Here is a 249,810-nt window from a genome sequence, read left to right on the forward strand (position 1 = left end):
TAGTTCCATCCTGTATTCCCTGTTCACCTATGACTATGTGACCTAACACGACTCCTACACCATCCTTCGTTTGCTGACGACACAACAGTGGTATGGGTCCCTAGATCCTCAAAAGGTTCTACAGCTGCACCATCGAGAGCATCCTGACCGGTTGCATCACCACCTGGTATGGCAACTGCTTGGCATCTGACCGCAAGGCGCTACAGAAGGTAGTGCGAATGGTCCAGTACATCACTGGGCCAAGCTTTCTGCCATCCAGCACATTTACAATAGGCGGTGTCAGAGGAAAGCCCATAAAAATGTCAGAGACTCCAGTCTCCCAAGTTATAGACTGTTTTCTCTGCTACAGCACGGCAAGCGGTACCGAATCGCCAAGTCTGGGACCAAAAGGCTCCTCAACAGCTTCTACCCCCAAGCCATAAGACTGCTGAACAATTCATAAAATCGCCACCGGACAATTTACATTAACCCCCCCTTTTTGTACACTGCTGCTACTCACTGTTTATTATCTATGCATAGTCCCCTGAGCGGCCCCAGTGTTAAGGATCAGCGGGCAGACGTGTTGTTGCCACCTGGGGGAGGCCCGTCAGGAATTCCACGATCCAGTTGCAGAGGGGGGTGTTTAGTCCCAGAGTCCTTAGCTTAGTGATCAGATTTGTGGGTGACCAGAGTTAGCTTAATGTCCTACGTCCACAAGAGTTACTGGAAAACCCACTGCCAGCGAGGAATGTAAATCGCAGTACTCTGGCCAGCTTTCTTTGTGAAGGGCATTGCCACAGACAACGTGGAGAAAAGTTTCACATTAATAAATAGAACATTCAGGTAATGAATTTAAGGGGGTTAGTATTTGGTATTTTATTAGGATCTCCATTAGCTGTTGCAAAAGCAGCAGCTACTCTTCCTGGGGTCCACACATGGTGTTGAACTTCACCCCCATCTTCGTGTACAAATTAACTTAACTAACATGTACCCCCGCACACTGACTCGGTACTGGTGACCCTGTATGTAGCCTCGTTATTGTTATTCTTATTGTGTTTCTTTTTATTATTACTTTTTATTTTAGTCTACTTGGTAAATGTTTTCTTAACTCTTCTTGAACTGCACTGTTGGTTAAGGGCTTGTAAGTAAGCATTTTATGGTAAAGTCTACACTTGTTGTATTCGGCGCATGTGACAAATAAAGTTTGATTTTATTTTGACTACATTCCTAAAAAAAAAAGTGTACTTTTTACAGTAAAACATTTTGCTTGACACCCAAAAGTACTAGTTACATTTTGAATGCTTACAGGACAGGAAAATGGCCTAATTCACACACTTATCAAGAGCACATCCCTGGTCATCCCTACTACCTCTGATGTGGCAGACTCACTAAACACATGAGTCGTTTGTAAATTATGTCTGAGTGTTGGAGCATGCCCCTGGCTATCTGTAAATAAATGTAAAAAAATAATCAAATTATGCTTTCTGATTTGCTTTATATAAGGAATTTGAAATTATTTATACTTTACTTTTGATACTTAAGTATATTTAAAAACCAAATACTTTTAGACTTTTATTCAAGTAGTATTTTGGGGTGGTGCACAATTGGCCCGGCGCCGTCCAAGTTAGGAGAGGGTTTGGCTGGGGCAGGCCGTCAATTGTAAATAATAATTTTTCTTAACTGACTTGCCTAGTTTAAAAAAAGAAATGGGTGACTTTCACTTTTACTTTAGTTATTTTCTATGAAGGTATCTTTACTTTTACTCAAGTATGACAATTGGGTACTTTTTCCACCACTGGCCTCGTTATTGTTTTTATTGTGTTACTATTCCCTTTTTTATTTAGCAAATATTTGTCTTACTTTTTAACTCTAGATTGTTGGAAATGGGCTCGTAAGTAAGCATTTCACTGTAAAGTCTACACCTGTTGTATCCGGCGCATATGACCAATAAAATGTGATTTGTATGTAGGCAGACAATTGTCTACTTGTATTCCAAATTTTAGCAATATCGGGTTACATGAGATTGGCCCACCCCCACTGGCCAGGACACCCCTAGGAAAGCACCCCCAGTCGAGCAAGACGTGACCGCTAAAGATTTGTTAAAGAACAATGACAGTTGTTGTTACAACTGATGCTGCACCAAGACATTTTGCACTCTGACATGATTCAACATTTTTTCCTTTTTAGAGAGTATTAAAAACAATGTTCTCCCTTCTACAATGAGTCAGGGGTTAATAACACTGATACCTAAACCCAAAAAATAAGTGCTGCTCATCGATAACTGGCGTCCCATTTGTCTTCTTAATAATGACTATAAGATATAGCTCGATTGTTTATTGTTTGTAATCTATGTATGATTGTGTTCCATCATGTGCTTTATGTATTGATTTGAAATTAATAAATAATAATAATAAATAAATAAATAAATAAATAAAACATGATTCAACAGAGATTATTTTGACACGTGAAAGAGTGCCTCCTGTTGGTACAAATAAAATTAGAATCTAAGGAAATTACATTTTCCAAATAATGTTTAGGTATCTTATTAATGCAAATTCATTGTGAATAGCGTGTATGCATAACACTCCACCATCGAATGTATGAATAAAATCAAATAATATGTAATAATAAAATTCAATTTACACTTTGACTACTCAGACGTTGGTTGAAGGAAGGCGTTGCTGAAGCAAATTAGTGAGGAAAGGGAAAATGGCGGACCTCGAAGACGTTACACTGGACGGGAGGCCGCTACAATCTCTACGGGTGGCGGATTTGAAAGCTGCTTTGGAGGAGCGGGGGCTTCCTAAAAGCGGACAGAAAAATGCTCTCATTAAGAGGCTCAAAGGGGTGAGTTTTGTTAAGAATTTGAGGTCGTTTGTAACCTGCAGTCGCTAAACCTCGGTGTTGCTAGAGACTGGCCGATGCTTGCCTTGCAGGCCGGAGTGCTTGCCTAGTTTAAAAAAATAAAATAAAAATAATTACTGTGTGCTGTTTACTTTCGGATAATGTTTTGTCGTCGTTGGACGCTTTGCTATGTTCTACCATTTGAAATGGCTTGTTTGTTGAATAAGTTGTTAACCAAAGTTTAAATGGACGTTTGTTGTTTATGCGAGACACGGCTGGTAGCTAACGTTAGCTGCTAGCTACTGGTAGTTTTGTCGTCTGCGGCTGCACGGTCCGCGCTTTGTTGGTGTGCACGAGTTGGGGGGAGGTTATACAACGTGGACGCGCCTGTAAAGTAGCTTGCTATCTACTGTACTTGAAGCTAGCAAGCTTTGGGAGGCGTAGTAAACAAAATAATAAATGAAGGAATTCATGGATTAATAAAAGTAATCTAAACGTTTTGGGGGCCCGGATCTTCGGGGAATTATTCCTTTGTATAATTAGAAGATGTAATGTTAGCAATCCAAGTGAATTGCAAGCAGCTTGAGATGCAAACAGCTAACGTTAGCTAGCAACCATTGTCGCTTTCAAGTGTAGTTTAATCAATCTAGCTAACTAGCTACCTCTCAGTTGAAAATACAATTATTTGTATTTAGTCGATATCGGACAGTATTTTTTTATTTTTTTTATTTCACCTTTATTTAACCAGGTAGGCAAGTTGAGAACAAGTTCTCATTTACAATTGAGACCTGGCCAAGATAAAGCACATACAACAACACAGAGTTACACATGGAGTAAAACAAACATACAGTCAATAATACAGTATAAACAAGTCTATATACGATGTGAGATAAGGAAGGTAAAGGCAAAAAAAGGGCCATGGTGGCAAAGTAAATACAATATAGCAAGTAAAACACTGGAATGGTAGATTTGCAGAGGAAGAATGTGCAAAGTAGAAATTCAAATAATGGGGTGCAAAGGAGCAAAATAAATACATAAAATAAAATAAATACAATAGGGAAAGAGGTAACGAGAGGTATATGCTTCTGCTACTACGAATATTTGATATTGAATTTGTTTTGTTAAAGCCCTCTTAGTGTGAATGTTTTCTAATGAGCCCATCATGTATCTAGCTTAAGATGATTATCAGATGCAACATACAACAATTAATAATTTATTGTGTGAAAGTCTGTTTACTGTTTTGTGTGTTGTGTGTGTGATCATGTATTATGTTTGTGACAGGCTCTCATGCTGGAGAACCTCCAGAGAACCTCACACCATCACATAGGACTGCAGCCAAACTCCCAGGTGAGTTACTGTATGAAGAAGTTGCATGAACCATAACAATTCAATCAGCTCCTTGTGTAGATATTTGTCAGTTTCTCTAATTACTTCTTCAATATGATGGAGATGGGCAAGGATTTTAAGTCTTATGGTCTGTCTGATTATTTCAGATTGGTGAAGAGATGAGCCAGAATAGCTTCATTAAGCAGTATCTGGCAAAACAGCAGGAGCTCTTGAGGCAGCGTCTTGAGAAAGAGGCCCGGGAAGCAGTCGAAGATGATGGTAAGTTGGCAGTTTACTTCCTTACGTTTACGTATTGGCTTGGGGTTTAAGCCTGGGTAGTTGACATGTCAGTTCTATGCCTGTACTGAGCGCGGTTCCTTTATAAATCAAATCAGGTCAGCTACTCATCTCCTGCTCAGGGTACTTTGTCTCATTACATTTCACTACTATGTTTTTCCAGATACAGACCAAGAGGACCACACACAGGGCAATAACAGCTCTGCCTGTGCTGTCCCAGACCAGGTTAGTTGCAGACTAATCGCTGTGTTCTTTCTGTTTTTAAGAATCTCCAGGGGCGTAATCATTTTCCCTTTTGCATTCCATTTTGTAACTAAAACAAGAGTGTCTAATTGGCAAATTCAGCTAGGTTCCTCCCTGTTTTCATTCTTTTTGCAAACAGAATCTGTGTAATGAATACACACCCCTGTTGTGCAACTTGCATGTTTGAGAGAAGCTTGCACGTCTGAGAATCTTTCATGATTAACACAATCTTGCATGCAGTTTAATGTATGCCTGAACAACTGCATGTATGGGAGGAACTGTGGTATAGTCCTGCAACAAACTCAATCTCATCTCCCTTTCTGTCCTCATCAGGATGACGTACCCGTGTTGGTTGACCAGCACAAGCCACTTGGCCCCTCCGAGGGAGAGGGACTAGCAGGCCCCGCAAGCGAGGGAGAGGGACACAGGGCCAAAGACGGCCATGTGTCTGGTCCACCTGCCTCTACCTCTCCTACCTCTGCCCCTACTGCCGTTGCTTCTCTGTCTGTGTGTGTAGCTGATGGTGAGCAGCGACCGGAGAGAGTCCCAACCTCTAGCCAAGTCCCAGCAGATAGCGATGATGACAGCGACGGAGGTGACGAGGATGGCGAGGATGAGGACTGGGATAGCGGTGCCAGGAGGAGGGATCTAGGAGAGCCACCAAGAGGCCAGCTAGCAAGAGAGAGGTCTGAAGGATCCCGCCAACCCCCACAGCACATCCCCCCCCTGTTGTCTCCGCAGCTTCGACAGCCTACCCCTCCCCCCTCCCCTCCCCCAGAGTTATCATTCCCACTGCCTGATACCCCTAAACAAAGCCCCCCTAGTCCAGGTGAGCTCCCGGCTAGGCAGCGTACTTCCAGTACCTCCAGCTCTGGCTCCTCTAGCAGTGGCAGTCGTAGTAGTAGTCCAGAACCACAAAGCAACGCAGAGCGCAAGCCTGGCCCACTGACCCTGCTGGCACGCAAGATGGCATCAGAAGGCGCCTTCTCTGGAGTTGGGTGGCATGGACGTGGGGAGGCAGAAAGGCAGGACAACAATGCTGCAACTGCAACAATATTTCCTGGTAGAGGTCCTCAAGAGGGCACAGTGTCTGCCATCACCCACACAGCCAATGCTGCAGCCAGTTTGCCCTTCACCAGTCTGGTTCCAGTTACCAACCAGGGTGTCATTGGAGGCCATCTATCCCACAGTCAAGTTCCTGTGAGTGTGCTTAGGCCCACTATAATGGATGAGAGAGATTCTGCATGGCAACAAGAAAACAAGGAAAGGGAGCTGCAGGCAGAGAGCGAAAGAGAAAAGGCCCTTGAGCAAGAGAGACTTAGAGCCGTGGAGCTGGAAAGACAGAGAATATTTGAGCAACAGCGTGCCATGGAGCAAGAGAGGGAAAGAGCTTTGGAGCGAGAGAGGGAGGAGAGGGAGAAAGCCTTGGAGGTAGAAAGGAAGGAGAGGGAAAGAGCTTTAGAGCGAGAGAGGGCACAAGCTCTTGAACAAGAGCGGGAGGAAAGAGAGAAAGCTTTGGCAGAAGAGAGAGAGAAGTCTGTGGCAAGAGAGAGGGCCCTTGAGCTTGAGAAAGCTGTGGAGTTAGAAAGGCAGAGAGCCATGGAACGAGAGCAAGCTTTGCAGCAAGAGAGAGAGGAGAGGGAAAGAGCTAAAGCTTTTGAGCGGGAGGAGAGGGAAAGGGCTCTTGAGCGGGAGCAAGTTCTTGAACAAGAAAAGGTGGAGACAGCGAGAGCGTTGGAGCAAGAAAGGGTGGAGATGGAGAAAGCCTTGGAGAGAGAGAGACAGGAAAGAGAGAGAGCCTTGGAGCGAGAACAGTTGGAGAGGGAGAGAGCCTTGGAGCGAGAACAGTTGGAGAGGGAGAAAGCATTGGAGACGGAGCGTCTAGAGAGGGAAAAGGCTTTGGAGCAAGAGCGAGTTGAGAAGGAGAAAGCTTTGGAGCTAGTTAGGCAGAAAGCTTTGAAGCGGGAACAGGAGGAGAGGCAGAAAGCGCTGGAGCTAGAGAGGCAGAAAGCGCTGGAGCTAGAGAGGCAGGAAGCGCTGGAGCTAGAGAGGCAGGAAGCGCTGGAGCTAGAGAGGCAGAAAGCGCTGGAGCTAGAGAGGCAGGAAGCGCTTGAGCTAGAGAGGCAGAAAGCGCTGGAGCTAGAGAGGCAGAAAGCGCTGGAGCTAGAGAGGCAGAAAGCGCTGGAGCTAGAGAGGCAGAAAGCGCTGGAGCTAGAGAGGCAGAAAGCGCTGGAGCTGGAGAGGCAGAAAGCGCTGGAGCTGGAGAGGCAGAAAGCGCTGGAGCTGGAGAGGCAGAAAGCGCTGGAGCTGGAGAGGCAGAAAGCGCTGGAGCTGGAGAGGCAGAAAGCGCTGGAGCTGGAGAGGCAGAAAGCGCTGGAGCTGGAGAGGCAGAAAGCGCTGGAGCTGGAGAGGCAGAAAGCGCTGGAGCTGGAGAGGCAGAAAGCGCTGGAGCTGGAGAGGCAGAAAGCGCTGGAGCTGGAGAGGCAGAAAGCGCTGGAGCTGGAGAGGCAGAAAGCGCTGGAGCTGGAGAGGCAGAAAGCGCTGGAGCTGGAGAGGCAGAAAGCGCTGGAGCTGGAGAGGCAGAAAGCGCTGGAGCTGGAGAGGCAGAAAGCGCTGGAGCTGGAGAGGCAGAAAGCGCTGGAGCTGGAGAGGCAGAAAGCGCTGGAGCTGGAGAGGCAGAAAGCGCTGGAGCTGGAGAGGCAGAAAGCGCTGGAGCTGGAGAGGCAGAAAGCGCTGGAGCTGGAGAGGCAGACAGCGCTGGAGCTGGAGAGGCAGACAGCGCTGGAGCTGGAGAGGCAGACAGCGCTGGAGCTGGAGAGGCAGACAGCGCTGGAGCAGGAGAGGCAGACAGCGCTGGAGCTGGAGAGGCAGACAGCGCTGGAGCTAGAGAGGCAGACAGCGCTGGAGCTAGAGAGGCAGACAGCGCTGGAGCTAGAGAGGCAGACAGCGCTGGTGCGGGAACAGGAGAGGGAGAAAGCGCTGGAGCTAGAGAGGCAGAAAGCATTAGAGCGGGAACTGGAGGAGAGGGAGAAAGATAGGGAGGAGAAGGCAAGGGCTTTGCACCAAGAAAGAATTGAAAGGGAGAAAGAAAGAGCCATGGAGAGGGGAAAAGCTTTGGAACGTGAGAGAGAGGAGAAGGAGAGGGCTTTAGAACAGAAGGCCCTGCAGAGAGAAAAAGAAGAGAGGGAGAGTGTTTTGGAACAAGATAAGGAAAGGGCTATGGTGGCTGAGAGGGAGAGTCATCTTCCTCCATGGAAACGTGGTCGTGAGATTGGTCTTACCCCCCTGCCCACTCCTCCCCTCTCCACAGGAGCAGGTAGAATGGCGGCAACAGAGGAGGGTGGGGAGCCCCACGTGCCATCCCTACCCCAAACAGCATCGAGAGACAACCAGCCAGTTGAATCTGGTAGGCCCCTGTCACCAACTATAGCAACGCCTCTGTCACCCCAGTCCTCCTTCAAGAAGTTCCGTTTCTTGAGAGACCCCCCAGTTCTGTCCCCATCTTGTTCTGCATCCCTGGTCATCAAGAGGCCCCGTACATTCTGTGACAGCCCCCATACTCAGGCCTCCGCTCTCCAGTCCCCAAGAAAACCTGGGGAACAAGAGCAGGAAAGTACTCTGCAGGGGTCCAAGCTTTCTTCTGGACAGGCAGCATCACAGATGCCTGCAAGACAGGGGTTCCTTGTTTCTGGACCAACTGCAGCAGACACGACAGGGCCAGAGACCCCAGTGATTGCCACACTAGGCAAGAGTCCTGAAGAAGAAAAGGCTAAGGAGCTCGTGTCAGAGGAGCATGTCCTAGCAGATAAGGAGACAAACAAACAGGAAGTGGGAGAGATAGCCAGAGGTGCTAAACGGGTGGATGCAGGAAACGTCCCCTCGGGTCCAGCAGAATCTGTGGTACCACCCTCACCCCCACCGGAAGAGGGCAATGTAGACCGGGGAAGGGAGAGAGGTCAAAAGAAACAAGAGAAGCAGGGAAGACGAGCTTCCTCATCTAGTGACTCCTCAGATTCTGACTCTGGGTCATCCTCCTCAAGCTCGTCTGGTTCATCTTCGTCCTCCCAGGGCAAAACTCGCACCACTCCCAGTGGTAGAAAGGTGAGTGGTCTATAGGTGTTCTTTCACTCAGTCAGTGGAATAACAATGATCAAACCCAAACAGCAAATGGGAAAGTAATGTTCATTAACCATGTAGTACTTGGATTTTCTTTTTAGGTTTCTCTTTTGGTTGTTTTTGGTTTTTATTCTGTCAGGGCCTAGGTTTGACAGGACCACCCAAGCAGTGACAATCACTGGAGATCTGAAGACGTTATTTCATTCATGTTTCAAGGGAACCTTGTCCAAATGTTCAAGAAGTTTACCAGAATGGTTTCTGATTTATGAATTACATGTTTTTCTGAAGTTGTGAAAGATGGAGGAAAAGTGATATTTCAGTGTGAATATACAGTACCGGTCAAAAGTTTGGGCACACCTACTCAAGAGTTTTCCCTTATTTTTCCTATTTTCTTTGTTGTGAAATAATATTGAAGACATCGAAACTATGAAATAACACATATGAAATCATGTAGTAACCCCCAAAAAGTTTTGCACATTTTTTGGGGACAAATTTCCACCGGTCTAAAGTCCATTGCTTGTGTTATTTGGCCCATGTAAGTCTCTTCTTCTTATTGGTGTTCTTTAGTAGTGGTTGCTTTGCAGCAATTCGACCATGAAGGCCCAATTCACACAGTCTCCTCTGAACAGTTGATGTGTCTTTTTACTTGAAGCATTTATTTTGGCTGCAATTTCTGAGGTGCAGTTAATTGTTGATTTCTGAGGCTGTTAACTCTAATGAACTTATCCTCTGCAGCAGAGGTAACTCTGGGTCTTCCTTTCCTGTGGCGGTCCTTATGAGAGCCAGTTTCATCATAGCGCCCGATGGTTTTTGCGACTGCACTTGAAGAAACTTTCAAAGATCTTGAAATGTTCCACATTGACTGATCTTATTTAAAAATATATATATATATATATATATATATATTTCACCTTTATTTAACCAGGTAAGCTAGTTGAGAACAAGTTCTCATTTACAACTGCGACCTGACCAAGCATATGCATAGCAGTGTGAACAGACAGCAACATAGAGTTACACATGGAGTAAACATAACAAGTAATGATGGACTGTTGTTTCTCTTTGCATATTTTAACTGTCTTTTACCAAATAGGGTTATCTTCTGTATACCCCCCTACCTGGTCACAGCACAACTGATTGGCTCAAACACATTAAAGAAGAAAGAAATTCCACAAATTAACTTTTAACAAGGCACACTTGTTAATTGAAATGCATTCCAGGTGACTGACTACCTCATGAAGCTGGTTGAGAGAATGCAAAGGTTGTGCAAAGCTGTCAAGGCATTTCAGTATGCAAAGACTACACTGTTTCTCTTAAGATTAGTAACACTACACAGCAAATATATTTAAGGAACAAAAACAAATACATTTATTGGCATCAAATTAATAAAAAAATTGAAAGGTTGTAGTTATTAGGATAATATAAAGGATAGCAGGTGGCTACTTTGAAAAATCTCAAATATTTGAGTTTAACACTTTTTTGTTTACTACATGATGTTTTCAGTATTATTATGTAGAAAATAGTTCAAATCAAGAAAAACCCTTGAATGAGTAAGTGGGTCTAAACTTTTGACTGGTACTGTATGTTGTCATAAAGTACATGGTATAGCTTGGTATAGATTCTTCTTGCTGGAATCTCTTTAGATCTACTTCTATATCACACAATGGTGGTGATAAAAATTACGTGATTATTAAGTCTGTTTTCATGTACTGTCATTTTTACTTAATAGCCTAGTAGACAAGCAGAGACAACTTAAGGAGACAATGATGCCAAAACACAAACTCACAATGTTTATTGTAACCATATTAGAGGTCGACCAATTTATTATTTTTCAACGCCGATACCGATTATTGGAGGACAAAAAAAAGCAGATACCGATTAATCGTCCGGTTTTAAAACATATTTAAAATATAAAATATTTAAAAAATTATTTGTAATAATGACAATTACAACAATACTGAATGAACACTTATTTTAACTTTAATATAATACATCAATAAAATCAATTTAGCCTCAAATAAATAATGAATCATGTTCAATTTGGTTTAAATAATGCAAAAACAAAGTGTTGGAGAAGTAAAAGTGCAATATGTAAAAAAGCTAACGTTTAAGTTCCTTGCTCAGAACATGAGAACATATGAAAGTTGGTGGTTCCTTTTAACATGAGACTTCAATATTCCAAGGTAAGAGGTTTTAGGTTGTAGTTAATATCGTATTTATAGGACTATTTCTCTCTATACCATTTGTATTTCATTTACCTTTGACTAGTGGATGTTCTTATAGGCACTATAGTATTGCCAGTGTAACAGTATAGCTTCCGTCCCCCTCCTCGCCCCTACCTGGGCTCAAACCAGGAACACATCGACAACAGCCACACTCGAAGCAGCGTTATCCATCGCTCCACTCCAAGTCTCGGAGCGAGTGACGTTTGAAACGCTATTAGCGCGCACCCCGCCATTAGGCTGATAGGCTTGAAGTCATAAACAGCGCTGTGCTTGCGAAGAGCTGCTGGCAAAATGCACTAAAGTGCTGTTCGAATGAATGCTTACGAGCCTACTGCTGCCTACCATCGCTCAGTCAGACTGCTCTATCAAATCATAGACTTAATTATAACATAACACACAGAAATACGAGCCTTTGGTCATTAATATGGTCGAATCCGGAAACTATCATTTCGAAAACAAAACGTTTATTATTTCAGTGAAATACGGAACTGTTCGGTATTTTATCTAACGGGTGGCATCCCTAAGTCTAAAATATTGCTGTTACATTGCACAACCTTCAATGTTATGTCATAATTGCGTAAAATTCTGGCAAAAATTCTGCCCAAGCTGTTGTGTATATACCCTGACTCTGCGTGCAATGAACGCAAGAGAAGTGACACAATTTCACCTGGTTAATATTGCCTGCTAACCTGGATTTATTTTAGCTAAATATGCAGGTTTAAAAATATATACTTCTGTGTATTGATTTTAAGAAAGGCATTGGCGTTTATGGTTAGGTACAGTCGTCCAACGATTGTGCTTTTGTTCGCAAATGTGCTTTTGTTAAATCATCCCCCAGCGTTGCATCGATTATATGCAACGCAGGACACGCTAGATAAAGTCGTAATATCATCAACCATGTGTAGTTATAACTAGTGATTATGATTGTTTTTTTAATAAGATAAGTTTAATGCTAGCTAGCAACTTACCTTGGCTTCTACTGCATTCGCGTAACAGGCAGTCTCCTTGTGGAGTACAACGAGAGGCAGGTGGTTATAGGGTTGGACGAGTTAACTGTAAGGTTGCAAGATTGGTTCCCCGAGCTGACAAGGTGAAAATCTGTCGTTCTGCCCCTGAACAAGGCAGTTAACCCACCGTTCCTAGGCAGTCATTGAAAATAAGAATGTGTTCTTAACTGACTTGCCTAGTTAAATAAAGGTGTAAAAAAAAATCTGCAAAATCGGCGCTCAAATACCAATTTCCGATTGTTATGAAAACTTGAAACCGGCCCTAAATAATCGGCCATTCCGATTAATCGGTTGACCTCTAAACCATATGTTGGTTAAATAAGGGATGTATGCTTAGAACTGTGACTTGACCTGCTCAAATGTATGATATTCTCTATCCTTTAGCCTGAGAAACCTCAGACAAAAACCATATCCCAGGATAAAGAGACAGTTAGTCAACTTGAGGAGTCAAAGGAGTCCCCAAAAGCACCCCAGCGCAAAAATCGAGTACCTGGGGTGAAGGACATGACCATCGATGGAGCCAGACACGGCAAGGTCAGCTGAGATTTAAACTGTAGTCTCTTTATTCTTTACAAATCTCTACATCTCTTTATTCTTTCCCCTTGTTTTTACAAAATTGTTCTTCCCCTCTCTAACACTACCCCCCTTTGATGACCATCAGAAATCGTTTGTTGGAATACCTGCTGGACAAGACAATGAGCAGAAGGACAGCGAGGGAGAGGAGGAAATAACAGACACTACAAGGTCTGTTTACAAAATTGCTGCAAAAGACACACACATATACTGAACAAAAATATAAACGCAACAATTTCAACGATTTTACTGAGTTACAGTTCTTATAGTCAATTGAAGTAAATTTATTAGTCCCTAATCTATGGATTTCACACAACTGGGCAGAGTTGCAGCCATTGGTGAGGTGCAGCCAACCCACCCACTGGTGAGCCAGGCCCAGCCAATCAGAATGAGTTTTTCCCTACAAAAGGGCTTTATTACTGACTGAAATAATCCTCAGTTTCATCAGCTGTCCGGGTGGTTGGTATCAGACGATCCCGCAGGTGAAGAAGTCTGATGTGGAGGTCCTGGGCTGGCATGGTTACACGTGGTCTGCGGTTGTGAGGCCGGTTGGACGTACTGCCAATTTCTCTTATGGTAGAGAAATTAACATTACATTCTCTGACAACAGCTCTGGTGGACATTCCTGCAGTCAGCATGCCAGTTGCACGCTCCCTCAAAACTTGAGACATCTGTGGCATTGTGTTGTGTGACAAAGCTACACATTTTAGTGACCTTTTATTGTCCACAGCACCAGGTGCACCTGTGTAAGGATCATGCTGTTTAATCAGCTTCTTGATATGTCAGGTACACAGCTACACCTGTCAGGTGGATGGATTATCAGCATACCACCCTGAATAGCACTGCTGGCTTGCTTCTGATGCTAAGCAGGGTTGGTCCTGTTCAGTTCCTGGATGGGAGACCAGATGCTGTTGGAAGTGGTGTTGGAGGGCCAGTAGGAGGCACTCTTTCCTCTGGTCTAAAAAAAGATATCCCAATGTCCCAGGGCAGTGATTGGGGACACTGTGTAGGGTGCTGTCTTTCGGATGGGACGTTAAACGAGTGTCCTGACTCTCTGAGGTCACTAAAGATCCCATGGCACTTATCGTAAGAGTAGGGGTGTTAACCCCGGTATCCTGGCTAAATACCCAATCTGGCCCTCAAACCATCATGGTCACCTAATAATCCCCAGTTTACAATTGGCTCATTATTCCCCCTCCTCTCCCCTGTAACTATTCCCCAGGTCGTTGCTGCAAATGAGAACGTGTTCTCAGTCAACTTACCTGGTAAAATAACGGATAAATAAAAAATAGAAATCTTGGCAAAGGATAAATGCTCACTAACAGGGAGGTTAACAAATGTGTGTACAACATTTTAGAGATAACATTTTATTTTGTTTTTGGAAAATGTCTGAGAACTTTTATTTCAGCTCATGAAACATGGGACTAACACTTTCCATGTTGCGTTTATATGTACAGTGGGGCAAAAAAGTATTTAGTCAGCCACCAATTGTGCAATTTCACCACTTAAAAAGATGCGGCCTGTAATTTTCATCATAGGTACACTTCAACTATGACAGACAAAATCAGAATTTTTTTTCCAGAAAATCACATTGTGGGATGTTTAATGAATTTATTTGCAAATTATGGTGGAAAATAAGTATTTGGTCACCTACAAACAAGCAAGATTTCTGGCTCTCACAGACCTGTAACTTCTTCTTTAAGAGGCTCCTCTGTCCTCCACTCGACCTGTATTAATGGCACCTGTTTGAACTTGTTATCAGTATAAAAGACACCTGTCCATAACCGCAAACAGTCACACTCCAAACTCCACTATGGCCAAGACCAAAGAGCTGTCAAAGGACACCAGAAACAAAATTGTAGACCTGCACCAGGCTGGGAAGACTGAATCTGCAATAGGTAAGCAGCTTGGTTTGAAGAAATCAACTGTGGGAGCAATTATTAGGAAATGGAAGACATACAAGACCACTGATAATCTCCCTCGATCTGGGGCTCCACGCAAGATCTCACCCCATGGGGTCAAAAATGATCACAAGAACGGTGAGAAAAAATCCCAGAACCACACGGGGGGACCTAGTGAATGACCTGCAGAGAGCTGGGACCAAAGTAGCAAAGCCTACCATCAGTAACACACTACGCCACCAGGGACTCAAATCCTGCAGTGCCAGACGTGTCCCCCTGCTTAAGCCAGTACGGGGCCAGGCCCATTTGAAGTTTGCTAGAGAGCATTTGCATGATCCAGAGGAAGATTGGGAGAATGTCATATGGTCAGATGAAACCAAAATAGAACTTTTTGGTAAAAACTCAACTCGTTGTGTTTGGAGGACAAAGAATGCTGAGTTGCATCCAAAGAACACCATACCTACTGTGAAGCGTGGGGGTGGAAACATGCTTTGGGGCTGTTTTTCTGCAAAGGGACCAGGACGACTGATCCGTGTAAAGGAAAGAATGAATGGGGCCATGTATCGTGAGATTTTGAGTGAAAACCTCCTTCCATCAGCAAGGGCATTGAAGATGAAACGTGGCTGGGTCTTTCAGCATGACAATGATCCCAAACACACCGCCCGGGCAACGAAGGAGTGGCTTCGTAAGAAGCATTTCAGGTCCTGGAGTGGCCTAGCCAGTCTCCAGATCTCAACCCCATAGAAAATCTTTGGAGGGAGTTGAAAGTCTGTGTTGCCCAGCAACAACCCCAAAACATCACTGCTCTAGAGGAGATCTGCATGGAGGAATGGGCCAAAATACCAGCAACAGTGTGTGAAAACCTTGTGAAAACATTTGACCTCTGCCAACAAAGGGTATATAACAAAGTATTTGATATTGACCAAATACTTATTTTCCACCATAATTTGCAAATAACTTCATAAAAAATCCTACAATGTGATTTTCTGGATTTTTTTTTCTCATTTTGTCTGTCATAGTTGAAGTGTACCTATGATGAAAATTACAGGCCTCTCTCATCTTTTTAAGTGGGATAACTTGCACAATTGGTGGCTGACTAAATACTTTTTTGCCCCACTGGATATAAACATTCGTAAAAATCCAAATACCTTCACAGATCTTCATTGTAAAGGGTTTAAACACTGTTTCCCATGCTTGTTCAATGAACCATAAACAATTAATGAACATGCACCTGTGGAACGGTCGTTAAGACACTAACGGCTTACAGACGGTAGGCAATTAAGGTCACAGTTATGAAAACTTAGGACACTAAAGAGGCTTTTCTATTGACTCTGAAATACACCAAAAGAAAGATGCCCAGGGTCCCTGCTCATCTGCGTGAACGTGCCTTAGGCATGCTGCAAGGAGGCATGAGGACTGCAGATGTGGCCAGGGCAATAAATTGCAATGTCTGTACTGTGAGACGCCAAAAACAGCGCTATGGGAGACAGGACGGACAGCTGATAGCTCTCGCAGTGGCAGACCACGTGTAACAACACCTGCACAGGATCGGTACAGCCGAATATCACACCTGCTGGACAGGTACAGGATGGCAACAACAACTGCACCAGGAACGCACAGTCTTTCCATCAGTGCTCAGACTGTCTGCAATAGGCTGAGAGAGGCTGGACTGAGGGCTTGTAGGCCTGTTGTAAGGCAGGTCCTCATCAGACATCCCCGGCAACAATGTCGCCAATGGACACAAACCCACCGTCGCTGGACCAGACAGGACTGGCAAAAAGTGATCTTCACTGACGAGTCATAGTTTGTCTCACCAGGGCTGATGGTCGGAGTTGCATTTATCGTCGAAGGAATGAGCATTACACCGAGGCCTGGATCGATTTGGAGGTGGAGGGTCCGTCATGGTCTGGGGTGGTGTGTCACAGCATCATCGGACTGAGCTTGTTGTCATTGCAGGCAATCTCAACGCTGTGCATTACAGGGAAGACATCCTCCTCCCTCATGTGGCACCCTTCTTCCAGGCTCATCCTGACATGACCCTCCAGCATGACAATGCCACCAAGCACAAAACGATCAGTATGGCTGATTTCCTGCAAGACAGGAATGTCAGTGTTCTGCCATGACCGGCGAAGAGCCTGGATCTCAATCCCTTTGAGCACGTCTGGGACCTGTTGGACCGGAGGGCTAGGGTCACCCCCCCCCCCCCCTCCCCGCCAGAAATGTCTGGGAACTTGCAGGTGCCTTGGTGGAGGAGTGCGGTAACATCTCACAGCAAGAAGTTCTCAAGTATGAGGAGATGCGATGCAGTACTTAGTATCTGGTGTGGCCACCAGCTGTATTGACTGTTACTTTTGATTTAGATTATTCCATTTGTTAGTCACATGTCTGTGGAACGTGTCCAGTTTGTCTGTTGTTGAATCTTATGTTCATACAAATATTTACACATGTTAAGTTTGCTGAAAATCAACTCAGTTGACAGTGAGAGGACAGTTATTTTTTTGTTGAGTTTATATTATATATATACACACACACACACACACACACATACACACATACATACATACATACATACAGTGCCTTGCGAAAGTATTCGGCCCCCTTGAACTTTGCGACCTTTTGCCACATTTCAGGCTTCAAACATAAAGATATAAAACTGTATTTTTTTGTGAAGAATCAACAACAAGTGGGACACAATCATGAAGTGAAACGACATTTATTGGATATTTCAAACTTTTTTAACAAATCAAAAACTGAAAAATTGGGCGTGCAAAATTATTCAGCCCCTTTACTTTCAGTGCAGCAAACTCTCTCCAGAAGTTTAGTGAGGATCTCTGAATGATCCAATGTTGACCTAAATGACTAATGATGATAAATACAATCCACCTGTGTGTAATCAAGTCTCCGTATAAATGCACCTGCACTGTGATAGTCTCAGAGGTCCGTTAAAAGCGCAGAGAGCATCATGAAGAACAAGGAACACACCAGGCAGGTCCGAGATACTGTTGTGAAGAAGTTTAAAGCCGGATTTGGATACAAAAAGATTTCCCAAGCTTTAAACATCCCAAGGAGCACTGTGCAAGCGATAATATTGAAATGGAAGGAGTATCAGACCACTGCAAATCTACCAAGACCTGGCCGTCCCCCTAAACTTTCAGCTCATACAAGGAGAAGACTGATCAGAGATGCAGCCAAGAGGCCCATGATCACTCTGGATGAACTGCAGAGATCTACAGCTGAGGTGGGAGACTCTGTCCATAGGACAACAATCAGTCGTATATTGCACAAATCTGGCCTTTATGGAAGAGTGGCAAGAAGAAAGCCATTTCTTAAAGATATCCATAAAAAGTGTCGTTTAAAGTTTGCCACAAGCCACCTGGGAGACACACCAAACATGTGGAAGAAGGTGCTCTGGTCAGATGAAACCAAAATTGAACTTTTTGGCAACAATGCAGAACGTTTTGTTTGGCGTAAAAGCAACACAGCTGAACACACCATCCCCACTGTCAAACATGGTGGTGGCAGCATCATGGTTTGGGCCTGCTTTTCTTCAGCAGGGACAGGGAAGATGGTTCAAATTGATGGGAAGATGGATGGAGCCAAATACAGGACCATTCTGGAAGAAAACCTGATGGAGTCTGCAAAAGACCTGAGACTGGGACGGAGATTTGTCTTCCAACAAGACAATGATCCAAAACATAAAGCAAAATCTACAATGGAATGGTTCAAAAATAAACATATCCAGGTGTTAGAATGGCCAAGTCAAAGTCCAGACCTGAATCCAATCGAGAATCTGTGGAAAGAACTGAAAACTGCTGTTCACAAATGCTCTCCATCCAACCTCACTGAGCTCGAGCTGTTTTTGCAAGGAGGAATGGGAAAAAATTTCAGTCTCTCGATGTGCAAAACTGATAGAGACATACCCCAAGCGACTTACAGCTGTAATCGCAGCAAAAGGTGGCGCTACAAAGTATTAACTTAAGGGGGCTGAATAATTTTGCACGCCCAATTTTTCAGTTTTTGATTTGTTTAAAAAAGTTTGAAATATCCAATAAATGTCGTTCCACTTCATGATTGTGTCCCACTTGTTGTTGATTCTTCACAAAAAAAATACAGTTTTATATCTTTATGTTTGAAGCCTGAAATGTGGTAAAAGGTCGCAAAGTTCAAGGGGGCCGAATACTTTCACAAGGCACTATACACACACACACACACACACACACACACACACACACACAGTACCTTCGGACAATATTCAGACAGACTTTTTTTCACATTTTGTTATGATACAGCCTTATTCTAACATTGATTAAATTGGGGGGGTTTCTCCGCTTGTCAATCTACACCCACTACCCCATAATGACAAAGCAAAAAGGTTTTCACTTTTGCTAACATCACATTTACATAAGTATTCAGACCCTTTACTCAATAATTTGTTTAAGTACTTTTGGCAGTGATTATATCCTTGTCTTCTTGGGTATGACGCTACAAGCTTGGTACACCTGTATTTGGGGAGTTTTTCCCATTCTTCTCTGCAGATCCTCTCAAGCTCTGACAGGTTGGATGGGGAGTGTTGCTGCACAGCTATTTATAGGTCTCTCCAGAGATGTTCAAGTCTGGGCTCTGGCTGGGCCACTCAAGGACAATCACAGGGATGCAAACTAGTCACCTTTCTGACAAATTCTGTGTTTTGAATCCAAAATAGGTCGCCTACGTGATTCGTGTAAATCTGATGAAGGAAGTTTGGGGGGTGGCTTTGGATCACTGCTGACTGTAAGCGAACGAGTGATGCGCGTTTATCCAAGGCTCAGCCAATCATTCACATAACAACAGAAGGCAGCATGCAACTGAAGAGACAACCAATTTGCTAGTTACAGCATCAGCACGCACTCTGGAAAGACAGGGGAGAGTGGAAAGGCAGTTTGCCAGTTATAGCAGCGTGTCCCCTGAACGATAACAAAGAGGTAGGTGAGAAGCCTTACCACCGAGACGGGGGTGATATGGTGATGAAGCGTACTTCATGAGCTGTAACCGAAAAACAACTGGTATTTGGAAAGCTTGACGTGAGGGAGAAAGTGTGGTGGAACAAGTATTGTTGGCATTGTTAAGTATCTTGCTAGTTGGATCGAGTTCTCCGTTAGCTAGCCAGAGAAATGTTGAGGAACATTAGCCAACTTAACTGATAAAATTATTGAATTTATGGTGTGAAAATGAGCTGGCAAATAAAGTCAGACCGCTAACATTACAATATCAAATGAGCTAACGTTAGTAACCTAACCAATTCGCTATAGTATTAACTGCTATACGACTCCATGCCGTTCCTCAAGTTATGACCCTGGCAATCTGTGAAATGTTATTAGAAGATCCTTTTGCAATTATGTTAGCACAGCTGAAAACTGTTGTTGATTTAAAGAAGCAATTAAAATGGCCTTTAGACTAGTTGAGTATCAGCATTTGTGGGTTCGATTACAGGCTCAAAATGTCCAGAAACTATGACTTTCTTCTGAAACTCGTCAGTCTATTCTTATGTAAGTCGGAATACCAACTTCTGAGAAGTGCTTAGGAAATGTTTAATTTCCTAAATCGGAATTGGGCCCTTCTAGTATATTATAGTGGTGCATGGGTCAGCTGTTTGTTCACCCGCCAGCAGTTGCTAGTAATAAATCCGCAACCACATGATTATTTGTGATAAAGAGAAATTCTGAGGCCTGCACCCAACCTTAACACAGAAAATGCGCTGTACGCTACAGTCAGAGACGGCGTATACATTTATTTTTTTACACGGGGTGCAGGATTTGTTTTGCCTGATTTGAGATGTTTCTGGTAGAGGTGCTAACTCAGCATTACCATTCTCTCAAGATGCTGTTCCCGATTTAAAAAAAAGAATTGCCTACATTTGGTGTATTATTTTACTGAAAGAAACGGGTTCTGCATAAGTTTTTTTTATTTTTTTTTACCTTTATTTAGTTAAGAACAAATTCTTATTTTCAATGATGGCCTAGGAACAGTGGGTTAACTGCCTGTTCAGGGGCAGAACGACAGTACCTCAACTCGGGGATTTGAACTTGCAACCTTCCGGTTACTAGTCCAACACTCTAACCACTAGGCTACCCTGCCGCCCCAAGTTAATATTAATGCTATGTGACCAGTTATAGACCTACAGTCAGTGTCCAGATTTCAGTTTCCATTTAACCCGTATGAACATTAGGCTACAGTTTTCTTTATGTGCCATAGGCCTATTTGAAGTCCCTGTCTTTTTTTAACTGTTGAATTTGTATAGTGTCTCACAATCATCACACAAAACAAAGCCGACACTGCTATAAGACTCTGTTTACCACTTCACCAAATCTTTCCCAAAAGTTGCTTTTCTGGCCCTCCCTTTATCTTTATTTTCAACTCTCCATTTCGCAGCTTTACTGTTATTGAATTAAACTCCTGACGTTGTGGATCAACGTAAAAGTTTTCTGCTCTTTCCCAAAAGCATTTGACGATTGGCGTGTAGGCTATTTGGCTTGTGTAGAGTCATAGGCCCAAAAGCTTAGGCTTACACACTAATGCCAACCCTAAGTTATGGATTTCTTTAAGGTATTGAATTCTCTTTATTCAACCTGCCCGCCACCCACCCGCACTTCATCCACACAGTATTGTATTACCCTAAACCTGCCCGCCCCATGGGGGACTGCGGGTTATGAGTCAACCTGCACATCACTAGTGTATTAAAATAGTAAAAAGTTTGGAATTGGGTCCCATATTCCTTGGATTCAATGACTACCGTAATTTCCAGACTATAAGCCGCTACTTTTTTCCCACGCTTTGAACCTCGCGGTTTATACAATGACGCGGCTAATTTATGGATTTTTCCCGCTTTCACAAGATTCATGCCGCCAAAAAACTGAGCACCGTCACATAATGTGACGTAAATCGAGCGCGCTCAAACTTCCCATCATTCTGATTACGGTAGTAATTTTGTCACCCTCATCATGGCAAAGACACGGAGAAATGCATATGATGCAGCTTTCAAGTTGAAGGCGATCGATCTGGCTGTTGGAAAAGGAAATAGAGCTTCTGCACGGGAGCTTGGCCTTAATGAGTCGATGATAAGACGTTGGAAAGCAGTGTGAGGAACTGACTCAGTGCAAAAAGACAACAAAAGCTTTCGGAGGGAAGAAAAGCAGATGGCCCAAAGTATTTGCAGCCACTCGACATCAGTGTAAATCGTGCATTTAAGGTGGCGCTCTGTGCTCAGTGGGAGGCTTGGATGACAAGTGGGGAGAAATCCTTCACTAAAACGGGCCGCATGCGAAGAGCAACTTATGGTCAAGTCTGCCAGTGGGTCCTGACAGCGTGGAGCATTGTCAAAAAATCCACTATCATCGACGGGTTTCGAAAGGCTGGACTGCTGCGTGTTGAAGGGGCAGCATGAGCTCAGCGGGGTATTTGCCTCCGGATAAAAGTGACGAAACCGACAATGAAAACGATCCAACATCGGATGAAGCAATTCTGAGGCTATTCAACTCCGACACCGAAGGAGATGACTTCAGTGGTTTCAGTGCACAGGAGGAGGAAGATGGTGACCAATGACTTTCTTGGTAGGCAACTGTTTAATTTTTGTTACAAGCCGTGTTTCGTTTTAAGGCTGTGTAAAGTTAATTTGTTTCAATGTACCGGTAGGCACCTGCGGCTTATAGACATGTGCAGCTTATTTATGTACAAATACATATTTTTTAATAATTCAGTGGGTGCGGTTTATATTCAGGTGCGCTTAATAGTCCAGCAATTACGGTAGGTCAAGTTTGTTTTGATTGTGTTTCAGATTATATTGTTCCCAATAGGAACTGAATATTGTCATTTTAGTCACTTTTATTGTACGTAACAATATAACATGTTTCTGAATAATTCTGTATTTAACGTGTATGCCACCATGATTATAGATAATCATGAATGAATCGTGAATAATGATGAGTAGGAAGGTGTACAGAGGCACAAATTATAACCCCCCAAAATGCTATACTCCCCTGTTATTGGTAATGATGAGAGATTATCATGTTTTGTTGTAGTCTGTAACCTTCCCAATCATCATCATTCATTGGTTTTCTTAATCATGGAATTATCAGGATGAATTTAGAAGTATTCAGAAACGTCTCATCTACTCAAATCATTCACCATTCAGTTCCTATTGGAAACACATAACCAAAACAAACTGCAAATGCATCCAATGAGTTTGTGGTGTCACAAGCTTGAGGTAGTCATTGTGTGCTAGGAATATGGAACCAAATACTACATCTTTGACTATTTTAATACACTATAAATTAATTTCTTAATATTTCTTCAATTGGGGGGACTATATCTTTTTTTTGCAGTTAAACGGACGTAGGAAAATATCCTAAAATAAAACTTGACATTCTGTACTGTCGCCTCATGTAAAACATTTGATCTCAAATCCAAAATGCTGGAGTATGGAGCCAAATTATTATTTTACTGTCCAAATTCATGTGGAGGGGAGTGCATTTGTGAATCCCAAACCAGCCCCTAGCCCCTACCAACTCGCTCAGAGGCCCTCAGTTGTCACATGTTGCTGATGAAACTGAGGGTGACTTTAAGAGTGGCAAGGGGATCAAATAACCACATCAACTTCGGGACACACTTGTGACTTGAATGATGTAAATCATGTTACACATAATAAAACACATCATAATAAAACGAGCACGAAATTCCATTGAGAATTTCCCCTTTCATTTTTACAAGGTAGAACCTTCAGTAACACTTAAACATTTAATTTGGGAGTTATTTCATGTTACATGTGTCAAGCATTGACATCAGAAACATACAAATACAGGTGGCTAATTAAGCACGCCTCCATTCTTTTCGATGACATTGCGCAAACTCAAAAATTTGACTGTGCGTTATGCAAGGGTTTGAAATTGTGACCACTTGCATTTGCGACCCTTTGACCTGACAGTGTGACACCTATTTTTAATTAGTCGCTATGGTGCCAGTGGAAAAAATGTAGCTGGTCACGTTCGTTTTGGTTAACAATTGGCTTTTTTACGATTTATTCAAACAATGGGTATGCAAACCAAGTATTCAAAAAGTTTGTTTCGAAGTCCTGGTTTAATCTTTGTAATTCAGTAATCATGGACTGTTTGAATTAGCATTTCTAAAGGCTTTTCCAAAAAACCTTCCCAAATAAATGTTGACTGCAAAGTAGGCCAACCTGGCAGAATGAAATCATACTGATTTGTATCAATTGCGGGGCGTTTGTTTTGCGAACTCAGCTATCACATGTAGCCTACATTGTACAGTACAAAAACACTGCTAGCCAATCACAACGCTGTTAGCCAACACACTTGATAGGCGCAATTGAATTATAGGGCAACTACACCCTCCAATAATTTTGGGGGATTGTTCCCAGACGTCCAAAGTAGTCTCCTGGTATGGTTTCAGCATTGTTGTGGACTTAGAATATTTTAATATTTGTAGATTTTCTATAAAAATCGGGGACAGGGAAAAACGAAACCAAGAAAACAGTATTTATTAAAATATAAAACTATGTATAGCCTTACAACTGTAGATTGACTGTTCAGATGTGCCAACAATAACACCCTTTTGAGAATAATAGTTTTATTGTTGTTTATTGTTGCTTAAGACGCAAATGATAAAACGGCAAGAAAATAACAATAAACCGTTAAACCTTGCACTGGGTTGTCCTCAAGAATGCCAGGTTAATACTATTCCTGTCAGGCGTTTCATGCGACTACCTGGAAGCCAATTTGCCTGGAAGCCTCATCCAGAGGAGATGAGGGTCCTTTTTTTTCCCCCTGTGTCTCATTTTTCATTCAATTCAATATGGCTGTGCTGCGTGTATGTTTTGGTTGTAACTGATAACAATGCACTGCTTTGGCCAGCAGCAGAATGTATCGCAAAACTTGTATCATTTAATCTCACCGAGATATTTGTCTACCGGGTTCGGTAAAAATGCTGTCCGAGGAGATTAAAAGCCGGTGAGCGTGAGGTAGGAAGAGAAAAGACTGGTCGTCGTGGCGCTGGGATTTTTTACATCAACAGACCGTTTGCGGTGTTGCATTGTAGCGACGTTTCACGTCCATGTCTTTTTTAACACGCATTGCAATTTTGTAGCGATAAATGTTGCGCTCTTACATTTTAATGACGCAGCAGAGTTGTCGGTGTGAAGTATTGATGTGTGTATAATGTGGACGGGGAGGGGTATGGGGGGCATTCGGTCACCGCTCTCATTGTTCTGTGCCGCTCCTTGACAGAATGAATCAACCAAGTGAAAGGGGATTGCACTTGAGTAGTATATTCCCGAAATGCCCTGCTTTTCTTTTCCATTCATACAACAAAAAAGTGACCGCAGAATCTGCATGAATTGTAAATAGATAATGCACGAATGGCAATCACAAGCATACTGGTGTTGACTATTTTGAAAGCCTACCTCATTTCATATCAAATTCATTTTTTTAACATGATAATAATCATGATTACATTCTAATAGAATACGTTTTGGGATTTGATTTAGCACAGAACATAGGTCTATTTTATCTTTGAGTTTTGTTGTCATGGAAATTAATGCTCAAAAAGCAAATGTGCAAATAAGAGATTCGTGCCTTACTTTGTCATGTATAAATTGCTGCTAATGTTGCACCTCTATTCTCTTTGCTACACCAATCTGTATGGATCACCCTGTTAGGCATGCCCTTATGTATGAGCAGGACACTATCATATTGCTTGTATATCCTATTCCCATAGGGCCTGATTCAGACTTAGGAAATCTGTTCCTTTTTTACATGTTTTAATAAATGCCCACACCTTTAGAAATACACTTTTTCGAGCTGCAAGACAATGGCCTGAGCTTACCCATGATGTTGCACAAAGGTTTTAAGTCAATAAATCATAGTTTTAGTCAAAGTATATTTGGGCTTGAAGTGACACCCAAACTGTCTACTTTGTGTGAATGTGGTGTCTTTTCCGATGATATGACATGAAAAAATGTCAGCCTACATTTAGTTTCAGAGCTGGGTTTTATTTTAATGTTACCACCCACCAGCATGGCATTCTTTAGCAGAAACCGTTGCAAATGTATTTTTGTGACTGCGATGAGCCAAACAGCCTTGTATCCACTTGGCTGCCTGAGCCATGGAGCAAATTAAGTGTTACACCAATCAAAGCAGTGGAGCTTTAGTGGTCAAAACCATTCATTCATCTTGGGATGCCGGGGAGAGCATTTTTTTGTTAATGCTGTCATATTACGCAATTATAATATTTATAAAATGGTCAGATATACACTACATGGCTAAATGTATGTGGACACCCCATCAAATTAGTAGATTCGGTTATTTCAGCCACACACGTTGCTGATAGGTGTATAAGATTGAGCACGCAGCCATGCAATCTCCATAGACAAACATTGGCTATAGAATGGCCCATACTGAAGAACTCAGTGACTGAATATTTTTCCAAGGGCACTGTATAGGGGATGTTGTTCCCACTGTGACTATTAAAACCTACCCAAAACAAAAAACGTGGATAGATGGTAGCATTTGCACAAAACGGAAAGCACGAACCACCGCATTTAACCACAGCAAAGAGACCGGGAATATGGTTGAATACAAACAGTGCATTTATGCCCCCCGTAAGTGAATCAAACAGGCAAAACGTCACTACAGAGACAAAGTTGAGTTGCAATTCAACGGCTTAGACACGAGACTTGTGTGGCAGGGACTTCAGACAATCACAAATTACAAAGCATAACCAGCTACGTCGCTGATGTTTTGCTCCCAGACAAGCTTAACACCTTCACCCACTTTAAGGATAACACAGTGCCACTGTTGTGGGCAGCTCCCGGGGACTGTGGGCTGTCGTTCTCCTTGGCTGACGTGAGTAAGACATTTAAGCAAGATGACCCTCGCAAGGCTTCCGGCCCAGACGGCCTCCCTAGCCGCGTCCTCAGAGTATGCGCATACCACTGGGCTGGAGTGTTTACGGACCTATTCAATCTCTCCCTATCCCAGCCTGCTGTCCCCACTTACTTCAAGATGTCCACCATTGTTCCTGTACCCAAGAAAGCAAAGGTAACCAAACTAAATTACTTGCTCCGTAGCACTCTTCTGTCATCATGAAGTGCTTTGAGAGGCTAATTTAAGGATCATGTCACCTCCAACTTACCTAACACCCTAGACCCACTTAAATTTGCATATAGATCCACAGACGATGCAATCACCATCGCACTGCACACTGCCCTATCCCATCTGGATGAGGAATGCCTGTGGAAGAATGCTGTTCATTGCCAATAGCTCAGCCTTCAACACCATCGTACCCTCCAAGCTCATCTTTAAGCTTGGGGCCCTGGGTCTTAACCCTGTGCTGCTGGATCCAGGACCTCCTGATGGGCTGCTGATCCTCGACACACACACCTCCAACTCAATCATGACGTTTGCAGACGACATAATAGTAAGCCTGATTACCAACAATGACGAGACAGCCTACAGGGAGGAGGAGGTGAGGGCCCTGGCGGAGTGGTGCCAAGAAAATAAACTCTTCCTCGACGTCAACAAAATGAAGGAGATGATTGTGGACGTCAGGAGACGGCTAAGGGAGCACGTCCACATCGATGGGGCCGCAGTGGAGAACGTGAAAAGCTTCAAGTTCCTTGGCGTACACAACACTGACAATCTGAAATTGTCCACCCACACAGACAGTGTGGTGAGGAGGCTGAAGAAATTCAGCTTGGCCCATAAGACCCTCACAAACCTTTGCAGATGCACCATTGAGAGCATCCTGTCGGACTGTATTACAGCCTGCAACTGCACCGCCCGCAACCGCAGGGCTCCCCAGAGGGTGGCGAGGTCTGCCCAACGCATTACCGGGTACACACTGCTTGCCATCCAGGACACTTACAACACCCGATGTCACAGGAAGACCCAAAAGATCATCAAGTACATCAACCACCCGTGCCATGGCCTGTTCACTTGGCTACCATTCAGAAGGCGAGGTCAGTACAGGTGCATCAATGCTGGGACCGAGAAACTGAAAAACAGCTTCTTTCTCATGGCCATCAGACTGTTAAATAGCCATCACTAGCCAGCCTCCACCCAGTACCCTGCCCTGAATGTAGTCACTATCACTAGCTGGCTACCACCCGGCGCCCCTGCGACTTAGAGGCTGCTGCCCTATGTACATAGACATGGAATCACTGGTCACTTTATTCATGTTTTCATTCTGTTTTACTCATTTCATGTATATGCTGTGTTCTAGTCAATGCCATCCTATTCAACTATTACTGTGTACACAGTAGCAGTCTTCAAAAGAGTTTTCTTTTCTACATTGTAGAATAATAGTGAAGAAAAATAACATGTATATGGAATCATCAAAAAAGTGTTAGGCAAAGTATATTTGAGATTCTTCAATGTAGCCACCATTTGCCTTGACAGCTTTGCACACTTGGCATTCTCAACCAGCTTCATGAGTAATGCTTTTCCAACAGTCTTGAAGGAGTTCCCACACATGCTGAGCACTTGTTGGCTGCTTTTCCTTCACTCTGCAGTCCAACTCATCCCAAACCATCTCAATTGGGTTGAGGTTGTGTGATTGTGGAGGCCAGGTCATCTGATGCAGCACTCCATCACTCTTCTTCATGGTCAAATAGCCCTTACATAGCCTGGAGGTGTGTTGGGTCATTGTCCTGTTGAAACACAAATTATAGTCCCACTAAGTACAAACCAGATGGGATGGCGTATCGCTGCAAAATGCTGTGGTAGCCATGCTGGTTAAATGTGCCTTGAATTCTAAATAAATCACTGACAGTGTCACCAGCAAAGCACCAACACACCACCACCATGCTTCATGGTGGGAACCACACATGTGGAGATATCCATTCACCTACTCTGCTTCTCACAAAGGCACAGCGGTTGGAACCAAAAATCTCAAATTTGGACTCAGACCAAAGTACAGATTTTCACCAGTCTGATGTCCATTGCTCATATTTCTTGGCCCAAGCAAGTCTCTTCTTCTTATTGGTGTCCTTTAGTAGGGGGTTCTTTGCAGCAATTTGACCATGAAGGCCTGATTCACAGTCTCCTCTGTATAGTTGTTGAGATGTCTTGCTTGAACTCTGAAGCATTTATTCGGGCTGCAATCTGAGGTGCTGTTAACTCTAATGATCTTATCCTCTGCAGCAGAGGTAACTCTGGGTCTTCCTTTCCTGTGGTGGGCCTCATGAGAGCTAGTTTCATCATAGCGCTTGATGGTTTTTGCGACTGCACTTTAAGAAACTTTGAAAGTTCCTAATTTCCCGTATTGACTGACCTACATGTCTCAATGTAATGATGGACTGTCGTTTCTCTTTGCTTAATTGAGCTGTTCTTGCCATAACATGGACTTGGTCTTTTACCAAATAGGGCTATCTCCTGTATACCACCCCTACCTTGTGACAACACAACTGATTTGCTCGAAAGCATTAACTTCTCTAGGGTAGGGGCCAGCATTTGGAATTTTGAATGAAAAGCGTGCCCAAATTAAACTGCCTTCTACCCAGGCCCAGAAGATAGGATATGCATATAATTGGTAGATTTGGATAGAAAACACTCAAGTTTCCAAAACTGTTAAAATAGTGTCTGTGAGTATAACAGAACTGATTTGGCAAGCGAAAACCTGAGAGAAATCCATTCAGGAAGCAGGATTTTTTTTTTGTAGTTTTCTATTCAATGTCATTAGAGTATCCATTGACTTAGGACTCAAATTGCAGTTCCTATGCCTTCCACTAGCTGTCAACAGTCTTTAGAAATTGTTTCAGGCTTGTATTCTGAAAAATGAGGGAGTAAGAGCAGTCTGAATGAGTATTGATTATATTGACAACGTTATAGTCCGGTTGAAATATTATCGATTATTTAGGCTAAAAACAAGCTGAGGTTTGATTATGAACATCGTTTGATATGTTTCTACTAACTTCACGGATACTATTTGGCATTTTTGCCTGTGACTACATTTGAGCCTGTGGATTACTGAAGAAAACGTGCAAACAAAACAGAGGTTTTTGGATATAAAGAGACTTTATCGAACAAAAGGAACATTTATTGAATAAATTAATGTCTTCTGAGTGCAACCATATGAAAATCATCAAAGGTAAGTGATTAATTGTATCTCTATTTCTGACTTGTGTAACTCTTCTACTTGGCTAGTTACTGTTTGTAATGATTTGTCTGCTGGGCTATGTTCTCAAATAATTGTAAGATATGCTTTCGCCGTAAAGCATTTTTGAAATCTGACACCGTGGTTGGATTCACAGGAAATTAATCTTTAAACCTATGTAAAATAGTTGTATCTTTTCTGAATTATTTTAATGAGTATTTCTGTATTTGAATTTGGAGCTCTGCAATCTCACTGGATGTTGTCAGGTGGGACACTAGTGTCTCACATACCCTAGAGAGGTTAAGAAGGAAAGAAATTCCACAAATGAAATTTTAACAAGGCACACCTGTTAATTGAAATGCATTCCAGGTGACTATCATGACGCTGGTTGAGAGAATGTCAAGAGTGTGCAAAGCTGTCAAGTCAAAGGGTGGCTGTTTGAAGAATCTCAAATATAAAATATATGATGATTTTGGTTACTACATGATTCTGTATGCGATATTTCATAGTATTGATGTCTTCACTATTGTTCTATAATGTAGAAAATAGTACAAATAAAGAAACCCTTGAATGAGTAGGTGTGACCAAACTTTTGACTGGTACTGTAAGTCGAGGTCAGGATACTGCTTATCTGTAGACACCTCCATTTCTTTGATCTCCACCCCAAACTTGTATCTTGTTGGTACCGGCTTTTCCTCACGCTTAAGTTCAAGGTCAACATGCTAGAGAGAAGTGCATAAACGGGGAATAAAGTTAAATTTACGGCCTCGTGTAACTCGAGTCTGAAATCCCTCCATGTTGCATATTTTTGGACCCCATTGTTCTGAAAACCTTTTTGCAACTAACCGGAACCACACTTTACCCCCTCTTTATCCTCCTGTCTCTTCATCCTTCTATCTCTCCATCACTCCTCTTCTTCATTTCTTTCATTCTCTCTATAGGGAGGTGAAGGAGGCTGCCATGGCTGAGCCTGAGCGGGCTCCTGAGAGCAGTGAGGAGGTAAGGCCACGGAGGAACACTGGGACATCCTCACTGTACCATGGCTCTCTAAAGAGGGGTGTGCTCCGGGCTTGGACTGTCACTGGCCAACCTGTGAGGCGACCTCCCTCCAGTTGTCAGCCATCAAACCTAAACACTTTAGTTAGGAATTAGAAATGGGGTGTTTTTGGTCCTAGTTTTTAGGTTGTGATATTGGGCACCTCCGTGCTCCATCTTCTCCCGTTAATGATGTCTCTCGTTTCAATTTTGCTTTATACCCCATATCATTGTAGACAATGAAGTGCTTTTAGGTCCTGAAAATGCTTACTGATAAGAAATAAGAAGCACATTTCAAACATTTCTAAATGAAAAGTAACAATCTGTTATTTGTAATATTTACTTACTGGTTTGGTTAACCTGACCCTTTTTTAAGAGGTTTGATGAGCTAGTAAAAAACTAAACCATTTTAGCTGTGTTTTTGACCCTTTGCTGATGCTGTCTCAGACAGAAGCAGCAGGGGAGATGCTTACTGTGGCTGATGTTTAAAACCCCATTGATTGCTTTGTTATAAAGGTGCTCATGCCTCTTCCATTGCCCCTAATGGTACCTGCATACTACTTCTGCCACTACTACTGCTGCACCTGTTCCAATGTCCCCAAGAGCCCTGGGTATCCCACACATAGGCCCCTGATTCTGCACTGCAGTGGGACAACTGTGGCAACAAAGGCCATGTTGCCACGGAGATGGCACTTGATTGGACTAATGGGCTGAGGGTTTAGGATGACTGATCTCGTCTCTAACACCAGCGACTGGCTCATACACCACCTGTATGGCCACATACAACCTCACTTCACAACGGGTCTGAGGGGAGGTGAGGCCGACACTCAGCAAGACTGTTTCAAATCCTTCGATGACATGCCTGTGGATGGCTTCCAACGGAGTTGCTGCAGTACATTTTTCTTCTCACCACCTACAGATGAATGTGCTGCTCAATGGACTTGCGTGGACCGTTTTAACTGGTCAATTCTTTTTTCTGGACGAAACGGTTTCTCTGAGAAAGGACATTTTGGGTGTTCTCCACCTATTCAGAATGAGATCCAAATGAACCTGATGAGTCGTGAGGACAGCTTGGGTCTTCTCTTCGTGGCTGTTTTTCAAAGTCATGATCTCGGACATTTTGATACCTTTCTCAATGGTCTTCAGCATTTCTTTGGACTCACTACCAAACATCTGATTGTTGGCTGGAAAAGGTATTTGCCAATTGGGTCCCTTTTTTTCTGCTACTACCTAGCACCCAACAGACTGTCTGCTGAACTATGCCCCTGCTAGTTTTTGGAGTTACTCTTGTTCAACATTGACTATCCCATCTCCATTAAACCTCAGCCAGGCAGTATCCCAACAGAAAAGCATGACAAAGATCTGAAAGACTGATGCTTAAGCGCTAAGGACTTGACCCCAATACGTTTCCAAAAGCCACTCAAGTCCCACCCCCACTGATCTACAGAGCCCATCCTGCCAACCAGCTGTCAGATTTCCACCCAAACTTCACAACCACCTTTGATTGGACCCTTGTTGCCTAGATACAGTACATGCAGTCGAGATTGGGCCATATCCAACCCAGTAAGGATCAGGTGTCAGTGGTACCAGGGAATAAGTAGTACTTTTCTCAATGTTATTTTCTACAAAGAAATACACAATATTTAGAAAATGTATAGTTTCAGTCGACTCCCTCCTTTTAGCCTAAAATGGGGGAATTGACTCTGACATAGATGTCAAATGATTTAGTTTACATATTTATGGCTACTGATGTTTTTGAATGAATATTGTTGTAAACCACCCAATATTATAGTCTTGCTTTATGGCCCAGTAATCCTGGCAGCCACGTAGTTGTTATGAAAGTGAAATGAAATGTGAGCTATTTAATTCTAAGGAATTTAAACTGCAGTATTGTCATCGGGCTACTATCTGTCCTTCTGTATGTGTGATAGAGACTGTGGCTCCATCCCTGAACATCTTTCTACACCAAACATAAACTGACATTTGGGCCCCAGTCATTAATATTACTGCATATCTTAAAGCCATGCACACTGTTTTGAGACCAAGCAAAGATGTTACCCGCTGTCTGCTCACTGCAGTGTGCTATTGAGAGCCATATATTGAGATTCAATATTACTGGTGCTATTCATTGTTTGACTAATATGTTGCGATGGAAAGTGACCTAGACTGGAGTAGCAGTCTCTCTCATCTAGTTTTTCTTCCCTTGTTCACCCACACTTTCTCTCTTATCCTGTCTTCCCTCTAATCTGTTTATGCACCTCTCCATCTCTGCCTCTCACCTTTCCCCTGTACTTCTGGGTGTGTTTTATTTATTTTTGTTTCAGAGTCTGACGCCAAAGGCATTCACAGCCCGTAGGATCTCCCTGAGCAGTGAGTATACTTTGTTTTCTTCGGCTCAGTAGGTAGACGTCGTTTTTAGTTGAGTTGGCCTGTGCGTGTGGGTGAGAGAATTATAGATGAGGTGCTTACGTTCGCGTTTGGCCAGTTGTGCAATCATCCTTTGTCTTCCAGGCAGCAAGGCCTCTCCAGGTGTCGTCAGTGCAGAGGGCGAGGCAGAGTCTGCGGCCGGCCCCGGGAGGAAGAGGAGGTGGGGTTCCAGCACTGCGGTCACAGCCAAGAAACCATCCATCAGCATCACCACAGACTCTCTGAAGGTACAGTATCATCGTCACTACACTGCAAAATATACTGTTGTACATATTACAAACCATCTATCCAAACACAGCATGATAATGAATTCTATCCAAACACAGCATGATAATGAATACTAACCTAACTTTTTACTATCTGTTGAGTCTTGAAGCTTCTCTCCTTCTCCCATCTGTAATATATTGATTGCGCTGCCCAGTCTCTGATCCCAGACATCAGGCTGAGTCCAGGACAGGAGGCGGTGGTGGATCTGCACCCAGAGGAAGCTCACCTCTCTGGGGGAGAGGAGGACAGGGAGCAGGGCGAGCAAGACTTCAAGATCAGACGCACGGTCACACAGGTCAGGGTTCTACTTCGCCTGTTTTGTGGACTGTACATTTATCTTGATTGAAGAAGTAATAATGTATTACTGGAAATTGGTTTTGCGGCAGTCATTTATGCGTTAAAGTAAGATTTACTATAACGGCTAACACTCGTAATTGACCCAAACGTATTACATTGTGAATGTTAAAACATCTGTGTGCCCCCTCCTCTACCCCACCCACTTCCAATGTACTGTATCTAGGTGGTCCTGTCCGAGACCCAGGAGAATGGACCGAAGGAGTCCAAGAGGAGTGAGAACATGGAGGACAGAGAGGATGGAGTGGAGGTTAAAAGCGACAGAGAGGAGAAGATGGACGACTCATTCCAGAGAGACTCCATGGAGACACAATCCCCCTCTCCCCCCATCCATGACATGGAGATGAACACAGGTGATAGATGGATCCAAATTTAAAGATCAACTTAATTATCTTGTCAGATTTCTCAAAACCTCTGATAACCCTGGGCTAGATTCTAGCCTTTTGATATGTTGTGAGTTATCAGGTTGATGCATCTCTCTGGTCTCATCTGTTCAGTGACCCCAAGTGACACCCTGATCCGTCGCTCCATCAGCCAGCAGAAGTCTGGCGTGTCCATCACCATAGACGACCCTGTCCGCACGGCCAAGCAGCCCTCTCCTCCACGAGGCAAAGTGTCCAACATCGTCCACCTGTCCAACCTGGTTCGTCCGTTCACACTGGGTCAGCTGAAGGAGCTGCTCAGCAGGACTGGCACCGTGCTGGAGGACGGCTTCTGGATCGACAAGATCAAATCTCACTGCTACGTCACCGTACGTCTCTGTCTGCTGGCCGTTGTCCTGAATACAGATCTGTGTCTCAACTGACATCCTATTCCCTGTATAGTGCACTACTTTTAACCAGCCATAGGAGACTTTGGTCAAAGCTGGTGCACTTGACTGTAGGGTGTCATTTTAGATGCAGCTCAGAACTCCTCCTACAGTTTCCTATTTTCTGTGTCTTATCTAAGGCAAGCCTCAATGTTCCTAATGGATGTCCGTTCTTGCTCTCCCTCTTCTTTCAGTACTCCAGTGCAGAGGAGGCAGTGGCCACTCGTGCAGCACTACATGGGGTGAAATGGCCTCAGAGCAACCCCAAGTTCCTCTGTGTGGACTTCAGTCAGCAAGAGGAGGTGAGACTAACTTGTCCCTTGTAGTTCTGCCCTATGTGATGATGCATATCATTCCCCAGTTCTCTAATATTTGAGTGCTTATGATGTTCCTTATGGCAACCTTCCCCCTCGTGTGTGTTTGTAGCTTGACTTCCACAGAGGCTTGCCACCCCCTGGGGGGGCTGGAGAGGAGGAGAGGGGGGCTTCATCGGTGCCTGGCCGAGGTCGGGGGGCGGCCCTGCCCCCTCTCCTGCCCGAGCGTGACCAGTGGGCAGAGCGAGAGCGTGAGATGGAGCGCAGGGAGAGGACCCGGGCGGAGAGGGAGTGGGACAGGGACAAGGTCCGGGACTTTGGTCCCGGAAAACCTGGAGAGGATGCGGGCCCCAGACGATCGCGCTCCAGAGAGAGGAAGCGCAAGGAGAGGAAGACGGACAAGAAAGGTGAAGAGTGGTGATGGTGCTTTAGAGCTGTGCCCTGTCGGGTCAACTGTACGTTTACACTTTTTTGTGTTGTGTCTCCAGAGAAAGCTGCAGAGGAAGCCCCTGCCAAACTGCTGGATGACCTGTTCAATAAAACCAAAGCAGCCCCTTGTATATACTGGCTCCCCCTCACAGAAGAGCAGGTCAGATATATATACACAAAACTCAACTATCTGAGGTCCACATGTCCTTCCTTACGTTTTGTTGAAAGTGTTGATTTTAAATGGTTCACAATCCACTCTTAACATCCTCCCTTGTTCTGTCTCTTTGTGGCCAGTTTACACAGAGGGAAGTAGCTCGACAAGAGAGGAGGAAGGAGCGGGAGAAGAGGAGGAAGGAGCAGCAAGAGGAGGAGGAGAAGAAAAGGGAGGAAGAGCGCAAAGAAAGGATAAAAGCATCTGGCGAAAGAGGCGAGGGGGACAGGGACAGAGAGCGAGACAGGGAAAGGGGCAAAGACAGGGACCGAGACAGAGAGGGTGACAAACACAGAGAAAGCAGCCACCGCAGACCAGGGGGCAACAGTGCAGGGGTGGGCAGACGCTCTCGCAGCCGCAGTGATCCTCCACCTCGTGACAGACGACGCTAGAGGGAATTGGTGTGGCTGAAACTGTCTTAAAATAACCCCCCATTCCCCATCACTACATGTACTTTGTTAGAACTAAGTCCCTACAGAGGACCAACACACACACACACACACACACACACACACACACTGGGACCATGGTTTGAGCAGTGTTTCCCCCAGACTGCAGTCTGTCTTGCTTCAGTCTGAAAGTTTAGATTTTATATGTGTTAATTTTGCCTAAGTATATTCTTATTAGTTTTTTTTAATGTTCTTGGCAGATTGGCAACCAACTCTTTTCCCCTTATTTCCCCCTCGTGCATATCTGAAGAGTAAGTGCTCTATGTAGAGTTCTATGCATACACACACAGCGGTTTTTCTCCTTCCCCTGGGTTGTGTATTCCACAACTGGTTTCTGTGGGGTGCTTTGTCATGGCTGCGTGCTGTCCCAGTCAGTCTGCCGTCCTCCACCTTGATTCCTGTGGAGGACTGACGGTGTTGCGCAAAGTTCTCTTTGTTTAGTTTGAAAGATGAGAGACTATATTCTCTGCAAGAGATTAGAATCTTCTATACGCTTCTTTCTGTTCATCCTTTGCCCCCCCCCCCCCCCCCGGTCAACGCAGGCTGGAAAAGGGGTGCGTATTAATACACACAAGCGGATTTAATATTGTTTTTAATCATTATTAAAGAATACTTTATTGTTTTTTGGTTTACCCCTGTAAGTGGTGAATGTACAAATAAATAAAAAATAAGTTTGAAAAACCTTTTGCACTTGTTTTCTGCAAGAGTACTTATATCAGTATAACTTTCTTTTAGGTTATCATTGTAAAATGGAATCCTTTTTTTTGTTGCTGTTACAACCATTACATGTTCCAAGTAACATAGTCATTATTACTATGCAGCAGAAAGAAAATATTCAGTAATATTGGAGATCCACAAGGTGTCACTGATGCACAATAGGGCTTTATCATTTTACAAATTGAATCAAATTGGTCAGCAGATGTTAATGTGAGTGTAGCGAAATGCTTGTGCTTCTAGTTCCAACAGTGCAGTTGGAAGTCGGAAGTTTACATACACTTAGGTTGGAGTCATAAAAACTTGTTTTTCAACCGCTCCACAAATTTCTTGTTAACAAACTAGTTTGACAAGTCGGTTAGGACATCTACTTGGTGCATGACACAAGTAATTTTTCCAACAATTGTTAACAGACAAATTATTTCATTTATAATATACTATCACAATTCCAATGGGTCAGAAGTTCACATACACTAAGTTGACTGTGCCTTTAAATAGCTGGGAAAATCTAAAGAAATCAGCCAAGACCTGCATAAGTTTGGTTCATCCTTGGGAGCAATTTCCAAACACCTGAAGGTACCACGTTCATCTGTACAAACAATAGTACGCAAGTTTAAACACCATGGGACCACACAGCTGTCATACTGCTCAGGAAGGAGATGCGTTCTGTCTCCTAGACTTCGGTGTGAAAAGTGCAAATCAATCCCAGAACAACAGCAAAGGAACTTGAGAAGATGCTGGAGGAAATAGGTACAAAAGTATCTATATCCACAGTAAAACGAGTCCTATTTCGACAACCTGAAAGGCTGCTCAGCAAGGAAGAAGCCACTGCTCCAAAACCACCATAAAAAAGCCAGACTACGGTTTGCAACTGCACATGGGGACAAAGATCGTACTCTTTGGAGAAATGTCCTCTGGTCTGATGATACAAAAATAGAACTGTTTGGCCATAATGACCATCTTTATGTTTGGAGGAAAAAGGGGGAAGCTTGCAAGCCAAAGAACACCATCCCAACCGTGAAGCACGGGGATGGCAGCATCATGGTGTGGGGGTGCTTTGCTGCAGGAGGGACTGATGCACTTCACAAAATAGATGGCATCATGAGAAAGGAAAATTATGTGGATATATTGAAGCAACATCAGTCAGGAAGTTAAAGCTTGGTGGCAAATGGGTCTTCCAAATGGACAATGACCCCAAACATACTTCCAAAGTTGTGGCAAAATGGCTTAAGGAAAACAAAGTTGAGGTATTGGAGTGACCTTCACAAAGCCCTGACCTCAATTCCATAGAAAATCTGTGGGCAGAACTGAGGTCTACAAACCTGACTCAGTTACACCAGCTCTTGTCAGGAGGAATGGGTCAAAATTCACCCAACTTATTGTGGAAGGCTACCCGAAACGTTTGACCCAAGTTAAGCAATTTAAATGCTACCAAATATTAATTGAGTATGTACATTTCTGACCCACTGGGAATGTGATGAAAGAAATACAAGCTGAACTAAATAATTCTCTCTACTATTATTCTGACATTTCACATTCTTAAAATAAAGTGGGGATCCTAACTGACCTAAGACGGAACTTTTACTAGGATTAAATGTTAGGAATTGTGAAAAACTGAGTTTAAATGTATTTGGTTAAGGTGTACAGTCATGGCAAAAAGTTTTGAGAATGACACATTCATTTCCACAAAGTTTGCTGCTTCAGTGTCTTTAGATATTTTTGTCAGATGTTACTATGTAATTATTAAGTATAATTACAAGCATTTCATAAGTGTCAAAGGCTTTTATTGACAATTACATGAAGTTGATGCAAAGAGTCAATATTTGCAGTGTTGACCCTTCTTTTTCAAGACCTCTTGAAATATGTACATGTAAATAAATGGATGAGCGATGGCCGAGCGGCATAGACAAGATGCAATAGATGTATAAAATACATTATATACATATGAGATGAGTAATGTAAGATATGTTAGCATTATTAAAGTGAGTAGTGTTCCATTTTTTAAAGAAGCCAGTGATTTCAAGTCTGTATGTAGGCAGCAGCCTCTCTGTTAGTGATGGCTGTTTAACAGTCTGATGACCTTGAGAGAAGCTGTTTTTCAGTCTCTCGGTCCCAACTTTGATGCACCTGTACTGACCTCGACTTCTGGATGGTAGTGGGGTGAACAGGCAGTGGCTCAGGTGGTTGTTGTCCTTGATGATCTTTTTGGCCTTCCTGTGACATCGGGTGCTGTAGGTGTCCTGGAGGGCATGTAGTCTGGGCAGTGTGATGGCGATCGCATCGTCTGTGGACCTGTTGGGGCGGTATGCAAACTGAAGTAGGCCTAGGGTGGCAAGTAAGGTGGAGGTGATTTGTTCCTTGACTATTCTCTCAAATCACTTAATGACAGAAGGGAGTGCTACGGCAGTTAGTCATTTAGTTCAGTTATCTTTGCCTTCTTTGGTACAAGAACAATGGTGGCCATCTTGAAGCATGTGGGGACAGCAGACTGGGATTGGGAGCGATTGAATAGGTTTGTATAGGACACTGGAGTGAAGTAGATGAAGATAGGCTGATGAAGGTGAGTAATGAATAGGGAATAGTAATGGAAAGGTTTTCTGGCGTAAATGTGACTTTTATGTTATTACTGAATGCAAAAAGCTCTAGATGAGAAATGTCATTGTGAGTCAATTGAGAGGCTGCTATGGAAACGTATGTCAATCTCTCCCTCAGTGAATGTTTAAAAAAAATAACCTCTTACTCACACCCAATTCTCTCTTATCTCCCTCTCTCTATCCCACCCTTCCTCTTTTTCTTTAGTGCATAGTGAAGTGCCAATCCTTGGGCCTTCTTTCAGGCCTTGACGTTCTTCCTACTGAGCTCAGCAGAGCTCCTCTATAATTACAGCTCTCTGGTCGCTGAGCGGAAAATTTTTGTGCCCTGATGCAACTCTGTGCCGGGGCGGCTCAAGTGAACTGGGCCGACCCTCCTGTCTCCGGCACCCCGGCCTAGCCGGCACACTCTATGGAGAAACCCACTTTAGGAATTAGAGAATTGTGTATGACACATCTTTAAAATGAGTAGTTAATTGAAGGAACAGTGTTTACCTCGATTAACAACCCTGCCTTGTGTTTGTTTATGTGTGAAGACTGAAGGGTTTTTGTAATTACCAATATTAGCAGATGAGTGTATTTGGAAGTAGCAGTAGACAAAGAGTTGACATTGTGTGTGTCTGTGTAATGCATTGTGGGTGTTGACAATTTGTAGTTGTTTTGACTAGAACGAATACAGATTTTGTACGATTTGACTTCGTAATAGGTTAGGAGAATTAACATAGCCGGTTAGGATAATTAGGTTAAGGTTAGCTAAAATGCAAAATAAAAATAAATGTATGACTTTAATTTGACAAAAGCTGTATCCCTTCTATCCATGACATGTGCCTGGAGCCTGTTGTATGAGACAGTACTTACAGTGAGCCCGGGAGAGTTTGGCAAAGTAAACCTCTTTGTGGAGAGAGGGAGTGAAGAGGACAAGGAAATAGTTCCGCTGGCCAAGTAGGCTAAGTGCTACAGGATAGAGCGCCGGCCGGCCTCGAGGACGAAATGGATACTTGGCTATTTTCGCCCTGTGGGTTGCCAGTAGGCTGACTCGGTTTAGTTCCCTGAGCACAGCAACTTTCTGGTGTGGGAAGAAGGAGCTCAAATGCATGGCTCTCTGGTTGTAGCTAGGTCTAGCAGAACCTCTGCCCACCTCTGTCTGGGGTATACTCCGGTTAGTACAGGCTCCTCCAGTCCTCTCTAGAGACTGAGCTGAGCCAGGTCAGTCCATGCTGATGACTGGGCAGTAAAAACACAGTTTAGGCCCTGTAAGCAGCCTACCCGGCTCAATGAAACCACATGGCCCTTTGTGTTCAGACCAGCTCTCACAGGAACATAAAACTGACAGGAGCCCCTGGCTCCTCTGATGTGGCTGCTCAGAACTTTCTCTCAACCGCTCTCTTTCGCTTTCTTCGTGTCCTTTTACTGACGAAATTGACCTGCCGGACAATACAGAGATAAGGAGCAGACAACTTGAAAGACAGTGATATCTGGGTAATCGGTTGTCTTTGCCATATACACACAAGAGATCTAATGCACAAAAACTGCATTTTCACTGTGTGTATGCACTCACTGTATACCTATTACCCTCTCTACCTCCTGTTCTTTGTCTCTCCCCCACAACTTAGTGATGAGAACCAGATGTAGGCCATTGCATTAAAGTGGAGGTGGAGGAGACAGAATAACTGACTGAGCACAAGGTTGTAAGGCAGTTTATTAACTAACGAGAGCGAGAGAGAGAGGTGGAAGGGTGGTAGAAACAGCATGAGGGGAAAAGGGGTCTCTCTGCCCTCTCATATGGTCTAGACTAACATTGTGTGTATATTTAGCTGTCAGGTTCAAAGTGCCAGTCGTCCAGACCAGGCCCAGATTGAAGCAGGGGGGTTTCCTAACGGATGTGACTTGGTCAGAACGAAGGTGGCTGGGGTTTGAGGGAGGTGGGAAGGAAAGAGAGTCTGATTCAGCAGCTCCTGATGGGAAGTCTCTTCCTGCTCCGTTTGGGGGGAAAAGCACGATGAGGTTTATAAGAGTAGAACCTGTAGAATAACCTGTATTATTTTCACACGATACTTTTGGCTATAAAAGAGCTCAACACCACACACTAGTCAAAGTGCAGACAGACTTACATAGCATAGCACATTAATGCAGCAGTTTCGCCCATACCACGATGGCTGTGTGCGGATTCAGCACTGGTGGGAGAGAGACATACTGCACCACAGAGGAAAACAGAGAAACTATTAGAAATAAAACAGTTGGGAAGGAGATGTGAAGATCTTGAGTTGGAGGGGAAAAAAGGAAGATTAGCACATTGCAAGAATGCGCACACACACACACACACACATAAAATGTAGGACTCTTAGCCAGCGAAAGAGTACATTTTTTTCCAGTTATCTTTCCAGTGAAACTAATAGAATACTTAATAGAAGACTTGCAAGGGAAATGAAGCGAGACAAAAGGAGTGAATATTATAGACATCTCATCTGTCTTTCCCCTCCTCTTTCCACCCTTTTTCTTTTCCATTGAGTCCAGCTACACACCACCATACAACACTGTATGCGCACAGAGAAAGTGCCATACAAACAAGTGTAGGTGTCTCTGTTTCTGTGTGTGCAAGCGTATTTGTGTCAGTGTGTCTGTGTGTGTGTGTGTGTGTGAATGAATTTGTGTGGTGTTGGAGTGTAGATAAAGTTTTTTTTTGGTGTATCAGAGCTTGTGCAGGATGTGACTTGGCTATTTGAAATTGAAGCCATATGTAGCCTATATACTTACTCACTACCAAGGGATTTTACCATGTGCAAGTACTGGAATACATTGAATAAGTCAAATAGTTGGGGGTACTGGAGGAGAGGTTTGGGATACACTGTACAAGTACACTGCACCTACCAAGCAAAAAGGCAGTAACTGCTCATTTGGTCAAAATTTTTTGCAACATTAAATACATTCTTATTCATCTGGACAAGTATCCTGCCCCTGTTGTATTGTGTTTTGAAGACAATGGGGGGTCATGTTAGCAGTAACTGCATTAAGTTACTGTGATACCAAGGTAAATAAAAGCATTTTTTTTCTCAGTTCCACGCTATGAGCAGTTACTGCCTTTTTGCTTTGGTAGGGCAGTACATTCAATTCTATTAGTTATATCTCAGGACAGTTTACAGTAATGCAGGGGTACTCGAGTACTATTTGAGAAGGTTTGGTCACACACATATCCTAGGTGGCAAAGGTCAGAATGGACATTGTCATTTATTAGCGTAGTAACAAAGCCCCACATCACAACCCAAACTGCCCACTGGGCACACACTGGTTGAATCAATTCAATTACATTGAACCAACGTGGAATAGACGTTGAATTGACATCTGTGCCCAGTGGGTGTTCAAACTGTTCACCCCCCCCCCCCCCCCCCCCCCCCCCGTTGGTTGGCGGAGAGACAATGTTGCAGTTTTAAAAGCTAATCTCCTGCAATTCTACACATTTTGCCATTGTCTACGTGCGTTCATATCGTACCATGGATCGAAGCCAGACTGACGGTCCATATTGACACGGGTCTGGATCCGGACCGCGGTCCACCTGTAGAGTATTGCTGCGGGTAATGGGTTCATGAGGGCCTTGAGTTTTCCTGACCAATTGGCTTGACCAAAACAACTTCAGTTCCTAGCTATAGTCTACAACTTGAGCCTGAGTTTTTCCTGGTCAAGTCTTGTGGTCAGCAAAAAAACTCTGTGTCCTATTCATGTTTAGTCCGGCCAGACTGTGATGTCACACTGTGAGCAGACAGAGTGTGACTTCCTCATCATCCAAGGTCCATTAATTAGCAGGTCAGTTGCATGGCAACTAAAAACAGCCACAGGAAGTCTCTCCTGGAGAGATCGAGATCGAAGGACTGGGAAAATAGAGAGGAAGCAAAATAAAGGGACTGCAAGAAATGTAGGCTCCATTAGAGGAGGAAGAGCATGTTTTCATCTGTTTAGGTGAAGAGAGAGATGAGAGATGGATGATGAACGAGGGGCTGGGAGAGGAGGATGGCATTGAGTGAAGTGGTCTTTGCGAAGACTTGTGAATAAAGTGAGTCGTTTAGCAGAAAGGAAAGAAACTGTCTCCAGTTACACAGAGAAAGAGAGAGAGAGAGAGAGAGAGAGAGAGGAAGAGGAAGAAGAGAGAGAGAGAGAGGGAGTTGTGGGGAGGAATATGCTGAGGTTGTTTTTCATTCTGCAGAATTAGCTGGGAGAAGAGAATGTGCACGCATACACACACAAACACACGTGCACAAATGCCTGCACACACATGTCTGACAAGTTAACAAGGCATGAAGGACAAAACACATACTGTGTTTTAAGTGTTTTATATCCTCCATGTCTTGCTAACTTGTCAGACTTGTGTGTGTGTGTGTGTGTGTGTGTGTGTGTGTGTGTGTGTGTGTGTGTGTTTGTGTGTGAATGTGCACATTCTCTTCTCTCAGCTAATTCTGCAGTTAGTATAGCAAGACACAGGCATAAACTGAACACACACAATGGAAATACCCCCTCCAATCCCCCATCCTGTTGTCCTGCTGAGTGTCTGGCAGTTCAGATGCAGTCGGAATTCCAGATGTCGTAACTTAACCCTCCCTCCCCCCTCCCAACCGGAGTGAGCCTCGTGACTCTCTCCCCAGTCCAAACTCAACTCCACAACATACTGTAGCAGATGGAAAGGCTGGTCAGCCTAAATCGTTTTAACACAATAGGAAAATACAGTACATCATCAATGTAATTGCGCCATTCTTTAATCATAAGAATATCTTATGTTAACTAGTCATCTCCTCTGTCTTTCTGCCCTCTCCCATGCACCTCAGCTGTTTGTCAAAGGCCCATTAGCTGACAGGAAACGCCTTAGCCTGTTGATTTGAACCTGCTTCATTGGCTCATATAACACACATATAGCGCACGCACGCACGCACGCACGCACGCATGCACGCACGCACGCACACACACACACACACACACACACACACACACACACACACACACACACACACACACACACACACACACACACACACACACACACACACACACACACACACACACACACACACACACAATAGCCAACATGTTTTTCTGCTGTGAATGCCAAAGGGTTTACACAATCCTCTTCATTCCTGGTTTCACTTAATCCTTGGACACAGCCTTTATTTTCCAACCCAGTTTCAGGCCTGCCAGTTTCCAAGCACCAATGGAACTTTTGGGGAGCAAGAACCCTGGAGGTAAAGGAAGAGTGAGTATGGGACCAGTTGCGGTCTGATAATAAGGTGGATAAGGAAGTGCTACGTGGACAGTTTGTTAAGAGGTAATTGGTGAATGCAATACCAAGGTGATATTGAGCTTCAGTTAGGATTTTACTTGCTTTTGTTTTTACAATGTCGTTTGTTAAAGTGCCTCTGAGTGTGTGACTGTGCGTGCACGTGACTGACCACTTAGCTCTGAAAACCAAAATAAATAACAGATATAGCTCGAACTTTTCAAAACATTTTATTTGAAAGAAAAGTGTAAAAGTGAAAAAGACAGGCACAATCTCACTCAAATAGTTCCGATAGTTATCATTATTATCATAAAAATTAATATAATTATTATTGTTTTTACTACTAGTAAACCCTCTCATCCCTGAAAAATAAAAAAAAACAGCACCATGAATTGAGAACTGTAAACAAGTGCATTGACAAAAAGGAGTCATTTCCATATCTTCAATTTATTGCATTGAGACGGAAAAACAATCAAGTTTCAAAAATAATATCCCCATCCCATTCACTTTCCCCCAAAATGAATATAAAATTAAGGCCACTTTCAAAATGTAGTTCCCTGTCCAGCAGGACATTTAATGACAATGTACACAAACACATTCTATACATGGAGAACAACAATAACAATAGTAATAGACATAATAATGATGACAACATCCTGGATAATAATAATCATAATAATAATAATCACTAAAACACTGCATGACATAAAGGAATATTAATGACACAGACAAACTGCTCAGCTTTCAAATGAGTGTTATATATGCTTCAAAGGGACACTAGGTGTATAATTTGGCATTTTTTTATGTTCAATACTGGCTCTCTGAAATATCCAGATATGAAATTGTGGTAAGGATGGACTGGGGGCGCGCATTGACTGCAGCACTTTTCGTGTTTCATTGAGTGTTTAGTGAATAGACTTATCTGATATATACCCCCTCTCTTTAGACAGTTCATAGTTCATGTGATAGAACTGAGATATAGGAGACAACGCTTAATGGGTAAAAGGCTTTGACAGAATCTAGCGTCATGTACTATCATGGAGCAGAACATCCACACGACATGAAATGATGCCGATTGCATTCTTTGACACAGTCGACACTAAATATGGGCAGATGGAGGCACTGGACATAGTCATGTTCAAAGCTGAAATTCGCAAGGACACAAACACTGACGACACCCACTAAAAAAAAGGACATTTAAAAAGGCTAAACAAACAGCGAAGAGCTGGAGTCAACAACCACAGAAAGAACGAGAGAGAAAGGAGGGAAGAGAAGAGGGGACAGAAATGGCAGAAAAGAGTGGGAGTGGAAGAGAAAAAGGAATCTCCTCCATGTTTAAGTTGGTAGTGGTAGGAATATTTTAGCCATAGCTAACAAGTATATCTTGGCTCTGGCTAACCCTCATTCAAGGTCCACAGACTTCTCTTTTTATCTCCACTAGTATTACTCTCTATTTGCTCTCTTCTCTCCCCTACAGCCCCTCTCAACTCATCAACCTCCTCTCTCTCCCCCCTTTCTCTCCTCTCCCTCTCCTCCCCTCTACACCTTGTCCAGTAGGGAGCGTTGGCAGTACAGGAGACGGCGTGGGGTGCCATACCTGCGGAAGAACAGCAGTGCCCCCAGAGTGAGGATCACACACACCAACAGCATGAGGGGAACCACCACTGCCGCCGCACCCGCCCCTCCGCCAGATCCTCCTTCCTCCTCCACCTCGATGATGATTACTTCTGTCTCATCTCTATCCTCCTCTCTGTCTTCCCGGTCATGTCCTCCACCCCCCCTTCCTCCGTCGGTCTTGGGGTCCTCCTCTGGACAACCCATCCAGTCTTTAAGAGCAGACTTGGGGAATCCAGGCTCAACACGAAGCTTCTGGTTGTTGAACTTCCAATACTTATTGGCTTTGTAGAAGTAGGTGTGTCCTGAGAGCCAAAAACAGTAGGGAGATAAAGATGTAAAATAAGAAATACAAAGTTGGGATAACTTTATCCATTGAGAAAACACACACACAAAAAAAAACATTTGTTTTCTTTAGATTAGGACATAAAAAAAGACTCACGCTGCACGCTTGCATGCACCCATGCACAGACACAAAAACACACGGGACGGTTACCTTGGTCTCTGCTCATGAAGCCAGCTTTAATATTGTCTGGGACGCCCTGCCACACATTGATTGGTTTGGGGTATTCAGGGTCCACAGAGCGTGAGTCCTCATTGTAACGATAGTACCTAACATGGGGAGAGACAGACATGTTTCAGTTTAACATGAGTGCATCTGCATATCTCCAAACCTCTGGTCTGTGCTGACACACACCTACAAGTCTATTGTTCATCCAAAGATGTGGCTGCTCAGCTGGTGTGGTCTGAGTTATGAGATGTAAGCTTGGTGGGCCAGTGAAAGACAAAGCCTCCCGGAGACAGAATTATGTTCTGGTTCTTTTTAGCGAAGCCTCTTAATGAACTAAGTTCAGCAGGATAACCAATGTGCAATGAATAGTATAATTGTAGCATTTCTGTGATTCTCATCGCTGGTTTTGACATCTTTAACTCAAATGTCAGCGACCTCTTACGAGCAAAAGTGGCAGTACTTATTTGGGGAATTAGCAAGCATCTCAATGAGCTGATTTCTCCTACAGGGTTGTTCGGTTTGGCCCTAGAGGATATGCAGGCCCGGTTCGAGGCCAAAAAGAAGCAGGAAGAGGCGTTGCACGTTTTTCTCCCTTGGAGGTTCATTCGGGATGCCGGAGGGGGAACCTTCCGGAAGGCTGGCAGGCGGAGCTCCTTCAGCTAAGCAGGCTGTGCCGGGGGCCGAGCCCAGCACCAGGTCAGACCGTTCTGGTTCCCAGGCACAATGCCAGTCTGTCTGCCTGACACAAGCGTCACCCCACTTCCAGAGGCGAGGTAAGAGATGGTCCTGCTGGAAGGTGACAGCCCCCATGCAACTAGCTTGGGGATGGCACGAGATCGTCCTCACTTACCAGCCTCCCCAAAAACCTGTGGTCACAACAGTACCACTAAGTGGCACTGCCAATTTGGGTACGTCACGGATGGACGAAGCCTCAAACCCAGAGTGGACCGGGCTTCAGGCAAATGTTTGCACCTAAACACATTTTTTCAACCCCATTGTTTTTGGGTATTCCACATGTGAGTTCAATAAAACAGGTCCCTCCACATTCAGACACAAGGTTGTCAAGAGTGGTGGAGATATATATATATTTCTCCAAGTCCATGAGGCCTCAGATGACGCTTTATGGGAGACTCGCTGCCTCCTCTGACTAATGGCGCTCAAGCGCAGTGTCGCCCTGGGTAATGCGAACAATGATGTCGGGGTACAGGCTATAACTCATTGTACATGATTGTAGATTCTTCAACCAAATTTGCGAGAGTGCGACTACCCATAGTATGTTATATCTCGTTTCCCTCCTTCAGGGAACAATAGTTAATGTCATAATGTTACGTTTTCAACATTCTTTGGTTTAGTGTTTCTACATTTCCACTCCACTCAGTCATGTCATGTTGATGTATTCAAACACACAGAGACATTCAGATGTAAAGAGACTTACTTGTTTCCCCTGAAGAAGTATGTCTTGCCGGTGGGGGTGTAGAAGAGGGCGGCATCTATTTTGTCTTTGGGTAGACCACTGCCCATCTCCTTTAGCGACTTGGGATAACCATCCTCCAGAATAGATTCCTTGAAAACCCAGTGCCTGTCTCCTACACAGAGAGAGATAGAATCTGAATGAGTGGTTTTCCTCAGTAAGAATTACAATGTCTTCTATATGTCTATATATCTTCTTCATGGATACTCTTACTGACAGATGTGGCTGCTTCACGTGATCTATTGTTGTCTCTACCTTCTTGCCTTTGTGCTGTTGTCTGTGCCCAAAAAATGTTTGTACCATGCTTTGTGCTTCTACCATGCTGTGCTGCTGCCATGTTGTGTTGCTACCATGCTCTTGTCATGTAGTGTTGCTATCATGCTGTGTTGTCATGTCTCGCTGCCATGGTATTTTGATGCCTTTAGGTCTCTCTTTATGCAGTGTTGTGGTGTCTCTCCTCTCATGATGTGGGTTTTGTACAATATATATAGATGTTTTAAATCCCAGCCCCCGTCCCCACAGGAGGCCTTTTGCCTTTTGGTAGGCTGTCATTGTAAATAAGAATTTGTTCTTAACTGACATGCCTAGTTAAATAAATGTTCAAATAAAGGTCTATAGAATAGTATTATGCAGGGGTGGTAATAGAGTAAAGAGTAAGGACAGATTTACCCTTGAAAAATACAAAGTTCCCATCATCCCTTTCATAAGCAGCATTGATGTTTGATGGCAGGCCTCTCCAGAAATGGCCTATTGGCATTGGGTATCCGTCCAGAACTGCGTTGTTACGGACTCTCCAGAACCACTTATCCTAGAGGAGAGAGAGACATGGATAATACCTGTACAAACTAAATATATATATATATATATACAGTACCAGTCAAAAGTTTGGAAAGGGTTTTTCTTCATTTGTACTATTTTCTACATTGTAGAATAATAGTGAGACATCAAAACTATTAAATAACACATATGGAATCATGTAGTAACCAAATAAAGTGTTAAACAAATCAAAATATATTTTATATTCTTCAAAGATGCCACCATTTGCCTTGATGACAGCTTTGCACACTCTTGGCATTCTCTCAACTAGCTTAAACTGGAATGCTTTTCCAACAGTCTTGAAGGAGTTCCCACATATGCTGAGCACTTGTTGACTGCTTTTCTTTCACTCTGGGTTCCCACGCACCCCAAACCATCTCAATTGGGTTGAGGTCGGGTGATTGTGGAGGCCAGGTCATCTGATGCAGCACTCCATCTCTCTCCTTCTTGGTCAAATAGCCCTTACACAGCCTGGATGTGTGTTGGGTCATTGACCTGTCGAAAAACAAATGATAGTCCCACTAAACGCGAACTAGATGGGATGGCGTATCGCTGCAGAATGCTGTGGTAGCCATGCTGGTTAAGTGTGCCTTGATTTCTAAATAAATCACAGACAGAGTCATCAGCAAAGCACCAACACACCACCACCTCCATGCTTCATGGTGGGAACCACACATGTGGAGATCATCCATTCACCTACTCTGCATCTCACAAAGATACAGTGGTTGGAACCAAAAATCTCAAATTTGAACTCTTCAGACCAAAGGAAAGATTTCCACTGGTCTAATGTCCATTGCTCGTGTTTCTTGGCCCAAACAAGTCTCGTCTTCTTATTGGTGTCCTTTAGTAGTGGTTTCTTTGCAGCAAATCAACCATGAAGGCCTGATTCATGCAGTCCCCTCTGAACAGTTGATGTTGAGATGTGTCTATTACTTGAACTCTGTGAAGCATTTATTTGGGCTCCAATTTCTGAGGTTGGTAACTCTAATGAACTTATCCCCTGCGGCAGAGGTAACTCTGGGTCTTAATTTCTTGTGGCGGTCCTCATGAGAGCCAGTTTCATCATAGCTCTTAATGGTTTTTGCGACTGCACTTGAAGAAACTTTGAAAGTTCTTGAAATGTTCTGCATTGACTGACCTTCATGTCTTAAAGTAATGATGGACAGTCGTTTCTCTTTGCTTATTTGAGCTGTTCTTGTCATAATATGGACTTGGTCTTTTAACAAATTGGACTATCTTCTGTATACCACCCCTACCGTGTCACAACACAACTGATTGGGTCAAACGCATTCAGAAGGAAAGAAATTCCACAAATTAAATTTTAACAAGTCACATCAGTTAATTGAAATGCATTCCAGGTGACTACCTCATGACGCTGGTTGAGAGAATGTCAAGAGTGTGCAAAGCTACCAAGGCAAAGGGTGGCTATTTGAAGAATCTCAAATATAAAATATATGAAGATTTGTTAAACACTTTTTTGGTTACTACATGATGTTATTTCATAGTTTTGATGTCTTCACTATTATTATACAATGTATAAAATAGAAAAAATCAAGAAAAACCCTGGAATGAGTAGGTGTGTCCAAACTTTTGACTGGTACTGTATATTTAGGCAATAAGGCCAGAGGGGGTGTGGTATATGAACAATATACCACAGCTAAGGGTTGCCTAGACACAGCCCTTAGCCATGGTATATTGGCCATGTACCATAAACCTCTGAGGTGCCTTATTGTAATTATAAACTGCTTACCAATGTAATTAGAACAGTAAAAATGAATGTTTTGTCATACCCGTGGTATACAGTCTGATATACCCCAGCTGTCAGCCAATCATCATTCAGGGCTCGAACCACCCAGTTTATAAATATACATACAACGACAAAGCTCATTTCAGCTATACATATCTGTAATGAAGTACCTTGAAGACAAATATTTCTCCTCGGAGGATGGCGATGGTGTCAAAGTGTCCCTCACAGATGTCGGGGCCAAAGCGAGGGTTGTATGGGGTGTGAGTGGGTTTGGGTGGGTGGTGAGGGGAGCGTGGGCTAGGTGGGGGAGGGCGGGGGCCACCACCTGATCTACCCCCTGCACGGTAGAGGGAGAGAGTAATACATGTAATCCTCTACTACTATCAATACCTAGGCCCTTCATTTTTTTTCGTGATCTGACTCAAATGAACTTTGCGCCCTAGTTATAGCCTAGATACAGTATAACAACTAACAGTAATTATAATGAATTTTCTCTTAGCCTGTGCTCACCATAGATTTGCTGTATTCCCCTGAGGTCATCTTCAGGCAGCTGGAAGTTCTCTGTCTCCATCCACTGGTAGAATGGAGCCATGATGGCAGAGGGGTCGTTGGAGTGCTCCAGACCCAGGGCATGACCCAACTCATGTACCGACACCAGGAACACGTCATTACCTAAGACCAACAGAACTATGTCATCACCATCACATTAAATTGTCCCATTAAATTCAAGCTTGTTATAACAATGGTATGTGTGCATGTATAGCAAAAGTACTATTCAAATTGAACTGGCTGGGAACTTCTAAAGCATTGACAAGATATCCCTGTGGTAAATAGCAGGCCTCTATCTCACCATCAAAACCAAAAGAAGAAAAAACTGTATATTATGCATTTTCCCCACACAAACACGCCCTGGGGATAAGTTCAAAACACACACGTCGGGGCCTGCTGATGATGTGTTTTTGTGGCCTGCCGCTCACAACCGCCCAGGGAGCATGGCAACTCCCAACAGATTGAATCTGACATCCCGCCAGTGAATTTCCCATCAAAACATTCCTCTCCCTCTTCCAAACACTCGAGGTCACTCACCTGACAGATCACTGTTGCCGACCGTCCAAGGCTCTGCAGAGTCAAAGTGTGTGTCTCCCCCTATGCCGTTACCGGGGAAGTAGGCATGTGCCAAGAAACCCCCCTCGCCGTCAAAGGGACTGGAGTCGCCATGGAAACCCTCACCGAAGAAGAGCATGATGTCGGCAAAGTCCTCCACCTTGTCCCGTATGTGACTGTAGGGGATCTCCCGGAAGCGTAGAGGGGTCACACTCTCCCACACCTTGAAGGCTTTCCTGATAGCGTCATGGGTCTCATACTCCCCCACCTTAGGGGTGTAGTTCTGTATACTAAGAGGGAGAGAGGGAGCCCCGTTAGAGAGAGAAGAGCACAGTTTGTGACAGAAAAATATAGAAATGAAGTGAGTAAAGAGAAGAGACGGGGAAAACAGTGATTCATTTTACCACATAATAAATCACTGGGAAATTTCAGAAAATCTGGCTAAGATTAGTATGACTTTACATGACTTCACCATATGCGTTGTGGCTCTTCTTTTCATTGTTACACTACAGTTGGACGGATAAGTGACCAGAAGGTGAGATCAGTTGGACGGATAACTGACCAGAAGGCGAGATCAGTTGGACGGATAACTTACCAGAAGGTGAGATCAGTTGGACGGATAACTGACCAGAAGGTGAGATCAGTTGGAGGGATAACTTACCAGAAGGTGAGATCAGTTGGAGGGATAACTTACCAGAAGGTGAGATCAGTCTTATCCCATTTCAGGCCCTGGATAGCGTAGCGCTTCTTTCTCAGGTTACTCTTCAGCTCAGTCCCGAACTTGTCTGGAACTCCACAGCGTGGCCGCTTCATTGCCCTGGCAAACACAAGTCAGGGACTAGTCACACAAACCGGAATTTGTTTACAATAACCCTGAATCAGTGATTTCACACAAGTAAGGCCATTTGTTTTTAACGGCCAAGTTATAAGCTCCTGGTCCTACAAACAGGATAGTATGGTCCTGAACTTGCAACAGTTGTTTAGCGTGAGAGGCACTCACTCTACAGTTTTGGGGTCAATGGAGCCGGTGATGGTCAGGCCGTAGAACCTCTGCATGGCTGCGATGGCCGTGGTGATGGAGTGAGGGGAACGGGCAGCGTGTGTCCGCAGGTCACCTGGGGGCAGGTAGCCATACTGCTGCAGCCACACCTAAAACATGGAACAGGAAGAGGCTGTAATGTTAAAACGTCCTGAATGGTTGAAGAATGAATACACCACAGATAAGTCAGAAATAATGTATCCAGGGCCTCCCAGGTGGTGGGCGCTGTACTGCAGCGCCAGCTGTGCCATCAGAGTCCCCGGGTTCGCGCCCAGGCTCTGTCGTAACCAGCCGCGACCGGGAGGTCCGTGGGGCGACGCACAATTGGCCTAGCGTCGTCCGGGTTAGGGAGGGCTTGGTCGGTAGAGATGTCCTTGTCTCATCGCGCACCAGCGACTCCTGTGGCGGGCCGGGCGCAGTGTGCGCTAACCAAGGTTGCCAGGTGCACGGTGTTTCCTCCGACACATTGGTGCGGCTGGCTTCCGGGTTGGATGCGCACTGTGTTAAGCTACTACAACAATTGGATACCACGAAATTGGGGAGAAAAAGTAAATTCAAAAAAAATAAATTCAAAAGAAAAAAAGAAGAAAAAAAAAAGAAATAGTGAAATAAATAATAGTCTGGCTTTTTTCTGGCGGTTTTGGAGCAGTGGCTTCTTCCTTTCTGAGCAGCCTTTCAGGTTATGCCGATATAGGACTCGTTTTACTGTGGATATAGATACTTTTGAACCTGTTTCCTCCAGCATCTTCACAAGGTCTTTTGCTGTTGTTCTGGGATTGATTTGCACTTCTCGCACCAAAGTACGTTCATCTCTAGGAGACAGAACACGTCTCCTTCCTGAGCGATATGATGGCTGCGTGGTCCCACAGTGTTTATTCTTGCGTATTATTGTTTGTACAGATGAACGTGGTACCTTCAGGCATTTGGAAATTGCTCCCAAGGTTGAAGCAGACTTGTGGAGGTCTACCATTTTTGTTCTGAGTACTTGGCTGATTTCCTTTGATTTTCCCATAATGTCAAGCAAAGAGGCACTGAGTTTGAAGTTAGGCCTTGAAATACATCCACAGGTACAGTGCCTTGCGAAAGTATTCGGCCCCCTTGAACTTTGCGACCTTTTGCCACATTTCAGGCTTCAAACATAAAGATATAAAACTGTATTTTTTTGTGAAGAATCAACAACAAGTGAGACACAATCATGAAGTGGAATGACATTTATTGGATATTTCAAACTTTTTTAACAAATCAAAAACTGAAAAATTGGGCGTGCAAAATTATTCAGCCCCTTTACTTTCAGTGCAGCAAACTCTCTCCAGAAGTTCAGTGAGGATCTCTGAATGATCCAATGTTGACCTAAATGACTAATGATGATAAATACAATCCACCTGTGTGTAATCAAGTCTCCGTATAAATGCACCTGCACTGTGATAGTCTCAGAGGTCCGTTAAAAGCGCAGAGAGCATCATGAAGAACAAGGAACACACCAGGCAGGTCCGAGATACTGTTGTGAAGAAGTTTAAAGCCGGATTTGGATACACAAATATTTCCCAAGCTTTAAACATCCCAAGGAGCACTGTGCAAGCGATAATATTGAAATGGAAGGAGTATCAGACCACTGCAAATCTACCAAGACCTGGCCGTCCTTCTAAACTTTCAGCTCATACAAGGAGAAGACTGATCAGAGATGCAGCCAAGAGGCCCATGATCACTCTGGATGAACTGCAGAGATCTACAGCTGAGGTGGGAGACTCTGTCCATAGGACAACAATCAGTTGTATATTGCACAAATCTGGCCTTTATGGAAGAGTGGCAAGAAGAAAGACATTTCTTAAAGATATCCATAAAAGTGTTGTTTAAAGTTTGCCACAAGCCACCTGGGAGACACACCAAACATGTGGAAGAAGGTGCTCTGGTTAGATGAAACCAAAATTGAACTTTTTGGCAACAATGCAAAACGTTATGTTTGGTGTAAAAGCAACACAGTTCATCACCTTGAACACACCATCCCCACTGTCAAACATGGTGGTGGCAGCATCATGGTTTGGGCCTGCTTTTCTTCAGCAGGGACAGGGAAGATGGTTAAAATTGATGGGAAGATGGATGGAGCCAAATACAGGACCATTCTGGAAGAAAACCTGATGGAGTCTGCAAAAGACCTGAGACTGGGACGGAGATTTGTCTTCCAACAAGACAATGATCCAAAACATAAAGCAAAATCTACAATGGAATGGTTCAAAAATAGACATATCCAGGTGTTAGAATGGCCAAGTCAAAGTCCAGACCTGAATCCAATCGAGAATCTGTGGAAAGAACTGAAAACTGCTGTTCACAAATGCTCTCCATCCAACATCACTGAGCTCGAGCTGTTTTGCAAGGAGGAATGGGGAAAAAATTCAGTCTCTCGATGTGCAAAACTGATAGAGACATACCCCAAGCGACTTACAGCTGTAATCGCAGCAAAAGGTGGCGCTACAAAGTATTAACTTAAGGGGGCTGAATAATTTTGCACGCCCAATTTTTCAGTTTTTGATTTGTTAAAAAAGTTTGAAATATCCAATAAATGTCGTTCCACTTCATGATTGTGTCCCACTTGTTGTTGATTCTTCACAAAAAAAATACAGTTTTATATCTTTATGTTTGAAGCCTGAAATGTGGCAAAAGGTCGCAAAGTTCAAGGGGGCCGAATACTTTCGCAAGGCACAGTACACCTCCAATAGACTCCAATGTCAGTCCTTGACAATCTTTTTGGCCTTCCTGTGACATCGGGTGGTGTAGGTGTCCTGGAGGGCAGGTAGTTTGCCCCCGGTGATGCATTGTGCAGACCTCACTACCCTCTGGAGAGCCTTACGGTTGTGGGCGGATCAAGCGGTGATACAGCCCAACAGGATGCTCCCGATTGTGCATCTGTAAAAGTTTGTGAGTGTTTTTAATGACAAGCCAAATTTCTTCAGCCTCTTGAGGTTGAAGCGCTGCTGCACCTTCTTCACCACGCTGTCTGTGTGGGTGGACCATTTCAGTTTGTCCGTGATGTGTACGCCGAGGAACTTCAAACTTTCCACCTTCTCCACTACTGTCCCGTCGATGTGGATAGGGAGGTGCTCCCTCTGCTGTTTACCGAAGTCCACGATCATCTCCTTTGTTTTGTTGTGTCATGCACAAAGTAGATGTCCTAACCGACTTGCCAAAACTTCAGTTTGTTAACAAGAAATTTGTGGAGTGGTTGTTAAACGAGTTTTAATGACTCCAACCTAAGTGTATGTAAACTTCCGACTTCAACTGAATCTTCCAATTTATGTTTTCATATGTTTTGGCTTGCGTGAGAAGCACAAGGTCCACAGACAGGCGATGGCCATTCCAATGAGTAACTATAAAAGTATTCAAACATAAACAGTACTCTTCAGTGGCTGTGTCCAGATGGATGAAACCAAGGCCAATTTGACTGAAGCTGACACACTGAAACCAAACCAGGACAAAATGGCACCATACAAAGACAGCTCAGATTTCACTCAAGCCCTTGTAGGGAAAAGCCCAAATCTTGGTAGACAAAACTTGTGACAGTGAAACTAAAAACATACTGTAGGTAAAATTTGAACCTGCATCACTATAGATCTAGACTGGCCTCTTTTTTCCAGGCTTCTCTTTGTGAAGTGTCTGGGGCTACACTAGAGAAGGGGTCGGATGATTACAGTATATATTTGACCTTGCATTTCCCTGGAAGCTCATCAAACTCTGGTGCCTCCCTCTCTTTATCTGTGGCAGATCCAGTGGCTGGGTTCCAAACCTCTCTCATACATTTTCAGCTCTGCCCTTTCTAACCCCCCCCCCTCCCCCCCCCAAAAAACAGGAGTTGGAAATAAGGTAGGTAAACCTGAGACCCACCTATCTGATATTCTCTACTGAACACACCCTGACTTGAACCTTGTCAATAAGCTAGGAAGAAGTGAGCACACACCCAGGAAGTGTTTTTCACAACTTTAAAATATGGATTGTTTGGCTGCATGTTTGACCTGCAACTATTCAGCTCTTTTGTTGCCTTAACAGTGTCAGTGTATTGTGAAACAGCACAGTCAGTCAGTTATTTTACTGAGAACTTCTCTGGGATCCCATACAAACCAAAGTCAAAACCCCTCCCCCCATTCCCGTCTCTCTGTCGTCTTCTCTCCACACTCCTCCTCCCACTCTTTTATCTTACGGAAAACCCAGAGGCCTGAGGGTAAATAATTGTGAACAACCACACCCAGTGCACAGTCAGTACATCGTTAGTGTACAGTTACTGCCTGGTAGGTTATTGTACATGTTCCAGGAACATAATGAATATATGAACAAAAAACAACACTTTTAATTAACTCGTAATTATGTCATTTCAGCATTTTCTTTGTATCAAAATGTACTCCAGTTATATGTCAGCAGTTTCATTATACTGTGTGTGTGGGTGGGGGAAACTCAGTGTATTGTGTGAGTTTTGTAAATGACAGTGACAGTTTTGTAAATCCGTATGAAGGAGTGAGGGGGAGAGAGGTCGATGAGCATCATGAAAGAGAGGGCCGTGGCGAAGTGTGTAATTAATGGGTTATGATGGTTTAAATATAATGGAGGTGGGAGGACATGTCTGGAGGAAGAGTTTGTTTCAGGACAACTTTCAATTCTATGCATGGTATAAGGCCACAGCAGCTCTTTCTCAGGCCACTATACCTTTTGTTCGTCTTTCATCTGGGTCTTCCATAGTGTATGTCGTTAGGCTGCATTTAAAATGGATGTACGTGCAAAAGAGCCATTCAGTAACACTGAACACTTCTTTCAACCATAAGCCTAGTGAGTCCCACTCCTCCCATATATGGTCCCATTGGTGGGTCCATAAAAAAAAACATATTTCAAGTGTTTTTCACTACTTCTGACTGTAGCAGTTTTGATCACCGAAGCCTAAAGAGTGGTCCCTTTATTTACTTTAGTTGAGTGAGTCAGACCTAGTATGTAGACTTTTACACAAACAAAGTAACAAACTAATAGGCCTACACATTTTAGAGGTAAGGATGTTCCCTGGCCTTAAAAATGAGAGTTCGAAGGATGTGTGTGCGTGCATGTGCGTGCACTCGCGCCCCTGCATAGAAATAGAGAAAGATGACTGAATTACATTTCAAAGGAGAAGAAAAAACTAAGTCAGTTGCTCCGTTTGCTCTGTGCCAATGGAAATAAAACTCTGGTCGACAGTGAAGGCGCTTTACAGGAAATATGTCTCAGTGCTCCAGATTACTGATCAATGTAGTGTGCTCCAGATTACTGATCAATTTAGTGTGCTCCAGATTACTGATCAATTTAGTGTGCCCCAGAATACTGATCAATTTAGTGTGCTCCAGATTACTGATCAATTTAGTGTGCCCCAGATTACTGATCAATTTAGTGTGCCCCAACACACAAACATAACAGCTGATCATGAGAAAGAAGGTTCATAGCGCATAGCTAAATACACAATATACAATGATCTGGCCCATACAAGACACTTGGTTTAGGAGTGACTGAACACACTATTACAAATCAGAACACACACACACACACACACACACACACACACACACACACACACACATCATCAGAGTCATTAATCATAAATGTGTGTGTCTGGGTGGTGTTGCAACATTATGTGGATGTTATTGATAAGCTTCCCTGACCTCTGACTATTCTCTACCTAAGTGTGTATGGAATTGCCATTGGCTGTCTAAGAAAACAGTCCTCTAGCCAGCCAACGTCAACAAGATTGAGCAACAGATGAAGTCAAATCTGAAAAACATCCCAATGACGCCAAAGTCCTTTCAGCATTAGCCAATCTGTTTGCATCTCTGTACTTCGTCAAAACAGAGAATGCTCTGCTCAAAAGCAAAAACAAGAAAATGGAGGAGATGGTCAAAGTTTAATCTCCTTCATTATCGTATCATTATCAACAATTGGGTCCAGAAGTTTTTTTTATGAATGGATGACCTATCAAAGGTTATAACTAAGATCCTGAGTATTTCCTGTTCAGGTCATATGGTCAGGAAACTGTCCTGGTCCCTGGGATGTAGGCTGGTGGCCATGTTTGTACCCAGCAGTCCTGCTTGCGGAAGTGTACTATGCATTTGTGACCTATGATTAACATCCTGTCCCACTGGGTATAGCCTAATTGCACCATTCATAAACCTAAACTGTTGTGTTCCCAAATTGCATTATCACAATTACTTATTTTCTCTTCCTTCTTGTGGGTATGACCTCCTTCCCTCTAATTATCTCTCTCCTTCCTGTTGCCTTCCGTCATTTCCCACTCATTCACATTTCCATCAGACTGGTTCCCTCTTTATACTGGCTGACCCTCCGCCTTCCTCCACCTTCCTGTGTCATTCGCTTTGTGTATTGTCAGGCTGTAGGCGTATTGCCACAGTGAGACCAATACAAGGTGTTGTCAAGCAAAGAGGAAATCCTCTGCCCACTTTCTCGCTTTCCCTGAGGCCACAAAATATGACACACCTACCTTCCATGCTCTGTCTGGCACTATGGTCTTTTACCAGCTAATTGGCTATTACACAGACCTGCAGATCTGGATTTACTGTTATTTTAGGGTATTATCTCTCTCTCTAAATACTAGTGAGCGTACTGGTGCAAAGATTATGGCCAAACGTCACTCAAATTACCAGTAGTATTATATTTGGTTTGTTGGTGAGTTACCCCAAATGTAGAACAGAAACAGTGAAAAGCTGTCAATTGGAACAGCGTTGTTAGACTATAGCGTTCCAAAAGTCTGATGGCACTGGCGCCCAAATAACATATGGCCCATATCCGTGGACATCTTAGGTCATACCGGTAGGCTATATACCAGACTAGCTCAATTGCCAATTTTTCAGCCTCTGTGTATCACAGAAACACTTTAAATTAATAACACACACATGTTTATAATAAAGTCGCTATGGGTGAAAAAAAAAATATCTGTCCAAACATACAAAAACATCTATTTTGAAACATACATTTTGACTATAAATGTGTGGCCAGCTCTAGGATGAGTCTTGGTGGTTCCAAACTTCTTCCATTTAAGAATGATGGAGACCACTTTGTTCTTGAGGACCTTCAATGCTGCAGAAATGTTTTGGTACCCGTCATCACATCTGTGTCTCGACACAATCCGGTCTCGGAGCTCTACGGATAATTCCTTCAACCTCATGGCTTGGTTTTGGCTCTGACATGCACTGTCAACTGTGGGACCTTATAGACAGGTGTGTGCCTTTCCAAATCATGTCCAATCATTTGAATTTACCACAGGTGGACTCCAATCAAGTTGTAGAAACATCTCAAAGATGATCAATGGAAACAGGATGCACCTGAGCTCAATTTCGAGTTTCATGGCAAAGAGTCTGAATACTTAGGTAAATAAGGTATTTCTGGGGGTTTTAAATATAAAAAATCTTTAAAAAAAACATTTTTTTATTTTGTCATTATGGGGATTGTGTGTAGATTGATGAGGATTTTTATTTTATTGAATCAATTTTAGAATAAGGGTGTAACGTAACAAAATGTGGAAAGGGGAAGGGGTCTGAATACTTTCCGAACGCACTGTAGGCAGTCAACGTTCAAATTCATCCCAAAGGTGTTCAATAGCGTTGAGGTCAGGGCTCTGTACAGGCCAGTCAAGTTCTTCCACAACAATCTCAACAAACAATTTCTGTATGGACCTCACTTTTTGCACGGGAGAATTGTCATACTGAAAAAGGAAAACTGTTGCCACAAAGTTGTCATACTGAAAACTTCCCCAAACTGTTGCCACAAAGTTGGAAGCACAGAATCATCTAGAATGCTGTAGCGGTAAGATTTCCCTTCACTGGAAATAAGGGACTTAGCCCTGTTGGAATCGGCTAATAGCCCGAACCTTGAAAAACAGCCCCAGACTAATATTCCTCATCCACCAAACTTTACAGTTGGCACTATGCATTCGGGCAGGTAGTGTTTTCCTGGCATCCACCAAACCCATATTCATCCGTTGTACTGCCAGATGGTGAAGTGTGATTCATCACTCCTGAGAACCCGTTTCCACGGCTCCAGAGTCAAATGGCAGTGAGCTTTACACCACTCCAGCTGACGCTTGGCATTGTGCATGGTGATTTCATGAAGCTCCCGACGAACAGTTCTTGTGCTGACATTGATTCCAGAAGCAGTCCCGTTCTGTGAGCTTGTGTGGCCTACCACTTCGCGGCTGAGACGTTGTTACTTCTAGACTTTTCCACTTCACATTAAGAGCACTTGCAGTTGACCGGGGCAGCTCTAGCAGGCCAGAAATGTTAAGAACTGACTTGTTGGAAAGGTGGCATCCTATGGCGGTGCCACATTGAAAGTCACTGAGCTCTTCAGTAAGGCCATTCACTTTTGTGACAAAGTAGGGGTGGTATACAGATGACAGTCCAATTTGTTAAAAGACCAAGTCCATATTATGGCAAGAACAACTCAAATAAGCAAAGAGAAACGACAGTCCATCGTTACTTTAAGACATGAAGGTCAGTCAATGCAGAACATTTCAAGAACTTTCAAAGTATCTTCAAGTGCAGTCGCAAAAACCATCAAGTGCTGTGATGAAACTGGCTCTTATGAGGACCGCCAAAGGAAAGGAAGACCCAGAGTTACCTCTGCTGCAGAGGGTAAGTTCATTAGTTACCAGCCTCAGAAATTGCAGCCCAAATAAATGCTTCACAGAGTTCAAGGAACAGACACATCTCAACATTAATTGTTCAGAGGAGACTGTGAATCCGGCCTTCATGGTCGAATTGCTGCAAAGAAACCACTACTAAAGGACACCAATAAGAAGAAGAGACATGCTTGGGCCAAGAAATATGAGCAATGGACATTAGACCAGTGGAAATCTGTCCTTTGGTCTGAAGAGTACAAATTTGAGATTTTTGGTTCCAACCATGCTTCATGTGAGACGCAGAGTAGGTGAACAGATGATCTCTGCATGTGTGGTTCCCACCATGAAGCATGGAGGAGGAGGTGTGATAGTGTGGGGGTGCTTTGCTGGCGACACTGTCTGTGATTTATTTAGAATTCAAGGCACACTTAACCAGCATGGCTACCACAGCATTCTGCAGCGACACGCCATCCCATCTGGTATGTGCTTAGTGGGACTATCATTTGTTTTTTAACAGGACAATGACCCACATCACACCGCCAGGCTTTGTAAGGGCTATTTGACCAAGAAGGAGAGTGATGGAGAGCTGCATCAGATGACATGGCATCCACAATCACCAGATCTCAAACCAATTAAGATGGTTTGGGATGAGTTGGACCGCAGAGTGAAGGAAAATCAGCCAACATGTGGTCAGCATATGTGGGAACTCCTTCAAGACTGTTGGAAAAGCATTCATCATGAAGCTGGTTGAGAGAATGCCAAGAGTGTGCAAAGATGTCATCAAGGCAAATGGTGGCCACTTTGAAGAGCCTAAAATTACTACTACATGATTCCATGTGTTATTTCATAGTTTTGATGTCTTCGCTATTATTCTACAATGTAGAAAATAGTAAAAATTATGAAAAATCCTTAAATGAGTAGGTGTGTCCAAACTTTTGACTGGTACTGTATAGTGTATATGCTTATTTTGCAGAATGTAAACCATTTGACTGTTACAAAAATAAGTGTTAATGGACGACAGACTGTCTCTTTGCAATCATTAACAATTTGGCACTTTAAAGCTTTGCACTTTTAAGGTTAACGTTAACAGTAGGGCCTATTGCTTTATATCAGGTAAGAGCATCACAATGCATAGTTTCAGAGGATATTGCCCCTCTAACTATTCAAAATGGATTGCTGTGTTCAAATGGGCAGCAGGTAGCTTATCGATTAGAGCGTTGTGCTAGTAATCGGAAAGGTTGCAAGTTCAATTCCAGGAGGTGAAAAATATGTCGATATGCCCTTGAGCAAGGCACATAACCCCAATCGCTCCAGAGTAGCCGTTAACTCTGATGAATCTGGCAATAAGCCAACAATCCCTGTTATTTCTCTTCGAAGTGACCTCCCAAGAGTTGTGTAAGGCACCTTGCATGCTCAGGTCCCATGCCAGCATGAGCAACAGCAGTCGGGTATTCCCTCTATCCGGAGTGCCATTCCTCGACCATGACACCCGCAAAGTAAAGAAAGGCCCGGGTAGTAAAGGCCCAGTTTATAAATATATATAATTGTTTAAAGAGCCATTTTCATTGATGAAAGCTGCGCATTCTTCACTTGCTTCTAAAGTAAAAAACTGATTTATCTGTCTAAATGGCAAACTTGTTGACTGACATGATTGTTACGTGGAGTGGAACAGGGAAACCCAAAAGCAGACTCAGACAAGAAGACAGGAATGAAGTAACGAAGCTATTTATTGAAACACAGGGGGAAGATGGAGTGCAGGCCAGGGGAAGCTCGGGCGGGTTGCTGGAAACCAGGTACGGAGGCTGAGGCTGGAGTGAGAGTGGTTGGGACAGGGTAAGCAGGTCCGGAGTGGAATCCAAGGGAGCAGTAGAGTGGGGGAGTCAAGAGCGGAGTAGCAGGATCAGGAGACGTGGGACTGGAGACAGGGACCAGAGTCAGAGCGGGCAAAACTGTAGCGGAGAGGAAAACCGTGTCAGGAAAGGAAAACAGGATCTAAATAGTAACAAATGGCTAGAAACGTAGACGGACTGAGCAGAGATTGTGATCTGGCAGTGTGGAAGTGGCAGGACTTAGTATTTGTAGAGGTCTTAATTATGGAACAGGTTGCAGCTGGTGGGGATCTGCTCTGACTGCAGCACACCTGTCTCCGCCCACACAATCACACACACAGAGAGAGATAGGGAGAGTGGGAGAGCACTGGGGGAGTTGCGGCGGGTCAAGTAGACACAGGATGAGCAGTAGAGGGTGTGGCAGGAGCAGATGTAACAATTATCAGCGCTTCAGTTCCCTCTGAGAGACCTAACAGCCTACTTTCTGCTAAATTGACAGTCTAATCTAGGTCAGGGAGGGGCAACTTTGATGGAGGTGGGTGCCACAAAAAATCTAAACTCATCATGAGGGACTGCAGTGACTTACGGGTCTGCATACCCACATCCATACCCCCACACGCAGTCTGAGTCGGCCCTAGCCTTTTTTGGGGCCCTAAGCAAAATGTAGTTCTGGTTTAGGTATGTTAATCCCCGTTTCTTTCCTTTTGCATCCGTTTAAGAATCGTTTTTCAACAGAATCGGCACAATGAATACACTCCTGTTCACATACAGTTCACTTTCATAGCAGCCACATTCAAACGGCTTGTTGTATGTGTAATTCCTTCTAGCATATATCTACGCGCTCTCCTCCTCTCGCTTTTCCCCTTTTCTTGTGGACTTCATTGCACAACACATCAGCTGTCTGTGACCACTCAAAAAAGCGTTTCCAAGCCATACCTTCATATATAATGAGCACTAAGCGCTACACACTGCCTACATTGTTGTCATGTCATAGTCAACATAGTTACTAGAACTAACGTGTTAGTAAACCCACTACAATCATGCAGTACAGTGTAGTCAGCAACAAGCAGTTCAGCAGTTACACCGGTGGGCCCCGGTGGCAGTACATTTATAAAACCAAAAGCTTACCTTGCCTTGGAAGAGTTCCAGTGTTGGATAGCCATAGTCAGCTAGCTAACATAGCATCCCTCTCTATTTGAGCCAGGTGTTTGAGTAGGCAAAACTAGCTAGCTTCATTCGATGCTAGCTAAGTAACTGACAGTGAGAAAAATATACACTACGAAATATAGATAGCTCTCTCTCTCTCTCTCTCTCCTGCTTCTCCAGAAATTTTGGAATAAATTAATTTATTCAGAACTATTCAACTATTGTCTTTCTCTCTTTGAGTCAGCTACTCACCACATTTTATACACTTCAGTGCTAGCTAGCTGTAGCTTATGCTTTCAGTACTAGATTCATTCTCTTACCCTTTTATTTGGTGGACAACATATCAGTTCATGCTGCAAAATCTCTGATAGGTTGGAGGACATCCTCTGGACGTTGTCATAATTACTGTGTAAGTCTATGGAAGGGGGTGAGAACCATGAGCCTCCTAGGCTTTGTATTGAAGTCAACGTACCCAGAGGAGGACAGAAGCTAGCTGTCTTCCGACTACACCATGGTGCTACCCTACAGAGTGCTGCTGAGGCTACTAGACCTTCATTGCAAAACAATGTTTTAATCAATGTTTTAATCAAAACAGTGTTTTAATCAATTATTTGGTGACGTTAATATATATTTAGTATAGTTTTATTTAAAAGCACTTGCCGCTAGACTAATTCACCATTCTGAAAAATTTCAGCTGACATGGGCTAATTGAGTGACTGTCATTGACTGATATAACAAGAGAAAAACAGCTGATGCACAATCACATTTCAAAATTGCACCTTGTGTATTCTGCTATTCCCGACTGAGTTTCAGTTTTTTTTATTTGGAAAAAGTCCATTTCCCATCCCTGGTGTAGATAAATTATTCTTTCCATTTGCGCAGCTGGAAATGCAATTCAGGCCCCTTACAGTATGCTCAGATTACAGTTCAGGCGCCAGCAGTCAGATTAAAAACATCAAAAGGACATTTGACATCTACAGTGATGTTGTCAGAGCTTCATGTGACATGATTTAGCTGACTGTTTTCATAAATGATAGATGTCTGTCAGTAGGAGTATGGGGTGCGTTGGGGTTTAACATGATGGTGAATTCCTGTAGTCGAAACAAAGGAACTTCATATCTCTCTGGCTAGGGATACTGACCGCTGGTGAGTCCTCCTCCACTGCTGACCATCAGACTATCATCTCTTCAGACACAGCCCTTCTCTCTGTAAAACTCCCTTCCCCCAGTTCAACCCTAACTCAGGACAGATGTCAACAATTATATTTCCGCATGTCTTTGAAGTTGGGTCCTACCCGCAACTCTAAATCCCCTATCCTTTCAGAAAGTGCCTCTGTACCTGACCACAATACAGAGACCATGGTATTTCTCCCCATTTGCCTTCTTCTCTTTTTCTTTTATTTTGCCTCCTCAGCATTTCTAAATGTTGTCATGTGAGCCATCCTCATTGTGGTCTGCGTCCTTTAGCTGAGGTCAGATCCATCCCACATCCCCCCAGTTCTACTGACAGTCTGACATCCCAGACCTGGGAAATTATTTCCTTGCTTTTTTGGGGTACAACTTTTTAACCCTAAAAGCGCCAACAAGGGTACATTTCTGAACCCATGAGGTCAGAAATGTAGCAAATTCAAAAACTTGTTACCAACCAAAAACCCCAATTTACCATGATTTCTGTGTTAATATGGAGGAATTCAAAATGATCTATTGTGTATACTAGTGGTGTGTGGCTAAGCTGGCTAATATGAAAATGTGAACTCAATTGAAAAAAGTTGTGATAAAAGCACCAGATTTGGCACAAAGGTCGATGTATGTACCCCAAAAAGATATAGGCATGGAGCCACCCCAGATTTGGCCCCTGGGGAACATGGCAGCCACTATATATCAAAAATAACTCTTAAATGTAAATACATATTTAGCTTCCAGTCAATGTCTCTATATCAAGTGGAGAGTCTGATGTTTCAGATGCAGTTGGAACTGAGTTGATAGACTATAGAGTCCCAAAAGTCTGATGGCATATCGCTCAAATAGGTTTGACATCTTAGGTCATACCATTAGGCTATAAAAGTGAAATAATTAAAAATATTTTAAAAATATCAGATTAGCTCAATTTCTCAGCTCTGGGTATGACAGAAACACAACACTTTAAATGAATAATACACAAATGTTTATACAAATTGGCTATGGGTGAAATTGATCAAAATATCTGTTCAAAACGTCTATTTTGAATCATCAATTTGGACTATAAATGTGTAAACAGTTTAAAATATATGCTTATTTTGCGTAATTTAAACCATTTACTTACTCAAATGAAAAGTCTTACTGCTTGACAGACCGTGTCTCTCTCTGCAATCATTACCAATTTGTCTCTTTTAAGATAAGAATAAGTTATTTGCGCTTTTGAGGTTAACAGTAGGGCCCATTGCTATATATCAGGTTAAAACATCACAATGCATATATATATTTTTTTACATAGTTATTGCCACGTGGTTAGCCTAGCGTTGTGCCAGTAATCTGAAATGCTACGGGTTCGATTCCGGGAGCCGACACGGTGTAAAATATGTCGCTGTGCCCTTGAGCAAGGCACATAACCCCCATCGCTCCAGGGTAGCCGTTAACTCTGAGGAATCTAGCAACAAACTATCAATCCCTGTTATTTACTTTCGAGTGACCTCCCAAGAGCAGGCTATGACTCACTCACCTCTGGTTTTTGATACTGTGGCGCCGCTCCTTGCACGCTCAGGTCCAATGCCAACACGAGCAACAGCAATTGGGCATATGCCTCTACACGGAGTGCCATTCCTCGAGCACGACACCGGCAAAAACGACCAAATAGGTTCTGTTTTCCCTGTATCACTTTTCCTTGATTCTTGAAGTAGCTACACCGGTTGGAAGAACGCTTCCAAATTCAAAATTATGGATCAAAAATATAATTGTTTAAACAGCAATTTGCGTTGATGAAAGCCGGGCATTCTTTACTTGTTCTAAAAATCAAAACCAGATGTATTTGTAAACATAAACTGAGGAGTAACTTGATTAAAGAGCTGCGAGAAGTTGCATCAATAATTTGGCAACGTTTTAACAGCTCACATTCCACAATAATTATAAACGACAACCTTGTTTCCCTTTGTCGCCGTCTCAGCGTTTTAGGCCTATATATTTATTTGCAGCTTCCCCTAAATGTTTCTCGTGTCGGGATGGTCGGGATGTTTTGATTCTTCTTTCTTCACCCCCTCTCTCTCTGCCACACAGCAACTGCTAGTTTGACAGTCCCGCGAGGCCTTTGCTAGAAAATAGTAAAACCTCCCCCTTCAACATTGGCCCTTCCCTTCTGCTTTTGCATGAAGGGGTATGGTCAACTTTTTAGCTCATGACCTTGGCAGAGATGTATGGCTGTCTTCTGCTAGGGAAAATGGTGCTCAGTCAGCCTCTGTAAGCCTACCTCTGAGTAATCACATCATAAAGGAGTTATTACGAGTTAATACGCATATCACCAACACTGTCTACAGTCACACATCAGGTCATTCCATAAAAGTATCAATACATGAGATAAATGTTTATGTATTTCAGGTATTATGCAAATAGGTATATCATTGACTACGACTCACATTCTTTCTGAAATGTTCGTCGGTAGCATGGTCTGGGGACATGCTCAAATGTTCTGTGATAGAAGATTGTTGCTCCCAGATAAATGACACAGTTCTCATCAGGCAGTCATACGCAATGGTAGGTAGTATGGGCCGTTGATATTTGTTAAGGAATGAGGGTAGAGGGGTCACCTCAGCCTCACCCTCATTGAGGTCGAAACAACCAGATGCATCCGGGTTTCAGGAGAAATGGAAAGAGAGCCTGCAACAAGAGTTCCGCTTTTGGACGTTAAAAAGATTCTCCAGTGATGTATACTTATTAGCTAGTAGTTCTGAAAGTAGCATTCACAAGTCAAAAGTGGTCCCCGAAAATGGAAAACTACGTCACATATGTTCAGATGTGTGCACCACGTCATTGCTCTTTCTCTCTCTCTCTCTCTCGCTCTCTCTCTCTCTCTCTGCTCTGTGCACATTTTGCTTGCTGTTACTCACATGGCGAGGGGCTGTACCTCCTCGACTGGAACTAGAATTGTGTGGGAGGAAAATGTAGGAGAAATGGCGCTGCACAGATTCCAATAAACAGTCGCTTTCAAACTAGGGATTTCGTAGCTAATTGAGGTAAAATAGAAATGCTCATAGATTATGCATGTATGAACTACATATTGACACATCCAGCCCAAAGCGAGAGGGTTAAAAAAGACTTACTAGTTGCCAAAGTTCCAGAGCATGTCTGTAGCCGTTTACACTTGTACCCGTATACGGCTTGATAATCGTCGATTTGGGCATTAACAAGCACCTAAATTGGAAGTGGCTGTTCAGTAATATGCTATACATGATGTCAGAGCGCTGGCTCTGCGCTTCAAAGTGCTGTATGGGTTTTGACTGACAGATGTTCTGCACTTGAGCATTGCTCATGTCCTCTGTCCCTCCAGCTAATTGGGCAACTTTTGCTAAATGTCTGTTGTCTGAGTGAGGGAAATGCTGTAAAATTAAGAGGACTATGTGTTTTCAAAGATGATATGTTGAGGATTATAATAAATACCGCTTTGATGTCATACGAGCAAGCCAAACAGCTGTGAGTCCAAATGTGCACTTCCCCATTTCCATATCCTAAAACTGATGTCACATACCGTGTCAACGTCCATGATCACTATGTTTGATGTACATCATACCCTGGGTTGTTCTGAACTAAATGAGCCTATGTTTGTTTATTGAAAAGAACATTCGCAGCAGCAGACGCTCCTGACTCCTTTCTATGCGCGCCACATTTTTATAACTTAGAAAGTCATGTCGGCAATAGAACAAGCTTTCAAATCATGTCCACCTTTATAATGGTCTGTTTTTGGATTGCGTCAACAACAACAGTAATTGTGTGATGGCGGGGATGCAGGGTTGTGTTCCAAACAAAACATCTACAAATTTGTACTTGCTGTAGTTCCGAAACAGCACAGCTAGGAGATTCTCTTTTTTTTTAAAGTACCTTATAATATAATACTCTTGTTTGAGTCATAAAAGTGCATTGAAATTGATTAGGAACTGTGTACACTTTGGAGAGGTGTGTGGCCACTTGGAGACACCAGTTTTTTGTCTTATGTTGCACCTACCCCACTTTTCCAGGAATATTCTTATCATGTTACTGAATATATGCAGAGTACTTTCAGATTTTGTTGTCAACAAATGCGGCCGAAAAGTACAGTAAATGTAAAATGCACATAAAATAAACAGTGTAATGTTTGGATTCAGTCTTGTGTCAGGTGAACTGTTGTGTCCTCACCTTTGGTCTAGTAATTGTCCCATCATCTCCAAACTGTTCCCTTTCAATTTCTATAAAGGTTATGCATTTTCCTATTTCATCTGTAAGAAACATTAAAATTAGCCCTATCCAAATAGGCCAATTCCCATGAGTGTAAAGGGTTAACAAGGCAACACGCCATGTTAACTCCTCCTCCACATTTACTGGATTGGTTCAACAATTCAGAAGAAAACCTTCCCAGACAGTTTTTTTGTCGTCAGGACCAGAAAGAGAGAAAAGCTGCTAGTTAGGTTGCCTCAGCCCAAATGGGTCAGTTAGTTCAGTTGGACAATCCAACAAGTTCTCATGTTGAAGGCCTAACACTGTCACCTGGTGGCTTTAACCAGTACTACATTATTTAACGTATCTAACTACATTTTTTTTTTAAATCCTGAAGGTTGTGTACAGCACTGTATATCAAGCCTTTTTTTCCCGCCCAAACTCTCGAAGAAAAGTGACACATTACAATAATGCCTTGACAGTCATACTTGAGGGTATTCTATGGGCTGTTTTGTTCCACCACTTCCACTCCTCCTTTCACCTCTTTGTCTGGACGGCATCTGAAACTGTGCACACTGCCACCTGCTGTACAGACATACTAATCTTTCCTACTTAGTATACATGTCATGCATGTGGTGATCAGTTGTATGCCACATGCACCAATGTTCTTTTGTAAGTGGTTAGATGAATTGGCACTAGCTAAATAGATCCACACAGACACCAAACTCACAGAATATTCAGTACCTGGTGCATCTGTGTGTGTTTAGTTGCACTCACACTCTAGAATTGTAATGCTTACCTTGGCTATCCTTGCAACTCTCAATGGCCAGTGATCACTGTCTGAGCCATCAGCCCCCTCCTGACCTTTCACACAGAGATTCAGGTTTCATTCACAATGCACGTGCAGGGTGCAGCATGCACACGCGCACACACGCACACACACACACGCGCACACGCGCACACGCACACACACACACACACACACACACACACACACACACACACACACACACACACACACACACACACACACACACACTGCATGGCTGCTCTGGTTGTCATGGCTGAAGAGATTAGGGGCTGAAGTGGGGACAGCTGGCCTCTTTCCCCTCTCTTCCTTTCGGTTGATGTGACAGACACAGAAGAAGGCAGAGGAGTTGAATTGTGTTGAAAGAGAGCAGGAATTAGTGACGCCTGTGTGTCAGGAAACCTGCCAAGATGAAGGCAGTTAGGGTCTACTACAGTGCTGTGCCAACACGCACGCCCGGTCACACACTTGCACAAAGAAATGCCCACACGCACACACTATGTTCTTGCGTGCATGTAGCCATTTATTTGATGTCCCTAACGGCAGTGTGTGCCGCACACATATTTACGTCACAAATCAACAAAACACACAGCTCTGCAGCAGAATGTAGAACAGGCATAATAGGCGTCCAAAACACAGAGAAACCGTCATTCATCCCAGTTGCTGTTTCTTTATTTTTTTTTTAATCAATCTTAATTCTCTGGCATACACTGAAAGTACAACTCACAACAATATCAGACGTACACCTCTGATTCTTTTCTTTTTTGTTGTTTGTTGTTGTTGTAAAGACACAAACATGAACCGAAGACAACGAGTTACAGAAAACGGACATCACTGTGAGACCAAACAACAATCAGCTGATTCATAAGATCCAAAGGAAAGGGTCTCTACCTGGCAGACCACAACCTCCTCTACTCTGCGCTTCTCTGCCCATCAGTTGGAAGAAGAGTCTGGAGTAATCTAGAGTTATTCACCATGACATAAATGATTAGGTTTTGTACAGTAGCAGGTTGAGGATGAGAGACTGCATCTCCATAGGCTGTCAGGGTTGAAGCTGCTGTACGAGTTTAGTTTAGTGACCCCTCCCAATCTGTTCCACCTACCTTACCCTTTTATGATTGAATGAAGGAATGGTTTATGTGTGAACAGTGTTACTTCCTCTCTACCTTGCCTCCTTTTCCAATGCATGTCTTTATTAGAGATTCTATCTATCAAATAAACATGGAGTCAGACTCTGTTCAGGAAAATGACCTTTAAAACTAGCTAAAGAAGAGCTAACAGAGCTCTCTGTCTAACAGAGGTCTCTGTCTAACAGAGCTCTCATTCTAGAAACCAGCTCCAACTCTCATCATCTTGACAGTGACTTCTGGCCTCCTCAAGCTCTCAATCCTGGAGTCATGTCATCTTTTTGCATCCTTCAGCTTCCTTCTCTTTTAAAACAAAAGGCCAGGATGGCCAACTTACAGTTTTCACAAACTAACTAAGCAATTTACTCAGGTACTACCAAACCGACAGACTACTCAAATTATTTTGGAAGCAATACAATACAAAAGCCCATACAATTTGACCCAAAGGAACAGTGAATGTACATTGAGAGCACCAGAGCATCACAGAGCCAATCACATTGACTCTAGAGTAGGCCCTTCATCAGATCCCTCACCTGAGCCCCTCCCAGTGGTCGGCTCCTTTGACAGTTGGGATCTAACAGGAGATTCAGCCAATCGGGGCATCTCCCCGTCCTCTCCTTGGCTGCCACTGGTCGGGCCTTGTGCTGGGTCGTCTGCCGGGTCATTGCTAGTGTTGAGGAATGCTTGGTACTGGTTCCAGAAGCCCACGTTGCTCCTGGTGGCTGGCGGGGTGGAGGACATTGTAGGTGTGTTAGCAGGAAGTCGCTCAGACGCTGATCGACCGCTCCGTACAGGGGGACGTGTTGCCTTGACAACCCCTCCATGATGCTTCATGTGTCCCTGTGGATGAACATGAAAATAACAGATTTTATAAGTGCCACTCCGACCAACCACTGAGTCACCCTGGCTGGATATAACATTTATATCACAAACATTTAGCTTGACTGATTCACCTCAGTCTGGACGGTGCCTTCTCATCAGTGAATGTTTCAGTTCAATGTAACCTGAAAACCAACTATCGGCTCAAACTAGCTTTTAGAAGTAATGTCAGGTTCATAGGTTGCAATGTTTTTTGACATTGAATGTACAATTCAACAGATTAATAAACCACTTCAAAGCAGCTGTAAACATGTAGTCCATAAGAGAGGACCACGTTTTTTACCAACCCCACACCAATCTATACCCACATCATTCTCTCTCCCCATCCTCTCACCTTCAGTCCACTGCGGCTGGCATACTCTTTCCCACACTCGACACAGCTGTAGGTCTTCTTCTCAGGGCGAGACATGGGAGGAGGGAGAGTGGGAGCCAGACTGATTGGAACAGTGCCTTCCAGTCGGTCTCTGACACCACCCATCCCATCCTCCTTCCCATGGGAGCTGAGGTACGCCCCCAGCCTCGTCTCCCTGGTGTAGGCGACAGCTTTCTGGGGAACATCCCCAGCCTCAGTGTTGCCTGTCTCTGTAGTCTCTGACAGTGGTGCCATTCTGTGGTCCATATCAAGCACAGGGGCTTGCTTTGGTGCTGCAGGTGGGGAGGTTTCAACCCTGTCTTCCTCTGTGGGCTCTGGGGTGTTGGGTTTAGTAGGCTGTTCAGGGTCTAGTGTGGGTGCTAGGTAGGTTTTAGGGTACTCTGGGCTAAGGACAGAGGTGAAGGAGGGGGCTGGGCTAGGGTGTGCTACTGGGGCACCAAGTGTTGGAGTGCTCAGTAGATCTTCCAGGTTTGATCTTGGGCCAGGGAAGAAGACATCGAGAGGAAGGGAATTCTCACCCAATAGACAGTCTGACATCATGAGACTGGACAAGGGGGTGGTTTTGAGAACACTGGAGGAAGTGTGAGCGGGGCTTGTCTTACTCGCTGGAGTATCAATGGTTGTATCAAGGAGTTCCGCATGTTTGCCATCACTGACTGGGGAGCTTGAATCGCCCAGGGCTGGAGGTGGGGAGGGCACGCTGACACACAGGACCGGGGGGTCTGCGCTGCCAGGCGGAGGGGTAAGTGAGGTGGGGTTTAGGAAAGGGTCAGGGCTGAGGTCAGAGGGTGGGATCAGGTCAGGGCTGGAGGAGTGAGATCTGCTTGGCTCCCCGACACACGCTGGTGATGTCACACTGACGGATATGGGGGCAGAGGCTCCTACTAGGGTTTGAATGTGGGTGGACGCTGCTGAGCTCTTTGACTGGCTGCCTGAGGCTGCAGTGAACCTCTCAAAAGAAACATCGGAGGTGTCATTGGGCTTGGGCTGGGATACAGCGTCTGGCTCTGCTATTGGCTCTGACAGAGACTCCGGAGCTCCCTCCGGTGGCAGCTGCCCTCCCAGGTGCATGCGGATGTGGTGTTGCAGCACCAGTGCATTGGTGAACTTGCGCTGGCACAGTGGGCAGGAGTTTTGGGCACGGGAGTTGGGCGGGCGGGCACGGTGGGTGGCCAGGTGGGACCGCAGGCTGCCCTTGGTGGAGAAGGAGCGTCCACACAGTTTACAGGGGAAGGGGCGCTCACCCAGGTGGGTGGCCTGGTGCAGACGCAGTGCCCTGGGGCAGCTCAGCACACGTAGACATACCCCACACTGGTTGGGGGCCAGGGAGCCAGTGCTCATGATGCCTAGGCCGGGGAGAATGGCGCCTGCCAGAGCGCTGCCCCCGTTGGCACTCATGCCCAGAGCGGCCACCATCTCTCTGGTGAAGTTGGAGACAGAGGTGGGGACGTGGGTGGAGGATGATGGGGAGGCCATCACGTAGGTACTGGAGGTACTAGCACCCATGAGGCCGCTGCTGAACAACCCAGTGGAGGCCATGCTGCTGTGAGAGGTCTCTCCTGAGGAGGAGGCCCAGGAAGAGGAGGTGGGAGGCTCCTTCTCCAGCTTTTCCACCAGCCGCTGCAACTTGGAGGTGTCTGAGGAGGGAGTGGAGGAGGAGGTGGAGGTGGTGAAGGCCTGGGCTTTGGGGTAGTGGGAGAAGGGGAAGGAGAGCTGAGAGTGGGTGGAGGAGAGGTGGGAAGAGCCTGGAGCAGGGGGTGGAGGGCGGAGTAGGCCCAAGGCAGGGTGATGGTGGGGGGAACCAGAGGGGAAGAGGAGTTTAGGGAGGTGGGCCAGCTGGGAGTAAGCAGAGTGAGACATCATGGGAAGGTGAGGAGGCGTGTTCTCATCAAAGCACTGCTGCTTGGCCCCTTTAAAGAACCCAGCAATGGCGGAGGCGGCCGAGGAGGGGACAGAGAGGTGAGAGGAGGCGAGGGAGGAGGACGCAGAGGAAGAAGAAGAGGATGTGAGTGAGGAAGCAGCAGAGGATATGGAGGCAGCGGCCGCTGCAGCAGCGGCTTGGTTGAGCCGCAGGAGGGAGTGGGCGGTGGAGATGAGGGCCAGGTCCACACTGGGGGGCAGGGGGAGTGAAGAGGGGGGAGCACCGGTGGATATCCCCAGAGAAAATCCCCCTCCGGCACCATCCACCTCCATACCGTCTCCATACGGGTCATCCTCGGCTCGCCGTTTACGACGCCTCTGAGCCTGCGCTGCGCTTACGCTCAGGCCAGTGCTGCTCATTGGCTGACCCTGGGGCTCAGACCCCCCCACTGGTCCCATACCCATTCCAAATAGGGAGGGGGGGAGGAGGGAAAGCGAGAGCTCTGGGTTCTGCTCGCGGTGGCGGAGGAAGTGCACCTTGAGGTTGCCGCGGGTGGTGAAGCGGCTGAGGCAGACAGGGCACTGGTAGGGCCTCTCACCCGTGTGGGAGCGCAGGTGGATCTGCAGGGACGAGTCACTGCTGAACAGCTTCCCACAGAACCGACAGGCATGCTGCAGACGCCCCAGGGAGGAGGATGAGGACCCCGCTGAGGAGACAGACAGGTGGGGCTCCTGAGAGGAGGGGGGTGCCATAGAGGCAGTGGTGGGCAGGGGCGGGGTGAGGAAGGACAGACCACTGTGGCCACTGGTTAAGGTGGTGTTGGGGGATTTCTCATGGAGGAAACGAGTGGGCAAGGCCAGGGAGAGGGCCAGGGGGTAGTTGGAGGAAGCCATGGTGGAGATGGCAGACGAGGCCGAAGAGGAAGAAGAGGAGGAGGAAGGGCGGACACTGGTCCCAGGGTAAAGATAAGACCCAGTAGCCCCTCCTGCACCCTCCGTCTGAGGCTTGTGTGGACGCAGGACATGGGACAGGCTGTGGCTGGGCTTGGAGGGCTTGGAGGCAGGCTGGGGAGGGAGCAAGGTGGAGAAGCAGGCCAGGAGAGGGGCTACAGTGTTAGGAGGCTGAGTGGGTGTAGGCTGGGGAGGACTGGACGTCCTCTCACTGCCCTCCAGACAGAGCTGGGGCAGAGGAGGCAGGAGGATCTGGGGCACCTCCAGGGCACAGGAGGCCCCACCCAGCCGCAGCACCTGCCTGCAGATCTCCTCCGTCATCTGCATCTGGTGGATTTGCCTCTGCTGCAGCACCCGCAGCTCTTCCAGGATCACTGCAATGCTAAGGTGGGCACGGGGTGGAGGGGCAGAGGCAGTGCCCGGGCTTGGGGAGGGCGTCACGGGGCTGGGGGGGCCCTCTGGAACGGGGCTAGGGCTGCCGGGGTGGGGCGGGGGGCAGAGGGAAGCTGATGAAGAGGAGGAGGAGGTGGTAGTGGCTGACACGCCTAGCTTGGGAGAGGCCATGAGAGAGCGGGGAGGGTGGGTCTGACTGGAAGGTGACGTGGAGGTGAGGTCGGGGAGGCTCAGGACTGTCTGGGAGGAGAGGGAGGGATCGGGGAAGTCAGGGGAGAGGGAGGACTGGGGGTCTGCGAGGGAGATGGGGCAGGGAGTGGGCTGGCAGGGGGAGCGGGAGAGGGGGGAGCCCTCGCTTGGTAGAGAGGGGGTGTGAAGCCCCCCGAAGTTGGGACCTTGAGCCAGGGGGGGGTGGTATCTTTGAGGAGAGAAGGAAGATGAAGAAGAGGAGGAGTCTGTGGTCAGAGGAAAGGAAAATGACTTCACTGCCAACTGGTCATCTGAAGAAAGAAGAAAAAGAAGACAAGAGAGAAGGTTGACTTAGTTATTGTAATATTGAGCAAGACAGAGCTTTGAATCTACTTAACACACTTTTCCTACTTTGGGTTCATACAACTCAGTGAAATCTATTTGAGCACTGCTCAGAATGCCCTCTTGAGAGTGTTTTCCACCAGTCAACCTTATCTGACAGTGAGTGTTGACACACCAATGATGATCAGTGGATAGCAAAGAAAAGCAACTGAAGCAAATCCATCATACAGGTAACAACTACGAGTAAATGAAATGCCTCTGTCCCTCTGAGAATTGTGATTTTTCAAGTAGTAGCAGATAGGACCGAAGCCCTCAGATAACATCTATACATTCGGAGACCATGCAGTCAGGTGAACACCAGAACCCTGCCCAGTTTGCCTCTTTATTCTCTTCTCCACCACCTCATCATCCAAACTCCCCCTCTCTTTCCTCTTTACTTCACCCTTTATTGTTTTTTTCCCTTGTCAACTCCCCCCCCCCCCCCCCCCCCCACACACACACACACACACACACAAATTCCCCTGGCTTGCAAGACTACACCATCCACACTGAGCAGCCTACCTTGTTTCCACGGCAACACAGGACAGAGGACAATGGTCCCTAAAACCTCTTACAACCCTGACCTCTGAAAAAGACACGCATATATAGACATGCCCTCTATCACACTCTCTCCTTCTCTCTCTCTCTCTCTCTCTCTCCATTTGTTCTGTCTTTCATCTCTTGTTGCACCCTTCCCCCATAACCCAGTAGGGTGTCAGGGACAGACAGTCTGTGGGTACTGGACAGTGGCTGTGATTGGCAGGCAGACTTGACCTTAAGAACACTGGGGTCACACATTCCTTCTAGTTCTGGGCAGGCAGAGGAAGAGGTGGGGGCAAAATAAAACAAACAGGCTACCAGACTCGATGACTCACAGACCGTCAACGACCACACTTCACTACCAAACACACACACACACACACAAATACACACACACTCCCACATCTACAATAACAAACACAATATTACTACACCATACCACTACAATGTTACGACACTATTAGACCCAACTATACTGGTTGCAGACCTACAAATGCATATATACACACACAGTGCATTCAGAAAGCATTCAGACCCCTTGACTTTTTCCACATTTTGTTACGTTACAGCCTTATTCTAAAATTGATTAAATATTTTTTTCCCCTCATCAATCTACACACAATACCCCACAACGACAAAGCAAAAACAGTTTTTTAGACATTTCTGCAAATGTATAAAACATCTAAAACTGAAATATCACATTCAGAGCCTTCACCCAGTGTTTTGTTGAAGCACCTTTGGTAGCAATTACAGCTTGAGTCTTCTTGGGTATGACGCTACAAGCTTGGCACACCTGTATTTGTGGAGTTTCTCCCATTCTTCTCTACAGATCCTCTCAAGCTCTGTCAGGGTGATTAGGGAACAGGTATTTTCAGAGATGTTTGATTGGTTTCAAGTCCGGGCTCTGGCTGGGCCACTCAAGGACATTCAGAGTCTTGTCCAGAAGCCACTCCTGCTTGGTCTTGGCTGTGTGCTTAGGGTCGTTGTCCTATTGGAAGGTGAACCTTCGCCCCCAGTCTGAGGATGTGAGCGCTTGGGAGCAGATGTTCATCAAGGATGTCGTTGTACTTTGCTCTGTTCATCTTTCCCTCGATCCTGATTAGTCTCCCAGTCCTTGCCACTGAAAAACATCCCCACAGATGCTGCCACCACCACGCTTCACCGTAGGGATGGTACCAGGTTTCCTCCAAATGTGACGCTTGGCATTCAGTCCAAAGAGTTCAATCTTGGTTTCATCAGACCAGAGAATCTTGTTTCTCATGGTCTGAGAGTCCTTTAGGTGCCTTTTGGCAAACAAGCAGGCTGTCATGAGCCTTTTACTGAGGAGTAGCTTCCATCTGGCCACTCTACCATAAAGGCCTGATTGGTGGAGTGCTGCAGAGATGGTTGTCCTTCTGGAAGGTTCTTCCATCTCCACAGAGGAACTCTGGAGCTCTGTCAGAGTGACCATCAGATTCTTGGTCACCTCCTTGACCAAGGCCCTTGACCCCAATTGCTCAGTTTGGCTGGGTGGCCAGCTCTAGGCAGAGTCTTGGTGGTTCGTATTTTATTTAAGAATGATGGAGGACACTGTCTTCTTGGGGACCTTCAATGCTGCAGGCATTTTTTGGTACGCTTCCCCAGATCTGTGCCTCGACACACTCCTGTCTCGTAGCCCTACGGACAATTCCTTCGACCTCATGGCTTGGTTTTTTCTCTGACATGCACTGTCAATTGTGGAACCTTATATAGACAGGTGTGTGCCTTTTCAAATCATGTCCAATCAATTGAATTTACCACAGGTAGATGTAAAGGATGATCAATGGAAACAGGATGCACCTGAGCTCAATTTCAAATCTCATAGCAAAGGGTCTGAATATTTATGTAAATAAGATATTTCTGTTTTTATTTTTAATACATTTGCAAACATTTCTAAAAACCTGTTTTCACTTTGTCATTATGGGGTATTGTGTGTAAATTATTATTTATTTATTTTGCTCCTTTGCACCCCATTATTTCTATCTCGACTTTGCACATTCTTCCACTGCAAATCTACCATTCCAGTGTTTTACTTGCTATATTGTATTTACTTTGCCACCATGGCCTTTTTTTTGCCTTTACCTCCCTTATCTCACCTCATTTGCTCACATTGTATATAGACTTATTTTTCTACTGTATTATTGACTGTATGTTTGTTTTACTCCATGTGTAACTCTGTGTTGTTGTATGTGTCGAACTGCTTTGCTTTATCTTGGCCAGGTCGCAATTGTAAATGAGAACTTGTTCTCAACTTGCCTACCTGGTTAAATAAAGTTGAAATAAATAAAAAGATTGATGATGATTTTTTAAAATGTAATCCATTTTAGGATAAGGCTGAAACGTAACAAAATGTGGAAAAAGTCAAGGGGTCTGAATACTTTCTGAATGCACCGTATAGCAAGGATCATCAACTAGATTCAACCACCAGCCAATTTACTTCTTGAGTGGCTGGTCAGAGGGCCGGAACATAATAAAACAAAGATTTTTAGATTGCAAATTGACTGCAAGAAGCCTAAACAAATATAATATTTGACTAAAATATAATAATTTCAAGCCTTGATTACATTTGGGGACATTGCCTGGCGTAGTGTGCCGTCTTTCGGATGGGACGTTAAAATTGGTGTCCTGACTCTCTGTGGTCATTCAAAATCCAATGGAACATATTGTAAAAGTAGGGGTGTTCACCCCGATGTGATGGCTAAATTCCCAACCTGGCTACATTCCATCATGGCCACCTAATCATCCCCCTCATTCCTAATTGGCATATATCACTCTCTACCTGATAGCTGATGCGTGGTGAGCGTTCTGGCACAAAAATGGTCACCGTGCATCATTGAGGTGGGTGCTACACATTGATGGTGAATGAGGTGAGTTTCCTCCTACTATGTAAACAGTGGTGTAAAGTACATAAGTAAAAATACTTGAAAGTAAGTCATTTTTGGGGGTATCTGTACTTTACTTTACTATTTATATTTTTACCAACTTTTAATTTTACTTCACTACATTCCTAAAGAAAATAATGTACATTTTACTCCATACATTTTCCCTGACACCCAAAAGTACTCGTTGCATTTTGAATACTTAGTAGGACAAGAAAATTGTCAAATTCACACACTTATCAGGAGAACATCCCTGGTCATCCCTACTGCCTCTGATCTGGCAGACTCACTAAACACATGCTTCATTTGTAAATTATGTCAGTGTTGGATTTGAAATCATTTTTTGGGAAAAATGTCTGGTTTGCTTAATATAAGGAATTTGAAATGATTTATATATTTTATATATTTATACTTTTAAAACATAAGTATATTTTAGCAATTACATTTTACTTATGATACGCAAGTATATTTAAAACCAAATACTTTTAGATTTTTACTCAAGTAGTATTTAACTGGGTGACTTTTACTTTTACTTGAGTCATTTTCTATTAAGGTATTTTTACTTTTACTCAAGTATGACAATTGGGTACTTTTTATTTGTGTGAATACTTGGGAACATATTTCCAAAATTAAGATCGCTTGGATCTGATTTCCTGGTGTTTTTATATATATATTTTATATATTTATATATTTATATATATATATATATATATATATATATATATATATATATATATATATATATATATATATATATATATTTGGCTCAGAAAACTTGGGGGCCAAGTTGGGGAATCCTGACACGCACACGCACACACACTCACACACAGAGAGACAAGTACACGCACACACACAATATTACAAAAACCTACCACTACAATGTTACTAAACTATTACACCTAATTAGCCCTCAGTTACTGGTTGTAGACTTACCAACACATATAAACACATATAGACACACACACACTAGTTCTTGGGTGTATTCATGCCTCACTGCTCAACGACAAAGCCCTAGAGGGACAATGGGATTGCATGTTATTGCAGTTACAACACCTTATAAAGCACCTCTCGCGTTCATCAGTTCCTGTACCATCTCCCTCTCATCTCCTAAATGGCATTCCAAAATCGAAAACATGCATATTTGGAACGATAGAGTTTATTTGACTTTTCAGTGTAACAGTGTAACATCTTCTCTATCCTCTATTGCCTCTACGTTTTCATCTTTCCACCTCTTCATATGCCAACTAACTGGGTGGTCTGTGTCTTTGAATCTGCCAATACAAGGGGGGGGTTGGTGAAGGCAATGAGAAGGAAAGAAACACATACACTAATACATAGGATTAGAAAGAAGACAACAAGACTCCTCAGACACAATTATTGCAATAATATCACACCATTGCTGACATATTAAAATGAGCCTCATAGCATCCCCACACCTTTAGATTCTGAACTGACAGAGATAGGGTCAACGTTTTCACTAAAAACTCTCGCCAAAACTTTCCAGGTGACAGGTACTATATATTGTCTCTTTAAGCCTCTTTAAACATGTGCCACTACACAAGCACTGTTCTGTGGAGGAAATCAAGTTATTAACTACCCAGACAAATATATTTCCAAAAAACAGCATAACAACTTGGCCTATTTATTTGAAAAATCATGTCAAGCTATATTTTGAAAAACACAAATGGAGAAAAACAAACATTTGACAACACAACATAAAAAAAGTTAATTATTTCCATACTAATAGCTACTGTATTCAGCTGTTGACTTGCATATCAATAATAGTCCATTTCTCACCATGCTCTAGTATTGGAGAGGCGGCAGGGAGCGGGCTCATGAGCTGCTGGGGTCGTTTCTGTTTCCGACGAGACATGCTTCAGCAGGACGCGACTGATGCAGCGGTACATGGGCCAACAGAATGCTTAGATTTTTTTCTCCCTGCACACTGAAAAAGTGGTTAACTAAGTTACGCGAATTAGCAGAGAAGCACAGGTGAATTTTCCTCCACAAGTGTCCAACTCCATTGGTGGCATCGTGGTGCAAAAGTGAAAAACTTGTGAAGACTACAGGCATGTGTTTCAATTCTTTCTCTCAACAAGTCTTCTTTTCTCAAACTCACCGTTAGGACCCCCCACCCCCCCCCACCCCTCTCACAAAACACACACACACACATAGTCCTCTTGTTCAACCACTACATTTGCATTCAAATGGCGAATGAACACCACTTCTTTTGAGCCATGACTCCCTCCTCACTCCTCTTGCCTCCACCTCACCCACAAAAGCCCATCACGTTCTGTCATTCAGACAAACATAATCGTGTGGACCCCAAAAAGTGCTGTCCATTGATTTAAATACTAAAGTTTTGCATCCCCATGACGCAAATAAAACCTCAATACTGCACTACATTTTATCTTAGTCCGTATAGCCTACATTTGATGAAGAACAGTAAGCCAATGAATTTACGCCTCTCACTTGATTTAATTTGTCTCTTTGTATCAGTGTACACGGTTTTCTATACTTGTGAGTACCAGAAGTCCTCAAAAGAATAGTAAGCCAACTAAAATTCAGAGAAGTGAGGACATTCTTCCGGTCCTCACTTGTTAAAAGGCTATTTTAGGGGTTAGGTTTAGGGTTGGGGTTAGAATTAGGGTTAAGGTTAGGTTTATGGTTAAGGATTAGGGAAAATAGGATTTTGAATCGGAATCAATTGTTGGTCCCCAAAAAGTCCTCACAAGTATAGTAAGGCATAGCTGTGTGTGTGTGTGTGTGTGTGTGTGTGTGTGTGTGTGTGTGTGTGTGTGTGTGTGTGTGTGTGTGTGTGTGTGTGTGTGTGTGGGGGGGGGGATCCAGTAAAAAAACATTTCAAAAAATCTCTCACTCTGGCTGCCCCTCATTTTCATTACTTCTCCACGTGGTAAGCAGTAGAGCCGGATGTTGAAAAGGAAGCATTGTGCTTCGCGTCAGTGGTCCTGTGTATTCGAGAGGCTCACGGAGGGTGATGCTCACTCAGCTGTGTCCTAGCGCCATTGTCGCGAATTCCTGTTCATTCAGTGGCCTGTTAATGGAGCTTTCGCATCGGGAACGCTGGAAGGGAGGTAGATGGAATTCCAAGTTGGGGTTCCACCAATAGATTGGTTGGACACCGCTGCTCACCGTCCGTCAATCATCCATTACAAAGAGTTGACTGGACTCACCTCTTATAATAGTATATCTATAATCAAGGGAGGATGCTATTTTGTGGGTAGGCCAACCTGTACCCAAACATACATGCTCACACAACCACACAGACACACACACACACATGTTTGTTTTTCTATCCTTGTGGGGACCAAACAATTGATTCCCACTCAAAATCTTATTTTCCCTAACCCCTAACCCTTAAACCTTTAACTGAAACCTAACCTTAACCCTAGCCTTAACCCTAAACCCCTAACACTCAACCTAACCTTAACTCATAACCCTAAACCTAACCCCTAACCCTAAACCTGACCCCTAAGCCTAAAATAGCCTTTTCCCTTATGGAGACAGGCGAAATGCCCCCACTCGTCCGAATTGTCCTCGTTTTACTATCCTTTTGAGGACTTCTGGTCCCCACAAGGATAGTAAAACTAAAAACACACACATACACCTTTTCTTATTTTTCCAATGGGGTTTACAAGCTTCTGAACCTGGCAGGTAAATTGTGCCAGGAGATGGTGATGTTTCAAATCACTATCACTAGCTATCTAGTCTAGACGGGTTGCCTCCCACAATGTAACAATTTTCCAGCCTTAGAGATGTATAAAGATCGCAACGTTGTATCTGTCCCATTGTGGTGTTTGTTTCCTCGTCCCCAGGCCCAAATTGCTGGTGCATAGAGCCTGGTAACAGTGTGGGACTGTTTGGGGCGTGGACTTACTGGGTGACATGATAATCAATTCAAATATTGCTGTTCATGCTAATACATAGCTAGCCAGCATAACTCTGCTAGCCGTCCTGTAACATGATTGAATGCATTCAGTTGTGCAACTGACGAGGTATCCCCTTTTCCTTCCCTTCAAATAGAAAAGGCGTCGTAGTTGTGCGGAACACTATCCCCGGTAAAAAGTACAAGCACGAGTCTTTTCCGTACCAATGGCAATGATGCAGAACGCTAAGACTACTTTAAAGCACTGGGGGAAATTGTTGGACACATCTCCGTGGGAGATGGCTTGCCACAGGCAGTTTGCGAAGTGTCAAACTCTTCTTTTAAAACCCTTCTTAGAAGATACTACAAACGTATCTTTGAATTGGCGGGAATAGGCGGTTTATTTTGAGAAAAAGAATATCCATATTTTGCGAGCTAACCAAGTTCTCTTTGTTGCACACAAACACAACAACAATACTGGCCCCCAGATGCAGCACACTTCAGGGGAGGTTCTAAGGGTTGCACTAGATGATGATGGACTGAGAGATTAAAACCAGTGTTTTTTTTTGTCCGCTCCCGCCATAGGCTTCAAGGTTACTCCCGATCTGAGGCGCTTGGAAACCAGATGGTTCAACAGAGGCTGGAGGGCGAGATTATGGCGTCTGTGAGCGCACGGGGCAGCACCATTGAGGCCATCTCCATTTTGAAGTAGCCTATTTTGTTATTCTACTACTTCTATAAGTTGGTATAAAAAAAAAATGAAAGGGTGCATACTACCACCTGGAGTGTGTTGTTTGAACAAGTATAAAGCCAAGGTTGGTGATTTACTGCCACCTGCAATTATGGAATGTTTGCTCACAAGTATAATTCATTGGTTGATCCCTTCTGGGCTCGCCATTGAGGTTATCTCCATTTTAAAGTTGTCCATTTTCTTCTTGTTTTTATGTTTGAAAAAAGTGTCAAGCTCATTTTGGTGACTAACCGCCACCTGCAATGCTGGAGTCTACGTGATTGATTTATTGTGCCCACTAGATGGCGGTCATATAGCTTAAAGCCATTTACAAACTAGGCAAACCAATTTGAAGAAGAAGACTGCTCTGATCACTGGCTAATCAATCCAACCCATAGGAATCCCAACCCAGTTGACTGCTTTACAATGGTGGAAGAACGTGTTATTTCCATGTAATGATCTCTATACATCTCTATGGAACAGGGAAGCACGTCACTGGCTTATCTGGTGACATCACAGCCTTATCAGCTTGTTGCCCTAGCATCAACATCCCCATTGGACACAAATTAGTAGCTAGCTAGTTAGCGAGACGGAAAAAGATGAGCTTATTTTTAATGAGTGCGTTTTGCAAGTGGCTAGTTTGCATCATCTACCGTCACTAAAACCACTGCAAAGGTTTTGCCCCTTCCCAGATAATTTTTCTTCTCCGAAAAGTCAAAGAGAATCTGATATCTTCCACATACCTAGAGCTGTTGCTCTAGACCGGGGATTTCCGAGACTACTAGCTTTCACTAGCTAACAGGGGAGAAATACAACCTACACCACATAAATTCCTCTCTCACCTATGCTTATTTCTGTCCCTAAGTGTTAGGAACTCCACTCTCCATCCCCCATGACCAGTTCCTGAGAGTCTAGGAGGTAACCTAAACCTGCCTCTCAAACTGTCTCTGACCTGTGTCGTGATAGGTTGCTAGGGAGTTTACTAGGGGGCCAGACATCTGCCCATCCTCTTGATTATACAGGTCACAAAATACTTGGAAGTCTCCCTCAGGCAGTGGCAGAGAGCAACATCTCTGTTTCTGCCCATCAACACCTGGACTCATTTATATCTCTGGACTTGTGTGCCCAAAGTGAGTTTGTATATTTGTATATTGTTCTTCATAGTTAGTTACTACTATTGCCTATTGTATGTTGCCCCTCTGAGTTTACTGTGTTGTGTAATACTCTGCAGGTGGCATATGCAATCTATACAGTCCTTACTGCTATTGTCTGTAAGATTTAGTATCTGTGCATTTGTGCCCTGGTGTATTCATGTTGTATGTGTGTATTCATTACCTTTGTTTCTGTCCATTACAGAACCACTACCTTTCCTACTTTTCATCCCCATTTACATCTCCAGAGTGTGTCAATAAAGTTATTGTGTGTATCAACTCTGGGCATGTCTTATTCCCCTCTAACAAGGGGCAGGGTCAGTGGGTCACAAACCAGTAGAATACTACTAACACTAAAACAGAAACGAAATAATGTAAACACGAAATAGGAATGTTTTTATCAAACTAAAACCTAATAAAAAATAGTAAATCAAGTCGGGAAACTAAGTGAAACTAAACTGAATTTAAAATAAAATCGAACAACGAATAGAAATAAAAACGAACAGAAAAACTGCAAAACTATAATAGCCTTTAATCACATACTAATCCACCTAGGCGTGTTTTCAACTATTTTGCCATTATAAACCTTGAGTTGCTACTGCTGGGTGGAGAACCCTTACCTTCCCACACACACATTTTACATTAAGGCCATAATTGCATACGCACAGCTACATTGCAGGCCTGCCACACAATTGATTTGCATGACAAGTTAACACAAAACAAACAGAAAACGCTACAGAAGGCTTAAAGAAATGAAAGGCCTTATGACGCACGTTTAGCCTACTATATAGCTGTAGTGCCCACAAAGCTGGGCAGCTTGCTCTTCATTTATTTTATAGGATACTTAGTTCCCTGTGTTGCACTTGCACTTACATCACATTATGGCCAACATGAAACCCTTTCAGAAATGTACAGTATGCTATAGTGCATCATATCATGTGTGAACATGATTGTGCACAATTGTGTAATTTTTTGCCCAAAATGCACATTTCTTTGCACTGATTTTGACCGTGTCCTCCTGTTCTAAATAGGCCCGCACATCTGGTACGCACATCACCACCCCAACCACACACACACACACCCTCTGTTGTTTCCCCAAACCAGTTTTAAAGAACCATTCAAAATCGATTGATATGAACATACATCTTGTAAATATCAAGCAATTTAAATATAATTTGGTATTGTGGATTATAGGCCTACAAATATCTGAACATTAAAATAAAAAAAGACAGTTATTCACCAAGCCTATTTTGGGTTAACTCTAAAATAGGTTTCCCATTCACAGTTGGCACCATGGGTAGGACTATTCTATTTGGGGGCTATGCTTTGAGTCAATAACAATATATTCCTCATAATACAGTTGTCATCCTTGCCTCCCATAATTTGGACATTGAATGTATAGCTTAATGTGTTGGGATCAACGTGTCTGCTGCCAGACAGTGATGTATAGGCCTATCCTGATTTGGCTGTTTGATGTGGCCTACACGTATACATTTTAGAATTCGCTTTTCAGAGAAAACCTTTCATCACTAGAAACAGTGTTTTATAGTAAAAAAAAAAAACGAAGAATAAATCAAAACTGTTCGTGTATCGCAAACTATTTAATTATATTTAAGCATAGCCTATTGTGCCAACAAAGCATTTGTGTTTTTCGTAGCATCGCACCATGACATTTAAATCGACGATCTAACATTTTAAAAACGCTTGAGAACAGCGCTATAACTTCTGCTGTCCCGCTACTGTACCGGCGACCTGTTGCATGCGTGCGCGCGCACTGATCATAACAAGTTATGATTTCATAAATTATTATGACTGCCCTAAAATATCGCTACAAATTGCTCATGTACCTCGTTTGCGTCGTCGACATAAATAAAATAACGGAATTTACTCACCATGTTAGAATCGATGATATTTGACTGTGGTTTACAAAATGATAAAATATGTTGGGCAATAGGCTAAGTCTCCCAGTCGGGACATCGACATAGCCTTTTCCGGCATTCAGCCACAAAGATGCGCAGTCGTCCCTGAGACAGACGGGCGGAACACCGCATTGGCAAATTATTTATTTATATCGTCGCAGTGTAGAGGGACTATTTGGTATCTTAAATGTATCAATTCATTGTTTTTACTGACCCAGAGAAAGAGGCGGGGGAGGGTGAAGATAGGCTAGCCTACTATGCGGTAATGAAAGGGAATTGGATTAGTATTCCTGTCATCCTCCTCCCCTTCCCTTTTCAATCCTCTTTGTAGGCTATTTGGCGAGGGCGGCCTGCTTCTCGGTCTGTGTCTGGTTTCTGCGGCAGTGGCGGCTGTCTATTCGTCCTATCGACCCTGTCCCACTGTAATTAATGACATTCATCGCCACCATGACTTGTACTATATAGGACACAGACTGACCACGACTAGACTTGCCTACCGACTGAACATTTTTTTTACCGACTCGCATATCTACCCCGTATTAAATCCATGGGGGCATTGTGCAAATCTCGTGTAGGCCTAACACCTAGGAACTATTTGAATAGGTCCTAACCTAGAAGTTCCAATGCAGGACTGTTATTTTTTCATCTGGCTAACATTTTTGTCAACTACTAGACTATAACATAATAATGGTCCTATATGTCTCTTAGAACAGACCCCATTCTATTCCTATTCATAGAGGAAATTCATTATGGACCATGGAAAGAATGCATAGGCCTTTAGCAAAATATACGGCACATAAATGGCACATGACATGAAGAATGTTTACAACAGTCCGTGACACATTTTAACAGTCAAAATGTGACCCCACATCTCACACACACAGGTCTATGAAAATGATCATGCTCATCATCAGTCTTCTGAACTCCCCACCAACGCAACTGTTATCAGGCGGTGTATGTGTTCGACGTATATAGTCTCTCATTGTGTTTTAGACGGTAGTCATACTTCAAGGCACATAAGAGATAGCAAGGGTATGTTTTAGGTGAGTGTATATTGGTCTGACCCAGCCAGCACTGATGACAACCAAGAGCCTCGTGCAACAAGTTATAAAATCTGACATACTGTACCTTCGCGAAGGTGTAGAGGAATGCGTCCACTAGGGGGCTCACTAATACCAAAAACAAGGTTGTGTGGCAGGCCAGTGAATGCATTTGCTTTAGCTCGCCAGGTTGCCGACTCTAGTTGGGCATGTACAATGAGTGTACAAAACATTAAGAACACCTTCCTAATATTGAGTTGCACTCAGAACAGCCTCAATTCGTCTGGGCATGGACTCTACAAGGTGTCGAAAGCGTTCCACAGGAATACTGGCCCATGTTGACTCCAATGCTTCCCAGTTGTGTCAAGTTGGCTGGATGTCCTTTGGGTGGTGGACCATTCTTGATACGCATGGGAAACTGTTGAGAGTGAAAGACCCAGCAGCGTTTCAGTTCTTGACACAAACCGGTACGCCTGGCAGCTACTACCATACCTTGTTCAAAAGCACCTTGTGAATGGCATGCATACACAATCCATGTCTCAATTGTCTCAAGACTTAAAAGTCCTTCTTTATCCTATCTTCTCTCTTCATCTACACGGATTGAAGTGGATTTAACAAGTGAAATCAAACAAGTGAAATCAAAATTCACCTGGTCAGTCTATGTCATGGAAAGAGCAGATGTTCTTAATGTTTTGCACACTCAGTGTATACATTTTCAAAACATTTGGAAATCAGTTCATCCACCATCACTAACACAATGGAAAATCAAATGATTTATTATTGAAATAGCATGGGTGACTGAGAAAAACAAATGTGTAAAATGTAATGCCATGTGGCTATTTATAATGCAGACACTAGGGATGGGGGTGTGAGCATGCGGTTCTGGGCAAAGGAGATGTAGTCATTGTTTCAGTGCAACTGTAAGTTGTTGTTAGTATGTTTATGTTTGTATTTGGTGTGAAGAAAAAGGGAGAAAAAAATAAATAAAAAAATACACAATGCAGTGATGGAGAAGCATACAGACACTTTGCATTAACCATTGTATTTATCTATAGCCTACTATACAGTACTTGAGTATGCCAATACTTTCTGTTATAAATATCAATATCTCTACAATGCTCAACAAATTATGTGCATCTTCCCACATAAAATTGTTGTAAATTATTCATGGCACTGACCCTGTTATATAGCTCACAATCTCATGTTTATCTTCTTTCTCATGTGTTTATTTACATTATATTATTTTCAAGCAGATTTAAGTCAAAACTGTAATTCGGCTACTTAGGAATATTCACTGTCTTCTTGGTAAGCACCTCCAGTGTATATTTGGCCTTGTGATTTAGGTTATTGTCCTGCTGAAAGGTGAATTAATCTCCCAGTGTCTTGTGGAAAGCCTGCTGAACCAGGTTTTCCTCTAGGATTTTGCCTGTGATTAGTTCCATTCCGTTAATTTTTTATCCTGAAAATCTCCCCCGTCCTAAATGATTATAAGCATACCCATAACACTATGCAGCCACCACTATGCTTGAAAATAAGGGGTGGTACTTAGTAATGAGTTGTATTGAATTAGCCCCAAACATAACAATTTGTATTCAAGACAAAAAGTGAATTGCTTTGCCACATTTTTTTGCAGTATTTCTTCAGTGCCTTGTTGCAAACAGAATGCATGTTTTGGAATATTTGTATTTTGTACAGGCTTCCTTCTTTTTCCCTCTGTCAATTCGGTAAGTTCTGTGGAGTAACTACACTGTTGTTGATCCATCCTCAGTTTTCTCTTATCACAGCCATTTTAAAGTCACCATTGGCCTCATGGTGAAATCGCTGAGCAGTTTCCTTCCTCTGGCAACTGAGTTAGGAAGGACGCCTGTATCTTTGTAGTGACTGGGTGTATTGATACACCATCCAAAGTGTAATTTAATAACTTCACCATGCTCAAAATGATATTCAATGTCTGCTTTGTTTTACCCATCTACAAATAGGTGCCCTTCTTTGCAAGGCATTAGAAAACCTCCCTGGTCTTTGTGGTTTAATCTGTGTTTGAAATTCACTTCTCGACTGAGGGACCTTACAGAGAATTGTATGTGTGAGGTACAGCGATGAGGTAGTCATTCAACATTTATGCTAAACACTATTAATAAGTACATGCAACTTATTATGTGACAGTTTTACTCCCGAATTTAAATAGGCTTACCATAACAAAGGGGTTGAATACTTAAGACATTTCAACATTTCATTTGTAATACATTTGTGAACATTTCAATAAAGATAATTCCACTTTGACATTAAGGGGTCTTTTGTGTAGGCCAGTGACACAAATCTATATTTAATCCATTTTAAATTCAGGCTGTAACACACAAAAAAAAGTAGAAAAATGGTCAAAGGGTGTGAATACATTATAAAGGCACAGTACACTTTGAAACTTGAAACAAGTATAATGGGAATTTTCATGTTTGTGCTTTCCTTATTACTAATTTCTGTGTTCAATTCATGTGCTGTTCTAATAAACCAATTTCTGTGTTTATGCAAGTGGCTGACTGAACGAATCCTCACTATCAGTAGCTGCAATTTGGCAGTCCACCCAGACCTTGTTTTGAGAACGAAAGATATCTCAGTTTCAAGGTCTCAGCTTAGAGAGAAGAACCCTCATTGGTCTGTCACATGTTATGAACCAGTATTGGTCAGTCAAAATGAATGAAACAAAATGGTAATGATTAATTAATTATGCTAAATCATGCAAATATAACTTGTCAAACCAAACTGCTCCTCTGTGGTCTTAGCACTCCATTTACTTTTACCATTAGCTTAATCCTCTCCAAAAACTCTGTGACCTGAGTGACATCACCCCTGTTTTTGATGTTGAGGGTGTGGTATCTGTTGTCACACTTCTTAAGGAGCCACTGGAGGGCTCTCCCCTCACTCTCAATTAACTGCCATATGGTGGTGTCCCCCAGCGAGTAACACCAGCTAAACATCACCAGGGCAAGTCTCCATGCATTAGTACCCAGAAGCTTGATGTGCTCCTTTACCAACCTCAGGTGGACTTTTGAAGGGAATAGCTGCAGAAATGGTAGGCCTCACCTATCAAACAGATAGTGAGCAACAGATAGTCCTCTAGTGTTACGTCTCGTTAGATGAATTAGACCAAGGTGCAGCGTTGTAGGCGAACATCTTACTTTTATTTAAAATTAACATCAAAAAAACAACAAAAAACAAAAACAAACGTAAAGTTCTGCAGGCTATACAGCAACTAACACAATCTAGATCCCACAACTAAAGATGGAAAAAAGGCTGCCTAAGTATGATCCCCAGTCAGATCACTCGCTGGAGGCTCTGGACCACCGACCGTCGCTGGAGGCTCTGGACTGCCGACCGTCGCTGAAGGCTCTGGACAGCTGACCGTCGCTGGAGGCTCTGGACTGCAGACCGTCGCTGGAGACTCCGGACCTTGGATCGTCTCTGGAGGCTTCGTGTCATGGATCATCACTGCAGGCTCCAGGCCATGGATCATCACTGCAGGCTCCGGGCCATGGATCATCACTGGAGGCTTCGGGCCATGGATCATCACTGGAGGCTTCGGGCCATGGATCACCACTGGAGGCTCCGGGCCATGGATCATCACTGGGCTTCGGGCCATGGATCATCACTGCAGGCTCCGGGCCATGGATCATCACTGGAGGCTTCGGGCCATGGATCATCACTGGAGGCTTCGGGCCATGGATCACCACTGGAGGCTTCGGGCTATGGATCATCACTGGATGCTTCATGCCATGGATCATCACTGGAGGCTTCGTGCCATGGATCATCACTGAAGGCTTCGGGCCATGGATCACCACTGGAGGCTTCGGGTCATGAATCACCACTGGAGGCTTCGGGCAATGGATCATCACTGGAAGCTTCGTACCATGGATCACCACTGGAGGCTTTGGGCCATGGATAATCACTGGAGGCTTCGGGCCATGGATCATCACTGGAGGCTTCGTGCCATGGATCATCACTGGAGGCTTCGGGCGTGGAGCAGGCACAGGACGTACCAGGCTGGAGACACGCACTGGAGGCCGGGTGCATGGAGCTGGCACAGGATATATTGGACCTTGGAAGCGCACTCGAGGTCTTGTGCTGGCGAACTGGGGATACCGTGCGTAGAGCTGGCGCAGGATATCCTGGACCGAGGAGGCGCACTGGAGACCAGGACCGCTGAGCCGGCACAATCCGTCCTGCACAGATGCTCACCTTAGTACGGCAAGTACGGAAAGCAGGCACAGAATGCACCGGGCTAAGGGTGCGCACTGGAGGCACGGTGCGCAGAACCGGAAAACATGGTATCTGAACAGTGACCAACTCCTCATCGTAATTACAGGGAGTTGGTTCTTGTGCCCACCTTTGCTCCGCTCGCCACCCCGTGTGCCACCCCCAAAAATGTTTTTGAGGCTGCCTCTCGGGCTTCCGTCGTTTCCTTGATTCTTGGTCTCGTCGCCGTTCGTCTCTCGCTGCCTCCGCCTGCTTCCATGGCAGGGTCTTGTCCCCTGCCATTACCTCCTCCCAGGTCCAGGATGTCCTCCACACCTGGGCACGCTGCTTGGTCACTTGGTGGGGGGGGGATCTTCTGTTACGCTCGTTAGATGAATTAGACCAAGGTGCAGCGTTGTAGGTGAACATCTTACTTTTATTTAATATGAACATCAAAAAAACAACAAAAAACAAAAAACGAACGTAAAGTTCTGCAGGCTATACAGCAACTAACAAAATCAAGATCCCACAACTAAAGATGGAAAAAAGGCTGCCTAAGTATGATCCCCAAACAGAGACAACGATAGACAGCTGCCTCTGATTGGGAACCATACCCTGCCTCTGATTGGGAACCATAAAACTAGAATGCCCACCCACATCACACCCTGACCTAACCAAATAGAAAATAAAAAAAAGGCTCTCTAATAAAAAGGCTCTCTAAGGTCTGGGTGTGATATCTAGACAGGCAGACAGACAGATAGATTTACCTGCTGGCGGCACATAAATTACCTACCTACCTATAAAGCATTAAGCAGCAGACACAACCACATCAATTTTTGATATTGCTTTCTGTAGACTAGCACAAGGAACTGAATCCCAAGTGCTTATTAGCTATAGTTCAACCTAATAATCTGTTCCAGAACAGGGGGCCCATCAAGGGGATATTGAGACAGACACAGCTAGCTGTACATTGCTTAATAAAATAAGCAACACCAGCTCAGACTAATTGCAGGATTTACTGAAATCATATTATATATCATATTATATACACATCATGTTTTTTCTTTTGTTTTTGGTACATCATCATTGAAAATGTATTTTTTAAATCACACTCGAGCTCCGCTTCTGCCCTGAGGTGATGCAACCGGTTTGTTCCCATTCCATACTCCCTTAGATGAACATCCCAGCCACTATCGTTCAGAATTCAAAAGTATTACTGCATTACAACTTGGATATTACTGTATCTCAAAATATAAAAGTGCAGGCAGATACCACTGAATAACTTACCACACACATGTTCAGACCTTCCTGTGTCCATCACTTTCTTTCCCAATGCCTGTCTGAAAATGCACAACGCGGCGCTACTATGAAACACTTATCCTTTTGTTCACAGTAACCGTACACTTCCATGCAAAGCTAGCTGTTTTGTGACTTTGATTGTAGTATCCAGTGAATTATTCCAATGATGCTGTCTCAGTGTAAGGATCCGCTTTTCTTTTCTTAGTCAACCTTGTGTTATTTTTCTTTGTGTTCTTGAACGTAGCCCTGTTTCCTTTGTGTTCTAGAATGTTTGCCCTGTCTTTCATTTTTGTTAATTGATTTCACCTGTGTTGGTTTCTCACCTGGTCTCATCAGCTCCCTATTTAGTTCAGTTCTTTCTGTTTGTGTGGTCGTGAGGTATTGTTTTTTTTTGACTGTCTACCTGTGTTTGACCACTGCCTGCCTGTGACCACGATTCCTGGTATAATGTATAAGGCATAATGCAGTCTGTTCACAAAAACTTGATCAGCTGTTTATTTTCAAGTGAAGAGTGTACAGCACAGGGTGAATAACAGATTCCTCCCTCAGATGTTTCTGTGTCAAGACTCAGATGCATGCAGGTACACTGTGTCATCAAAACAGTGGCTGGCATTTTGTCTCCCAAGCTGTAGTTATTGGATACCACAATGGTATACACTGTAGGTTACATGTGACATTCTCTGTAAAATAACTAGAAGAAAATAGCTGTGTTCGAATACCCATACTGTATACTACATACTTAATACATACTTAATAAGTATATACTACATACTATATACTACTATTTAATTTTAGTGTATTGTAAACCAATGGTATCCTTTCAGTTGAGTGTACTAGCGCTTCGCCTGTCTACCGGAAGTTGATGCTGTTATTATGCAACTTCTTGTTAGCATAACAAATGACTAGCTAGACATCTTGCGACTTCATTAACAATGTTGATTGAGAATGCATAACGAATTACGTGAATAATCAAGTCAATAAACTTTGGGTTGTTAGAATATAGTTAATATACTGGCAAGTTCAATGTTAGGCAGCTAGCTAACATACCGGTACATAAAAGCAACTGCTGTTATGATATGCTATGCAGTTAGTAAGGCTAGCGTAGCTAATAAATTGTCAGCCAACATTACGTGTAACGTAACTTATTTGAAAAGTCATGACTTTTTCATTTCTGAACATTTGTCATAATCAGTTAAAGCAATTAATTGTTTTGTATCCGCTCTCGTCGGACTTTGACTGCATATATTTTGCCATTTTTTTCAAATCTGAAAACGTTGAGAAGCCACGCCCATTTCTGAAGAATTGCATTAGAGCCCTAAAAGCACGGAAATAGTGTCCACTGCATGTATACTTCGAATTTTGACGAAAGTAGTTCGACATCCGGGAACTTTTGGCATACTAACTATATCCATACTATGACCAATAAGCATACTACATACTCAATTTACGTCACAAATAGTAAGGTTAGTGCGGTTAGTATGAGTATTCGAACACAGCTACTGTCAATATTGTTGCAAAGTTGCAAATCTATATGAGGTTGAAGATAAACTACTATGTGGTAACGAAAGGGAATTATACAACTGAAAAGGTCTGGATGACCTCTAATAAACACAATGCACTCATTCAGGGATGTGTGAAGGACAACACAGAGATGTATGACAAGAACAGAGCCAAAGGATGTCAGGCCAAATAGTTTTTATTGTCACCACACAACAATGCACTCCAGTTAACTTTGGGTAAGGGTGTGTGGTTTATGTTGTATCGACACACACAGTACCATAGCAAACACTTCTTTGTAGCTAGCTCTGCTCCCAGGTGTCAATTCCCCCCTCTTTATCAGATTAGCCACGCCCAGTAGGCGGGTGCCAACCAGGTCATTGGAGGACACACCGTGTAACAATTGGTTCGTTGGCACGTCAATCGTGGTCTCTAAAGGCCTTTTTAACAGTTCCTGTCATCCCTCTCCCCTTCCCTGTTCAACTCATTGTTGTCTATTTTGCAAGGGTGACCTGCTTCTCGGCCTGTATCTTATGTGTCTGCGTCAATGACGACAGTCAGTTCTTCACTTACACTTTCAGTTAGGCTTTTTTTTCTTTTCTTTTCTGATGTGTTCATCAGAGACAGCAAGTCTTACAAAAGGGCCTTTGGTCTGCCCCTGCCAGACCGCAGAACTGAGATACCCTCCAGCAACAAGTTATGAAATCTGAGATCCCTTCATGAACATGTAAAGGAATGAGTCCACTAGGGGGCTCACTAACACCGAAAACAAGGTTGTGTTGCAGTAGACCTATAGCGCCCCACAGTGGACGAGTCATAATAGCCATAAAATCTAGAGGTCAAACATGGTAATGGTTCCAACCGTTTTTTCAACATACATTTTTCCCATAGGGGATTTTAGAACCACTTCAAACAAGGTATGTCTTTCATGTAGGCTTTCCCTGGTATGATGTTTTGATAACTGTGTAAATCTCTCTCGGACAAGGTGACTTACAGTACCAGTCAAAAGTTTAGACACACCTACTCATTCAAGGGCTTTTCTTTATTTAAATTATTTTCTACATTGTAGAATAGTAGTGAAGGCATGACAACTATGCAATAACACATATGGAATCATGTAGAAACCAAAAAAGTGTTAAACAAATCAGCTTTGCACAGTCTTAGTATTCTCTCAACCAGCTTCACCTGGAATGCTTTACCAATAGTCTTGAAGGAGTTCCCACATGCTGAGCACTTGCTGCTGCTTTACCTTCAATCTGCGGTCCAACTCATCTCAATTGGGTTGAAGTCGGGTGACTGTGGAGGCCAGGTCATTTGATGTGGCACTCCATCACTCTCCTTCATGGTCAAATAGCCCTTACACAGCCTGGAGGTGTGTTGGGTCATTGTCCTGGTGAAAAACAAATGATAGTCCAACTAAGCGTAAACCAGATGTGATGGCGTGTCGCTGCAGAATGCTGTGGTAGCCATGCTGGTTAAGTGTGTCTTGAATTCTAAATACATCACTGACAGTGTCACCTGCATAGCACCCCCACACCATCACACCTCCTCCTCCATCCTTCACGGTGGGAACCATACATGCAGAGATCCCCCGTTCACCTACTCTGCGTCTCACAAAGACACTGTGGTTGGAACCAAAAATCTCAGATTTGGACTCATCAGACCAAAGGACAGATTTACACTGGTCTAATGTTCATTGCTCGTGTTTCTTGGCCCAAGCAAGTCTCTTCTTATTATTGGTGTCCTTTAGTAGTGGTTTCTTTGCAGAAATTCGACCACGAAGCCCTGGTTCACACAGGCTCATCTGAACAGATGATGTTGAGTTGTGTCGATTACCTGAACTCTGTGAAGCATTTATTTGGGCTGTAATCTGAGGTGCAATTAACTCTAATTAACTTATCCTCTGCAGCAGAGGTAACTCTGGGTCTTCTTTTCCTGTGGCGGTCCTAATGACTGTTACGGTGCGTGAATGAGGACCCAAATGCGAATTAACGTAAACAGAGCTTCTTTAATAACAAAACATACGTAGGCTCAGATGGACCGGCAGATTCCGACAGGACAGGACAAGGTTGCAGCAAACATGACGATAGTCTGGTTCAGGCATGAATAACACAAACAAGAATCCGACAAAGACAGGAGCAAAAACAGAGAGAGATATAGAGGACTAATCAGAGGGAAAAAGGGAACAGGTGGGAAAAGGGGTGACGAGGTAGTTAGGAGGAGACAAGGAACAGCTGGGGGAAAGAGGGGGAGAAAAGGTAACCTAATAACGACCAGCAGAGGGAGACAGGGTGAAGGGAAAGGACAGAAACAAGACACAACATGACAATACATGACAGTACCCCCCCACTCACCGAGCGCCTCCTGGCGCACTCGAGGAGGAAACCTGGCGGCAACGGAGGAAATCATCGATCAGCGCACGGTCCAGCACGTCCCGAGAGGGAACCCAACTCCTCTCCTCAGGACCGTACCCCTCCCAATCTACTAGGTACTGATGACCACGGCCCCGAGGACGCATGTCCAAAATCCTACGGACCCTGTAGATGGGTGCGCCCTCGACAAGGATGGGGGGGGGGGGGGGGAAGACGAGCGGGGGCGCGAAGAACGGGCTTGACACAGGAGACATGGAAGACCGGGTGGACGCGACGAAGATATCGCGGAAGAAGAAGTCGAACAGCGACAGGATTAATGATCTGGGAAATACGGAACGGACCAATGAACCGCGGGGTCAACTTGCGAGAAGCGGTCTTAAGGGGAAGGTTCTGAGTGGAGAGCCAAACTCTCTGACCGCGACAATATCTAGGACTCTTGGTTCTACGCTTATTAGCAGCCCTCACAGTCTGCGCCCTATAACGGCAAAGTGCAGACCTGACCCTCTTCCAGGTGCGCTCGCAACGTTGGACAAAAGCCTGAGCGGAGGGGACGCTGGACTCGGCGAACTGAGATGAGAACAGCGGAGGCTGGTACCCGAGGCTACTCTGAAAAGGAGATAGCCCGGTCGCAGACGAAGGAAGCGAGTTGTGGGCGTATTCTGCCCAGGGGAGCTGTTCTGACCAAGACGCAGGGTTGCGAAAAGAAAGACTGCGTAAGATGCGACCAATAGTCTGATTGGCCCGTTCTGCTTGACCGTTAGACTGGGGGTGAAAGCCGGAAGAGAGACTGACGGAAGCCCCAATCAAACGGCAAAACTCCCTCCAAAATTGAGACGTGAATTGCGGACCTCTGTCCGAAACGACGTCTGACGGAAGGCCATGAATTCTGAAAACATTCTCGATGATGATTTGTGCCGTCTCTTTAGCAGAAGGAAGCTTAGCAAGGGGAATAAAATGAGCCGCCTTAGAGAACCTGTCGACAACCGTAAGAATAACAGTCTTCCCCGCTGACGAAGGCAGTCCGGTGACAAAATCTAAGGCGATGTGAGACCACGGTCGAGAGGGAATGGGAAGCGGCCTGAGACGGCCGGCAGGAGGGGAGTTACCGGACTTAGTCTGCGCGCAGACCGAACAAGCAGCCACGAAGCGACGCGTGTCATGCTCCCGGGTGGGCCACCAAAAACGCTGGCGAATGGAAGCAAGCGTATCCCGAACGCCAGGGTGGCCGGCTAACTTGGCAGAGTGAGCCCACTGAAGAACGGCCAGACGAGTAGGAACGGGAACGAAAAGAAGGTTCCTGGGACAAGCGCACGGCGACGGAGTTTGAGTGAGTGCTTGCTTTACCTGCCTCTCAATTCCCCAGACAGTCAACCCGACAACACGCCCCTCAGGGAGAATCCCCTCGGGGTCAGTGGAGGCTACTGAAGAACTGAAGAGACGAGATAAAGCATCAGGCTTGGTGTTCTTAGAGCCCGGACGATAAGAAATCACGAACTCGAAACGAGCGAAAAACAGCGCCCAGCGCGCCTGACGCGCATTAAGTCGTTTGGCAGAACGGATGTACTCAAGGTTCCTATGGTCAGTCCAAACGACAAAAGGAACGGTCGCCCCCTCCAACCACTGTCGCCATTCGCCTAGGGCTAAGCGGATGGCGAGCAGTTCGCGGTTTCCCACATCATAGTTACGTTCCGACGGCGACAGGCGATGAGAAAAATACGCGCAAGGGTGAACCTTGTCGTCAGAGAGGGAGCGCTGAGAAAGAATGGCTCCCACGCCCACCTCTGACGCGTCAACCTCGACCACGAACTGTCTAGAGACGTCAGGTGTAACAAGGATAGGAGCGGATGTAAAACGATTCTTGAGGAGATCAAAAGCTCCCTGGGCGGAAACGGACCACTTAAAGCACGTCTTGACAGAAGTAAGGGCTGTGAGAGGAGCTGCCACCTGACCGAAATTACGGATGAAACGACGATAGAAGTTCGCGAAGCCGAGAAAGCGCTGCAGCTCGACGCGTGACTTAGGGACGGGCCAATCAATGACAGCCTGGACCTTAGCGGGATCCATCTTAATGCCTTCAGCGGAAATAACAGAACCGAGAAATGTGACGGAGGAGGCATGAAAAGTGCACTTCTCAGCCTTCACAAAAAGACAATTCTCTAAAAGGCGCTGGAGGACACGTCGAACGTGCTGAACATGAATCTGGAGTGACGGTGAAAAAATCAGGATATCGTCAAGGTAAACGAAAACAAAGATGTTCAGCATGTCTCTCAGGACATCATTGACTAATGTCTGAAAGACTGCTGGAGCGTTAGCGAGGCCGAAAGGAGGAGAGGGAGAGGAGGAGGGGACTATGGTACCGGCGTCAAGAGCTACAGACAAATAATCTTCGAGAGCCTTACGTTCGGGAGCCGACAGAGAGTATAGTCTACCCCGGGGGGGAGTGGTTCCCGGAAGGAGATCAATACTACAATCATACGACCGGTGTGGAGGAAGAGAGGTGGCCCTGGACCGACTGAACACCGTGCGCAGATCGTGATATTCCTCCGGCACCCCTGTCAAATCACCAGGCTCCTCCTGTGAAGAAGAGACAGAGGAAACAGGAGGGATAGCAGACATTAAACATTTCACATGACAAGAGACGTTCCAGGAGAGGATAGAATTACTAGACCAATTAATAGAAGGATTATGACAAACTAGCCAGGGATGGCCCAAAACAACAGGTGTAAAAGGTGAACGAAAAATTAAAAAAGAAATGGTTTCGCTATGATTACCAGAGACAGTGAGGGTTAAAGGTAGCGTCTCACGCTGAATCCTGGGGAGAGGACTACCATCCAAGGCGAACAAGGCCGTGGGCTCCCTTAACTGTCTGAGAGGAATGTCATGTTCCCGAGCCCAGGTCTCGTCCATAAAACAGCCCTCCGCCCCAGAGTCTATTAAGGCACTGCAGGAAGCTGACGAACCGGTCCAGCGTAGATGGACCGACAAGGTAGTGCAGGATCTTGAAGGAGAGACAGGAGTAGTAGCGCTCACCAGTAGCCCTCCGCTTACTGATGAGCTCTGGCTTTTACTGGACATGAAGTGACAAAATGACCAGCGGAACCGCAATAGAGACAGAGGCGGTTGGTGATTCTCCGTTCCCTCTCTTTAGTCGAGATGCGGATACCTCCCAGCTGCATAGGCTCAGCACCCGAGCCGGCAGAGGAAGATGGTAGTGATGCGGAGAGGGGGGCAACGGAGAACGCGAGCTCCTTTCCACGAGCTCGGTGACGAAGATCAACCCGTCGCTCAATGCGAATAGCGAGTTCAATCAAGGAATCCACGCTGGAAGGAACCTCCCGGGAGAGAATCTCATCCTTTACCTCTGCGCGGAGACCCTCCAGAAAACGAGCGAGCAAAGCCGGCTCGTTCCAGCCACTGGAGGCAGCAAGAGTGCGAAACTCAATAGAGTAGTCTGTTATGGATTGATTACCTTGACATAGGGAAGACAGGGCCCTGGAAGCCTCCTCCCCAAAAACAGATCGATCAAAAACCCGTATCATCTCCTCCTTAAAGTCCTGATACTGGTTAGTACACTCAGCCCTTGCCTCCCAGATTGCCGTGCCCCACTCACGAGCCCGTCCAGTAAGGAGAGATATGACGTAGGCGATACGAGCAGTGCTCCTGGAGTAAGTGTTGGGCTGGAGAGAAAACACAATATCACACTGGGTGAGGAACGAGCGGCATTCAGTGGGCTCCCCAGAGTAACACGGCGGGTTATTGATTCTGGGCTCCGGAGATTCGAAAGCCCTGGAAGTGGCCGGTGGATCGAGGCGGAGATGGTGAACCTGTTCTGTGAGGTTGGAGACTTGGGTGGCCAGGGTCTCAACGGCATGTCGAGCAGCAGACAATTCCTGCTCGTGTCTGCCTAGCATCGCTCCCTGGATCTCGACGGCTGAGTGGAGAGGATCCGAAGTCGCTGGGTCCATTCTTGGTCGGATTCTTCTGTTACGGTGCGTGAATGAGGACCCAAAAGCGAATTAACGTAAACAGAGCTTCTTTAATAACAAAACATACGTAGGCTCAGATGGACCGGCAGATTCCGACAGGACAGGACAAGGTTGCAGCAAACATGACGATAGTCTGGTTCAGGCATGAATAACACAAACAAGAATCCGACAAAGACAGGAGCAAAAACAGAGAGAGATATAGAGGACTAATCAGAGGGAAAAAGGGAACAGGTGGGAAAAGGGGTGACGAGGTAGTTAGGAGGAGACAAGGAACAGCTGGGGGAAAGAGGGGGAGAAAAGGTAACCTAATAACGACCAGCAGAGGGAGACAGGGTGAAGGGAAAGGACAGAAACAAGACACAACATGACAATACATGACAATGACAGCCAATTGCACAACACAACTGATTGGCTCAAACGCATTAAGAAGGAAAACAAATCCACACATTTACTTTTAACAAGGCACACCTGTTAATTGAAATGCATTCCAGGTGACTACCGCATGAAGCTGAGAATGCCAAAAGTGTGCAAAGTTGTCATTGTAAGGACTGATGCCGGGGATGAAAAGCAGGTACGGGGAGTCAAACATTTAATAGGAACAGACAGGTAACAGGACAGAAACAGCCTCAGCACACGGGGATACAAGGACATATGAACATTAATACAAAAGCAGGGAACAGAGCTGGTAACCAGACAGATATAGGGAAGGTAATGACAGAGGTGATTGAGTTTAGGTGAGTCTAATAATCGCTGATGCGCGTGACGGGGGGAAGGCAGGTGTGCGTAGTGATGATGGCAGGAGTGCGCATTGCTGGGGAGCCTGGCACCCTCGAGCCCCAGGGGGGGAAGAGCAGGAGCAGGCGTGACAGTCATTAAAGGCAAAGGATGGCTACTTTGAAGAATCTCAAATATAAAATAAATGTTGATTTGTTTAACACTCTTTTTTGGTTACTACATGATTCCATATGTGTTATTTCATAGTTTTGATGTCTTCCCTATTATTCTACAATGTAGAAAATAGTCAAAATAAAGAAAAACTCTTGAATGAGTAGGTGTTCTAAACTTTGGACTGGTACTGCATATATATGGATCTATTTACTCTCAGATTCAAACATTCTAATTAGCATCAAAGTAGACATCATGCAAGACTATAAATCCCTGTAAGCTCCTACACGTCATCTCTAGCTGACACATTTCCCACTGGGCACAGACATCAATTCAATGTCTTTTCCACTTCGGTTCAATTTTATTCTGTTGAAATGACATGAAAACGACGTTGATTCAACCAGTGTGTGCCCAGTGGGTTGCTCTCAGCTAGCTAGCTACTAGCTACCTTGATCCAAAACAAATTATATATTGAACATTTTAATTTACTGTTCCATATTTTATTGAACTAATATTTGTTGGCCTATTTATGCATTTGATCTTGTGTCTTGTACTGAATTCTAATAGCGGTCAGATATTTACAATGGTCTGTGCTATCCGCGACCCTTGGGACGTCCCAACTCTAAATTCTAACCTTAACCCCTACCCTTACCCTAACCATAACCCTTACCTAACCCTAACCCTAAGCTTAACTATTTTAAATTCCAACTTCAATTGCGTAAGGACGTCCCAAGGATCCCAGATAGCACAGAGCTATTTACAACGTGCCATGAATACTAGGCTAGTTTTTTGTAAAGAAGCTATCTAGCTAGCTCCCTACATACTATAGAAGATATTAGCAACATAGCTTTATTTTGCCAGAACTTCTTCTCCTTCACCCATTGGAAGTCTATATTTAATCGCTTATCATTTCTGCCAACTATATGAACGAGGTGAAATCTATTTCAATTTGAGGTGTCAGAATGCCCTGCTGTATTAAAGCAATTCTGTTCTGTTGCAGATTCAAAGCCAGATTAACTCATTGCAGAATGTATCCATAATCATTCATGAATAAACATATACACTGAGTGTACAAAACATTTCCATGACATAGACTGACCAGGTGAATCCAGGTGAAAGCTATCAATCAATCAAATGTATTTATAAAGCCCTTTTTACATCAGCCGATGTCACAAACTCCCATACAGAAACCCAGCCTCAAACCCCAAACAGCAAGCAATGCAGATGTAGCACAGTGGCTAGGAAAAACTCCCTAGAGAGGCAGGAACCTAGATAGAAACCTAGAGAGGAACCAGGCTCTGAGGGGTGGCCAGTCCTCTTCTGGCTGCGCCGGATGGAGATTATAACAGTACATTGCAAAGATGTTCAAATGATCATAGATGACCAGCAGGGTCAAATAATAATCATCACAGTGGTTGTAGAGGTTGCAACAGGTCAGCACTTCAGGAGTAAATGTCAGTTGGCTTTTCATAACCGAGCATTCAAGAATTAGAGACAGCAGGTGCGGTAGAGAGAGAGAGTCGCAAACAGCAGGTCCAGGACAAGGTAGCACGCCCGGTGAACAGGTCAGGGTTCCATAGACGTAGGCAGAACAGTTGTTAACTGGAGCAGCAGCTAGACCCGGTAGGTAGACAGGGGACAGCAAGGAGTAAGTCATCAGGCCAGGTAGTCCTGAGGCATGGTCCCAGAGCTCAGGTCCTCCGGTAGGGGAGGGAGAGGGAGAGAATTAGTGGGACACAGGATAAGACAGGAGAAATACTACAGATATAACAGACTGACCCTAGCCCTCCGACACAAACTATTGCAGCATAAATACTGGAGGCTGAGAGAGGAGGGGTCGGGGGACACCGTGACCGACGATACACCCGGACAGGGCCAACCAGGCATGATACAACCCCACCCACTTTGCCAAAGCACAGCCCTCACACCACTAGAAGGATAACGTCAAACCATCAACTTACTACCCCAAGACAAGGCTGAGTAAAGCCCACGAAGATCTCCCCCACGGCACGAACCCGTGCCAACTTGGATAGGACGATCACATCAGTGACTGAACCCACTCAAGTGACGCACCCCTCCTAGGGACGGCATGGAAGAGCACTAGTAAGCCAGTGACACACCCCCATAATAGGGTTAGAGGCAGAGAATCCCATTGGAGAGAGGGAGGCCGGCCAGGCAGAGACAGTAAGGGCGGGTCGTTGCTCCAGTGCCTTTCGTTCACCTTCACACCCCTGATCACTTGTTGATGTCACCACTTCAATCAGTGTAGATGAAGGAGAGGAGACAAGTTAAAGAAGGACTTTTAAGCCTTGAAACATGGATTGTGTATGTGTGCCTTTCAGAGGGTAAATAGGCAAGAAAAAAGTTTCAAGTGCCTTAAAACAAGGTATGGGCACCACCAGGAGTGGAGCCTGCGGCTTAATTTGACTCAACACGGGAAACCTCACCCGGCCCGGACACGGAAAGGATTGACAGATTGTGACAGGCGCACCGGTTTTAGTGTGTCAAGAACTGCAACCCTACTGGGTTTTTCACTCTCAACACTTTCCCGTGTGTATCAAGAATGGTCCACCATCCAAAAGACATTCAGCCAACTTGACACAACTGTGGGAAGCATTGGAGTCAACATGGGCCAGCATCCCTGTGGAATGCTTTCAGCACCTTGTAGAGTCCATGCCCCCAAAGAACTGAGGCTGTTCTGAGGGCTAAAGGGGGTGCAACTTAATATTAGGAAGGTGTTTCTAATGTTTTTTTACACTCTGTATATATTTAAGAATGCACCCAGTCATCCATCAATCAAGTCAAACACCAGAACTACAACAATTGAATTGTTTTTAAGAAATCTAGTAGCAAACAATGCATACAGATGCTTTTTATACAATGAACCAAAATATAAACGCAAGATGAAACAATTTCAAAGGTTTTACTAAGTTAAAGTTCATATAAGGAAATCGGTCAATTTAAATAAATTCATTAGGCCCTATTCTATGGATTTCACATGACTGGGAATACAGATATGCATCTGTTGGTCACAGATACCTTAAAAAAGGTAGGGGCGTGGATCAGAAAACCAGTCAGTATCTGGTGTGACCACCATTTGCCTCATGCAGCTCGACACATCTCCTTCACATAGAGTTGATCAGGCTGTTGATTGTAGCCTGTGGAATGTTGTCCCACTCCTCTTCAATGGCTGTGCGAAGTTGCTGGATATTGGTGGAAATTGGAACACGCTTACGTACATGTCAATCCAGAGCATCCCAAACATGCTCAATGGGTGACATGTCTGATGAGTATGCAGGCCGTGGAAGAACTGGGACATTTTCAGCTTCCAGGAATTGTGTACAGATCCTTGTGTCACGGCCGTTAAAAGAAGAGGACCAAGGTGCAGCATGTGAGCATACATACTTTTAATAGTAGATGTTGCCAACAAAACAATAAACAATACCAAAACGAACAGTGATTAAGGCTATGTGCCATCAAACAAAGTTAACTTCCCACAAAGACAGGTGGAAAAAAGGGCTACCTAAGTATGCTTCTCAATCAGAGACAACGATAGACAGCCGTCCCTGATTGAGAACCCAACCGGCAAAAACATAGAAATACAAATAATAGAGTATAGAATACCCACCCCAACTCACACCCTGACCAAACCAAAATAGAGACATAAACAGGATCTCTAGCGTGACAGTACCCCCCCCCCCCCCCCCCCCTCGGACTCCAGCCGCAAAACCTAAACCTATAGGGGAGGGTCTGGGTGGGCATCTATCCGTGGTGGCGGCTCAGGTGTGGGACGCAGACCCCGCTCCACCACTGGCTCACCCCACTTTGGTGGCACCTCTGCTGCGGGGACCCTCGTCGCCGACCCCGGACTGGGGACCCTCGTTGTGGGCCCCGGACTGGGGACCCTCGTAGCGGGCCCCGGACTGGGCACCCCCGTTGCGGGCCCCGGACTGGGAACCCTCGCTGCGGGCCCCGGACTGGGCACCCTTGTTGCGGGTCCCGGACCGGAGACCGTCTCTGGGGGCTCCGGACTGGAGACCGTCTCTGGAGGCTCCGGACTGGAGACCGTCGCTGGAGGCTCCGGAATGAAGGAGGTAGCTGGAGGCTCCGGACTGGAGACCTACCTCCTCAGGATCTCGTCATCGCATTCAAATTGCCATCGATAAAATGCAATTGTGTTCGTTGTCCGTAGCTTATGCCTGCCCATACCATAACCCCACAACCACCATGGGGCACTCTGTTCACAACGTTAACATCAGCAAACTGCTCGCCCACACAACGCCATACACGCTGTCTGCCATCTGCCCGGTACAGTTGAAATCAGGATTAATTTGTGAAGAGCACACTTCTCCAGTGTACAAGTGGCCATCGAAAGTGAGCATTTGCCCCCTGAAGTCAAATCAAATCAAATGTATTTGTCACATACACATGGTTAGCAGATGTTAATGTGAGTGTAGCGAAATGCTTGTGCTTCTAGTTCCAACAATGCAGTAATAACCAACGAGTAATCTAACCTAACAATTCCAAAACTACTACCTTATACACACAGGTGTAAAGGGATAAAGAATATGTACATAAAGATAAATGAATGAGTGATGGTACAGAACAGCATAGGCAAGATGCAGTAGATGGTATCGAGTACAATATATACATATGAGATGAGTAATGTAGGGTATGTAAACAAAGTGGCATAGTTTAAAGTGGCTAGTGATACATGTATTACACAAAGATGCAGTAGGTGATATAGAGTACAGTATATACATATACATATGAGATGAATAATGTAGGGTATGTAAACATTATATTAAGTAGCATTGTTTAAAGTGGCTAGTGATATATTTTACATCAATTTCCATCAATTCCCATTAATAAAGTGGCTGGAGTTGAGTCAGTGTTAGTGGTGGCTGTTTAACAGTCTGATGACCTTGAGATAGAAGCTGTTTTTCAGTCTCTCGGTCCCTGCTTTGATGCACCTGTGCTGACCTCGCCTTCTGGATGATAGCGGGGTGAACAGGCAGTGGCTCGGGTGGTTGTTGTCCTTGATGATCTTTATGGCCTTCCTGTGACATCGAGTGGTGTAGGTGTCCTTGAGGGCAGGTACAGTGCCTTGCGAAAGTATTCGGCCCCCTTGAACTTTGCGACCTTTTGCCACATTTCAGGCTTCAAACATAAAGATATAAAACTGTATTGTTTTGTGAAGAATCAACAACAAGTGGGACACAATCATGAAGTGGAACGACATTTATTGGATATTTCAAACTTTTTTAACAAATCAAAAACTGAAAAATTGGACGTGCAAAATTATTCAGCCCCCTTAAGTTAATACTTTGTAGCGCCACCTATTGCTGCGATTACAGCTGTAAGTCGCTTGGGGTATGTCTCTATCAGTTTTGCACATCGAGAGACTGACATTTTTTCCCATTCCTCCTTGCAAAACAGCTCGAGCTCAGTGAGGTTGGATGGAGAGCATTTGTGAACATCAGTTTTCAGTTCTTTCCACAGATTCTCGATTGGATTCAGGTCTGGACTTTGACTTGGCCATTCTAACACCTGGATATGTTTATTTTTGAACCATTCCATTGTAGATTTTGCTTTATGTTTTGGATCATTGTCTTGTTGGAAGACAAATCTCCGTCCCAGTCTCAGATCTTTTGCAGACTCCATCAGGTTTTCTTCCAGAATGGTCCTGTATTTGGCTCCATCCATCTTCCCATCAATTTTAACCATCTTCCCTGTCCCTGCTGAAGAAAAGCAGGCCCAAACCATGATGCTGCCACCACCATGTTTGACAGTGGGGATGGTGTGTTCAGCTGTGTTGCTTTTACGCCAAACATAACGTTTTGCATTGTTGCCAAAAAGTTCAATTTTGGTTTCATCTGACCAGAGCACCTTCTTCCACATGTTTGGTGTGTCTCCCAGGTGGCTTGTGGCAAACTTTAAACAACACTTTTTATGGATATCTTTAAGGAATGGCGTTCTTCTTGCCACTCTTCCATAAAGGCCAGATTTGTGCAATACACGACTGATTGTTGTCCTATGGACAGAGTCTCCCACCTCAGCTGTAGATCTCTGCAGTTCTTCCATAGTGACCATGGGCCTCTTGGCTGAATCTCTGATCAGTCTTCTCCTTGTATGAGCTGAAAGTTTAGAGGGACGGCCAGGTCTTGGTAGATTTGCAGTGGTCTGATACTCCTTCCATTTCAATATTATCGCTTGCACAGTGCTCCTTGGGATGTTTAAAGCTTGGGAAATCTTTTTGTATCCAAATCCGGCTTTAAACTTCTTCACAACAGTATCTCGGACCTGCCTGGTGTGTTCCTTGTTCTTCATGATGCTCTCTGCGCTTTTAACGGACCTCTGAGACTATCACAGTGCAGGTGCATTTATACGGAGACTTGATTACACACAGGTGGATTGTATTTATCATCATTAGTCATTTAGGTCAACATTGGATCGTTCAGAGATCCTCACTGAACTTCTGGAGAGAGTTTGCTGCACTGAAAGTAAAGGGGCTGAATAATTTTGCACGCCCAATTTTTCAGTTTTTGTTAAAAAAGTTTGAAATATCCAATAAATGTCGTTCCACTTCATGATTGTGTCCCACTTGTTGTTGATTCTTCACAAAAAAATACAGTTTTATATCTTTATGTTTGAAGCCTGAAATGTGGCAAAAGGTCGCAAAGTTCAAGGGGGCCGAATACTTTCGCAAGGCACTGTATGCTGTAGCATTAAGATTTCCCTTCACTGGAACTAAGGGGTCTAGCCCAAACCATGAAAAACAGCCCCAGACCATTATTCCTCCTCCACCAAACTTTCGAGTTCACACTATGCATTCGGGCATGTAGCGTTCTCCAGGCATCCATTTCCACTGCTCCAGAGTCCAATGGCGGCGAAAATTACATCACTCCAGCCAAAGCTTGGCATTACGCATGGTGATCTTAGGCTTGTGTGCTTCTGCTCGGCCATGGAAACCCATTTCATTAAGCTCCCTATGAACAGTTCTTGTGCTGACTTTGTTTCCAGAGGCAGTTTGGAACTCGGTAGTGAGTGTTGCAACTGAGGACAGACGATTTTTATGCTCTATGCGCTTCAGCACTCGGCGGTCCCGTTCTGTGAGCTTGTGTGGCCTTTCACTTCACAGCTGAACTGTTGTTGCTCCTAGACGTTTCCACTTAAATATAACTGCACTTACAGTTAACCTCGGCAGATGTAGCAGGGCACAAATTTGACGAACCGACTTGTTGGAAAGGTGGCATCCTATGACGTTGCCACGTTGAAAGTCACTCAGCTCTTCCATAAGGCCATTCTACTGCCAATGTTTGTCTATGGAGATTGCATGGCCGTGTGCTCGATTTTACACACCTGTCAGCAACGGGTGTGGCTAAAATAGCTGAATCCACTAATTTGAAGAGGTGTCCACATACATTTGTTTATATGGTGTATAAACATCTGACTTGAAGTAAAGATTCAATTCTACGCCTAAACCACACTTTTTTTGTGTATGTACTGGCATGTGCAGTATGCGTAACTGATAGATTCACAAACACACACACTAACTACATGTTAATGTTTTAAATGTATGTAAATTGTAAAGTCTTTTTTCTGTAATATATTTTTCATTAATTGTGAGCACATTTACTACTGCACTCAATCTGAACCCCAGAATAAGGACAGCATTACACAGGTGTGCCCATCATCTCACACCTGAGTTATTTTTACAGTAACCCTCCTTTTTAATTGCCACATGTAGCAAGCGAAGTGTGTGTGTTGTCCAAACTACATGGTAGTAGGTGAGTCAGACAGACAATATAATTGTCATCAGTGGTGTCGCCTCATTCAGGACAGGTGGGGCAGAGTTACCCATTTTTTTGTTGTTGTTTTTTTGCATGTTATTTTGGCATTAATTCGTGCCAAATGCAGGTGTTTCAGCCGAGTTCAGTGCTTTCTGTGATGGTGGAGCAGCCAGCAGAAAATACGGAGCGCAGGGGCTGATAATTTTCTCTAGTTGCGCCGTGATTGGCTCAGTGTTCTGTCACTCATGGGGACACTACGTCACTGCAAAATCTACGGGTAGAGCTCGAAAATTCAAACCCCTTGGGTGCTGCCACAGACTTACATAAAGGAGTGCCCATCCAAGAAGGCTCAAGGTCATTGACCACAAATAAAGTGTCAAATAAACGTTATATCTACAGTAGCTTTGATTGGACTGATCATGTCAACATCATACTTTCGAAATATTAGCTAGCAAGCTAGACAAGCAGTCATCATCATGCATCAAATCTGCAATCTATTGGCAAATCCTTTTCAATCCTTGTCATATGAAGAGAAATTATCGGTGCTCATCGGCCATTGGATATGTTGGAAATCGCAAATTCAACAATGAGTGCTAAGGCGCAACTGTCTTACCCAACCCCTCTACCATTCCCTGTAAGAAGTGAAATTTAATTTTAAACAACTAAATTCTCCAACACTATTTAGTGATCCAGTTTTTGCTCAGCTGTTCCTTTACTGCAAACTATCTCCCATCTAAGAAGGTAGAACTACTTCCTTATTGTCACACCCTGATGGGTTTCAACTGTCTTTGTGCTTGTCTCCACCCCCCTCCAGGTGTCACCCATCTTCCCCATTATCCCCTGAGCATTTAAACCTGTGTTCTCTGTTTGACTGTTGCCAGTTTGTCTGGTCTTGTAAGGTCTTACCAGCATGTGGTCCCATTTTCCTGTTTCTCAAGTGTTTGTTGCCTAGTTTTCCTGGTTTTGACCATTCTGCCTGCCCTGACCCGGAGCCTGCCTGCCGTCCTGTACCTGCCTGACTCTGACCTGATTTCGAACCTGTCCTCGACCTGTCCTTTGTTATAGTAAATTATTGAGAATTGTACAATCTGCCTCTGGGTCATATACTGAGTCGTGATACCTACATAACCCCTTGAAGTTTCACACTTACATAGTTATGTGCTTACCTTACCTCCCTGCGTCTATCAATACTAGTCACGCAGTCTCCTCTCTCTTTAGACAACATTTAGTTCTGAAGATTTGTATCCACATCCTGGCCAGAACCGCTGCATTCATGCAAGGTTCAGTGTTAGGGAAATACACTATATATACAAAAGTATGTGGACGCCCCTTCAAATTAGTGGATTCGGCTATTTCAGCCAAAACCGTTGCTGACAGGTGTATAAAATCTAGCACACAGCCATGCAATCTCTATAGACAAACATTGGCAGTAGAATGACCTTATTGAAGAGCTCAGTGACTTTCAACATGGCACCGTCATAGGATGCCACCTTTACAACAAGTCAGTTCGTCAAATTTGTGCCCTGCTAGAGCTGCCCCGGTCAACTGTAAGTGCGGTTATTGTGTAGAAACGTCTAGGAGCAATAGCGGTTCAGCCGCGAAGTGGTAGGCCACACAAGCTCAAAGAATTGGACCACTGAGTGCTGAAACACTTAGAGAGTAAAAATCGTCTGTCCTCGGTTGCAACACTCATTACCGAGTTCCAAACTGCCTCTGGAAGCAACATCAGCACAATAACTGTTTGTCAGGAAGTTCATTAAATGGGTTTCCATGGCAGAGCAGCCGCACACAAGCCTAAGATCACCATGCGCAATGCCAAGTGTCGGCTGGAGTGGTGTAAACTCGCCGCCATTAGACTCTGGAACAGTGGAAACACGTTCTCTGGAGAGATGAATCACGCTTCACCATCTAGCAGTCCGATGGATTAATCTGGATTTGGCAGATGCCTGGAGAACGCTACCTGCCCGAATGCATAGTGTACTGTAAAGTTTGGTAGAGGAGGAATAATGGTCTGGGGCTGTTTTTCCTGGTTTGGACTAGGCCCCTTAGTTCCAGTGAAGGGAAATCTTAATGCTACAGCATAAAATGGCATTCTAGAAAATTCTGTGCTTCCAACTTTGTGGCAACAGTTTGGGGAAGGCCCTTTCCTGTTTCAGCATGACAATGTCCCTGTGCATGAAGTGAGGTTCATACAGAAATGGTTTGTCAAGATCAGTATGGAAGAACTTGACTGGCTTGCCCAGAGCCCTGACCTCAAACCCATCGAACACCTTTGGGATGAATTGGAACTGCGAGCCAGGCCTAATCACCCAACATCAGTGCCCGACCTTACTAATGTTCTTGTGGTTGAATGTAAGCAAGTTCCTGCAGCAAATGTTCCAAGATCTAGTGGAAAGCCTTCCCAGAGGAGTGGAGGCTGTTATAGCAGCAAAGGGGGGGAACAACTCCATATTTCTGCCCATGATTTTGGAATGAGATTTTCGACAAGCAGGTGTCCACTTACTTTTGGTCATGTAGTGTATGCCTGGGCGTCTGACATCACTCTGTCTGCTGCACTTCCTTCCTATTCATCTCTCTCAGCCAATAGGCTACCAGGTTAGATTTAGTTTTTCATATTCAATTTGTGTAAAACATTGACAACAATTCACTCCTGTCAGCCTAACAAAATGATAATGTGCATAATGATGCCATAAAGCAGGAGCCATAAAAGGGATGATGAGCATATGGAAATGAAAAAAACAAACAAAGCCTATATAATGACCGCATGCTCACCCCTACTGTTAAACATGTCACACCATGGCCACAAGGCAGAGCTAAGCTGAATGGTGAGCTTTGAAAAACAGCAGGGAGTCTCAGGCTGCAGTTGTAAAGCGCCACAAATGCCGTGATTTAGGGCAGCCGTCACGGACACACCCTCTCAATTTCAATTTCTATACAATTTAAGGGCTTTATTGGCATGGGAAACATATGTTTGCATTGCCAAAGCAAGTGAAATAGACAAACACTTAGTGAAATAAAGAAAAAGAAATGTACAGTCAACATTACACTTACAAAAGTTCCAAAATAATAAAGACATTTCAAATGTCATATTATGTTTATATACAGTGTTGTAATGATGTGCAAATAGTTCAAGTACAAAAGGGAAAATAAATCAACATAAATACAGGTTGTATTTACAATGGTGTTTGTTATTCACTGGTTGCCATTTTCTCGTGGCAACAGGTCACACATCTTGCTGCTGTGATGGCACACTGTGGTATTTCACCCATTAGATATGGGAGTTTATCTAAATTTGGTCATAATATGGTCATACATTTGGCAGAAGGTTAGGAAGTACAGCTCAGTTTCCACCTCATTTTGTGGGCAGTGTGCACATAGCCTGTCTTCTCTTGAGAGCCAGGTCTGCTGTCGGCAGCCTTTCTCAATAGCAAGGCTATGCTCACTGAGTCTGTACATAGTCAAAGATTTCCTTCATTTTTGGTCAGTCACAGTGGTCAGGTATTCTGCCACTGTGTACTCTTTGTTTAGGGCCAAATAGCATTCTAGTTTGCTCAGTTTTTTTGTAAATTCTTTCCAATGTGTAATTCTCTCTTTTTTCTCACGATTTGGTTGGGTCTAATTGTGTTGCTGTCCTGGAGCTCTGTTTGTGAACAGAGCCCCAGGACCAGCTTGCTTAGGGGACTCTTCTCCAGGTTTATTTCTCTGTAGGTGATGGCTTTGTCATGGAAGGTTTGGGAATTGCTTTTAGGTGGTTGTAGAATATAATCTTTCTCTCTCTCTCTCTCTTTGAGTGTGTGTGTTTCAGCTCTCACCCGAAAACCCAAGATAGGTAATATGGTAGTTGCCTACTGGAGAGTTGCTTTCACTCCTACACTTCCTTCATAGCAGTGCAGGTGAAGGAAAGGAGATAAGGAGAGGAAGCCTCCTTAGAGTCTTGAGATGCACCCTCGCTCTCTGAGTGGGTCATGTGACTATGTGCTATGAGAGGTCAGTCCCTCTGCTTAAAGCAGACATTTTTATGGGATTAGCCGGTTTCTACACACACTGACAGCACTACACCCAACGATGGCCACACTGTGACAGACCTGGGACACAATCAGGTAAGGGGAATCTATACTTTATTGTGGACATTTGAACAATTTGAAAAAGCACACAAGAAAGACATATCAGAATGTATATAGGACAGTTGTAAACAAGATTGGAAGAGCACATGTAGACAGGCAGGCGGTGAGGATGATGTCTTGATCCCGCCATAGCAACAGGCAGGGATTGGGATGCGCTATAGGTACAAGGTTCAGGTCAAGCAGTGTTGTAACTCCTCGGTAGCATGAGAATAAACTCAGTGATGCAGGTTATGCCAGTTAACTAGAGAAGAAGTAGTCATGTCTGACACTTAAGACAATGGGAAGATCTTGAGGTGTTCTAATAATATTGGACAATGGCCTGAAAACCTTATAAACAGGCTTAATGGTTGATAAGTAGGAAGATAAATAGAGGAGTTGGTGCCGGTGAAGTGGACTGACCTAGCCCTGTTCCTAAAACCTAATTCCTAGTGTTAGTTTTTACACAAGTGACTTTGGCGTGAACTATGAGTAAACAGTGTCACTATCCAGTGTTGGGGAGTAGTGAACTACATGTAGTTCAACTAATAATTGAACTACATTTTGCAGTAGCTCGGTGGTAGTTGAACTAAATTCAGATTCAGTGTTTTCATGAGTTATTTACCTTCTTTTGCCATCTAGTGATGTATCTAGCTGCTGGAACAACACGCTATGTTGGCAAAAATAAAATATGCTTAACTAGGCAATAATTACACATGAAGTGGCTAGAAAATAAGACGTTGGGCATTAAGACTGGGAATTAAGATGATTTCAACTGCTCATTATTTGGACAAATTGACAATGATTTTGACATTATTTGGATTTTTTTTTGTGCAAAGGTGCCTTTTCCCTTTTTGTGTTTGAGGTGACAAAATCGGTTGCCATGGCGTCCCTGGAGGAAGAGTTGACCTGTTCGTTGTGCCGTGACGTCTTCAGCCAGGCCCAGTCCCTGCTGTGTGGCCACAGCTTCTGCCCGGCCTGCGTACGGGACACCTGGGGGCACAGGAAGGCTGGGGTCAGGGGTCGCTTCACCTGCGCACAGTGCCAGGAGGAACAAGGGGTAGTGGCGTGTGACTGCTGCCCACCTGTGGGGGACAAGGACGAGGCGGGGACCACCGTGGCGGTGAAGACCTGCCTGCGCTGTGAGGTGTCTCTGTGTGCAGAGCACCTGCGGCCCCACCTGGAGCGGCCCGCCTTTAAGACACACCTGCTGGTGGAACCCCTGGGAGATCTGTCTCACCGCAGGTGTCCCGCCCACAAGGAGATGTTCCTCTACTACTGTGCAGACGAGCGGGTGTACTTGTGTTCAGAGTGCCTGTTGGAAGGTGGCCATGCACAGCACCGCATTAAAGGACTGAGGAAGGTGGAGGAGGACTTCAAGGTCAGTAAACAACCTGCCGTTCCCTACAGCTGGTGTTATAGTGTGACTATAACAGTTCTAAATCCGTGTTTCCACAGGTCCTCCTCAAGGGCCTTCTCCAGAAAGCAGATGAAAAGCTGAATGAAGGTGAACGGATCCTCCAAGAGTACCAGAACACTGACCTCACTATAGCAGTGAGTGACCACACACACATTCTTATAGCAGGTCCATCAATTTCCTGTTCATGCTTATATTAATCGGTCCAAGCTTCTATTCTGCCTGAAAGCTGAGTCCTGTCCTGACCTTAAAAATCTACAGTGATTGTTGTTGTCCCCCTGCAGGACATGTCTGTGGCAAATGACTCCCAAGTGGAACGTATGGGTGTAGATCTGCAGCTGCAGGTGGAGAGGCTAGTGCTGGCCCTGAGGGAGAGCACCTTGAGGGAGAGGCAGAAGGTCATGGAGCGCCTGCAGAACGACTGTAGCAGGGTGAGGGTGGACCTGAGTAAGACCCAGGACATTCACCACTACCTGACATCCTTGCTGGAGGAGACAGACCCCTTCCTGCTCATCTGGGTGAGATGTTTATTATGAACCCTTTTACCGGGTACCAAGATGACTAGAGAGAGGAGGAGAGGGTTTGAAGGAGCCAATTGGAATCTGGGGATGATTTGGATACCATGGAAGTAAGAGCAAACAGGTTGGATATTCCGCCAGGGTAGTGGAGTTTACAGCCTACTTTTGGGACAAGTGCCATTGTGTCATTAGTGACCACGCAAGAGTTAGGACCACAGTTTTGCAATAAAACAATAGATATCCAACTTCACAGTAACCATTTCAGGCAGTTAATGTCTGTGCGTTAGACACAACCTTTGAGTATCCTCAAACAAACGGAATTGATCAAAGCCATCCTCTCAAATCATTTGATGGCATAGGTCACAATTCTGGTAATCATTCTGAATCTGAACAGTCACTTCTGTACTGTACTGCAACATTTTAACCACCTATTTACTTACAAGACAGCATATGTTGTACACTGCATAGCGGAGGATTTCAACTAATCTGTTTACCTCCCTGTCCATCTGGGGGTGATTCACGGTGCCATTCATGCAGGATTTGTACTGTGGCAATGAAGGCTTTCTGTTTTTATTGATTAGCCGTCAATCAATGCCTCTTTTTTTTTAAGATAGTACATTTGAATAACTTTATTAACAGTTTTGTGTTATTGTCTTACAACCATGAATAACGGTGAATTACTGTGCATCGGAAAAGTATTCAGACCCCTTGACTTTTTCCACATTTTGTTATGTTACAGCCTTATTGTCACGGTTTTCTAGGTGAGAAGGAGAGTCGGACCAAAATGCAGCGTGTCGATTGCGATTCATGTTTAATGACAAAACACACTAAACACAAACACTACAAAAACAATAAACGTAACGAAAACCGAAACAGCCTATACTTGTGTAAACTAACACAGAACAAGGATATCAGGACACTAAGGACAATCACCCACAAAACCCAACACCAAACAGGCTACCTAAATATGGTTCCCAATCAGAGACAATGACGAACACCTGCCTCTGATTGAGAACCATATCAGGCCAAACATGGAACTAGACAAACTAGACATGAAACATAGAATGCCCACTCAGCTCACACCCTGACCAACCAAAACAGGGGCGGAAGCTCTGGACAGAGGGGCGGCAGCTCCTGGCTGACTGGCGACCCCTGGCTGACTGGCAGATCTGGAAGAGTCTGGTCGACTGGCAGATCTGGAAGAGTCTGGTCGACTGGCAGATCTGGAAGAGTCTGGTCGACTGGCAGATCTGGAAGAGTGGTCGACTGGCAGATCTGGAAGAGTCTGGTCGACTGGCAGATCTGGAAGCTCCATGCTGACTGGCTGCTCTGGCTGCTCCATGCTGACAGGCTGCTCCATGCTGACTGGCGGCCCTGGCTGCTCCATGCTGACTGGCGGCCCTGGCTGCTCCATGCTGACTGGCGGCCCTGGCTGCTCCATGCTGACTGGCGGCCCTGGCTGCTCCATGCTGACTGGCGGCCCTGGCTGCTCCATGCTGACTGGCGGCCCTGGCTGCCAGTTTGGCACAACAGCATTTGGGGAGTTTCTCCCATTCTTCTCTACAGATCCTCTCAAGTTCTGTCAGGTTGGATGGGGAACATCGATGCACAGCTCTTTTCAGGTCTCTCCAGAGATGTTCGATCAGGTTCAAGTCCGGGCTCTGGCTGGGCCACTCAAGGACATTCTGAGACTTGACCCAAAGCCACTCCTGCGTTGTCTTGGCTGTGTGCTTAGGGTCGTTGTCCTGTTGGAAGGTAAACCTTCACCCCAGTCAAAAGTCCTGAGTGCTCTGGAGCAGGTTTTCATTGTGGATCTCTCTGTACTTTTCTCCATTCATATTTCCCTCGATCCTAACTAGTCTCCCAGTACCTGCCACTGAAAAACATCCCCACAGCATGATGCTGCCACCACCATGCTTCACCGTAGGGATGGTGCCAGGTTTCCTCCAGACGTGACGCTTGGTATTCAGTCCAAAGAGTTTAATCTTGGTTTCATCAGACCAGACTATCTTGTTTCTCATGGTCTGAGAGTCATTTCGGTGCCTTTTGACAAACTCCAAGCTGGCTGTCATGTGCCTTTTACTGAGAAGTGACTTCCGTCTGGCCACTACCATAAGGCCTGATTGATGGAGTGCTGAAGAGATGGTTGTCCTTCTGGAAGGTTCTCCAGAGAGGAACCATCATGACCATTGGGTTCTTGGTCGGGTGACCAGCTCTAGGAAGAGTCTTGGTGGTTCCAAACGTCTTCCATTTAAGAATGATGGAGGCCACTGTATTCTTGGGGACCTTCAATGCTGCAGAAATGTTTTGGTACCCTTCCCCAGATCTGTGCCCTGACACAATCCTGTCTCTGAGCTCTACGGACAATTCCTTCAACCTCATGTCTTGGTTTTTGCTCTGACATGCTCTGTCAACTGTGGGACCTTATATAGACAGGTGTGTGCCTTTCCAAATCATGTCCAATCAATTGAATTTACCACAGATGGACTCCAATCAAGTTGTAGAAACATCTCAAGGATGATCAATGGGAACAGGGTGAACCTGAGCTCAATTTCAAGTCTCATAGCAAAGGGTCTGAATACTTATGTAAATATGGTATTTCAGTTTTTTCTTTTTTATAAATTGGCAGAAATGTCTAACAACCTGTTTTTGCTTTGTCATTATGGGGTATTGTCTGTAGATTCGATAAAAAAAAATATTAAAATCAATTTTAGAATAAGGCTGTAACGTAACAAAATGTGGAAAAATTCAAGGGGTCTGAATACTTTCCGAATGCACTGTATAATTATTATTAGTCTTATAACAGTCCTTGGCTCCTTTTCTTTGTTCTGTCCACAGGCATTTCATTCTGATGACTCAAGGTAAATAAGGAATAGGTATTCATTAGTATGATATTGTTTGTTTCTGTTTGTGTTTGTACGTATGTTTGAGTAGAACATGATTTGTGTCTAACCTGCTGTGCTCTATAACAGGCTGCTTGTGGACCTGAACTGCCCCTTGTTCACCCCTGACCCTGTCAACCTGGACAGGAAGTACATTGTGGAGGACATTGAGAGCAAGCACCGACAGTTAATCACCGAGACGATGCACTGTCTCACCGAACTCAAGAGAGAGCTCTGTGAGTGCACAAGCTGAATCTTCAACCCTGAAATCTGAGATGGGATGAATTCAGGTTTATTCATTCATATTCTCTTTCTCTCTGTGCTTTCTGTCTCTTTCTCTATTTCTATAGTGACAAGTCCGTTGACTCTGGACACTAACTCCGCCCATCCTCTCCTGAGCATTTCTGATGGCCTGCGGTCAGCTATGCGGGTCAAACACCGCCTTCCGTGTGCCACTCACCCCGACCGCTTCGATCACTGGGCTCAAGTCCTGACTGTCCAGACATTCTCCTCTGGAACCCATTACTGGGAGCTGGAGGCAGAAGGCTTCTGGGACATTGCGGTGTCCTACCGGAGCATCGGGCGGAAGGGGAAGGTGGGCAATGCCTTTGGAAATAACAAGGTACATTGTCATCACTCTTCTTCCCCTTGCTCTTCTTCATGTGGTATTTAATAATAGCAAGAACTGTGGTAATAAGACTAACATGACATGTTAGTTGTCATCTTTGTAATCTGATCTGGAATTTGATCAATAACTAGCTTTCCATCCAATTGGCAACCGATTTTCATGCAAATTGTCACATGTTGATCTGTTTCACTTGTCTTTGTGCTTGTCTCAAACACCTCCAGGTGTCGCTCATCTTCCCCATAATTCTCAGGGTATTTATACCTGTGTTCTCTGTTTGTCTGTTGCCAGTTCGTCTTGTCAAGCTTACCAGTGTGTTTTCCGTGCTCCTGTTTTCTTAGTCCCTAGTTTCTAGCCCTCCCGGTTCTGACCTGTTCTACCTTCCCTGACACTGAGCTTGCCTGCCTGACCATTCAGCCTGCCCTGACCTCGAGCCTGCCTGCCCCCCTGTACCCTTCAGACTCTGTCCTGGTTAATGAACGTCTGCCTGTCCTCGACCAGCCTATTTCCTGCCCCTTGTATTTTAATAAATATCAGAGACTCGAACCATCTGCCTCCTGTGTCTGCATCTGGGTCTCGTCCTGTGTCGTTATAGTACGAACTGGCCATGACTGACCCAGCAGACTCGGACCGGCTCTGTAACGCTGTCTCCCTGCAGGGAGGCACCATTGAAAAACATGAGGAGCTACTTCAGAGCCTTATGGAAGGTCTCCATACTCTGTCGGGACGCCATGACCAGGGTTTCAAAATGTTACTAGAGCAATTCCGTGGACCATCTATCAGGCAGCATTCCACAACGGAGGCCTCCCGGACGCTCAGTAATTCCCCTGCCAGTGATCATTTTGTACCTACCCTGCCTTCCCGAGAACCCCGATTACATCAAGAACCCCGTAGTGTGGCAGACTACACAGTAGACTTTCACACGTTAGCCGCCGAGAGTGCCTGCAACCCGGAGTCTCTGTTTGATACCTTTCTTCATGGACTATCCAAGGACATTAAAGACAACCTCGCAGCTTGGGAGTTACTCCTGGCCCTCGACTCCTTCATAGCCTTAACAATAAGGAATGATGGACGTCTATGGGAGCGCAGGAAGGAGAGGTCTGTTTTCAGCCCCACTCGTTCATCCACGGCTGCCTGCTCGCCCCAGAAGAACCCAGGGAGTCCGCAACACCTGCATTTTCAAGAGGATCTGAAGTCACCCGAGTCCCCTCGAGATCATCGAGAATGAGCGACTCGTTTTCTACAGTGCTTACGCAACGAAGCAGATCTAGATTGGCTTAACTCCAACAGTTGCCTGTATTATGGTGCTACAGGGCATTACAGTACCAATAAAAGACCAGACTCATCAGCTAGGTAAGAGTACTATGGTAGGACATACGGGGAGGTTTCTAACTCACAATAATCGTACTCTCTTCTGTGAGAGTACTCTCTTCTGTCCTGCTGTGGGGTGACTGGTCTAAATCTCTCCGGGTGCTTATTGACTCTGGAGCTGATGAGAGTTTTATGAACGCTACTCTGGTATCGGAGCTGGGTATCTCCACACAACCCCTCTCCATTCCCATGGACGCCAGAGCACTGGACGGAAACACCATAGGCAGGGTCACTCATAGTACGGTGCCTGTTAACCTGCGTGTGTCCATACAACTTCTTCTCATTGAATCTCTCAAAGTTCCTGTTGTTTCGGGATTTTCATGGCTCCAGAGGCAGACTCTCTGGCTGCTGGGAGCATTTGTTCTTCTGCCTCCCCTGCTGGCGCAGGGTTCTTCTTTGTGGAAAAAAAGGACAAGACCCTGCGTCCATGTATCAACTACCGGGACCTCAATGACATCAAGGGGAAGATTCGTTACCCTCTACCACTCCTCTCCCTGTCTTTCGAACCTCTCCAGGGGGAAACCATCTTTTCCAAGTTGGACCTTCGGAATGCCTACCACCTAGATTGACTACGCGAAGGAGACAAGTGGAAGACGGCCTTCAAAACAGCTAGTGGACACTATGAGTACCTGGTCATGCCATTTGGACTCACCAATGCTCCCACAGTGTTCCAGGCCCTGGTCAATGATGTGCTCCGTGACATGTTGAATAGATGTGTTTGTCTACCTCGACGACAGCCTTGTTTTCTCCCGTTCTACTTAAGAACATGTCCTCCATGTCAGACAAGTCCTTCATCGCCTCCTAGAGAACCAGTTGTTCGTGAAAGCTGAGAAGTATGAATTCAACCGTTCAACTATCTCCTTTCTGGGATACATCATCGCTGAAGGGAGTTTTCAGATGGATCCTGAAAAGGTGAGAGCGGGGGTGGATTGGCCCCAACCCACATCCAGAGTGCAGCTGCAACGTTTCCTGGGATTTGCTCATTTCTACCCCCCCTTCATTCGGGGCTACAGCAGCCTGGCGGCTCCCCTCTCAGCACTTGCTTCTCCCAAGGTGCTGTTCACATGGTCTCCAGCTGTTGACATGCAGTTTCTGGACCTCAAGAGTCGTTTTACTAAAGCACCCTTCTTCATCCATGTAGATCCGTCCCGTCAGTTTGTGCTTGAGGTCGACGCTTCTGACATTGGAGTGGGGGCCGTCGGTGAGCCCAGGACCAAAAGCTGCATCCCTGTGCCTTCCTGTCCCATCGTCTCAACCCCGCTGAGAGAAACCACGACGTAGGAAATTGAGAACTTCTGGCAGTCAAGATGGCGTTAGAGGAGTGGAGGCACTGGCTGGAAGGGGCAAAACACCCATTTTTGGTGTTGACAGATCATAAGAATTTAGAACATCTCCGCACCGCCAAGCGCCTTAATTCTAGGCAGGCCCCTTGGGCCCTGTTATTCACCAGGTTCAACTTCACCATTGCCCACCGCACAGGGTCCAAGAATGTGAAGCCGGATGCTCTCTCTCGCCTGTATAGTTCCACTGCCACACCATCCGGGGGGGGGGGGGGGGGGGGGGGCTAACCAAATCTATTCTGGTTAGGGCCAGTTTGCGCTGTTCTGTGAAAGGAGTAGTACACAGCGTTGTACGAGCTCTTCAGTTTCTTGCCAATTTCCCGCATGGAATAGCCTTCCTTTCTCAGACCAAGAATAGACTGATGAATTTCAGAAGAAAGTCCTTTGTTTCTGGTCATTTTGAGCCTGTAATCGAATCCACAAATGCTGATGCTCCAGATACTCAAACTGGTCTAAAGGCGGACAGATTTATTTCTTCTTTAATCAGAACAACAGTTTTTATCTGTGCTAACATAATTGCAAAAGGGTTTTCTAATGATCAATTAGCCTTTTAAAATTATAAACTTGGATTAGCTAACACAACGTGCCATTGGAACACAGGAGTGATGATTGCTGATAATAATGGGCCTCTGTACGCCTGTGTAGATATTCCATTAAAAAAATAAAAATAGCAAACAACGCAGCTCATAATCCAAAAAAAATGTCTCTCTACCACATGGTAAAATGTGTAGAATAGCATGAGATTAGCTATAAAACTGCAAATTTTTCTCCTTGCCCCATGGCAAAACAATTCACCCACAATTCTGCAGACCCTCCCACCAACAAATTTCAGGCGGTGCCACTTCTTTAGTCGCATAAAAACTGTGGTTAGAGACATCGTTAATTACTTTAATTGGTCTCTTTGAACTTTTATCACAAGAAACAAATGGTGCTAAAAAAAAATGAAATGGTTGGTTTTCTATATTGACTGTTAGATGATGTTCTGACTTGCAGATGTCTTGGAGCTTGACACAGCAGCATGATAGAAAGCTAGCCGCCTGGCACAACCGCAGGAAGACACGCATCTCCAGTCGAATGTCGGGCAACCGTGTTGGCGTGGCCCTGGACTATGGCGCAGGCACCATCACCTTCTCCGAGGTGGGGCCATCCAACACCCTGACCCACCTGCACAACTTCACCACCTCCTTCAGCCAGCCCGTGTGCCTGGGCTTTGGCCTCTACAAAGCTGAACTCCATAGCAGAATCTCCATAGTGAGGGTGTGAGAGATCATCAGGAACCAGAGAATTAGAATGGGGTGGGAGCTCAAGGATAGAGACTTTGTGGGAAGTTTCCTTCTGGAACATCTCCCGGGACCTCATGGGGGATTGGACGATGAACAATAGAGCTTGTGTGAGCATGACAAATGGTAAGACTACATTCTTACAGAGCTCAGGACTCAAAGTACTATGAACTATGACTTTGAATCAGTAAGGAATGGATGTGTATGTCCTACTTTTGTCACAGTTTGGGGGAATTTGAAAGACCCAAGCAACTTGGACCCAAGAGAGAGTTTTAATCAAATACATCCAAACTACAGGACAATATTCTAAAGAAAATGTAACATTCAGTGGATAGTTCTAGATTCTTGTGATGTAACATAGCTATGGGGTCCCTTTTCCTTTTCTGAGTTTGTTTAGACTATTTTTTCTTTGGGGCACTCATGTACCAAGCTAAATAACCCAAATAGTGTTGAGAAAAAAGAGATGGAAGGTGTGTGGACTGAACCATATTGTAGTATAGATAACAGAATCATCAGACATTAGAATCTTTCACAAAAGTGAAATTATGTAGGCCATTATATTGAAAGGGATTCGCTGGAAGATGCTCAAGGTAGATTCACATGCTTTAAATCAATGCCATAGTCCGTGTCAGACTAAACAATGTCACAAAATTACCTTCAACATTAAAACATCTCAGATGCAATACTTGCACTGTCACTTTTCATTGTTAGAGAGAAAATGAGTAGGTGGGTGAGTGACAGAGAATTAAAGAGTGTGTGAGAGAGAGAGAGAGAGAGAGAGAGCGAGGGAGAGAGAGAGAGATTATAACACAGTGGGTCCTCTGGCATGGCCATTTAGATGCCTGTTTCAAAGGGAGGTCTCTGTGATCCTGTAGAATGTGAGAGAAGAGAGTAGAAAGTGGTTATGAGGAATATGTGACTATCACTCCATCTCCAAGGAGCAAAATTGTACTTCACCCGATATGGAAAATAAGGACGACACCTTTCAAACTGAAACAGGTGATACCCTCAACTATTTCTTTATGAACTTAAACTTAGACTCCAGGATTGCCTGACAGTACTCAGTGAATAAATGCATAGTCCTGCAATTTCCTTGTGTTAACATCTTGAATTGTTCAGGAAAACTGCTAATCTTCTGACTCTTGAATATTGGGGACCAACTCTCTAAAAAAAAACAATTTTGGGTTGGTGTGAGAGAGTGCGTCTGTGTGTGTTCGAAGAAAGAGTGTGTGGTGGTTTTATAAGGTGGTTGATAAAACAGTGTTAATCACTAGTGTCATAGAGAATGTGATCATCAGAGAGGTGTGTCAGAGTGTCTTTTTTGCACTTGAATTGATGACATGTCGAGATTGTTGTAGAAGGAAAGTGAGAAAATCCCATAATAAAGAGGGGGTACAGTCTAAAATGTTGTTCTATCTATAATATCAATGGAGGACGAAGTGCTTTCTTCTCCGTGTGATATACAGTAACCATTTATGTAATTGTGAAACGATAAACACCTAAGGAATTTGTATGAAAATACAAGAGGATGATGGAGAAACTACGTGTGAACATGGTGGGTACGAGGAAGGGGGGGGGGGGGGCATGTTATGGAACGTCAGGAGGTAGAGAGTGCGTGTGAAAGACAGATGGTCTCTCAGCAGAGTTGTTCCCCCACTCCCTCTTTCTTTCTCACTCCCTCCTGGATTCTACATCCTCCCCTGACACCGGTCCAGAACGTTACCTCATTCCCCCCCCCCCCCCCCCTAACAATATCCTCCTCTTCATCATCCTCTTCATCCTCTTCTATGGTAGCCGAGATTCCTCACTCTACCTTTCTTCATCTATCCCTCCCACTATTTCTCCTTCCTTCTCTCAGGTCCTGTGTGATGATGCAGTAGATTGGAACGCACACAAACGTCTATTTGCCCATGCTATCCTGCCACCTACTGCCACTGTTGCAAACCAGCACAGAATCACAGGAGAGATATCCATGAGAACAGAGTGAGAGAGATAGAGGGAGGGAAGGACAGACAGATAGTGTGGGGTAAATAGAGGGAGAGACTGTATGTTGACTTCGTCGACTTCGTCGACTTCTGCTGAACACTGATAACTCCAAACCCTCCTGGTTGTCAGTCTGTGAGTCCTACCTGTTGACAAACCTCTATATTTATTACTGGGAGACTTCCTACATATCGTCTAGGTGGGATAGGAGACCGCTGTCATAGAACAGGGTGGTGGACCAAGTCCAACCAATTGAGGACACTAATGATCCTGCTGAATATCAGCTACAACATCAATTGTGAGACATTTTAGGACCTGAGTGACACGAGAGAATATTTAGCGTTTTAAATCTATTTAGCCTGGGCATATTTATCTATGTCTGTAATCTTTCCATACTAGAATTAATAACAGATATACAATCAAAACAAAGACAGTTAAAAGCATGTATCCCAGGGTGGTTCGTTCATCCACCTTAGAGCCCACTGTGTTGCTGGGGCTGCTGCTCCTATGGGGGCCTCTAGGGGCCCAGGCCCAGAATGACACTGAGCCTATAGTCCTGGAAGGAAAGTGTTTGGTGATCTGTGACTCCACTCCCAACTCTGAGCCAGCGGGAAATGCCCTGGGCATGTCAGTACGCTCAGGCACCGGCCGGGTGGCCTTCTCTGCCACCCGCCAGACAAACCACGAGCCCACAGACATGAGCAACCGCACCATGATCATCTATTTCGACCAGGTGAGCAAATTCGAAATGAATATTGACCATATAAAGTAGTACATCAACAGGTGAAGTTGACCAAGGATTTCTTATTCATTGATTATCTTTGACTGATTTGTTTCTCTTTGATTGATCATTGATGAATGATTGATTTCTATACCCCATCACTCCCTATCTCTCTTATCCTCCTGTGTTCATTCTTTCCCTTTCTCTTCTTACCTCAGATCCTGGTGAATGTGGGCAATCACTTTGACCAGGAGAGCAGTGTCTTCCTAGCCCCCAGGAGGGGAGTCTACAGCTTCAACTTCCACGTAGTGAAGGCCTACAACAGACAAACTATCCAGGTGAGAGAGACATACTGTACATGCCGTAAACATAGAGCATGTAGCATAGCACCATGCATGTCCCACAAATAGTTAGTTGTTTGACATTGAGACTAACCGTGTGGTTGTTTCTAGGTTAGTCTGATGTTGAATGGGTGGCCAATGATCTCAGCCTTCGCTGGGGACATGGATGTGACGCGGGAGGCAGCCACCAACGCAGGCCTAGTGATCATGGAGAGGGGAGACAAGGCCTACCTCAAACTAGAGAGGGGAAACCTGATGGGTGGCTGGAAGTATTCCACCTTCTCCGGGTTCTTGGTTTTCCCCCTATAGGGAGATAGCCTGCACGATGGAGAGAGGAGGACAGAGGGAAAAGATGGAGAGAAAGAGGAATGGGGAGGGAAAAGGGTGAGACTAAAAAATGTATATAATTTAATGTCTGAGAGAAACAATAACATATGAGGGGTGGAGGGAAACACAAAGACAGAATTTGCATGGTAGATATGTGAATTGTCTCATGTGTTCAGCTTGTGTGTAACTTGTCCTTCAGGGTAGAGGAGAGACTATTTTTGTTCAGACACCAGAGTTGATGCGCACTATGGCACAAAAATGGCAATGTGCAATCAATTTGTAGTATCTTTTTCATTTACACTTTTAAACATAACAAGAAAAGTAAATCCTGTAGCCCCTTAAAATATGGCAAGACCTGATTACAACATTTCATTGACTTTTGAATCTCTGGCATTTTTGCCTACCATTCTGGCTAGCCACCCTGGCTTACTGCATTGTTCAACCTGCTTGTCCCATAACTAATTATATTCCCTATTTGCCAGTATGTGTTTTGCAGTGTGCACACCTCTTAGGACGATTTATATAAACAGATCATATTAAAATGAATATATACATTAACCCTTTGTCTCTTTTTGGTGAGTATTTTCAAAGTCTATAGTGGTACAATGTAAAATTAGATTTGTTTTCTCATTGTTGGTAGTTTCATATTTCGACAATTACCTTAGGCTACAAGGTATCAATATTTTACTCATGCTTTTCATTGAACCAGTATCATGACAACTGATTGTAAATATAGCTCTCACCACCATAGTTGGCATGGTGGCAGGGCATTGGCAAGGGGGGAGAGCATAAGGATAGTGAATAACGGACACTCCTCACCAGTCGGCACAAACAGATGGAAGCTTTGGCGAGCACACAGGCACGTCTCTGCCGGACTCCTGTGGATCAAGTGTGGTGTGCTGTCACAACCAGTCAGTCACGCTTCCTTAATTCATGACAGACAGTAAGACACAGAGTTAGAAAAGCTAGAGGGCGCACTTGAAAAAAAAAAAAAAATGATTAGCGTGCATATAAAGTCAATTGGGTGGGACTGACCTTTTTCAAGACAATGTGGAAGAGTCTTGCGAAGTAGGCCTATCACCTCCCCTGTAGGTAGTGACACATTGTCATTATATCACCGCCTCTATAGGTAGCAAAAATTTGCATTACAGCTTATGCTTTGCCATTCCCGACCAGAAATTGTTTGTAGAGCAGTGGCGCTTTCGGGATGAAAATGATCAATGACATTGTACTGATACTAGGCCTACATTATATTTCCCTAAAATCAAATATCATGTTTAAATGGTGACATTTGGCTACAGAGGGTAGTGCGTATGGCCCAGTACATCCCTCGGGCTGAGCGTCCTGCCATCCAGGACCTCTATACCAGGCGGTGTCAGAGGAAAGCCCTAAAAATTGTTAAAGAGTCCAAACAACCAAGTCATAGACGGTTCTCTCTGCTACTGCACGGTAAGCGATGCCAGAGCACCAAGTCTGGGACCAAAAGGCTTCTTAACAGCTTCCACGTCCAAGTAATAAGACTGCTGAAAAGTTAATCAAATGGCTACCAGGACTATTTGTATTGACCCCCTTCTTTTTTTTTCACTGACTCTCTTGCACAAGCTCGATGTACACTTACTGGACTCTAACCACACACACTCACACATACTACACTGACACTCCAAACACACAGACAGACGGACACACACACACGCATATTGGCGACACACACACACACACATAGTACATTCGGAAAGTATTCAGACCCCTTGACTTTTTCCACATCCTGTTACGTTACAGCCTAATCCTAAAATTTTTAAATTGTTTTTCCCCTCATCAATCTACACAAAATACCTGATAGAGACAAAGCAAAAACAGGTTTTTAGACATTTTAGCAAATTTATTAAAAATAAAAACCTGAAATATCACATTTACATTTAAGTATTCAGACTGTTTCCTCATAACTTTGTTGAAGCACCTTTGGCAGTGATTACAGCCTCAAATCTTCTTGGGTATGACACTACAAGCTTGGCACAGCTGCATTTCGGGAGTTTCTCTCATTCTTCTCTGCAGATCCTCTCAAGCTCTGTCAGGTTGCAAGGGGGCACAGCTATTTTCAGGTCTCTCCAGAGATGTTCAGGGCTCTGGCTGGGCTACTCAAGACTTTTCCATAAGCCACTCCTGCATTGTCTTGGCTGCGTGCTTAGGGTCGTTGTCCTGTTGGAAGGTGAACCTTCGCCCCAGTCTGAGGTCCTGAGCGCTCTGGAGCAGGTTGTCATCAAGGATCTCTCTGTACTTTGCTCCATTCATTTCCCCTCGATCCTGACTAGTCTCCCAGTCCCTGCCGCTGAAAAACATCCCCACAGCATGATGCCGCCACCACCATGCTTCACCGTAGGGATGGTATTGGCCAGGTGATGGTATTGGCCAACCTGTTTTTGCTGTCTTAGTATGGGGTATTGTGTGTAGAAGGGTTACCATGGCGCCGACAGAGATGGCCGCCTCGCTTCGTGTTCCTAGGAAACTATGCAGTTTTTAGTTTTTTTTACGCGTTATTTCTTACATTAGTACCCCAGGTCATCTTAGGTTTCATTACATACAGTCGAGAAGAACTACTGAATATAAGATCAGCGTCAACTCACCATCAGTACAGCCAAGAATATGATTTTTGCGAAGCGGATTCTGTGTTCTGCCTTTCAACCAGGACAACGGAATGGATCCCAGCCGGCGACCCAAAAAAACGACTTCGTAAAAGAGGGAAACGAGGCGGTCTTCTGGTCAGACTCCGGAGACGGGCACATCGTGCACCACTCCCTAGCATTCTTCTCGCCAATGTCCAGTCTCTTGACAACAAGGTTGATGAAATCCGAGCAAGGGTAGCATTCCAGAGGGACATCAGAGACTGTAACGTTCTTTGCTTCACGGAAACATGGCTCACTGGAGAGACGCTATCGGAGGCGGTGCAGCCAGCGGGTTTCTCCACGCATCGCGCCGACAGAAACAAACATCTTTCTGGTAAGAAGAGGGGCGGGGGCGTATGTGTGACGTGGTGTGATCACAGAAACATACAGGAACTCAAATCCTTCTGTTCACCTTCTGTTCACCTGATTTAGAATTCCTCACAATCAAATGTCGACCGCATTATCTACCAAGAGAATTCTCTTCGATTATAATCAAAGCCGTATATATTCCCCCCCAAGCAGACACATCGATGGCTCTGAACGAACTTTATTTGACTCTTTGCAAACTGGAATCCATACATCCTGAGGCTGCATTCATTATAGCTGGGGATTTTAACAAGGCTAGTCTGAAAACAAGACTCCATAAATTGTATCAGCATATCGATTGTGCAACCAGGGCTGGAAAAACCTTGGATCATTGTTATTCTTACTTCCGCGACGCATATAAGGCCCTGCCCCGCCCTCCTTTCGGAAAAGCTGACCATGACTCCATTTTGCTGATCCCTGCCTACAGACAGAAACTAAAACAAGAAGCTCCCACGCTGAGGTCTGTCCAACGCTGGTCCGACCAAGCTGATTCCACACTCCAAGACTGCTTCCATCACGTGGACTGGGATATGTTTCGTATTGCGTCAGATAACAACATTGACGAATACGTTGATTCGGTGTGCGAGTTCATTAGAACGTGCGTTGAAGATGTCATTCCCATAGCAACAATTAAAACATTCCCTAACCAGAAACCGTGGATTGATGGCAGCATTCGCGTGAAACTGAAAGCGCGAACCACTGCTTTTAATCAGGGCAAGGTGACTGGTAACATGACCGAATACAAACAGTGCAGCTATTCCCTCCGCAAGGCTATCAAACAAGCTAAGCGTCAGTATAGAGACAAAGTAGAATCTCAATTCAACGGCTCAGACACAAGAGGTATGTGGCAGGGTCTACAGTCAATCACGGACTACAAGAAGAAAACCAGCCCAGTCACGGACCAGGATGTCTTGCTCCCAGAAAGCTAAGGTAACTGAGCTAAACGACTACCGCCCCGTAGCACTCACTTCAGTCATCATGAAGTGCTTTGAGAGACTAGTCAAGGACCATATCACCTCCACCCTACCTGACACCCTAGACCCACTCCAATTTGCTTACCGCCCAAATAGGTCCACAGACGATGCAATCTCAACCACACTGCACACTGCCCTAACCAATCTGGACAAGAGGAATACCTATGTGAGAATGCTAAAGATGGACTACAGCTCGGCATTCAACACCATAGTACCCTCCAAGCTCGTCATCAAGCTCGAGACCCTGGGTCTCGACCCCGCCCTGTGCAACTGGGTACTGGACTTCCTGACGGGCCGCCCCCAGGTGGTGAGGGTAGGCAACAACATCTCCACCCTGCTGATCCTCAACACTGGGGCCCCACAAGGGTGCGTTCTGAGCCCTCTCCTGTACTCCCTGTTCACCCACGACTGCGTGGCCACGCACGCCTCCAACTCAATCATCAAGTTTGCGGACGACACAACAGTGGTAGGCTTGATTACCAACAACGACGAGACGGCCTACAGGGAGGAGGTGAGGGCCCTCGGAGTGTGGTGTCAGGAAAATAACCTCACACTCAACGTCAACAAAACTAAGGAGATGATTGTGGACTTCAGGAAACAGCAGAGGGAACACCCCCCTATCCACATCGATGGAACAGTAGTGGAGAGGGTAGTAAGTTTTAAGTTCCTCGGCATACACATCACAGACAAACTGAATTGGTCCACTCACACAGACAGCATCGTGAAGAAGGCGCAGCAGCGCCTCTTCAACCTCAGGAGGCTGAAGAAATTTGGCTTGTCACCAAAAGCACTCACAAACTTCTACAGATGCACAATCGAGAGCATCCTGGCGGGCTGTATCACCGCCTGGTACGGCAACTGCTCCGCCCACAACCGCAAGGCTCTCCAGAGGGTAGTGAGGTCTGCACAACGCATCACCGGGGGCAAACTACCTGCCCTCCAGGACACCTACACCACCCAATGTTACAGGAAGGCCATAAAGATCATCAAGGACAACAACCACCCGAGCCAATGCCTGTTCACCCCGCTATCATCCAGAAGGCGAGGTCAGTACAGGTGCATCAAAGCTGGGACCGAGAGACTGAAAAACAGCTTCTATCTCAAGGCCATCAGACTGTTAAACAGCCATCACTAACATTGAGTGGCTGCTGCCAACACACTGACTCAACTCCAGCCACTTTAATAATGGGAATTGATGGGAAATTATGTAAAATATATCACTAGCCACTTTAAACAATGCTACCTAATATAATGTTTACATACCCTACATTATTCATCTCATATGTATACGTATATACTGTACTCTATATTATCTACTGCATCCTTATGTAATGCATGTATCACTGGCCACTTTAACTATGCCACTTTGTTTACATACTCATCTCATATGTATATACTGTACTCGATACCATCTACTGTATCTTGCCTATGCTGCTCTGTACCATCACTCATCCATATATCTTTATGTACATATTCTTTATCCCCTTACACTGTGTATAAGACAGTAGTTTTGGAATTGTTAGTTAGATCACTTGTTGGTTATTACTGCATTGTCGGAACTAGAAGCACAAGCATTTCGCTACACTCGCATTAACATCTGCTAACCATGTGTATGTGACAAATAAAATTTGATTTGATTTGATTTCATTTAGATTGATGAGGTTTTTTTTTTAAATGCATTTTTAGATTAAGGCTGTAACATAAAATGTGGAAAAGGTGAAGGGGCCTGCATACTTTCTGAATGCACTGTACATTCACATTCCTTCACACTAGACATATGCTGCTTTTTTGTTGTTGCTATTTTACTATTTTTCCTTTACTTTATTTAGCACATTTGTATTACTTGTTATAAACTCTGCATTGTTGGTTAAGGGCTCATAAGTAAGCAGTTCACGGTAAGGTGTACAGTCGTGGCCAAAAGTTTTGAGAATGACACAAATATTATTATTTTTTTTGTCAGATGTTACTATGGAATACTGAAGTATAATTACAAGCATTTCATACGTGTCAAAGTATTTTAATGACAACTACATGAAGTTGATGCAAAGAGTCAATATTTGCAGTGTTGACCCTTCTTTTTCAAGACCTCTGCAATCCACCCTGGCATGCTGTCAATTAACTTCTGAGCCACACCCTGACTGATGGCAGCCCATTCTTGCATAATCAATGCTTGGAGTTTGTCAGAATTTGTGGGTTTTTGTTTGTCCACCCACCTCTTGAGGATTGACCACAAGTTCTCAATGGGATTATGGTCTGGGGAGTTTCCTGGCCATGGACCCAAAATATTGATGTTTTGTTCCCTGAGCCACTTAGTTTTGCCTTATATCAAGGTGCTCCATCATGCTGGAAAAGGCATTGTTCGTCACCAAACTGTTCCTGGATGGTTGGGAAAAGTTGCTCTCGGAGGATGTGTTGGTACCATTGTTTATTCATGGCTGTGTTCTTAGGCAAAATTGTGAGTGAGCCCACTCCCTTGGCTGAGAAGCAACCCCACACATGAATGGTCTCAGGATGCTTTATTGTTGACATGACACAGGGCTGATGGTAGTGCTCACCTTGTCTTCTCCGGACAAGCTTTTTTCCGGATGCCCCAAACAATCGGAAAGGGGATTGATCAGAGAAAATGACTTTATCCAAGTCCTCAGCAATCAAAATCCTGTACCTTTTGCAGAATATCAGTCTGTCACTGATGTTTTTCCTGGAGAGAAGTGGCTTCTTTGCTGCCCTTCTTGGCACCAGGCCATCTTCCAAAAGTCTTCACCTCACTGTGCGTGCAATGCACTCACACTTGCCTGCTGCCATTCCTGAGCAAGCTCTGTACTAGTGGTGCCCCGATCCCGCAGCTGAATCAACTTTAGGAGACGGTCCTGGTGCTTTCTGGACTTTTTTTGGGTGCCCTGAAGCCTTCTTCACAACAATTGAACCGCTCTCCTTGAAGTTCTTGATGATCCGATAAATGGTTGATTTAGGTGCAATCTTACTGGCAACAATATCCTTGCCAGTGAAGCCCTTTTTGCGCAAAGCAATGATAACGGCACATGCTTCCTTGCAGGTAACCATGGTTGACAGAGGAAGAACAACAATTCCAAGCACCACCCTCCTTTTGAAGGTTCCAGTCTGTTATTCGAACTCAATCAGCATGACAGAATGATCTCCAGCCTTGTCCTCATCAACACACACACCTCTGTTAACTAGAGAATCACTGACATGGTGTCAGCTGGTCCTTTTGTGGTAGGGCTGAAATGCAGTGGAAATGTTTTTGGGGATTCAGTTCATTTGCATGGCAGAGAGGGACTTTGCAATTAATTGCAATTCATCTGACCACTCTTCATAACATTCTGAAGTATATGCAAATTGCCATCATACAAACTGAGGCAGAAGTCTTTGTGAAAATTTATATTTGTGTCATTCTCAAAACTTTTGGCCACAACTGTACACAAGTTGTATTTGGCGCATGTGACAAATAAAAAAAATCATGCTCTTCAGTTACTTTAAAAAAAGTTTCAATGAAACTAAACCAAATCTCTATGATATATGCCTCAAGATCAAAATATCATCTTTATATGGTGACATTTGGTCAAATGATTGCCATTCAGTTCCTTTTAAAATATAATTAGGGACACACTCTATTGGGGGAATAATAAAGGAGCCACATCAATATCTCCTGAGATGTGATCATACCGACTGCAATAATGACAACCTGGAACATGTCCACAAACACACAGGGGGCTGAGTTACTTGGTTAAAAAGCAACCAATCGTAGTAACGCATTACAAGTAATCCAGATTACGTCGTTACGTAATCAGGCCATTGCAGTGCGCTTTGTCTGGGGTGTATTCATTACGTCTTGTAACGGAAACTGTTTACAGTTTAAAATAATTTAACAGCACCAGACTAGACTACATCAGGTGCAAACAGAGCAAGCGGAACAAACGGGGAAGGACCTACCTGAATCTGTCCAATAGAAAGTCTCGTTTTCGTAAAAAATAATACTTTTCAGTTTGGAGTAAACTGTTTCTGTTGTAACAGACGAAAAGTTTTGCAACAGAATTGCCGAAATGAATACACCCCTGTTTAAACGCTTGCAGTCTCGCACTAAATACGACACATTGCGCGGATAATTTCTTAAAAATGGATACCGGTGCTCATGCCACATCTTTCCATGTCTGGCAATATAGACAACATTTCATTTTCAAGGAATTAAGAGAAAAAAATATGACCGTCCAGTGTGTTCTATGCAAACCCAAAATCCGCATATTGTCTACCTCCAAGAACTCGACATCAAATCTGAAGAAACATTTAGAGGTGAGTTGAATGCTTTCAATGAACATGTTCTATGGTGGGTTAAAAAAGCAGGTCGGATGTAAAACATGTGTCCCGTACCAACTTTATAAACCACCTCCGGCCTAGCTACTAACGTTCTTTCACAATAAAATAATGACGGTTTTACTGTGTTTTGATTGGGTGCCGGTACATTTCATCGAGCCTATACGGACATTTCATTGGTTCCCTCATGCGTCGCCATATTCTTACCACACTAGACCTTGCCATAACCATTTTACAGTTCAACGTCAATGGAGTCCCAAGGATAATGTATAGCATGGAACAATCACACAATCAGGCAAAAAAAGTCACTTGGAAATGAAATTCTAACATTTTAATAGACATTATATTCAAACATTGCAATGCATCGTAATTTTCACCTACTCGGAAAGGGGGGGGGGGGGGTGCACCCTTAATGAAATGTATATCATGGACATATGGGGTACTACTACTGGTGGTCAGTGTAACTGCCCTCTCAGCCTTGTAGTTTTTTGAATGGGCTTCATGTGCCAACAAATTACGAAAATGTTCTTCATAAAAATTATCTCCATAAAAGGTACAATCAGGGCAAGGTGACCGGAAACATGACTGAATACAAACAGTGTAGCTATTCCCTCCGCAAGGCAATCAAACAAGCTAAGCGTCAATATAGAGACAAAGTAGAATCGCAATTCAACGACTCAGACACAAGAGGTATGTGGCAGGGTCTACAGTCAATCACGGATTACAAAAAGAAAACCAGCCCAGTCACGGACCAGGATGCCTTGCTCCCAGGCAGACTAAATAACTTTTTTGCCCGCTTTGAGGACAATACAGTGCCACTGACACGGACCGCAACCAAAACATGCGGACTCTCCTTCACTGCAGCCGAGGTGAGTAAAACATTTAAACGTGTTAACCCTCGCAAGGCTGCAGGCCCAGACGGCATCCCCAGCCGCGCCCTCAGAGCATGCGCAGACCAGCTGGCCGGTGTGTTTACGGACATATTCAATCAATCCCTATCCCAGTCTGCTGTTCCCACATGCTTCAAGAGGGCCACCATTGTTCCCAAGAAAGCTAAGGTAACTCAAATCATCAAGTTTGCGGACGACACAACAGTGGTAGGCTTGATTACCAACAACGACGAGATGGCCTACAGGGAGGAGGTGAGGGCCCTCGGAGTGTGGTGTCAGGAAAATAACCTCACACTCAACGTCAACAAAACTAAGGAGATGATTGTGGACTTCAGGAAACAGCAGAGGGAACACCCCCCTATCCACATCAATGGAACAGTAGTGGAGAGGGTAGTAAGTTTTAAGTTCCTCGGCGTACACATCACAGACAAACTGAATTGGTCCACCCACACAGACAGCATCGTGAAGAAGGCGCAGCAGCGCCTCTTCAACCTCAGGAGGCTGAAGAAATTTGGCTTGTCACCAAAAGCACTCACAAACTTCTACAGATGCACAATCGAGAGCATCCTGTCGGGCTGTATCACCACCTGGTACGGCAACTGCTCCGCCCACAACCGTAAGGCTCTCCAAAGGGTAGTGAGGTCTGCACAACGCATCACCGGGGGCAAACTACCTGCCCTCCAGGACACCTACACCACCCGATGTCACAGGAAGGCCATAAAGATCATCAAGGACAACAACCACCCGAACCACTGCTTGTTCACCCCGCTATCATCCAGAAGGCGAGGTCAGTACAGGTGCATCAAAGCTGGGACCGAGAGACTGAAAAACAGCTTCTATCTCAAGGCTATCAGACTGTTAAACAGCCATCACTAACATTGAGTGGCTGCTGCCAACACACTGACTCAACTCCAGCCACTTTAATAATGGGAATTGATGTAAAATATATCACTAGCCACTTTAAACAATGCTACTTAATATAATGTTTACATACCCTACATTATTCATCTCATATGTATACGCATATACTGTACTCTATATCATCTACTGCATCTTTATGTAATACATGTATCACTAGCCACTTTAAACTATGCCACTTTGTTTACCAACTCATCTCATATGTATATACTGTACTCGATACCATCTACTGCATCTTGCCTATTCCGTTCTTTACCATCACTCATTCACATATCTTTATGTACATATTCTTTATCCCTTTACACTTGTGTGTATAAGGTAGTAGTTTTGGAATTGTTAGTTAGAATACTCGTTGGTTATTACTGCATTGTCGGAACTAGAAGCACAAGCATTTTGCTACACTCGCATTAACATCTGCTAACCATGAGTATGTGACAAATAAAATTTGATTTAATTTGAAGTAAATTAATCCACAAATATATCTTAAACGAGCAGTTGCCACAATTTTTTAGATTTGTTAAATTAATGATATTGATTCTTGGTTCTTGAAGAATATAACTTATAAATGCCTCATGAGCTTAGTTCAAATGTCATACTCCTTCAGAAGCTGAAATATAAGCTTGTTTTACACCAATGTTTGTAATCAAATTAAATGTAAACAAACACTACATAGCCTTAACTACAATGGATGACCAGTCCTCACATTCATAGCTCTGTCTATGAATTTGAGAGTGGTTACATTTCTCCAGCCCTGTCTCTCAGCTTTTTACCGAAACGGGTGGGGAGTTTGCTTTGTTGTAGTTTCAACTGCTGATTGCCGCTTTAAATTAAATTTGATGATATAATCTTGAAGCACATTCAAAATATTATGCGACAGTATCTGGCTCTGCTACATATGATAATAAATAGGTTGGGTAAATGCTTTGGGGATTTACCTGTCTGTTAAAAAATACAACAGGGATGTTCTGATATACTGTAAAAAAAGGTGTATTAATACATTTTCTTTTTGATTTTATTTCAGAGAAAGCATGCAATGATGTATCTGAAGTCGCCTAAAGGTGAGATGGATGGACCTAAGTCTCCTAAGGAGCCACGCTACAAGAAATCCAAGCTGGAAAACCTTGTCAATCAAATGACGTCACAGCCAAAAGTGAACACCCTGGTCTTCAAATTTATGGTGGAAAATGTCCAGTCGCTGTCTGTCTTGGAACAGCCTGCTTTCAGGAAGTTGATTGAGGGCTTAAGTGGAGGGAAGATGTCCATGACCCGAAATGCTTTTATCAATGGAATAATGATGGCATACTCCAAAATGAAGGAGGAACTAAAGGAAAAGCTGGACAGTGTACAATCTGTGTGCACTACAGCTGATATCTGGTCAGCTCACAACAGAAGCTACATTGGGATGACATGTCATTGGATTGAGAAGAATGAGCTGGAGAGGAAGTCTGCTGCACTTGCCTGTGCCAGAATACGGGGCTCGCATACATTTGAAACAATTGCAGCCAAAATACACGAGATTCATTTGGCTTACAATATTGAAAACAAACTTCAGGCTACAGTCACTGATAATGGCAGCAACTTTGTCAAAGTCTTCAAAGAGTTTTCAAAGGGGGACAATGAAAACTATGAAGATGACATTGTTGAATTTCAGGACGTGGGCACCATACTTGACGGAGCAGATGAGGCCATGCACCTCTTTCTGCTGCCGCACCAGAGATGTGCATCGCACGCATTGAATCTGATTGCCTCCCACGATCTAGTGCAAGTTCTATCACGGGGAGAAACTGCCCAAGTGTACTGCAGCGCAATGGCCAAATGTTTTGGCATATGGAACAGCGTCCACCAATCCCCATTGGCTATAGCAGCAGTGGAGGACATAGAGAAAATGAAATTGACTGTTCCTTGTGTGAGTCGCTGGATTTCTGAATACTCTGCAGTGGAAAAGATGGTCTCTCTCCCTGAAACAAAACTAATGGATGTTTGCGACAGCTTTGGGGTCCCAAGACTGCTATCTTATGAGATAGCATTTTTAAAAGAATACATAAATGTCTTCAAGCCACTTGCTTTTGCACTGGAACTCTTCCAAGGAGAGCAAAAATGTTTTCTTGGACTGGTCATACCTACGGTACTCACATTGAAGAAAAAGCTATGTGAGAAGAACTCTTGCGCTCTATCTCTTGGACGCCATCAACCCTGTTCTAGACGCAATAGATTCCCGTTTCAAACAGCTCTTTGCCAGTCTGGATGCAAAAATGGCGACAGCAACCACACCACAATTCCGTTTGTGGTGGCTACCAGAAGCTGAGAGAGAAGACATGCATTTGATGCTGGTGGCTGAAGCAACCCGATTGGAGCCGACTGGTGGTGCGCCAATCAGCAGCGACAACGTTCAGTCAGAAGACGAATTCTTTAGTTTCGGGCCTGGGACTGGCAACAGTGACACAGAAGAGGAAGTCCGGAGGTACCTCGAGGGAACCAGCAAAAGTCTCAGTTGCCTGAAATACTTTCAGAGAGTGAGAAAGCTGTTCCTCAAATTCAATGCCATCCTACCCTCAAGTGTCCTTGTGGAGCGCCTCTTCAGTCATAACGGGAACATTCTCACCCCTAAAAGGAATGGTTTGACTGATGATCAGTTTGAGCAAGTTCTCCTTTTGCGGTACAACAGCAAAATATGCACTCTGGACAAAATATTCCCTGAGTAAAAATGTAAAGGGATTTTTTTCACAGATCATGTATCAGGCAAAGGAGGATTGGGGGGGGGGGGGGGGGGGGGGGGTGGCTATAGGAGGACGAGCTCATTGTAATGGCTTGAATGGATTTAATGGAACCATATCAAACATGCGCAAACAATGTTTGACTCCGGCTCCATCTATTTAATTCCAGCCATTACAATGAGCCCGTCCTCCTATAGCTCCTCCCACCAGCCTCCACTGGTATCAGGGGTGTATTCTTTGTTGTGTTTGTTAAGCTCACATTGAACATGTTGTTTAAAAGTCATCAAAGTCTGTGTGTGCAGAGGTTAAAACAGATATTTATGTTAGTCGGCGTGACTAAATTTAAGCAATAAGGCCTGGGGGGGGTGCGGTTTATGGCCAATATACCACAGCTAAGGGCTGTTCTTAGGGAACGACGCAACACAGAGTGCCTGCGTACAGCCCTTAGCCGTGGTATACTGACCATATACCACAAACCCCCGAGTGGAGCCTTATTGCTATTATAAGCTGGTTACCAAATAAAATTGTATTTGTCACATGCGGCGAATACAACAGGGAGACCGTGACATTGAAATGCTTACTTACAAGCCCTTAACCAACAATGCCATTTGATTAGATGTTCAGGAGTCTTATGGCTTGGTGGTAGAAGCTGTTGAGAAGCCTTTTGGACCTAGACTTGGCGCTCCAGTACCGCTTGCCGTGCGGTAGCAGAGAGAACAGTCTATTACTAGGGTGGCTAGAGTCTTTTTTTAGGGCTTTCCTATGACACCGCCTGGTATAGAGGTCCTGGATGGCAGGAAGCTTGCCCCGGTGATGTAATGGTCAGAGGCCATATACCCCAAACCCTGAGGTGCCTTATTGCTATTATAAACTGGTTACCAATGTAGTAAGAACAGTAAAAATACCTGTGCTATACATTCTGATATACCATGTCTTTTTAAAGCTTTATTTATGACGGCCTAGGAACAGTGGGTTAACTGCCTGTTCAGGGGCAGAATGACAGATTCTGGGTAGCTACCCTGGGGTGGCTACCCTGCCACCCCAGGGTAGCCTAGCATTCGGGGCTCTAACCACCCAGTTTATAATCAGGACTCAAATCACCCAGTTTATAAATATATTATACCACGGGTATGACAAAAGATTACTTTTTACTCTTCTAGTTACGTTGGTAACCAGTTTATAGTAGCAATAAGGCGCCTCGGGGTTTGTCGTATATGGCTGTATTCAGGCACTCTGCGTTGCATCTTGCATAAAAACAGCCCTTAGCTGTGGTATATTGGCCATATACTACACCCCCTCGGGCATTGCTTAAATATATACTTATTCAAAATATTGAGTTATGTACTAGTTAAATGCAAATGTCTACTTTTCTTTTTTTTTTTACATAATGCTGCTAGCCTACCTTTTACACGTGATTACATAGAAAATGAGTCTAACGTAAATAAAATGGAACAGGTTAAAATAATTCTAAATATGCTTCTTTGTGCTTTTATTAAACATGAGGTTCAAGTTTTTATTTTAAAAGAAGTCAAGTAATGTGTATCCAGTAACGGATTTTGTGTGTTCCTACTGTACAGTACATGACATTGGAGACCTCCAAAACAGAGGGACAGGCTCACACTCACAGTTCACCCACACAATCACCTCTAGGCGGCAATGTTGAGTTGTTAAATCTAGTTTGTGTGTGTGTGTGTGTGTGTGTGATTATATTTACTTTGTTGTCCAACTATCTTTAAAGTAGGAGGCCTCTTTTAGTAGGTAGTGTGCCAGTTCAGTTTGTGTGTACCCTAAAAATAAACACACACGACAATACCCAGTGTAAAGTTAAAAAGAGAGCGCCATACACAAACTCTTCTAATTGGGCTAAAGTGAGACGAAGGCCTGAGTCTTTCTGGTATCGACATCTTCTCAGGAGGCAGTTACTGGACAACATGGCATTTGAAAGGTAATTGTGAGGTGTCATTTACTCCTATGCTGCCAGTGATTTTGTTAGTGAATCCAGTGCTAATCAAAGATATGATAGGATGAAGGTACCTTATAGAGATGAAGATGATACAATGTTATTAAAACACACTGTATCCATGATAAACATATATATTTTATCTTTATTTAACTAGGCAAGTTAAGAACAAATTCTTATTTTACAATGACGGCCTACTTCGACCAAATCCTAGCCTGGACGAGGCTGGGCCAATTACGCACCGCCCTATGGGACTCCCAATCACGGCCGGTTGTGATACAGCCCGGGATCAAACCAGGGTCTGTAGTGTCACCTCTAGCACCGAGATGCAGTACCTTAGACTGCTGCGCCACTCGGGAGCCCCATAAGCCATGGTGCATTTCAGTTTTGAATTAGCCTGTAAAAATGCCTATGAAAATAAAATGAAACGTTTTTTAAAATAAGTATAGCATCTCTGGTCTGGGCATAGCTACACTTTTAAATATGGGTTCAACAATGTGTGAGTGAACAAACATGGTCTCCTTTTTTGTAGAGTCTGAAAATGTAAGACTATGAGGGCACATTGTTTGATGGTTTGCAAAAAAACACCATAGATAGAGAAATGATTTATGGAATATACGACATATCTTAAAATCGTACTCAAGTTTAACATGCAGTAAACTCAGCTGCTGGTTTGACAGCAAAATCCAACGTGTAGGACTGCTGAGCCAAATTGTCCCAACTAGGCCGCATTTATTGTTTTCTCAACCTAACTACGTCCATTACTGTCTTCCGCCCAGGATTTCGTTCATTGGATGATGGACAATCCATTTTAGCCAATGCCTTGTAGGAAGGCTGCCGACTAGTGTACATTCAGACCAATGATAGTCAAGCGGATGGTATTCGAGGGGTACACTTTCACCATTTTCGCTGGCAAGAACGTTAGTTCCTGCTCTTTCCTGGCCGTTTCCTGTAATCGTACAGTGTTGTGAGACGGAGAAAGCCATGTGTGTCGATTCAAAGGTAAATGTAGCACCCCGAAATGATAACTGAGAGAGTCGAGGCAGTGGATGGTTATTAGGCGGTATTTTTTTTAAATGAATAACAGACGAAGTCCATCCCAAATGCCATTGCGGCCTTACCCGTGTCTGATCGTAGACAGGCTAGTATGGTTATTGTGGCACGTTGCTTTGGTTTGGTCCGGTTTGTTGATGAGATTGAAAGAGTGGATGGTATGCAGTAAATTATGAAGATGTTAGTTATTGACTGACATATTGCAGTAGTTATTTATATACCTTTTGAAATAGATTTTAATCCCAAAACCGCCTTATGTGGGTTATGCAATGCCAATAGCCATTCAATGCTAACGTTATCTCTGTAACCGTTTTGCCGAGAACAACACTGTCAGAAACGCCTGATCATGTATAGACAGATGGGTTTCTCCCACTTGCCATTTAAACTATTAATTCCCATACAAATAATGCTTTTAAAATGGTATATGATAATAATGAAGGCATGTTTGATTCAAGAAAAAACAGAAGCCACAAGTGTTTGTTGTTATAGGTAGCTAGATGGCTAACTAGTTAACCAACTAACTAGCTAGCTAACGTTACTAGCTAGCTACCACATGACAATTCAGACCATTTCACCTCACCAAGAGAGCAGTTTTAGCTTAACCACTTTTTCCTGGTTAAGCTAAGTCTTTATCTTCTCCTTTTCTGCTTTAGCAAAGAGACATCAGCAAATGATCTCGCAGATGGGCATCCATCCCATCATTACACACAGCGCAGAGGAGAGAAGTAGGCACTGAAAACAAGGAAGAGGAAAGGGGTGAGGAAGAAGTGGAGAAACAGGGGGACTCTCCTCTTCCCTGAGTGTCTTTCTCTTGTATCTAGCTCATTTTCCCCACCATCTACACCACCACTCCAATATTTGTCATTGGAGAATACACAGACGAAGGCCAAGTCAATTCTCTGCACTGGACTGAAAACAATTTTAGTAAGTTAATTATATGTTATTGATATGTGTACTCAGAATAATATTGATGATCTTGGATTAATTTAAAATTATTTTTTGTTTTTCCAATAGTTTTTTTAAGTACACATTCTGGGCAGTTTTCCGGATTCCCTGTCTTTTCTGACTGAGAGCAAGGCTGTTTTGTTCTCTATATCTTCTGTGGACTGGGCAACATGGCAGACCCCATCATGGACCTCTTTGATGATACGCCGCTGTTCAACCTGGATGCTCTGCCAGGCGATGCCTTCACCCAGGGTTCCTCAGACCCTGTGGAGGAGGCTCTGAAGCTGGCACTGGGGCAGATTGACCCCCCCTATGAACCCACCCCAGCTCTCTGCACACCAGTCACAGCTCCAATAATCCCAGACCCAGTCCCTGTGCAGCAGCAGGCCTCCGTCCCATTTGCCCTCCCTCAGACTGTTTCAATCGCTTCAACAGTACCTCAGACAACACTCTCTGTAGCCAGTAACACTAGTCGGGCTGCCACAGTCCTGCTGGGCTCACCTCTGACTGTCAATAGCTCTGCTGGCACCACACAACAGATCACAACACAACAATTCACCACACAGCAGCTCACACAGATCGCACAGCAGCTTACTCCTCAGCAGCTAGCTGCCATCACCCAGCAGGCCGGGGGGCAGGGAGGCTCCAAGATCGTCATCCTGAAAGGACCTGGGGGGCATGCACAGGTGCTGCAGACTGTTCCTGGGACAGGCTCTCAAGCGGGGAAGGTCACCTTTGCCAGGGTACTGTCTGGAACCCAACTTAGGCCTGGCATGCAGATACTGTCTGGGGGAACGGTCCTGAACCAAGCGTCTCCTGGGCAGGGACCGGTGAAGGTGGGGACTGGGATACAGAGGCTAGTTCAGTCGCCCAACGGACCCCTGAAACAGGTGCAGTTGATCTCCATGCCCCAGGGCCAGACGCAAACTGTCCAGATGCAAATACCGCAGGCCCAGCTTGCCCAATCGCAGCAAATCCAGCTACAACCCCAGACACAGGTACAGCTGCAGTCTACCATGCAAACACAGGTTACTGCCACTGCTACAGGCACCACTTCAGTACGACCACAAGGGGTTACCCTCACTACAGTACCACAGCAGGTAAGATTGCCCTTTGACTTTACCATCAGAATGATCAAATGCTATGTTTTGAGTAGTCAGGAATAGAGGTCGGCCGATTATGATTTTTCAACGCCGATACCGATTATCGGAGGACCCAAAAAAAAGCTGATACCGATTAATCGGTTGATTTTTGTTTACATTTTTTATTTGTAATAATGACAATTACAACAATACTGAATGAACACTTATTTTAACTTAATATAATACATCAATAAAATCAATTTAGCCTCAAATAAATAATGAAACATGTTCAATTTGGTTTAAATAATGCAAAAACCAAGTGTGGGAGAAGAAAGTAAAAGTGCAATATGTGCCATGTAAGAAAGCTAACATTTAAGTTCCTTGCTCAGAACATGAGTACATATGAAAGCTGGTGGTTCCTTTTAACATGAGTCTTCAATATTCCCAGGTAAGAAGTTTTAGGTTGTAGTTATTATAGGACTATTTCTCTCTATACCATTTGTATTTCATTAACCTTTGACTATTAGGTGTTCTTATAGGCACTTTAGTATTGCCAGTGTAACAGTATAGCTCCCGTCCCTCTCCTCGCTCCTACCTGGGCTCGAACCAGGAACACAACGACAACAGCCACCCTCGAAGCAGCGTTACCCATGCAGAGCAAGGGAAACAACTACTCCAAGTCTCAGAGCGAGTGACGTTTGAAACGCTATTAGCGCGCACACTGTTAACTAGCTAGCCATTTCACATCGGTTACACCAGCCTAATATCGGGAGTTGATAGGCATGAAGTCATAAACAACTGCTGGCAGAACCACAAAAGTGCTGTTTGAATGAGCAGTCAGTCTGCTCTATCAAATCATAGACTTAGTTAGAACATGATAACACACAGAAATACGAGCCTTAGGTCATTAATATGGCCGAATCTGGAAACCAATCATCTCGAAAACAAGACGTTTATTCTTTCAGTGAAATACGGAATCGTTCCGTATTTTATCTAACGGGTGGCATCCAAAAGTCTAAATATTCCTGTTACATTGCACAACCTTCAATGTTATGCCAGAATTATGTAAAATTCTGGCAAATTAGGCAGCCCAAACTGTTGCATATCCACTGACTCTGCGTGCAATGAACGCAAGAGAAGTGACACAATTTCACCTGGTTAATATTGCCTGCTAACCTGGATTTCTTTTAGCTAAATATGCAGGTTTAAAAATATATACTTCTGTGTATTGATTTTAAGAAAGGCATTGATGTTTAGGTGGTTAGGGGCGGCAGGGTAGCCTAGTGGTTAGAGCGTTGGACTAGTAACCGGAAAGTTGCAAGTTCAAACCCCCGAGCTGACAAGGTACAAATCTGTCAGTGTTAGTTAACTGTAAGGTTGCAAGATTGAATCCCCAGAGCTGACAAGGTAAAAAAAATATGTCGTTCTGCCCCTGAACGAGGCAGTTAACCCACCATTTCTAGGCCGTCATTGAAAGTAAGAATGTGTTCTTAACGGACTTGCCTAGTTAAATAAAGATTAAATAAAGGTGTTGAAATATATATATCCAAAAATACCGATATCCGATTCTTATGAAAACTTGAAATCGGCCCTAATTAATCGGCCGTTCCAATTAATCGGTCGACCTTTCGTCAGGAATACAGTGACCTGGTCTCCACCTCAGGTCTCAAGATTGTACATTTGTAATTTAATCAACATCTTCTCATTTCTAATTGATAATTGCTCTCACCTCAGGGTGAAGCTAAGAGGATTACCCTGGTGCTGCAGCAGCCCCATGGTGGCACGACCCAGGGGGGTGCTGTGACGGTGGGTGGTTCGGGTCAGCTGCAGCAGGGCCAGCAGCAGAGGCTGGTGTTGGGTAACCTCCCAGGGAAGCTGGTCCTCCAAGGGGGTCAGCTGGCTGCTCTCACCCAGGCCAGGGCAGGGCAGACGGGGGCGCAGCCTAAAGTACTTACCATCCAGCTGCAAGTGCAGCAGCAACCCAACCAACAGGGGGGACCCAAGGTAAGGAGGAGTGGCCTGAATTAGTCATTACAAAATGATCCTCATTTAACTAATCAGAAATACTGACCTGTTCTATGAAGACTTTGATCTGTAACTTGAACTGTCTCTGTCCTGCAGTTTCAGCTGGTGTCTGGAGGGCAAGGTAGCAGCCCACAGGTGGTTCAGATCTCCCAGGGGCAAGGTGGGCAGAGACTGGCCATGCCCCTCAAACTGCTGCTGCAACCACAGGTACACACACACATGCCTCATGTCTCAATATATGTAGTCCTGAATTACACATCTCACTAGTCAGTGTTTTTTTTTCTTTTTTTTTTCTCACTCTTAACTCGTCCATCTCTTTCCCCAGATGAGCTCCACCTCCACAGCAGGCGGTACCGTCTCCGTAGTGAAGGTCATCAACACCTCGGCTGCTGGCTCTGCCCCTTCCACCACCACCACCATGGCATCAACAGGGATACGGCTAGCCAAGGCCCAGGAGCCTGTACGGCGTGTGGAGACCCTGGGCAAGCAGGAGAAGGCCAACCGCATTGTGGCCGAGGCCATTGCCAGAGCAAAGGCCCGGGGAGAGAGGAACATTCCACGAGTCCTCAACCAGGACGAACTGCCTCCTGGACAGAAGGCTGCTGACAAAGGGGCTGCTGCAACGACCACTGGCACACCTGGAGCCAAGAAGAAGGGGGGAGGAGGCGGGAGTAAGAAGAAAAGCCCACCAGGGGCGGGGGGGAAGGGCATGGCTTGTGCTGAGAAGAAAGGCAAGGCCAAGGCAGCAGGTGGAGCTGCTGTAGGGACACCTGTAGGGGTGGCTGGAACCAGCGGCAGCAAAAGCAAAAGCAAGGCAAAGATCAAGTGAGTTTGTTAGGAGCAGTTTTGTCATTTAACTTTGAGCGTTCTATCTATTTTTTGAAACTGATCATTTTTCTCATCCTCTCTCTCCCCAGTACGATCACTCTAGTGGGGGGTAAGAAGAGGAAGAGGAATGCATCCTCAGACCACTCTGATGGGGACTTGAGCCCTGCCTCTCCCTCTAAGGCCCTGGAGGAGGACATGTTAGCAGTGAGACACATCCCTCCTACTGACACACACCTACACACAACACAACCACTTTTCCCCTCACACACATGCAGGACGCTACACTAAACTACAGTATAGTATGATCTCTAAATCTATCACCACTTCGTAAATGCCACTTCAATAAACGCACATCCCTGATTAGACATTTTATGAACATAATACGTTCAGTGTTGTACTGGCTGTTTGTCTTAGACTTCCTGACTGATGTCCTACTTGTTTGCATGTCACCCCCCCCCCCCCCCCCCACCAGAAGAGGCGCTCTAACCGTCAGGTGAAGAGGAAGAAGTACACGGAGGACTTGGACATCAAAATCACTGACGACGAGGATGAGCCGGAGGAGGACGTGGACGTAACCACGACGGCAGCGGTGGCGTCCATTACCGGAGGGGCCGCGGGGCAGCTGATGGGAGAGCAGCTCAAACAGGAGCTGCAGTTGGACGGGGATGGCCTTTCCAGCATGCAGTTCTTTGTGGTGAGTGGGAGATCTAATCAAGTTTGGGCTGTTCTGTTTTTTGTTTTGTTTATCACATGCAAATGACAGCTGTATAACACACATGTATATGTGTCACAGGAAAACCCCAACGAGGAAGATGCAGCAATTGTCGACAAAGTCTTGTCCATGAGGCTAACTAAGAAGGAGGTGAGTGTGCTTGCTGTGCTATTTATTTATTCTTTTAATTGTTAGTATTTATCGACTTTGCTGATTTTAAGAAGTTGCAAATCATTATGTATCTTTGTTCCTCTCTCCCTATTTTAAAGGTGTCTCCAGGACATTATATAAATGCTGAGGAATTCTTTGTCAAATATAAGAACTAGTAAGTGTCACTCTCTTTCCTTATGTTCATTACACTTTGGTGTGCTAATCCCTTATTACGGTCTATTGACCAAAATACTGGTGTGGGATCCATTAAATTGTTTGGAGTATCCGTAGCTTACCCCTCAACCCTCCTGTTCCTGCACTCAGCTCCTATATGCACTGTGAGTGGGCCACTCTGGAGCAGCTGGAGAGAGACAAGAGGATCCACCAGAAGCTGAAGAGATTCAAGATCAAACACGCACAGATGAGACTCCTCTTACAGGAGGTAAGGGAATGCTATGGCCTCTTTCACAGAAAAGTGGTAGCCCTCCGATTTGACAAGTAGATGGGAATGTGTATAGAGATGAACTACAGGGATCATAGTCGGTGTCTCTTTTGTTTCTTCTCCTTTCTGTGCCCCTGTCCCCAGGAGGAGGAGCCCTTCAACCCAGACTATGTGGAGGTGGACCGGATCCTGGATGAATCCAACAGTGTGGACAAGGACAACGGAGAGGTGAGTTTAAGTCCCACACCATGCCTCTGAAATCTGTGAGGATGCAGCACTCCTGCCGGACTAAATTCTGATTTCTCAAGGACAAATCTTGAAATCTGTCACCATGAATTTAAACCACAAATTGATCTCGTGAAAATTCAGAGTCAGGATTATTTCTGGGTTGGGGCGGCAGGGTAGCCTAGTGGTTAGAGCGTTGGACTAGTAACCGGAAGGTTGCAAGTTCAAACCCCCCAAGCTGACAAGGTACAAATCTGTCGTTCTGCCCCAGAACAGGCAGTTAACCCACTGTTCCTAGGCCGTCATTGAAAATAATAATTTGTTCTTAACTGACTTGCCTGGTTAAATAAAATAAATGTATCTAAAAGTGTATTGTGTCTCCTCAGCCGGTGGTTTATTACTTGGTGAAGTGGTGCTCTCTGCCCTATGAAGACGCCACCTGGGAGCTGAGGGAGGACGTGGATGAGGACAAGGTGGTGGAGTTTAGGAAGATCCAGGACCGCCAACCTCAGCTCAAGAGAACGGTGAGTGTCAGATGCTGTGTGTGGTTATTCACCGGTTGTGTGTGTTTGCCACGTTCCATGTGAGGGCCACTGCTCTAGTCTCCTATGTCATCATTCCTCAGTCTAAACCATTCACTCATCTCATTAGCCCCGACCCCAAGCGGCTGCATGGAAGAAGCTGGAGGAATTCAGAGAGTACAAGAGTGGGAACGTACTTCGAGAATACCAGCTAGAGGGAGTCAACTGGCTGCTCTTCAACTGGTACAACAGGTACTGACTGACATTAATTTATGTGCTTTTGAATGCATTTCATATCCCATTATTTACATGCATACACACATGCATACACAGTCAAAAGTTTGGACACACCTACTTATTCCAGAGTTTTTCTTTATTTTTACTATTTTCTACATTGTAGAATAATAGTAAAGACATCAACTATAAAATAACACGTGGAATCATGTAGTAACCAAAAAAGTGTCAGGCCAGTCAAAATATATTTGAGATTCTTCAAAATAGCCACCCTTTGCCTCGATGACCGCTTTGCACACTCTTGGCATTCTCTCAACCAGCTTCATGAGGTAGTCACCTGGAATGCATTTCAATTAACAGGTGTGCCTTGTTAAAAGTTAATTTGTGGAATTTCTTTCTTTAATGTGTTAGAGACAATCAGTTGTGTTGTGACAAGGTAGGGGTGGTATACAGAAGATAGCCCTATTTGTTATAAGACCAAGTCCATATTATGGCAAGAACAGCTCAAATAACAAAGAGAAATGACAGTCCGTCATTACGTTAAGACACGAAGGTCAGTCAATGCAGAAAATTTCAAGAACTTTGAACATTTCTTCAAGTGCAGTTGCAAAAACCATCGGGCGCTATGATGAAACTGGCTCTCATGAGGACCGCCACAGGAATGGAAGAGGATATGTTCATTAGTTACAAGCCTCATAAATTGCAGCCCAAATAAGTGCAAGTAACAGACACATCATCATCAACTGTTCAGAGAAGACTGCGTGAATCAGGCCTTCATGGTCAAATTGCTGCAAAGAAACCACTACTAAAGGACACCAATAAGAAGAAGAGACTTGCTTGTGCCAAGAAACACGAGCAATGGACATTAGACCAGTGGAAATGTGTCGTTTTTGTGGTTCCAACTCATACTACTCATGAGATGCAGAGTAGGTGAACGGATGATCTCTGCATGTGTAGTTTCTACCGTATCTAAAATTCAAGGCACATTTAACCAGCATGGCTACCACAGCATTCTGCAGCTATACGCCATCCCATCTGGTTTGCGCTATCATTTGTTTTTCAACAGGACAATGACCCAACACACTTCCTGGCTGTGTAAGGGCTATTTGACCAAGAAGGAGAGTGATGGAGTGCTGCATCAGATGACCTGGCCTCCACAATCGCCCAACCTCAACCCAATTTGGGATGAGTTGGACCGCAGTGAAGGAAAAGCAGCCAACAAGCGCTCAGCATATGTGGGAACTCCTTCAGGACTGTTGAGAGAATGCCAAGAGTGTGTAAAGCTGTCATCAAGGCAAAGGGTTACTACTTTGAAGATCATCAAATCTCAAATATATTTTGATGTAACACTTGGTTATTACATGATTCCATATGTGTTATTTCATAGTTTTCATGTCTTCACTAATATTCTACAATGTAAAAATTAAGAAAAACCCTTGAATGAGTAGGTGTCCAAACTTTTGACTGGTCTGCCTACTCAGCAAAAAAAGAAATGTCCCTTTCTCAGGACCCTGTCTTTCAAAGATTTCCCATGCTTGTTAAATGAACCATAAACAATTAATGAACATGCACCTGTGGAACAGTCGTTTTAATAAATAGGGCTCGGCCCCTTTTTGTCCTCATTTTCCGCCTGAATGATGAGCCCAAAGTAAACTGCCTGTTGCTCAGGCCCTGAAGCCAGGATATGCATGTAATTGGTACCATTGGAAAGAGAACACTTTTTGAAGTTTGTAGAAATGTTAAAATAATGTAGGAGAATATAACAATACATATGGTAGGAGAAAATCCAAAGAAAAACCAACCAGATTTTATTTTTTTATTTTATGGACCATCCTCTTAAAATGGCAAGTATAAGGTCATACTTCAATAGGGTGTCAGCGGTCTATGTTCAAGGTTTCCGGCTTGTAACGTAAAAAAACTAAAAATAAATAACAGTTTAAGTAGAAGGACAGTCTTGGATATTCGTGTTTGCGTGCACCATGAAGACAGGACGCACCTGCCCAAAATCGGTTTCCTATTTAACATACTACTTTCCATAAGAAATATTATTGTTTGATTACATTTAGGGTATCTGAGGAGTGAATAGAAATGTATTTTGACTTGTTGAAACAGTTTAGGGGTAGATTTTCAGAGTCCTTTCTCTGCATGTTGAACGAGTGGATTACTCATGGCGCCAACTAAACTGACTTTTGGGATATAAAGAAGGATTTTATCTAACAAAACGACACTACATGTTATAGCTGGGACCCTTTGGATGACAAATCAGAGGAAGATTTTAAAAAAGTGAATATTTAATCGCTATTTATGAAACCTGTGTCAGTGGAAAAATATTTTGTGTGGCACCGTCCTCAAACAATCACATGGCATGTTTTCGCTGTATTAGCTACTGTAAATCGGACAGTGCGGTTAGATTAACAAGAATTTAAGCTTTCAACCGATATGACACTTGTATGTACCTAAATGTTTCATATCCATAATTTTTATGATTATTTATTTGAATTGTTCGCCCTCCAGTATCACCGGAAGTTGTCCCGCTTGCGGGACGCCTAGCCCTAAAAGGTTTTAAGACACTAACAGCTTATAGATGGTAGGCAATTAAGATCACAGTTATGAAAACGTAGGACACTGAAGAGGCCTTTCTACTGACTCTAAAAAAACACCAAAAGAAAGATGCCCAGGGTCCCTGCTCATCTGTGTGAACTTGCCTTAGGCATGCTGCAAGGAGGCATGAGGACTGCAGATGTGGCCAGGGCAATAAATTGCAATGTCTGTACTGTGAGACGCCTAAGACAGCGCTACAGGGAGACAGGATGGATAGCTGATCGTCTTCGCAGTGGCAGACCACGTGTAACAACACCTGCACAGGATCGGTAGATCTGAACATCACACCTGTAGGACAGCTACAGGCTGGCAACATTAACTGCCCGAGTTACACCAGGAACGCACAATCCCTTTATCAGTGCTCAGACTGTCCGCAATAGGCTGAGAGAGGCTGGACTGAGGGCTTGTAAGGCAGGTCCTCACCAGACATCACCGGCAACAACGTCGCCTATGGGCACAAACCGAACGTCGCTGGACCAGACGGGACTGGCAAAAAGTGCTCTTTAACGGCGAGTCGCGGTTTTGTCTCACCGGGGGTGATGGTCGGATTCGCGATTATCGTCAAAGAAATGAGCATTACACCGAGTCCTGTATTCTGGAGTGGGATCCATTTGGAGGTGGAGGGTCTGTCATGGTCTGAGGCGGTGTTTCACAGCATCATCGGACCGCGCTTGTTGCCAATGCAGTCAATCTCAATGCTGTGCATTACACCGAGTCCTGCGTTTACAGGGAAGACATCCTCCTCCATCATGTGGTACCCTTCCTGCAGGCTCATCTTGACATGACACTCCAGCATGACAATGCCACCAGCCATACTGCTCGTTCTGTGTGGGATTTCCTGCAAGACAGAAATGTCAGTGTTCTGCCATGGCCAGCGAAGAGCCCGGATCTCAATCCTATTGAGCACGTCTGGGACCTGTTGGATCGGCGGGTGAGGGCTAGGGCCATTCCCCCCCCCCCCCCAGAAATGTCAGGGAACTTGCAGGTGCCTTGGTGGAAGAATGAGGAAACATCTCACAGCAAGAACTGGTGCAGTCATGAGGAGGAGATGCACTGCAGTACTTAATGCAGCTGGTGGCCACACCAGATACTGACTGTTAATTTTGATTTTTGACCCCCCCCCCCCCCCCCCCTTTGTTTAGGGACACATTATTCCATTACTGCTCGTCACATGTCTGTGTTACCTGTTCAGTTTGTCTCAGTTGTTGAATCTTATGTTCATACAAATATTTACACATGTTAAGTTTGCTGAAAATGAATGCAGTTGACAGAGGACGTGTCTTTTTTTGCTGTGTGTGCGTGCACACTTGTATTGCCAATGTATTGACACATCTTCTCGCCCTACAGGCAGAACTGTATCCTGGCTGATGAGATGGGTCTAGGGAAGACCATCCAGTCCATATCTCTGCTGTCTGAGGTGCTTGGTGCCGGGGTCCAAGGCCCCTTCCTGGTCATCGCCCCCCTCTCCACCATCACCAACTGGGAGAGGGAGTTCGCCACCTGGACTGACATGAATGCCATCGTCTACCACGGCAGCCTGGCCAGCAGGCAGATGATCCAGCAGTACGAGATGTACTGCAAGGACGACAAGGTGTGTGTCTGTCTTGCATTCTGTTTGTGGAACAGAAGAATGGATTACAGTGGTTGAGTACTAGTGTTATTCTGCAGTAGGACCTGTTGGAAGACATTGATTCTCTCGTGTACAGATTATACGGTTCTTGGTACATCGTCATCTAGCTCCTCTAACTAGTGTTGTATTACATTTTCTCTGTAGGACCATCTGATCCCAGGGGCATATAAATTTGAAGCCCTGATCACGACTTTTGAGATGATTCTGTCCGACTGCCCTGAGCTGAGGGAGATCTCCTGGCGCTGTGTGATCATTGATGAAGCCCACCGCCTCAAGAACCGCAACTGCAAGCTGCTGGACAGCCTCAAGATGCTGGACCTGGTGAGTGTTCATGAGATCGACTAAGGGCTAGATTCTGTCAGATCCATGCTAGCCGACATCTCCGTAGCGGTTGTTTTGGCGTGTCGGAGGTGGAACTGCAATAGATCTGTCAAATCCACAAGCAGCTCCTTGCGTTACCTTATTGCGAACACTGCTATTGGATGCAACCAAACCACTCCCGACTTAATATCTGACAAATCCCGTGCAGAAGTTAATACAACCGTGTTACAAGTTCAAACACCCAAATGTGTGATGTTCTATTGCCTACTACACCTCGATTAGACTGATAGGCTTTAACCCCCCCCATCATCCAAATTAACATGACAACATGCGTGAACTTGTGGTTATTTCCGCCAACGATAGAAAGTGTCAACTATCGGCATATTAAACTTTTAGCGCAGTAGGGATAATAAGGAAGAGAGTGGTTGGTGACACAGGAGCAGCCGATTACCGATTTGTCAGCTCTTACCGCAGTTGCACCACCAAAACGGCCGCTATGCAGATTTCATCCAATGCGGGTTAGCGCTCGATCTGATTTTAAATTGAGGCCTAAGGGACAGGGGGACAAATGTATTTCTTGTGATGTGACAACGTTGGTCTTTTGTGGAAGCGACAGAATGACTCCCCCTCCTGTTTTGCCACTCACCCCTTCTTCATTCTCTCTCCTCCGCTCCACTCTGTTCCTGTCCTCCCTGGTTCTCAGGAGCATAAGGTGCTTCTGACAGGCACTCCCCTCCAGAACACAGTGGAGGAGCTCTTCAGTCTGCTGCACTTTCTTGAGCCAGCTCAGTTCTCCTCGGAGTCCGAGTTCTTACGTGACTTTGGAGACCTCAAAACCGAGGAGCAGGTCCAGAAGCTCCAAGCTATTCTGAAGCCTATGATGCTGCGCAGACTCAAAGAGGATGTGGAGAAGAACTTGGCGCCAAAACAGGAGACCATCATTGAGGTAAGAGTTTATGCATAATGTTGCACCATATAACCAAGGTGACCTTGTATATGAGCATTATATTATTTTTTCGGAATGGACCATAACTATCAAGCTCAATACAACCGATCTACACAGGTGGAGCTGACAGATGTGCAGAAGAAATACTACCGGGCCATCCTAGAGAGGAACTTTAGTTTCCTCAGCATGGGGGCAACCAGCAACAGCAACGTCCCCAATCTGCTCAACACCATGATGGAGCTGCGCAAGTGCTGCAACCACCCCTACCTCATCACAGGTACCTCACACCCAACACTACACTACACGTCAATACCCTTCCTCCTTCAAAAACACAACCCCAATAGCATATCCTCTTAATGCAGCTAGCCTGCTATCACCTGCGACTTACCACAGGTTCTGTTGAACTAACATCAGTACAACCCATCATGGAAAACTCCTGTCTTCATACCATTCCCAGGATGTTAATATAATAACCCCCGTCCTCTCTTCTGTCCAGGGGCGGAGGAGTCTATTGTGGCTGAGCTGAGGGAGGTGTACGACCCCATGGTGCCAGACTTCCACCTGCAGGCCCTGGTGAGATCTGCAGGCAAGCTGGTCCTGCTGGACAAACTGCTGCCTCGCCTGAAGGCCGGGGGACACAAGGTGCTCATCTTCTCCCAGATGGTGCGCTGCCTGGACATCCTGGAGGACTACCTCATCAACAAGAGGTATAGTCGGGTTAGCTGACAACGTCAAGAAAACGATGCCCGCAATTCAATGGGGCAGATACAGTGGGGAGAACAAGTATTTGATACACTGCTGATTTTGCAGGTTTTCCTACTTACAAAGCATGTAGAGGTCTGCAATTATTATCATAGGTACACTTCAACTATGAGAGACGGAATCTAAAACAAAAATCCAGAAAATCACATTGTATGATTTTTAAGTAATTAATTTGCATTTTATTGCATGACATAATTATTTGATACATCAGAAAAGCAGAACTTAATATTTGGTACAGAAACCTTTGTTTAAAATTACAGAGATCATACGTTTACTGTAGTTCCTGACCAGGTTTGCACACACTGCAGCAGGGATTTTGGCCCACTCCTCCATACAGACCTTCTCCAGATCCTTCAGGTTTCAGGGCTGTCACTGGGCAATACGGACTTTCAGCTCCCTCCAAAGATTTTCTATTGGGTTCAGGTCTGGAGACTGGCTAGGCCACTCCAGGACCTTGAGATGCTTCTTACAAAGCCACTCCTTAGTTTCCCTGGCTGTGTGTTTCGGTTCGTTGTCATGCTGGAAGACCCAGCCACGACCCATCTTCAATGCTGTTACTGAGGGAAGGAGGTTGTTGGCCAAGATCTCGCGATACATGGCCCATCCATCCTCCCCTCAATACGGTGCAGTCGTCCTGTCCCCTTTGCAGAAAAGCATCCCCAAAGAATAATGTTTCCACCTCCATGCTTCAGGGTTGGGATGGTGTTCTTGGGGTTGCACTCATACTTCTTCTTCCTCCAAACATGGCGAGTGCAGTTTAGACCAGATAGCTCTATTTTTGTCTCATGAGACCACATGACCTTCTCCCATTCCTCCTCTGGATCATCCAGATGGTCATTGGCAAACTTCAGACGGGCCTGGACATGCGCTGGCTTGAGCAGGGGGATCTTGCGTGATCTGCTAGATTTTAATCCATGACTACGTAGTGTTTTACTAATGGTTTTCTTTGAGACTGTGGTCCCAGCTCTCTTCAGGTCATTGACCAGGTCCTGCCGTGTAGTTCTGGGCTGATCCCTCACCTTCCTCATGATCATTGATGCCCCACGAAGTGAGATCTTGCATGGAGCCGCAAATCGAGGGTGATTGACCTTCATCTTGAACTTCTTCCATTTTCGAATAATTGCGCCAAAAGTTGTTGCCTTCTCACCAAGCTGCTTGCCTATTGTCCTGTAGCCCATCCCAGCCTTGTGCAGTTCTACAATTTTATCCCTGATGTCCTTACACCCTCTCTGGTCTCGGCCATTGTGGAGAGGTTTGATTGAGTGTGTGGACAGGTGTCTTTTATACAGGTAACAAGTTCAAGCAGGTGCAGTTAATACAGGTAATGAGTGGAGAACAGGAGGGCTTCTTAAAGAAAAACTAACAGGTCTGTGAGAGCCAGAATTTTTACTGGTTGGTAGGTGATCAAATACTTGTGTCATGCAATAAAATGCAAATGAATTACTTAAAAATCATACAATGTGATTTTCTGGATTTTTGTTTTAGATTCTGTCTCTCACAGTTGAAGTGTACCTATGATAAAAATTACAGACCTCTACATGCTTTGTAAGTAGGAAAACCTGCAAAATCGGCAGTGTATCAAATACTTGTTCTCCCCACTGTATGTTTGTGTTGTGATTCTGGCTAGCCAGATAGCTAGCAACAATGACGAGGAGCTGCCATGTTGTGAATCATAAGTGGCTCGTTTCAGCTAGTTTTTTAGGTTGTTCTTGATACCTTGTCTTGTTTTGACTGATGTTTATGCTAATAGGGCTAGAATTCACTAGCTAGCTAACCAACTGTAATGATGTGTTTGAGACAAATATGCAAATGTATTTCATATCAAATTGTATTCATCACATGCGTTGAATACAACAGGTGTAGACATTTACATTTTAGTAATTTAGCAGACGCTCTTATCCAGAGCGACTTAGTTAGTGCATTCATCTTAAGATGGTTAGGTGGGACAACTGGGAAATGCTTACTTATGAGGCCTTAAACAACAATGCAGTTTAAAAAATATATATAATTAAGTAAAATGTGCTAAATAAACGAAAGGAAAAATGGTAACACAAATAACGAGGCTATATACAAGGGGTACTGGTACAGAGTCAATATGCAGGGAACGGGATATACGATGTAATATGTACACGTAGGTAGGGGTAAAGTGATAATAAACAAGAGTAACAGCAGTGTGTGTGAAGGATTGTGTGTGTGGTGTCAATGTAGTGTGTGTGAGTGTACATCGAGTCAGTGCAAAAAAAATTATAAATAGAATACAAGTAGTGTGGGTAGTCATTTGGTTAACTGTTCAGCAGTCATGGCTTGGGGGTGGAAGCTGTTTAGGAGCCTTTTGCTCCCAGACTTGGCGCTCCGGTACTACTTGCCATGCGGTAGCAGAGAGAACAGTATGACCGCCTGGTATAGAGGTCCTGGATGGAAGGAAGCTTGGCCCCAGTGATGTACTGGGCCGTACGCACTACCCTCTAGCGCCTTGCGGTCAGATGCCGAGCAGTTGCCATACCAGGCTTTGACACAACCAGGATGCTCTCGATTATGCAGCTGTTGAACTTTTTGATGAAATTAGGTCCCATGCTAAACCTTTTCAGCCGTCTGAGGAGGAAGAAGCATTGTCGTGCCCTCTTCACAACTGTGTTGGTGTGTTTGGACCCTGAAAGGTTATTAGTGATGTGGATTCCAACGAACTTGACGCTCTCGACCCGCTCCACTACAGCCCTATTGATGTGAATGGGGTGTGTGCTCAGCCCTCATTTTCCTCTGGTCTCTGATCTCTTCCCTATAGGCTGTCTCATCATCATTGGTGATCAGGCCTACTACGGTCTTGTCGTCAACAAACTTAATGAGGGTGTTGGAGTCGTGCATGGCCACGCAGTCGTGGGTGTACAGGGAGTACAGGAGGGGACTAAGCACACACCCCTGAGGGGACCCCGTGTTGAGGGTCAGCGTGACTGATATCTACACCCTCCACCTGGGGGCTGCCTGTCAGGAAGTCCAGGATCCAGTTGCAGAGGGAGGTGTTCAGTCCCAGGGTCCTTTAGCATAGTGATGACCTTGGAGGGCCGCTATGGTGTTGAACGCTGAGCTGTCGTCAATGAACAGCATTCTCACGTAGGTGTTCCTTTTCTCTAGGTGGGAAAGGGCAGTGTGGAGTGCAATAGAGTGTGTCATCTGTAGATTTGGAGTGGGTCCAGGGTATCTGGGATGATGTTGTGAGCCATGACTAGCCTTTTCAAGGCATTTCATGGCTGCAGATGTGCGTACTACGTCAATTAGCCAGGTTACCTTGACGTTCTTGGGAACAGGGACTATGGTTGTCTGTAGGGTTGAGCGATGTCTGGAATGACACATCGTCCCATCGACCTGTCCAAACATTGTTGATATACTATTGTATCGTCTTTATTTATCCGGGGCAGGGGGAAGCGCTCGTTCCGTTGCCTAGCAACACATTAAGCAAGCTGTAATGCAGCCTGTCATACAAACCACCCAAAAAAATGTAGAAAAAAGTCTAATCATTAGACTACGACGTGGAAATCATCATACCAATAGTGTATTTTCTTGTGTGCAAATAAATAAATATACTGAACAAAAATATATATTCAACATGTAAGGTGTTTCCTGAGCTGAAATAAAGGACCTAAAATGTTTTCCATATGCACAAAAAGCTTATTTCTCCTATGCCAAGATAATCCATCCACCTGCCAGGTGTGACATATCAAGAATCTGATTAAATGGCATAATCATTACACAGATGCACCTTGTGCTGGGGACAATGAAAGGTCACACAACACAATGCCACAGATGCCTCAAGGTTTGAGAGAGCATGCAATTGGCCTGCTGATTGCAGGTATGTCCACCAGAGCCGTTTCCAGATAATTGAATGTTAATTTCTATACCATCTGCCGCCTCCAATTTGGCAGCACCTCCAACCAGCCTCACAACCGCAGACCACGTGCAACCACGCCAGCACCGGACCTCCCCATCCAGCTTCTAAACCTGAGAGATCATCTGAGATGAGCCACCCGGACAGCTGATGAATTCTGTCCGTAATTAAGCCCTTTTGTGGGGAAAAAAATGTATGCTGATAGGCCCAGCCAAACTCCCCAGGGGGTGGGACTAGCTCCCAAGTGGGTGGGCTTATGGCTACGCCCCTGCCTAGTCATGTGAAATCCATAGATTAGGGCCTAATGAATTTTTTGTTCAGTATAAATAAATATAAGCCAATTTATATGGTGATATGTGGCACCGATAACTTTGAATGTTGATTTGGAACCAAAGGTTGTAGGCCTACAGTGTGATACGAGACCCTTTTCAAAGGTGATTTTCAGACAATTTCACTGGGCAGTCTTCTTGGGAGAGTTAAGCAAACGGTCATTCTCAGTGCACAACACTAGGCCAGCGCAGAGCTCACGTCCAACCTACCTTAAGATGTTATCGGAGGAGATGATGACCCACTGGCATGGTGGAGAGGGAATGAGGGTCGCTTTCCGCTCTTGGCCAACGTCGCCCTCAGATGCAGCTGTGCAAAAGGCGTTCCGTCTGTACGTGTTTTCAGTAGGCCTATAGCAGGCAATATTGTTACCTTAGGGAGGTTCATATAATGTAAAATAAAAATTGTCCAAATTTGTTTTTTCATCGCTCTTTTTAGTTGTTTAATTTTCAAAGCCTGTATTCACAGATGCGTCTTAATTTGAAATAAATGTAGGCTAGAATATTCAGTGGTGTTCCTTACATTTATTTGCACTGTAATTTATTTGGTTAATTTCTTGTTTATTTAATTTATTTATTAATTTTTCTCCCGCTTATTGAAAGTGCTGCTGTGGGAGCTTATGTTATGCCTGTTGTGCAATTCAAGGATATGAATATACACTTCCACGATAATATAAATGTAGATGTTAAACTTGTACAAGTAACCTTTTACTGCAAATTTTATTGACTGTAGCCTAGTGTAGGACTATATTATGGTCTCTGGTTTACAGGGATTTTCTGGTGGAGGCCAGAAACTTAAGATTTGTTTAAACTTCCCATTAAATTATTATATCTTGCATTTGTTGGTTCTCTTTATTATTATAATATCATTTTTTTGGGCTATTCACAAACAAGTTTCTGAGAGAGAACTCTGTTACTGGCCTGGATTCATTTGAAAGTTGATCATGAAAGATCTGCTTAGGCAAATAGGAATAGGTCGGGCATTTGGTGTGACACCTGGCTGTGAGCTGCACTATTGTGAGCTTCCCGACTCCGGCGGTGCAAGTCATGTTCAAATAGGTTATATCGTCTATTTAAAAAAAAAAAATGTATACCAACTATCGTCTGTCACGTCACCACATTGTTGCCATCAACGATGTCTGTCAAACATAGTTGATTTACTACTGTATCGTCCAACCCTTGTGGTCTGCTTGAAACATGTAGGTATCACAGAATGGGTCAGGGAGAGGTTGAAAATGTCAGTGAAGACACTTGCCGGCTGGTCAGCGCATGCTCTGAGTAGGCATCCTGTTTATCCATCTGGCCCTGCAGACTTGAATGTTAACCGGTTTTAAAGGTCTTACTCATATCGGCTACGGAGAGCGGGATCACAGTTGTCCACAACAGCTGGTGCTCTTATGCATGGTTCAGTGTTGCTTCCCTTGAAGTGAACATAGAAGGCATTTAGCTCATCTGGTAGGCTCACGTCACTGTGCAGCTTGTGGCTGGGCTTCACTTTGTAATCCGTGATAGTTTGCAAGCCCTGGCACATCCGGCGAGCCTCCGAGTCGGTGTAGTAGGATTCGATCTTAGTCCTGTATTTATGTTTTCAATAAATATTGGAGATGTAAACTATTTTTCATGTTGTCAACAATCTAAGCCAACCCTGTCTGTTTTTTCCCCATAGTTGTGCATGTCAGTTTTGTTGCTTAACAACCAACCCCTCTATGGAGCTGTAGATAGACTACCTCATCAACAAGAGAGATGGGCATGTTGATTTAAAAACTAGATTTTGTTATGAAGAGTAATCTAGATGAGTAAGAGGTTGCCTTTATCATTGTTCTGCCCAGATATCTGTACGAGCGTATTGATGGCAGAGTGAGAGGGAACCTGCGTCAGGCAGCCATTGATCGCTTCAGCAAACCAGACTCGGACCGTTTCGTCTTCCTGTTGTGTACCCGGGCTGGAGGCCTGGGCATCAACCTGACTGCTGCTGACACCTGTGTCATCTTTGACTCAGACTGGAACCCTCAGAATGATCTGCAGGTGATGTCTGACCTTTTGATCTCAGGCTCCCTCTTTTGTCTGGGTTCTTCTAATGTTTCATCCTATTTCCCTTACCACGCTGTACAAATAGCATCTGATTGTACTAACCCTGCCTTCTCTCAACAGGCTCAGGCGCGGTGTCACCGTATCGGCCAGTCCAAGGCGGTGAAGGTGTACCGTCTGATCACCAGGAACTCCTATGAGAGGGAGATGTTGGACAAGGCTAGCCTCAAACTGGGTCTGGACCGGGCTGTACTGCAGAGCATGAGTGGCAACAAGGAGAGCAACGTCAACGGAGTAAGGAGGCCCAAAATATTATTTACTTACGTACTATATTATTTTTAAGCCTGCGGTTTGTTTGGATGCCAACCATCTGGTTAATATCTCTTCTTCCAACCGCTTCTCAGCAAATCCAGCAGTTCTCTAAGAAGGAGATCGAGGACCTCCTGAGGAAGGGGGCGTACGCTGCCATCATGGACGAGGAGGACGAGGGCTCCAAGTTCTGCGAGGAGGACATTGACCAGATTCTCCAGAGGAGAGCAACCACCATCACCATTGAGAGTGAGGGCAAGGGCTCCACCTTCTCCAAGGCCAGCTTTGTGGCCACCGAGAACAGGACCGACATCGCCCTGGACGACCCCGAGTTCTGGCAGAAGTGGGCCAAGAGGGCAGACATTGACTTTGATTCCATGAACAGGAAGGTAATGTGAAGGGCTCCATTCTGTGTGCGCACTACCTTTCTCAATGTGTTTTGTGAAAAGTTAATTTTTCTCCCATCCTCCCTGTAGAACACTCTGGTGATTGACACACCCAGAGTAAGGAAGCAGACCCGTCAGTTCGCTACCCTGAGGGGCGAGGGCGGGGAGATCTCTGACCCCGACAGCGACGACGAGTATCCGCCCGCCAATTCCCGGCAGTCCCGGTCCTCAAGGCGCTCCGAGCGCCACACCGGAAATGGCTATGGCCGCACCGATTGCTTCCGTGTGGAGAAACACCTTCTTGTTTACGGGTAGGTGGACCTGACTAAGGCCTAGAGGTTTTTTTTCTGGACAGGTGTAGTTACAATACACGTGAGAGTAAAGTTATGACCGGATTTTCTACCAAAGCAAGCTCCACGCTATTGTGCAGAGGTCTCCTTTCTCACTCTGCCACCTCCTGTGCTTGTCCAGGTGGGGGCGCTGGCGGGACATCCTGTCTCATGCACGCTGTAAGCGGCGCCTCGGGGAGCGTGACGTGGAGACCATCTGCAGGGTCATCCTTGTCTTCTGCCTGCTGCATTACCGTGGCGACGAGAACATCAAGAGTTTCATCTGGGAGCTCATCACCCCCCCAGAGAATGGCCGGGAACCACACACACTCCTCAACCACTCTGGTATGTATGACCGTTATAGAACCACACACTCTTCAACCACTCTGAATGTGTCTTACAACCTCCATCCACCCATTGTCTAAATGTTTCTTGCTCTGTTTTGGGTAACTGTTTACATGTTTGTGTTGATGTATTTTCTCTGTCTTTAGCGTTGCCTTCCAGGGTTGTGAGTTAAATGTGCCAATGTGTTTCTAGGTCTGTCCATCCCTGTTCCTCGGGGCAGGAAGGGGAAGAGGGTGAAGGCCCAGAGCTCATTTGACGTTCAGAAGGTGGAGTGGATCCGCAAGTACAACCCCGACTCCCTGCTTCTGGACGACAGCTACCGCAAACATCTCAAGCACCAGTGCAACAAGTCTGTGTGTTTTCACCCTAGAGAGGACTGAAGTGTTTGTGCACAGTATCAGAGCATTAACCCTTTCCTTGTCTTCAGGGTGTTGCTGAGAGTGCGTATGCTGTACTACCTGAGACAGGAAGTCATTGGAGAACACGCCGATTCTGTGCTGAGAGGAGCCGATGCCAGGTATCACCCTATTAAAATGACTCATTACTTGCTAAATGCATATCTACACACACACACACATACTGAATCTGTCTGTGTCCTCATAGGGATATTGACATCTGGATGCCTGAGATGGAGCAGCAGGAGGTGCCATCAGGCTGGTGGGATACAGAGGCAGACCGCTCCCTCCTCGTCGGTGTCTTCAAACACGGTCTGCGTTTTCAATGTCAAAGTCTTTAGGCGTTTTGTTTACTTGTCAGAATGAATACCTTGTGTTTATCAGTAGGAACGTGGTGCTGGGTGTTTGTAGTAACTCCTGTCTTGTTGCTCCAGGGTATGAGATGTACACCACCATGCGCGCCGACGACTGTCTCTGTTTCCTGGAGAGAGCTGGTCGCCCTGACGACCAGGCCATTGATGCGGAGCAGCACTCTGCAGACGCAGAGCTGGGAGACGGGTGAGCTACGCTGGCTAACCTTATTAGCACTTCGCTGAACAACCCGCTAACTTTATATCACTAAACTCTTTAGAGCTGGCCTCACCCCCATTAACTTGACAAATTGGTGGCTGAGACTTTGTTTTTGCCCCCCCCCAGAGGAGACGATGACAAGTATTCTGAAGACCCAGAGTTCAAGCCTGCGTCAAGGCACACCAAAGACCTGTACGAGGAGGTGTGAATCCGTACTTAATCTTCTCGTAGATTGATTTTGGTTAGAAAATATTGCTTTTATGTTCATGACAATCCCTCTCCCCCAGGCTGACTCCATGAACATGAGTGACGATATTTGTGTCGATGACAAGCCGGGGCCTGTTAAAACCAAGGGACCGCCTTCTGGCCTGTCAGGAGCCTGTGAGTGGCCGACCAGCTCGTCACTTACCGCGCGGCTCCGGCGTCTGATCACCGCATACCAGCGCAGCTACAAGAGAGAGCAGCTGAAGGTGGAGGCAGCAGAGAAGGGCGACCGCAAGCGCAGGAGGTGTGAGCAGGCCAGTAAGCTGAAGGAGATTGCACGCCAGGAACGCCAACAGAGGTACCAACTACTACCCTCAACTATTAACTCTGCAAGCATATGTGTCCTGAATCTGAGGTACAGTTGTTGTGTTTGTTTAATGTGTCCGTATGCTGTAACCTTACACAATCATCTGGTATAAGACTCGGAGTGGGTTTTAAGTGTTCCACTATTTTAAACATCTGTCTTGTGTGTCTTGACTTTCTCTCCTAGGTGGACCCGCAGAGAGGAGTGTGATTTCTACCGTGTGGTGTCCACGTTCGGTGTCGAGAGGATAAAAGAGCCAAATGCCCAAGAGGGGGAGGATGCTAAACTGGAATGGGCCCGCTTCCGAACCTTCGCCCGTCTGGACAAGAAGACGGACGAGAGTCTGAGTCGCTACTTCCGCTGTTTCATGGCCATGTGCCGGAGGGTGTGCAACCTGCGGCCCGCCCGCGGAGAAGGTCAGAACCGTATCACAGCATTATTAAATACAGGATATTGAGAAGTGTAATCCCTTGACGCGGTCAAATATAATAGAGCATGGTGTTGGATATGTGGGTTGATTTGGAGAGACACCGATCCCTAACCCTCTCTCCCTCCCCAGACCCGTCAGATTTGGGGCAGTCTATGGCCCCCATCACCGAGGAGCGGGCATCTCGCACCCTGTACCGCATCAGTCTACTGCGCCGTCTTCGTGAGCGTGTCCTGCCCCACCCCTCCATGGAGGAGAGCCTGCTGCTGGCCCCACTCAGCTCCGAGCTTCCTGTCTGGTGGAGCACTCCGGCCCACGACCGGGAACTCATGCTGGGCGCCGCCCTCCACGGCGTCAGCCGCACCGAGCTTTCAGTCTTCTCCGACCCGCAGTTCTCCTTCAGTCAAGCCCGCCACGACTACCTCGAGATCCAGCAGAACCAGCCCGCCCCTGCCAGTCCCCTCCGCCAACCACAGGCAGAGGAGGGCTCCGCCGTCAAGGAGGAGGAGGGACTGAACAGGGAGTCCGGCCTCCTTGGAGCTTCTGAGGCTCTCGGCCACTCTGATACACAGACCACACCCCTCTCTCGCCCTGATGGGAAGGAACGTGATCGCACCGGCTTGGGCTGGAAGAAGAGCAGGGGGAGGGGCCCGAGAAGCGGAGGAAGGAAAGGCGGAGGAAGTGGAGAAGGAGGGATGTCTGATTTGGATTCAGACTCTGATTCAGGCTCGTCTACCTCTTCCCGGCGATCAGAAAGCTCTGACGACAGTGTGGACAGCGACGCAGAGAGGGAGAGAGGTGAGTAATGGCTAAGAGGAATCTAGAAGAGTGTGAGGATTGAGTTAAGACAACACGGGTAGAACACACTTTTTGTATATATATTTATTTCCTGTTTTCAGCTGCTCTGAAGATGGAGGAAGATGGAGAGAACAGCTTGCTCTCAATGACTCTATCTCAAGATGGCGTGCCACCGGAGTCCCTCACTGACCCCTTCAGGGTTGACTGGCCCAAGGTATGTAGGGGAGGTGTACTGTCTGCAATTATAGAGTGGTGGTTCCCAACCAGGGGTACTAGGACCCCTGGGAATACTTGGCCTTTCCACAGGGGGTACGGTACGTGAGAAGATTCATAAGACCATAGGCTTACTGGTAAAATGCACATGAAGGGGTACTTCAGGGGTACTCCGTGCAGAGCAGAATTCAGTTGGAGGTACAGTAACCAAAACAGGTTGGAAACCACTGCTATAGCGCATGGATGGGTCCAGATTCAGTATGTGTATGATGATCTGGTTCAACAAACAGTATTGTGTTTGTGTAAAAGCTTACACATTAGTACTTCAAATACAGTCATAACAGGACGTTGAATAATAAACTGTACAGTAAAAGGTTTGGTTTGTTGTGTCGGTGGAGTGATTGACTGGTTGCTCCCTCAGGACCGTGTGTTGATAAACCGGCTGGACAGCCTCTGTACACTGGTGCTGTCTGGGCAGTGGCCGACAGGGCGGCGCTACGCCTCTGACGCCCAGCTCAACCCAGGCTCTGACGACCTAGGGGCAGGGGATGAGCTCAGCTTTGCACGGCTCATGCGGAAAGGCAACAGCACACCCGGTGGAGAAGGAGCAGATGGAGAGGAATCTGAGTTCACGGTCAAACTCCTCAAGGTGAGATGAGAGGAACATGGAAAAGAGGGGTTGAATCAATTCTGGTCCTGGGCTTTTGTTCTAGCCCAGTAATAACAGCTGATTCAGCTTTTTAAGCCATTGAAGTGAATTGGGAGAAAGCATGGGTGACTGAGGTACAGATGGGATGACTAAATTGTTGTCTGTCCTCTTTCTCCATCCCCCTTTTCTTTTACTGTCCAACTCTCTTAGGAGGAGGGGCTGAAGCTGACCTTCTCTAAGCATGCCTTGATGTCCAACGGGTCAGGGGGAGAGGGGAGCGGGCGCAGGAAGCGTAGGGACCAAGAAGTACGCATATAGACTGAGCATACAAAACATTAGGAACACCTTCCTAATATTGAGCTGCACACATGCACATTCCATGTCTCAAGGCTTTAAAAATCCTTCTTTAACCTGTCTCCCCTTCATCTACACTGATTTTGAAATGTATTTAACAAGTGACATCAATAAGGGATCGTAGCTTTCACCTGGTCAGTCTGTCAAGAAAGAGCAGGTGTTTTGTATACTCAGTGTATACAATACTTGTCCACATTCTCATGCAGTCAGTGGTTAAGACGGCTCATAATACACAGATACTTGTCTGAGAACAGTAGACAACAATAAGTAACAAGCTACATACTCAAATGTTCATTCAATGTCTGCATTCATCAAGCCTCGCTCACTCTCACTTCCCCCTAGTTGTCAGATCCAGACGGAGCGGTCCCGGTGGTCAATGCCATGACGGGCACAGTGCTGAGTGGGGAGCGGGCCCCTCGACGCAGGGACATGCCCAACTGGCTGAAGGAGAACCCAGAATATGAGGTGGAGGGAGACATGCTGGAGGTACATTATATCTAGAAGACTATGGCTGGGGCTCAAACGAGACTCTGGATAAAAGTAGTGCACTGTGAGAAATGCAAAATAATTAGAGATTTCCACTGCGGCTGTAGTGACTCTGTCTTCTGCGAACCCCTAGCTCCTTGTGAACAGAAGCAAGAGGAAGAAGAAGAGGACGGAGAAGGCAGTAGCGCTGTCGGGCAGTGAGAAGATTAACATAATTGATATGAGGACAGGAAAGAAGGTGAGAAATGGCAAAGGATGAGTGCAGGGGGTTCCTCTCTCAAATAAATATTGATTTGGGGATGCTGGTTGACGGAGGGTTCATTTTTATTTATTTTATTTTCTTGCTCAGGTTGGGGCTGCGCATGGACCTATGCTGCAGGATCTGAGGGAGTTTCTGGAGGAGAATCCTGACACTGCAGTTGCACCAGAATGGGCTGAGACTGCCCGGTGCTCTGTGAGTACCCTTTATTAACAGGGGGATAGGTTCAATTTCAGATAGTAAAATATTTTGACATATACTTAGGTTGGAGTCATTAAATCTCGTCTTACAACCACTCCACAATTTTCTTGTTGACAATCTATAGTTTTGGTAAGTCTGTTAGAACATCTACTTTGTGCATGACACAAGTAATTTTTACAACAATTGTTTACAGATGGATTATTTCACAATTCTAGTGGGTTAGAAGTTGACATACAGTAAGTTGACTGTGCCTTTAAACAGCATACTTCCAGAGAATTATGTCATGGCTTTAGAAGCTTCTGATAGGCTAATAGACATAATTTGAGTCAATTGGAGGTATACCTGTGGATGTATTTCAAGGCCTACCTTCAAACTCAGTGTGTCTTTGCTTGACATCATGGGAAAATCAAAAGAAATCAGCCAAGACTTCAGAAAATAAATTGTAGGCCTCCACATGACTGGTTCATCCTTGGGAGCAATTTCCAAATGCCTGAAGGTACCACATCCGTCTGTACAAACAATAGTACGCAAGTATAAACACCGCGCAGCCGTCATAACGCTCAGGAAGGAGACATGTTCTGTCTCCTAGAGATAAACGTACTTGTGTGAAAAGTGCAAATCAATCCCAGAACAGCAGCAAAGGACGTTGTGAAGATGCTGGAGGAAACGGGTACAAAAGTATCTATATCCACACAAAAAACGAGTCCTATATCGACATAACCTGAAAGGCTGCACAGCAAGGAAGAAGTCACTGCTTCAAAACCGCCATAAAAAAGCCAGACTACGGTTTGCAACTGCACATGGGGACAAAGATTGTACTTTTTGGAGAAATGTCCTCTGGTCTGATGAAACAAAAATAGAACTGTTTGGCCATAATGACCATCGTTATGTTTGGAGGGAAAAGGGGGAGGCTTGCAAGCTGAAGAACACCATCCTAACCGTGAAGCACGGGGGTGGCAGCATCATGTTGTGGGGGTGCTTTGCTGCAGGAGGGACTGGTGCACTTCACAAAATAGATGGCATCATGAGGTAGGAAAACTGTGGATATATTGAAGCAACATCAAGACATCAGTCAGGAAGTTAAAGCTTGGTGGCAAATGGGTCTTCCAAATGGACAATGACCCCTAGTATACTTCCAAAGTTGTGGCAAAATGGCTTAAGGACAACAAAGTCAAGGTACTGTAGTGACCATCACAAAGCCCTGACCTCAATCCTATAGAGAATTTGTGGGCAGAACTGAAAAGGCGTGTGCGAACAAGGAGGCCTACAAACCCGACTCGGTTACACCAGCTCTGTCAGGAGGAATGGGCCAAAATTTACCTAACTTATTGTGGAAGGCTACCCTTATTGTGGAATGCTACCCAAGTTAAACAATTTAAAGGCTATGCTACCAAATATTAATTGAGTATGTAAACTTCTGACCCACTGGGTATGTGATGAAAGAAATAAAAGCTGAAATAATTCTCTACTACTATTCTGACATTTCACATCTTTAATATAAAGTGGTGATCCTTACTGACCTAAGACAGGGACTTTTTGTAAGGATTAAATGTCAGGAATTGTGAAACTGAGTTTAAATGTATTTGGCTAAGGTGTATGTAAACTTCCGACTTCAACTGTAGATCTTCTTCTTCCAGGGCTTTCTGCCAGACAGCCTCTTCCACCGGCTTCTCTCCGCACACTCTGTCATTCCCAAGAGAGACCGTCACCACAGCCACCACCACGCTCCCCAGCCTGACCCGCTGGAGGACCCACTCCTGGGCGGAGGTGAAGAAGAGACCCTGGTCTCAGACGGTGCCTACATGATGGAGGACGAAGACTTGGAGGATTCTTCTTTCCTGACTCAAGCCTTTGATGTTAAGATGGAAGGCGGCGACAGCTTGTCACAAGGCGGATACGAGAGTTCTGACAGGGAGGCCCTTTTGGACGACGTCATCATGCCGCAGAAGGACTCGGACTCTTCCTCCAGCTCAGAGGATTGACCAAGCCCGTCTTGTCTAATATAGTCCCCGAAAAATCATGTTATTTTTCCTATTCATGCTATTCCTCATTTAATTTTTTATCATGATCTATATTGAATTATGGATTCATTTGTTTTTTTTTAATTTTTTTTATTCATTTTATTTTATGTAGATTTTTGGAAAGGAGCAGGTTTGCACCCAACTCTTTCCATTCATGATATTCCTCCTCCCTCCATGACCATCCACTTGGCAGCCTGAACCCCAACAAAGTGACTCCATGCCCAACTCTGTTTCTCCATGCCCAACCACTGCTCTCCTTCTCGCTCAACCACCCCTCAAAAACCCATCCCATTCCCAGCCTCATCTTTAAGGGGAGCCCTGCTGTATTAGGAGCCTTTTTATCCAAGAACCTCCAAGCTGGTCCTCCAGTTTAACTGGACGAGAGGACACATGTACTGAGCAGACCAGAACTTTTGCTCCCATGATGCCTGAGTCTGATGTCATAGGACCTTTCTGCGCCCTGTTGAGTCAGTGAACTAGAAGGGGTCCAATATGTGGATGTACATTTTTCTGAAAGGATGTGGTAACTGTAAGGGGGGGGGGGGGGGGGGGGGGGGGGGGGGTTACTGGTATATTAGTTACTGATCCAGTGCTAAAAAGATAGGTGTATTGTACAATGTAGAGCAGGTCAGTTGTGTACTATGGTGCAAAGATGACTGCAATGAGTTATTATTATTGTTTTATGACCTGACTGTATCTGTGATATGAATTACAGCAATCTACAGTGAAAGCAGCTGAGTCCTCTGGTCCTTGTGTATTTTCTTGACCGCATGTGTTTTGAGTTTTTTTTTCTTCTTCTGCCGTTTACACTTACAGTACCAGTCAAAAGTTTGGACACCTACTCATTACAGGGTTTTTCTTTTATATTGACTATTTTCTACATTGTAGAATAATGGTGAAGACATCTAAACTATGTAACAACATGGAACCGTGTAGTAACCAAAAAAGTGTAAAATAAATCCAAATTATATTTGCGATTCTTCAAAGTAGCCACCCTTTTGCCTTGACAGCTTTGCACACGCTTGGCATTCTCTCAACCAGCTTCATGAGGTAGTCACCTGGAATGCATTTCAATTAACAGGTGTGCCTTGTTAAGAAGATAGCCCTATTTGGTATAAGACCAAGTCCATATAATGGCAAGAACAGCTCAAATAAGCAAAGAGAAATGACAGTCCATCATTACTTTAAGACATGGCAAGGTCAGTGCATGTGGATAATTTCAAGAACTTTCAAAGTTTCATCAAGTGCAGTAGCAAAAACCATCAAGCGCTATGATGAAACGGGTTCTCCTGAGGACCACCACAGGAAAGGAAGACCCAGAGTTACCTCTGCTGCAGAGGATAAGTTCATTAGAGTTACCAGCTTCAGAAATCAGCAATTACCTGCACCTCAGATTGCAGGACAAACAAATGTTTCACAGAGATCAAGTCACAGACGCAGCTCAACATCAACTGTTCAGAGAAGACTGTGTGAAACAGGCCTTAATGGTCGAATTGCTGCAAAGAAACCACTACTTAAGGACACCAATAAGAAGAGACTTGCATGGGCCAAGAAACAAGCAGTGGACATTAGACCAGTGGAAATCTGTCCTTTGGTCTGATGAGTCTAAATTTGAGATTTTTGGTTCCAACCACTATGCCTTTGTGAGACGCAGAGTAGGTGAATGGATTACCTCTGCGTGTGTGTGGTGACACTGTCAGTGATTTCTTTAGAATTCAAGGCCCACTTAAACAGCATGGCTACCACAGCATACAGCAGTGATATGCCATCCCATCTGGTTTGCGTTTTAGTGGAACTATCATTTGTTTTTCAACAGGACATTGACCCAAAACAAACCTCCAGGCTGTGTAAGGGCTATTTGACCCAGGAGAGTGATGGAGTGCTGCATCAGATGGCCTGGCCTCCACAAACACCCGACCTCAACCCAATTGAGATGGTTTGGGATGAGTTGGACCGCAGAGTGAAAGAAAAGCAGCCAAAAAGTGCTCAAAGCAAAGGGTGGCTACTTTGAAGAATCGAAATCTAAAAAAACATTTTGATTTAACACTTTTGTTGTTTACATGATTTCATAGTTTTGTCTTCTATTATTCTACAATGTAGAAAGCAGTTAAAATTAAAATAAAAACCTTGAATTAGTAGGTGTCCAAACTTTTGACTGGTACTGTATGTACTCAGAAGGTGATTTGGGAAAGTCCATTGTAAACGGCAGAACCCCATTGCCCAATATCGCGGTTGTTCATGGCAGTGAGGGCACACCAACAGTACAAGTATACTGGAAGTTCGTTACACGTGGTAATTTGCTCCCGCATAAATAATAGTGTTTGTTGTAACTATCAATTTAAATGTAGTCACTGGAGACAAGTCTAATGGGAAGGATGGAATCTGGTCTACCATCTTATATGGTACCTTCACTTGAGTGTTTGATGGATACTTCCAAGGTGAGAAAAAAACAAACTTGTAGAGATCTTTAGCGTGAGCGCGCGACCATGTTCCTTAAGTTTTACCTCTAACGAAAATGGAGGTTGTACACGCTGAAGGTAAGCATTTCCTGCGTATCTGCGTTTTTTTTCTTCAATATTTATTTCCCTGGATGTGAACTGTTTAATTACACTCGAATGCCATTAATTGCGTAATTCTGTCCGCTTTTCATTCCAAATGGCACTAACTAACCCATTCTGATTGCATAGTACTGTCCGCTTTTCATTACAAATGGCTGTAACAAACCCATTATTTCAATCTTAGAAGGTGAACCTTCTGGGCCAGCCCACCAGCTCGGCCCATCCGGATCGGTTTCCCCCCGACGACAAGTTCTCTCGGCACGGAGTGCCACTGAAGAAACGCTTCGGGCTCCTCCTCATTCAGCAACCAAGACCCGTGCTCTAGTAGTCTAGCAAAAACAGTATTAGCTGACTGTATACACACATCCATTTCTTTGAGGTATATTGGGTTATGTGATCAAACGTCATCTGATCTGACATTACTTTTTGTATTACTTTGATTTGCACTGTATAGTTGAGAATGAGGGAATAAAGCATGTTTTTGTTAAACAACCTTTCACTGTTCTGTTTGACTCATTTGAATAAGTATGTGAAAACTGTTGTAAATACCATTCTTATGGCACGATTTGTCATACTTGTTTAAATTAAGTTTATCATCGGTACCAAGAAGTCTAAGAATGCGCTACAGGGTGACGTCATTTCCCCAGAATAAATCCAAGGAAACCCGGAAGCCAAGTATCGAAAAGAGGAAACACAAAATAGAATTAGGAAAGCAGCGGACCGATGTAGTGAGGATGGAGGTAAGATATAGTTTACGAATATTTCGTTATTGAAGATAGGGTATGATTGTTAGCTACATCTACTGAACGCCTTCATCTTTTTTGCCATCTTGCCACTTGAACTAGCTTTTGGATTTATCTCCCAAAATTGCCACGATTGTGTTAACTTCACCAACAGTCACGACCGTCACTGGCTGTTATTTGTTTAGCTAATAAACCCTACATATCACACCACTTTTTTACTATGACAATATTTAATTAACTTGTATAAGTAGCTAGTTTTTCAATGTAAACAAAGAGGCTCTCTCGCTGGACTCAACTCCTTTGCTTTGTCATGCAACTCCTACCCGAGCTGATCTCACACAGACACACACGAAGAACACGTATAACGACCTATTTTAATGGACACCGTTACAAGTTAGGATGATCAGATCGTCTTGAAACATATATTTAGTCTTATGTCCATCACAATAAAGAGTGTTGGATTGGCATTGAGGAAGTTTCCTCCGTTCTCACATCACCATTCCTTAAAATTCCACGAGGGGGAGTGTACACTTCGAGAAGTCTTTGGGCATAATTCAAAATTGACCCATATCCCAATTTCCTATAAATTTTGGATAGGTCTGAGCAGAGTTGTATTACTATGTTGTCCAGTAAGGTTAAATAAATGGAGATATTCTAGAGATATTTCCATTGAAATGTTCTTTAGTCCTGCGTACGCGATCGATTATGTTTACTCGATTAGACAGACTTGTTCGACTACTATATTAATTGACTAGATCACAACGTCGAGCCTGGTCGAGTTGGCTGAATATGGACCTGAGTTAGCCCGAGCAACGTAATTTTGACAAATTGCCTGATAGCTAGCTAAATATCTTACGGTCAGATTTCGGTTCTTATGGGGAACAAAGATCTTTCCAATAATTTGTAAGAAAATAAATAACAGCAAACGTGAGCTATATCCGAATGCTTCATTGGAAGCTGGCGTTAGCATTGTTGGCTAGCCTGCTAGCTGGCTAGCTAACGTTAGCGAATTGAGTTTCCTTTGATGAGCTACAAGTATCTATCTGAGAATGCTGAACAAATCAGTTATTTGCAATTTAATTTTGTGAACTGAGGTTACTTAGCTAACATTAGTTGGACGTGCTACCTTTATTTATGTACTGCTAGCGGTTATAGCTAGCACACCAGTTGAAAACGTGTGTCGATTGATTCGTCTTGTCTGGCATGATGGTGATCTCTAGCTAGCTACATTAGCTGCAAAGAGCTCGCCAATCTTGGTTGATTCGAAGTTAACTCGCACTATTTTGATTGGTCTGTCACGATGGATCTTAACTTTTACTCTGAACTTTCTGATGGCACTGGTCAGAATGTCGATCCGGAGTTCTTGGAAGCACAGGCTTATAATGGATACGACCCAATTAACAAGGTATGGGGCCTATTTCTAAACAAGAGGGGAAAGAGTATTCACACGAAATGAAAATAACCTATGTTGTGTATGCGTCCGCAGGCGAGTCAAGTGACTGTCCCAATTGAGCCTGATATGTTGGAACTGAAAGGAGCTGTGATCAACTGTACTGAGAAAACAAGTACTAAATCCCATTTCTGTTTTGCAGTTTCCAGGGGGCAGTGATAATTACCTTACCATATCTGGGGCAGGTCATCCTTTTCTATCCTCTGAGGTGGGTATCATGATCCTAGAAGCCTGCACAGTTTCTATAATACATATTATTGACATTGTGCAGTGTATTTACACTTAACATGTTCATGCAATATATCTTTCCCATTAACAGTTGTCCTTCTCCTTCTCTCTGTTTAGCAGACATTCCATACCCCCAGTCTTGGTGATGAGGTGTTTGAGATCCCTCCAATCTCCCTGGACCCGGACACGGCACTCAGTGTGGGGGACGTGGTTTCCCATTTTGGGGAACTCTCAGGTGGAGCAGGGGGCCTCGCGGGTGCTGGAAGCCTGGTGAGGAATGCTGTGGTGGGGGGCAATGACCCCTCCTTTGCCTCCACCTATGTGAACACAACCTCTCAGGGCCTGGAGCACCTAAGCTTGGGGGTGATGAGCCAGCCCGGAGGGGGGGCCCTGCTCAGTTCAACACTAGGGGTGGTAAGTAGTGTACTTTATGAATAGCTTTGTGCATCAAGAACGTGTTTTTCTCAAATGCTAATGCTTTGTTAAGATGCTTTTTGTTAAGCGCTAATGCTAAGTAAACGCTCCTGGCCTTGTCACTCTAGGAACTTGGCCACTCCATTGGTTCCCATTTCAGCAGCTCCTCTCCAATGACCATTGATGTCCCACTTGGTGACATGAATCATGGCCTATTGGGACACAATCAGCTAACCACTATTGACCAATCAGATCTGAGTGCCCAGCTCGGGCTTGGCCTTCATGGCGGGAACATTCTGTCTCGTTCCAAATCACCTGACCAGCTGTCTGCCACGCCCTCTCCAGCGGGCTCCCTCCAGGATGATGACATGGATGACTTCAGGGTGAGTGTCTGTTTGTATGTTTGTTTATACAGTGCCTTGCAAAAGTATTCAGACCCCTTGGATTTCTTCACATTTTGTGTTACAAAAGTCATGTTTGTCAACAATCTACACACAATACTCTCTAAGTGGGACAAAAATTCTAACATTATTAAAAGATGAATACAAGTAAAATATAGTCTTTGCATAAGTATTCAGCTCCCTGAGTCCATACATGTTAGAAACACCTTTGGCAGCCATTACAGCTGGGAGTCTTCTTGGGTAAGTCTCTAAGAGCTTTGCACACCTGGATTGTGCAATATTTGCCGATTTAAAAAAAAAAAAAAATCAAAATTCTTCAAGCTTTGTCAAGATGTTAGGGATCATGGTTAGATGGCAATTTCCAAGTCTTGCCATAGGATTTCAAGCAGATTTAAGTCAAAATTGTAACTTGGAACATCCACTGTTTTCTTGATAAGCAACTCCAGTGTAGACTTGTGCTGTAGGTTATTGTCCTGCTGAAAGGTTAGTTCCTCTCCCAGTGTCGGGTGTAAAAGCAGACTGAAGCAGGTTTTCGCCTATGCTTAGCCCTATCCTGTTTATTTTTATCCTGAAAAACTCCCCCAGTATTTGCCGATGTCAAGCATTCCCATACCATGTTGCAGCCACCACTAAGCTTGAAAATAAGGAGGCAGTTAATCAGTGGTGTGTTGTGTTGCATTTCCCCCAGCTTTGCATTTAGGCCAAAAAGTGTGTTCCTTTGCCATGTTCTTTTACAGTATTACTTTAGTGCCTTGTTGCATACATGATGCATGTTTTGGAATATTTTGTACATTTGTGTTCTTCTTTTCACTCTGTCATTTAGGTCATTATTGTGGAGTCACTGCAATGTTGTTGATCCATCCCCAGTTCTCTCCCATCACAGCCATTGAACTCTGTAGCTGTTTTGAAATCACCAATGGCCTCATGGTAACACCCCTGAGCAGTTTCATTCCTGTCCTGTAGCTCAGTTCAGAAGGACGACTGTACCTTTGAGGTGTCTGGGTGGTTAAATACACAGTGCACAACATAATTATTAACTAGACCATGTTTTAAGATGGATATTCAAGGTCTGATAGGTAATAACCAATCTACCAATCAGTGCCCTTTTTTTTATGAGGCTTTTCGAAAAGCTCCCTGGTATTTGTAGTTGAATCTGTGCTTGAGGGACCATGCAGATTTTGTATGTATGGTGGGCAGAGGGAAGGTTTAGTTATTTAAACATACCAACCCCTATTAATTTCACACAGTCAAATTGGACTCCTGAACTAATTTAGGCTTGCCTTAACAAAGGGGCTGAATACTTATGCAATGACGACTATATATTTGAGTTGTAAATCTTTGGTCATTTTCGTAATCGTCACTACATGACAGTCAAAAGTCCTAAGTATATATAAGCCCTACCCATTTCCACAATTTATCTTCTTAAAATTGTATTTTAAACCAAACCCTAACTAATGAAGTTTGATGCATTGGACCACCAAAATTAGGTGTAATGTGACTAACGTGACTTCACTTTAGAGCGTATGCTATCTTTCAGCACGAAATGTCACGCTGTATGATGCACATGTTTATATCATATTTGACAGTGGGTTATGTCACAATTTACATGGGTGAATATGTCTCACAGTTGTGCCACATTTATGAACCCTTTATAAAGCATGACAACCGGTTATAGATTCTTTGTAACACATTTATGTAGCTCTTATGAAGGCTTTATGAAGCCTTTATAAGCTAAGCGTCATTTAAACGGTACCTAATTGGGTCACTCATTTCTTTTAATACATTTTTCTTCCACTTTACCATTAGTATTTTTTGCTTAATTTTTTTAAACAATTAAATACATTTTAATCCCAGTTTAACACACGCGTTGGAAGAAATTCAAGGGGTCTGAATAATCTCGGCAAGGTGCGTCTTACTAAATCTGCTGATCTAGCCTTGTATCTTTCCCCGTCTTTCTCTGTCCACTGGTCCCGCTGTCACCCTGAAGAGTGTGCTGGTCGACTCTCCGATGTCCCTGTCTGTCTCCCCTGCGGTACTCTCCCACCTCTCCACCATGCCAGCCTCTTCCCCCATGCTCTCCTCCTCAGTCTCCCCTGCCTTGGTGAGGCGCGGCGGGGGCAAGCCGGCCATGGTGGCCGCTACTGCAGGGCCTGGAGGAGGGAAGAAGGGGAAGAAGAAGAAAGACCCCAACGAGCCCCAGAAACCCGTCTCTGCCTACGCCCTGTTCTTCAGGGACACTCAGGCTGCCATCAAGGGCCAGAACCCCAACGCCACATTTGGAGAGGTGTCCACGATAGTAGCCTCCATGTGGGACAGTCTTGGGGAAGAGCAGAAACAGGTATACAGTACATACACTTTGACTAATACACATGTAGGTAACAGCCAAAATAAAGGAAACACTTGCGTAAATGAGGGATACAAAATAGATTAAAAAGCAGGTACTTCCACACAGGTGTGGTTCCTGAGTTAATTATTCTTTTATTTTGATGACCATGGCTAGAAAAAGATCTGTGGCTTTGAAAGAGGGCTCTCAAAGAAGCAGAGGGTTTAAAGGGTGTGTGTCAGTCACCAGATCTCAACCCAATTGAACCACTTATAGGAGATTCTGGAGCGGTGCCTGACAGTGTTTTCCACCAGCGTCAACAAAACACCAAATGATGGAATTACTCGTGGAAGAATGTTGTTGCATCCCTCCAAAAGAGTTCCAAACACTTGTAGAGTCTATGCCAAGGCGCATTGAAGCTGTTTTGGTGGCTTGTGGTGGCCCGACACTCTATTAAGATACTTTATGTAGGTGTTTCCTTTATTTTGTCAGTTAACTGTACATTTACAAAATTTCAAGGACATTTGTGGTAAAAAATAAATAAAAATGTAGCCTTTACTCACGTCTTATGTAATTATACCCTGTCACTATTAGGTGTATAAGAGAAAGACGGAAGCAGCGAAAAAGGAGTACCTGAAGGCACTAGCAGCTTACAGAGCCAACCAGCTCTCACAGGTGAGAAACTCTTGGCCTGACTTTGCTTGGAAACCGTGACTGTAGTGCTGACAATATTTTACTGTAAATGTCTAAAAGCTATTGTTACCTCTTCAATAAATGTGCTCATTTCCCCAGCCCTCCATTGATGTGATGGACACAGCTTCTTCACCATCACCTCCTCCAATACCTGAGCCAGTGCCTTTGGCCCCCCTGGCTCCCGCCCGCCCCCCCCGTCTCCCCCAACACATCGCAGACCAGAATACCATCACCAACATCTGCGCCTCCAACATTATTCTGGACGTCCCCCAAGTCACCACGCGTTCCCGCACAGGAGCTTGCAAGCCCCCCACCCTGGGCCCCACAGTCACCCCGACCCTGACCCCCACCATCACCAAGATCATCATTTCCAAACAGATGCTCCAGGCCGGGGCTAAGCTCCATCAGATACCCAACTCCATGGTGACGGTGCTCCCTGGCGGCGTGCGCACCCTGCTGCCCTCAGCCCCACGCCAGCCCCCACCTCTGCTGCAGATGCAGCATGCCCCTCCTCCCCCGCGGCTCCAGCAGATGGTACACTCCCCAGCCCCGCCTCCCCTACAGGCCAAGCCCCGAGGAGGGAATGCCGGGCCGGGGCTTCCTGTGTCCATCACCGCCACACCTCCCCCTCCACTACAGATCAAGATAGTCCCGGCCTCTTTGCAGGCAGACTCATCCTTGCCTATTATTGTTACGACAACAGCAACCGCCCACTCAATTGGTGTCACCACTTCCGCTGTGCCTGCATCAGCATACTCTACCCCTACAGTGGCTCTGCAGTTGGCGAAGTCCACTGACTTGACGACGAGTGCGGATGAGGATTTGGTTACGGAAGAGTTCACTTCGGGAGAGGTTAGCTGTGGTTTCTGATCCAATGTTAAATATAATATTCCTCTCAGCTTCTTGCTCAACTTTCACCTCTTTTTCTTCAGATGGAAATGGAGTTCAATGTGTCTCCACGTGCCACTGACGCTACTTCTGGCCCCCTGACTCTCTGTGTACGAGTAGGATGCACCAACCCTGCAATAGAGAGCACGGACTGGGACAAAGAGTACTGCAGCAGTGAATGTGTCGCCACTCACTGCAGGTTTGTGGGTTTGGATATCAACGTATTTGTGTTCCTTTCTCTCTGTGAGAAAAGTTTGTCGTTTTTTTGGGAAGTTTAAGTAGAAGTTGTGTTGGAATAGAAAAAGGAGCGTGATTGATTATGTTGACTTAAAAATTAAAAAGACAAGTCTTTTTTCCCCTTTCTCTCCTTCAGGGATATCTTCATGGCCTGGTGCTCCATCAGGAATCACAACACCATGGTTGTCAAGTAAAGACCGGCCACACCCAGACAAGGGGAGAATTGTGATTTGCGTCTTGTTGGGTCAGGGGTGATAACAGGCCTAAGGTAGACTGAGTGGGATGAGAGGAAGAAATGACGTTTGGAGAAGAGTGCCATGTACCACCAAGCGATCCAGTGGAAGGAAATGATCAACGTAACACATGGGATTAATTTAGAGATGGACAGTGGCCGAGATAAAACGTGCGAGGACAGGGCGTGAAGTATATATTTTTTTGTGTGTTGTATTGTTTGGACGTGCATACTTTTTCAGCGGGTCCATTCACAATGATGGTGTTATGAGAGGATGTATACCATATGAAGGAACCTGAAATCATAGTGGGGTTCTAAAGGGCTCTATTCCAGAGGGTACATTGGATCATAGTGCTGTCACATGTTGACATACACTACATGACCAAAAGTATGTGGACACCTGCTCATCGAACCTCTCATTCCAAAATCATAGGCATTTATATGGAATTGGTCCTCCCTTTTGCTGCAATAACAGCCTTCACTATTCTGGCAATATTTTTCCATTAGATGTTTGAACGTTGTTGCAGGGACGAGCTTCCATTCAGCCATAAAAGCATTCGTGAGGTCGGGCACTGATGTTTGGCGATTAGGCCTGGCTCGCAGTCGGCGTTCCAATTCATCCCAAAGGTGTTCGATGGAGTTGAGATCAGGGCTCTGTGCACTTCAGCATACGTCTGTCCCGTTCTGTGAGCTCGTGTGGCCTACCCCTTCACGTCTTAGCCGTTGTTTCTCCTAGACCATTTCCACTTCACAATAACAGCACTTCCATTTGACCAGGGCAGCTCTAGCAGGGGTGGAATTTCACAACCTGACTTGTTGGGAAGGTGGCATCTTATGACAGTGCCACGTTGAAAATCACTGAGCTCAGTAAGGCCAACCTACTGCCAATGTTTGTCTATGAAGATTACATGACTGTGTGCTCGATTTTATACACTGGTCAGCAACGGTGTGGCTGAAATTGCCGAATACACTAATTTGAAGGGGTGTCCACATACTTTTATTTTTGAAGTCAGTTTTGACAGCCAAAAGCTTCATAAAAAGTTTTCCATCTTTATTCTTATCTATTTGGATAAATATTTGATACCCACCTTTCTTTTGTTGGTTTCCTTTAGGTTCTCTGAAAAAAATTCTCAGCGTCTCTTTTTTTAAGTAACTGCCAGGAAATAGTGAAAATATCAGTTTGAGGAAAGTGGTGTATCATGCTAGGCTCTTGGTTTCTGTTCACATATAGTTTAGTGGGCTCTAGAGACTTTCTTACTTTTCATTATTGTAAAATAAAAGTCCACTGTGTCTAGTCCGGTGTGAATAAATGACTGTAGAAATCAAGGTCAATTTGACTTTCATGTTATTCCATTATTTTTAAATAAAAGAGCAATGAAGATAAAGAGCTCAAACTCTGTCTCATTTACTGAGTAGCGGTGAATAATGTTTGTGCTAAAAGGGATGGCTGTGACAGACCAACAGTAATGAGCCTTTCACTGAATTTACTTAATACATCCTTTACAGTAAACAAAAATATTCTCCACTCATACAGGAGTAATAAAGGCCTATTTTTTTAATTGGGTTGCTACTTCCCATGGGTATGCACACAGGAAACCGTGCAGGTCCTAGTCATTTCCTGTTTGGACTACTGCAACTCGCTGTTGTCTGGGCTCCACACTTGTGCCATCAAACCCCTGCAATTTTTAAAGAATGCCCAGCACACCTGGTGTTCAACCTTCCTAAATTCTCAGAATGTCAATCCGCTCCTCCGCACACTCCACTGGCTTCCAGTTGATGCATCTACTACAAAAAGCAGCAAGGGGAACTGCCTTTCCCTACCTTCAGGCTATGCTCAAACCCTACACCCCTGAGTACTTAGTTTTGACACCTCGGGTCTGCTGGCCCTCCCACCCCTATGGGAGGGCATATCCCTCTTGTCCCAGTCGAAGCCCTTTTCTGTTCTGTCACCCCAATGGTGGAACAAGCTTCCCTCTGACGCTACGACAGCAGAGTCCCTGCCCATGTTCTGAAAACATCTGAAACCCTACCTCTTCAAAGTATCTTAATTATCTTAAAGTATCTTAATTAAAACACCCCCACAAAGTACATTAGGTAAGGTTTTTATTTTAACTTCACTTGACTTCAATCTGTAAAGCTAAAGAGTTACAGATTCCGTGATAGACATGTAAAGGTCATTTCAGATTGAACTGACAAATGGCACGTTTATCTTGAATGGGGTCTCCGCTAGCTAAAGCGGAACTTTGCCTTTAAACTGCAATCAAGCTGTAAAGCTGAACTTCCGCCATGCGGATTGAATAGAGCCATTTTTTTTTTTACTACTAGCACAGACTTCGCTGATAGCTACTTTGAGAGAAAAAATTTACCTACTATGACTGATGTGGTAGTCCCACCTAGCTATCCTAAGATTAATACACTAACTGTAAGTCGCTGTGGATAAGAGCGTCTGCTAAACGACTATAATGTAAAAAAATATATTTAAAAAATACGTTGGACACATCAGGTAAAACAATCATTTAAACTTATTTAATCAAGATGCAATAGAATCATGTCAACATTATTTGTATAATAGAAACCTGAGACAACGGGAGTTGTAGTAAAACATTTACATATTTGTTTCAGCAGAGACAATACTTGGTTATTCTCTACAGTCCAGTGCTTTGTGATGAGTGTGCCGTGGAGGGCCACTACTGGGTCTTTATAATGGCGACTCTACTGGGAGGATCTACGCGGTACAGGCCAAATCCCAGGCACACAGGCTGACTGAGCTGAGCATTGAACTGGTGCAGCTTGATCAGGTTGATATTCACCTCAGAAAAAGTGATGGTTCCCTTCGCAAAGTCTACCACCACTGTCACTCTGTTGCCTTTCAATGAATTGGCGATTTCCCTCTTCATCTTGTTGTGGTAGGCAAACAGATTTCCCTTTGCATTGTGTGTGATGCTCCAGGATTCCTTGTTGAGGCCAAAAACAGGGCCCTCAGTCCCCTTGCGCTTAATGCTCTGGTAGGACACAGCGATGTCCCAGTAGCCCTTGACCTCCACCTCCCAGTAATGTCTCCCAGAGGAGTAGCACTGGGTGGTGAGAACCTGGGGGGCTTTGTCAAAGCGGGAGGGGTGGCTGGGGAGGGACAGTTTGTCCTCCACTCTCTCCACAGACTGGAGATCAATGGACACTTTGAGAAAAGGGCTGGCCGAGTCTACGTCCAGAGTCAGCGCACCTAAGAAAGACAAATGGGGACACAGATCAGTGACACACAAACAAGCACATCAGATCAGTGATAGACTGACGCACACACACACACTATAGACCCATTGTATCACTGCTTACGTTGGGCTTCTCTGGTGTCTGCATTTCTGTAGCCCTTTGGTGGATTGTCAACTATGAATTCTGTAAACAAATACATCACATCGCTTATTACCACAGCAACAAAGATGTATTGCCATACTTATTTCTACAGTACAGGAATCTTCAAGTTTGATCATCCACAAAGAACAAAAGTTATTTATTTGCTTCTCACCCGCCACGAAGAAGTAGACATTGTGCAGCTATACTTATTTCTACAGTACAGGAATCTTCAAGTTTGATAATCCGCAAAGAACAAAAGTTATTTATTTGCTTCTCACCTGCCACGGAGGAGTAGACATCGTGCAAGAGAGTCTCCTGTTTCTTCAGTGTGTCTGTGAGGTTTTGATTTTCCAGAGAGGAACTATATGCTGTGATGGAGACAAAATGTTCATCAGACACACACACACACACACACACGGCCACCATTATGCCTGTGCCCAGGAAGGCAAAGGTAACTGCTTAATGACTATCGCCCCGCAGCACTCACCTCTGTCATCATGAAGTGCTTTGAGAGACCAGTCAATGATCATATCACCTCTACCTTACCTGACACCCTAGACCCACTTCAGTTTGTTTACCGCCCCAATAGATCCACAGACGATGCAATTGCCATCACTCTGCACAATGCCCTATCCCATCTGGACAAGAGGAAGACCCATGTAAGAATGCTGTTCATTGACTATAGCTCAGCATTCAACACCATAGTACCCTCCAAGCTCATCATTAAACTCAAGACTCTGGGACTGAACCCCGCCCTGTGCAACTGGATCCTGGACTTCCTGACGGGCCGCCCCCAGGTGGTGAAGGTAGGAAATATCACCCACACTCCGCTGATCCTCAACACTGGGGCCCCACAAGGGTGCGTGCTCAGCCCCCTCCTGTAGTCCCTGTTCACCCATGACTATGTGGCCAAGCATGCCTGCAACTCAATCATCAAGTTTGCAGACGACACAACGGTAGTAGGCTTGATTACCAACGATGACGAGACAACCTACAGGGAGGAGGTGTGAGCTCTGGGAGAGTGGTGCTCAACGTCAACAAAACAAAAAGGAGATGATCGTGGACTTCAAGAAACAGCAGAGGGTGCACCCCCCTATCTACAGCGAAGGGACCGCAGTGGAGAAGGTGGAAAGCTTCAAGTTCCTTGAGGCACACATCACTGACAAACTGAAATGGATCACCCACACAGACGGTGTGGTGAAGAAGGTGCAACAAAGCCTCTACAACCTCAGGAGGCTAAATAAATGTGGCTTGTCACCTAAAACCCTCACACATTTTTACAGATGCACAATTGAAAGTGGGTGGTGCGGTCTGCCCAACGCATTACCGGGGTCAAACTACCCAACCTCCAGGACACCTACAGCACCCGATGTAACAGGAAGGCCAAAAAGATCAACAAGGACATCAACCACCCGAGCCACTGCCTGTTCACCCCGCTATCATCTAGAAGGCGAGGTCAGTACAGGTGCATCAAAGCTGGGACAGAGAGACTGAAAAACAGCTTCTATCTCAAGGCCATCAGACTGTTAAACATCCATCACTAGCACATTAGAGGCTGCTGCCTATAGGCATAGACTAGGAATTACTGGCCACTTTAAGGTATGGAACACTAGTCACTTTAGTAATGTTTACATATGTGGCATTACTCATCTCATGTCTATATACTGTTTTCTATACTATTATAGGGTATCTCATTCAGTTAATAATGCTTACATATCTTACATTACTCATCTCATATGTATATACTGTTTTTTCTGTACTATTCTACTGTATCTTTGTCCGATCCATTCTGACATCGCTCGTCCATATGCATATAGTCTTAATTCATTCCTACTTAGATTTGTGTGTATTGGGTATATGTGGTGTACTTTGTTAGATATTACTTGTTAGATATTACTGCACTGTCGGAGCTAGAAGCACAAGCATTTCGCTATAACCGCAATAACATCTGCTAATCACATGTATGTGACCCATAGAATTTGATTTGATACACCCACACATACACCTTGCTGAAGTCCAAGTGTATGCAGGTCAATGGTTGACAATGTTATTTGGGGCAAGTAAGAGAGTAAATGGCTCATTTAATACTATATAAAAGAAATCCAAGTCGTGACTGACTGCGTCATTATCAGATCTACTCACCATAATAAAGGACAATGAACCAGAGGCACAGCAACACCACAGTTACACTGTTAATGCGGGAGTCTTTGGAATTAGAGTTCTGCCTCTGTGCACAGAGAAATAAAACTATGAATCTCACAACAAATCAAAAAAACAATCAAAGCATTACAGTAGAGTGCACAAACGCAGGACTAACTTCGTTTTTGAAGTCTTCTTTCAACTTGCTGACAGAGTCCTTGCATTCCTGTAGCTTTCCCTCTAGCACCTGGAACTGCTGCTCCATAAATGCCTGAAACCCATTTACACACATACTCACAGCTGTACACCGAGTATACAAAACATTAAGAACACCTGCTCTGTTCCATGGCAGACTGACCGGGTGAAAGCTATGATCCCTTATTGATGTAATTTGTTAAATCCACTTAAATCAGGGGAGGAGACAAGGTTAAAGGATTTCTAAGCCTTGATACAATTGAGACATGGATTGTGAATGTCAGAGGGTGAAGTGGCAAGACAAATAATTGAAGTGCCTTTGAACGGGGTATGGTAGTGGGTGCCAGGCGCACCGGCTTTTATTAAGAACTGCAACGCTGCTGGGTTTTCCACACAACAATTTCCCGTGTGTATCAAGAATGGTCCACCACCCAAAGGACATCCAGCCAACTTGACACAACTGTAGGAGGCATTGGAGTCAACATGGGCCAGCATCCCTGTGGAACGCTTTCGACACCTTTTAGAGTTCATGCCCCGACGAACTGAGGCTGTTCTGAGGGTCAATGTTCTTAATGTTTGGTATACTCCGTGTATATGTACTTGTGCTTAAATAGTGCTATTATACCGATGTGTTTGTTTGTCTGCGATATTATACATTATAATACTGTGCCAATCATTCTGCATGGGCAGTGTCTCTGGGTGGTGTGTGTATCATTCTGTGTTTTATGGTTTATTTATTTGTGTCTTTTAAGCACATGAACAAACAAATTTCCCCCTGGTGGGATAATAAAGTCGATATAGTTTGTGTTTGAGAGACAATTTTTGGGGGATTGAGACCGGAAGAACCTCACTTCATTCTCAAACCTGGGATTTCTACAGTACTTGCCTGGAAGTGTACTATGTGTATGAGAAACTCTCTGCCCCCCAAATGCTACCCCGCCACACCACACCCCATTTACTCTGGTTGAAGGAGGGTAACAGAAAATAAATCAAGAATGTAAAACTAGCATTGTACATATTTCTCCTATGGCTATCCTTAAGAAGAGAGGGGAAAAACTCACAGTCAGTTTTCTCCCCAGAACGTTGGTGGTGTCAGCGGTGAGGTTCATCTGCTTCTTGTCCATGGCACAGATATTACAGATGTAGGTTTTCGACATGGAGCAGTAGTACCTCAGCACCTCATCGTCATGCTCAGGGCACCTCCTCCTGCTCAGGTCCCCCAGGGGTTTGACCAGAGGGTGTCCCATGTAGGCAGGGAGTTGCAGGTGATCCTGGACATGCTCCTGACACAGTGACACCTCACACTTCAGACACGTCTTCACTGCCAGGCTCTGTTTCTCTGGACAGCAGTCACAATATGCACTCTCCGTCTTCTTAGCCTTCAATTAAATCAGAAAATCAATCAGTTAATCATGGTTAATTTATAAGTCAGCAAAACCAATCTAGTGACAGGTAGCAGGGCCAGAGTTATGAGCCCGCCCTACCGTACTTCCTTGCCCTCCCAAATGAGATATTGAAATATTTATCCATTATTTGACTGAGAGACGCATCAATCTCAGTTCAAGCATCCAAGCAAGCGAAGCAGCGTCCCTCTGTCTCAGTATGTGTAGACCATGTATGTATACATGTATTATGTATACAATAATTCCCAAAAAGTTTGTGCCTATTCTGCATGTTATTTTGGCGTTAATGTGTGTCACATATCAGTTTCTAAACACATTTATTGAGTTAATAAAGCTGCAGGTGTTGCAGCCTAGCTCAGTGCTGTCTGTGGTGGAGGGGCAGCCAGCGGAAAATACAGAGCGTAGAGGTTGGTAATCTTCTCTAATTACGTCCGGGATTGGCTCAGTGTTCTGTCACTCATGGGGACAATACGTCACCGCAAAAACTACAGGGAGAGCTAGAAAGTTCAAGCCTACTTGGGTGCTGTCATAGATTTACAATTGAAGTGCCCATACAAGAAGGCTCAAGGTCATTGGCCACAGATAAAATGACAAATCACGTTATATCTACAGTAGCTTTGATTGGACTGATCATGTCAACATCATACTTTCAAAATCTTAACTAGCATGCAGTCATCAGGAATCACGTCGACAATCTACTGGCAAATCCATTTCAGTCCTTGTCATATGAAGAGAAATTAGAGATAAAAGGTATCAGTGCTCATCGGCCATTGGACATAAATATTACACAACAAGTTTGAAATCGCAGTGGTTTGAGTGGTTTGGAAGGAATCAGTGGCTAACTACAAGCGTTGCAAAGCAATCACTATTTTGCTTCCTCTGCCTGCTATTCAGTGGAGAGGGTGTGTGGTCCAAGTCTGGGTTTAAGGGTCTATTTTCCAGAAAAGGTTGAATACATTGGCCATGCTGTCAATCCAGCATGACTTCTGCAGCGTTCAAAACAACTGGAACCTCAGAACTGGTTAATCTCAGAGTTCAGTGAGTTAAAGACAACTGAGAACTCTGAAAAAAACGAGCTCTGTCTAGGAAAATAAATTTTGAACGGTCATCCAACTCAGAAATCCAAGTCGGGAACCCTGGCCTCTTTTTGAAGCGCTGACCTGAAGATCACTGACGTCATGATTTGACCTTGTTTTTATCCGAGTTACCAGTTTTCTTTAAAGCACCATCAATACAGAGAATGCCAGAGTTCCATGACAAAATTTGCCCACAAGAAGGACAGCCGCCCTGCCTTCCTGTTCAAGTGAGCACAGCACAACCGTGAGTCCAAAAATATATTATATGCTGCTGCATAAAGTATGTAATATGCCAGGGAGATATCTATACTGTAGCTAATAAAGTAATACTAATTGTATGTTGTGTAGAAAGCTGTTAGTAGCCCATGTGACTCACCCTAATAATTTGGGCACTTTCCCCCTTATAATTTAGCCTACTGTTCTGACTTGGTGGTGCACATGTAGCCTATAGCCTGTTTTAGAGAAATGCCATCATTGAATATTGTAAGATATGCCCCCTCTATTTATCCTACGGTTCTGACTTGTACAGGGAGAATACTGTAAGCAAGGCCCATGGATTCTGAATTCTGTCGCTGTACATTTCAAAAGTGCTCAACACATAGTTATATTGACTACGCCGGTCTTAGCTCGCTCATTAATGTCTTAATCGAAGTTACAGATAGCTTATTATCCGCTCAACATTCCCTTATGCCACAGTTTTTAAATCTCAATTGTCAGTAGAAACCACATTTGTTTAAGCAAGTCAGCCATATCAGCTATGTTTTTTTTTAAAGGCAGTAAACAAGGCTGAATTAACTGTTTTGCTGCCAGACAAGGTTCTGCTGATAGCAAGGTGTAGGGGTAAGGATTCACTCCATGATGCTGAAAAGAAATCTCTGCTGTTGGCACAGCTTTATGTAGGCCCTAACAGTTTGAAGGCACCGTTTGTCACCGTTATAGTGCAATTAATACATTATTTAGCATTGTTTATTGGCTTTGCTGGCCTGTATATAAACAAAATATATGTTGAGTTTGCCCCACCAAGAATTACATGCTAAAATTGCCACTGGTCTTAACTCACCACTGTGTTCTTTGCCTCGCACAAGTCAACAAAGCTTTTTTTTTTTATAATTTAATTTATTTTACAGCTATTGGGAATGATTGTTCCTCATTATTTGAAAATCATTCCAACACTCCCGGCCTCAATAATCACCAAGCCAGTGTGTGAAAGAGCAAAATAACTGGTGATCCCATATATCCAGTGGAAATGCCATAAAAACAGCTTTCTGTCCCAAGCTCACCAGAAGGGGATATAGGGAAGTAGTTTAAAGAGAATACCGAGTAGAACGTCATTAGATATAGTCTCAAATATGTGGTTCTTTTTTTAAGACCAACGGGGCTGGATTTAGTTTCTCTAGCTGGCCCACACTCCATTGCAGCAGGTGGCGGTAATGCACCACAACGTTGGATGCCAACCCCGATAAACCCCACCGAAGAAGCAGCTCACTGGCGAAGGAAAATTTGAGCTCCCGGAATAGGCGAGTGGATCCACTGTTCCAAATTCGTTCGTTACAGCTTCCGGTCTGACCACGTGAAAACTTCACTAGCAAAAACTCAAGTCAAGACAGATAGAAAGGGAGGCAGACAGGCGGAGAAGAGAGATGAATGTGATTGAAACAACCGGAATTTTCATCAGGATATTTTCAACTGTTTTTATGTATTTTAATTAGTTGATAATGGAAGTTCTCTCTTGAGTTCTATGCTCTCACTTATTTAGCCGCCAATGGATCACAGTGTATCAATGTGTCAGAGGCTAGTGCTCTCACCATAGTTGAATTTGAACTTTTAGATGTCATTTGTATGATTCACCACGTGACAATGATTTTGAGAGGAAAGGAAACTGTTCCACGAAAATGTGCATATCAGTAGAAATGGTAGGATAGATGGTAAGCTTCCCAAAACTTGAAACACATGAACTGCCTATGGTCTTTCCTATTACACCCATTTAAAAAATCGTTCACAAATAGCTGGCCAGCCTATGGAAATCAAATGTCTGCCCGGCGTAGTGATTCATAATGGTCTCGGGTCTGACAGCTCGATAGAGACACAAATTATGATAAATGGAACAGAAGTCTTGGCAAAAGTAATAAACCAGATCTGTGAACAAATTGAGAGGAGCACCTTTACGTTTTCTCTGAAGTCCTCTGCGATGTTAGCCAGGGTATAGCTCTTCTGGACGTCAATCGTGGATCCAAAGTAGGCCCTGCAATCTGGGCAGCGGAAGGGCATGTTTGAACCGAAGTCTATTATGCCCTCCAGACACACCATACAGTAGCTGTGCCCACAGGACAGCTGGTGCGGGTCTTTAAATATGTCATGGCACACTGGGCATGTCAGCAACACCTCAAGCTGGGTTTTGCTTGACAGAGGAATGGTACAGTCTTCGTCCATCTTGCTCCCTTTCCTGCTGTTCAAATATTGGAGTATAAGGTTAAAAGGAAATGAAGTATCCCCTGACTGCTGTAGGTGGTGCTCCAAAATGTCCGTTTCAAATAGTAGCCAGCTGCTGAAGTGAATGGCATGTTAGCGTAGTAGGCAATTAGACATGGGAAGGTCTGTGCACTGCCGCTAAATCACACAAAATGCAATAATTTACCTGTAAAGTCAGCTTTCGGTCCTTGCCTGTGTGTACTTCACTGTATAGTGCAAACATTCAAAAGTGAAAGCAAGGCTCCCTGTGTATACTTCCTTTGGAGGCGGGGCTAGACTCAACTGTCATTGGAGCCACTTCACAACAGGGAAGTAGTCTGCAGTTATATCTTTTGAGCTACTTTTTTTAATAATGAGCTTTAATAAGCTATAAAATAAACTACTGTAACATACATTAACGTTTGTAACAAAAGAGACGAGATTCACACAACCAGACACTTCTGATGTGTCAATTTTTATAAGGCATTAGTGAAATCAATAATACAAGTGGCGTTTTTTTATTGCCAGACAAAAGGGCCAACCACAGTACATACCATAAAACTGACCTTTTCACACAAACGCAGGGAATTACAGTGCATTAGGAAAGTTTTCAGACCCCTGGACTTTTTCCACATGTTATGTTACAGCCTTATTCTAAAATGGATGAACATCCCCCCCCCCAAACAATTTTGGATTATAATTAAAAGCCATGTAGTCATATTTGTTATATATTCAACAAATCACAAGTCAGAGACATCAGCTTCAATCAAAAAATGATATGAAATAACTTCTCTCTACAGATTACATTCAAATGTGTATTTGCAAAATTAAAGGCTGCATCATACTTCCCATTCTTTTAATTTTAAACTAAGTCATGTGTCTTTAGATACTTTTTCCTGTGTAGATGTCAGGGAAGTTTAAGGATGGTGTTTTCCTGACAAAAACAGCATTATGAACAAAGATAAGGAGAGACAGTTGCTGCATTACTATAGTATTTTGCATAATGGTTCAAGATAAAAGTATAAAACAAACATGCAAATTTAGAGGTAGATAAGCTTTGTAATGCGGCTTACACAACCAGCCGATAAAGGCTGCTAGGTGCTAATGCTTAGGAACAGCTCTCTTTGTCGGAAAGTGAGCTACTTCGCTGTCACTCCCAAGTGATCAACGCTGTGTTCCTCAAGGTTCCTGAGGATTCTGAAGCTCTTGGAGCAGAAGGAGCAGGTGAAAGGTCTCTCACCTGTGTGAAAGCGCAGGTGAGCCTTCAGATTGTCCCTAAGCCGGAAGCTTTTCCCACACTGGAGGCAGCTGTGAGGCTTGTCCCCCGTGTGGAACCTCTCATGCCTGCGGAGGCTTTTCCGCAGGGCGAACATCTTTGAGCACTGGTAGCATGAATAGGGCTTCTCCCCGTTGTGGAAGCGCTCGTGCCTCCTCAAGATCTTCCTGCGTTTGAAACTCTTCCCGCAGATCTTGCAACCGTAGGAGTGGCTCGGGGAGAGGACGCTTTGAAGCCGCCAGACATCGTTCCCACACTGAGTGAAGCAGCAAAGGCGCCGGCCTGTGTGGAGGCCCTGGTGGGTCTTGAGGTCCTTGGGCATGGGGAACCTCTTGCTGTTGTGACAGTAGCTCCCATTAGCCTTCTTCCCTCCAGGCACCAAAAGCAGGTTCACCAGCAGCACTGAGCAGGCCCTCGTCAATTTGTGCTCCAGGGAGGTCTGGTCCAGCTTGAAATCCACCTTCTTCTTCATCATCATCATCTGGTCCAGCTTGAAGTCCACCTTTTTATTCTTCACCGCAGAGGGAGGGTCCAATGCACCCATAGATGTCAACTTTCTCTTAGCCTGTTCAGGAGCCAAAGCACCATCTGAGGTGGACGGGCTATAGGCTGTCTCCTTTGCGGTGCTGACACTGGCCTGCTGGGGCTCCACCTGGATAGGCTTTTCTTTACAATTTGCCTGTGGTGTTGAATACTGCTCTTCTGCCTTTGGGACCATTTGGCAGATGACTTTAGTCACCCATTCTGTGTTCATTCCATTCTCTGATTCTGTCTTGAGGGGCTGGAGTTTCTGCTTAGTTGGGGAGCTTTGAACAGTACCAGAGAGATGGTTTGGATACTTAGGGGCTAGAGGACAGAAAATTAAATAGTTGTTAGATGGTAACCTCAACCCTTTATATACAAAGTCTTTCTAACAAACATATTTATGTATCTATAGCTTCACCGCCACCTACAGTGCCTTGCGAAAGTATTCGGCCCCCTTGAACTTTGCGACCTTTTGCCACATTTCAGGCTTCAAACAAAGATATAAAACTGTATTTTTTTGTGAAGAATCAACAAGTGGGACACAATCATGAAGTGGAACGACATTTATTGGATATTTCAAACTTTTTTAACAAATCAAAAACTGAAAAATTGGGCGTGCAAAATTATTCATCCCCCTTAAGTTAATACTTTGTAGCGCCACCTTTTGCTGCGATTACAGCTGTAAGTCGCTTGGGGTATGTCTCTATCAGTTTTGCACATCGAGAGACTGACATTTTTTCCCATTCCTCCTTGCAAAACAGCTCGAGCTCAGTGAGGTTGGATGGAGAGCATTTGTGAACAGCAGTTTTCAGTTCTTTCCACAGATTCTCGATTGGATTCAGGTCTGGACTTTGACTTGGCCATTCTAACACCTGGATATGTTTATTTTTGAACCATTCCATTGTAGATTTTGCTTTATGTTTTGGATCATTGTCTTGTTGGAAGACAAATCTTCGTCCCAGTCTCAGGTCTTTTGCAGACTCCATCAGGTTTTCTTCCAGAATGGTCCTGTATTTGGCTCCATCCATCTTCCCTGTCCCTGCTGAAGAAAAGCAGGCCCAAACCATGATGCTGCCACCACCATGTTTGACAGTGGGGATGGTGTGTTCAGCTGTGTTGCTTTTACGCCAAACATAACGTTTTGCATTGTTGCCAGAAAGTTCAATTTTGGTTTCATCTGACCAGAGCACCTTCTTCCACATGTTTGGTGCATCTCCCAGGTGGCTTGTGGCAAACTTTAAACAACACTTTTTATGGATATCTTTAAGAAATGGCTTTCTTCTTGCCACTCTTCCATAAAGGCCAGATTTGTGCAATATACGACTGATTGTTGTCCTATGGACAGAGTCTCCCACCTCAGCTGTAGATCTCTGCAGTTCATCCAGAGTGATCATGGGCCTCTTGGCTGCATCTCTGATCAGTCTTCTCCTTGTATGAGCTGAAAGTTTAGAGGGACGGCCAGGTCTTGGTAGATTTGCAGTGGTCTGATACTCCTTCCATTTCAATATTATCACAGTGCTCCTTGGGATGTTTAAAGCTTGGGAAATCTTTTTGTATCCAAATCCGGCTTTAAACTTCTTCACAACAGTATCTCGGACCTGCCTGGTGTGTTCCTTGTTCTTCATGATGCTCTCTGCGCTTTTAACGGACCTCTGAGACTATCACAGTGCAGGTGCATTTATACGGAGACTTGATTACACACAGGTGGATTGTATTCATCATCATTAGTCATTTAGGTCAACATTGGATCATTCAGAGATCCTCACTGAACTTCTGGAGAGAGTTTGCTGCACTGAAAGTAAAGGGGCTGAATAATTTTGCACGCCCAATTTTTCAGTTTTTGATTTGTTAAAAAAGTTTGAAATATCCAATATATCCAATCCAATATCCAAACTGTATTTTTTTGTGAAGAATCAAAAACAAGTGGGACACAATCATGAAGTTCCACTTCATGATTGTGTCCCACTTGTTTTTGATTCTTCACAAAAAAATACAGTTTTATATCTTAATGTTTGAAGCCTGAAATGTGGCAAAAGGTCGCAAAGTTCAAGGGGGCCGAATACTTTTGCAAGGCACTGTAGAATTAATGTGTTTACTGGAATATATAACTTGTTCTCCTTCTGTCTCAGTGGTTGTTGGGGATTCTGGTTCCAGACTGCTCCCCTTCACCATCTCCACATCCTGGCAGATGGATGACAAGCCAAAAAATATAACTACTTAGCTCTTGTAATACAGGTGTCAGCAACTCAAATTAGCCTACACTACAGGTCAAAACACCATGGGTTATTTTAACAGACACCAAATACATCTTATGGTTCACAAATCACATTAACCTCAAACACTGACTCACTGACCTTGTGTTCTAGAACATAGCACTTTAGGTCAGCAGGCTGATTAGCCTCCAGCAGGGTGATATGATGTGCAGGACCCTCCTCACTGCTCACCTTTGAGAAGGAGCACTGTTTTGGGGCTAGAGGGAATGGAAGGGGGGAGAGAAAAGCACACAAACATCCCATTGGTTTGATCAGCACTGACATGCATAACAATGTAGAGGTTAAATAAATCACTAATTGTGCATAACTTTGTTATTTTTTGCTTCAAATGTTGTTTGCTGACAAATTGTCAGTCATCTATATTTTGCAGAATCCCAATTCCTTCCAACATGTCATTAAAAAAACTGCATTTCAGTCACATTCAGCGAGAATGATAAGACTGAGTCATCACGCAAACTAAACCGTGTTTATTTATCCATATGTGACACAATTTTACATATGGCTCCCCCGAGAACATGATTGTACTACTTGCTAGTTGCAACAAAGTATCCAGCAGCAAGATCCGTTTGAGATTGTAAACTGTTTCACTGGGATCTTAACAGCAACAACGTTACAGTGATGAAAAAACACTTTCATATACCAGTTAACTCCTCATCCACTTGAACTCCGATACTGCGAAGACATTTCTTGCCTGACTTTTTGACAGAGTCCACCGTTTGCAGGATTTCATTTTGCTCTGTCTGCCCTTCAATGAGAACGGTGGTTCCTTTAGCAAGGAATTGACACTCGAACAGTTTCGTTATTTCCACGACGGCCACCTTTGTAAGTGAATCCAAAACAGACACAATCTGGGTTTGAAAATTCACGTCGACGGACACAGACATGCTGACAGCTGTTAATGAGCGCACAGTTAAGAAAATGTTGAAGCCAAAAAGCTTGTCACGAAAGTGAACTGTGTTTATATCAACCACATGGTAGGAGAAGCTGGGGGCGTGTCTCTGACGTTCCATCACCAAGTTCGCTCAGCGTCTCGCGCCAAATTCACTTTATTTCCGGGAAAACGTGGTGCGTAATATGGTCATATGTCATCATGTCATATAAAATAAAATAATTCTAACAGTGAGACATATTGCTTTGATCTTTTATCGTTTTATGGTACAGTTTCAATGCATGACAAATAATAGAAATGACGGTTTATTCTCTCTGTCTCTCTCGCACACAAGAGCACACATGCGCACAAGAATCCAGAACACCAGTCATTTTTGTATATTTTTCCAAGCTGTCATTTATTTTAAGACTTTACAGTATGTTTAAGTTTTCTTGTTTAAAAAAATAGAATACTGTTGTTGTTATATTTCTTTATCAGTAGAAAACATCCATGTGATTTACAGCACTTTTCAGTGCACAAGAAGAAAAAAAGCTAACCGCCCTTTTCAAGTAAAGTTACAATAATTTAACTGAGTAGGCTGGTATGACCTTTGACCTGCAGGAAAAGCCGGCTTGCACCCTTGGATTTTACAAGTTGGGAGAGGGGCGAACATTTATTCCAGAGAAATAAAACAAAAATAAAATACATCCAAACAACAAGTTTACAGATGGCCTTAGACTTAAAATGCAGAGTTAACCCTTCTATTTGTCTGAAATATAAAATCAGAAGCATTAGGTGTTTTTAGGGTAAGTGCTAGTGAATATCCAATAATTCAGTTGTGAAAATATTATTTTCTAAATCAATGTTTTATGTTTTCCCTTTTCATATTGTACTGATGGCAAAGTTACAGGTGTGAATAAAAAATTGACTGGGACTTTGAGAAAGTACTGTATTTTATGAATTCAAAGCAAAGGGAGTTTAGGATAGCTTGGGAAATAGAACAATCTTTTTGAAAGATGCTCTGAGTGAGGATGTTGAAAACATGAAGATGTCCATAAGAGCTGACAGATTTAACCTAATGACTTATTTCAACAGAGAACAAGGAAGATTTGAGGAAGGTGATGATGTTGATTGGCCAGATTATGATATATTGGCCAGATTTATACATTGATGACATCAACAATTTACTCATCATCATCATCATCATCATCGTCATCGTCGTCATCCTCGTCGTCGTCATCATCATCATCATCGTCATCATCGTCGTCGTCATCGTCATCGTCATCATCATCATCGTCATCATCATCATCATCATCATCATCATCGTCATCATCATCGTCGTCATCATCATCTGGATCAATTTCATCGGACAGAACATCTTCGATCCATTCCTCAAGCTCATCTGCGCTTGGCAGGTCGTCATCATCGTCGATTTCCATCCATACACTGTCAGCCTATAGAGAGAGACACAAAGTAATTTGGTTCCAAAAATAGACTATTGGATTTTTTTTAAAGCTAGTGGAACCACATGGCTCCTCGTACATGACAATTTGGATCATAACAGGAACGTTACTCACATCTTCAACATCCACAACACCAATCTGGGGAGAGCCCAGGTCAATTCCAAAGGTCTTCTCCCAGTATGGGACAAGCTTAAAGAGGGAGGAAAATATTTCAGGAAGAAAGCAACAGCAATTAGAATCTCATATCTTTGGATAGATGGATCTTATTGTATTGATAAGTGACCAACCATGACCATGATCTTACCAGGGGGAAATCATCTGGGTCAATCCAGACAATGCTGAGGTTGGGATTATCATTGTGCTCCTCTGCTACTTCCTTCAGGATTTCCAGAAACTCAAAACCGTCTGGGAAGTCAAAGGTCAAGGGTTAAATGCACATTAAGCCTTGTGAAACCCCTCTTGCTGAAAATGGTTCATTCCTCCCCTACCCAGTCCTATTGACTCATTAGTTGCTCCTTTGGTTCTGTACCTGGGTCATCCTCCTCTGCGAATGCAATGATGTGCTCGCCATCGATGTCGTCCTCCTAAGAAAAGTATGCAAAGGGAGATGGGGAATATAGAATGCATCGAGCTGAATCCACCGAGCTGTCTGTTTAAACTACTAGCACACAGCTCGGACACCCATGCATACCCCCACAAGACATGCACACCCCACAAAACAGAGGTCTCTTCACAATCCCCAAGTCCAGAAAAGACTATGGGAGGTGCACAGTACTACATACAGCCATGACTACATGGAACTCTATTCCACATCAGATAACTGATGAAAGCAGTATAATCAGATTTAAAAATCAAGATTAAAAATATACCTTATGGAACAGCGGGAACTGTGAAGAGACAAACACGAAGGTACAGACACACGCATACACACACAAGCGCTAGCACACGCACTTTACACACACATACAGTACATTGTAATATTGTTGTATGGTGGTATTATACTATTTGTATTGTAGATATGTAGTGGTGTAATAATGTTATATGATGTACTGATTTATATGTAATGTAAGTACCTTAATATGTTTGGACCCCAGGAAGAATGCTAATGAGGATCAATGATAAATGCATATAGACTACCCACTGGCCACAGATGGAAACAACACTGATTCAACCTGTTTGTGCCCAGTGAGTACCTACAAGTGTATTTCCATCAGTATCTGCACATTTAGGCCACATAAATACTTAGCTTAGCTTATCAATTACAATTGGGGAGGTATGCTTCCATTTTGTTTTGTAGGGTGATTTTTATGGGAATAGTTTGTATAGCTTACCCAGATCTCATACATGTTATCTGGTTCCATCTTCCTCATGGTTGGTCTGCAAAGAAATAGGATGCAATCTATTTTTTTATTGTTCATTGAGGAAGTTTACACTTTTGAAATTTGGGATTCTATTACTTTGCATATTTTCTAAGTTTTCCTTTTCTGCAATGTACATGATTTCCAGTGCTCTATTTGTGACACACAAGTTGTGAATGGGTTGGTGGTCGCTAGACTTGTTGCTGAACGTTATGGATTATTCTCCTATCGTTTGGTAATGATTGACGCCAGAGCTACTGAAGGTACAAGGACCGAGGACACACTGTGATTCTGTAGCAGCTGGCAAAGTCACTGTCTTTTGTTTTGACTTCGTACAAACCTCTCGGGTTGATGTTTAGATAACATTTAGTATTGTCTCCAAGAGGCCCGTTAGACATTTGTGCTGGAGGTGTCTCTCAGTTGCAACTGTTGATTTTGATTGATATTATCAACGACTGCTCGCCTTTTGGTTCACCTAAAAATTCTCTTTACACCTAGTTATAGGGCCTGTGGTTTTTACAGGTCAAATCACACAACCAGGATAAAATGCTTGGCTCTCCTCATCATACACTATATATTCAAAAGGAAGTGGACACCCCTTCAAATGAGTGGATTCGGCAATTTCAGCCACACCCGTTGCTGACAGGTGAACAAAATCGAGTACACAGCCATGCAATGTCTGATGGACTAATCTGGGTTTGGCGGATGCCAGGAGAACGCTACCTGCCCCAATGCATAGTTCCAACTGTATAATTTGGTGGAGGAATAATGGTCTGGGGCTGTTTTTTATTGTTCGGACTAGGCCCCTTAGTTGCAGTGAAGGGAAATCTTTACGATACAGCATACAATGAATGACATTCTAGATCATTCTGTGTTTCCAACTTTGTGGCAAAAGTTTGGGGAAGGCGTTTTCCTGTTTCAGCATGACAATGCCCCAATGCACAAAGCGAGGTCCATACAGAAATGGTTTGTCGAGATCAGTGTGGAAGAACTTGACTGGCCTGCACAGAGCCCTGACCGCAACTCCTTCCAACACCTTTGGGATGTATCGGAAAGCCGACTACGAGCCAGGCCTAATCGACCAACATCAGTGCCCAACCTCACTAATGCTCTAGCGGCAGAATGGAAGCAAGTCCCTGCAGCAATGTTCCAACATCTAGTGGAAAGCCTTCCCATAAGAGTGGAGGCTGTTATAGCAGCAAAGGGGGGGACCAACTCCATATGAATGCCCATGATTCTGGAATGAGATGTTTGACGAGCAGGTGTCCACACACATCTGGTCAAGTAGTGTATATTGTGCCATTCTGGCCACCGTGTTCATGAATCCCACCTGTCGTGATCCTCAATGTATGCAACAAGTTCCTCCTCTGTGTAGGGTTTTCCAGGGATGACTATGGGTTCATCTATGAAGGGCTCATAGAAGTCCACTTCATTCACCTTCAGGCCCAGATCTTTGGCAACCTGGAACACAGAGGATTGGTCAGAAAGAGCAATGGGTTACTTTTTGAGTGGAGTGCAGCTCCGTTGTAATTTTTAGGATGTAGTTGTTAGTGGGTAAGGTTGTTCACCTTGGGAGTGAATGTAGCAAAGAACTTGATGTGTGGATGGAACTCCTCAGCCGCGTCCACATAGGCCAAATAATCTGAAATGTTACAGGCACCTGTTAAGACCCTATTCAATATCTTGATAATTCCAATATTTAGTTGACAAATACATTGTTTTCTCCATAAAATATTATACACATGAGCAGACTTATACCGTACAGTAAAAACATGTGCGAAATTACAATGTCAAAGGAATAGATTATAGATTCTTACGTTCGGACTTTTCACTCTTAAAGTAGCCCACCAGTTTGATGTCCTCCTCATTGTTGTGGAAACCTTTAACTTCTCCATCTTTCTCAATGATCTCAACGGGGTCTTCAAGAACCTAGAACAGAGTAAAAGGGAGATGCATGGTGGAGGGAGATAATGGTGAGGGGAAAGAGAAATAAACAGTACAGGATATATCAGAAGTGGACAAATAGTCAGTTTCTACAAGTTGCAGCTAGGTAAAAGAGGGCATCACTGGGTGACATTATTCTCACGTACATCAAATATGAACTCCACAATTGTGTCTGCAGCAAGCTCCCCATCGTACTCAATGATCTCGTCCTCGGTGAAGATATAGATGCTGTCAACCTCCTCCAGTCCTGAGGAGAAAACAGAAGTTCAACTCAGGGGTTACATATACCCTTAAATCCACTAGAGGTCAGGCTTTCTTATGGGCTGCCTTAGCACAGTGACACAAGGGGTGCATCTCAAGGGGTGCATCTCAATAGTCTTGTGGCTTAAATTTGTTGTTTCCTTTCCTTCATCATCACGGAGATTAAATAATTAAAAAGGTGATGTCTCGGTGGGTGATAGACGTCCACCATATTCCTTTCTCTTAAAGTATGTTTCCTGATCGGTGCAGATGAAGGAGGCAAGACGCAGAGAGGAATCCACTTATGACTATTGAGATGCATCCAGTGAGACAGGTCAGGTAGTTTAGTTTATTAGGTAGTTTTGTCCACCTGGTCAGTGGTGATGCTTAGATGGATTGTGTTGAAAGATGGTAACATTTCATCATAACTGACCTCAGAACTTTAAATGGTCAAACCAATCTTGAATAAAGGTAATAGTGTCCATTTCAGTGTGTATTTACCTAGTTTCTTAGCAACAATACTGCCCTTCTTTTCATCAACAAGGCAGAATCCAATTTCCTCATCGTCAAGGTCGTCAAGGACCTGAGCTGCAAGCTGTGAAATAAGATAATATGTCATATAACTGAAGACACACAGTGGCACCCTTAAGCCTGAGCAGGAATATCTTCTGTGTCATGTGTGGACAACTTATAAGGACTTATGGGGAGTTTGTTTTCAATGATTATTTATCAGTGTTCTGTAAGGACATGTATATATGCGTTCACTTCCACGCCCTCAGTTTTGTGGGTTTGCTGGAGGGATAGGTGTTGTACTCAGTTTACTGTGTACACACTAAAGTAAACAAAAATGTTGCTGTCTTCTCTTATGTCTTGTCTTATTTCACACATATTTCCCTCCAGTTCCACCACCATAAAAGCCTGGGACTCAGAGCGCTGTCCGTGCACTTTCTAAATCTGTGTGAAACTTGACCGTTATGTCTGACAACCAGTTCAACCAATGATGTTGCCACATCTGTGGCATGCATACAGAGGGGGCGGGATAACAGTTCTGCAGACTGTGTTGGGGTAACTTGGTGTTCGGATAGCAACAGGTGCAACCCTGCTTTCACAGATCTCTCCTCACACTTCATAAAGGAGGTGCAGGCACCCAAACACACACCCAAACACACACACACACACACACATATTATGTACCTGTTTTGATATTATATTAAAGATATTATGTGTCTTTAGTTCTGAGTAAATAGAAAACAGTGGCCTGAATATCAGAGCTGAATTCTTATACAGTGTTATAATAGTATAATAGCAGACTGTCCCGGGAAAGTTGACTTTCAGTATCCACACTATTTACTTCTCAGATTAAAATGTTTTACCCTGTAGACACGTCCCACTGGGCACAAACTGGTTGAATCAACGTTGTTCCTATGTCATTTCAACAGAATGAACATATCTCATGACGTTGAATCAACGTGGAAAAGTCATCAACCTTTCACCCAACCGTTGACCTAAATCCAATGACATGGTTCGATTTTTGTTGTTGATTTCACATTAGTTGACCACTCAAATCAAAATTAAATCAAAACTAGACATTGAACTGACGTCTCTGCCCAGTGGGTTATCTGTCCATATTTGTCATGGGGAGGGGTATTCAAATGAAGAGGTCCTAAGGGGGTCAGGCCCTAGATATGCCTGATAAACAGATTGAGGGCTAAACTCAGCTAATGGCTTTTAGCCAAACAGATTACTACAGCTATATAAGGTTGCTGTGTGGGGCCATGAGTTGACAAGAGGACAGATTTCTTGCCTGACTGCAAGGGGAGAGTTCGCTTTATGACAAATCAGGGAAGGGGTCTAAAAGAGCTGACATGCTCTCTCTCCTCTTCTATTCCCGTTGACTGACCTAGAGTACACCCTCTCTCTCAGCAATAGACCAAAACAGAGTGCACAGCACATTAGTTTTACAGAATGTCATGACACTACTATCTAGCCTACAACACTATTCCCCATAGAGGGGAATCAGGGCAAAAGATCCCAGGCCCAGCTAACAATGTTCTATCTACCCTATACATATAAAAGATACACAGCATACTAGTGCTCAAACCAACAGCAATCCGAGTTGACTCTAGATGCTCCAGATTGAGTAAGTACTCTGTAAGAAGCAACACAGCAGTATACAGTACATTTGGAAAGTATTCAGATCCCTTGACTTTTTCCACATTTTGTTACTTTACAGCCTTATTCTAAAATTGATTCAATTGCTTTTTTCCCTCATCAATCTAGACACAATACCCCATGATGGGAAAGCAAAAACAGGATTAGAAATGTTTGCAAATGTATTAAAAGAACAACTGAAATAGCACATTCACATAAGTATTCAGACCCTTTACTCAGTACTTCGTTGGCAGCGATTACAGCTTCGAGTCTTCTTGGGTATGATGCTACAAGCTTGGCACACCTGTATTTGGGGAGTTTCTCCCATTAATCTGCAGATCTCCTCAAGCTCTGTCAGGTTGGATGGGGTGCGCCACTGCACAACTATTTTCAAGTCTCTACAGAGATGTTCGGTCGGGTTCAAGTCCGGGCTCTGGCTGGGCCACACAAAGACATTCAGAGACTTGTCCCAAATAAAGTCCTGCGTTGTCTTGGCTGTGTGCTTAGTGTAGTTGTCCTGTTTGAAGGTGAACCTTTGCCCCAGTTTGAGGTCATGAGTGCTCTGGAGCAGGTTTTCATCAAGGAGCTCTTTGTATTTGGCTCCGTGCATCTTTCTCTCGATCCTGAATAGTCTCCCAGTCCCTGCCGCGGAAAAACATCCCCACAGCATGATGCTGACACCACCTGCTTCAACGTAGGGATGGTGCCAGGTTTCCTCCAGACGTGACACTTGGCATTCAGGCCAAAGAGATCAATCTTGGTTACATCAGACAAGAGAATCTTGTTTCTCATGGTCTGAGAGTCCTTTAGGTACCTTTTGGCAAAGTCAAAGCGGGTTGTTGTGTGCCTTTTACTGAGGAGTGGCTTCCGTCTGGCCACTCTAACATAGAGGTCTGATTGGTGGAATGCTGCAGAGATGGTTATCCTTCTGGAAGGTTCTCCCATCTCCACAGAGGAACTCTGGAGCTCTGTCAGAGTGACCATCAGGTTCTTGGTCACCTCCCTGACCAAGGCCCTTTGCCCCCGAATGCTCAGTTTGGCTGGGTGGCCAGCTCTAGGAAGAGTCTTGGTGGTTCCAAACTTCTTCCATTTAAGAATGATGGAGGCCATTGTGTTCTTGGGGACCTTCAATGCTGCAGACATTTTTTGGTACACTTCCCCAGATCTGTGCCTCGACACAATCCGGTCTCGGGCTTTATGGATAATTCCTTCGACCTCATGGCTTGATTTTTGCTCTGACATGCACTGTCAACTGTGGGACCAAATATAGAGAGGTGTGTGCTTTTCCAAATCATGTCCAAGCAATTGAATTTACCACAGGTGGACTCCAATCAAGTTGTAGAAACATCTCAAGGATGATCAATGGAAACAGGATGCACCTGAGCTCAATTTTGAGTCTCATAGCAAAGGGTCTGAATACTTATGTAAAAACCTGTTTTCACTTTGTCAATTTCCGGTATTTAATCTATTTTAGAATAAGGCTGTAACGTAAGAAAATGTGCAAAAAGGGAAGGGGTCTGAATACTCAGAACGCACTGTAGGACGAACAAACAGCCACAACAGCAGCACTGGATAAATATAGACCCAAAGCCACACCGACCCAGGACTATTTTGGCAAGGTGCTGGTGACGCTCAAGTCTCTAGGATCTGCTGACAGTTACAGTACTGCATCTGTCAGTCAGCCAGCCCAGTTAGCCGACACCGCAGTACTGAGGCCAAATCCTGCTATACTGCCCCCAACCTTGGGCTAGGCCTCAATGTCTATAACATAAAGAGGAAAGGGGGGGGGGGGGGTGAACACGCATTCTCAGATGATGATTAACATATCATTAATCAAAACACCCTGATGAGTAGGCATATGTCTCACACGCACACGCACCTGCGTACATGCAAATACACACACCCACACATGCACGTGTTCGTTCCCTGAAGTGTTTGTTTCCAACTGTGGCACCTTGTCATGGCACCATTTCCAAAAGGTGTTTTATATCTCCATCAGACTTTGCTCTATTTGTTGACTATTCAATCTCCTGTTGATTAAATGAGTCCAAGGAAAACAAAACCATACAACTCCTTAAGAGGCAACAGTCTCAAAATAGATTCTCCACCATCAGAGCTGTGTTGTGTTTCTCTTTCGGGAATGATGGGAGTTGTAGTCCAAAGTAGTCAAATTGCAGTCCTATAAAGCCGGTCCAGTCCTGGCAGAGCTGGATTTGAGAGGATTAGCTCATTGGCCAGCATGACAAAAGAAAACGGCAGCCTCTACGGTAGGCCCTGTATGTCAGAAGTCCTAAGAGATACACTTCTTTAAGAAATGTACTGATTGCCACCAGTCAATATTTTATTTATATTTTGTTTATTTAACTAGGCAAGTCAGTTAAGAACAAATTCTTATTTACAATGGCGGCCTACCCCAGCCAAATCCTAACCCGGACGACACTGGGCCAATTGTACACAGCCCTATGGGACTCTCAATCACAGCCAACAGCCTGGAATCGAACCAGGGTGTAGTGAATTCTCTATCATTGAGATGCAGTAACTTAGACCGTTGCGCCACACGGGAGCGCCATAACAGCCTTTTCTTCTCAGTTTCACACCATCCAGGGGGCCTATGGGTCTCACTGCTGAATGAGGTAATGTTTCATGCCTTACATTCTTGACATCCGTATTGCTCAGATTAAGATTACTCCAACCTAAATTTGACTTTGCTTTTAACCCAACCCCTCTGAAAGTGGACAGAACATTAGGAACACCTTCCTAATATTGAGTTCCACCCTCTTTTGCTCTCAGAACAGCCTCAACTTGTCATGGCATGGACTCAACAAGGTGTCGAAAGCGTTCCACAGGGATGCTGACCCACATTGACTCCAATGCTTCCCACAGTTGTGTCAAGTTGGCTGGATGTCCTTTGGGTGGTGGACCATTCTTGATACACACAGAAAACTGTTGAGTGCGAAAACCCCAGTAGCGTTGCAGTTCTTGACATGCTCAAACAGGTGCGCCTGGCACCTACTACCATACCCCATTCAAAGGCACTTAAATATTTTTTGTCTTGGCCATTCACCCTGCAAATGGCAAGCTTATACAATCAATGTCTCAATTGTCTCAAGGCCTAAAATTCCTTCTTTAACCGGTCCCCTCCCCTCTCCTCTAACTGCACTTGATTGCGTTCAACTGGTCAGTCTATGTCATGGAAAATGCCAGTGTACACACATATACATAGACACTGTACATATACAGGTTTTGGAGAGGTGTGTGTGTGGGGGGGGGGGGGGTGCCACACTGGGCTTCCAGGGAGCTGTTGTTGTGGGTGGTTGGGTCAAGGTTTTGATACCAGCAACCCTACGGTTGCCAACTCACTTCATGACAGATTTTTCCCATCTGGAAATGGCAACCCTTCAGTTGCTGGTTCGCCTCTAACCGCTAGACAACCTGCCACCCACAGACATGAAGGAATGTTTTATTTATTTTACTAGGCAAGTTAGTTAAGAACAAATTCTTATTTTCAATGAAGGCCTAGGAACAGTGGGTTAACTGCTGTGCTCAGGGGCAGAACAACAGATTTTTACATTGTCAGTTCAGGGATTCGATCTTGCAACCTTTCGGTTACTTGTCCAATGCTCTAACCACTAGGCTACCCTGCCGCCCCAGGGTATATGATATATGTATATGTAGTGAGGGGCGTACTTCAAAGGACATGGTCACATAAGGAGACACAGACTCCCACTCACACACACACACACACACACACACACACACGGTCATACACACATATCAACATAGAAATATGCCCATGTACACACATCTGGGTCAACTCAACATACCAATATGTACAAAATATTCAGTCATGCACATTTCTGATAGATGTCAGATCAGCTGATGACTTGAGGTCCTGCTACTTCTGTCCGTGTCATGTTTGAGACATAGACAGTTTGACCATTCCTCAAAGACATGCCCATCCCTACCATTATCCCATTTAATCTAAGACCACAAAACCATGAGTCAGTCTTAAAACAATACATCTCAGGGACATTTCCAGCAACCAAGAGATTCCTGGCTAGAGGGCCACATGTAACAAATTTGTCCACTTTGGGGGGGACAAAGTTTAATGATGATTTTCATTATTAAGGTCCATGTCTGTTGGTTATATTTTGGTATGACAGCCATGTGTTGGAGGTAGCTAAATGTGGTTATCACTGCATTATATGTTATGACCCTTATGCGGTTAGTTGGGCCAACAGGATTGAGGGTATGAAATGTAATTTTGTATTATCAGGGAACAATCTTCTCAATCCAAGGCAATTGACATAAGGTATGAAACAATTGGAATGGGAATGACATATCTATGGGCCCACCTGGGGCAGGGGTGGGGTCAAATGTCATACATGTATTCATTTTGGGGAATTTCGAGCCAGAATGGACAGTATTGGGATTTGCTCTATTATCACATGGTACCCTAGATGATAACTACACCAAATTACACACCGAACAAGGAGAGCCATTTTTTTTTTTTTTTAGGTTTATAGAGCTGTCATAGATTTTGTCAATGATCAGTCCCAGGAGCCTATTTTCAAGATGGCCGCCATTCATTTCAACGGAAAGGAACTGCATTTTGGGGTGGCAGGTAGCCTAGTGGTTGCTGAATCTAATCCCCGAGCTGACAAGGTAAAAATCAGTTGTTCTGCCCCTGAACAAGGCAGTTAACCCACTGTTCCCTGGTAGGCCGTCATCGTAAAATAAGAGTTTGTTCTTTACTGACTTGCCTAGTTAATAAAAGGTAACATTTTGCATGGCCATAACTTAATGATTGATGTAATAAGACCAATAATGGCTTAAAATGTGTGTTACAATGAGGATGTCCCAAGTATGTCAGTTAAATGTATTTAGCAAATTATTACCAGAATAGTGGTGCCAAAAAACCTGTTAGAATTGCCGAGTTTTGTATCTGCTTAAAGTACATTAGATTAAAACACTTAGAAAATGTTCTAGAAGCATTCACTGATGTCTAATAATTAAAACAATACGCAATATGATTATATAAATTGTGCTAACATCAAGAAATATGAAGTGAAACCTACCCCGTACATTGCACCCTGATATGCATCACGTCCAGCAAAGACATACAGCTAACCCATTTTCACAAAATGTGCACCAAACAATACATAAAGCTAGGAAAAGTCTAAACAATGATGCCTAGCTATTGCTAATTTAACCATAGGGTACACATTTTCCAATATGGCCGCCAACTAGCTCCATTGGTTTAAATTAGATTGGTCTGTCATTGCCACAATTCTTTCAATAATAGGTGGAATATGGTTAATGATAATAAAAAGTATATTATAGATATGCAGATAACACAACCAATTTAGCCAGGTTTGCAAAATATATGATATTTGTAAAATATTAGCAACTGTTTTCTCAAAAGTTGCCAAAAACACTATTCATGAGATCGTTTTGGTCAGTATTTGGTTTCCTAATTTATCAATATTTTATATTAAAAAAAAATGTATATTTTACTCATAACAGGATCGTTCACTGGTTTGTAGTAATGATTATATATATATAGGGTATGAAATAATATATATATATATATATATATATATATATATACACACACACACATATACAGTACCAGTCAAAAGTTTGGACACACCTACTCTTTCAAGGCTTTTTCTTTATTTTTACATTGTAGAATAATAGTGAAGACACTAAAACTATGAAATAACACATAAGGAATCATGTAGTAACCAAATATAAAATATATTTATATTTGAGAATCTTCAAAGTAGCCACCCCTTTGCCTTGATGACAGCTTTGTACACACTAGGCATTCTCTCAACCAGCTTCACCTGGAATGCTTTTCCAACAGTCTTGAAGGAGTTCCCACGTATGCTGAGCCCTTGTTGGCTGATTTTCCTTCACTCTGTGGTCCAACTCATCCCAAACCATCTCAATTGGGTTGAGGTCAGGTGATTTTGGAGGCCAGGTCAACTCCATCACTCTCCTTCTTGGTTAAATAACCCTTACACAGCCTGGAGTTGTGTTGGGTCATTGCCTTGTTGAATAACAAATGATAGTCCCACTAAGCGCAAATGCTGTGGTAGCCATACTGGTTAAGGGTGCTTTAAATGATAAATAAATCACAGAAAGTGTCACCAGCAAAGCACCTCCACACCATCACACCTCCTCCATGCTTCACGGTGGAAACCACACATGCGGAGATCATCCGTTCACCTACTCTGGTTCTCACAAAGACATGGCGGGTTGAACCAAAAATCTCAAAATTGGACTCATCAGACCAAAGGACAGATTTTCACCTGTCTAATGTCCATTGCTCGTGTTTCTTGGCCCAAGCAAGTCTCGTCTTCTTCTTCTTAGTGTCTTTTAGTAGTGGTTTCTTTGCAGCAATTCATGGAGTCTCCTCTGAACAGTTGATGTTGAGATGTGTCTGTTACTTGAACTCCGTGATGCATTTATTTGGACTGCAATTTCTAAGGCTGGTAACTCTAATGAACTTATCATCTGCAGCAGAGGTAACTCTGGGTCTTCCTTTCCTGTGGCGGTCCTCATGAGAGCCAGTTTCATCATAGCGCTTGATGGTTTTTGCAACGGCAATTGAAGAAACTTTCAAAGTTCAAGAAATGTTCCACATTGTCTGACCTTCATGTCTTAAAGTAACGATGGACTGTCATTTTTCTTTGCTTATTTGTGGGAACTCCTTCAAGACTTTTGGAAAAGCATTCCAGGTGAAGCTGGTTGAGAGAATGCCAAGAGTGTGCATAGCTGTCATGAAGGCAAAGGGTGGCTACTTTGAATAATCTAAAACGTTAAATATATTTTGATTTGTTTAACACTTTTTGGATACTACATGATTCCATGTGTTATTTCATAGTTGTCTTCCCTATTATTCTTCAATGTAGAAAATAGTCTAAATAAAGAACCCTTGAATGAGTAGGTGTGTCCAAAGTTTTGACTGGTGCTGTATATAGTTAAATATAAAATCTATGTCTTGAATCCTGTCATATACACTGTATTCCAACATAACATTCTAACAAACTGCCGGATAAGGGCATCAACTTACATAGCTGGTGAAGTATTAAACCCTTAGGTTTACAGCCGTTTATAGATGGTGTCTTGTTACACTATTTATGCAAAACATGTATATTGTAGTATAGGGTCTACTGAAATATGCATTATTAGTGGCTGCTAAGGGTTGTCGAGGGTATCAGCAATGGCCCAATTGCTAAAAAGCTGGATTTTTTCTCATTTCTATTAAATTCATCAACCAGCCACTGAACTAATGGCTCCAAAATGATTAGTTAACATAAAGTAAGCTCCAAAAAGTATTATTTTGTGCCCAATGTAAAAGAATGGTAAATAATGTATTGTGTCATTTTGGAATCACTTTAATTGTAAATAAGAATAGAATGTGTTTGTAAACACTTCTACATTCATGTGGATGCTAATCTGATTACGGATAATCGTAAATTAATTGTGAATAATGATGAGAGAGAAAGTTACAGATGCACAAATATCCTACATTATTTACCATTCATTTCTATTGGGCACAAAATAATCTGAAACACAACTGAAACAAACAGCAAAAGCACCCTACAAATGTGTAAGCTTGATTTAGTGATTGTGTGTTATGAATATGGGGCCAAATACTTAACTTTTTACTACTTTAAAAAATATATAAAGGAATTGGTCGCAAAACTTTTGGTCCTCTAAAATGTGGAGACAATGTACAGAAAGTTCTGTAATTTCTAAACGATTCCTCTGACATGGATTAAAATACCCTCAAAATAAAGCTGACGGTCTGCACTTTAACCTCATAGTCATTGTGTCATTTCAAATCTAAAGTGCTGGAGTACAGAGCCAAAAAAAGGAGCTCACTGAATTTCATTAAATAACTTGTAAAGTTGAAGGTCAGAGAGCATCATTTTAAAATCTTGATGGTCAGGGACAGAAAAGATTCTAATCACCAATGCTCCTTTTTTTAGAGATGATTGTGTTTACCTAAATATTTGTGTTAACTTGCTGGGACAACTCAGCAAATGACAGTGCACGCCTTTTATTTTAGCTGAGTAATGCTGAGTACTATTACAGGTGGCAACTATAAAACCAATACGCTACTAGATTTTGATCTGTCATACTTTGTAACATTGTTTCAATGATGTGCCAGTCTAGGTAAATTATTAGATCTGTTAGCAAAAATGAACCAAATTCCATTTAAGATGAGATCCACCCAATAGAATGTCATTGGTGTTTGACAAAGTCATTTTCAATAAGCATGTGAACATTCCTTTATCAGCAACAATATACAAGTGTGAAAAACGTAAAAAAATATACTATTTTGGAGTAGCTATCATATATAAATTTGATCAGGGGCTTGTGGAGAACAATTTAATACCATCAAACCTTTGCCACCCTAAAGTGGATGAATGTTTCTGCAGGCCCATGGACTATATCTCGTCTGCCTCTACCCATCTACCTTGATGACTAATTCAGCATCTAAACAGCCTTTAAAATGTAATTAACTTTGTCCAAATCAATTTAATAGTCTGACCCTTGCAACTGTTGCTTCTGATCTCTTGCCTTGAACATCTTAATTTCAATCATCATCTTTGTTGTGAAAATTGTCGCAAAGGTCACATTTGAATTGTTATGCCCTTAACAACAACACTTAGTTACCTGTCAATGCTGTCTGTATCCACCTAGCCCTTATTACACACTTCTTTCACAGTCCATAATGCCTCAACGCATTGATCAATTATAGCAGAGATGGTGCATCCCTACCCAGGCACTGTGTCCCACTTCTACCTCCCAGTTACCCCTTCCCTTCCCTCTCCTCACCATCCCCCACCCAGTTGCCCGAGTCCTCCCAAACGCCTGACCCAGTCTTCCCAGCCCTCTGACCCAGTCCTCCCAGCCCCTGATCCAATCCTCCCAGCCCCCTGACCCTGTTTTCCCAGCCCCCTGGCCCTGTTTTCCCAGCCCTCTGACCAAGTCCTCCCAGCCCCTGATCCAGTCCTCCCAGTCCCCTGACCCTGTTATCCCAGTCCCCTGACCAAGTCCTCCCAGCCCTCTGACCAAGTCCTCCCAGCCCCCTGACCAAGTCCTCCCAGCCCTCTGACCAAGCCCTCCCAGCCCCCTGATCAGGTTCTCCCAGTCCCCTGACCCACCTCTAGGGCCAGCTCCTCGATCTCAAACTGTTTCTGGGAAACGGTGTCTGTTCCGGGATGCTCATGGTAGTACAGAACCATCACATCATACTTCTTCATCTCAGACTTGTAGTTCTTGGCAGTCAGCTCGATGACCCGGTCCGTGCCATCGTACTCAGGGAAGTCCAAACCCTCCTCACCCCATGACGGTCCCCCGCAAGACAGAAGGACTGCCACAACCACCCAGCTCCAATTCATGTTTCCTTACTTATTTGGGAATTAATATAGTTTCAATGAGTTAAAAAAAAGAATAAATAAATAAATAATTTGATAAAAATGAGGAAGGACGTCCAATCCCCACCACCCAGAACAGAGCAAGACCAACTCCTGAGCCCCCCTTATTAAACCCCCTGACACAGGGAGCTGGAGACAGGGCAGAGTGAGCGAGAGGGGGTGGGCTTAATTCTGGATGTAGGTGTGTGTGTGTGTGTGTGTGTGTGTGTGTGTGTGTGTGTGTGTGTGAAATAAGGTGGGAGGGGATTAGAGCGGCTGCTGAGGTGACAGGGCTGACGAGAGTAAGGGACCGATCCTACACGCGTGCATGAGTGTGTGTGCGTGTGCCTGCATCTGCGTGTTTGTGTGGCAGGTTAAAAGTAGGTGGCATAAGAGAGGAGGAACAGCCCCCCCCCCCCCCCCCCCCCTTCTTCAATAAAGAAGAGGATTGTGAAAGATGGAGCGTTTGAAATAGAAAGAAGTGATTGAATGACAGTCCACTACCTAGAGGGAGACAAATGAAGAGAGACTAGGAATGATGGGCAGGGGGATGGTCAGAGATAGTCCTGGAGATCAGAGACACTTTTCCCATATTTAGTTAAGATGGGCTCCGATCCTGGCTAAAAATAATAGATGTAGGACGATGAGGGACATGTTGGCAGGGGTGCTGGTATCCAGTTTGCTTCTCTTGGCACTGGCCCGGCACTACAATGTGGCACTAGGATACACAGGGACAGGGGTTTAGAGGTAAGGGTGACGCTTCTGGTTTGGTGTCACTTGACATAAAATACGTAGGTCAGTTAGCCTGCCCTGGGGGCTAATCAGTCTTGACTCCGTGATAACCAACAGATAGTTTTACTATGGTAAAAGCATTTTTATTTTGTCTGTGCTCTGTGAATTTGTCGACTTGCAAGTGTCTGTCTGTGTGTGTGTGTGTGTGTGTGTGTGTGTGTTGCCTGTGAGATAAGTTTACAAATTGAAAGGGGAGAGGTGAGTTATAAATACAAGTCTGCTACATGATCTCATACTAACTCCCCCCTCCTTAGGTATTCAGTGGCTAGCAGTGCTAATTCCTATTTAGTCACCTCCGGCCCTTGTGGAGAGGGATATGAGGGGGAACGGAATGTAGAAATGGGGAATGTGTACTGTAAGGGGACAGGGAGACAGGAGGAGTGTTGACTGGGATGCCAAGCATATCTGGTTGACTGTAGAAAATGAAGGCCGTTTGCTTAACCCATGGCCTGTTACACTTCGTTTGTTACTGTATCAGAGAAATAAAGGGAAAGGAGTGTTTTTTGGGGGGGGAGGTCCTTTGAAAACTCACACAATATGGCTTTTGTAAGCCTTGTGTATTTCAAACAACTGTGTATCCTAATGTGTCCTCATTGGTGTTAGTTGTAGAGGAGAAAAACACAACATTTCAGCAGCTACATGATCCTTCTGTGATATCCACTGTGATTGATGTAAATTCATGCCACTGAAATGCATTGCCCACGTCTAGGCAACAGCAGCCTCTAGTGGCATGATATGACGTGGCAGAAAATATGTGCAGTAATTTGGAGCCAAGCAGTCTCCCATAGTCTCGAAGTCTTGCTGACTTCAGAGCCTGGAAAGGCTCCTTGATGTTGTAGGCACAAAGCGTTGATAATAAACGGGGCTGTTCTTTTTTTACTGATTGGTTCTCCTCTGTGTCTTTCTCACTCAAACACCCACACGGACAAGCACACACAGCCTCTGGAATCCTCCGCTTTCAACACTGATGTTTTTTCAAATCCAAACAACGAGTTCTCAACCCCCTGAAAAAAAATAAACGTTTGAGATAACCAATCAAAGTTGAGTAAATGTTTACGCAAATATTGCACCAACATTTTTTATTTGACTTTTTATTAACAAATATCAACAAACAAAATAGGAATAGTCACATGCAAACAAGCATACAAACAAACGATTTACATTGCCAGGAATCCTAAACAAACAAATCATATTCATTAATAATACAACAAGTTTTAATTGCCTTTTTGTTTTTCATTTTAGTTAAAGTAGTGCCATATTGTTTAAACTAATTTATAAAGTGAAAAAAAGTTAGGTTTTGAATTGGACCATTTGCATTTGTGAATATGAAATGTACCTAGTATTATTAGCAGTTGAATTAAATATACTACATTTATCTATGTCAGAATTTCTGAAAATATTGCACCAACAAACTGACTCTTGTCCAGACCAATGTGTCATAGCTCTCCTTCGCTCTGTACCACGAGAGTCGCGTCAACCAGGCAGTCTCCCATGGTTGCTCATCTTCTTCAGCCAGTGAACTGTTGTTTCCAAATGCATTTACAATTCAATCAGACACAATTTGATTGCGTTGATATCTTGACTTGATATAATGTGTGAGACCTACGCAGTTTAAATGTAACCAATATAAACTCAAGACTTGAATTAATTGTAATAACTTTTTATTTTGGTCAGCAACTAATATAGAACACCACTGGTCAATGTAAATGGATTTTGGGACAAAAAAATCCCTATTAAAACAACTACCAGAAATTACACTTGACTCTCAAGGAAAGTGAGTTCAGTGATAAAGTAGTAAATAATAGTGAATTGTGAAAAAGCAGTAAAAACTCAAGTCATGAGCATTATTCAATCACCCTCCATTTAACCCTAATCTTTAACCAGCATCTCAGCATGGGGAACTGAATCACTATTATTTGGTCATGATGATAAACCTGAAATGTAATTCCTACCATTTAATCCTGACCCTCTCATTCCCTTTCAGTCTTTCTGTTTCTCATTAACATACAATTTTCTCCTACATAAAGCTTTCTCTACTACTTTTTGATTTGGAAATGCCTGAATTTGTTCTGTATGGCCAGGGAAGCAACCTTAGTTTCAGAGGCCTCCAGATCGATGTCAATCTCCTCTTGAGTTAAAGAAAATGGAAATATGAATTCAGCTTTATGCCACATCTTTTTTAAGTGTGGATCAAATCAAAGCTTTTTGCTTATCTGAATTTACGGGTTTTACGCACCAACCAAAATTCTGGGAGAGCGCGAAGGTCCCCTTTTGATTAAATATTGATGTCAAGTATCATTTGTACATTACTATAGAAAAAATGTAGGGATTCGTTACATTTGACCGTGTAAAACCTATCAGTACTAGTTATTTATCTGGGAGCGAGTCGGATATATACACACTGAACAAAAAATATAAATGCAACAATTTAAAAAAATGTGCTAAAATAAAATACATGTTTTCACTTTTTGGGGTAATGTGTGTAGATGGGTGAGAATATTTTTTTTGAATTTAGGCTGTAACACAAAATGTGGAATAAATTAAAGGGTAAGAATACTTTCTGAAGGCACTGTAACTATAGATGTTCTGATTCATTAAGAAAGCTTAACGTAGTTATGTGTTTTTGGTTGTTGAGTCAATTAGACCATGCCCATTTCAAGTGTATCCTTGTAAAACATAAAAAGGTATTTCAGAATATTTAGACAAGTTAGCTGACTAACTCATTGATTCTGCTTTATAGGAAACCCCTCTGCTCGACCTCCTGATCGCTAAAGGTTATTAAATTGTAATAATTATTAATAATATCAGCTATTATGCGCATCATGATGCCATGTTTATGGACTACAGGTGGGAAACCATTTTCACTTCACTTATTGTTATGTGTAGGACAAATATGATCGATTACAGAAAGTGCATTGTATAAATAGTTAAAATATTTAGATTAGATGAAACGGTGCATTGCACTGTATAATAAGAACGGTGCATTGTTGTACACACAAACTTCCGGTGAAAAAAAGTCCTTCGCCGGAAAAGGAACGATGAAAAAAAACAAGCTGAACGTCAAAACATAAACAGAGCAAACACGCGTCGTCTTTAATTTGACTGTCTCTTTATACACACATTCCTCATGTCGTGTGTTTTTCCAAGATTTTCTACCCAATATGCTATAGCTAGCTAAGTAATAGCTTGAAGACAATACATTACACCGAAGATTAGGACTAAACGACGTGCGCCTCGTTGGGCCTACGACTAGAGGTAACATTAGTTAGCTAGCATGTTTATATGCGGTAACTACCGTGAAATTGGTCAAAGTCCTGCACAACATTTAACTAAATGTACCAACATGTGTAGATTAGCGTTTCAAATCAACCAACATAATACTTCGTGCTAATACTTAGCTATCTCTGGTTAATTTGAAGTAACATGGCCTGTCAGCTGTTTTGTTAAATGTCAGTGTTGCTGCAGCAAGTAGCTGAGATTAGTTTGATAGTTACTGTTAGTTAGCTAACTCTGTCTGATTAATCAGGCTGTAATACATAATTCATTGGTATGTATGTATGTACAGCCTGAAACGAATGACTGCAACATCGTGTAAATAAATGTTCCTTACAAGCCAGAATGTTTTATAAAATTGCATTTTAACGTACTCTACCGTTTGTCCGTGGTGTTAGTCCTTCAGATGGTAGATATGTTTTAAACAATATATCGACAGGAAAGCAATGATTACCCGACTTTTTAGAGCGCCAGTACTCAAGTTTACATTTCTATCACTTGGCACATGCGCAAAACCATCTAAACGACTGTTCAAACGACTGCAAGGCAGCGTTCAGTACATTTAAAACGCAATAGAACGTTCAATTAATGGAAACGATGCAGTTGAAAAACGGTGAGGGGTTGGGTTGTAGATTCAAAATGCACCGCTAACCTTTTAAAACGTCACTCAACGTCACTCATTGCTTCAAGCCACAGCCTGCCAGTTCAATAACTACAATAACGTTTTTGGAAAAGGTGCCATTCAGTACAAACTGTTCAGCAACGTAGCAAACGTTCAAGCTGGGGGAACAATCCATACAGTTACTTATCGGGATATTATTTTTCGGGGATGTATCTTCTTGACAATATTGTTTTGCTCAAATTGGCTGTACCTGCACCAATCATCATCATGGTCTTTTCTCCATCTTCTTTTTAAATAGGGAGCCAATTTGTTTTTAGCACTTATTTCGACTGACCAAAACTTGTTTTCTCATGGCTCTTTCTTGTCCCTCTGCAGCAGACATAAGGCGAGCAATGTGTTTGGAACAACTAGTTGCAATAACAATCACATTGAGTCGCAATACATATATAATCATGAGAATCGCAATATATATATAGTATCACGATAATATCATATCGTGAAGTCCCTGGAAATTCCCAGCCCTAGTGCACGGCACGTGCACGTTTGGTCATGAGCAAACATGTGCACGCGATGCATACATACTAACTGAAGTCAGCAGGTATTTACATGGTTTTGTGCATGTGATAGAAATGGGTCAACAATAATTTCTTGTGGATATTTTGTGTCAAATTATGTGCATCTGAAGGGTAAACTGAAGGGTAAACTGCACAGATAACCGGTAGAGTACATTCAAATGTAAGTGTATTCAACATTCTGACTTGTAAGGAACATTTACACGATTTTGCAGGCAGTTCCAGGCTGTATATACCAAATAATTGTCTAATACAGCCTAGCTTACTCCTAGTGGACTAAACCACTCCATAGTGAGGGAAGTTTCTGATGAACCACCAACAAAATGGAGCAGAGACCAGGCTTTGTGGAATTTAGCTCAGACTACAACGATTTGCCCCAGATCAATACTTCAAAACATTTAAATTATGAAACGCAAACCGTGTACCTATGTTTGTCCTCTGTAGTTGCGTGCCTTTGCAAATGAGCAGGTGCTAATTTAATCTCAAAAAGGAAACAGTGGGCCATTTTCATTAACGTTTTATTGAAAAAGTATGGATTTCATCTAACACAGACTACAGAGGACAAACATAGGTACAAGGTTAGCGTTAAGTAGTGATCATGGGCGAATCAATGTTGTCTGAGTTAGATTACACAAAGCCTGGTCTCTGCTCTAGTCCGTTGGTGGATTTCATCAGAAACTTCCTTCACTGTGGAGTGGCGTTAAATCAGCTAGCTTACTCCAAGCTACTGGCTGCAAAGTTAGATACACATGAAACTAACTGCCAGTCTATAGGTAAGTGCACACTTGATTTCATTAATGGAAAACTTCACTCTAAATCTATCTTTTGATATTTGTTTAGTTAGTCCATTGTTGATATAGTCCCAAAATGTTTTGCATGTCAGCAATCAAGTCTTCAAGATAAATAACTTTCAAAGTACAGAAATACAGCCGGTATAATGCATTTTGCTGTCTGTATTTTGAAACGGAAATATATCTTAACTTGATTGCTGACATGTAAAACATTTTCAGACTATATCAACAATGGAAACAAATACCAAAATAGTTTTTGGGTGGAATTTTCCTTTAAGGCCTAGTTGCTGATGTGTTTAGCTAGCTAGTTTGCAAGATTTCAATCATATGATAGCTTAATTTGTTCATTAGTCGCCTTAGCTAGCTGACAAAACTGGCTAGCTGTCTTGAGTGATGTCTTGCTACATTGCTATAACTTAGAAGGTCAAGTCAGTTGTTTGGACATATTGCAATTATTGACAATCAATATAATTAGGTGTCTTCAAAAGCAGCCAACAATGTAATTCACTTAACCCTGTCTCTCTGTTCATTCCAGGCTCTCCTCCTGTCCACGTGAAGAAAGAAACAGGATGGCAGAGGCAGATGGTAAATCCAGTGTGCTTAACGGTGAGGGATCACACAGGCCTCACTGTTGTTTTAGTTTAGTTTTCCATAAGCGCTGGCTGTCGGCTAAACAGCCGGTAACAGAATCATTGTCAGTCGGCTACTTTTTCCACTTTATTAACTAGGCATCATTTCATAAAATTGTTTCAATTCGCCAGTCAGAAAAGTCTTCCGCTAGAATAAACTATATACATATATTACTGATCTATAGATAGGACAGGCGCCTGTCAGTCACAAAGCGAGCGACGACAAGGAAACACTGCTGGTTTGTCAGTCTGCTGTCTGTCCCGCCTCTCGGTACCAGTGTTATTTTCGTACGCTGTGGTTGGCTGTAGTCAAATGTATTTTCACAGAGGGAGCGCATGAGTCTCCTGTGAGTGAATTTACACGTCCCGTGTAATGTAAGTGGTAACGATGAGTTGAAATCCACTTAATTATTGTTTTGTTGCAGATTCATATAGCCTTCCACTGAGTCGGGGCCCATAGGCTATTTACTGTGCTTTGATTGATGACCGAACAGCTTGTGTTGACTCGTTTATAAAAAGTGTCGAACTGACTGAATAAAGTCAATCTCTTAAATCCCTTTGCGGTTCATAAATCATACAATGTATTCATGTCCATGGTATCACATCAGGACAAGTAAACCAAAGATCTTGTTTGTATTTTCCTAGGATTCGAAGCCCATGTTGAGACTTGCCAGTGACCTCTAAAGTGACTTGTCAGTGTAGCCTAGTTATGGGTTGGGTTGTTCGCAAACAAATGTCTCTTTTAAAAATAAAAATGTTTAGGTCAACAGAACAAACTGTTGCATCAGTGAGAAGGTCGTTCATTTGGCTCCTTAATTTGCATACTGGTAGGCTACTACTGCTTTTTGGCAATTATCTGCAGTTAAGTTCTGAAAAAATGTGATGAAGATGTTGAATCCTCACTGCAGGAACCATAGGTAGTGGAGAGGCAGCCTCATTCAGTGTTTTTCATTAGAGCTGGCCGTTGGTTAACCACGCGGAGTTGTGGTGCACAGCCTATTTACTGTGCTTTGATTGACAACTGCAGAGCAAGTGTTGACTAGTTTTATAAAAAAGTGTCGAACTGACTGAAAATTGATCTCCTATATCCCTTTGCCATTCATAAATCATGCAACATGGTTATATGTCCATGCTAACCCATCGGGACAAGCAAACCAAAATATTAACTTTGTATAGCTCCGCATTGACATGATTGGTTGACAGTGGGTGGGGGCGGTACATCCTGTATAAACACAAACTCACTTCCTTGTCAACAGCTCTGCATTGCTCCGTGAAGCGCAAGAAGTAAACTCAGGAAAAAAATAAATGTCCTTTCACTGTCAACTGCGTTTATTATCTGCAAACTTAACATGTGCAAATATTTTTATGAACATAGCAAGAGTCAACAACTGAGACATAAACTGTAGAAGTTCCACAGATGTGACCTGAGCCAAGGGGGGGGTCAACATCAAAAGTAACAGTCAGTATCTGGTGTGGCCACCAGCTGCATTAAGTACTGCAGTGCATCTCCTCCTCGTGGACTGCACCAGATTTGCCAGTTCTTGCTGTGAGATGTTACCCCATTCTTCCACCAAGGCGCCTGCAAGTTCCCAGACATTTCTGAGGGGAATGGCTCTAGCCCTCACCCTCCGATCCAACAGGTCCTAGACATGCTCAATGGGATTGAGATCCGGGCTCTTTGCTGGCCATGGCAGAACACTGACATTCCTGTCTTGCAGGAAATCACGCACAAAATGAGCATTATGGCTGGTGGCATTGTCATGCAGGACGGTCATGTCAGGATGAGCCTGCCGGAAGGGTACCACATGAGGGAGGAGGATGTCTTCCCTGTAACGCACAGCGTTGAGTTTGCCTGCAATGACAACAAGCTCAGTCCGACGATGCTGTGACACACTGCCCAAGAACATGACGGACCCTCCACCTCAATCCCACTCCAGAGTACAGGCCTCAGTGTTAGGCTAATTTCTTTGATGATAAACGCGAATCCGACCATAACACCTGGTGAGACAAAATTAAAAATCCTACAATGTGATTTTTCTGGATTTTTTTCCCCCCATTTTGTCTGTCATAGTTGAAGTGTACAGTGCCTTGCGAAAGTATTCGGCCCCCTTGAACTTTGCGACCTTTTGCCACATTTCAGGCTTCAAACATAAAGATATAAAACTGTATTTTTTTGTGAAGAATCAACAACAAGTGGGACACAATCATGAAGTGGAACGACATTTATTGGATATTTCAAACTTTTTTAACAAATCAAAAACTGAAAAATTGGGTGTGCAAAATTATTCAGCCCCTTTACTTTCAGTGCAGCAAACTTTCTCCAGAAGTTCAGTGAGGATCTCTGAATGATCCAATGTTGACCTAAATGACTAATGATGATAAATACAATCCACCTGTGTGTAATCAAGTCTCCGTATAAATGCACCTGCACTGTGATAGTCTCAGAGGTCCGTTAAAAGCGCAGAGAGCATCATGAAGAACAAGGAACACACCAGGCAGGTCCGAGATACTGTTGTGAAGAAGTTTAAAGCCGGATTTGGATACAAAAAGATTTCCCAAGCTTTAAACATCCCAAGGAGCACTGTGCAAGCGATAATATTGAAATGGAAGGAGTATCAGACCACTGCAAATCTACCAAGACCTGGCCGTCCCTCTAAACTTTCAGCTCATACAAGGAGAAGACTGATCAGAGATGCAGCCAAGAGGCCCATGATCACTCTGGATGAACTGTAGGGATCTACAGCTGAGGTGGGAGACTCTGTCCATAGGACAACAATCAGTCGTATATTGCACAAATCTGGCCTTTATGGAAGAGTGGCAAGAAGAAAGCCATTTCTTAAAGATATCCATAAAAAGTGTAGTTTAAAGTTTGCCACAAGCCACCTGGGAGACACACCAAACATGTGGAAGAAGGTGCTCTGGTCAGATGAAACCAAAATTGAACTTTTTGGCAACAATGCAAAATGTTATGTTTGGCGTAAAAGCAACACAGCTGAACACACCATCCCCACTGTCAAACATGGTGGTGGCAGCATCATGGTTTGGGCCTGCTTTTCTTCAGCAGGGACAGGGAAGATGGTTAAAATTGATGGGAAGATGGATGGAGCCAAATACAGGACCATTCTGGAAGAAAACCTGATGGAGTCTGCAAAAGACCTGAGACTGGGACGGAGATTTGTCTTCCAACAAGACAATGATCCAAAACATAAAGCAAAATCTACAATGGAACGGTTCAAAAATAAACATATCCAGGTGTTAGAATGGCCAAGTCAAAGTCCAGACCTGAATCCAATCGAGAATCTGTGGAAAGAACTGAAAACTGCTGTGCACAAATGCTCTCCATCCAACCTCACTGAGCTCGAGCTGTTTTGCAAGGAGGAATGGGACAAAATGTCAGTCTCTCGATGTGCAAAACTGATAGAGACATACCCCAAGCGACTTACAGCTGTAATCGCAGCAAAAGGTGGCGCTACAAAGTATTAACTTAAGGGGGCTGAATAATTTTGCACGCCCAATTTTTCAGTTTTTGATTTGTTAAAAAAGTTTGAAATATCCAATAAATGTCGTTCCACTTCATGATTGTGTCCCACTTGTTGTTGATTCTTCACAAAAAAATACAGTTTTAAATCTTTATGTTTGAAGCCTGAAATATGGCAAAAGGTCGCAAAGTTCAAGGGGGCCGAATACTTTCGCAAGGCACTGTACCTATGATGAAAATGACAGGCCTCTCTCATCTATTTAAGTGGGAGAACTTGCACAATTGGTGGCTGACTAAATACTTTTTTGCCCCACTGTCTATGGCTCCCGAGTGGTGCAGCGGTCTAAGGCACTGCATCTCGGTGCAAGAGGCTTTATTACAGTCCCTGGTTCGAATACAGGCTCTATCACATCCGACCATGATTGGGAGTGCCAAAGGGCGGTGCTCAATTGGCCCTGCGTCATCCGGGGTAGGCCGTCATTGTAAATAAGAATTTGTTCTTACCTGACTTGCCTAGTTAAATAAAGGTTCCATTCAAAAAACAACTGGCGACAACCGTAGCGCAATCAATAGGAGGGAAACAGTGGTTGGTGCTGAAAATATAGCAAACTTGTTATGTAAGTGTTGCACACCAACAGATTGAGAAAACCTACACCAGTTGAGTAATTCATTTCAACAATAATCTTCATTTTAATTTGACTTTACAAACAACAAGAGGGAGTCTACTCGGAGCCTAGACCTATATAAAATATCTTCACTGGCTGAGGTAGGCTAAGATGCTTAACAGCCTAATAGAAGTAGGATATTTTTTATTAGGCCTACTTAATTGCAACTGGTCAAAAATGTAGAATCCTACATAAAACAATCATTTAAAGAAAAAAAGTCTGCACGTCCGAATGGGCAATGTAGCTAATAATGAAAAGCGCACATTTAGAGTTTGGGATTTACAAAAGTAATTGGAAAGGTAGATACAAATTATTTGTGACATTGTGGTTGCAATAAAGAATGTAAACAAGATGCTGTGTTTTTATTTACAGTTGTGATGGACAACTGGAGGCATTTTGAAAACAGGTTTTCAAACACTTGTTTTTCACAAGTGTACGTACTGTAGTACTCTAGCAGGTGTTGCCCATCATGCAAATGTTTATTATTAGCAGGGCAATATACGTTTTATATCCTGGCTACTGTTGTGAAAATCCTTTCACTTGCAATGTATTCAATGCTTAATTAAGTACTCTAAAGTGTTATATTTCTAACTCAAAACAGCAGTACAGTATTTCTTCATCGACATCTTTATGCTTTCGTTAATTAAATAACGAGAAAAAATGCATTCAAATGCAGACGTTTATTTAAACAATATTTTAGTCACACTTCCACCCAGCTCCACGGCCACAGGTAAAACCTTTTTTGAGATGGTCAATGCATTTGTTGCATTGTATTGTCAATTTTTCTAGACAAAACATCTTGATGGCCTTGACCAGTTAATCTTTGCTTGTCGGCTTGGCAGAGTTACGGATGAATGTTTTCAGTTGATGCCAAACAAGTTTGATCGGGTTTAAATCAGGAGACCTGCATGTAGAGATGAGAAAACATATTTTTAGATATACTGTAGGCCTACCGAAGGTGTTGTTTGTCATTTCATTTCATTTAACCTTTATTTTACTACATAAAGGCCTACTTACTCTGCTGACGTCTTGACCCAATTTATGTCCTCGTTTGCAACGCAAACCCGGGCCGGCAGTGTGTTTTGGGTCATTGTCTGCATTTGGAGAAGGAAAAAAAGACATTTAGCCTAACAGCCAACATTAGGTACAATAATAGAAATATACATGTAAATGGGCCTAAACGTAACAAAATATCGCTATAATCCTACCTTGATAAAAACTATGTGGTCCCAGAAACACCTCTGACATAGGGTCCAGCATATCTCTTGATGATTTCTTCCTCAAAGAAATCTTGAGCCATGATACCTGAAAAAGGAGGCAAGAGTAAATTATTATGGAACACATAACAGTCCGTGAGGTGTAGGCTACAATATTTTATGTAACTTTTGCTTTGTAAATTGCCAAACTTACCATCAAAAAATCAAATATGGGACTGTTCCCTGGCGAGAAATTTCCCCCCCACACATGGAGTGTGAGCGGATGCTTGGGACTCGGCTTGCTTGATCTTCTTCCTTTTTTTTCTGTAGCAATTTTGAGCAAATTGCTCAATGTCCACGGTTGATTCGTCGGTGAAGATGATGTCATTGAATGTCTAAAATCCAACATTTCTAAATTTGTGGAGTACCACATTAAACTGATGGTTGAGAATCTCCCATCTTATGTCAAAGACACTAGTCACATGATCTCATTGAGAGAGGGCTTAGGAAGGATACCAGGGGGCACCCTGCTGGCCACTTGATCTGGATAGCTTGTACACTAACATCCTACACACTTGTGGCTTGCAGGCGCTACAACACTTCCTTCAGCAGAGAGACTCTACCCTTGCTCCATCCAATGATTGCATCTTACAACTTACTGAACTGGTATTATCCCATAACTACTTTGTCTTTGAGTCAGACTTTTTCCTTCAAATTCGGGGTGTAGCCATGGGCTCCCCTTTTCCCCCAACTATTCAAACCTGAATGTGGGACAATTTGAAGAAGCATTCCTTTTTAAAACAGACATGCCCCTTACTTTCTAAAATACTTATATGGAAGAGATGCATAGATGTCTTTTTGCTCTGGGAAGGAAGTCAGCAGGAACTAAATGAATTCCAAACTCTACTAAACGAGAGCTCTGAATACCTCAAATTAACCATGCAGACTGATGAGAGAGAAATAAACTACCTGGACTTATGGATCATCAAAGATAATGATGCATTAAACACTCGTACACAAAGCCCACAGATCGCAATACCTTGCTATGTGCGGATAGTATGCATCCCCTTCCCCTCAAGAATGGTCTACCATATAGCCAGTTATGCAGGGTTAAACAAATCTGTGGCCACCAGTCTGATTGTGACAGCAATGCTAAAAAAAAAAGAGGGGCACAAGGACAAAACCCTTGATGCTGCAATGATGAAAATATATCAAAAAGAGTGGAATTACTAAACTCAACCAAAGAAGAAAAACAACGCAACCGTCTCATGCACTAAGTACACCAAGGGTTCGGAGAAAAGGAAAGCAATCCTGAAAAAGCAGTGGCATATTCTGCAATCAGACAAAAAAATCGCACACCCCTTCAAGGGACCCCCAATGGTAGTCTATAAGCGTGGTCACAATACTGGAAATAGTTTGGTGAGATCTGACATGCCCACTGAGACACTCTTGACACCTATCCCAAATGGGAACTACAAATGTGGCTCATGCGCACAGAGCGATAGCACTATCAATCAAATGTATTTATTTATAAATCCCTTCTTATATCAGCTGATGTCACAAAGTGCTGTACAGAAACCCAGCCTAAAACCCCAAACAGCAAGCAATGCAGGTGTAGAAGCACGGTGGCTAGGAAAAACTCCCTAGAAAGGCCAGAACCTAGGAAGAAACCTAGAGAGGAACCAGGCTATGAGGGGTGGCCAGTCCTCTTCTGGCTGTGCCGGGTGGAGATTATAACAGCACCCAGTAAATGTCAGTTGGCTTTTCATAGCCAATCATTCAGAGTATCTCTACCACTGAAAACAGCAGGTCTGGGACAGGTAGCACGTCCGGTGAACAGGTCAGGGTTCCATAGCCGCAGGCAGAACAGTTGAAACTGGAGCAGCAGCACGGCCAGGTGGACTGGGCTCAGCAAGGAGTCATCAGGCCAGGTGGTAATGAGGCATGGTCCTGAGAGAGAGAAATAATTAGAGAGAGCATACTTAAATTCACACAGGACACCGGATAAGACAGGAGAAATACTCCAGATATAACAGACTGACCCTAGCCCCGCCGACACAAACTACTGCAGCATAAATACTGGAGGCTGAGACAGGAGGGGTCAGGAGACACTGTGGCCCCGTCCGACAATACCCCCAGACAGGGCCAAACAGGCAGGATATGTCTTTCTTCAGACAACCACATACAGGTCGAAAGATCACTGTTAGGGGTATCATCTCATGCAAGACCAAGGGAGTAATCTATCATCACCTGTTCATGTGGAAAAGCCTATGTAGGACAAACGAAAAGACAATTAAAACAACGCAGCTCAATCAGGTGTAAGAACATTGACTATCCAGTAGCAACTCACTTTGTTGAAGCTAACCATTCCATCTCCTCCCTCAAACACACAGGCGTTGAGCATGTTCCCCTACCAAGGAGAGGCTGTAACATCGAGATCCTACTACTACAAAGGGAGACTTACTGGATATCCTATCCTAAAACTATTGACCCCTAGTGGTCTGAATATTGACTTTGATCTCAGGCCCTTCTTATGAACACATTTTTTTTCTTCTAAAATACTTTTACAGCTTATTAGTGTACACCTAATATGTTCCCTCTGTTGATGTTCATTATATATATTGTTGAACCAAAAGATTACATGTAACAAAAATTCAATACAAAATTATGTGAAATTGAATGAAACAATGTATGTTGATGCTAATATGATGTACAATATTCTATTATGTTTCTATGTAACAATAGCATAATATATTTAATGTCATATACTATTTTTTAAACAGTTTCACAAATTTAATTTGAATTAACTTAATCATTATGACACACCCCTCACTACTGTCATTGGTTACACTAATTGCACTGGGGTTCTACATAACCTGGTTAAAGTATTCATGACATTACTCTGAGGAAGGCACAGTGATGCCAAAACGTTGGTAAATACCCATTAAATTGCTGGGAGATTACACATGGAGTGTGCTACTTTCTTTATTTTGATTAGTTTATAGTCATTGAATGTCTCGCCAGCTTTGATCCATGCCTAGGCCTGCAGGACGCGAAGTTCATTGGGTCGAAACTACACAACATGGCTCTTAGAAGGGCTATATTATGGCCTTTATAAATATTATTTTGGCCTTTTATTCAGATTACAATTGCTCACTTTTTTTAAACGAAATAATCTCAAATATTGTTTATATATATACAGTGCCTTGCGAAAGTATTCGGCCCCCTTGAACTTTGCGACCTTTTGCCACATTTCAGGCTTCAAACATAAAGATATAAAACTGTATTTTTTTGTGAAGAATCAACAACAAGTGGGACAGAATCATGAAGTGGAACGACATTTATTGGATATTTCAAACTTTTTTAACAAATCAAAAACTGAAAAATTGGGTGTGCAAAATTATTCAGCCCCTTTACTTTCAGTGCAGCAAACTCTCTCCAGAAGTTCAGTGAGGATCTCTGAATGATCCAATGTTGACCTAAACGACTAATGGTGATAAATACAATCCACCTGTGTGTAATCAAGTCTCCGTATAAATGCACCTGCACTGTGATAGTCTCAGAGGTCCGTTAAGAGCGCAGAGAGCATCATGAAGAACAAGGAACACACCAGGCAGGTCCGAGATACTGTTGTGAAGAAGTTTAAAGCCGGATTTGGATACAAAAAGATTTCCCAAGCTTTAAACATCCCAAGGAGCACTGTGCAAGCGATAATATTGAAATGGAAGGAGTATCAGACCACTGCAAATCTACCAAGACCTGGCCGTCCCTCTAAACTTTCAGCTCATACAAGGAGAAGACTGATCAGAGATGCAGCCAAGAGGCCCATTATCACTCTGGATGAGCTGCAGAGATCTACAGCTGAGGTGGGAGACTCTGTCCATAGGACAACAATCAGTTGCACAAATCTGGCCTTTATGGAAGAGTGGCAAGAAGAAAGCCATTTCTTAAAGATATCCATAAAAAGTGTAGTTTAAAGTTTGCCACAAGCCACCTGGGAGACACACCAAACATGTGGAAGAAGGTGCTCTGGTCAGATGAAACCAAAATTGAACTTTTTGGCAACAATGCAAAACGTTATGTTTGGTGTAAAAGCAACACAGCTGAACACACCATCCCCACTGTCAAACATGGTGGTGGCAGCATCATGGTTTGGGCCTGCTTTTCTTCAGCAGGGACAGGGAAGATGGTTAAAATTGATGGGAAGATGGATGGAGCCAAATACAGGACCATTCTGGAAGAAAACCTGATGGAGTCTGCAAAAGACCTGAGACCGGGACGGAGATTTGTCTTCCAACAAGACAATGATCCAAAACATAAAGCAAAATCTACAATGGAATGGTTCAAAAATAAACATATCCAGGTGTTAGAATGGCCAAGTCAAAGTCCAAACCTGAATCCAATCGAGAATCTGTGGAAAGAACTGAAAACTCCTGTTCACAAATGCTCTCCATCCAACCTCACTGAGCTCGAGCTGTTTTGCAAGGAGGAATGGGAAAAAAATTCAGTCTCTCGATGTGCAAAACTGATAGAGACATACCCCAAGCGACTTACAGCTGTAATCGCAGCAAAAGGTGGCGCTACAAAGTATTAACTTAAGGGGGCTGAATAATTTTGCACGCCCAATTTTTCAGTTTTTGATTTGTTAAAAAAGTTTGAAATATCCAATAAATGTCGTTCCACTTCATGATTGTGTCCCACTTGTTGTTGATTCTTCACTAAAAAATACAGTTTTATATCTTTATGTTTGAAGCCTGGAATGTGGCAAAAGGTCACAAAGTTCAAGGGGGCCGAATACTTTCGCAAGGCACTGTATATATAAACAATATTTGAGATTATTTCGTTTAAAAAAAGTGAGCAATTGTAATCTGCAGTTTTGTCACACTACACAATTTGAGAATTTGGCAATACGGCCTACCGGCCTAACAATCGCTGACCATTTATAAACACACCAGTCCAGGACCTCCACATCTGGCTTCTTTACCTGCGGGATCGTCTGAGACCAGCCACACGGACAGCTGATGAAATGGAGGAGTATTTCTGTCTGTAATTAAGCCCTTTTGTGGGGAAAAACTCATTCTGACTGGCCGGGCCTGGCTCCCCAGTGGGTGGGCCTATGCCGTCCCAGGCACACCCATGGCTGCGCCCCAGCCCAGTCGTGTGAAATCCATAGATTTAGGGCTTAATTAATTCATTTCAATTGACTGAGTTCCTTATATGAACTGTAACTCAGTAAAATCGTTGAAATTGTTGCATTTATATATTTGTTCGGTATAGGCCTAGATGTAATCCAAAACAACTACCGGTAACACACTGAATTCATAAATGTTCAGTCATTTTAATTGCAAAGTCATCTCTTTCTACTCAATACCACAACTAATTGTACCAATTTGGGAGGTAAAGTTAAAGTTTTCAATAGCTGTGTGTTTCAGATGGAATCAAGGCATCATAATGTACCAGAGGCTACCAAAATTAAGCTCATTCTGCAGTTTATTGTGGGGGCATGCCCCCCCGGACCCCTGAGCCAGAATATGAGAGCAGAGGAATTGTTGAAAAACCCACTCATCGCTCACGGAGTGGTCTTTGCGCACCTCTCCGGCGCTCAACGTCCTTTTCCACTTCCCCAAAAATAGCTCATCGCTCACAGGAAAGAAAAATGCAGCTCTAAATTAGCTCCATTCATTTTTTTGTTGTTGCTTAAAAAGATAATTTAACAAACACCCCATCTACTTTTGTGACTATGTACCATTTGGTTTTGAAGTAAGGCTATTGTAAGAAGCTTCAACATTTCAACCTCATGTCGTAGGCTGTTAAACAAGGACCTACCTGGTGAGATGCGGCCACTGTGTTAAAAAAACCAAATAGCTTTTTCTCTACTCTATTGATTATCAGATACTTCAGTTGTAACTGGCTCTGTGGCGATTTCCAACTTACAGTTGATAGACAACTTAGAAACTGCTAAACAATTTACAAAAAATAAATACAACAAAACAGGCCTAATTTAAAAGAACAATGATGAAGGAAATGAAAAATGCTGTGCAGAGCATGCCCAGAGCTCCTGGCTGAGCAGTACCGGAGCGAAAGAGAAGGCAGACGCTCGGCCCGCTCCACTCCATTCACATCCTCTGGCCCAAGCCCGGAATTCCCTTGCTGGCTACTTTTTCTATTTGGCTGGCTACTCCATGTTCTGCTTTTGGCTGACTGGAAATACTAACTCCACCAGAACCTGCTACGTAAAACTAATGTGGGCATCTCTGTACGTTTTGTTTTTCAGATGGGTCTGAGGAGCCAGATCCAGGAGAAGACCAGCGAAGGGAGGGAGATGCTTCCGCAGCCACAGAGGGACACTCTGGCTCTCAAGCAGGTAGTAGGAGAGGACTATAGCAAATAGCTGTCATAGTTCAACATCTAGCCACGACACAGGACACCATGACTTTGACATTATACACTTAATATTTGTTTTTACAATGGATGAGTTTCCTCAACACTTCTTGACAGTAACTCTTTTTACTCAGTGTGTGACAACTTGCTCTCTTGCCCAAATGCTTCCCTTAGCTCCCAGAGAGGCAGGAGACGAGGCTAAGAACAAGCCAATGCCAGATGCTAAGGTTACAAGGGTGCCTGGAGAGGAGGAGGAGGACACAGACAGCATGGACGGCAGTGGCCTCTACTCGCTGACCGAGGAAGGGGAGCGAGAGAGCGAGGGAGGTAGAAGAGAGAGAGTGAATGAGAGGGATGCAGGAAAGCGGGCCGCCAGAAAGAGGAACCGCCCGAGTGGTAGCACCGCCCACCACTCCTCCAGCTCTGACGAGGATGACGATGATGAGGAAGAGGAGGAAGATCAAGAGGAGGTAGAGGACGAGCAGGCCATGGACTCGTGGTTGGGGGCGGAGCTGCGTGACCTCAGCAGGCCGTCATGGCGGGCGGTGCCCTCCCTGAAGTCGAGGGAGATTGGCCGGGGCTCGCACCAGTTTGTGAGGCGTGTGTGTGGTGCACGAGGCTTGGTCCAGAGGCTGGAGCTCCAGGGGCGCCTGGAGAGACACACTGGCTGTGTGAACACCCTGCACTTCAACCCCTCAGGCACACGCCTGGCCTCCGGCAGTGATGACCTGCGGGTGGTAGTGTGGGACTGGGCACGTCGCCGTGCTGAGCTCGAGTTTGACAGCGGGCATAAGAGCAACGTCTTTCAGGTTAGGGGAGAGGACAATCAGGCTAGAATAGGATGGGATAGTAGAAAAGTGCAACATTTCTTGTGTTGTTGACAGACAGCCATTTAACAAGTAATTGTAAAATGAGAAAGGTAAGCTATAAATGTGGTAGGGGACTTTTGAGAGATGTTGAAATGTACCTTTCTTCCTCCCCAGGCAAAGTTCCTGCCACACAGTGGAGACTCCACCCTGGCCATGTGTGCCCGGGATGGTCAGATCAGAGTGGCTGAGCTCTCTGCCACTCAGCGCTGCAAGAACACCAAGAGAGTGGCTCAGCATAAAGGGGCAGCACACAAGGTATGGAGACCATGTGTATACCTCAGGAGTGTGGTTGTATTCGTGATAATGAGTTTCAACATTTGTCCAAGAAGCCAGACTTCAGATTGCGGCTCAAATGAAACCCTATTCTACAAATATTACATAACTTTCGACCACCAGAACCCTACAAGGAGTGTATAAAACATTACTAAGAACACCTATGTAATATAGAGTTGTTCCCACCCTTGCCCTCAGAACAGCCTCAATTCGTCCGGACATGGACTCAAAAGGTGTCAAAAGCATTCCACAGGGATGCTGGCCCATGTTGACTCCAATGCTTCCCACAGTTGTGTCAAGTTGGCTGGATGTCCTTTGGGTGGTAAAACATTCTTGATACACACTTGAAACTGTTGAGCTCGAAAAACCCAGCAGCGTTGCAGTTCTTGACACAAACCGGTGTGCCTGGCACCTACTACCATACCTTGTTCAAAGGCACATCTTTTGTCTTGCCCATTCACCCTCTGAATGGCACACATACACAATCAATTTCTCAATTGTTTCAAGGCTTAAAAATCCTTCTTTAACCTGTCTCCTCCCTTCAACTATACTGATTGAAGTGGATTTAACAAGTGACATCAAAAGGGATCATAGCTTTCACCTGGATTCACCTGGTCAGTCTATGTCATGGAAAGAGCAGGTGTTCTTAATGTTTTGTACACTCAGTGTATGGCAGCTTTGGTCAAAGTAGGGCACAATGTGGGGAACTGGTTGTCATTTGAGATGCAGTAGTTCTAAGCCTTTTTAAGCGGAGACCTGAGTTGATTTAAGTGTGTTGCGTTTATTCTGTCTGTGTGTCAGCTGGCCCTGGAGCCAGACTCTCCCTGCTCCTTCCTGTCGGCTGGGGAGGACGCCATAGTGTTTGCCATCGACCTGCGCCTCGACCGGCCTGCCAAGTGAGTGATAACGCCTTAATGCAAGATCACTTGGACATTACTGTACTAAGGTCATTCGTTTTCCCTGACCATGTCACCAGACCAGGAATAACTCCAGGCCCAATGTATAACATAACAGCCGTTTAACCCTTTACCCACTTTGTTTTACTCTTTTCCTCTTCTCTCAGTAAACTGGTGGTGGTGAAGGAGGGGGATAAGAAAGTGGGGTTGTACACCATATTTGTGAACCCTGTCAACACACACCACTTTGCTGTGGGTGGGAGAGATCAGTATGTTAGGTGAGACTCAGATCCCTTTTATATGTGTATCGTAAAGCAGAGAGAGTGCATTCTTTGGATTCTGCACATTCTTACTATGTTCTCTCTCTTACCTCTCCTCATCTTCAACCTTTTTAGGATATATGACCAGAGGAAGATTAATGAGAATGAAAATAATGGCGTACTGAAGAAGTTCTGTCCATCTCACCTGGTATCCAGCGAGTCCAAAACGAACATTACCTGCTTAGTGTACAGTCATGATGGCACAGGTAAAGCACATGACTCAAACACATTTTTATTCACAAGTCTGAGGTCCTCTGACTCTTGCTGTTATGACTGTCCTCACGTCTGTTCTCCCCATCAGTGACCATGTCTCTCTCGGTCTGTCTGTTCAGAGCTCCTGACTAGTTACAACGATGAGGATATCTACTTGTTTGACTCCAGCCACAGTGACGGTGCAGACTACCGCAGGAGATACAAGGGCCATCGCAACAACGCTACGGGTACTGGGGGACAAAAGGGGAAGGAATGATTATGAATTAGTCAATTATAATTAAAGAAAACAGCAACACATACACTGGATAGGTACAGTGAAATGTGTTATTTTTACAGGTCAGCCATTGTAGTACCGGGACCCTGGTGCAAATTAGATCTATGTGCCTCGCTGTAGGGCACATTAACAGATTTTTCATCTTGTCGGCTTGGGTATTCGCACCAGCGACCTTTTGCTTACTGGCCCAACGCTCTAACCTCTGGACCTCTCTATTTCTCTGTTTCACAGTGAAAGGGGTGAACTTCTATGGCCCTAGCAGTGAGTTTGTGATCAGTGGCAGTGACTGTGGACACATCTACCTGTGGGACAAGGTCTCTGCCCGCATTGTCCAGTTCATGGAGGGAGACCGAGGAGGAGTGGTGAGAGAGGGAAGGAGGGATGGTGGGTGGGAAGCTGTGTGCGGTGCTTGAAGAAGCTGGCGAGCGCAAGCAACACTCTCAAACAAAATTGTACCATGTCAGTTTCACTCATTCATCTCAATCTGTCACTTCACACTTTGTCTCATCCTCTGTTCCCAGGTCAACTGCCTGGAGCCACACCCTCACCTCCCAGGTCTGGCCACCAGTGGTCTGGATCATGACGTTAAACTGTGGTCCCCCACTGCCGAGAATCTCACAGGGCTCAAGGGCCTCAAAGACGTACGGTTCATACCAATCTATCCACACAAACCACAACATATCACCAATATCCCAAACATTCCCACGACGAACAGGCCCCCATTACCATCGACAGGGCTGTAGTGGAGCGGGTCGAGAGTTTCAAGTTCCTTGGTGTTCACATCACCAATGAACTATCATGGTCCAAACATACCAAGACAGTCGTGAAGAGGGCATGACAAAACCTTTTCCCCCTCAGGAGACTTAAAAGATTTGGCATGGGTCCCCAGATCCTCAAAAGGTTCTACAGCTGCACCATCGAGAGCATCCTGACCGGTTGCATCACCGACCTGGTATGGCAACTGCTCAGCATCTGACCGCAAGGCGCTACAGAGGGTAGTACGAACGGCCCAGTACATCACTGGGGCCAAGCTTCCTGCCATCCAAGACCTATATAATAGGCAGTGTCAGAGGAAAGCCCATAAAATTGTCAGAGACTCCAGTCACCCGAGTCATTGACTGTTTTCTCTGCTACCGCACAGCAAGCGGTACTGAATCGCCAAGTCTAGGACCAAAAGGCTCCTCAACAGCTTTTACCCCCAAGCCATAAGACTGCTGAACTATTAATAAAATCGCCACCATACAATTTACATTGACCCCCCCTCCCTTTTGTACACTGCTGCTACTCTCTGTTTGTTATCTATGCATAGTCAATTTTCCCCCACCTACATGTACAGATTACCTCAATTAGTCTGTACACTGACTCGGTACTGGTGCCCCCAGTATATAGCCTCGTTATTCTTATTGTGTTACTTTTTATTACTTTTTACTTTATTTGGTAAATATTTTCTTAACTCTTCTTGAACTGCACTGTTGGTTGTAAGTAAGCATTTCACGGTAAAGTCAACACTTGTTGTATTCGGCGCAAGTGACAAAGTTTGATTTGAATACTGCATACCAAAGCTGTGAGTTTTGATGTGACTGTTGTTGTGGTCGTTCAGGTGATGAAGAAGAACAAGCGTGAGCGTGATGAGGACAGTGTTCGCCATGGAGACCAGTACGACACACAGCTCCTGTGGTTCCTCATGAGGCACATGAGAAACAGACGGCCCCAGAGGGTAAATTGAACACACCACAACCCACCCACCATGTGTAATCTCTATTCCAGTAATCAAATCACTACACCCCGCTCTCTCTCTCTCTCTCTCACCCTCTCTCTCCCTTTCCCTCTCTTTTCTTTTCCAGACACGTCGCGAGGGTGCAGAGGGAGACACTGATGAATCGTGGAGCTCTCCAGATTCCTCTGATGAAGAGGACGGAGGGCCAGACCACGTCCAGTGCATGTCCTCTTGAGCCAAAGAGACATGTGAGAGTACACACACACACACACACACTTTATTGCCCTAGAATTTATCCACATAGGCAGGCACTATCGACACACATGAACACTGAGAGACCATAAGTAACAGTAAAGGTATTCACATATACACACACAGCATACACACACAGGCAGACATAAGTACATACACACAGCTGAGGGGTAGGGAGGGTGACTCGTATAAACCAAGACACAAAATCGAATTTCTTATCCGACAGAGACTGAATTGTAGACATTTTTGTTCATACAGTCTGCTGATGCAAATAGTCTCAACCCTGATTTTGTTCTGATCTGTATTAGAGGGAGGCTGATGAATGCTCACATCCCTAGACAACCACTTGGACTCGTACACCCATACATGTGCTCTGCCAAGCCCCTAAGAACTTACCCACTTCAACAACACACACATTTCACAATCTGCTGAACATCAGAGCACACATTTACCCCACTCTCCTTAACAACCCCTCACCCTCGTACTTTTCTGTTGGTGATGGCAGAAATGGAGGGATGGGAAATACACCTTCTAACCTCTGATCATCCCCCAAATGTGATTCACTCCATAGATTTGAAACCCGAGCCCCTTACACTTTCTAACCCTCTTCTTCTCAAAGTTAGTTTCAGAACATCAGCACGTGGCCAATCAGTTTAGCCTCCAGATGGCTTATACCAGGTGACTTCTTCCCTTCCACTCTGCTGTGTTGCTTTTCGTCTCCCTCAGCCCAACCCCCACCACGCTACTGAGTGCACTTTAATCAGGGATATATGGTGTGAGTTTCTTAGACAAAGTGTTCGTTTGGCGGCCAACCATGCAATGTTATGAAACATTGGCTACATTGGCCCCCGGAACAACCTCAGTGACGTCAAGGTGTACTTTCTTTCTCTGAGAGTACATTTGACTCTAGTTGTTTAGTTTGGGATTTGCACTTAGCGGGAATGTCTGAAACAGCTCCGGCTGGAGCAAGGAGAAAGAAAGATTCCTCCCCCATCCTTCTCCTTTACACTCCTCCTGGACGAGCACCCTGACCTCAGCCCCTCCCTCCCTAAGCCATCCTCTCTTCCGTTGAGAGTACATTTCGCTGAGACGGTGAGCTGGAGGGCTACTGAGGACCACCTGGATGGTCTCATTGCAAAATTCATACAGTATATACATCCAAAAGGTTTCTCACTTTTCTGTTTGAGGAACCCTGATGATGAGGCCCTAAGCCTCGGGTCCTGCTACCTACATCCCACGGCTCATGCCAGCCGCCAGCCTCTGCCAGAGATCAGACTCCATAAAGAAGGACCGAGGTTTGATCAGGCTCTGGAGATCAGATGTAGAGACTGCTGTTTGGCTCTCTTTTTGACCTGTGTGGGCTTTCAGAAGCCATTATTCTCTATATCTGGGCCCATCTGCCCATTCAGGCCTCTGGGTCTGTGTTATAGCATTCAGGCCAGGGGGACAGAAGAAGGGAGGATTGATCTGCTTGCCATTTATTTTTATTTTTTTTGTGGCAGCGATAAAGTCCAGCTTTTTTTCTCATTTTGTATGAGAATTATAGAAGTTAGATCAATTGATATGTACATATATTAAAACTGTAAAGAAATCCTCTTTAGCAAATTATGTTTGACTTAAGAAATAATTTGTCAAAATATTTGATTGGTATCGATGCAGAGGTTTATATTATATATGAGGTACAAAGTACTTTTAAAATGAAGAGACAAAGATGACGTAATTTGTTTTTTCTTTTTTTGTAAATTATCTCCCCAATTGTTACATTAGCCTATATCGGCAGGATTCAGTTGAACCGTGAATTGAGTTTGGTTCCTTTTCATTTTCAATTTTCTCCCTTCAAGATCTTGACCTATTTTTCTTTGTTCTTGTATGCATCTTTTAGGCTTTTGATCAATGATTTATTCCACTGCTGCCTAATAGTGTGTTCTACTGGTGCAGTTGGAAACATGTACAATTTGTGCAATAAACAGAAGACAGTGTCCCTTGTGTTATTTTGACATTGCTTGTTTCAGGCATCAGAGGGTTATTCCAGAAAGCCAGATTAGTGAGTTAGCGAGATCTGTCAAACCAGAATTTGAGCATACTCAGAATTTCCTGTTTCCAGAAAGAGAGCTTGACATATAGCCTGATCAGAATCCATAGCAACAAATGCTCTGTAGCAAACATGCTACCTATTAGGTTAACTTGATCTTAGCCAGGCCTGGTGAATAAAGACGGGGCTCTCGGCCAATCAGATTCTTGTCCGTCCCTATGGACTGTCCATTTGCGGAAAATCCAAATTACATCGGAGCCTGCATTGTCCCCAATGCATTACAAAGGGAATTAATTATTGGACCTCGAGTAGATCCTTTAGATCAGTGGCTCTCAACCAGGGGTGCTAGGACCCCTGGGTGTTCTTGAAAAGACTCACGATACTATAGGTTGGGAACCACTACGTTAGATCATTCAGAAGGTTTTCTTCAGGAACGTATTTTTTTCCGCAGAATCAATCATATCTGGCCAACATACTCAACCAGTAGCACTGTAACCCAAAGCCGTAAGAAGTCTGCCTCGCATTGAAGAGATGTTCCTGTAGTGGCTTCCTATCCTCTTTACCATAGCCACTGCCCAAGCCTGAAGCGGGGTTGTTTGGTACGCATACAGTCCACACAAGGTTTCCAAATGGCCAAACATTCAATGACATCCAGGGATATGGTGCAACAAAAATGTTTATTCTTCTTATATCTAACAAATAAATAATTCTCCAATCAACTTAAAGCAAAGATTACTTGATATGGAAAATACATAATATAACGTATGTCTGTATGGTCAAAAAACTATACCGCTCCTGCATCTAGCAAGGACTCCCTCCTCCCCAAAGGCCCAACTTCCTGCCTTTATCCTAACACACTTACCACAATACAATGAATGGGCAAGAGGGGGGGGGCAAAAACTGAGTTACACTAACAAATGAATATATCTCAATCAGGAAAATATAAATCATAACGGTACGTACCTAATATTTCATCATGTACATTAATATTTACTATATTTACACAAATGTACATGGAGCTCCGTATGTTCAGTCTTTTATACAAATATGTCCAAATCGGCTTTAACATACCGGCCCCTAAATGTTGACTGCACTGAATGCACAACAATGACTTAATATTCAAACGTAGAGCCAATACACAAAACATTCTATACCAGAGCACTATTACAGTTCATAGCTATATACAAATATACAAGGTGGCATATAGGAAAATAGTCCATAGATCTCAGTCTGAGCAGACAGTTTATCGATAGGTCTCTGTAAGATATCGGTCTTAGTCTTAACCATGACTCTCCGGACAAGACCCTTGACCCCTGGCAAAGCCTCCACCACACGCCCCATTAGCCAAGAGTTCCTTGGGGCGGTGTCATCGACGATGACCACAAGGTCACCAGGACTGAAGTTTCTCTTAGTTTTGTTCCACTTGTTCCGCTCCTGCATAAGTGGAAGATACTCCCTGATCTATCTCTTCCAGAAGAGGTCAGTGATATATTGTACTTGCTTCCATCTCCTCGTGAGTATAGGTCGCTTCTCTGGAATAGTCCTGGTGGCAGGACTGGCTTAGCTTTCAGATGAAGCAGATGGTTCGGAGTCAGGGGTTCTAGATCATTAGGGTCATTTGTTACAGTAGTGATTGGTCTGCCGTTCATAATTGCCTTCACACAAGGCTGTCTGCAAAGCCTCATCATCCAGTACTTGCTCTTTAAGGACTGAATAGAGGATATTTTTCACCAGTTGGATCAACCTCTCCCATACCCCCCCATGGTGGGCTCCAGAGGGAGGATTGAATGACCATGTCACTCCTTCCTTCAGTAATTCATTTTGAATCTTGTGATCCAGCTCTTTCAGAGCTTCTCCTAGCTCTCTGTGTGTTCCAACAAAGTTGGTGCCATTGTCTGTTCTGATACTTGTTACTGGGCCCCTTTGACAGGGGCAGGGCATTGATGCAGGAATCAGCATCCAGATAACTAGCAACTTCTAGATGGGCAGCTCGACTCACAAGGCAAGTAAAGATCACACCATACCGCTTCACATGAACGCGGCCTCGCTTCACCTCTATGTGGCCGAAGTAATCTATGTCCACATGGGTGAAAGGCGGCAAATCAGGTGACATGTCTTTGTTGCATTTCCTGGCCATCAGAATTGCAGGTACAGTAGGCTCCGGTCAGTTGACTGCCAGTGATGCTTTGCTAATCTCAAATTGATAAGACTAGACAACATGATGAATAGCCTAATTTATCTCGCAGATTCCAAGTGTCATTGGTTCTATAGATGGGACATATCCTCAGTCAAAGACCCTCTGGACCAGATGAAGGAGACTACGTGACTAGAACATCTTTTCACAGCATAAACGGGTAGCTATTGAATAGTGTAGCCTACATCTTCACCAAACCAAGTCATTCAACTCAATGATCTTCCTTCCTTTTTTTTTGTCAGATCTGCGACTCCCATGGGGTTACAACTGAACATAGTACACATTGTTTCCCCTGTTGTTATGAAAATTATTATTCATCCTACATAGGCTATGGAATGGGCATGCCATTGCAACTGTGACAGGCTACTACAACTTACACACAGTATTTATCCAGAGCCTTGACATGTAATATCACCAGTGTTGAAATAACACTTCTCTATAAATTGAAAGCTTTATTGCTAATCAGCCATGTGTGTAAGCTAGGCCTATTAGGTATTACGTTTACTCTGTCATTTTCTGCCAGGCTCCCTCTGGCTTTTGCGGCAGGGGGTGAATTACTTTTTTTTTGTAAATATGTGAACATATTTGTTGTGTGTTACAATTGTTTCTTGTTCTGTGCTATGCCTGTTTTGACTCCATATCTATCATCTACCTTTTTGAATGTTGCATGCAATCTGAGATTCGCTTAGCCTAATTACTTTAAACGAGAAGCAGACGTTCTGGAACCGAGAAATTCCAGACTCCCTTATCTGGTTAAGGAAAGCCGGATATGTTCAGGGAATCCTGAATTTGTTAAACCATCTCTCAGGAATACCCCCCAGGTTGAGCTTACTCTTTTAAAGCAAGGTCAACAAAGGTGTTCTCGTTTGACCCACACATTGGTCAAACATTTTGTCTAAAATGTACTAGAATCGAAGTCTTCAGCCACCAGAGATGCAAAACATTTGTTTTATTACAACTCATTTAAAAATAAGAGAAATTCACCAACAAATCATTACGTTTCACATGGTTGAACAGTGGCTTTTGTATAAACTTGTCCGAGGTCTGGGGACAAAACAACAATGTATATCCCAGGTGGTCTCTGTGTCCTTTAGCCATCTTCTGTCATTTATTGAGCGGACGAGGAGTTTGCTAATGCACAAAATGAGGCTACCCACATAATAGCTCAAACATACTCCACACACACTATTGAAAACCACTTTCTCTTTTTTTTATCAGCAAGATAAAGACATGAATAAAGACAAGAATTCAATCAATTATTAAGCCCTTTTTACATCAACAGTTGTTAGCGGTTGCAGGTTTACCTGCCTCATCTGAAGCCTCTTATTTTAGGGTGCTGCTATAGGAAATGTATTTTCTTGGTGACCTAAATATTGACTGGTTATCATCTAGATGTCCTCTCAAGAGGAAGCTTCTTAATGTGACTAATACCTGTAACATAACCCAGGTTATCACTCAACCAACTAGTTTATACCATAGTGTCGGATCTGTGACACATCCACTTCTATTGATTGCGTCTTCACCAATGATGCAGAGCTTTGCTCCAAAGCAATATCAGCTCCCACTGGCTGTAGCAGTGACCCTTACATTGTGGCAATAACAAGGAAAGCCAACGTTCCAAAGGTAGGGCCAAAAGTTATCTATAAGATATCACATTTCTCAGGACTCTTTTGTTGAAGATGTAAAAACATTTATGTTGGTGTCTGATGTGTATAAGGAGGAGAATCCAGTTGCAGCACTTGGAGTATTTGTACAATTATTCTTGGCAATTGTTGTCAAACATGCACCTGTTAAGAAAGTAACTGTGAGAACTGTTAGATCCCCCTGGACCGATGATGAATTGAAAATGTGTATGGTTCAAAGAAGTGATGCAAAGGAGGTGACCAACCAGTCAGGCTGCTCAGCTGATTGGTTGACACATTGTAAATTGAGAAATTTTGTACAAATAAATTATATTACCAAAATAAATGGCATAAAAAACAAGGGGAAAAACTAGAATATCTTAAATTATATTATGGCCAGAAAACCCAATTCATCTCCATCGTTCATTGAAGTAGCTGGGTAATTTTTAACAAAACCTTTTGATATGGCCAATCATTTCAATGGCTATTTCACCTGTAAAGTAGACAAAGAAGTGAAATGACAACATTGAACAGTGAACCATCATATTTGTGTATTATTGTATGTATCTAATAATGAAAGAGAAAGATTGCCGTTTTGAATTTGGTCAAGATTGTGTGGAAGAGGTGGGAAAACGGTTGTTGTCCATCAATAATGATAAGCCACCAGGTATAGACAACCTTACTGCACTGACTCAGATGACTGTCAATCATATGTATATACTGTATTCTATACCATCTACTGCAGCTTGCCTATACTGCATGGCCATCGCTCATCCATATATGTAAATGTACATATTCTTATTCATCCCTTTACATTTATGTGTATAAGGTAGTCGTTGTGAATTTGTTAGATTACTTGTTAGATATTACTGCACTGTCGGAACTAGAAGCACAAGCATTTCGCTACACTCACATTAACATCTGCTAACCATGTGTATGTGACAAATAAAATTTGATTTGATTTGACACACACAAGCAAGCAAAGAAATACACTACTAAGACACTCCTCTCTGCATCATACCGAGCAGCACCTAACACTTACCCTACCCCCTACACGAAACCGGGTTCGTATCCAAATCCCAACCCTCGCCTCCCCATACACTGATACATCCCACTCTTTCCCTTCTTTGAGCCCACCCCTCTTTTTATTCATGTCTCGTCAAGTATGGTGTTTTGTTTTGAGTCCTGTTCTGTTATTTTTCTTTTTCATTTCTTTAATTGTTAAAAGACTTTGGGTCCTTGAAAAGCACTACATAAGTCCCATGTATTATTATTATTATTATTATTAGATAAACTGGGACACCATTATTATAGTCTTAATTTTACTGCAATGTCAATGACATTTTGTGTGAATAGGAAACATCTGAGGATTTCAGAAATGTGTTGGGCTATTATGTTGGATAAGATTTCTGAACAGGTTACAAGAAGACAGAAATGCAAAATGTGTCCCACTTTGTTCCGAATTCACTGAAATAACCGTACTAATAACAGTAATAAGAACATTTTTACAAGATATAGTACAACAAGAAGCAAGCAAAGAAAAAACCTGCCGAACCTGAGGGAGTGAATGTTATTTATAATAAGGGTTACATGGAGAAAATCTGACCTCTGAAATGAAAATGGATGGCCCTCCCTTCAGCAAATGTGTTTTCCCTAAACCGTCCCTGAATGCTTGAAAAAAAAACAAGTGACCCTCCCCTATACCCAAAATAATGATTAAAATATAAAATGGATAGCAGAGAACATTTCTACCATTTACCCTCACTTCTTGGACAGACCAGAGCCTTAGAACTGCAGTTTTAGAAACTGTTCTTTGTCCTGTAAGCATTGCATAGCAAAGCAGGAATTTTGATAGCGCACAGGGCTGTGGGCCAGAAGGTTGTGTGTTCCCATGCCGCTGTGGACAAGAGTAGGGTTGGAAAGATCTCCTTAATAGTAAAAGCATTTCATGAATCTATCATTGTATTTGCAGGTCTGAGAAGAAAAAAAAATAGCCTTTTAGAAACATTTCATGCAATTGCATTTGATTGTACATATCAGAATCTTTTTTTTATGCCATACAAATGACAGAAATGACAGGCTAAGAATGGACAGAGATAGGTCTGTGTTCATCTTATCATTTTTCTCCAACGCCAAATCAGTGTGTCTTGTTTGCAACGAAATCTGAGATGTCATTAGAAATCTGAGCATAGTACTTTCAAAAGTTAGGCCTATGATGCAAAAATATTTAAGCTTGAAAGGATCTGCCCCTTTTTTTCAATTTTCGCCTAAAATGACATACCCAAATCTAACTGCCTGTAGCTCAGGCCCTGAAGCAAGGAAATGCATATTATTGATACCATTTGAAAGCAAAAACTTTTGAAGTTTGTCTAAATGTGAAAGGAATGTAGGAGAATATAACATATTAGATCTGGTAAAAGATAATACAAAGAAAAAAACAACTTCAAAAAATAATAATTGTACCATCTTTGAAATGCAAGAGAAAAGGCATAATTAATTATTCTAGTGCAGACGCAATTTAGACTTTGGCCACTAGATGGCAGCACTGTAAGTGCAAAGTTTTAGAGTGATCCAGTGAAATCTTGCATATCTATTCAAAATGTTGTATCAGGACCAAATGTGCCTAATTGGTTTATTCATACATTTTCAAGTTCATAATTGTGCACTCTCCTCAAACAATAGCATGGTATTCTTTCACTCTAATAGCTACTGTAAATTGGACAGTGCTGTTCGATTAAGAAGAATTTAAGCTTTCTGCCCATATCAGAAATATATCTATGTCCTGTGAATTATTTTTGTTTCTTACAACTCATGCTAATCACATTAGCCTACGTTAGCTCAACCATCCCGCAGACGGGACACCAATCCTGAAGAAGTTCTGCTGGCTACTTCTGTGGCTTAACCCAACACGAGAAGGTCACAATTGTTTTCCTAAAAGCTGTCTGGGTTTAAACATCTTCTATTGTACAGAAAGTGAATATCTTAATCAATTGATAGTGACAGAATTAGATTACTTCCCATGCAAGTCAATGTTTTGTCTCCTCTGCTGTAGAAAGTTGTAGCTCAGCCTCTGAATGTAAAAGAAACTAACAATGATATCATCATATGCATCGGAGTCACGTCTTTCCCAGGTATTTTACAGCTTGTTTCTAACAAAGCATTGTAGACCAAAGTGCTGTTATATAATTGGATCAGTTTTATTGTAAGCTAACAAAGGGTAGGTCTGTGCTTTTTGCCATTTTCTAAAGTAGGCCTATGGCATACCCTCTCATACTCCCTCAATTTGAGTCTTGGTTTTTAACTTAACAGCCCTTCACTGACACGGAGATAGACTATTTTACGGTGGGTGGAGGAATGCAGACTGCTATATCAAATCTATGGATATAGCAGCCTACAGCCTAATTGTATCTGTCAAATAGGTAGGCCTACCTCTTATTTCTTAAATAGGAAGAAACAAGCTCCAACACAAAGCCCTCTTGTTGTTAGTAAGTCTCTAAAATAAGAGGGTTTAAATTAATTATGCCTACTGCAATTTGCCTACTTTCAGCACCGTGAGTTGTCCATTTCCGATTGATTGTGCCCAGCTGCTGCTTCAAGTTTCAGCACCACAATGTAAGTTACTCGAATCTGGCTTATTGTGAGGTCAATAACTCTGATAAATAGGCCTATATCATGAGCAACATAAACATATTCCTCATCTTCACACTCTCCTTCTCAAATTGAACAGAACATAGGTTATAGGCTAGTCCGCATAAATGTTTTGGACAAGGCCTAATCAAAAACAATTTTTGGAAGAAGCCTTTGACTCCTCTTGAACTGCCACCGTAGGCCTACACAGCACAGCCATTGGTTAGGCAGTGCACACACAAAAAATTGATCAGCAAGAGCAGAGCAGGCCAGGGCTCAGGGTTGGAATATCCATCTCTTACTGTGGTATGCATAGTTCAGTACAAATATGCTGCAAAATACTAAACCCTCCCCTTGACTGAAATTGAAAAAGCATGACCCTCCCCCATTTCCCTCTGAGTAAATATTGCAGGGGAAATATTTGGAGTGTTTATCTGTCCAGATAAAAAAATATATATAAAAAAACAATTAAGTACCCCCACTTCTAAAACCAAAGTTGCACCCCTGAACTGTTGTGTAAATGTAATCTCTCCCTCAGCAAGTTGATTCCACTCGGGATAGTATATTTATTAGAATTTATTTCCCAATTAATTTGGTTATGAGAATGTTGGGTTTCCCAAGATGTTCGGTGCTTAACTTCTCAAACCGGCTAGCTAGCTAAATAGACGGCTCTGCAGTGCATCGCAAACAGAAGGCCTGTAATAGCCAATCACAACACTGGACTGGCCAATGGCAGTAATTTGTACGTTCGTCCATCACTCCACTGAACGTGACCCAATAGGTGTCAAGACTTGAGAGAAAACAATTTGAGAAATTGAAGCGAAAACTTGCCAATGGCAAGTGACTTGCTGGTGGACAATTAAATGCGTCCAAATGAATGTTTTATTTTTTTTGATCTGTGACAATGATGTTCTGCTCGCTTAAAGTTACACAAGATCTCAAGTTTAATTATAGCGCTCTCGACTGGCATGTGCACTCGTGGGACCCGTCCTCTGCTCGCTCGACTACATTTCTTCTCTCTCGACTCAGTTTGCTCGTGCACTGATGTTTCATTTTGCTAACGTGCACCATCTCGTGCATGTTCGACTTTTGAATTGGATTTGCACCCATACTGGGCCGCCAGAAACGTGTGGTGAGGTGGCTTTTGCCACAGCACTGGTGATTTAGTTTAATAAAATATATAATGCAATGCTTTCAAAAGAGGGACTCAACGTCGACAGTGAAGTTGTGGCTCCGGGATGATGGGCTTCTAGGCAGGGTTGTAAAGAAAAAGCCATATCTCAGACTGGCCAATAAAAATAAAAGATTAAGATGGGCAAAAGAACAGACACTGGACAGAGGAGCTCTGCTTAGAAGGCCAGCATCCCAGAGTCGCCTCTTCACTGTTGACGTTGAGACTGGTGTTTTGTGGGTCTATTTAATGAAGCTGCCAGTTGAGGACTTGTGAGGCGTCTGTTTCTCAAACTAGACACTAATGTACTCCGGGGCCTCCCACTCCTCTTTCTATTCTGGTTAGCGCCAGTTTGCGCTGTTCTGTGAAGGGAGTAGTATTCAGCATTGTACGAGATCTTCAGTTTCTTGGCAATTTCTCGCATGGAATAGCCTTCATTTCTCAGAACAAGGATAGACTGACGAGTTTCAGAAGAAAGTCTTTGTTTCTAGCCATTTTGAGCCTGTTATCGAACCCACAAGTGCTGATGCTCCAGATACTCAACTAGTCTGAAGAAGGCCAGTTTTATAGCTTCTTTAATCAGAACAACAGTTTTCAGCTGTGCTAACATAATTGCATAAGGGTTTTCTAATGGTCAATTCGCCTATTAAAATGGTAAACTTGGATTAGCTAACAACGTGCCATTGGAACACAGGAGTGATGGTTGCTGATAATGTGGCCTCTGTACGCCTATAGATATTCCATTAAAAACAATAGTAATTTACAATGTTAATGTCTACACTGTATTTCTGATCAATTTGATGTTATTTCATGGAGAAAAAATGTGCTCTCGTTTAAAAAAGAAGGGAATTTTTTAGTGACCCCAAACTTTAGAACGGTAGTGGAAACATATCTAACTCATCATATGAGCTAAACTGCGTGGGTATCTACTACCTTAACTCGACAGCTAAGCTGTCAAATAAAAGGAAAATGAGGCAATGTATAGCCTATGAATATCTGCACCTAGTAAACATGACAAACCATAACCTAAACTCAACAGATATAAACACAAATTACTCTAGCCTTCATTTTGGTGACTAGTTAGCAGGTTGTCTGTATTACTAGCTAGTGAAAGTGACAGCTGAAGTTGACGCTTAGTGAGCGCTGCCCAAATGTACCAAAACGCACAACTTTTCTTGCCTGACAGACTAACTAGTTAGCTATAGCAAGCAGCTTGAGCCGTTCCTATATCAATTACAGTACCAGTCAAAAGTTTGGACACAAGTTTTTTCTTAATTTTGACTTTTTTACATCAAAATGATGAAATAACACATATGGAATAATGTATTAACCAAAAAAGTGTTAAACAAATCCAAATACAGTGCCTTGCGAAAGTATTCGGCCCCCTTGAACTTTGTGACCTTTTGCCACATTTCAGGCTTAAAACATAAAGATATAAAACTGTATTTTTTTGTGAAGAATCAACAACAAGTGGGACACAATCATGAAGTGGAACGACATTTATTGGATATTTCAAACTTTTTTAACAAATCAAAAACTGAAAAATTGGGCGTGCAAAATTATTCAGCCCCCTTAAGTTAATACTTTGTAGCGCCACCTTTTGCTGCGATTACAGCTGTAAGTCGCTTGGGGTATGTCTCTATCAGTTTTGCACATCGAGAGACTGACATTTTTTCCCATTCCTCCTTGCAAAACAGCTCGAGCTCAGTGAGGTTGGATGGAGAGCATTTGTGAACAGCAGTTTTCAGTTCTTTCCACAGATTCTCGATTGGATTCAGGTTTGGACTTTGACTTGGCCATTCTAACACCTGGATATGTTTATTTTTGAACCATTCCATTGTAGATTTTGCTTTATGTTTTGGATCATTGTCTTGTTGGAAGACAAATCTCCGTCCCAGTCTCAGGTCTTTTGCAGACTCCATCAGGTTTTCTTC

General features: G+C 43.9%; 12 protein-coding genes, 1 long non-coding RNA gene and 1 pseudogene across 33 annotated transcripts; 8 read left to right on the top strand and 6 right to left on the bottom strand.

The window, feature by feature from the left end:
- Positions 1 to 2,526: 2,526 nt before the first annotated feature.
- Positions 2,527 to 36,624, top strand: LOC110508482 (uncharacterized). Of its 2 annotated transcripts, XM_036965962.2 has the most exons (17): positions 2,527 to 2,826; positions 4,105 to 4,170; positions 4,317 to 4,428; positions 4,610 to 4,671; positions 5,023 to 8,790; positions 12,419 to 12,568; positions 12,696 to 12,778; positions 30,591 to 30,648; positions 33,009 to 33,054; positions 33,196 to 33,338; positions 33,533 to 33,673; positions 33,899 to 34,085; positions 34,230 to 34,483; positions 34,735 to 34,842; positions 34,967 to 35,261; positions 35,343 to 35,443; positions 35,578 to 36,624. In XM_036965962.2, exons 1-17 carry the CDS (start codon positions 2,689 to 2,691, stop codon positions 35,884 to 35,886), a joined length of 6,021 nt encoding a protein of 2,006 aa, XP_036821857.2. In that variant the 5' UTR covers positions 2,527 to 2,688; the 3' UTR covers positions 35,887 to 36,624. The 2 variants fall into 2 exon arrangements, with proteins under 2 accessions (XP_036821857.2, XP_090081444.1); XM_090225318.1 differs by lacking the exons at positions 33,009 to 33,054; positions 33,196 to 33,338; positions 33,533 to 33,673; ... (4 more) ...; positions 35,343 to 35,443; positions 35,578 to 36,624 and adding an exon at positions 31,201 to 32,247.
- Positions 36,625 to 44,719: 8,095 nt separating this feature from the next.
- Positions 44,720 to 67,827, bottom strand: LOC110508483 (matrix metalloproteinase-14). Its single transcript, XM_021589022.3, has 10 exons — positions 67,112 to 67,827; positions 52,769 to 52,917; positions 52,463 to 52,585; positions 51,751 to 52,058; positions 51,175 to 51,336; positions 50,835 to 51,001; positions 48,771 to 48,909; positions 48,066 to 48,216; positions 46,616 to 46,731; positions 44,720 to 46,424 (listed from the first exon to the last, which is right to left on the bottom strand). Exons 1-10 carry the CDS (start codon positions 67,208 to 67,210, stop codon positions 46,045 to 46,047), a joined length of 1,794 nt encoding a protein of 597 aa, XP_021444697.1. The 5' UTR covers positions 67,211 to 67,827; the 3' UTR covers positions 44,720 to 46,044.
- Positions 67,828 to 71,251: 3,424 nt separating this feature from the next.
- On the bottom strand, positions 71,252 to 88,156 carry LOC110508484 (uncharacterized). 2 transcript variants are annotated; one of them, XM_021589023.3, is made up of 4 exons: positions 87,847 to 88,130; positions 81,985 to 82,132; positions 72,938 to 76,680; positions 71,252 to 72,564 (listed from the first exon to the last, which is right to left on the bottom strand). In XM_021589023.3, the coding sequence occupies exons 2-4, from the start codon at positions 82,058 to 82,060 to the stop codon at positions 72,217 to 72,219; spliced, it is 4,167 nt and encodes a 1,388-aa protein (XP_021444698.3). In that variant the 5' UTR covers positions 82,061 to 82,132; positions 87,847 to 88,130; the 3' UTR covers positions 71,252 to 72,216. The 2 variants fall into 2 exon arrangements, with proteins under 2 accessions (XP_021444698.3, XP_090081445.1); XM_090225319.1 differs by lacking the exon at positions 81,985 to 82,132 and having other exon boundaries at positions 87,847 to 88,156.
- Positions 88,157 to 114,962: 26,806 nt separating this feature from the next.
- Positions 114,963 to 125,188, top strand: LOC110508485 (E3 ubiquitin/ISG15 ligase TRIM25-like). The gene is made up of 8 exons (XM_021589025.3): positions 114,963 to 115,072; positions 115,912 to 116,453; positions 116,531 to 116,626; positions 116,774 to 117,007; positions 119,846 to 119,868; positions 119,980 to 120,125; positions 120,240 to 120,511; positions 124,219 to 125,188. The coding sequence occupies exons 2-8, from the start codon at positions 115,956 to 115,958 to the stop codon at positions 124,486 to 124,488; spliced, it is 1,539 nt and encodes a 512-aa protein (XP_021444700.3). The 5' UTR covers positions 114,963 to 115,072; positions 115,912 to 115,955; the 3' UTR covers positions 124,489 to 125,188.
- A 93-nt stretch (positions 125,189 to 125,281) lies between these two features.
- On the top strand, positions 125,282 to 128,435 carry LOC110508486 (cerebellin-1). Its single transcript, XM_021589026.3, has 4 exons — positions 125,282 to 125,504; positions 126,364 to 127,221; positions 127,428 to 127,547; positions 127,662 to 128,435. Exons 2-4 carry the CDS (start codon positions 126,931 to 126,933, stop codon positions 127,857 to 127,859), a joined length of 609 nt encoding a protein of 202 aa, XP_021444701.1. The 5' UTR covers positions 125,282 to 125,504; positions 126,364 to 126,930; the 3' UTR covers positions 127,860 to 128,435.
- LOC149970710 (uncharacterized) lies at positions 127,317 to 127,868 on the bottom strand. The gene is made up of 2 exons (XR_016492820.1): positions 127,645 to 127,868; positions 127,317 to 127,525 (listed from the first exon to the last, which is right to left on the bottom strand). It is a non-coding gene; the product is annotated as an uncharacterized LOC149970710 (long non-coding RNA).
- A 7,277-nt stretch (positions 128,436 to 135,712) lies between the features above and the next one.
- Positions 135,713 to 142,197, top strand: LOC149970711 (uncharacterized). Its single transcript, XM_090225321.1, has 2 exons — positions 135,713 to 136,182; positions 139,033 to 142,197. The coding sequence occupies exons 1-2, from the start codon at positions 136,009 to 136,011 to the stop codon at positions 140,314 to 140,316; spliced, it is 1,458 nt and encodes a 485-aa protein (XP_090081447.1). The 5' UTR covers positions 135,713 to 136,008; the 3' UTR covers positions 140,317 to 142,197.
- A 1,327-nt stretch (positions 142,198 to 143,524) lies between these two features.
- LOC110508488 (chromodomain helicase DNA binding protein 8) lies at positions 143,525 to 172,436 on the top strand. Of its 2 annotated transcripts, none has more exons than XM_021589027.3 (39): positions 143,525 to 143,687; positions 144,392 to 144,662; positions 144,753 to 145,783; positions 147,500 to 147,769; positions 147,887 to 147,997; positions 148,116 to 148,615; positions 148,708 to 148,822; positions 149,091 to 149,312; positions 149,412 to 149,480; positions 149,600 to 149,655; positions 149,805 to 149,922; positions 150,067 to 150,150; positions 150,534 to 150,671; positions 150,799 to 150,920; positions 154,851 to 155,094; positions 155,278 to 155,454; positions 156,158 to 156,400; positions 156,518 to 156,677; positions 156,897 to 157,107; positions 163,198 to 163,393; positions 163,520 to 163,690; positions 163,801 to 164,094; positions 164,182 to 164,402; positions 164,563 to 164,765; positions 164,958 to 165,114; positions 165,193 to 165,282; positions 165,369 to 165,472; positions 165,595 to 165,718; positions 165,857 to 165,932; positions 166,018 to 166,292; positions 166,485 to 166,714; positions 166,858 to 167,523; positions 167,625 to 167,737; positions 168,158 to 168,385; positions 168,596 to 168,691; positions 169,082 to 169,225; positions 169,359 to 169,463; positions 169,575 to 169,679; positions 171,323 to 172,436. In XM_021589027.3, the coding sequence occupies exons 3-39, from the start codon at positions 144,854 to 144,856 to the stop codon at positions 171,665 to 171,667; spliced, it is 7,713 nt and encodes a 2,570-aa protein (XP_021444702.3). In that variant the 5' UTR covers positions 143,525 to 143,687; positions 144,392 to 144,662; positions 144,753 to 144,853; the 3' UTR covers positions 171,668 to 172,436. The 2 variants fall into 2 exon arrangements, with proteins under 2 accessions (XP_021444702.3, XP_090081448.1); XM_090225322.1 differs by having other exon boundaries at positions 143,679 to 143,896.
- Positions 172,437 to 174,058: 1,622 nt separating this feature from the next.
- On the top strand, positions 174,059 to 174,758 carry LOC149970712 (H/ACA ribonucleoprotein complex subunit 3-like; annotated as a pseudogene). Its single transcript, XR_016492821.1, has 2 exons — positions 174,059 to 174,243; positions 174,449 to 174,758. The product of XR_016492821.1 is annotated as an H/ACA ribonucleoprotein complex subunit 3-like (transcript).
- Positions 174,716 to 183,258, top strand: LOC110508489 (TOX high mobility group box family member 4). Of its 8 annotated transcripts, none has more exons than XM_021589029.3 (9): positions 174,716 to 175,004; positions 176,600 to 176,665; positions 176,806 to 177,099; positions 177,228 to 177,482; positions 179,434 to 179,838; positions 180,418 to 180,498; positions 180,616 to 181,368; positions 181,449 to 181,603; positions 181,778 to 183,258. In XM_021589029.3, the coding sequence occupies exons 1-9, from the start codon at positions 174,882 to 174,884 to the stop codon at positions 181,833 to 181,835; spliced, it is 2,190 nt and encodes a 729-aa protein (XP_021444704.3). In that variant the 5' UTR covers positions 174,716 to 174,881; the 3' UTR covers positions 181,836 to 183,258. The 8 variants fall into 8 exon arrangements, with proteins under 8 accessions (XP_021444704.3, XP_090081449.1, XP_021444703.3 ...); XM_090225323.1 differs by having other exon boundaries at positions 179,488 to 179,838; XM_021589028.3 differs by having other exon boundaries at positions 174,867 to 175,004; positions 176,803 to 177,099.
- A 1,119-nt stretch (positions 183,259 to 184,377) lies between these two features.
- LOC110508490 (E3 ubiquitin/ISG15 ligase TRIM25) lies at positions 184,378 to 192,790 on the bottom strand. Of its 7 annotated transcripts, none has more exons than XM_021589037.3 (8): positions 192,670 to 192,790; positions 192,201 to 192,480; positions 188,617 to 188,934; positions 187,539 to 187,631; positions 187,364 to 187,448; positions 185,500 to 185,589; positions 185,204 to 185,263; positions 184,378 to 185,093 (listed from the first exon to the last, which is right to left on the bottom strand). In XM_021589037.3, the coding sequence occupies exons 2-8, from the start codon at positions 192,462 to 192,464 to the stop codon at positions 184,561 to 184,563; spliced, it is 1,443 nt and encodes a 480-aa protein (XP_021444712.1). In that variant the 5' UTR covers positions 192,465 to 192,480; positions 192,670 to 192,790; the 3' UTR covers positions 184,378 to 184,560. The 7 variants fall into 7 exon arrangements, with proteins under 7 accessions (XP_021444712.1, XP_021444709.1, XP_021444710.1 ...); XM_021589034.3 differs by having other exon boundaries at positions 192,195 to 192,480; XM_021589035.3 differs by having other exon boundaries at positions 192,195 to 192,477; positions 192,670 to 192,787.
- A 148-nt stretch (positions 192,791 to 192,938) lies between these two features.
- LOC110508491 (uncharacterized) lies at positions 192,939 to 197,674 on the bottom strand. 3 transcript variants are annotated; one of them, XM_090225327.1, is made up of 5 exons: positions 197,197 to 197,674; positions 196,638 to 196,753; positions 196,380 to 196,464; positions 194,261 to 194,604; positions 192,939 to 194,218 (listed from the first exon to the last, which is right to left on the bottom strand). In XM_090225327.1, the coding sequence occupies exons 1-5, from the start codon at positions 197,564 to 197,566 to the stop codon at positions 193,622 to 193,624; spliced, it is 1,512 nt and encodes a 503-aa protein (XP_090081453.1). In that variant the 5' UTR covers positions 197,567 to 197,674; the 3' UTR covers positions 192,939 to 193,621. The 3 variants fall into 3 exon arrangements, with proteins under 3 accessions (XP_090081453.1, XP_021444713.3, XP_090081454.1); XM_021589038.3 differs by having other exon boundaries at positions 192,939 to 194,604; positions 197,197 to 197,673; XM_090225328.1 differs by having other exon boundaries at positions 192,939 to 194,604; positions 196,393 to 196,464; positions 197,197 to 197,553.
- A 141-nt stretch (positions 197,675 to 197,815) lies between these two features.
- LOC110508492 (calsequestrin-1) lies at positions 197,816 to 214,044 on the bottom strand. Its single transcript, XM_036966100.2, has 11 exons — positions 213,766 to 214,044; positions 202,931 to 203,024; positions 202,336 to 202,436; positions 202,063 to 202,174; positions 201,814 to 201,887; positions 201,576 to 201,706; positions 200,219 to 200,264; positions 199,417 to 199,471; positions 199,192 to 199,292; positions 199,002 to 199,076; positions 197,816 to 198,878 (listed from the first exon to the last, which is right to left on the bottom strand). Exons 1-11 carry the CDS (start codon positions 214,000 to 214,002, stop codon positions 198,609 to 198,611), a joined length of 1,296 nt encoding a protein of 431 aa, XP_036821995.2. The 5' UTR covers positions 214,003 to 214,044; the 3' UTR covers positions 197,816 to 198,608.
- A 3,754-nt stretch (positions 214,045 to 217,798) lies between these two features.
- LOC110508493 (DDB1- and CUL4-associated factor 8) lies at positions 217,799 to 239,209 on the top strand. 2 transcript variants are annotated; one of them, XM_021589041.3, is made up of 13 exons: positions 217,799 to 218,064; positions 220,603 to 220,652; positions 232,310 to 232,399; positions 232,591 to 233,225; positions 233,400 to 233,540; positions 234,360 to 234,454; positions 234,622 to 234,732; positions 234,850 to 234,980; positions 235,107 to 235,214; positions 235,493 to 235,623; positions 235,783 to 235,902; positions 236,862 to 236,978; positions 237,106 to 239,209. In XM_021589041.3, exons 2-13 carry the CDS (start codon positions 220,637 to 220,639, stop codon positions 237,211 to 237,213), a joined length of 1,803 nt encoding a protein of 600 aa, XP_021444716.1. In that variant the 5' UTR covers positions 217,799 to 218,064; positions 220,603 to 220,636; the 3' UTR covers positions 237,214 to 239,209. The 2 variants fall into 2 exon arrangements, with proteins under 2 accessions (XP_021444716.1, XP_021444715.1); XM_021589040.3 differs by having other exon boundaries at positions 217,801 to 218,064; positions 220,603 to 220,673.
- Positions 239,210 to 249,810: the final 10,601 nt, after the last annotated feature.

The sequence above is a fragment of the Oncorhynchus mykiss genome, chromosome 28, assembly GCF_057628025.1.
Source record: "Oncorhynchus mykiss isolate SJ-2025 chromosome 28, ASM5762802v1, whole genome shotgun sequence".
NCBI classification, from domain to species: domain Eukaryota; kingdom Metazoa; phylum Chordata; class Actinopteri; order Salmoniformes; family Salmonidae; genus Oncorhynchus; species Oncorhynchus mykiss.

Bases quoted from the DNA above. Each gene is read 5' to 3' on its own strand.
- LOC110508482 (XM_036965962.2), top strand. From the start codon at position 2,689: ATGGCGGACCTCGAAGACGTTACACTGGACGGGAGGCCGCTACAATCT. The intron at 12,569-12,695 runs GTCAGCTGAGAT...GATGACCATCAG, and splicing joins ATGGAGCCAGACACGGCAAG to AAATCGTTTGTTGGAATACC. The intron at 33,674-33,898 runs GTCAGGGTTCTA...TACTGTATCTAG, and splicing joins TCAGACGCACGGTCACACAG to GTGGTCCTGTCCGAGACCCA.
- LOC110508483 (XM_021589022.3), bottom strand. From the start codon at position 67,210: ATGGCACTCCGTGTAGAGGCATATGCCCAATTGCTGTTGCTCGTGTTG. The intron at 52,059-52,462 runs GTAAGTTATCCC...TCTCCCTCTTAG, and splicing joins AAGACTGATCTCACCTTCTG to TATACAGAACTACACCCCTA. The intron at 48,910-50,834 runs GTACTTCATTAC...TCTCTCCTCTAG, and splicing joins GAGAAATATTTGTCTTCAAG to GATAAGTGGTTCTGGAGAGT.
- LOC110508484 (XM_021589023.3), bottom strand. From the start codon at position 82,060: ATGTCTCGTCGGAAACAGAAACGACCCCAGCAGCTCATGAGCCCGCTC. The intron at 76,681-81,984 runs GTGAGAAATGGA...TTCTTTCTTCAG, and splicing joins CTCTCCAATACTAGAGCATG to ATGACCAGTTGGCAGTGAAG. The intron at 72,565-72,937 runs GTGAGAGGATGG...GTTCATCCACAG, and splicing joins CCAGCCGCAGTGGACTGAAG to GGACACATGAAGCATCATGG.
- LOC110508485 (XM_021589025.3), top strand. From the start codon at position 115,956: ATGGCGTCCCTGGAGGAAGAGTTGACCTGTTCGTTGTGCCGTGACGTC. The intron at 116,454-116,530 runs GTCAGTAAACAA...GTGTTTCCACAG, and splicing joins AGGTGGAGGAGGACTTCAAG to GTCCTCCTCAAGGGCCTTCT. The intron at 120,126-120,239 runs GTGAGTGCACAA...CTATTTCTATAG, and splicing joins CGAACTCAAGAGAGAGCTCT to TGACAAGTCCGTTGACTCTG.
- LOC110508486 (XM_021589026.3), top strand. From the start codon at position 126,931: ATGTATCCCAGGGTGGTTCGTTCATCCACCTTAGAGCCCACTGTGTTG. The intron at 127,222-127,427 runs GTGAGCAAATTC...TTCTTACCTCAG, and splicing joins TGATCATCTATTTCGACCAG to ATCCTGGTGAATGTGGGCAA. The intron at 127,548-127,661 runs GTGAGAGAGACA...GGTTGTTTCTAG, and splicing joins ACAACAGACAAACTATCCAG to GTTAGTCTGATGTTGAATGG.
- LOC149970711 (XM_090225321.1), top strand. From the start codon at position 136,009: ATGGATACCGGTGCTCATGCCACATCTTTCCATGTCTGGCAATATAGA. The intron at 136,183-139,032 runs GTGAGTTGAATG...ATTTTATTTCAG, and splicing joins ATCTGAAGAAACATTTAGAG to AGAAAGCATGCAATGATGTA.
- LOC110508488 (XM_021589027.3), top strand. From the start codon at position 144,854: ATGGCAGACCCCATCATGGACCTCTTTGATGATACGCCGCTGTTCAAC. The intron at 164,403-164,562 runs GTAGGTGGACCT...GTGCTTGTCCAG, and splicing joins AAACACCTTCTTGTTTACGG to GTGGGGGCGCTGGCGGGACA. The intron at 164,766-164,957 runs GTATGTATGACC...ATGTGTTTCTAG, and splicing joins CACACTCCTCAACCACTCTG to GTCTGTCCATCCCTGTTCCT.
- LOC110508489 (XM_021589028.3), top strand. From the start codon at position 174,882: ATGCGCTACAGGGTGACGTCATTTCCCCAGAATAAATCCAAGGAAACC. The intron at 177,483-179,433 runs GTGAGTGTCTGT...CTGCTGATCTAG, and splicing joins ATGACATGGATGACTTCAGG to CCTTGTATCTTTCCCCGTCT. The intron at 179,839-180,417 runs GTATACAGTACA...TGTCACTATTAG, and splicing joins TTGGGGAAGAGCAGAAACAG to GTGTATAAGAGAAAGACGGA.
- LOC110508490 (XM_021589034.3), bottom strand. From the start codon at position 192,464: ATGGACGAAGACTGTACCATTCCTCTGTCAAGCAAAACCCAGCTTGAG. The intron at 187,632-188,616 runs GTGAGTTTTTCC...AATGGGTTTCAG, and splicing joins TTCTGGGGAGAAAACTGACT to GCATTTATGGAGCAGCAGTT. The intron at 185,590-187,363 runs GTGAGTAGATCT...TCTCCATCACAG, and splicing joins GTTCATTGTCCTTTATTATG to CATATAGTTCCTCTCTGGAA.
- LOC110508491 (XM_021589038.3), bottom strand. From the start codon at position 197,566: ATGGAACGTCAGAGACACGCCCCCAGCTTCTCCTACCATGTGGTTGAT. The intron at 196,754-197,196 runs GTATATGAAAGT...CATTCCCTCTAG, and splicing joins AGTGGATGAGGAGTTAACTG to CCCCAAAACAGTGCTCCTTC. The intron at 196,465-196,637 runs GTCAGTGAGTCA...TCCATCTGCCAG, and splicing joins GCTATGTTCTAGAACACAAG to GATGTGGAGATGGTGAAGGG.
- LOC110508492 (XM_036966100.2), bottom strand. From the start codon at position 214,002: ATGAATTGGAGCTGGGTGGTTGTGGCAGTCCTTCTGTCTTGCGGGGGA. The intron at 200,265-201,575 runs GTGGGATTCATG...ATTTCTTTGCAG, and splicing joins TACATTGAGGATCACGACAG to ACCAACCATGAGGAAGATGG. The intron at 199,077-199,191 runs GTAAGATCATGG...TCCCTCTTTAAG, and splicing joins ACCCAGATGATTTCCCCCTG to CTTGTCCCATACTGGGAGAA.
- LOC110508493 (XM_021589040.3), top strand. From the start codon at position 220,637: ATGGCAGAGGCAGATGGTAAATCCAGTGTGCTTAACG. The intron at 220,674-232,309 runs GTGAGGGATCAC...TTTGTTTTTCAG, and splicing joins TAAATCCAGTGTGCTTAACG to ATGGGTCTGAGGAGCCAGAT. The intron at 236,979-237,105 runs GTAAATTGAACA...TTTCTTTTCCAG, and splicing joins GAAACAGACGGCCCCAGAGG to ACACGTCGCGAGGGTGCAGA.